Source organism: Carettochelys insculpta, chromosome 34, assembly GCF_033958435.1.
Source record: "Carettochelys insculpta isolate YL-2023 chromosome 34, ASM3395843v1, whole genome shotgun sequence".
In the NCBI taxonomy this organism is placed as follows: Eukaryota; Metazoa; Chordata; order Testudines; family Carettochelyidae; genus Carettochelys; species Carettochelys insculpta.
The window spans coordinates 587,275-847,921 of record NC_134170.1 but is presented as its reverse complement, the minus strand read 5'-3'; the positions used below and the strand labels follow the sequence as shown (position 1 = coordinate 847,921).

Sequence of the window (260,647 nt, the reverse complement as noted above, 5' to 3'; positions counted from 1 at the left end):
GTTGCCATAGCAACCGTCCGCCGCCCGCTGCGGCCCCTGTTGCCATGGGGGGGGGGGGCGCCGCACCCTCCCCTCCCGCCCCCGTTGCCACGGGAACGGCGCCGCTCTCCCCGCCCTCGCCCCGCCCCTCCGTTGCCACGGGAACGGCGGCCCCACCCCTCCCGGAAGTGGCTCCCGTCCCGAGGCGCCGGCGCATGCGCAGCGCGTGGGGAGCCCGGGCCCGGCTCGGTCGGTCGGTGGCTGGCGGGTCGGGCGGCGTTGCCATGGTGAGGGGGCTCCGCGGGGCTGGGGGGAGCCCTGGTGGGGGCGGGGCTTGAGGGTGTTGGGGGAGGCTTGGGGGGACCCTTGGGGGTGGGGGCCCCTGTGGGAGCCCGTAGGGGAGCCTGGGGGCGGGGCTTGGGGGAGCCCTGGGGGGGAGGGCCTGGGGGAGCCTTGGGGGCCGGGGGGCGGGGCTGGGGTTTTGGGGGGTAGGGGGAGCCTGGGTGTGGGGCTTGGGGGCCAGGGGGCGGGGCTGGGGGGTTGGGGGAGCCTTGGGGGGGCGGGCCTGGGGGAGCCTTGGGGGGCAGGGGTAGGGGGAGCCTGGGTGGGGGGCTTGGGGGCCAGGGGGCGGGGCTGGGGGGTTGGGGGAGCCTTGGGGGGCAGGGGTGGGGGGAGCCTGAGTGTGGGGCTTGGGGGCCAGGGGGTGGGGCTGGGGGTTTGGGGTGTTGGGGGAGCCTTGGGGGGCAGGGGTGGGGGGAGCCTGGGGGCGGGGCTTGGGGGCCAGGGGGCGGGCCTGGGGGAGCCTTGGGGGGCCTGGGGGAGCTGGGGGTTGGGGGGAGCTCGGGGCAGGGCTGGGGGTTTTGGGGTGTTGGGGGGAGCCCGGGCGGGGTTGGAGGGCCAGGGGGTTGGGGCTGGGGGGATCCCAGAGGGGCGGGGTTGGGGGGAGCCCGGGCGGGGTTGGGGGTCCAGGGCTGTTGAGGGGAGCCCTGGGGGGTGGGTTTCTGGGGGGGTCTTGGAGTGGGATGGGAGGGCCTGTGGGGAGCCCTGGGGGGTTCCCAGGGGTTGGGGAAACCTGGGGGGCAGGGCTGGGGTGTCAGGGAACTTGGCGGAAGGCCTGGGTCTGAAGCTGGGGGGTTTCCGGCGTTGGGGCCACCCTGGGGGTGGGGCTGAGGGTTTTGATGGGTTGTGGGGAGCCTTGGTGGCAGGGTGGGGGTTCCCGGGGGGTCCCTGTGGCAACTGGGGGAGCTTGGGGGGTTTCTTGGGGGGAGCCCTGTGAGGTGGGGTTGGGGGGAGCCCTGGTGCTGAAGCTGGGGAGTTTCGAGGGGTTGGGGAAGCCCTGGGGGTGGGGGGAGCCCTGGCAGTCGGGGCTGGGGGTTGGGGGGGTTGAGGTTCACGGAGGGGCTTTGGGGGAGCCCCGGGGAGGGGGGCTGGTATGGGGTGAGGCTGGGGGATGGGGCAGTCAGGGAGTGGGGTTGGGCGGGGGGAACCAGAGGATGTGAGGCAGAGGGGGACTGGGCTGGGCAGGGGTAATTGGGGGGACAGCAAGGGGCTGGGGGGAGGGTCTGACCCCTGGTGGGGGGCTGGAGCCCTGGGCCGGGGGCAGCGAGCCGAGCACGGCACCCACGGGGGGCTGGGGGGTGGCTAGGGGAGAAGGCAGGAAGCTGAGCTGGGGGCCAGGGGCAGCACCCCTTCTGCCATCCTCCAGGCACACGGGGACCCAGGCGTCCGGGTGGCCCAGCGTGGGAGCCCTGACCCACACCCCTGTTCCTGGGGGGACCGGTAGGGGGGCTGTGTGTATCTGAGTCACACTCCCACAAGGGACACCCCCCCCCCGATGAGAACAGCCCCCCCCCACACACACTTCTCATGGTCGCATGACCAAGGAAGCACGTCCCCACATCAGCCAGCCCTAGTGTAGACAGTGCCTGGCCGCCGGGGGGGGCTCAGAGCGTGTGCCTGAACCCCGAGCTTTTACACCCCTTAGTGTAGACAGCACCACGTCCCGCCCCTTGTCACCTGCAAGCCACTGGCCCAGCCTCCCTCCCGCCCCCGGCTGGCAGTCCGCCTCCGTTGGGTGGGGCGGGTAAACTGAGGCACTGGTGGGGAAACTGCCCCGCCCTGCCCCGCCCCCGTTGCCATGGGAATGGGTCCCCGCCCCTCCCAGAAATAGGTCCTGTCCCGCACGCCGGCGCACCCACAGCGCAGAGGGGGCCAGGGCGAGGGCAGGTCGGTGGCCAGTCGGGTGGAGTGTGGCAGCTCCGTGGCGAGAGGGGCTTGGGGGTTTTAGGGGGCACTATGGGGAGCTGGGGCCCTATGTGGGGAACCTGGGGGGAGCTGAGCCATGGATGCCCCCCAGGGGGCCCGAGCAGGACTGGCGAGAGCCCAGGAGGTGGGGCTGTGGCCGGGGCGGGGCCTGGTGGGCCATGGGCTCGAGGGGGCCCAGGGTTTGGGGCTGGGGGGGCCAGCGGACAGTGGCCTCAGAGGGAGGCCCAGGGTTTGGGGCTGGGGGGGGGCGGCAGGTGGTGGCCTCAGAGGGGGGCCCAGGGTTTGGGGTTGCGGGGGGGGCTGGCAGGCGGTGGCCTCAGAGGGGGGCCCAGGGTTTGGGGTTGCGGGGGGGGCTGACAGGCGGTGGCCTCAGGGGGGCCCAGGGTTTGGGGCTGGGGGGGCAGTGGGCGGTGGCCTCGGGGGCCCAGGGTTTGGGGTTGGGGGGGCCAAGGGTTTGGGGCTGGGGGGGGGCCTGGCAGGCGGTGGCCTCAGGGGGGCCCAGGGTTTGGGGCTGGGTGGGCCAGTGGGTGGTGTCCTCGGCGCGGGGGGGGCATGGCTCGTATGGGGTGAGCGTGGGGGGAAGGGAGGCTGGGGGGGGTGTGGGGCTGGACTGGTGTAGTTGGGGAGGAGGGGTGGGCCCGGGGAGGGTCTGGCCCCTGGGGGCGCTGGAGCCCTGGGGCAGAGGCAGCGAGCAGGGCATGGCACCCGTGGGAGGCTGGGGGGTGGCCAGGGCAGACGGCAGGTGGGAGGGGGCAGTTCATATTGGGGTCCAGGGGTGGCACCCCGTCCGACGTGCTCTGGGCACTTGGGGACCCAGGCGTCCGGGTGGGCCAGCCTGGGAGCCCCGGCTGTGTGGCTGGGGGGGACTGCAGGTAGCTCAGTCCCATTCCCGCAGGCGGGGGGTTGGGTCCGCCCGCTCGCCCCTCACGCTGCCTCCTGAACAGCCGCCCCCCAGGCAGGACCCCCCCCAGCCCCCCTGCCCCCCGAGGACCACCTCCCATGGGGCTCCTGAGTGCCGGGCTCGCACGAGGGCCATGTGAGACCCGATGGGGCCCCTCTTGCAGACAGTGCGTGCTGGGCGGGTGCCCGGGGGGGGCCAGGGTGGCAGCCCCCGCAGCGAGGGGGCCCTGCTTTTGCACCCCCTTGGGGCGGACGGGTCGGGCCTGGTCGGGTTCTCTTTGGGGGCGTTCCCCCACCTTGTTAACCTCTCTGGGGCTCCGGCCGTGCCAGCTCTCGTCAGCTTAATTAGCCTGGTGGGCGGGGGACCACCACGGGCTCCAGGACTCCCCAGCCTACCCAGCAGGCAGGCGGCGCCTGGCCCCTCTGGGTGAACCCCAGAACTGGCCTGCACCCCGCCACTTGGCAGCTCTCAAGCCTGGGCTGCCCGGGTCCGCCCCTCCCCGTGGGTCGCCAGGCCCTGCAGGCGGGGTGGGGAGCGTTCCTTGGCAGCTTGGGCGGGGGGCACTGCTCTGGGGGCACCCCTCCGCCTGCGGTTAGGGGCTGCTGTGGACTGTCACTTCTGAGCTGGCAGCTCCCACCCCGGTCAGCGGGCTGGGGAAACTGAGGCCTGGGCAGGACGGGGAAACTGAGGCCTGGGTGAGCTGGGGAGACTGAGGCCTGGGGAACCGAGGCCTTGGCAGGCCAGGGAAACTGAAGCCAGGGGAACCAAGGCCTGGGCAGGCTGGGGGGACTGAGGCCTGGGGAGGCTGGGGGGACTGAGGCTGGGGGGACTGAGGCCTGGGCAGACCGAGGAAACTGAGGCCCGGGGGAACTGAGGTCAAGGTGGGCTGGGGAAACTGAGGCCAGGGGAGCCGAGCCCCGGGCGGGCCGGGGAAGCCGGGACCGGGGGAGCTGAGCCCCGGGCGGGCCGGGGGAGCCGGGACCGGGGGAGCCGAGCCCCAGGCGGGCTGGGGGAGCCGGGACGGGGGGAGCCGAGCCCCGGACAGGCTGGGGGAGCCAAGGCTGAGGGAGCCGGGACCGGGGGAGCCGGGACCAGGGGAGCCGGGACCGGGGGAGCCGGGACCGGGGGAGCTGAGGCTGAGGGAGCCGGGACCGGGGGAGCCGAGCCCCGGGCAGGCCGGGGGAGCCGAGGCCGAGGGAGCCGGGACCGAGGGAGCCGAGCCCCGGGCCGGCCGCCCGCACTAAGCCGGTCCCTGCCCCGGCAGATGCGCTTTATGCTGCTGTTCAGCCGGCAGGGGAAGCTGCGGCTGCAGAAGTGGTACTTGCCCACCTCGGACAAGGAGAAGAAGAAGATGGTGCGGGAGCTGATGCAGGTGGTCCTGGCCCGCAAGCCCAAGATGTGCAGCTTCCTCGAGTGGCGGGACCTCAAGGTGGTGTACAAAAGGTGAGGGGCCCCCCCGGATCCGGCCTGGGCCCCCCGATCCCCGCCCGGGCCGCCTCCGGGCGAGGTCCTGGCTGGGGCGCAGCGGCTGCCGGCCCGGGGGGTGGGGCGGCAGCGGGGGGACCCCAGCGGGGTGGGGGTTCAGGGGGAGCCCCCCAATCCCGGTCTGTGCCCCACAGGTACGCCAGCCTGTACTTCTGCTGCGCCATCGAGGGCCAGGACAACGAGCTGGTCACGCTGGAGCTGATCCACCGCTACGTGGAGCTGCTGGACAAGTACTTCGGCAGCGTACGTCCCCGTGGGGCCGGCTGGGACCCTGGGGCAACACCCCCCTGGCGGACGCCGGGCTGGGGCAGCCGGGGAGCCTGCGGCTGGCGCTCGCTGGGTGGGCCCGGCGGCTCCCCGCTCACACACCTCCGAAATCCCAGCTAATCCCCCGCTCGCTCATTAACCTCCGCCTTAATCTGGCTAATTCCCTGGCCCGGGTCCCCCCCGCCCGCAGCCAGGCAGGAGTCGTGGCTGGCAGGGAGAGCAGGCGGGTGTGGGGCGAGAGGGACGCAGCCAGAACAGACCGGGGGGGATCCCCGAGCCGGGCCCTGGCCCCCCGCTTCCTCCCTCCCCAGCCAGCCCCACTCCATGGGCCAGTCCCAGCTTCTCCACCTCTCCTGGGTCTGGGTCCCAGCTAAGCAGAGGTGGTACTGGGGGGAGCCACACCAGCACCCCCACCTCTCCAGGGCCCCCTCCCAGTGCCGCCCCGCCCTGCTGGGAAAGAGCGTTTCCCCCTCCTCCCGGCCCCTGAGAACAGCCTCTCCCCGGCCTCGTCCGAGCCCCTCCAGGGGGTGGAGGCTGCCAGCAAATCCCCCCTGGCTCTGCTCCTCTGCCGACTCACCACGCCCCAGTCCCTCGGCCACGTGCTCCGGCCCCCGACGCCTTCCCGTGGCCTCCGCCGGCCCCTCTCCAGCGCACCCCCGTCCTTTCTGCACGGGGGGCCGGAACCGGACGTGACCCTCCGGCTGCGGCCTCCCCGGTGCCGAGGGGAGGGGAACAGCCACTTCCCTAGCGCCGCTGGAAATGCTCCTCCGGACACAGCCCCATGCGCCCTTGGCCGTCTCGGCTGCAAGGCCCCACTGGCGGCTCCTCTCCGGCCCCTCGCCCGCCGCGCCCCCCAGGGCCTTGTCTGCTGCCCGGCTCCTTAGCCGGTCGGGCCCAGCCTGGAGCAGTGCGTGGGACTCTTCCCGCCCAGCTCCCTGTTCACCTCGGTCCCTCTGAGCCCGGCCCACCTCTTTACTTTGGTCCCTGGAAGCCAGGACTCCTGGGTTCTCTCCCCGGCGCTGGGAGGGCAGTGGGGGCTGGTGGTTAGAGCAGGGCTGGGAGCCAGGACTCCTGGGTTCTCTCCCCAGCACTGGGAGGGCAGTGGGGGCTGGTGGGTAGAGCAGGGGACCGGGAGCCAGGACTCCTGGGTTCTCTCCCCAGTGCTGGGAGGGCAGTGGGGGCTGGTGGGTAGAGCAGGGGCCGGGAGCCAGGACTCCTGGGTTCTCTCCCAGCGCTGGGAGGGCAGTGGGGGCTGGTGGTTAGAGCAGGGGGTGGGAGCCAGGACTCCTGGGTTCTCTCCCCGGCGCTGGGAGGGCAGTGGGGGCTGGTGGTTAGAGCAGGGCTGGGAGCCAGGACTCCTGGGTTCTCTCCCCGGCACTGGGAGGGCAGTGGGGGCTGGTGGTTAGAGCAGGGGGCCAGGAGCCAGGACTCCTGGGTTCTCTCCCCGGCGCTGGGAGGGCAGTGGGGGCTGGTGGGTAGAGCAGGGGCCGGGAGCCAGGACTCCTGGGTTCTCTCCCAGCGCTGGGAGGGCAGTGGGGGCTGGTGGTTAGAGCAGGGGGTGGGAGCCAGGACTCCTGGGTTCTCTCCCCGGCGCTGGGAGGGCAGTGGGGGCTGGTGGTTAGAGCAGGGCTGGGAGCCAGGACTCCTGGGTTCTCTCCCCGGCACTGGGAGGGCAGTGGGGGCTGGTGGTTAGAGCAGGGGGCCAGGAGCCAGGACTCCTGGGTTCTCTCCCCGGCGCTGGGAGGGCAGTGGGGGCTGGTGGTTAGAGCAGGGCTGGGAGCCAGGACTCCTGGGTTCTCTCCCCGGCACTGGGAGGGCAGTGGGGGCTGGTGGTTAGAGCAGGGGGCCAGGAGCCAGGACTCCTGGGTTCTCTCCCCGGCGCTGGGAGGGCAGTGGGGGCTGGTGGTTAGAGCAGGGCTGGGAGCCAGGACTCCTGGGTTCTCTCCCCGGCACTGGGAGGGCAGTGGGGGCTGGTGGGTAGAGCAGGGGCCGGGAGCCAGGACTCCTGGGTTCTCTCCCAGCGCTGGGAGGGCAGTGGGGGCTGGTGGTTAGAGCAGGGGCTGGGAGCCAGGACTCCTGGGTTCTGTCCCCAGTGCTGGGAGGGCAGTGGGGGCTGGTGGGTAGACCAGGGGACCGGGAGCCAGGACTCCTGGGTTCTCTCCCCAGTGCTGGGAGGGCAGTGGGGGCTGGTGGGTAGAGCAGGGGCCGGGAGCCAGGACTCCTGGGTTCTCTCCCAGCGCTGGGAGGGCAGTGGGGGCTGGTGGTTAGAGCAGGGGGTGGGAGCCAGGACTCCTGGGTTCTCCCCGGCGCTGGGAGGGCAGTGGGGGCTGGTGGTTGGTGGGGGGGAGGGCCGGGAGCCAGGACTCCTGGGTTCTCTCCCCGGCGCTGGGAGGCAGTGGGGGCTGGTGGTTGGTGGGGGGGAGGGCCGGGAGCCAGGACTCCTGGGTTCTCTCCCCGACACTCCCCGCTGGCTCCCCCCAGGTGTGCGAGCTGGACATCATCTTCAACTTCGAGAAGGCCTACTTCATTCTGGACGAGTTCCTCATGGGCGGGGAGGTCCAGGACACCTCCAAGAAGAGCGTGCTGAAGGCTATCGAGCAGGCGGACCTGCTGCAGGAGGTGAGGGGCTGGGCCCCTCCTGGGCCGTGGGGACCTGCCGGTGCCACCCCCGTCCCACACCCCCCCAGCATGACCAGCTGCGGCTGTGTCGCAGCGCGGGGGCAGAGCCGGCCCCCAGCCCCCACTGCGGCTGCCATCTGCTCGCCTGGGCTGTGGTGCAGGGGGATGAGTCACCCGGCTCCGCAGCTCTCTGCCGGCTCGGTGTGTGCGACCAGTCGCCTGGCACCCTCCAGCCGGCTCCTCCCTCGTTCCCTGCCTCGCCGAGCCAGCGCCCGCGGGGTTAACGGCCGGCTGGGGGCCCCAGCTCCCTCCTCCCCGCCTGGGAGATAAGGGGGGGTGACAGGCGCTGCCCCCCAGCTCTGGGTGTTCCTGGGGTATCGGCCGTCGCGGGGCTTGGGGGGCAGAGGAGCCCAGTTCAGGGGCTGGGCCCATGGTAGGGGTCAGGCCAGCAAGTAGTAGGGTTACAGTAGCAGGGCTGGGAGTCAGGACTCCTGGGTTCTCTCCCCGGCGCTGGGAGGGCAGTGGGGGCTGGTGGTTAGAGCAGGGGGTGGGAGCCAGGACTCCTGGGTTCTCTCCCCGGCGCTGGGAGGGCAGTGGGGGCTGGTGGTTAGAGCAAGGGGCCGGGAGCCAGGACTCCTGGGTTCTCTCCCCGGCGCTGGGGGGCAGTGGGGGCTGGTGGTTAGAGCAGGGGGTGGGAGCCAGGACTCCTGGGTTCTCTCCCCGGCGCTGGGAGGGCAGTGGGGGGCTGGTGGTTAGAGCAGGGGGTGGGAGCCAGGACTCCTGGGTTCTCTCCCCGGCGCTGGGAGGGCAGTGGGGGCTGGTGGTTAGAGCAGGGGCCGGGAGCCAGGACTCCTGGGTTCTCTCCCCGGCGCTGGGAGGGCAGTGGGGGCTGGTGGTTAGAGCAGGGGCCGGGAGCCAGGACTCCTGGGTTCTCTCCCCGGCGCTGGGAGGGCAGTGGGGGCTGGTGGTTGGAGCAGGGCCGGGAGCCAGGACTCCTGGGTTCTCTCCCCGGCGCTGGGAGGGCAGTGGGGGCTGGTGGGTAGAGCAGGGGCCGGGAGCCAGGACTCCTGGGTTCTCTCCCCGGTGCTGGGAGGGCAGTGGGGGCTGGTGGGTAGAGCAGGGGGCCGGGAGCCAGGACTCCTGGGTTCTCTCCCCGGCGCTGGGAGGGCAGTGGGGGCTGGTGGTTAGAGCAGGGGGGCTGGTGGTTAGGATAGCAGGTGGGTGTTCAGAGCAGGGGCGCTGAGCCGTCAGTGCCTGCAGATCCCTGCTCTCACTCCCACGCCCTGACACGTGGCTCCCCGCTTATCTCTGTGCTGCAGGAGGATGAGTCACCCCGCAGCGTGCTGGAGGAGATGGGGCTGGCATAGCCACCCCTCCGTCCGGGCCCCCAGCCATCACCGGCGAGAACTGCCTCTCCTGCTTCCTCGCCCCAGCGGCCGGACCCGGGACCCTTCCGCCCTGGAGCGAGCCCCAGGAACTGTGTGTAACTCGATAACACCCCCGAGGGGGTCCCTGCCCTGCTCCGCTCCTGGCTCCCTCCTGCCCCCGGAGCCGGGGCGTCTGGGCTGGTCTTTGTTCCGGGGGAGTCTGCAGAGGGGTGCTCCGGCCCCCCTCGGCGCAGCTGATCCTGGGGGTCCCGCTTCCCCCAGACCTGCGGCGACAGCGGCGTCTCCGTGCGGGGGAGCGCGTGCCCCCGACCTCCTGGGAGCCGAGCTCCTCCCTTTGGAATAAACGGTGTGTGGAGAAGTCGGCCGTGTGGGGTGAATTTAACTTGGGGGGGGGGCTAGCTGCACCTCAGTTTCTCCCCCAGCCTGTGCACGCCCCTCTGCTGAGGGTGACTGGCCAACCCAGCTGGCAGTTCGTCTGTCCGGCCCCCTCTGTCTTTCACGCCGGGCTGCCCTCAAGGGTCTGTCTCCCCCATGTCGACAGCCACCAACCCCCCTCTGCCAGGCCGGCCCTGTCTGCTCCCTGGGACAGGCCGGGGGGCCGGTGTGACGACCCCAGGGCGTCCGGAGGGCAGCTGACACTGCCATGTGCTCCTCCCTGGGAAGCGGGGGAATCGTGGGAATCGTCCTGAGGTGGCACAGCTCCATGGAGCTCAGGTTCAGTCGCATTCTGCCAGGCTTGTTTCTGGGTGCCCCATGGGAGGCACCCCCCCACCCACAGCTCTGCCATAGGGGCTGTGAGTGTGTGAGCCACCGTTATAACCCAGGAGTCCTGGATCCCAGGCCCCTGTTCTGACCACCAGACCCCACTACCCCCCCAGTGCTGGGGAGAGAACCCAGGAGTCCTGGCTCCTGGCCCCCCGCTCTAACCACCAGCCCTCACTGCCCTCCTAGGACCAGGGAGAGAACCCAGGAGTCCTGGGTCCTGGCCCCTTGCTCTAACCACCAGCCCCCACTGCCCTCCCAGCGCCAGGGAGAAAACCCAGGAGTCCTGGCTCCCAGCCCCTGCTCTAGCCACCAGCCCCCACTGCCCCCCAGTGCCAGGGAGAAAACCCAGGAGTCCTGGCTCCCAGCCCCTGCTCTGACCACCAGCCCCCACTGCCCTCCCAGCGCCAGGGAGAGAACCCTGGAGTCCTGGCTCCCAGCCCCTGCTCTGACCACCAGCCCCCACTGCCCTCCCAGTGCCAGGGAGAAAACCCAGGAGTCCTGGCTCCCAGCCCCTGCTCTGACCACCAGCCCCCACTGCCCTCCCAGCGCCAGGGAGAGAACCCAGGAGTCCTGCTCCCAGCCCCACCTGGGGGACAGCCTGGCTGTTGCTACGTGCTCCACAGCCTGCAGAGCGTGGCCAGGTTCAGGACTCCTCCTCTGACACAGAAGTGACAGTCACATCATATGAACAGTCACTGTCTGCCCACCACGACCAGGGCCCCACAAGGTGGGAACTGAGCAGGGAATCATCCAGGGACCCCTCCCCTGTTGCCCATCCCCAGCTCCAGGCACGCACAGGCCGGGACGGCGTAAGACCTGTCCTCAGTCCATTTCTGTCATTCTTTTGTGACCTACCCCCCCCACCCGATAAAGCCCTGGGCTTCACCCCCCTCCTGCGGCGAGGAGTCCCACAGGTTATCGGTGCACTGGGGGAAGTGCAACTTCCTCTGTTTTGTTTTCAACCCGCCGCCCGTCCTTGTGTGGTGAGGAGCTGGGTGAACAGCCCCTTACCTGGTATCTCCACGCCCATCGTGGTTTTATAGACCTGGATCCTATCCCCTGCTCCATGGTCTCTTTCCCTGCGTGCTGCGTTCGGGCTGTAGTCTGGCTAACGGGACCCCGCCTTCCATCTGCTGTTTTCAGCTCGGGAGCTTCGGGCCCGTGGGCCAGGCCTGGGTGCGAATTCACAGAGCGTGTCCCTCTCTGGGGTCTGCGCCGTCACTGGCTTTGTCTGTGCCTGGCAGACACCGCGAATCGTTGTCTGAGGGTGGGTGCTGGGGCCTGACTGTTGGAGGACCCCGAGCTCAGCCCGGAGGGAAGTGGGGGCAAATCTTTGAAGAGCCAGGCAGAACAGGGACCCAGCTCTTGGTCAGTGCGCAGGAAAACGAGCAGCTGCCCAGTGGTGACCTGAGATAGCAGCCATGAAAACCTGGCGATGTGCGGCGAGCCGACCTGTGGCCCTCGCCCAGGGCACCCTGCTCAGATGCACCTGAATCTCCCCTGGGGCCCTTCTAACGTTTTCCTTCCGTGTGCGGAATACATTTTGTTCCCACGTGCTGCAGTGTGGGCAGATGTGGGCGCTGTGTTTCTCTCCTGGGCGGATGCCCAAGGTGGAAATGACGTGAAAGGTGGGGGGGGGTGTTTCCGTGGGGGGCTAGCATGCAGTGGGGTGAAGGTCAGACCATGTCTTAGGTAGACGGGGGCATTGGCTGATGTATTATGGAGGAGACTGGGGACCCATGGGTCTGTTCTGGGGGGGAGGGCAGTGGGGTCTGGGCTAGACAGGCTCACTGGGCTGTCCTGAGGTGTTGGTGGATGTAGTGGGATACAGACTACGCACACCCATTGAGCTGACCTGAGGGGTTGGTGGGAGTCGTGGGAATCTGAGCTACCAAGGACTGTGTGGGACTATTGGGCTGACATGAGGTGTGATGGGGTTCTGGGGTCCCCCAAGCTCTGCACCCCGTCCGCAGGCAGGAGAGTCTCTCACTCGGCAGGAGAACAGCGGGTTTATGAGCCGACAGGACACAGCATCGTACAGAGGAGTCAGTGCAGCCGGCAGAGACAGCCAGTGCCATCCATGCTGGGGAGAGAAGGATCCGTGGGCCTGGCCCCCTCCTGTGTCTCTCTCTCTCCCAGACTCACTGCTTCTGTGATGGAGTGGGGGATACCTCTGTGTGTGTGTGTGGCTCACAGAGGGTGTGGGGCTCCTGCTGAGGGTAACCCTGACAACCAGGTAACACCTTTGTACTGCAGACAAAGGAGGAGGTGGAGCCTGAGGGGTTTGAATTGGAACTGGGAGTTGGAAGCAGTTAGTCTGGGCTGAGGGAGAGCGAGGCAAAGGAGGGGGCCAGGCCCCAGCTCTGGGGGCCCCTCGGGGCCTCCTCTCCTCAACATGGATGGGACTGGCTGTCTCTGCCGGCTGTACTGACTCCTCTGTACGATGCTGTGTCCTGTCGGCTAATAAACCTGCTGTTCTCCTGCTGAGTGAGAGACTCTCCTGCCTGCGGACAGGGTGCAGAGCTTGGGGGACCCCAGAACCCCATCACAGCTTCCAACTCCCAGTTCCAATTCAAACCCCTCAGGCTCCACCTCCCCCTTTGTCTGCAGTCCAAGGGTGTCACCTGGTCGCCAGGTTACCCCCAGCAGGAGCCACACACCCTCTGTGAGCCACACACCCATCCCCCACTGCATCACATGCGGGCTTGGTGGGTGCAGTGAAATTCAGGCTAGAGGGTCACTGGGGTGACCTGAGGTGTTGGTGTGGTGGGATTCAGGCCAGCTGGCACTGCTGGGCTGATGTGAGGGGTTGGTGGGTACTATCCAGACTGTGTGGGACTATTGGGCTGATGCGAGGGGTTGGTGGGTGCCGTGGGATCTGGGCTAGAAGGACACATTGGACTGACCTGAGGAGTTGGTGGGTGAAGTGGGATCTGGGTTAAATGAGACCCTTGGGCCAACACGAGAGGTTGGTGTGTACAGTGAGATTCAGACGAGAGTTGATGGCTGCCGTGGGATCTGGGTTAGATGGGAGCACTGGGCTGTGCGAGGGGTTGGTGGGTGAGTGGGATCTGGGTTAGATGGGAGCACTGGGCTGTGCGAGGGGTTGGTGGGTGAGTGGGATCTGGGTTAGATGGGAGCACTGGGCTGTGCGAGGGGTTGGTGGGTAAAGTGGGATCTGGGTTAGATGGGAGCACTGAGCTGATGTGAGGGGTTGGTGGGTGAGTGGGATCTGGGTTAGATGGGAGCACTGAGCTGATGCGAGGGGTTGGTGGGTGAAGTGGGATCTGGGTTAGATGGGAGCACTGGGCTGTGCGAGGGGTTGGTGGGTGAAGTGGGATCTGAGTTAGATGGGAGCACTGGGCTGATGCTGGGGGTTGGTGGGTAAAGTGGGATCTGGGTTAGATGGGAGCACTGAGCTGATGTGAGGGGTTGGTGGGTGAGTGGGATCTGGGTTAGATGGGAGCACTGAGCTGATGCGAGGGGTTGGTGGGTGAAGTGGGATCTGGGTTAGATGGGAGCACTGAGCTGATGCGAGGGGTTGGTGGGTGCCGTGGGATCTGGCCTAGAAGGGTGCACAGTTTGCTTTGACTGGGGAGGCCATCAGGCTGGGGTGGAGGTGAGGCAGGCCCTGGCCCAGACAGGCCCCCTGGCCCAGGATCCGTGGTGTGACTTCTGGGGGACCCCAGTGCCCTCCGTAAATAACAAGAGTAACTCGTAATAAAATAGTTGCTTTTATTTCTTAGCAAAACTAGTAATTCCCACATGCTATTTACAACAGGCCAAACGTGTTTATTAAGTACGACAGAGAGGGCAGGACAGCGAAACATAACGGCACAGGACTGGGAACCAGACGCCACAAAGCCGAGAATCTCACACACTCGGAAGCTGGATGCAAACGCCCTTAGTACAAAACCCGGCCCCGACCCGCCCGGCCCCCTCTTCTTCCCGGTGAGAACTGACTGGTTGGGGGGGTGGGGGACGCTGGTGGGCGTCAGTGGATGGTGGTGGGAGGGACTGGGGGGCAGAACGCTGATAAAGTCACAATACCGAACCTCAAGGTTGCGGGTCGGGTGATGGAAGAAGTAACCCAGGATAAGGCAGTTTGGTATGGAAACTCCCTCCTCGCCCCCACAACAGGCAGTGTTCCAGAGCCGGGGTGGGTGAGACTGTTTTAGAGACACACGGGGGCTGGTCCGTTCCTCTGCTGGGGTGAATGGACAAACCAGCCCGGTGACGCCCTCCTGGAGAGCTGGAGACTTACGCCGCCTCTCCAGGAAAGAGACCCGCTCCTTGGGCTGGATGTCTGTGCTCAGCCTGTGTCACGGAGAAGCTCAGACGGGGGGCGCCCAGGCTGGCCTTTCTGGCATCGACCGCCGTTTGCAGTGCCTGTTCGTGTTCAGATCAGCCCCACCCTCCCCAGCAGGCACGTCACCTGTTCTTTCATGCCCGCTGAGCTGAGGGGCGGGCTCTAGTCTCAATTCACATATCAGGCTGATGTGAGAGGTTGCTGGGTGTGGGCTAGATGGGGACGTTGGACTGACCTGAGGTGTTGGTGGGTGCAGTGGGATCTGGGCTAGCTTCACCCATTCAGCTGACCCAAGGTGTTGGGCTGTGAGGTGAAGTCCAGGCTGGGAAGGGATCATTGGGCTGACCTGAGGGGTTCGTGGGCGCCATGGGATCTGGGCTAGCTTCACCCATTCAGCTGACCCAAGGTGTTGGGCTGTGAGGTGAGGTCCAGGCTGGATACGATCATTGGGCTGACCTGAGGGGTTGGTGGGTGCCGTGGGATCTGGGCTAGCTTCACCCATTCAGCTGACCCAAGGTGTTGGGCTGTGAGGTGAGGTCCAGGCTGGATAGGATCATTGGGCTGACCTGAGGGGTTGGTGGGTGCCGTGGGATCTGGGCTAGCTTCACCCATTCAGCTGACCCAAGGGGTTGGGGGGTGCGGTGGGGTCCAGGCTGGATGGGAGCATTAGGCTGACCTAGGGGTTGGTGGGTGCAGTGGGATCTGGGCTAGCTTCACCCATTCAGCTCACCCCCAAGGGGTTGGGGGGTGCGGTGGGGTCCAGGCTGGATGGGATCATTGGGCTGACCTGAGGGGTTGGTGGGTGCGGTGGGATCTGGGCTAGCTTCACCCATTAAGCTGACCCCCAAGGGGTTGGGGGGTGCGGTGGGGTCCAGGCTGGATGGGATCATTGGACTGACCTGAGGGGTAAGTGGGTTCAGTGGGATCCATGTTGGCTTCACCCGTTGGTCGCACTTGAGGGGTTGGTGGGTGGAGTGGCCTGGCTGGAGGGGACCAGGGGCCTGACCCTAGAGATTGGTGGGTGCGGTGGGATCCAACCCGGCTTCGCCCAACCCTGGGCACAGCGCGGTGGGGGGCGGTTTGCGGGCGTGTGGGGGGGGGTCTCCTGACTCATGCAGAAACGGAGAGGCTGGGGACACGGGGGCCGGGGGGAGGCTGGCACGGCTGGGGAGGGGGGGCCCTCAGGCGAAGCCCTGGGCGCGGTCCATCAGCACCCGCTCCACCCAGTTGCCCAGCTCCTCCTCGCGGCTGGAGGGCTCGCGGGGCGCGGGCGGGGGGCGGCCGCGGGGGGGCAGCAGCGGCGCCAGGGCGTTGGGGAAGTCGGCGCGCGGCCGGGGGGCCGGGGCCGGGCGCTGGGCCGCCCGCAGCACCTCGTTCCAGGCGCGCTGGGCCTGCGGGGAGCCGCGCCGGGGCGCACGGGGGGGCGCGGCCGCCTGCTGCTGTTTCTTGCGCTTCTGGACGCCGCTGATGATGTCGGCGACGTCGCCGGCCGGCAGGCGCAGCTTGGTGGAGAGGTCGATGAGCTGGTCCACGGTGCTGGGGTCCAGCCAGTCCTCGTCCGTCTCCTCCTCCTCCTCCTCCTCGGAGCGCTTGTCCTGCGCCCCCTCGGCCGCCGCCTCCTCGTCCTCGAAGAGCAGCGGGCTGGCCCCGGCCTCCTCCTCCTCCTCCCGCTCCCGCTCCAGCTCCCCGGGCGCGCCCTGCAGCAGGTAGCGCAGCAGCAGGTCCGCCGCCAGGTCGGCCAGGCGCTCCTCCGCCGCCGCCGCCTTGCGCGCCTCCTCCGCCTGCCGCCGGCTCTCGGCCAGCTCCTCGTAGCGCCGCTGCAGCAACTGGTGCTCTAGCCGCTGCTGCCGCCGCAGCTGCAGCGCCCCGGCCCAGGGCTCGGCCGGCGGGGCGCGCCGCGGGGCCCCCCGCGCCCCGGGCCGCAGCTCCGCCAGCCGCGCCTGCGGGCTGTCCCGCTTGTCCGGCGACTCGTGCGCGCCCTCGCCCAGCGCCTCCAGCAGCGCCGCCGCCACCGCCCGCGGGGCCGCCCCGCCGAACAGCTGCTCGGCCGAGTCCGCGGCGGGGGGCGCGGGGCTGGCCGGCGGGGGGGCCGGCGCCGGGGGCAGGGGCGCGGCCTGGAGGCGGCCCTGGGTCAGGAGGCTGAGGGCCAGGAGCAGAGCCGCTTGCGAGCCCAGCATGGTTCTCCTGTGGGGGAGACACAAGGGGGGGGGCGGGTCAGAGGGGGCGCCCCACAGGCGGGAGGGGGCCGGCCGAGGTGCCCCCCCCGGTGGCAGGAGACACCCCCCCCCGCTCCCGCGGTGCAGCCCGGCGCCCCCTGGCGCGCACGGGGACCTTTGGGGGCGCGTGGGACGGGCACCCCCGCGTGCAACAGCGCGTGCTCGGGGGGGGGGCTGGCGCGCTCAGGGGCGCCCGCCCAGACTTGCGCACGGGCCCTCGGTTGCACGCTCGCGGGGGGTGGGGCGCGCGCGTCCCGCTTGCACACTCGCAGGGCGTGTGGGCACAGGGTGCGCGCTCGCGCGGTTGCACGCTCACAGGCGTGCACACGTGCAACAGTGCTCGTGCATGCACTTGCACACAGCCAGGCTGGTCACACAGGCAGCGATGCACACCTATGCCGTTGCACACTCACAGGGCGTGCACACGCGCGCCGTTGCACGCTCACCACAATCGCGCGCAGTTGCACACTCACGGCCCGTGCACGCGCAGTTGCACACTCACTGTAGGTGCACGCGCAGCGGCACGCACGCAGCTGCACTCTCACGGGACATGCACACGCGCGGTAGGGCACACGCAGTTGCACACTCGCTGTAGGTGCGCACGCAGTTGCACACTCGCTGTAGGTGCGCACGCAGCTGCACGCTCACGGGACACGCACACGCGCAGTCGTGCACGCCCACGCCTTTGCACGCTCACCGGGCGTGCACCCGTGCAGCAGCGCACCCCCGCACCCTCCCGGGGGGGCGCCTACCACACCTACCGGCGCGGGCTCACACGGCCGCACTGCGTGGTTTCCCCCCGCGCTCCTCCCCACAGCCTGCAGGACTGACTTCCCGGCGAGCTGCGGCTCGCCCAGCCCCCCCAGACGGGGGGGGGGCTGCGGAGGGGATGGGGGGACGGGAGTACAGGGGCGGCAGGGCACGGGGGGGGGCAGCGGCCCCCCGTCTCTCCCCACGGACCGGGGACACCTCCCGGCCTCTCCCCCGCCCCCGCTGCCTGGCTGCAGAGTCGCTTCCCGGCAAAGGGAATTCCCGCCCTACGACCAACGCCCGCCTTTCCTCCGCACCACCTCCCTCTAGCGGGGTCCCCTCCCAGCGCCCCGACGTCCCCGGGAGGGGAACCCCCATCCCCCAGCGGGGTTCCCTCCCAGCGCCCCGACGTCCCCGGGAAGGGAACCCCCACCCCCCAGCGGGGTTCCCTCCCAGCGCCCCTACATCCCCGAGAGGGGAACCCCCCATCCCCTATCGGGGTTCCCTCCCAGCGCCCCTACATCCCCGAGAGGGGAACCCCCCATCCCCTATCGGGGTTCCCTCCCAGCGCCCCTACATTCCATAGACCCCCTATCTCCTTTCGGGGTCCCCCCTCCCAGCGCCCCTACCTCCCAGGGACTCCCCCCATCCCCCAGAAGAGTCCCCTCCCAGCGCCCCTATATACCGCAGTCTCCCCAAGCGGGGGGGCGGGGGAGGGGTCCCCCTCCCAGCCCACCGAGTAACTCCCCGGAACCCACCGCACACATACAGCAGCGCGAGGGGAACCCGCTGACCCCCCCCCCCCGACGGGGACCCCCCCCAGCAGGCCCGGGCGGAGGGGGGGCTGTTTACCGGCCGTGCTGCGGGGCTGTGTCCGTCCCCCACCCCACGCACCCCCGGGTCCGCGAGGCGCGCTCCGCTTCCAGCACCCTGGACAGCCGCCGCGCGCCGCCTTTATAGGCCCGGGCGGGCCCACGTGGGGCGGGGAGGGGGCTCCATTGACGTCAATGGCCCATTCATAAAAATCCGGCCGCGATTGGAGGGAAGGGGAAAGGGAGGCGGGGGGGGGGGTTCCACGCATGCGCGGAGCTGGAGCCGGGGGGGAGGGGGCGGCTGCTCCGGAATGAATGAATGAAAGGAGGCGGGAGGGGCTCCCAGGGGGGGGGGGGGAGTGAATGAACGAATGAATGAAAGAAAGCATGAATGGGGGGGGACGTTACTAGCTGGGGGGGGGCTGGGGAGCGGACCCCCCCCACGTGGGTTGTGGAGCCGGTTTTTGTGTCGTAGTGCGGCGCAGCAGCTGCAATGTGTGTGTGTGTAGGAACGTGTGTTCTCCGTGTGTAGGAATGGTGTTGTGCTGGGTGTGGTTGTGGCCTGCAGAGTGTGTGTGTGTGTGTGTAGGAACGTGTGTTCTCCGTGTGTAGGAATGGTGTCGTGCTGGGTGTGGTTGTGTGGCCTGCAGAGTGTGTGTGTGTGTGTGTGTAGGAATGTTTGTCCCCCGTGTGCAGGAATGGTGTTGTGCTGGGTGTGGTTGTGTGGCCTGCAGAGTGTGTGTAGGAATGTCTGTCCTCCGTGTGTAGGAATAGTGTTGTGGTGGGTGTGGTTGTGTGGCCTGCAGAGTGAGTGAGTGTGTGTGTGTATAGGAACGTATGTTCTCCGTGTGTAGGAATGGTGTGGTTGTGGGGGGCTGTGTGTGTGAGCTGGGTGGGATTGGGTACGTGTGTGGCTGCTGGGTGGGAGGGGTGTGGCTTGCGTCAGACTCTGTGTGTGTGTGTGTGTGAGTGTGTGTGTGTGCTGCGCCAGTAAGTAGGTCTGTCCGCAGGCCGGGGGCGGGCGCTGCAACACGGTCCCTGCGTGTTTGTGTGACTGCGGGGCTGTGCCTTTGTCTATGGGCCTGTGGCGGGGGGAGGGGACGGGCTGCCTTGTCCGCCTGGGTCCGTCGGTCCGTCAGTCTGTGCCCGCACGGCCTATACCTGCATCCAGCGTCATCCTCTCTATTCGTCCGTCCCCTCCAGCAATCCCCTCCCGCCCCCTCTATGTATCTATCCGTCCCCTCACACCCCTCCTATCTATCTATCTACCTACCATCTATCTATCCCCTCCCGCCCCCTCTATCTATCTAACTATCCCCCCTCCATCTATCTATCCATCCCCTCCCGCCCCCTCCATCCATCCATCCATCCCCTCCCGCCCCCTCCATCTATCTATCTATCCCCTCCCGCCCCCTCTATGTATCTACCCGTCCCCTCACAGCCCTCTATCTATCTACCTACCCACCATCTATCTATCCCCTCCCGCCCCCTCTATGTATCTATCCGTCCCCTCACAGCCCTCTATCTATCTACCTACCCACCATCTATCTATCCCCTCCCGCCCCCTCTATCTATCTAACTATCCCCCCACCATCTATCTATCCCCTCCCGCCCCCTCTATGTATCTATCCGTCCCCTCACAGCCCTCCTATCTATCTACCTACCCACCATCTATCTATCCCCTCCCGCCCCCTCTATCTATCTATCCCCTCCCGCCCCCTCTATGTATCTACCCGTCCCCTCACAGCCCTCTATCTATCTACCTACCCACCATCTATCTATCCCCTCCCGCCCCCTCTATCTATCTATCCCCTCCCGCCCCCTCTATGTATCTACCCGTCCCCTCACAGCCCTCTATCTATCTACCTACCCACCATCTATCTATCCCCTCCCGCCCCCTCTATGTATCTATCCGTCCCCTCACAGCCCTCTATCTATCTACCTACCCACCATCTATCTATCCCCTCCCGCCCCCTCTATCTATCTAACCCTCCCGCCCCCTCTATGTATCTACCCGTCCCCTCACAGCCCTCTATCTATCTACCTACCCACCATCTATCTATCCCCTCCCGCCCCCTCTATCTATCTATCCCCTCCCGCCCCCTCTATGTATCTATCCGTCCCCTCACACCCCTCTATCTATCTACCTACCCACCATCTATCTATCCCCTCCCGCCCCCTCTATCTATCTATCCCCTCCCGCCCCCTCTATGTATCTATCCGTCCCCTCACACCCCTCCTATCTATCTATCTACCCACCATCTATCTATCCCCTCCCGCCCCCTCTATCTATCTAACTATCCCCCCTCCATCTATCTATCCATCCCCTCCCGCCCCCTCCATCCATCCATCCATCCCCTCCCGCCCCCTCCATCTATCTATCTATCCCCTCCCGCCCCCTCTATGTATCTATCCGTCCCCTCACAGCCCTCTATCTATCTACCTACCCACCATCTATCTATCCCCTCCCGCCCCCTCTATCTATCTAACTATCCCCCCTCCATCTATCTATCCATCCCCTCCCGCCCCCTCCATCCATCCATCCATCCCCTCCCGCCCCTCCTATCTATCTATCTATCCCCTCCCGCCCCCTCTATCTATCCCCTCCCGCCCCTTCTATCTATCTATCCATCCCCTCACACCCCTCCTATCTATCTATCTATCTACCCCCCACCATGTATCTATCCCCTCCCGCCCCTTCTATGTATCTATCCATCCCCTCACACCCCTCCTATCTATCTATCTATCTACCTACCCACCATCTATCTATCCCCTCCCGCCCCCTCTATCTATCTAACTATCCCCCCACCATCTATCTATCCCCTCCCGCCCCCTCTATGTATCTATCCATCCCCTCACACCCCTCCTATCTATCTATCTACCTACCCCCCACCATCTATCTATCCCCTCCCGCCCCCTCTATGTATCTATCCATCCCCTCACACCCCTCCTATCTATCTATCTACCCACCATCTATCTATCCCCTCCCGCCCCCTCTATCTATCTAACTATCCCCCCTCCATCTATCTATCCATCCCCTCCCGCCCCCTCCATCCATCCATCCATCCCCTCCCGCCCCCTCCATCTATCTATCTATCCCCTCCCGCCCCCTCTATGTATCTATCCGTCCCCTCACAGCCCTCTATCTATCTACCTACCCACCATCTATCTATCCCCTCCCGCCCCCTCTATCTATCTAACTATCCCCCCTCCATCTATCTATCCATCCCCTCCCGCCCCCTCCATCCATCCATCCATCCCCTCCCGCCCCTCCTATCTATCTATCTACCTACCCCCCACCATCTATCTATCCCCTCCCGCCCCTTCTATCTATCTATCCATCCCCTCACACCCCTCCTATCTATCTATCTATCTACCCCCCACCATGTATCTATCCCCTCCCGCCCCTTCTATGTATCTATCCATCCCCTCACACCCCTCCTATCTATCTATCTATCTACCTACCCACCATCTATCTATCCCCTCCCGCCCCCTCTATCTATCTAACTATCCCCCCACCATCTATCTATCCCCTCCCGCCCCCTCTATGTATCTATCCATCCCCTCACACCCCTCCTATCTATCTATCTACCTACCCCCCACCATCTATCTATCCCCTCCCGCCCCTCTATCTATCTAACTACCCCCCCACCAGCTATCCATCCATCCTCTCCCGCCCCCTCCATCTATCCATCCCCTCCCAACCCCTCTATCTATCTATCCCCTCCCGCCCCCTCTATGTATCTATCCGTCCCCTCACAGCCCTCCTATCTATCTATCTATCTACCTACCCCCCACCATCTATCTATCCCCTCCCGCCCCCTCTATCTATCTAACTATCCCCCCTCCATCTATCTATCCGTCCCCTCACAGCCCTCCTATCTATCTATCTACCTACCCCCCACCATCTATCTATCCCCTCCCGCCCCTTCTATCTATCTATCCATCCCCTCACACCCCTCCTATCTATCTATCTACCTACCCTCCACCATCTATCTATCCCCTCCCGCCCCTTCTATCTATCTATCCATCCCCTCACACCCCTCCTATCTATCTATCTACCTACCCCCCACCATCTATCTATCCCCTCCCGCCCCTCTATCTATCTAACTACCCCCCCACCAGCTATCCATCCATCCTCTCCCGCCCCCTCCATCTATCCATCCCCTCCCAACCCCTCTATCTATCTATCCCCTCCCGCCCCCTCTATGTATCTATCCGTCCCCTCACAGCCCTCCTATCTATCTATCTATCTACCTACCCCCCACCATCTATCTATCCCCTCCCGCCCCCTCTATCTATCTAACTATCCCCCCTCCATCTATCTATCCGTCCCCTCACAGCCCTCCTATCTATCTATCTACCTACCCCCCACCATCTATCTATCCCCTTCCGCCCCTTCTATCTATCTATCCATCCCCTCACACCCCTCCTATCTATCTATCTACCTACCCCCCACCATCTATCTATCCCCTCCCGCCCCCTCTATGTATCTATCCATCCCCTCACACCCCTCCTATCTATCTATCTATCCCCTCCCGCCCCTTCTATCTATCTATCCATCCCCTCACACCCCTCTATCTATCTATCTATCTACCTACCCACCATCTATCTATCCCCTCCCGCCCATTTATCTATCTAACTACCCCCCCACCAGCTATCCATCCATCCCCTCCCAACCCCTCCATCCATCCATCCATCCCCTCCCATCCCCTCCATCTATCCATCCCCTCCCGCCCCCTCTATGTATCTATCCGTCCCCTCACAGCCCTCCTATCTATCTATCTATCTACCTACCCCCCACCATCTATCTATCCCCTCCCAACCCCTTTATCTATCTAACTACCCCCCCACCATCTATCTATCCCCTCCCAACCCCTCTATCTATCTATCCATCCCCTCCCGCCCCCTCCATCTATCCATCCATCCTCTCCCAACCCCTCTATCTATCTACCTCCCACCACCCCTTTATCTATCCGTCTATCCCCTCCCACCCCTCTATCTATCTATCCATCCCCTCCCACCCCCTCTATCTAGCTATCTACCCCCCACCGCCCCTCTATCTATCTACCCCTCCCACCCCCTCTATCTATCTATCTATCTATCTACCCCCCTCCCTGCCGCCCATCCCCAGCTGCCCCGGGCCCCGCTCTCTGCCTGGACCCTGCCCCCTTCGCTCCACGCCGAGCCGAGCCGAGCGGAGCCAAGCCGAGCCCAGGCCGCTTTCTGGGGTGTTTTCAGGCGGGGCGGGGGGGATGAGTCACTCATTGCAGCAGCCGCTTCCGCCCCCCCACCAGCCCGACCGGGCAGAGAGGCGTGAAAGCTGCAGGGGCGGCTCAGCCGGGGGTCTGGGGCTCAGTGTGGGGGAGGAGGGGCGCTGCGGAGGTCCCAGGGCCTTGGGGGGCCGGACACACATCTCACTTAGGGGGCTGGGACTCGGGGGGGGCCCTGTGGAGGTCCCAGGGCCTTGGGGAGAGGGGGACACACATCTCATCTGGGGGGGCTGGGACTCGGGGGGGGGGGCCCTGAGGAGGTACCAGGGCCTTGGGGAGTGGGGGGCCACACATCTCATTTGGGGGGCCTGGGACTCGGGGGGGGGCCTGCAGAGGTCCCAGGGCCTTGGGGAGGGGGGACACACATCTCATTTGGCGGGCTGGGCCTCGGGGGGGGCCCTGTGGAGGCACCAGGGCCTTGGGGGGGGCTGGGAATCGGGGGGGCCCTGAGGAGACACCAGGGCCTTGGGGAGGGGGGACACACATCTCATTTGGGGGGGCTGGGCCTCGGGGGGGGCCCTGGGGAGGTACCAGGGCCTTGGGGGGCTGGACACACATCTTATCTGGGGGGGCTGGGCCTCAGGGGGGTCCTGTGGAGGCACCAGGGCCTTGGGGGGGGCTGGTAATCGGGGGGGCCCTGAGGAGACACCAGGGCCTTGGGGAGGGGGACACACATCTCATTTGGCGGGGGCTGGGCCTCGGGGGGGTCCTGTGGAGGCACCAGGGCCTTGGGGGGGGGCTGGTAATCGGGGGGGCCCTGAGGAGACACCAGGGCCTTGGGGAGGGGGGACACACATCTCATTTGGGGGGGCTGGGCCTCGGGGGGGGGCCTGTGGAGGTCCCAGGGCCTTGGGGGGCTGGACACACATCTTATCTGGGGGAGCTGGGCCTCGGGGGGGTCCTGTGGAGGCACCAGGGCCTTGGGGGGGGCTGGGAATCGGGGGGGCCCTGAGGAGACACCAGGGCCTTGGGGAGGGGGACACACATCTCATTTGGGGGGGCTGGGCCTCGGGGGGACCCTGTGGAGGTACCAGGGCCTTGGGGGTCCAGAGGCCTCGGTCGGGGGGGGCCCTGTGGAGGCCACTTGGCAGCGGGGTGCAGGCTCAGCAGGAGAGAAGGGGAACCAGCCAGTCAGACGCCCCCCCCACTCCCCGATGATTCACCCTGCAGTACAAAGCTCCCACCGGGGTGACGACAGCAGCAGCAAACGTGGCTGCAATCTGGGGTGGGGGAGGGTCTCCCACTCCAGAATACAGATCCCCCCCCACCCCCCGTTCTCCTGGTGGGGAGACCCCCTCCCCCATCCCCCTGCCCAGAGCCAGCCGAGAGCAGGGCCCCGTGGGGCTGGGAGCCGCCCGGAGCCGGCTGAGCTCAGGCCCCCAACCCTTCCCCAGGCCCGGCCTGGCCGTGTGTCTCTTTGTGCGGTCGTCTGTCTCGGTGTCCCCCGGCCTGACTGCGGGGCCCTCGGGCTGTGTCTCCGCCCGGCTGCGAGGCTGGGTCTGTGTCAGCCTGGCTGCAGCTCCCTGGCTCCGGCCTCCGCCTGTCTCTGTCGTGGCCGTCTGCCCCACCTGGCCGCCAGGCCGTGTGTTCCCCGTGGGCGTCGCTCACAATGGCGCCCTGTGTATGTCTCGCTGCCTGTGCGGCTGCGTCCATTGGTGTCGCCGTCTCGGGGTGTTCCTGGCCGAGTGTCTCCGTGTCGGGGTGTTCCTGTCTGTGTGTCTCTCCGTGTGTCTCCGTGTCGGTGTGTTCCTGTCTGTGTGTCTCTCCGTGTGTTTCCGTGTCAGGGTGTTCCTGTCCGAGTGTCTCTCCGTGTGTCTCCATCTCGGGGTGTTCCTGGCCGAGTGTCTCCGTGTCGGGGTGTTCCTGTCTGTGTGTCTCTCCGTGTGTTTCCGTGTCGGTGTGTTCCTGTCCAAGTGTCTCTCTGTGTGTCTCCGTGTCGGTGTGTTCCTGTCCAAGTGTCTCTCCGTGTGTTTCCGTGTCGGTGTGTTACTGTCTGTGTGTCTCTCCGTGTCGGTGTGTTCCTGTCTGTGTGTCTCTCCGTGTGTTTCCGTGTCGGGGTGTTCCTGTCTGTGTGTCTCTCCGTGTGTTTCCGTGTCGGGGTGTTCCTGGCCGAGTGTCTCTCCGTGTGTCTCCGTGTCGGGGTGTTCCTGGCCGAGTGTCTCCGTGTCGGGGTGTTCCTGTCTGTGTGTCTCTCCGTGTGTCTCCGTGTCGGTGTGTTCCTGTCTGTGTGTCTCTCCGTGTGTCTCCGTGTCGGGGTGTTCCTGTCTGTGTGTCTCTCCGTGTGTCTCTGTGTCGGGGTGTTCCTGGCCGAGTGTCTCTCTGTGTGTCTCCGTGTCGGTGTGTTCCTGTCCAAGTGTCTCTCCGTGTGTTTCCGTGTCAGTGTGTTACTGTCTGTGTGTCTCTCCGTGTCGGTGTGTTCCTGTCTGTGTGTCTCTCCGTGTGTCTCCGTGTCGGTGTGTTCCTGTCTGTGTGTCTCTCCGTGTGTTTCCGTGTCGGGGTGTTCCTGGCCGAGTGTCTCCGTGTCGGGGTGTTCCTGTCTGTGTGTCTCTCCGTGTGTTTCCGTGTCGGGGTGTTCCTGGCCGAGTGTCTCTCCGTGTGTCTCCGTCTCGGGGTGTTCCTGGCCGAGTGTCTCCGTGTCGGGGTGTTCCTGTCTGTGTGTCTCTCCGTGTGTTTCTGTGTCGGGGTGTTCCTGTCCGAGTGTCTCTCCGTGTGTCTCCGTGTCAGTGTGTTCCTGGCCGAGTGTCTCCGTGTCGGGGTGTTCCTGTCTGTGTGCCTCTCCGTGTGTTTCCGTGTCGGGGTGTTCCTGTCCAAGTGTCTCTCTGTGTGTCGGTGTGTTCCTGGCCGAGTGTCTCTCCGTGTGTCTCCGTGTCGGTGTGTTCCTGTCTGTGTGTCTCTCCGTGTCGGTGTGTTCCTGTCTCCATGTCGGGGTGTTCCTGTCTGTGTGTCTCTCCGTGTGTTTCCGTGTCGGGGTGTTCCTGTCCAAGTGTCTCTCTGTGTGTCTCCGTGTCGGTGTGTTCCTGTCCGAGTGTCTCTCCGTGTGTTTCCGTGTCGGTGTGTTCCTGTCCGTGTGTCTCTCCATGTGGCTCCGTGTCGGGGTGTTCCTGTCTCCGTGTGTCTCCATGTCGGTGTGTTCCTGTCTGTGTGTCTCTCCGTATCGGTGTGTTCCTGTCTCCGTGTGTCTCCGTGTCGGTGTGTTCCTGTCTGTGTGTCTCTCCGTATCGGTGTGTTCCTGTCCGTGTGTTTCCGTGTCGGTGTGTTCCTGTCTGTGTGTCTCTCCGTGTGGCTCCGTGTCGGTGTGTTCCTGTCTCCGTGTGGCTCCGTGTCGGCGTGTTCCTGTGTGTGTCCCTGTGTCCTCGTGTCTGTCACTCCTTGTGCACCTTGCCATGCCTGTACATCTGTGCCTGTGTCTCCGTGTCCCCGTCACGCCTCGGAGCTAATCCCCGCTAATGGCTTTCGGGGGATGACTCATGAAGGACAATTTCCTGCGACTTCGAGCTACATTTGCAGCATTGCTGGGGTGCGAAGTGTGGGGGGGACTGGCAGCCCCATGGCAGAGGGTGAAGGGGGCTGGGGGGCTGGCAGCCCCATGGCGGAGGGTGAAGGGGGTTGGGGGGACTGGCAGCCCCATGGCGGAGGGCGAAGGGGGCTGGCAGCCCCATCGCAGAGAGTGGAGGGAGTTGAGGGTGGCCTGGCAGCCCCATGGCAGAGGGCAAAGGGAGTTTGGGGGCTGGCAGGCCTGTGGCAGAGAGTGAAGGGGGCTGGCAGCCCCATGGCGGAAGGCGAAGGGTGTTGGGGGGCTGGCAGCCCCATGGTGGAGGGAGGGAGGTTGGGGGGCTGGCAGCCCCATGACTGAGGGCAAAGGGGGTTGGGGGGCTGGCAGTCCCATGGCGGAGGGTGAGGGGGCCGGGGGGGGGGGGCCTGGCAGCCCCATGGTGGAGGGAGGGAGGTTGGGGGGCTGGCAGCCCTATGGCGGAGGGCAAAGGGGGCTGGCGGGGGTGGCAGCCCCATGGCAGAGGCGAAGGGGGCCAGAGTGGGGGCTGGCAGCCCCGTGGCAGAGGGCAAAGGGGGGCTGGCAGGCCCTACTCACTCAAAGGTGCAGGCGGGCCCTTGGGGAGGAGCGGCTCTGCCCCACACGAAATGGGGGGGGGCGCTGCCAGGGGATGAGTCACCCCCATCGAGCTGTGCTGGAGACGCCCCATAACCCCCAATTCCCAGCATGTGGGGCGGGTGGCCAGACAGCCGGGAGGCCAGTGGGAGGCTGTAAAGGCCCATTCCGGGCTCGGGGCCCCCTCCAGCCCCCCCAGACCAGGCGCAGGGCCCCGTGGGGTCGGGTTCTCGCCCACGTGCAGGGGGGGAGGATCCTTACACGCCTCTTTGCCCCCCAATTATGCGCTTGGGGGGGGGCGAGGCCTTGGCGCTGCGTGCCCTTGCACGCTCGTGTGCACACCCCTTTGCACACTCGTGTGCACGCCCCTTTCCATGCCCTTCCCCCACCCACCCCCCGTTTGCACGCACAGGGTCGACTCCTGCGCTGCGGGGGGGGGGGGGAGTCGATGCATGATGGGGGGGAGGGGCGGACGGACACACACACGGACACACACACCGGCACGTGCGCGGCCTCCCCCTCGCCCCCCCCCCCCCCGGCTCTGACGCAAGCAGCGGCGAGTGAGTCACCCCCCCGGCTCCGAGAGCGGCTAAAAATAGCGCAGGGGGAGGGGCGTGGGAACGGGGCTGGGGGGAGGGGCGCGGAGGGGAAGAGGGGGCACAAGAGGCGCGGGGGGGGGGGGGGTCACGGGGGCCGGCCAGGTGCAGAAGGGGTGCAGGGGGCACGGGGGGGAGGGGGGGCCAGGCACACAAGGGGTGCAGAGAGATGAGGAGGGGGCGCAAACGGGGGGGGGGAGGAGGGAAAGGGGTGGGGGACAGGGGTGGGCGGACAGGCACACACGGGGGTGCAGGCGGTCACACGGGGGACAGACACACACGGGGTGCAGGGGTCACACGGGGGAGACAGACACACACGGGGTGCAGGGGGTCACAAGGGGGACAGACACACACGGGGGTGTGGGGGTCACACGGGGGACAGACACACACTTGGGGTGCAGGGGTCACACGGGGGACAGACACACACGGGGTGCAGGGGGTCACACGGGGGACAGACACACACGGGGGTGCGGGGGTCACACGGGGGAGACAGACACACACGGGGGTGCAGGGGTCACACGGGGGACAGACACACACGGGGGTGCAGGGGGTCACAAGGGGGACAGACACACACACGGGGTGCGGGGTCACACGGGGGACAGACACACACACGGGGGTGCGGGGGTCACACGGGGGACAGACACACACGGGGGTGCGGGGGTCACACGGGGTGCAGGGGGTCACAAGGGGGACAGACACACACGGGGGTGCGGGGGTCACACGGGGGAGACAGACACACACGGGGTGCAGGGGGTCACAAGGGGGACAGACACACACGGGGGTGTGGGGGTCACACGGGGGACAGACACACACTTGGGGTGCAGGGGTCACACGGTGGACAGACACACACACGGGGGTGCGGGGGGGGTGTCACACGGGGGACAGACACACACGGGGTGCAGGGGGTCACACGGGGGACAGACACACACGGGGGTGCGGGGGTCACACGGGGGAGACAGACACACACGGGGGTGCAGGGGTCACACGGGGGACAGACACACACGGGGGTGCAGGGGGTCACAAGGGGGACAGACACACACGGGGTGCGGGGTCACACAGGGGACAGACAAACACACGGGGGTGCGGGGGTCACACGGGGGACAGACACACACGGGGGTGCGGGGGTCACACGGGGTGCAGGGGGTCACACGGGGGAGACAGACACACACGGGGGTGCAGGGGGGGGGTCACACGGGGGACAGACACACACGGGGGTGCGGGGGTCACAGGGGAGGCTCGCCCAGCTCGCAGCAGCACCCCGCAGCCCGCCTGGGCCTGCCATAGCGCTGGGGGGCCCATGGGTGGCTCTGGGAGAGGCTCACCCGGGTGTACTCCACTCACTCGTGCTCAACCAGCGCACACTCGCCTTTGCACGGCCGGGCACCACCCCCAGCTCAGGGCTGCCAGCAGCCGCCCACCCGCCTGGCCTAATGCAGCCTGGGCCGGCAGCCCAGCACTGCCGGGCTTGGGAGCCGGGAATTCCCAGCACGCCGCACCCACAAGCGCCGCAACAGCCTCATCCCCACAGCAGCCTGCACTGGAGAGAACCCAGGAGTCCTGGCTCCCACCCCCTGCTCTGACCACCAGCCCCTACTGCCCTCCCAGCACCGGGGAGAGAACCCAGGAGTCCTGGCTCCCGGCCCCCCCGCTCTACCCACCAGCCCCCACTGCCCTCCCAGCGCCGGGGAGAGAACCCAGGAGTCCTGGCTCCGGCCCCCTGCTCTACCCACCAGCCCCCACTGCCCTCCCAGCGCCGGGGAGAGAACCCAGGAGTCCTGGCTCCCACCCCCTGCTCTGACCACCAGCCCCTACTGCCCTCCCAGCGCCAGGGAGAGAACCCAGGAGTCCTGGCTCCCGGCCCCCCCGCTCTAACCACCAGCCCCCACTGCCCTCCCAGCGCCGGGGAGAGAACCCAGGAGTCCTGGCTCCGGCCCCCTGCTCTACCCACCAGCCCCCACTGCCCTCCCAGCGCCGGGGAGAGAACCCAGGAGTCCTGGCTCCCACCCCCTGCTCTACCTACCAGCCCCCACTGCCCTCCCAGCGCCAGGGGGAGAACCCAGGAGTCCTGGCTCCCACCCCCTGCTCTAACCACCAGCCCCTACTGCCCTCCCAGCGCCAGGGAGAGAACCCAGGAGTCCTGGCTCCCGGCCCCCTGCTCTGACCACCAGCCCCCACTGCCCTCCCAGCGCCAGGGAGAGAACCCAGGAGTCCTGGCTCCCGGCCCCCTGCTCTGACCACCAGCCCCCACTGCCCTCCCAGCGCCGGGGAGAGAACCCAGGAGTCCTGGCTCCCGGCCCCCTGCTCTAACCACCAGCCCCCACTGCCCTCCCAGCGCCGGGGAGAGAACCCAGGAGTCCTGGCTCCCACCCCTGCTCTACCCACCAGCCCCCACTGCCCTCCCAGCGCCGGGGAGAGAACCCAGGAGTCCTGGCTCCCGGCCCCCTGCTCTAACCACCAGCCCCCACTGCCCTCCCAGCGCCGGGGAGAGAACCCAGGAGTCCTGGCTCCCACCCCTGCTCTACCCACCAGCCCCCACTGCCCTCCCAGCACCGGGGAGAGAACCCAGGAGTCCTGGCTCCCACCCCCTGCTCTAACCACCAGCCCCCACTGCCCTCCCAGCGCCGGGGAGAGAACCCAGGAGTCCTGGCTCCCACCCCTGCTCTAACCACCAGCCCCCACTGCCCTCCCAGCGCCGGGGAGAGAACCCAGGAGTCCTGGCTGCCATCTTCCCGGCCTGGTTTGAACGGGGCTGGATGGAGTGAAACACCTTTTAGTCCCTTTTCTAACGTGTGAGAGTTGCTCTACCGCTGTGGGTGGAGATAAACGGGGGTCTCCACGTGACCATAGGTGCCGGGCGAGGGTGTGATGGGGTTCGGGGTCCCCCAAGCTCTGCCCCCCTCTGCAGGCAGGAGAGTCTCTCACTCGGCAGGAGAACAGCAGGTTTATTAGCCGACAGGACACAGCATCGTACAGAGGAGTCAGTACAGCAGGCAGAGACAGCCAGTCCCATCCATGTTGGGGAGAGGAGGCCCCGAGGGGCCCCCAGAGCTGGGGCCTGGCCCCCTCCTTTGTCTCTCTCTCCCTCAGCCCAGACTCTCTGCTCCCAACTCCCAGTTCCAATTCAAACCCCTCAGGCTCCACCTCCTCCTTTGTCTGCAGTACAAAGGTGTTACCTGGTTGTCAGGGTTACCCTCAGCAGGAGCCCCACCCTGTGTGAGACACACACCCATCCCCCACTGCATCTCGGGGGGGTCCCCGTGTCCCCGCCCCAGAGCTGGGCGCATCTCGGCGCTGGGTGACGGGTCACCGGCGGCCCCGCCCCAGAGCTGGGCGCATCTCGGCGCTGGGTGACGGGTCACCGGCGGCCCCACCCCAGAGCTGGGCGCATCTCGGCGCCGGGCGAGGTGTAACTGGGCAAAGCTTTTTCACTGGCGGCTGCAATGCCGGGTCCGCGACGCCCCCTTGTGGCGACTTGGCGGTAACTCAGGCAGAGCCGCTGTGGGGCTGTTTATCCGGGCCCCCAACCCCGCCCCAGCCTGGCCATAGGTCCGGTGTCACTCGGGGCTGGGAACGCACAGGGCTGGCGGGGGGCGCGGGCTCTCCCCCGGCCCAGGGCAGGGCTGGCCGGCTGTGGGGGAGGGAACGGGATGTGGGGTGTCCGGCGCTGCACAAAAATACGACTTGTGGGGGCTGAAGGTTTTATTGCCACACAGCTCTCGGGGGGAGGGAGGCCGAGTCTGGGGGTCACCGGGGAGTCAGTTACATACACCCAGGGACCCCCCCCCAGTCTGTGCGAAGCTCACGGGGGGGCTGGATCAGGGACAGACGATAACCCTGGGCTCCTCCAGATGCAGGTACGGAACGGGGAGGGCATTGGGGGGGCCCCCTTCTGAGCTGCCCCCTGCGAGAAGGGGGGACCCCGGCTCCTGACCTCCGGGGGGGGCAGGAAAAGCCAGTGCTGGGGGGGCTGACTGGTCTACCTTTGGGGGGCTGGGCTGTAACGCCTGGGGGGTGCAGTAGCCTGGCTGCTCGCGGGGGAGGGTGTGGGGGGGGACAGAGCCCTATACCAGGATTTCCATCCATGTCACCTTGCCCACCGCCCCCCCAGCCGCTGTCAGTGGGTCTCTGCCGCTGGGCTGACCATGACCAGGCCCCGTCGCCGAGCCAACCATCACCGGGGCAACCATCGCCAGGTTCCGTCGCCGGGGCAACCATCACCGGGGCAACCATCGCCAGGTTCCGTCACCGGGGCAACCATCGCCGGGTTCCATCATCACCCCCATCCCTTGCCAGACAGCTCTGGGTCGTCCTGCCAACAGGCTCCATCGCCACAGGGGCTGGCAGAGCAGATGGGTGCTGGGGGCGGGGGCAGGATCTAGGGCAGCTGCTCCCATAGAGCAGCAGGTGGGGGATTAAGGCTCCGGGAGGGCTCCCCCGGGGGCCTAGAGATCCGCCTCTAACAGGGCCTGCTCGGCGTACCCCTTGGCCGGCTCCAGCCCCAGGCCGGCCCGGCAGAACTCGGCCAGCTCGGGCCAGAGCCCGGGCCGGAGGAAGAGCTGGCACACGACGACGCCCCCCAGGGCGGGCAGGCGCTCGCGGAGGTGCCGCACCAGCTGGGCCTGCAGGGGGGCAGCCCGGCGGCCGAAGGCGTCGATGGCCAGGCGGGCCCAGCCGGCGCCCAGCGGGATGGGGAAGGGCGGGCCGCACAGGGAGACGGCCGTGGGCCTGACCTTGCAATCCGCCAGCCAGCGCACCCGCCGTGGCGCCAGCAGGGCCAGGTTGGACTCGCGGGGCCGGTAGGGCTGCCAGTCCTGCAGGAGGGTGCCGGCCGGCAGCACCTCGCTCTGAAAGGTCGGGCTCAGCACCAGGCGCCGGACCTCGGCCGCGTTCAGCGCCTCCACCGGGCTGGGCCGCAAGCCGCCGGCCCGCAGCCGAGCCAGCAGCTGCGGCCCGTCGAAACGCAGCTGGAGCATGCCCTGCCACACCGGGAGAGAGGGCTCCAGGAGAGGGAACCAGGGGTCCTGGCTCCCACCCCCTGCTCTAACCACCAGCCCCCACTGCCTTCCCAGCGCCAGGGAGAGAACCCAGGAGTCCTGGCTCCCACCCCTGCTCTAACCACCAGCCCCCACTGCCCTCCCAGCACCAGGGAGAGAACCCAGGAGTCCTGGCTCCCAGCCTCTTCTCTAACCACCAGCACCCACTGCCCTCCCAGTGCCGGGGAGAGAACCCAGGAGTCCTGGCTCCTCCCCTCTCTCTCCTGGTATCATGTGCCAGGATCGATTTCCACTAATTAAACTCTCCCCGCCCTGTCCCACCAGCTTGTGTGGCTGGAAAAGTGGGTCAGGCGCTGCGCCCTTCGGGGACCTAGATGCCGGGGTGATGGGCAGAGCCTGGGGCCCCCAGGTTCTCCTCCAGTTTCCAGGCCTCCTCCAGCTTCTCGGCTCCCTGCCTCAGTTTCCCTGCTCCTCTCGAGGGGGGGGTTCTCCAGCCAGCCCGTCTCTCAGGGGAGGGGGGCCTTGGGGTGCTACCGTAATTCTCTGGATACCCCCTCCCTGTGAACGTGCCCCGGACCCACCTGCTTGGTGATCAGCCGGTATTTCTGGAAGTCCCTGGGGCCCAGCTGGTCCATCCGGGTCAGCCGCAGCACCTTGACCCCGGGGTGCTTCTGCTGGGCCAGCTGGGTGCAGAAGAGTATCAGCGCCCGCGCCACGCCCTTGCCCCGTTCCCAGGGCGCCACGCGCATGCCTTCTGCCAGCACCGTCTCCCCGGCGTCCACCACGCAGACCGACAGCAGCCCGATCTGCAACCGGCGCGCAATTCACCAGCTGGGCCGCGGCCGGCCGTAGCAGGGAACCGCCACGGAATTAACGAGCTGGGCCGGGGCCGGCCGTGGCAGGGAACCGCCACGGAATTAACAAGCTGGGCTGGGGCCGGCCGTGGTAGGGAACCGCCACGGAATTAACGAGCTGGGCCGGGGCCGGCCGTGGCAGGGAACCGCCATGGAATTAACGAGCTGGGCCGCGGCCGGCCGCGGCAGGGAACCGCCACGGAATTAACGAGCTGGGCCGCGGCCGGCCGTGGCAGGGAACCGCCACGGAATTAACGAGCTGGGCCGCGGCCGGCCGTGGCAGGGAACCGCCATGGAATTAACAAGCTGGGCTGCGGCTGGCCGCGGCAGGGAACCGCCACGGAATTAACCAGCTGGGCCGGGGCCGGCCGTGGCAGGGAACCACCATGGAATTAACGAGCTGGGCCGGGGCCGGCCGTGGCAGGGAACCACCATGGAATTAACAAGCTGGGCTGCGGCTGGCCGTGGCAGGGAACCACCATGGAATTAACGAGCTGGGCCGGGGCCGGCCGTGGCAGGGAACCACCATGGAATTAACGAGCTGGGCTGCGGCTGGCCGTGGCAGGGAACCGCCATGGAATTAACGAGCTGGGCCGGGGCCGGCCGTGGCAGGGAACCGCCACGGAATTAACAAGCTGGGCCGGGGCCGGCCGTGGCAGGGAACCACCATGGAATTAACGAGCTGGGCCGGGGCCGGCCGTGGCAGGGAACCACCATGGAATTAACGAGCTGGGCCGGGGCCGGCCACCCTCCTGCTCACCACGGCCCCCTTCTTCTTGGCCAGCACCACGGTGCGGTGGGGCTCGCGCAGCCAGGTGTGGTAGCGGCTCGGCAGGTAGTCCTCGCCCTCATAGACGCCCTCGGAAATGGCCAGGACCTCCTCAAAGTCCTCCTCCGTCGCCAGCACGAACTGCAGCTGCCCCTCGGTGGGTGGCGCCGACTCCAGATTCATGGCACCTGCCCGGGGAGAGAGGAGCCTTGGTACTGCCATGGGGGGCACAGTCAGCCAGCCTCCTGGGGGCCAGGGACACGGGGACCCCTCGCCCGGCGCCCAGATGCGCCCACCTCTGGGGCGGGGCGGCCGGTTACATGGTGTGTGTGATGGGGGGCGTGGGCGTGCATATGTGAGAGACAGGCTGGATGTGTGTGACAGGCAGAGCAGCTCCCAGCGGCTAAGGATGACCCCTGGGCTGTACCCTAGGCTGGCAGGTAACACCTCTGCCCTGAGCACAGAGCAGGGAGGAGCCGAGCTGGGTTTGAATGGGGGCGGCAGTGAGAAGCTGGGGGGAGAGGGAGCTGGAGGGCAGCCAGCCTGGCGAGGGGGGAAGCTTCTGCTCCACAGCCCCTGCATCCCCCGGCCCTGCCGGTCCCCTCACTCCCACCCCAGTGCTGCCGGTCCCCTGACTCCCACCCACAGCCCCTGCATCCCCCGGCCCTGCTGGTCCCCTCACTCCCACCCACAGCCCCCGCATCCCCCAGCCCTGCCGGTCCCCCTCACTCCCGCCCCACAGCCCCTGCATCCCCCAGCCCTGCCGGTCCCCTGACTCCCACCCACAGCCCCTGCATCCCCCGGCCCTGCCGGTCCCCTCACTCCCACCCACAGCCCCCGCATCCCCCAGCCCTGCCGGTCCCCCTCACTCCCGCCCCACAGCCCCTGCATCCCCCAGCCCTGCCGGTCCCCTCACTCCCACCCACAGCCCCTGCATCCCCCGGCCCTGCCGGTCCCCTGACTCCCACCCACAGCCCCTGCATCCCCCGGCCCTGCCGGTCCCCTCACTCCCACCCACAGCCCCTGCATCCCCCAGCCCTGTCGGTCCCCTCACTCCCGCCCCACAGCCCCTGCATCCCCCAGCCCTGCCGGTCCCCTGACTCCCACCCACAGCCCCTGCATCCCCCGGCCCTGCCGGTCCCCTCACTCCCACCCCACAGCCCCCGCATCCCCCAGCCCTGCCTGTCCCCTCCCTACTAACCCCACAGCCCCTGCATCCCCCAGCCCTGCCGGTCCCCTCGCTCCTAACCCCACAGCCCCTGCACCCCCCAGCCCTGCCGGTCCCCTCACTCCCACCCACAGCCCCTGCATCCCCCAGCCCTGCCGGTCCCCTGACTCCCACCCACAGCCCCTGCATCCCCTGGCCCTGCCGGTCCCCTCACTCCCACCCACAGCCCCTGCATCCCCCAGCCCTGTCGGTCCCCTCACTCCCACCCACAGCCCCTGCATCCCCCGGCCCTGCCGGTCCCCTCACTCCCACCCACAGCCCCTGCATCCCCCAGCCCTGCTGTTCCCCTCACTCCCACCCACAGCCCCTGCATCCCCCGGCCCTGCCGGTCCCCCCGCTCCTGCCCCACAGTCCCTGCCCCCCAGCCAGCCCCACAGACTTGGTGCAGGTATCTGCCAGTGCTGGGGTTGTGTGTGGTTTCCACGCTCCGGGAGCTGGACTTTAATATTAAGGGAAACCTGAGGCAGCTGCTTTGGTGCCAGCCAGGCCATGCGAGACAGAAACATGCGGCCCCAGAACCTGATCCACCGTCACCCGAAATATTCATCCTGGCCCCCCTCGGCTCGCATCGGGGGTGCTGACCCCACGTGACCCGGCCCAGCCGCTCCCCACAGGGCTCGCCCTGCTCTGGGCCGAGCTGTGGAGATGGGGCCCGGCAGGTGACACCTGGAAGCCCCAGGGGCCGGGAACGGTGCAGGAAGGGGGAGCTGACAGCATCCTCGTGTGAACCCACAGCTGCTCCTCGTGCAAGCCCGTGGTTCCTCCTTGTGCAAACCCACGGCTGCTCCTCGTGCAAGCACACAGCCGCTCCTTGTGCAAACCCACGGCTGCTCCTCGTGCAAGCACACGGCCGCTCCTTGTGCAAACCCACGGCTGCTCCTCGTGTGAGTCTGTGGCTGCTCCTCGTGCAAGCCTGTGGTTCCTCCTCGTGCAAGCACACGGCCGCTCCTCGTGTGAGCTAATTCGTGTGCCTCGTGCAAGCTGACAGCTGTCCCTTTTGTGAATTGTCACCGGCCCCTCGTGCAAGCTCGTGTCTGCCCCTCGCAGGCGGGGACCCGCACCCTCCCTGGGACAGCTGGGGGGACACACCTGAATAAGGCACCGAGGAAGGGCCTCAACACCCCAGCCCAGAGCCCCCAGAGCCAGCCCTGGGGAGACACCGCCAAGAGGCTCTGGAAGGGTGGGGGGCCGGGCCCGTGCGGGGGTCCCTGCCTAAGGCCCCACAGCCAGCTTTGCCTTGGGGTGATGTGCCAGCAGGGAGCGCAGGGGCACAGCCATAAGGTGTCTGGGCAAAGGGGGGCAGGCAGAGGGGAGCCGAGGGACCGGGGGTCAGGTCGGGGAAATGAGACCGGGGGGGCACATGGGGTTGGGGGGGTGTGGGGATGGGGGACACGGGGGGAGGTTTGACCCCCTCCAGCCCCCCCCAATGCCCCCTCCTTCCCCTGCAGCCCCCCCAGCAGCCCACCCATCAGCCCCCCAAGCTGGGAGTCCCTACCGGGTGAAGCCGGGGGACTTGGTGGGCGCAGCCGGACTCCGCTACCCCGGCCGAGCTCGGTTTACCTGGCCTGCGGCTTCCCCCGTTATATAGGGGGCGCTAAGCCACGCCCTCAGCCGGAGGGGGGCTGGGGGGGTCACATGAGCCAGGCTAATTCCCCCCCTCCCCTGCCTGTGCGTCACCCGAGAGGGGAGGGGGAGGCTGGGAGGTGGGGGGAGAGAGTCCCAGGGGCTGTGCCCTATAGCAGTGACCGCTGACCCCCCCGTACCCCGATGCCCCAGCACCCTGCAACCTCCCTTGCCCCATAACTCCTTCCTCCACAATTTCTGGGACCCATAACCACTGCCCCCTTTCCCCACAACTATCCTTACCCATAAAGCCTTCTGGCAAAACCCTCCTGACCCACCACCCCATCCCCTGCCCCACAAGACCCCCCCGACCTACTACCCCATCCCCTGCCCCATAAGAAACCCCTGACCCATAACCCCATCCCCTGCGCCATAGGAACCTCCCTGCCCCCATCCCCTGCCCTCCCTTGCCTTATCACCTCCCTTCTCCCCCTTAGCCCTCCCCCACACCCCAACTTCTTGCCCCCCCCAGAATAGCTCCAGCCCTGGCTGCAGGTGACCCTGTACCGTAGCAGTGTCCCCCCCGCAAGGTTGGCGCCAAAGGCTGTGTGTCCGAGCCCTGGCGGGGCCAGGCTGCTCCTGCTGTGGGGCTGGCCCCCCAGGGCCCACACCGCAGCCCCCTTTCCTCAACCCCGCTGCGCGCAGCAGCCCCACCAATACAAGCCCCACAGGGCTGTGCCACTTGCAAGGCTACACAACACAACACAACACAAGCAACAACACAATCGATCGACGCCTTGCAGAGTGGCCCTCCAGCGCCCTGCACGCCGCAACACAACACTCACTGTCCTACACACTGCAACACAACCTTCCTGTGCATTGCAACGCCCCACGCGCACAAACAGGGACGCACAACACAATACAACGCACAACACAACACAACGCACCACAACACAGGGGTTGTGAACTGCAACACACCACAACGCAATGCCCCCGGGGCCCTGCAGAGACCACTCGCTTGGGCTGTGGCATAGCACACCCCACAAGCAGCCATCCCACCTTCGCACCCCCTGAGCGCCCCACAATACACCCCACTCATCAGGGCCAGGGCAACTCACTGCCCCTTATTCTCCAGGGTCAGAGCAGTGGGGGTGGGGGTGGGCACACGCAGCCCCCCCATGGTGTCACCAGGCTGGACATGTCTGGCCTTTAATGAGGTCTTTGTCCAGGGCCCCTCATTACCCAGGAGACCCCACACCCTCTGTGAGCCCCTCACACACACACAGGTATCCCCCACTCCATCACACCCAGTAACGAGCTCATGAGCAGCGTTGCCAGGGAGCAGGGCTCTGATGGTGCCAGAAGTGGGATTCCGGTGCCCGGTCCCCCCGGGCTCAGACAAATGCCCCATTCAAAGCCAGGGGGATGGGAAAGGGAGGTGTGAGGGCTTCCAAAGCCAAAAACCACGCACCCTTGAGCCCCACCCCAGCACCATCACAGCCACACGCAAATGAGAGTGGGGCGCTGGCACGGCTCCTTCCCCACTCTAGCAAGGTAAATGCAGAAGTGGGGCCCAGCAAAAGTACCTCCAAAACCTTCTCTCCCAGGTTTCGGTATAAACTTCCCCCCCAAAATCCTAAAAACCTTCGATTTTGGGGGATAGAATTCGCTGCCGCCACCCAAGTAATAATAAGGAAACCAGGGAGAGACGACTTGGGGCATCTCAGCCCCAAAAGTAAAAACCAGGACACAAACATTAACCGACACCTGGTTAATAAAAAGACAAAGAGAGAACTTTTGTTACGACAACAATATTCATCTTGCAAGCCTCAGGCCGAGGTGCAGGTCACCAAGTAAAACACATGGGGAGTCTCAGCTGGGGGCGGAAAACTTCTGTCGGGAATGTGGCGGAAGGAACATGATGCTGCTGAACGCTGGGAGGAATGTGTCCCCCACAGCTCATCTGCATGAGAATGCAAAGGGCTGCAGGTGTGATCCTGAGGCTGGGAGGAATGTGTCCCCCAGAGCTCATCTGCATGAGAATGCAAAGGGCTGCAGGTGTGATACCTTTTCAGGCAAAGCCTAATGGGGAGCAAGTCAGCCATGAGATTTGGTCTATTGTAAACACCTGGTTGTAAAATCACAATTTAAGCTGACACTCAGTGGGGGAGCTGTGAGCTCTCCCCAATGCTCTGGGTTGTTGGGGGCGACAGGGCAGTCGCCATCGCTGCATAAGACATTGATTAGTGTGATGGAGTGGGGGATACCTGTGTGTGTGTGAGTGGCTCACAGAGGGTGTGGGGCCCCTGCTGAGGGTAACCCTGACGACCAGGTAACACCTTTGTACTGCAGACAAAGGAGGAGGTGGAGCCTGAGGGGTTTGAATTGGAACTGGGAGTTGAAAGCAGTTAGTTTGGGCTGAGGGAGAGCGAGACAAAGGAGGGGGCCAGGCCCCGGCTCTGGGGGCCCCTCGGGGCCTCCTCTCCCCAACATGGATTGGACTGGCTGTCTCTGCCTGATGTACTAACTCCTCTGTATGATGCTGTGTCCTGTCGGCTAATAAACCCGCTGTTCTCCTGCTAAGTAAAAGACTCTCCTGCCTGCGGACAGGGTGCAGAGCTTGGGGGACCCCAGAACCCCATCACACTGGTGTCAGAAGTGGGATGTTCTGCACCCCGAGGATGGAGCATCCAGCAGTAAGTGACCGGGGCCCCGGAAGAAGTGGGGCCTGCGAGACCCAGGTGTGCTGAAGGGCAGTGAGGTGCAGTTCCCCAAGGCGGAGGGGCCTGCGGCCGAACCCAAGCAACTGCGGTCGTGGTCCTCGAGAGGGGGTGTCACACCCGAGGAGGGGTTACTCCTGGGAATCTGTTGGAGTCAGTCCCAGAAGGTGGAGGGGCCGAGAGCCCAACCCCCAGGAACAAGTGACCCCTGAGAAGGCTGACGCTGAATGAGTTCTTCCCAAGACAGTGTGCTCATGGTCCCTGACAGCGCGTGTCACACTGAAGAAGGGGTTCCGCTGGGAGTCTGTTGGAGTCGGTCCCAGAGGGCGGAGGGGCCTACGGCCTAACCCCGGGCAGCTTGTGACCCGCAAGAAGCCCGGCACACTGAAGGGATTCTTCCAGGAATCATGGGGTGCAGAGGGCATCAGCCTGAGAGCCTGCAACCATGCTGAGCAGCTCTGCTGTGAAGTGGCAGCACCTGGAAACCGAATCGAGATTAAAGAAGCTGGACAAGGCAGCGTGGATGTGCAGTGGCAGAGCTGAGGGCTGGGGAGAATCCTGCAGAGGTGAGCCCGGATCGGGGCAGGGAACCCTGGACTGCCTGGAGCTCTGAACCGAGTGGCCTGCCACAGCTCAAGGAGGGAAGGAGCGATTCCAACCCATCATCTACCAGTGGCCAAGACAGACCTGCGGAGAGTTTTCCAGGCCTGGGCCGAGGAAGGTGCCTGTGTGTCTGTGCAGGAAAGCAGCTTGTCCACTGGGAATGGCAAGTTGTCTGTGAGAGAAGCTGCTTCACCTTCTGTGTGTGTGTGAAAACCAGCCGGGGGGCTGGGACAAAGGAGAGAGTGTCTCCCATTGTCTGTCTGTGTTGAACAGCAGCAGCAGCCTGGGGAGAGAGCAGAGCCTGCGTTTGGAAAAGGTGCCAATGAGGAAACTAGCCCATTGTCTGAGGAAGATTCACCAGCCTGGGGTGGCTGGAGAAGGATCCACCAGGAAAGAGCATTCCAGGTGTAACTCTGAATCCAGCCATGGGGGCTGGAACAGAGGGAATGGCTCTGGGATGGGCAGTGGTGTCCCTGCTAAGGATGCTGGTCCTTGGTGCGAGAAAAGTGCTTCTGCTTCTGGGGAAGTGAATCCTTTGCCTGAGCCTGTGGGGGCTCGAGATGGAGCCAAGATCCCAGAACTGGATCTGAGGGCAGCTGAAGCCCAGATGGGAAGTGGGCCTGCCTCTGTGTCTCTCAGGGGGGATGATGCTTTAACTCGGTCTGATCCAGTTAGTATCATCAGGGAATCCCAGAGACCAGACGATTCTGGTACTTGTTCCTTGCCTGATGCTGAGGTGTTACTGGGAGGGGGTGAGAGGACTCTGTCCTACCAGAGTCATCCTCTCACCAGGACACAAGAACAGACGGGCAATGGAGTTATGCTGAGCGATGAAGATAAAGGAGCTGGTAGCAGAAGGGAGGAAAGGGACCCTAACCTTCTGTCCGGTGGTACTGGCTGTCTGCCTGGAGGGGGATTACGTGGGAATCTGCCTAATGGGCCAGAAGTGATCCTGGGTGTAGGTGAAACCCAGGAGCTGGTTGTGGCTCAAGGGAGCAGTGCCCCTATGGAGCCAGACAGGGGTAAGTTGTTGTTTGGGGGAGCTCTTAAGGAAGAGAATTTCCCTAAAACTTTTCCTGACCCGTCTGTGGGGACTGCAGAAAATGGGAGTGAGGTAAAGGAGAATAAACAGGAAAGGTGCATGTCTGTAAGAGCCAGAGCAGCCCTTTGCCTGGGGAGAAGTTTGTTTCAGCTCCTGATGGCCAGGACCTGCCTGAGTGTGAAACCACTGGCTGTGCTCTGCAAGGGTCCAAAGCAGGCAGGGTAAAAGTTTCTCAGGAATTGGAAGTTAATGCAAGTAAAGTAAAAACTATCAGGGAGTGTGAGCAGCCCTGTGAGAACCAAGTAAAACAGCTGCACAGCCAATCTCTGTAGGATGCAGGAGAGGTTCAGCAATTCCCCATCTCCAAATGCTAGAAACACTTATATTCTCACACTGGACTCCAATTCTAATTCCACGGGGAGGCAGAAGTTGGAGGTAAAAGGACAAAGGAGCTGTGGGCCTGGTGGGCCAGTAAGGGATAAACAGGGATTCCTTCATGTGAATTCTGCGTCTGGGACTCACAAAACAACTCTCAGAAAGCAGTTTGGTTTGCAAATTTCCAGACTGGCTGGAAGGGGGCCGTCTCCCTGAGATCATCAATGGCCCAGCTCTTGTTAGAAGGGAGGGCACAGCCAAAGAGATCAAATTTCTACCCCAGGGGGCAAGGGAGAAGATTAGAACTTAATGGTGCTAAAAAAGGCCTCAGCCATTTATCCCCAAAATACCAGATTCTCAAGGAGGTTACACAAAGGTTGTGGTCTACCAAAGAGCAACGTAAATGTGCAGTTGCAATGGGGTTGTTCTGTTACTCACGCTAACTGCTGTAACCAAGGGGTGCTGCTACCAAAAGCTGTAGAATTGTACCATGTACTAAATGTTTGAAAAGAGCCATTTAACATGATGACATTAATGTAAAAGCATAAATTGTATGTTAAAGGAGTCTGTAACTCTAAAATGTCACCATTGTTCCCTGTAACTAGTCTTGCAACCTCTCACATGAGGAGAAACATTCCAAACCTATTGTGTGGCATGGAAGGGGAAACTGAGGCACACAACCATTTTGGTGGTCTGGCTAAATGCCAAGGGTGGAAGCATTTGTACCTTCCTTTACTGGACTGTAACTGAATTCCAAACATTGGCTGAAGCAGCTGTATGGACTGGTGGTCAAACAGGGCAGGGCCCAAACCAGAAAAAAACTATTTAATCTGTTGGTGCTGCAGCATCTGTATGGGCTCTGCCTGCCCGACTTGAAAACGTGGCTGATGAACAAGAGACAGAAGCAGCGAGAACAACCAACCTGAGGGAACTAAAGGGACTTGCCTGGCTGCATCACATGAAAAGGGCCAATACCAACCTCCTAAGTTGGAGCCTCTCCCAGCAGGATTATGACATGGAGGTGGTGCACATCAAGGGGAGCACTAAGGGTGCAGCCGATGCCCAATCACGAGGGGAGGGCCCCAAACTTCCCCAGGTCACTGGCTAAGTGACCCCGCTCAGTTCGGTCTGGAAGGGGGGAGAGATGTGATGGAGTGGGGGATACCTGTGTGTGTGTGAGTGGCTCACAGAGGGTGTGGGGCCCCTGCTGAGGGTAACCCTGACGACCAGGTAACACCTTTGTACTGCAGACAAAGGAGGAGGTGGAGCCTGAGGGGTTTGAATTGGAACTGGGAGTTGAAAGCAGTTAGTCTGGGCTGAGGGAGAGCGAGACAAAGGAGGGGGCCAGGCCCCGGCTCTGGGGGCCCCTCGGGGCCTCCTCTCCCCAACATGGATTGAACTGGCTGTCTCTGCCTGATGTACTAACTCCTCTGTATAATGCTGTGTCCTGTCGGCTAATAAACCCGCTGTTCTCCTGCTAAGTAAAAGACTCTCCTGCCTGCGGACAGGGTGCAGAGCTTGGGGGACCCCAGAACCCCATCACAATTAGGTCAGGATGTTGCTGAATCCCCATCAATCAGCATTGACAACTATACGTTAGAGGTCGTCCACGAGTTCGTTTACCTCGGGTCCACCATCACTGACACCCTGACGTTGGACACTGAGCTAAATAGGAGGATCGGAAAAGCGGCCACAACTCTGTCCAGACTCAGCAAGAGAGTGTGGAATAACAACAAGCTGTACACTCACACCAAAATGCAAGTCTACAGAGCCTGCATCCTCAGCACCCTCCTTTACGGCAGCGAGACTTGGACCCTGTACGCCCGCCAGGAAAAGAGGCTGAACGTCTTCCACTTGTGCCGCCTCAGGCGCATCCTTGGAATATCATGGAAGGACAGAGTGACCAACACCGGCGTCCTCGAGCAAGCTGGATACCCAACCATGCACACCCTCCTCAGGCAGCGTCGGCTCTGCTGGCTTGGCCACGTCCACAGGATGAATGATGGAAGGATCCCAAAAGACATCCTGTATGGTGAGCTTGCCTCTGGCAAAAGAGCCCCCGGACGCCCCCAGTTGCGCTTCAAAGATGTCTGCAAGAGAGACCTCAGAGAGGTAGACGTCGAGCTGGACAACTGGGAAGAACTAGCAGATGACCACAGCAGATGGAGGCAGGGGTTACACAAGGGCCTGCAGAAGGGCGAGATGAGGATCAGACAGCTAGCAGAGGAGAAGCGAGCGCACAGAAACCACAATAAGGACTTGCCAGATACCCACCACCTCTGCAAGAGATGCAGCAGGGACTGTCACTCTTGTGTGGGTCTTTATAGTCACAGTAGACGCTGTAAATGAAGCCCTCAATTGAAACTCTAAAGGGCGCGATCCATAGTCTATGCAGACTGAAGGGTGCCTACTATGGCTATAAGACTGGCCTGACTGACCCTCCCCACCTGTTGAAAGGTAGAGCTGGATACTAGGGTGTTTGTGAAACCCCCCACTAGCCACCTCAAGAGCTGAAATCACAGAGTGGCAGCTGAGGCCACGCAGAGCTGAAATCACAGGGTCCTGCCTCAGGGCGATCCCAAGCAGTCGGGTAGGAGCGGCGGCGGATGACGGCGACTGGCGGGTGGCCGGTAGGAGCGGCGGCAGACGACGGCGACCGGCGGGTGGCAGGTAGGAGCGGCGGCGGACGATGGCGACTGGTGGGCGGCCGGTAGGAGCGGCGGCGGATGACGGCGACTGGCGGGCGGCCGGTAGGAGCGGCGGCGGATGATGGCGACTGGCGGGCGGCCGGTAGGAGGAGTGGCAGATGACAGCGACCGGCCAGTAGGAGCGGCGGCGGACGACGGCGACAGGCGGGCGGCCGGTAGGAGGAGTGGCAGATGACAGCGACCGGCCAGTAGGAGCGGCAGCGGACGACGGCGACAGGCGGGCGGCCGGTAGGAGCGGCAGCGGACGATGGCGACTGGCGGGCGGCCGGTAGGAGCGGCGGCGGATGATGGCGACTGGCGGGCGGCCGGTAGGAGGAGTGGCAGATGACAGCGACCGGCCAGTAGGAGCGGCGGCGGACGACGGCGACAGGCGGGCGGCCGGTAGGAGGAGTGGCAGATGACAGCAACCGGCCAGTAGGAGCGGCAGCGGACGACGGCGACTGGCGGGCGGCCGGTAGGAGCGGCAGCGGACGATGGCGACTGGCGGGCGGCCGGTAGGAGGAGTGGCAGATGACAGCGACCAGCCAGTAGGAGCAGCGGCGGACGACGGTGACAGGCGGGCGGCCGGTAGGAGCGGCGGCGGACGACGGCGACTGGCGGGCGGCCGGTAGGAGGAGTGGCAGACGACAGCGACCAGCCAGTAGGAGCAGCGGCGGACGATGGCGACTGGCGGGCGGCCGGTAGGAGGAGTGGCAGATGACAGCGACCAGCCAGTAGGAGCCGCGGCGGACGACGGTGACAGGCGGGCGGCTGGTAGGAGCGGCGGCGGACGACGGCGACAGGCGGGCGGCCGGTAGGAGTGGCGGCGGACGACGGCGACTGGCGGGCGGCCGGTAGGAGCGGCAGTGGACGACGGCGACCAGCAAGGGAAGGCTGCAAACAAGTGGACAGCTGGTACTGCCCTGGTGATGTATCTGGGCTCTGGGTTCGGGACTGCACCGTGGGAGGTTCACCCTGCGTCTGTCACTGTAACCTGGGGGTAGGTTACGGTCATTAAACAAGCCATTTCTATCTCAGACTCTGTGCTTGTGGGGGGGGGAGAACCGCCTTACAGGCACCCAGCACGGGGGTGAAATTGTCCCAGGCCACTGGGTGGGGGCTCGAGCCGGTTGGTTGTATCCTTGATGGGAAACCCCCCCAGCAGCTGAACCCGGCCCTTCTGGCAGCACCTGGCGTCAATAGAAGGGTTGCACTTCGCTACAAGGAGAGTCAAAGAACATGCCTGACCCGTGCCCAGACGCCGGATCCCACCGCCCACACCATCGCAGAAGAAAGCCGAAGGGACCTGTCTGGACTTTACTCGACTCACAGCAGCCTGGAGGGGCTGCTCTCGGAGGGGGATATTCTGTGTCTCTCTCCCTCCTGGCTGGGAAGAGGAAGAAGAAGGAGAAGACAGAGAAGAGAAGAGGGAAGAGCCAAAATTCAATTCTTACCTACATTCCTCTAGGCCAACCCCACCTGGCCAAGCAGGTTAACCCTCTTACTCCCAGGCTGCTGGCGAACCCTCAGCATCATGACAGGGGCCTAGGCAGAGAGCCCCCAATCCAACCCCTAGAACGCCCCCTGAGCTTGTGCCAAGCTGTGGGTGGGAGCAGACTGGATCCCACTGCGGCCTGTCCTGCGGCAGAGAATCCAGAGTCAGACCGGATCCTGCTGCTGTGTTTCCTTGCGGGGAAGAAATCTGGAGTGAGACTGGATCCTGCTGCTGTGTTTCCTTGGGGGGAAGAAATCTGGAGTGAGACCGGATCCTGCTGCTGTGTTTCCTTGGGGGGAAGAAATCTGGAGTGAGACCGGATCCTGCTGCTGTGTTTCCTTGGGGGGAAGAAATCTGGAGTGAGACCGGATCCTGCTGCTGTGTTTCCTTGGGGGGAAGAAATCTGGAGTGAGACCGGATCCTGCTGCTGTGTTTCCTTGGGGGGAAGAAATCTGGAGTGAGACCGGATCCTGCTGCTGTGTTTCCTTGGGGGGAAGAAATCTGGAGTGAGACCGGATCCTGCTGCTGTGTTTCCTTGGGGGGAAGAAATCTGGAGTGAGACCGGATCCTGCTGCTGTGTTTCCTTGCGGGGAAGAAATCTGGAGTGAGACCGGATCCTGCTGCTGTGTTTCCTTGGGGGGAAGAAATGTGGAGTGAGACCGGATCCTGCTGCTGTGTTTCCTTGGGGGGAAGAAATCTGGAGTGAGACCGGATCCTGCTGCTGTGTTTCCTTGGGGGGAAGAAATCTGGAGTGAGACCGGATCCTGCTGCTGTGTTTCCTTGGGGGGAAGAAATGTGGAGTGAGACCGGATCCTGCTGCTGTGTTTCCTTGGGGGGAAGAAATCTGGAGTGAGACCGGATCCTGCTGCTGTGTTTCCTTGGGGGGAAGAAATCTGGAGTGAGACCGGATCCTGCTGCTGTGTTTCCTTGGGGGGAAGAAATCTGGAGTGAGACCGGATCCTGCTGCTGTGTTTCCTTGGGGGGAAGAAATCTGGAGTGAGACCGGATCCTGCTGCTGTGTTTCCTTGGGGGGAAGAAATCTGGAGTGAGACCGGATCCTGCTGCTGTGTTTCCTTGGGGGGAAGAAATCTGGAGTGAGACCGGATCCTGCTGCTGTGTTTCCTTGGGGGGAAGAAATCTGGAGTGAGACCGGATCCTGCTGCTGTGTTTCCTTGGGGGGAAGAAATCTGGAGTGAGACCGGATCCTGCTGCTGTGTTTCCTTGGGGGGAAGAAATCTGGAGTGAGACCGGATCCTGCTGCTGTGTTTCCTTGGGGGGAAGAAATCTGGAGTGAGACCGGATCCTGCTGCTGTGTTTCCTTGGGGGGAAGAAATCTGGAGTGAGACCGGATCCTGCTGCTGTGTTTCCTTGGGGGGAAGAAATCTGGAGTGAGACCGGATCCTGCTGCTGTGTTTCCTTGGGGGGAAGAAATCTGGAGTGAGACCGGATCCTGCTGCTGTGTTTCCTTGGGGGGAAGAAATCTGGAGTGAGACCGGATCCTGCTGCTGTGTTTCCTTGGGGGGAAGAAATCTGGAGTGAGACCGGATCCTGCTGCTGTGTTTCCTTGGGGGGAAGAAATCTGGAGTGAGACCGGATCCTGCTGCTGTGTTTCCTTGGGGGGAAGAAATCTGGAGTGAGACCGGATCCTGCTGCTGTGTTTCCTTGGGGGGAAGAAATGTGGAGTGAGACCGGATCCTGCTGCTGTGTTTCCTTGGGGGAAGAAATCTGGAGTGAGACCGGATCCTGCTGCTGTGTTTCCTTGGGGGGAAGAAATCTGGAGTGAGACCGGATCCCGCTGCTGCGTTTCCTGGGGCGGGGGGGGGGGATCCGGAGTCAGACCGGATCCCACTGCTGCGTTTCCTGGGGCGGGGGCTGTCGATGCAGAGTAAGTCTCCGCCTAGGGCCGCCAACCGGGGGCTTGGGAGCGGGGAAACGAAGACGAGCCCCGCCCCCCCCACCCCCACACCTGGGACAGGCAGCTGGGGCAGCGGTTGAAAAGCGGGGCGGGGCGGCGCTGTGGCTTAGCTGGTTAAAGCGCCTGTCTAGTAAACAGGAGAGCCTGGGTTCGAGTCCCAGCGGCGCCTGTGGGGGGGGATGTCCCTTTTCGGGGGGCCCCAGAAATCACGGGGGTGACCCGCTTCCTCCCGAGAGCCTTTTGCTGGGCGGGGGGGTGGTAAGCGGGCGGGGGCGCAAAGGTGGGAGAGAGGCAAGGGGAGGGACCCAGGCGTCCGGTGCTTGGGGCGGGGGGGGAACCAGGCGTCCGGTGCATTGTGGGGGGGGGGGGGGGTGCTTGAGGGGGAGGGCCCAGGCGTCCGGTGCAGGCAGGAGAGAGGCCAGGGGAGGGACCCAGGCGTCCAGTGTACGGGGGTGCGGGGGGGGGGGTTGAGGGGTGGGACCCAGGCGTCCGGTGCAGGCAGGAGAGAGGCCAGGGGAGGGACCCAGGCGTCCAGTGTACGGGGGTGCGGGGGGGGGGGGTTGAGGGGTGGGACCCAGGCGTCCGGTGCATTGTGCGGGGGGGTGCTTGAGGGGGAGGGACCCAGGCGTCCGGTGCATTCGGAGGGGACGGGGAGGAACCCAGGAGTCCCGCGCATGGCACAGCCAGTGAGGCGGGCGGAAGGGAGAAAAGGCCCCTGGCCCAAAGCCCCCCGGCCCCGAGCCCCCCAAGCCCACCCCCGTCCCGTCCCGCAGTCCGGCTCAGGACGGAAACGCCCCTGACTCTCAGCGAAGCGCCCCCACAGGGGGAGTTTTTGGGGGGGCCAGTCTCAGTGGAGGGGTGAGGGGGCTTGGGGGGGCCCAGTCTCACTCCGGGGGGGGGGCTACCTCAGATGTATTTAAAGAAAACAGATTTGAGTCCCAAGCTCAACTCTGGAGGGTTTATTAAAGAAGGGGTAACAGCCCCCCCACCCCCCCGGCGGAGCAGCAAGGGCACGGCCAAGCTCTGGGGGGGGGTCCACCGGGGTGGGGGGGGCAGAGCCTGGCTGTGAGGTGCGGGCCCGGGGCGGTGGGTGCAGCCAGCCCAGAAGCGGTGGGAGCAGCCGGCCCGGGGGCGGTGGGAGCAGCCGGCCCCAGAGTGGTGCGAGCAGACAGCCCAGGGACAGTGGGGGCAGATGGCCCCGGAGCGGTGGGAGCAGACGGCCCCGGGGGCGGTGGGAGCAGACGGCCCTGGAGCAGTGGGAGCAGATGGCCCCGGGGGCGGTGGGAGCAGACAGCCCCGGGAGCGGTGGGAGCAGATGGCCCCGGGGGCGGTGGGAGCAGACGGCCCGGGGGCGGTGGGAGCAGCCGGCCCCAGAGTGGTGCGAGCAGACAGCCCAGGGACAGTGGGGGCAGACGGCCCCGGAGCGGTGGGAGCAGATGGCCCCGGGGGCGGTGGGGGCAGATGGCCCCGGGGGCGGTGGGGGCAGATGGCCCCGGGGGCGGTGGGGGCAGATGGCCCCGGGGGCGGTGGGAGCAGCCGGCCCCAGAGTGGTGCGAGCAGACAGCCCAGGGACAGTGGGAGCAGATGGCCCGGGGGCGGTGGGAGCAGCCGGCCCTGGAGCAGTGGGAGCACACGGCCTGGGGGCGGTGGGAGCAGACGGCCTGGGGGTGGTGACAGCACACGGCCCGGGGGCGGTGGGAGCACACGGCCCGGGGGCGGTGGGAGCAGACGGCCCCGGGGGCGGTGGGAGCAGACGGCCCCGGGGGCGGTGGGAGCAGACGGCCCCGGAGCTGTGGGAGCAGACGGCCCTGGAGCGGTGGGAGCAGACGGCCTGGGGGTGGTGGGAGCAGACGGCCCGGGGGTGGTGGGAGCAGACGGCCCGGGGGTGGTGGGAGCAGACGGCCCCGGAGCGGTGGGAGCAGACGGCCCCGGAGCGGTGGGAGCAGATGGCCCCGGGGGCGGTGGGAGCAGCCGGCCCCAGAGCTGTGGGAGCAGACGGCCCGGGGGCGGTGGGAGCACACGGCCCGGGGGTGGTGGGAGCACACGGCCCGGGGGTGGTGGGAGCAGCCGGCCCCGGAGCGGTGGGAGCAGCCGGCCCGGGGGCGGTGGGAGCAGCCGGCCCGGGGGCGGTGGGAGCAGCCGGCCCGGGGGCGGTGGGAGCAGCCGGGGGGCCGGGCCCTAGCCCACGATGAGGCGGGCGGTGGGCGGTACCCCGCAGCTGGCCCGGTGGCACTCGAAGAGGCGGTGCAGCTCCTGCACGTAGAGCTGGTGGAAATGCGCCACCTCCTCTGGACTGGGCACAGGGCGGTGCGGCACTTCTATGGGGCGCCCCACTGCCGGGAGAGGGCGGGGTTAGTGAGGCCCCGCCCCCGCCCGGTAGAGCCCCGCCCCCGTCCACGAGGGCCCTGCCCCAGCACAGACCCCCCCACTGCCCAGCAGAGCCCCTCCCCGTCCAGCAGAGCCCCCCCGTCAGCAGACCCCGCCTCTACCCAGCAAAGCCCCACCCCCCCAAGCAAAGCCCCTCCCCCTGCCCAGCAGAGCCCCGCCCCGTCCAGCAGAGCCCCGCCCTGGTCAGCAGAGCTCCCCCCATCAGCAGACCCCCGCCTCTACCCAGCAAAGCCCCACCCCCCCAAGCAAAGCCCCTCCCCCTGCCCAGCAGAGCTCCGCCCCGTCCAGCAGAGCCCCACCCCGGTCAGCAGAGCCCCTCCCCACCAAGCAAAGCCCCGCCCCGTCCCGCAGAGCCCCGCCCCCTGGGCAGCTCACCCACGACAGTGAGGGGCGCGGGGCGGGGCAGCAGCCCACGGCCCCAGAAGAGGCAGGGGGCGAAGCCGGCCAGCGCCTTGACGCGCAGCTGGAGGCGGCGGAGGCGGCCGTCGGGGGGGCCCCGCAGCTGGCGGAACAGTTCGTTCTCCCCGAAGGTGTAAACCGGCACCAGCGCCGCCCTGCCCGACGGCACCGCCGGGGTCACGGGGAGCCCCGACCCCCCCCCAGCGACCCCCGACCTCCCTGGCCCCCCATATCCCCCCAGCGCCCCCCAGCTCTGCCCGACGGCACCGCCAGGGTCACGGGGAGCCCCGATCTCCCCCCCCGGCGCCTCCCGATCCCCCCGGCCCCCCAGATCCCCCCAGCACCCCCCAGCTCTGCCTGACGGCACCACCGGGGTCACGGGGAGCCCCGATCTCCCCCCCTGGCGCCTCCCGATCCCCCCGGCCCCCCAGATCCCCCCAGCGCCCCCCAACTCTGCCCGACTGCACCGCTGGGGTCACGGGGAGCCCCAATCCCCCCCCGGCGCCTCCCGATCCCCACCCGGTGTCCCCCTATCCCCCCAGATTCCCCCAGCTCTGCCCTACGGCACCTCCGGGGTCAGGGGGCACCCCGATCCCCCCCCCGGCGCCTCCTCATCCCCCCGGCCCCCCAGATCCCCCCAGCGCCCCCCAGCTCTGCCCTACAGCACCACCGGGGTCAGGGGGCGCCCCGATCCCCCCCGGCGCCCCCCTGATCCCACCCGGTGTCCCCCGATCCCCCTGGCCCCCCAGATCCCCCCAGTGCCCCCCAGCTCTGCCCTATGGCACCGCCAGGGTCAGGGGGCACCCCGATCCCCACCCCGGCGCCCCCTGATCCCCCCAGTGCCTCCCAGCCTGGCCCCCCAGCTCTGCCCTGCGGCACCGCCGGCGTCAGGGGGCGCCCCGCTACCCCCTGGCCCCCCTGCGCCCCTCCGATCCCCCAGCCCTGAGCCCCGCCCCCCTGCGCCCCCCCAGGGCTCACCCGTGCCGCAGCGCCAGGCGCACGAAGCCGCGGCGCCTCCGCAGGGTGAGGCGGTGCTCCCCGGGGGCGCAGTCCAGCGACTCGGCCGCGCCCCCCACCACGATGGCCACCGCGCAGCCGGGCCGGGCCAGCAGCGAGTCCAGGCTGGGCAGGCTCACGGGGCACATCCCTGCAGAGTGGGGGGCAGCGGGGGTGGGGGGGGGCACCAGGGCACGGGGGGGGAGGGAGCCCCCCCGCATCCCATAGCGCAAGGGGGGCGGCGGGGAGGGTCTGTCCCCGACTGGGGGGGGCCCTGTCTTCCCCCATCCCACGGGGGGCCTGAGCCCATCCCCTGCCCCCCCTTGGGGTGTCTGCGCCCCCACCCCCTGCCCTGCCCACGGGGTGTCTGTGCCCCCCATCACCTGCCCTGCCCATGGGGTGTCTGCGCCCCCATCTCCCGCCCCCCATGGGGTGTCTGCGCCCCCATCCCCTGCCCTGCCCACGGGGTGTCTGTGCCCCTATCACCTGCCCCCCATGGGGTGTCTGTGCCCCCCATCCCCTGCCCTGCCCATGGGGTGTCTGTGCCCCCATCACCTGCCCCCCACGGGGTGTCTGCCCCCCCCACCCCCTGCCCTGCCCATGGGGTGTCTGTGCCCCCATCACCTGCCCCCCACGGGGTGTCTGCCCCCCCCACCCCCTGCCCTGCCCATGGGGTGTCTGTGCCCCCATCACCTGCCCCCCATGGGGTGTCTGCCCCCCCCACCCCCTGCCCCCCCATGGGGTGTCTGCGCCCCCACCCCCTGCCCTGCCCATGGGGTGTCTGTGCCCCCCATCACCTGCCCCCCATGGGGTGTCTGCGCCCCCATCCCCTGCCCTGCCCCCAGGGTCTCTGTGACCCCCCTCCCCCCCTTGCCCCCCCACGGGGTGCCTGCGCCCCCATCTCCCGCCCCCCGAGAGCGGCCGCCCCCCAGGCCCTGCTCACCCGCGGCCATCATGTACTCGCGGTAGACGGGCAGGTGGAAGAGCCCCCCCAGCAGGGCCAGGCTGGGGCGCAGGCCGGGGAAGAGGCGGGAGAAGCCGGGGCCCTCGGTGCAGAAGGCGGCGAAGGCCCCGGTGCACATGATGCCGTGGGGGTGGGAGCCCAGCACGTAGCTACGGTCGGGGGGCAGCTCGGCCGTCTTCACCAGCTGCGGGCAGAGCGGCGGGTGTGGGGCTGGCGGGGTGGGGTGGTGGAAGGGCAGAGGTTGTGGGGCTGGAAGAGGGGCAGAGGTTGCGGGGCTGGCGGGGTGGGGTGGTGGAAGGGCAGAGGCTGTGGGGCTGGCAGGGGGCAGAGGTTGCGGGGCTGGCGGGGTGGGGTGGTGGAAGGGCAGAGGCTGTGGGGCTGGCAGAGGGGCAGAGGTTGCGGGGCTGGCGGGGTGGGGTGGTGGAAGGGCAGAGGTTGTGGGGCTGGCAGAGGGGCAGAGGTTGCGGGGCTGGCAGGGGGCAGAGGTTGCGGGGGTGGCGGGGTGGGGTGGTGGAAGGGCAGAGGTTGTGGGGCTGGCAGAGGGGCAGAGGTTGCGGGGCTGGCGGGGTGGGGTGGTGGAAGGGCAGAGGTTGTGGGGCTGGCAGAGGGGCAGAGGCTGTTGGGCTGGCAGGGGGCAGAGGTTGCGGGGGTGGTGGGGTGGTGGAAGGGCAGAGGTTGTGGGGCTGGCAGGGGGCAGAGGTTGCGGGGGTGGCGGGGTGGGGTGGTGGAAGGGCAGAGGTTGTGGGGCTGGCAGAGGGGCAGGCCCAGTGGAGGTCGGGGGGCTGTGTGTTCAGACTACTGCCCCCCCAAAGTCCCACCTCTGCTCCCAAATCCCACCCCTCCCCTCCCTGTTTGCTGGGCAGACCCCTTACCCCTTTGGGGCGAGGCCCTGCCCCCCAGGCTGGGCCCCCCAATCCCCTCAGCCCCCCTCTACCTTTACGGGGAAATAGTCAGTGAAATGCTGCCAGATTCGCCATCTTCGCATCCAGTCTGAACGGCGCCCGCCTGTGGGGAGAGATGGGGGGTGATGGGGGGCGGGGAGTGGGGCAGGGCCTGGCCCCTCTAGAGGTGCCGGCTCCCCCCGGCCCAGGGCAGGGCTGGCTGGCTCAGGGGCAGGGAATGGGGCAGGGCCTGGCCCCTCTAGGGGCACCGGTTCCCCCGGCCCAGGGCAGGACTGGCCAGCTTGGGGGGCAGGGAGTGGGGCAGGGCCACTCACCCCTGTGTGGGGTGTCGCGGTCGATGACCCACCAGACGAAGTAGAGCGCGGAGACGGCCCAGAAGCGGGTGGAAAGCAGGTAGAGCAGCAGGGTGGTGAAGAAAGCCCCTGTGGGGAAAGCACAGGCCCCACGGTGGGGGGTCAAACAGCCCCATCTTGCAGCGGCGGCAAGGTCGTCGGGCCCCCAGTCCCCCCGGCAGGTGGGGAGCATTTCCTCCTGTCCCACCTCCGCCTCCCTGGCTGCAGCTTGAGCCCATTGCTCTGACCTACCCTGAGAGGCCCAGGGGAATCGTTTTCCCCCCCCCCATTTCTTCCCCCAAACGTGGGGCCCAGACTCCGGCGGAGGGCACGTTGGCCTTTCGTGCGAGGGCATCGCACGGTTGCCTCACGTTCAGCCGGTGCCCCCCCCGGTCAGCCCTCCAGACCCCTTTCCGCCACGCTCCTGCCGAGGCAGCCTCTTCCCGGTCTGTAGGTGGGAGCCTGATTGTTCCTTCCACAGTGGGGTCCTTTAAATTCCACCCTGCCCCACTCCCACCCCCTGAGCCAGCCAGTCCTGCCCTGGGCCGGGGGAGCTGGCGCCCCTAGAGGGGCCAGGCCCTGCCCCATTCCCACCCCCTGAGCCAGCCAGTCCTGCCCTGGGCTGGGGGGAGCCGGCGCCCCTAGAGGGGCCAGGCCCTGCCCCATTCCCACCCCCTAAGCCAGCCAGCCCTGCCCTGGGCCGGGGAAGCCGGTGCTCTAGGGGAACCAGGCCCTGCCCCACTCCCTGCCCCCCGGCCAGCCAGTCCTGCCCTGGGCCGGGGGGAGCCGGCGCCCCTAGAGGGGCCAGGCCCTGCCCCATTCCCACCCCCTGAGCCAGCCAGTCCTGCCCTGGGCCGGGGGGAGCTCAGCTGTTGACGACACAGACCAGACCTGACCCCTCAAACAAGCCGCAGGGGTCACGCCCCACCAGCAGGGCTGCGGCCCAATGACGCCTCCTCTCGGAGGACAGCCACGAACCCCGTTCCACACCCCACCTCGCCAGCGTGCCCCTGGGTCATGCAAGACCCTCCCGAAAGCCTCCCTGGAGATAGCGCATCTACCGCTTTCCCCCGTCTCCACCGGGCTGGTTAAAGCAGCCCCGGCGTTCGGTGTTGCCGAACCCACGCCGGCTCGGGCGCCTGCCCAGCTGTTTGCCGCCTTGCGCCCCAGCTCCGGCATCGGGCAGGGCGGTGATCCCTGGGGATGGCGTTTTACGGAGGCATTTCGGACCCGCGGTTCTCCAGCCGTCTCTCGGCCACACCCGTCTGTGTACGTGAGGGGCTCACCGGGGGCGCGGGGCTCCTGCTGAGGGGAACCCAGGAAGTCTCGGACGACCGGGGTGTCCCTCCCGGCTCTGGTTTGGGGGAACCAGTGTGCCACCCCCTCCTTTGTTTTAAATCTATTTGCCCCAGATCCCTAAATGCCCCCCTCGCGGACGGAGCTCGCCCTGCCGGACTGAGCAGGCCCGTTCTGAAACCACCAAGTTCTCCCCACTCTTGGGGGGCCAGGGCAAGCCCGGTGTGAGGAGCAAACCCCATTCCCGCTGCTTGCATCGAAGCCAAAGCCCTGAAACAGGCAGGGCTGGACACGCCTCAATCCCACCACCCGGGCGATGGGACTCAGGAACCTACCCCCAGCCTCAGCTGCGCTGAAGACGGAACGGAAAGAAGGCGCCGTGCGCATCATGAGTGGAGAGCAGGTCGGCCAAAGCAGGAGCCCACTGGGATGGGCGGGGTGGCCGGGGACACGGGGACCCCCTCGCCTGGTGCCGAGACACGCCCACCTTTGGGGCGGGGCGGCCGGGGACACGGGGACCCCCTCGCCCGGTGCCGAGACGCGCCCACCTCTGGGGTGGTGCAGTCCCATGATGGGGTTCAGGGTCTCCCAATCTCTGCACCCCGGCCGCAGGCAGGAGTGACTCTCACTCGGCAGGAGAACAGCGGGTTTATTCACCGACAGGACACAGCGTCGTACAGAGGGGTCAGTGCAGCCGGCAGAGACAGCCAGTCCCATCCATGTGGGGAGAGGAGGCCCCGAGGGGCCCCCAGAGCCAGGCCCTGGCCCCCTCCTTTGTCTCTCTCTCCCAGCCCAGACTCACTGCTCCCAACTCCCAGCGGCTAAGGATGACCCCTGGGCTGTACCCTAGGCTGGCAGGTAACACCTCTGCCCTGAGCACAGAGCAGGGAGGAGCCGAGCTGGGTTTGAATGGGGGCGGCAGTGAGAAGCTGGGGGGAGAGGGAGCTGGAGGGCAGCCAGCCTGGCGCGGGGGGAAGCTGCACCCCAGAGGGGCCCCCCTCAGAGCGCGGCTTCACCCAGCCACTGAGTCCGGCGCATAAAGGTCGCAGCACGACTGTGTGCAGCCCAGTCTGGCTGTTTTGTGCAAACCTGTGATGGGGTGCAGGGGTCCCCAAGCGCTGCCCCCCGGCCGCAGGCAGGAGGGACTCTGACCCAGCAGGTAGAACAGGAGGTTTATGAGGCACCAGAGCCCAGCTCAGCACAGAGGGGTCAGTACAGCCGGCAGAGACAGTCATTCCAACCCATCCTGGGGAGAGGAGCCCAAGGGGTGCCCCTCTGGGGTGCAGCTTCCCCCCGCGCCAGGCTGGCTGCCCTCCAGCTCCCTCTCCCCCCAGCTTCTCACTGCCGCCCCCATTCCAACCCAGCTCGGCTCCTCCCTGCTCTGTGCTCAGGGCAGAGGTGTTACCTGCCAGCCTAGGGTACAGCCCAGGGGTCATCCTTAGCCGCTGGGAGCTGCTCTGCCCCTCACACACATCCAGCCTGACTCACACATGCACTCCCCAAATCCACCACAAAACCCCACCTGGCACTGTTGTGCAAACCAGCCCAACACTCCTTCACAAACCCAGGCCGGCACTCCTGTTCATTCTGGCCCGGCACCCGTGCGCCACCCAGGCCGGCACCCCTGTTCATCCCAGCCCGGCACCCCTGTGCCACCCAGGCCGGCACTTGTGTGCAACCTGGCCAGCTTAGGTTACAGCCCGAGGGGTCATCCTTAGCCACTGGGATCTGCACTGCCTGTCACACACCCATCCAGCTTGAGTCTCACACATGCAACCCCCCCCGCCGCCTGCCCTCCCTCCAGAGCTGGGGCGGGCCGAGAGGGCAGGTCCTCTCCTGGCTCTGTCCCGGGACCAGTCCGAGCCATTCAACGTGTTCACGAGCTCGGGGTCGGCCGAGGGGCACCCTGAAAACTCCCCCCCGGCTCCCACACGGCCAGCGAGGGGGCAGCGGAATGGCTGGGGCAGAGAGTCACAGCGTGGCAGGGGGCAGAACAGGATCTCAACCCCACAGCACAGGCAAAGGGGGCTCAGGGCCTGGCCCCCCAGGAGAGGGAGCTGGCGGAGAGCTGGACACAGACACTTCCCCGCCCTGCCGCTACCCCTCCTCCGGCCCCACCTACCGAAGAAGAGGAAGGTGAGCACCCACTGAAACACACTCAGCACCTCCAGGGACCGCTTCAGCGTGCTCGACATCCTGCCGGGGGGAGCCGGCTCCACGCAGCACATGGGGGGCCAGGCTCCGTCTTGCCCAGCCCTGAAACCGCCGAGTTGGTGAGACAGGGACCCCTCGCCCGGCGCCGAGATGCGCCCACCTCTGGGGCGGGGTGGCCGCTGACATGGGGACCCCTCGCCCGGTGCCAAGATGCACCCACCTCGGGCAGGGCAGCCAGTGATAGGGGGACCCCTCCCCTGACGCTGAGATGTGCCCACCTCTGGGGCAGGGCGGCTGGTGACACGGGGACCCCTTGCCCAGCGCCGAGATGCGCCCACCTCTGGGGCGGGGCGGCTGGTGACACAGGGACCCCTCGCCCGGCGCCGAGATGCGCCCACCTCTGGGGCGGGGCGGCTGGTGACACGGGGACCCCTCGCCCGGCGCCGAGATGCGCCCACCTCTGGGGCGGGGCGGCCGGTGACACGGGGACCCCTCGCCCAGCGCCGAGATGCGCCCACCTCTGGGGCGGGGCGGCCGGTGACACGGGGACCCCTCGCCCGGCGCCGAGATGCGCCCACCTCTGGGGCGGGGACATGCTCATAGTTTCTCTCAGCCCCAAGACAACGGGGGAGTGGGGAGACCAGCCTGGGGAGGGGGTAAAGCAGTGGGTCAGCCTCAGGATTTTGGGGGGCCACCCCCCAGCCCTCCCCCTACAGGGGCTGCTTACCGCCGGCTCCAGGGCCCTGCACCCTATGCCAGAACCTCGTCCCGCTCAAGGAGCCGGACTTTGGCCCTGACACCAACAGGAGAGAGTCGAGTGGGGCAGGAGATAAGTGGGAGACAGGGACGGGCCTTGCTGCAAGGCCTGGCCCAGGTTGGATGCCTGGGTTCTCCCCCAGTGCTGGGGGGCAGTGGGGGCTGGTGGTCAAAGCAGGGGGGTGAGGAGCCAGGACTCCTGGGTTCCCTCCCCAGCACTGGGAGGGCAGGGGGTCAGAGCAGGAGCCAGGACTCCTGGGTTCAATGGGTGCAGGGAGGCTCCCTGGGGTCTATCAGCATTGTGGGGTTCCCCTGCTGTCCTGTCTCAGCCCTGGTTGCTTCCCATGGGGGGCACTGCCCCCCCCAGCCCATCCCTGCACCAGCTGGCAGCCTCCCAGGGCACCACACAAGACCCAGGCTGGCTCTGACCCACACTCCCTCCAGCCTGGGTCCTATCTGCCAGCCTGAGCCTGTGGCAGGGGCCACCACCCCTGGCCAGCCCCCTCCTGCAGGGCTGGGGCAGCTGTGGGTACCCCCTGCCTGGCACAGCCTCACCCTGCGAGGAGTTCCCCAGGTGAACGCCACAGCCCGAGCCAGCAGTCCCCCGGAGGGTGTTAAATGGGTTCAGGCCAGGGGGTGCCCCCCAGCAGGACCTGAGCTGCCTCTGGCCTTTCCCCTCCAGGCAGGCCTAGAGGCTGGATACTCGCCACGGGGATTGTTGGCCAAGGGCCCATCTGCCCTGGCATCCCGGCTGCTGGAGGGGGCTGCCTGGGGGAGGGGGTAGCCACATGAGCTGCTGGGAAAAGGGGGCCAGCCCCCACTGCTGGGGGAGAACCCAGGAGTCCTGGCTCCCACACCCCTGCTCTAACCACCAGCCCCCACTGTCCTCCCAGTGCCAGGGAGAGAACCCAGGAGTCCTGGCTCCTGGCCCCTGCTCTAACCAGCAGCCCCCACTGCCCAGGAATCCTGGCTCCTGCTCTACCCCCCCAGCCCCCACTGCGGGGAGAGAACCCAGGAGTCCTGGCTCCTGCTCTAACCACCAGCCCCCACTGCCCTCCCAGCACCAGGGAGAGAACCCAGGAGTCCTGGCTCCCACCCCCCTGCTCTAGCCACCAGCCCCCACTGCCTAGGAATCCTGGCTCCTGCTCTACCCCCCCAGCCCCCACTGCCCTCCCAGTGCTGGGGAGAGAACCCAGGAGTCCTGGCTCCCACCCCACAGCCCCCACTGCTGCCCCCCCACCTCAGTTTCCCCAGCCAACCCGGCCCTGCTCTTTGCCCAGCTGCGTTTGCAGACAGATCAATGTTTAACCAGCTCTTGCTCTGACTTCTCCCCCCCACTCAGGGAGGCGAGCTGGAGGGGGTGGGGGGCTGGGAGCCCGGACTCCTGGGTTCACCAGCTCCAAGCGGCAGGAAGGGCCCAGCCTACCCCCCCCCCCCGCCACCCCTTTGCCCTGGTTCCCCCACCCCACTGCCCCTTCCCCCAGCAACGCAGACGGCCGCTTGAAACCAACTGGTTTATTGCAGGCCCCGTGGGGCTGGAGTTACAGCTTGGCCCAGGCCCACAGCAAACAGGGGCTGGCCAGACAACCTGGGCCCCACAGCTGCCCTTTCTCAACACCCCGCTCCAGCCAAAGGGGCCAGGCCAGGGGAGCTCGGCTTGGCCACCCCTTGCCCCACAGCTGAGTCCCAGAGGGCTGCAGGGCCAGCTGCCCTAGATGAGGTTCAGGTGTCTGTCGGGGGGCACCCCATAGCGGCCCTTGTGTGCCTCAAAGAGGGCAATCAGCTTCTCTAGATAGACGGCGTGCAGGCGGTCGATGTCCTGCTGCGAGGGGAACGGGTTGCGGGGGACATCGATGGGAGCCCCCACTGGGGGAGAGAGAGTGGTTAGAGGCAGCCCCCAGCCCCACCGTCCAGCCCCACCCACCCCCCCAGGCCTGCTGACCCCCAGCCTGGCAAGGTCCACTTGCAGGGAACCCAGGCATCCTGGCCCCCTGCTCTGACCACCAGCCCCCACTGCCCCCTCCCAGCACCGGGGAGAGAACCCAGGAGTCCTGGCTCCCGGCCCCTGCTCTAACCACCAGCCTCCACTGCCCCCCCCAGTGCCAGAGAGAGAACCCAGGAGTCCTGGCTCCCGGCCCCTGCTCCAACCACCAGCCCCCACTGCCCCCCAGTGCCAGGGAGAGAACCCAGGAGTCCTGGCTCCCACCCCCTGCTCTGACCACCAGCCCCCACTGCCCTCCCAGCGCTGGGGAAAGAACCCAGGAGTCCTGGCTCCCGCCCCCTGCTCTGACCACCAGCCCCCACTGCCCTCCCAGCACCGGGGAGAGAACCCAGGAGTCCTGGCTCCCACCCCCTGCTCTGACCACCAGCCCCCACTGCCCTCCTAGTGCCAGGGAGAGAACCCAGGAGTCCTGACCCCCGCCCCCTGCTCTGACCACCAGCCCCCACTGCCCTCCTAGTGCCAGGGAGAGAACCCAGGAGTCCTGGCTCCCAGCCCCCCTCCCGCTGTGCAGGGAGAACCCCGGCGTCCGGGCCAGCCCCGGCCCCGCTCACCCACGGTGTGGATGGGGCTGCGGTAGGGCAGGAGGCCGAAGCTGTACTGGAAGACCCCGCGGGCGTGGAACAGGGGCAGCGCCAGGCCCATCGTCTTCTGCAGCCGCTCCTGGACCACGCGCACCAGCGACCCAGGGGGGTTCGGCACCTGCTCGAACAGCTCGTTCTCCCCGAAGGAGAACACGGGCACCAGGGCGGCGCTGGCAGGGGGATGGGGGGCCAGTCAGCACCCTGCCCCCCCAGTCCCCTTCTGCCTAATGCCCCCTAGTGCCCCCCATCCCCCCAAGTCCCCCCTTCCTGCCCCCATCCCCCAACTCCCCCCTTCTGCCTAACACCCCCGGTCCTGCTCTGCCCCAAGTCCCCTTCCACATAACGCCCCCCAGTCCTTCCCCCCCCCCCCGAGTTCCCCCTTCCTGCCCCCCAGTCCTCCCCACCACCCCCCAACCCCCCTTCCGCAGAACACCCCTGGTCCTGCCCCCCCAACCGCCCTCGGCTGGCCCCCAATCCCCCTTCCGCCCAATGCCCCCGCTCCTGCCCCCCCAACTCCCCCCACCACCCCCCCATCTCCCCCACACTTACCCATGCTGCAGGGCAGCCTTGATGAAGCCCTTACGACCAAGGACCTGGAGGCTCAGAGCACCAGGCCGGGCATCCAGCGACTCAGGGGGGCCCCCCACAGCGATCACCGCCACCTGGCCCCCGCCCTCCCGGCTCAGCAGGTAGGAGACACTGGCCTTGTCCGAAGAGACCAGCCCTGGGGCAAAAGAACACCAGCGTCACTGGCCACCTGGGCTGACAACCCAGGAGTCCTGGCTCCCGACCCCCCCTGCTCTAACCACCAGCCCCCACTGCCCTCCCAGCGCCAGGGAGAGACCCCAGGAGTCCTGGCTCCCACCCCCTGCTCTAACCACCAGCCCCCACTGCCCTCCCAGCGCCAGGGAGAGAACCCAGGAGTCCTGGCTCCCGACCCCCCCTGCTCTAACCACCAGCCCCCACTGTCCTCCCAGCGCCAGGGAGAGACCCCAGGAGTCCTGGCTCCCGGCCCCTGCTCTAACCACCAGCCCCCACTGCCCTCCCAGCACCAGGGAGAGAACCCAGGAGTCCTGGCTCCCGGCCCCTGCTCTACCCACCAGCCCCCACTGCCCTCCCAGCACTGGGGAGAGAACCCAGGAGTCCTGGCTCCCACCCCCTGCTCTAACCACCAGCCCCCACTGCCCGCCCAGCGCCGGGGAGAGAACCCAGGAGTCCTGGCTCCCACCCCCTGCTCTAACCACCAGCCCCCACTGCCCTCCCAGCACTGGGAGAGACCCCAGGAGTCCTGGCTCCCACCCCCTGCTCTAACCACCAGCCCCCACTGCCCTCCCAGCACTGGGAGAGACCCCAGGAGTCCTGGCTCCCACCCCCTGCTCTAACCACCAGCCCCCACTGCCCTCCCAGCGCCAGGAGAGAACCCAGGAGTCCTGGCTCCCACCCCTGCTCTGACCACCAGCCCCCACTGCCCTCCTAGCACCAGGAGAGAACCCAGGCGTCCGGACGACTCACCCCCACTCATGATGTAGTCGCGGAAGAGGGGCAGGCGGAACCAGAAGGGCAGCATGAGCAGGTGGGGGGTGAGCCCCGGGAACAGCTCCCCGAAGCCAGTGGCCTCGGTGCAGAAGTTGGCAAAAGCGCCCGCCACCAGCACGCCGTGGGGGTGGAAGCCGAAGAGGTAATTGCGGGAGGGCTCCAGGGGCGCCGTCCTCACCAGCTAGGGGGAGACGGGGTGAGACAGGCCTCCCGGGGTCCCCCAGCTCTGGGGTGGGGGACCCCCAGGGAGGCAGCAGCTGCGGGTGCTGGGGGGGTCCCCAGTCCTGGGCCATCAGAAGTCTCAGGACAGCTCCCTGCTCCCAGGGGGTCTGGTTGGTCCCAGGGCAGCCCCCCAGCTTTCCAAGAGGTGCAGGGGGTCCCAGCCTCACCCCCAAGGGATATGGGGGTCCCAGGATAGCCCCCCAGCTCTAAGGGGCTCAGGGGTCCCATCCCCATGGGGTTCAGCAGGTCCCAGGGCAGCCCCACACTCATCCAAGGAGTTCAGGGGTCCCAGCCTCACCCCCAAGGCGCAAAAGGCACCCCAGGGCAGCCCCTGAGCTCTCCAAGGGGGTACATGGGGTCCCAGCCCTATCCCAAGGGATATGGGGGTCCCAGGATAGCCCCCCCAGGCCTCCAAGGGGTACATGGGGTCCCACCCCCCACAGGGGTTCAGCGGTTCCAGGGCCCTCACCCCTGGGGGTGAGGGGTTCCCAGGGCAGCCCCCCAGCTTTCCAAGAGGTGCAGGGGGTCCCAGCCCTACCCCCAAGGGATATGGGGTCCCAGACCCACTCCCAAGGGGTTCAGTGGGTCCCAGGGCACCTCCTCACTCACCCAAAGGGCTCAGGGGGTCCCAGCCCCACCCCCACTCATCCAGGGGCCATGGGGGTTTTGGGGTGCCCCCTCCTCACCCACAGAGGCCATGGGGGACCCAGGGGGCTCACCGTGATGGGGAAGTAGTCCCGGAAGTGGCACCAGACGCCCCAGCGGCGCACCCAGGGGGAGCGGCGCCCCCCGCGGGACGGGGTCTCCCGGTCCAGGTAGAGCCACAGCACGTAAAGCAGCGTCAGCCCCCACAGCTCCGTCAGCAGCGCCAGCAGGAACAGCGCCAAGCAGCACTGTGCTGGGGGGCCGCAGTCAGGGGGGCCCCGGAGACCCCATCACCCTCCAGGATCCCCTGGCCCCCAACCTCCATCACTCCCCCAGAGACCCCCCGGCCCCCTCCCAGGCCCCAGGGACCCCATCACCCTCCAGGACCCCCCTGCCACCAGCCTCCATCACAACCCCAGAGACCCCCCAGGCCCCAGGGACCCCATCACCCTCCAGGACCCCCCCAGGACAGGGACCCCCGGCCTCCATCACAACCCCAGAGACCCCCCGGCCCCATCACCCTCCAGGACCCCCCTGCCACCAGCCTCCATCACAACCCCAGAGACCCCCCGGGCCCCAGGGACCACATCACCCTCCAGGACCCCCCCAGGACAGGGACCCCCGGCCTCCATCACAACCCCAGAGACGCCCGGGGCCCCTCCCAGGCCCCAGGGACCCCATCACCCCCACAGGACCCCCCCAGAGACCCTCCCCAGGCCCCACCAGTCCTCAGCCTCCATCACCCCCCCCCAGAGACCCCCTGGGGCCCCTCCCAGGCCCCAGGGACCCCATCACCCCCACGGGACCCCCCCAGAGACCCTCCCCAGCCCCCCCAGTCCTCAGCCTCCATCACCCCACCCTGGAGACCCCCCCTCGGGCCCCAGCGACAACCCAAGCCCCCAGCCCCCCCATCAACCTCCCAGAGACCCACCTGCACCCCACCAGTGCTCAGCCTCCATCACACCCCCTCCGGGAGACCCCCCGCTCGGGCCCCAGAGACAACCCAAGCCCCCAGCCCCCCCATCAACCCCCCAGAGACCCACCTGCACCCCACCAGCCCTCAGCTTCCATCACACCCCCTCCGGGAGACCCCCCCCTCGGGCCCCAGAGACAACCTGAGCCCCCAGCCGCTGTCATCCCCCAGAGACCCCGCCGGCCCCCAGCCTCTGTCACACACCCCCAGAGACCCCCTCGGGCCCCAGGGACCCTGTCACCACCCCCGGGCCCCCAGCCTCCGTCACAACCCCAGAGACCCCCTGGACCCCTCCTAGGCACCCCATCACCCCCCCAGATACACCCCCGGGCCCCATCACCCCCCCAGAGAACCCCCCTGGGCCCCACCGGTCCTCAGCCTTCATCACCCCCCCCCGAAGACCCCCCCCCAGGCCCCAGCTGCCGTCGTCCCCTGGAGACCCCCCTCGGCCCCCAGCCTCCGTCACACACCCCCGGAGACCACCTCGGGCGCCTCTCGGCTCCCAGCAGCCCTCGTCCCCCAGAGACCAGCCCCCTGGCCCCTCCAGCCTCCCTTGCCCCCTTTGAGAGCCCCCCAACACAGCCAGCACCCCCCGTTCCCCCAGCCTCCCTAGAGACCCTCTGGATCCCCCTCTGCCCCCCCCCAGCCTCCCCCCGCCCCAAGACCCTCCCAGACCCCGCTCAGCCCCCACTGCCCTTCAAGACCGCCCCCGACCCCCTTCTGTTCCCCCAGCCTCCCTCGCCCCCCGGACAACCCCAGATCCCCCTCTGCCCCTCCAGCCTCCCCCAACCCCCAGAGGACCCCCCATGCTCCCCTTGGCTCCCATCTTCCCTGCCCCCTCCGAGACCCCTCGGGCCCCCCTCAGAGAACTCCCACGCCCTCCTCTGCCCCTCCCATCCTCCCGGGCCCCCCCCAGAGACTCCCTCCTGGCCCCACTTGGCCTCTAGCCTCCCGAGCCCCCCTCTGCCCCCAGCCTCCCTCACCTCCCCTGGGTGCCCTCCAGCGCCCCCCCCGAGTCCTCTCACCGCCCGCTCTCCCCCCTTTCTCCCATACCCCAGGTCCCCCCAACACCCACCCCCGGGCACCCCCAAGAACCCCCCAGCCTCCCTCCCTCCCCCGGGCCACCCCCCCCCAGCACTCCCGCCCTGCGCTGGCCCCCCGGCCGTGCTCCCCAAGCCCCCTCGTGCGCCCCAGCGCCCCCCAGACCCCCCCCACCGAGTGCTGGCTTCACGCACCCCCCAGCCCTCCGAATCCCCCCTCGGCCTCCCTCGCCCGCCCCACTGCCGCCGCGCCCCTCGCACCCAAGGGGCTGCGCGCCCCACAACTCTGCCCCCCAGTGGGGCAGAGCCAGACCGGGGGGGCGGGGGCTGGTGTGGGCGGGACCCCGAACAGGTCGGGGACCGGGGGTGCAGCGAGGTGGGGCAGCGCCGTGAGGGCGGATTTCAGCGCCCCCCGGGAGAAGGGACCCAGGCGTCCGAGGGGGCGGGGTGGGGTGGGGTGTGGGGCTCACCCAGCGCCAGGAAGGAGAAGACCCATTGGAGAACCGCGGCCGTTTGCAGCCGGCGCCGCAGCGGGATGCGCAGAGGGGCGAAGCGGATCGCCATGGCCGGGCCGGAGCGGGCCAGGATCGGGGCCGGAGCGGGACCGGGCAGGGGACAACCCCGCGCAGCTTGGGCCATTTATACCTGTGCGCTGGCCACGCCCCCAAGGTGACCCACGCCCCCCGCCCTGGCCACGCCCCCAAAGTGACCCCGCCCTGGCCACGCCCCCAAGGTGACCCCCGCCCCTCCCTGCGCTGGCCACGCCCCCAAAAGAGACTCCGCCCCCCTGCGCCCCCACCAGTGATCCCGCCCCCAAAGTGACCCCGCCCCTTGCTCCTGTGTCCCTGCCCCCCCGGTGACCCCCCCTCCTCTTATGCTCGTCCTGCCCCCAAAATTGGGCTCAAGCGACTCTGTCCCCCCTAAACTGGTGTGCACGGCTCCGCCCTCCCGGCCGTGACCCCGCCCCCCGGAACGGGCCACGCCCACTCCTCCCCTCCCTGCATGGCCACGCCCTGACCCCCCATCTCCCTCCTTTACACGGGCCACGCCCCCTCCCCCGCCCTTCCCCCCAGTGACCCAGACTGGCTCCCCTCTGACGCCCCCCCATATCCCCTGCTCCCCCATTCTCCCCAACACGCCCCCCAAGCTGTGCCCAAGCCCAGCTGTTCAGTTACTCCGCCCTTTTGGTGGGGGGTGGGGGGGTGCAGGGACCCCCCCAGGCGGAGGTCCCTGCCTGTCCTGGCACTGGGTTCCGCCTTTGGGGGTGTCTGGGGGAGTCGCTGCTGGGGGTCATGGGGGGGGGGGCGCCCCTGTGGAGCTGGGCCAGAGACCCGCTGTGCCAGGGGTGTGGTGTGGGTGTGGGTGTGGGGGTGAATGTGCAATCAGTACACACACCCCCCAGTGCGACGCGCCACCAGCAGATCAAAGCAGCTTTTATTGGGGCGCTGGCCCTGGCTGGACAGACAGACCGACCGTCGGCCCACAGCCATAGCAGGGGACTGTCGTCGGCCCCCCCCAAGCTGCCAGCCCGGCCTGTGCCCCACGGGCCTGGGGGGGCCCCCCGACTTCTGTCCCCCCCTCCAAACCGCCCCCTGCCCGGGGTTCTGGCTGTGCCCGGCCTAGCAGACCCGGACGGCAGAGTAGAGGGTCTCGCTGGCAGGGGGGACCGGCTGGCTGGGGGCGGCCCCGGCCTTGGGAAAGGCCAATTCAGTGTACAGCAGCCCAGCGTCTCGGGGGTCCGGGGGCGCGGCCGGCCCTGGAACGAGAAAGGGGGGTGAGCTGTGGGGGTGGGGCAGCAGGGCAGGGGGGCTGGGGTGGGTGAAGGGATAGGGGGAGGGGTGGGGGGGCTCTCACCTCCCGCCCCGATTTCCAGGTAGACGCCTCCGGCCGGGTCCTCCTTCTGGCTCTGACCCCTCCTGCAAGACAGACCCACGGCGAGTCAGAGGCCGGCCCCCCAGCCTCAGCAGCTGCCCCACAGGCCTCCTCCCAGGGTGCTGGGCCCCACTGTTCGGGGCTGGGGGCTCAGGGCTGCCACTGGGGAGGGGCAGTGGGGGGGCTGTAAAGAGAAGCCCGGAGCTCTGGGGGGGCCACCCCTGGTGTGCGCAGCTCACAAGCGTGTGTCACTTACGTACGGGTGCAAAGCCAGGCAGGCGGGCTCGGGCCGGGCCCCGCGCGCTGCTGGGGGGCCGATCGGAGGGGCCTGTTGAGCTGGGGCTGGAAGACGCGGCGTGGCAGGGGGGCCCAGGGGTCCCCTCGCCCCTTGGTGGGCGGGAGCATGCGAGGGAGAGGCTGGGGTGAAGAGAAGGGCCCTGGGATGGGTGTGGGGCCTGAGAGGTTTTCCTCCGTGCGAGGAATAATGTTATTCCTTGCACCGGGGTTTTCACGGCTGTGCACCACCCCGGGGACACACAGACTGCTGGCGGCGGGCGTTTCACCCAGCCTTGAACGATACCCCTGCACACCTCAGCCCTGGGGGACGCGGACCCCCGGCGCTGGCCACAGGGCAGCCCCACAGCGCCCGGCCTGGGGAGGAGTGCAGAGGGTGGGGGGCAGAGAAGGGCCACTCACCTGGGCGGGGGGGCCTTCTGACAGCAGCCTGCGGGGAACAGAGAGGGGTCATTGGCGGCCATGGGTCCCCCAAGAGCCAATTGTCCTCCCCGTCCCTCCGCCTGCCCCTCTGTCCTTCCAGGGCAGCCGTCCATGGGGCCCTCAGACAGACCGGATATGGGGGGGGATAGATAGCTAGAGGGCGCGGGCGGACAGATAGATTAGGGGGTGGGCCAGTGTCACCCCCGCCCCCCGGGGAATCCCCCCAAGCCCGGGCCAGCAGAGGGGGGCCGGTGCCCAGTGGGCCGCGCCGGGGGGTCTCGGTACCTGTCCTCCGGCGGGCTCCGTACACCGCCAGCCCAACGAGCAGCGCCAGCAGGACAGCCCCCGCCAGCGCCCCCGCGATGGCAGGGACTGCCCCCAGCCTGGCTGGCGACAGGGCCGTGGGTGGTGTCGACGCCTGCGTCTGGGTGGCGGTGCCGGTGCTGGTTTGAGCTGGATGGTGCAAGGTGGGGCGTTAGCTCAGGGAGTGGCCCTCGCACGAGTGTGTGCGTGGCCAGACACGCTTGCACGCCAGCTCTCGCACAATCACCGCACACGCACACACGCAGCTCTCGCACGTTCTGTGCACATTCTCACATGCACACACGCTCCCACACCCAACGCTTACACACACGCGCCACCTCTCGCACGTTCAGCACACACCCACTTTTACACACACGCTGGCACTCGCGTACTCCGCACACGGTCACACACTCTGGGCTTGTAAGTTCAGCACACACACTCACATGGTCAGCGCACACACCCATATTATGATTCTTGCACATTCACCACACGTGTGCTGGCTCTCGCACATTCAGCACCCCCCCTCACACGAGCACTCTTGCACGTTCACAAATGTGTTGGCTCTTGCACGTTCAACACACACAAACACTAGGACTTCTGCGTGTTCACCACATGTGTGCTGGCTCTTGCACATTCAGCCCACACACTTGCTTTCACTCCGTCACGTTCAGGACACAGACACACTCAGGCCATGACACTTGCACGTTCACCCCCCCACACACACACACAGAGGCAGGGACTTTTGCACCTTCACCACACACGTGCTGGCTCTTGCTCGTTCATTGCACACACTGTGGTGTAGTGAGGGATGGGTGTGTGTCTCGCACAGGGTGGGGGCTCCTGCTGAGGGTGACCTGACGACCAGGTGGCCCCTCTGGGCTGCAGACAAAGGGGGAGGTGGAGCCTGAGGGGTCTGAATTGGAACTGGGAGTTGGGAGCAGTGGGTCTGGGCTGGGAGAGAGAGACAGACAAAGGAGGGGGCCAGGCCCCAGCTCTGGGGTCCCCTCGGGGCCTCCTCTCCCCAGCATGGATGGGACTGGCTGTCTCTGCCGGCTGCACTGACTCCTCTGTACGATGCTGTGTCCTGTCGGCTAATAAACCCGCTGTTCTCCTGCCGAGTGAGAGACTCTCCTGCCTGCAGAGGGGGTGCAGAGCTTGGGGGACCCCAGAACTCCATCACACACACACACACACACACACACACACACACTCAGGCCAGGCTTCTCACACGTTTAACTAACTTGCTCCCTGGGCGCTGAGCGCACACGCGTGCCGTGGGGAGCAGGGGATTCGGGGTACAGGGGCAGTGGGAGCCAGGACCACAGCGTCCCAGGGCTGTGTGCGGCTGGGGGGAAGGAGACGGAGGGGCCCCCAACTGCTCAGCCCCACCTGTCACCGTGAGGCGGGTCCCCGGCAGAGCGCGCCAGGTTATCTCGTCGTTATCGCGTGACCACACAAAGACCTGGCAGGTGTACTCCTCGGTGTCCGATTCCTGCAGGCGGTCGATGCGGATCGAGGCCGTGCGGGTCGGTTTCCCGTGCGGGTCCCCAACCAGGGTGATGCGGCCCCGGTAACCCGGGTGGGTGAATCGCTCGGTGTGATTGTACACGAACCGGCCATGGAAACCCCCTCGCCGCCAGTACACCCGGATGTCCTTCAGCGGCTCGATCTCGGGGGGGTAGATTAACCGGCAGGGCAGGGTGACGGAGCCCCCGGCCGGCGCCCTCAGCGACTCCGGCTGCTCGAGCTTGTAGAAGCCGTCCTGGGCAGTGGCTGGAAACAGACCTGGAGAGACGGAGACGGAGCGGTCACCACGTCCCTTCCGGACTCCCCGCTGCACCCCAGGAGGCACCGGGCACCGGCCAGGTGAATTGGTCCACCGGGGTGGATTAAATGCTGTTTCACGCACGGAGAGGTGGACCACCCGGAGAAACACACAGCAGCCGGGGCGGGGAGTCGGCTACCCAGATGGCCTGCCCCTGAATCCCTCCAGGACGGACACCCACGCACTCGGCAAACGGGGAACATTGGAATCAGTGGGGCCGGGCCCTGCCCAGACCTGGCTGAGATCAGGGCCCCGGGGGGCTGGGTGCTAGACCCAGTTTTAATGGGTTCCCAGCCCCGTACCTAACCTGGGGAACTGCCTGCTGCAGGGTTTGGGCCGGACAGCCATTTCCTGGCCGGTGGGTTGGAGGCAGAGACAGCCCATGCCCGGGGCTGCAGGGGAGCAACAGGGGACTCCTGCTCCCCCAGTCCTGGACCGCCCACCCCTGGTGCCAGGGCACAAGGGGTCATCCAGGGCAGCCGGCTCACACCCTCCCCCCGGGCCAGATGAGAGCCAGGCCTGGCCCAGGCTGTGCCGGGGGGAGGGATGGGAGAGGGGCCCCCCCACCCTGGGTCTCAGCGCCCGCCGATCACACCCACCTCCACCCAGGATCCCGGCCAGCAGCAGCAGGACTGGGCGCCCCAGTGGCGGTTGCATCTCTGGGGCGGGGGCCAGTCCAGGGGTCCCTGGTACAGCCTTCCCTTCCCGGGCAGGGGCCGGAGGCCAGCTGGGAGCTGTGGGCAGCCCGCAGGGAGGAAACGGGAGGGATTGGGCAACCGGGGCCAGGCCGGCACCACTGTCACTTCCCCTCCACAGGCCGGTGTGGGGCTTCCTGGCTGCTGTAACCACCAGCCCCCACTGCCAGGGAGAGAACCCAAGAGTCTTGGCTCCCGGCCCCTGCTCTAACCACCAGCCCCCACTGCCCTCCCAGCGCCGGGGAGAGAACCCAGGAGTCCTGGCTCCCGCCCCCTGCTCTAACCACCAGCCCCCACTGCCCTCCCAGCGCCGGGGAGAGAACCCAGGAGTCCTGGCTCCCGCCCCCTGCTCTACCCACCAGCCCCCACTGCCTTCCCAGCACTGGGAGAGACCCCAGGAGTCCTGGCTCCCACCCCCTGCTCTGACCACCAGCCCCCACTGCCCTCCCAGCGCCGGGGAGAGAACCCAGGAGTCCTGGCTCCCACCCCTGCTCTAACCACCAGCCCCCACTGCCCCCTCCCAAGTGCTGGGGAGAGAACCCAGGAGTCCTGGCTCCCACCCCTGCTCTAACCACCAGCCCCCACTGCCCTCCCAGCATCGGGGAGAGAACCCAGGAGTCCTGGCTCCCACCCCCTGCTCTACCCACCAGCCCCCACTGCCCTCCCAGCGCCGGGGAGAGAACCCAGGAGTCCTGGCTCCCGCCCCCTGCTCTACCCACCAGCCCCCACTGCCTTCCCAGCACTGGGAGAGACCCCAGGAGTCCTGGCTCCCACCCCCTGCTCTACCCACCAGCCCCCACTGCCCTCCCAGCATCGGGGAGAGAACCCAGGAGTCCTGGCTCCCACCCCCTGCTCTAACCACCAGCCCTCACTGCCCTTCCAGTGCTGGGGAGAGAACCCAGGAGTCCAGGCTCCGGCCTCCTGCTCTACCCACCAGCCCCCACTGCCCCCTCCCAAGTGCCGGGGACAGAACCCAGGAGTCCTGGCTCCCAGATCCCCCACCCCACAGCGTCCCATCTGCTCAGGTGGGATGGGGCTTTCACACAGGAAAAGCTGAAGTGTCGGCCATTTCCTCAATGGGGGGAAGGGAAATTGGCTGGGGGGCAGGGCGGTGGAGTCGAGCAGTGGGGCCATGAGCCGCGAGCTGTTCCCGCTGCTGCTGTGCGTGGCGTGGGGTGAGTGCCCGGGGCAACCAGGTGGGGGGGCCGACAGACTTTGGGGCCACGCCAGCAGCTGGGGGGCAGAGGGAGAGGGAGGGGCTGGATGGGGCGGGGCTGGAGCTGAGACGTCGGGGAGACACTGGGGTCTTCTCCCCCCCAGACACCTGGCCCCCTGCACCCGCCGAGGGGCGGCTTTTACAGAGCCAGGCGGAGCTGCGCCTGGGCCATGCCAGCCCCACCCAGGCCTCTCCCCTGCCCCACTGCCGAACCCATCCCAGGGGCAGCTCCCACCTGGGGAGAGAACCCAGGAGTCTCAGCTCCTTTTCCCCTGGGGGAACATGCTGCTGGCGGTGGGAGCTGTTAACCCACTGAATCCCTCCTGGGCCGCCGCCCCAGCACTCGGCTCACAGGGTGGGGCGTTTCGGGGGGCTCTGGCCACAGCTGAGAGTAAATGGCTTCAAACCGGGTGGTTACAGCCAGCTGGGCTTTCCTTCTCCCCACGGCAAAGCACACGCCTCTCTCTGCCAGCCCCATGGCCCAGCCCGGAGCCACCCCGGCAAACCCACAGATTCTCCAGCCGCTCCTACGGCCCGAACCAGCCCCGGCTCCTCGCCTGAGAGGCCACAAAACCCTCTTTCGCCAGCTCCGCGCAGATCCACCCAGGCCCCAAAGGGCCCAGCCACAGGCCCAGGTCAATAGATCCAGAGATGTTACCCAAAACAGCATCTGTAATTGAAAGGGAAAGAAAGAAAAAGAAATTAGTGGAGCGAATGAGAAAGAAAGAAAGAAAAAGAAATTAGAGAAGTGGATGAGAAAAAGAAAAAGAAAGAAAGAAATTAGTGGAGTGAATGAGAAAGAAAGAAAGAAAGAAAGAAAGAAATTAGAGGAGTGACTGAGAGAGAAAGAGAGAGAGAGAGAGAAAGACACAAAGAAAGAAAGAAAGAGCCAAGGGGGGACGAGGGCGAGGGCCAGACCCGGTTCCGGGGCACACAACACCCGTCAGTCACAGCTCTGGTCGCAGCACACGGCCGCCGGTACAAGCTGAGAGGGCCCCTGCAAACACATCCCCCGGGGACGGCCCCCAGGCCGCACAGGCTCAGGTCCCGAGGGCTGAAGGCCAAGGCCGGCGCATCCGGCCCTGTGGCTGGAAGACCCCTTCCTCCCCCACGTGGAGGGGCACTGCCCAGGTGGGCGGGTGGGGCTCTCTGCCGTTGGCCGTGGGGTGGACCAGGACGCCCCGTCCATTCCCCTCGGTTGCAAAATGGCCATCTGGGCCTCTGTCCCTTTATCCAGCCCAGCCCACCTGGCGGGGAAGCGTTCTCCCCTCCTGGCGTGAGTCTCACCCCGAGACATTTCTGATCCAGGCCCGGAGCCACGACTTACGACTTCACACACAATCCTGACACGGGCGCACGAGCAGCGTCACCAGACCTAAGGCGACGCCAGCTCTCAGGGGACCCTCTCCCGGCCCAGCTGGCACGAGGGCTGGTGCACGCTTAGGGCAGGGGTTACCGAAATGGCTTTCTGAGCCCTGCACAAGTCCAGTAACGTCATACAGGGGAGCATCTGTGTGATGGAGTGGGGGGGGTGCATGTGTGAGTCAGGCTGGATGTCCGAGGCAAGCAGCAGCTCCCAGTGGCTAAGGATGACCCTGGGGCTACAACTGGCAGATAACACCTCTGCCTGAACAAAGAGCAGGGAGGAGCCGAGCTGGGTTTTGAATCGGGGGCGGCAGTTAGAGGAGAGGAGAAGGGAGAGCTGGAAGGCAGCCAGCCTGAGGAGGGGGAAAGCTACACCCCAGAGGGGCTCCCCTCGGGGTCCTCTCCCCAGGACAGGTTGGAAGGACTGTCTCTGGCTGCTGTGCTGTTGCTTCTGTGAGAAACTGAACATCTGTTGCCTAATAAACCTGCTGTTGTACCTGCTGAGTGAGAGTCTCTCCTGCCAGCGGACGGGGTGCAGTGCAGGGGGACCCCTGAACCCCATCACACTGGTGTCAGAAGTGGGATGCACTGCACCCACGGATGAGCTCCCAGCAGTGGCTGACTGAGCACCAGAGAAGGAAGTAGTCTCACAAGAGTCAGAGGGGGAACAGAGCCATTCCTGCAGCTGCTGCTGGTGAGTGGATACCCCGGGAGTTAGCGGGGAGATGGATTATACCCGACTCCTGAAGGCAGAGCTAGCGGGGCTATGCAGAGAGAGGGGCCTGACCGTGGGGAAGGCGACCAAGGCCCAGCTCATTGCACAGCTGGAAGAGAATGACCGATCCGGGGGGGCAGAGCCTGTCCCGGCAGAAAGTGGCTGGTCAGCCTCGGGAAGCATTTCGGATTCTCCGACAGGAGCAGGAGCTCGACGCCGTCCGACAGACGCGGTGCCCGCCAGGTCGCGCTCAGCTAGCGGTGGTCCATCGCGGGCAGAGTCCCCCGCCGCAGAGCTGAGACGGCTGGAGCTCGAGGTGAAATTAAAGGAACTGGAGCACCAGGAACGGGAAAGAGAGCGTGAGCGCCAGGAACGGGAAAGAGAGCGTGAGCACGAGCGCCAGGAACGAGAAAGAGAGCGTGAGCTCCAGGAACGGGAAAGAGAGCGTAAGCGTGAGCTCCAGGAACGAGAAAGAGAGCGTGAGCACGAGCGCCAGGAACGAGAAAGAGAGCGTGAGCACGAGCGCCAGCTACAAGAGACACAACGGGAGGAGAAAGAACGAGAGCGGGAGCATGAGCGAACCATGGCAGAGGCGAGACGCCAAGAGGCCCCAGCTGCGGTAAGCGGGGAGAGGGCCAGACGGCTCGGGGTGGCCAGTCACTTGGAGACGCGTGTGCTGGCCCAGTGTCAGGACACAGGGGACATGGACGAGTTCCTTACCGCCTTCGAGCGAGCCTGTGAGTTGCATGAGGTTCCCCCAGATGAGTGGCTCCGGCACCTCACCCCCTTGCTGGGCCGGAAGGGCGCAGCGGTGCTCAGCCAGCTCGTGGGGCTGCAGCCTGGGGACTATGAACGGTTCAAACAGGCCCTGCTGCATAAGTTCGGGCTGACTCCGGAGATGTACAAGAAGAAGTTCCAGGAGGCGCAGAAGAGGCCAGAGGAAACCCATGTAGATACAACCGCCCGCCTGAAGCAATACTACCAGAAGTGGGCATTCGGAATGGGAGTCCAGTCCGTAGAGGACCTGATCGAGCTGGCGGTCGTGGAGCGATTCTACGAGATGTGCGCACCTGACCTGAGGGTGTGGCTCGTGGACCGAAAGCCGGGGAACTCACATGATGCAGGGAAACTGGCAGATGACTTCACAAACAGCCGGGCCAGGTTTGAAAGTGAGCCCCACAAAGAGAGGGAGTCTCAGAGAGAGAGGGAGTCCCGGAGGGAGAGGGAGTCCTGGAGAAACCGAGAATCTCAGAGAGACCGGTCCCTAACTGTACGACAGAGGGGACCACCTCTTGGGCAAGCCCAGGAAAGAGGGGCCAGCCACCCACCCCCCAGAGAGCCAAACAGAGCCCGGACAGAGCAGCCGGCCCGAGGGACGCAGCAAGACCCAGGCTGTTACCGCTGTGGGCGAAAGGGGCATAGAGCAGCCCAGTGCCCCAAGCTCCCAGACAGGTTGAGCAGGCCGGGGGGTCATGGAGTCAACTGGGTGGGGTCCCAGAAGCCAGAGGGGCTGGCGGCCAAGGCGGGTGGTGCTGACAATGGGCACTCGGCTTGGGCCGAATCCGCCCCACAGACCAGCTCCTCAGGGGGACCAAATGCTCAGAGGCCAGTTTACAGAGTGGGGGCGGCAATGCCTCTGTGGAGCAAGTGTCTCAAACACCTCGAGGTAGACGGGAAAAAGGTCACGGGGTTCTGGGACACAGGCGCTGACGTGACGCTGGCCCGACCCGGGGTGGTGGCACCGGGCTGCATGATACCCGATTCCCACCTGACGATAACAGGAATTGATGGGACCCCTTTCAAGGTGCCCATGGCGAGGGTGCACCTGAAATGGGGGAAGAAGGAAGGCCCCAAGGAAGTGGGCGTGCACAGCCATTTGCCGGCAGATGTACTGATGGGCGCTGACCTGGAGAACTGGCAAGGTGAACGCCCTCGTGCCCTGGTCCTGACCCGTAGCCAAAGAAGACGAGGGGTGCGCTCCCCAGATTCAGGGGTACAGGCCCAGCCAAAGTCACAGGGGCCAACCCTGAGAGAAAGGGGGTTCCCAAAAACCAGATCTCACAGGCCAGGGGTGCTGGAGCCAGGCAGGGATGGGGAAGTAGCAGCCGCTCCTGCCCGAGCGGAAGAATTCCAGGCAGAGCAGCAGAGAGACCCCTCCTTGCAGAAGCTGAGGGAACTGGCCAGTCTCAGCCCAGCTCCGCAGCTGGGGGAGGGCTGCAGGGAGAGATTCCTGTGGGAAAAGGGATTCCTGTACCGGGAATGGGCTCCCAGACGCAAAGCGGAGCCATGGAAGGTACAGAGGCAACTGGTGGTTCCCCAAAAGTACCGGCGCAGGCTGCTGTACCTAGCCCATGATGTCCCGCTCGCAGGACACCAGGGGATCCACCGCACCAGGAGAAGGTTGTTACAGAACTTTTTCTGGCCAGGGATCTTTGCAGCTGTCCGTCTGTATTGCCTGTCCTGCGATCCCTGCCAGAGGGTGGGGAAGAGCCGGGACAAGGGGAAAGCTGCCCTGAGGCCACTGCCCATCATAGAGGAGCCTTTCCAGAAAGTGGCTATAGACATAGTGGGCCCCTTCAGCAAGGCAACGCGTTCGGGGAAGAAATATATTTTGGTAGTGGTAGATTTTGCCACGCGATACCCAGAAGCAGTGGCCTTGACCTCTGTCGACGCTGACACCGTGGCAGATGCACTGCTGTCCATTTTCAGCAGAGTGGGGTTCCCCAAGGAGGTCCTCACAGATCAGGGGTCCAACTTCATGTCGGCCCTACTGCAAAGCTTGTGGGACAAGTGTGGGGTCCGGCACACCTGGGCCACAGCCTACCACCCGCAGACCAATGGGCTGGTGGAGAGGTTCAATGGGACTCTGAAGCAGATGCTAAGAACCTTCATGAATCAATACCCCCATGACTGGGACAAGTACTTACCCCACCTGCTGTTTGCATACAGGGAGGTGCCCCAGGAATCCACGGGGTTCTCCCCGTTTGAGCTGCTGTACGGAAGGAGGGTACGGGGACCCTTGGACTTGCTCAGAGAAGAGTGGGAGGGGACGGCCTCTCCTGAAGGGGAATCAGTGGTACAGTATGTACTGACCTTCCGGGAAAAACTCACCGAGCTCATGGGCCTCGCCAGGGAGAACCTCTCCATGGCCCAAAGGAAGCAAAAGGTCTGGTGTGACCGTAACGCCAGGGCCCGAGCCTATGCCACCGGGGATCAAGTGATGGTCCTTATACCTGTGCGGCGGAACAAGCTGCAAGCGGCCTGGGATGGGCCCTTCAAGGTTGTCAAACAGCTAAATGACGTGAATTATGTGGTGGAACTGTCGAACCGGGCCCACCGCCACCGGGTCTATCATGTGAACATGATGAAACCTTACTGGGACAGGCAGAACTTGGTGCTGGCCGTGTGCAGACACTGGGAGGGGCAGGGGGATGATCCCTTGGTGGATTTACTCACAAGGACTGGAGCCGGCTCCTTGCTGGAGTCTATTCCCCTCTCAGACCAGCTGACCCCTGCCCAGCAGACGGAGATCAAGGAGGTGCTGCATTCGCATCAACAGCTGTTCTCGGACAGACCCGGACGCACTGACCTGGCTGTCCACCGAATAGAGACAGGCACCCACGCCCCTATCAAGTGTGCGCCATTCAGAGCCACAGGGAGGACGGCTCAAAACATAGAGCGGGAGGTTGAAGACATGCTGGCTCTGGGGGTGATCCAACCCTCGTCCAGCCCCTGGGCCTCTCCCGTGGTGTTAGTCCCTAAAAAAGATGGGTCTGTTCGGTTTTGTGTGGACTATCGCAAGCTTAACGCCATCACTGTCTCGGACGCCTACCCCATGCCCAGGCCTAATGACCTTTTAGACAAGCTGGGGGGAGCCCGTTACCTCACCGCCATAGACCTCACCAAGGGGTACTGGCAAGTGCCATTAGACGATGATGCCCGGCTGAAGTCGGCTTTCATCACTCCTGTGGGGCTCTACGAGTTCTTGGTCCTTCCCTTCGGCCTCAAGGGGGCACCCGCTACCTTCCAGCATCTGGTGGACCAGCTACTGAAAGGGATGGAGAGCTTTGCCCTGGCTTACATGGACGACATTTGCCTCTTCAGCCAGACGTGGGAGGACCACGTGTCCGAAGTCAAGCAGGTGCTGGACCGACTCCAGAAGGCCGGTCTGACTGTCAAGGCAGGGAAGTGCAAGGTGGGAATGGCTGAGGTGACCTACCTGGGCCACAAGGTGGGCAGCGGCCGCTTAAAGCCAGAGCCAGCTAAAGTGGAGGCTGTCAGAGATTGGCCCACACCCCAGACTAAGAAGCAGGTCCAGGCCTTCATTGGGATGGCGGGGTACTACCGGAGGTTTGTGCCCCACTTTAGCTCCATCGCAGCCCCCCTCACGGAGCTATGTAAAAAGGGAAAGCCTGACAAGGTGGTCTGGACCGAGCAGTGCCAAGAGGCCCTCTGCGCGCTGAAGGAGGCTCTGGTCAGGGCCCCAGTGCTGGCAAATCCAGACTTCAACAAGCCCTTCCTGGTGTTCACCGACGCCTCAGACGTGGGGCTGGGGGCGGTGCTAATGCAGGTGACTGACAAAGGGGAGAAACACCCCATCGTGTACCTGAGTAAGAAGCTGCTGCCCCGGGAGCAGAGCTACGCGGCCATAGAGAAGGAATGTCTGGCCATGGTGTGGGCGCTGGGGAAGCTGCAGCCGTACCTGTTTGGACGGCGTTTCACCGTGTACACCGATCACTCACCCCTGACCTGGCTGCATCACATGAAAGGGGCCAACGCCAAGCTCCTGCGGTGGAGTCTGCTCCTGCAGGACTACGACATGGAGGTGGTCCACGTCAAGGGGAGCAACAACACCATAGCCGATGCCCTGTCACGCAGGGAGGGCCCCGAACTTCCCCAGGTCACTGGCTGAGTGACCCCGCTCAGTGCGGTCTGGAAGGGGGGAGAGATGTGATGGAGTGGGGGGGGTGCATGTGTGAGTCAGGCTGGGTGTCTGAGGCAAGCAGCAGCTCCCAGTGGCTAAGGATGACCCTGGGGCTACAACTGGCAGATAACACCTCTGCCTGAACAAAGAGCAGGGAGGAGCTGAGAGGGGTTTTGAATCGGGGGCGGCAGTGAGAGGCTAGGAAAAGGGAGAGCTGGGGGGCAGCCAGCCGGAGGAGGGGGAAGCTACACCCCAGAGGGGCTCCCCTCGGGGTCTTCCCCCCAGGACGGGTTGGAAGGACTGTCTCTGGCTGCTGTGCTGTCGCTTCTGTGAGAAACTGGGCATCTGTTGCCTAATAAACCTGCTGTTGTACCTGCTGAGTGAGAGTCTCTCCTGCCAGCGGACGGGTGCAGTGCAGGGGGACCCCTGAACCCCATCACAGTCTGACCCCTGTGCGGAGAGGCCCAGGCGTCCCAGGTAGGATACGGTGATGTTTCCATCTCTCCAGGTCTGTTTCCAGCCACTGCCCAGGAGGGCTTCTACAAGGTCGAGCAGCCGGAGTCGCTGAGGGCGCCGGCCGGGGGCTCCGTCACCCTGCCCTGCCGGTTAATCTACCCCCCTGAGATCGAGCCGCTGAAGGACATCCGGGTGTACTGGCGGCGAGGGGGTTTCCATGGCCGGTTCGTGTACAATCACACCGAGCGGTTCACCCACCCGGGTTACCGGGGCCGCATCACCCTGGTTGGGGACCCGCGCGGGAAACCGACCCGCACGGCCTCGATCCGCATCGACCGCCTGCAGGAATCGGACACCGAGGAGTACACCTGCCAGGTCTTTGTGTGGTCACGCGATAACGACGAGATAACCTGGCGCGCTCTGCAGGGGACCCGCCTCACGGTGACAGGTGGGGCTGAGCCATGGGGCACTGGGGTGGAGAGCTCCTGCTGGCTGGGGACTCCCCACATCCATGGGGCAGTGGAGACCAGGGCATCCCATATCCTGTGGGTGGAGGGGACCAGGGGCCCTCATATCCACTGGGCAGAGGGGGAAGAGGGGCCCTCCATATCCCATGGGCAGAGGGAACCAGGGGCACCCCATATCCTGTGGGAAGAGGGGCTCCCCATATCCAGTGGACAGAGGGGAACAGGAGCCCCCCAATATCCAGTGGACAGAGGGGAATAGGTCCCCCCCATCCTGTGGGTAGAGGGGACCAGGGCTCCCTGCATCTGGGGCTGGGGGAAGGGGTCACTGCCCCTGTAAGCCAGGGCGTGGCTGGGTTTGGGGGGTCAGAATGTCCCAGGTGAACCCCTCACTCACCCATTGTCCCCCACTCCCTCCCCAGCCTCAGCCATTCCCAGCCCCAAGCCTGGACCGCAGCATCCAGAGCCGACGACACCAGCCGCGGCCAGACCCAGCGCCTGGCGCCCCGAGACCGTCCTCATCCTCGTCCTCCTGGCCTCTGCGCTCCCCAAGATCGGCATCTGCTCCGCGGTGCTCGCCCTGTGCCGCTGGCGGGGCTGGGTTCCGGGGGAAGGGGGCCAAACCCCCCTGGGGTAGCGGGACTCGAACTCACCCCCCTGGGCCAGGGCTCAGGGCCGGGCCGGCCCAGGGGGTGCCAGCAGGCAGCAGCAGCAGGAGGTCGTTACCCGCGGGGGTGCAGCTTAGAGATAGAATCACAGAACGCCAGGACTGGAAGGGACCTCGGGAGGCCATCGGGTCCAGCCCCCTGCCCCCATGGCAGGACCGAGGACTGTCTAAACCATCCCCGATAGACGTCTGTCTAACCTGTTCTTAAATATCTCCAGCGATGGAGATCCCACGACCTCCCCAGGTGATTTACTCCTCTGTTTGACCACCCCGACAGGTAGGAACTTTTTCCTCACGTCCAGCCTCAACCTCCCTTGCTGCAGTTTAAGCCCATTGCCTCTTGTTCTATCCTCAGCAGCCAAGTTTTCTCCCTCCTCCTTATGACACCCGTTTAGATCCCTGAAAACCGCTCTGATGTCCCCCCTCAATCTTCTCTTTTCCAAACTAAACAAGCCCAGTTCTTTCGGCCTTTCTTCAGAGCTCACGTTCTCCAGCCCTTTAATCGTTCTTGTCGCTCTTTTCTGGACCCTCTCCAGTTCCTCCACCTCTTTCTGGGACGGCGCTGCCCAGAACGGGACACAAAACTCCAACCGAGGCCTACCCAGCGCAGAGTGGAGGGCAAGAACGGCTCGTCGGGTCTTGCTCATAACACACCTGTTAATGCTGTGATGGAGTCGGGGGGGGGTGCGTGTTAGACTCAAGCTGGATGGGTGTGCGACAGGCAAAGCAGATCCCAGTGGCTAAGGATGACCCCTGGGGCTGTAACCTAAGCTGGCCAGGTTGCACAGGAGTGCCTGCCTGGGTGGCGTAGGGGTGCCGGGCTGGGATGAACAGGGGTGCCGGCTTGGGTGGCGCAGCGGTGCCGGGCTGGGATGAACAGGGGTGCCGGCCTGGGTGGCGCAGCGGTGCCGGGCTGGGATGAACAGGGGTGCCGGCCTGGGTGGCGCAGGGGTGCCGGGCTGGGATGAACAGGGGTGCCGGCCTGGGTGGCGCAGGGGTGCCGGGCTGGGATGAACAGGGGTGCTGGCCTGGGTGGCGCAGGGGTGCCGGGCTGGGATGAACAGGGGTGCCGGCCTGGGTGGCGCAGGGGTGCCGAGCCGGGATGAACAGGAGTGCCGGCCTGGGTTTGTGAAGGAGTGCTGGGCTGGCTTGCACAACAGTGCCAGGTGGGGTTTTGTGATGGATTGGGGGTATGTTTGTGAGATGCAGGCTGGATGTGTGAGACAGGCAGAGCAGCTCCCAGCGGCTAAGGATGACCCCTGGGCTGTACCCTAGGCTGGCAGGTAACACCTCTGCCCTGAGCACAGAGCAGGGAGGAGCCGAGCTGGGTTTGAATGGGGGCGGCAGTGAGAAGCTGGTGGGGAGAGGGAGCTGGGGGGCAGCCACCCTGGCGAGGGGGGAAGCTGCACCCCAGAGGCGCACCCCTCGGGCTCCTCTCCCCAGGACGGGTTGGAATGACTGTCTCTGCCGGCTGTACTGACCCCTCTCTGCTGAGCTGGGCTCTGGCGCCTCCTAAACCTCCCGTTCTACCTGCTGGGTGAGAGTCCCTCCTGCCTGCGGCCGGGGGGCAGCGCTTGGGGACCCCAGAACCCCATCACATGGCCCCTTTCACATGTGCCGCCGTCCTTCTCCTGGGGCCGGGGTCTCCCGTCCGCCAGGCAGGGCGTGCCCACCTGCAGTGCTGCAGAGGCCAAGCGCCGAATCCACCCAAGGCGAAAGGGGCTCGAGGGGTTTCCCGGCTCCCGCCCTGCGTCTCGGGGCCAGCTCTGCCCCAGAGGAGGCCGCGGCCCTGCAACAGGGCTGAAGCTGCAGCTGCTTGAAACATCTCGACCTGGAAATGAGGAACCAGCACAGACCGGGCTCGCCAGCGGAGGGACCGGAAGGCAGCAGGACCAGCTGTCTCTGGGGGGCCCCCAGGGGTCCCCAGCCCCTGGCCCCCTTCGCCCTGCCCCGCCCCACACTTCGTCCCAGTCCCTGGCAAGGGAAGGGCTCACCCCGGCGGCCAGGCTCCTCAGCCGCGCTGCGGCCTCGGGGAAACTGAGGCACCCGCCCGGGGTTACGGCAGGACGGGAGGGAACGCACGCAGCCGGCCCCTCCCACACCATTTCACACACACGTGTAACACGCTTCGTGACCCCCCCCCAGCCGCCGTCCTCCCCCGTGGCCCCCCCCCCACAATGCCCCGCAGGTCCGGGGTACCCCCTACGGCTGCTGGCACCCAATTAAGCCCCCTCAGCCCGCCCCCTGGCTGCAGAGGCCGTCAGCTTGTCCAGCTATCGGGTGCCTGGCAGGGTCCCGGGAGGAGGTGCCCGAGGGAGAGACACCGGTGGGTGGACAGACAGATGGATGGACAGGCACGCGAGGGGGGGGGGGGGCAGGGCTCAGAACCGCAGCGCTGGTGACGCCTCCACAGTGCAAAATCAGCACCAGCCGCCGGACGCGACTTGTTCCCCCCACCCCCACAACCACCAGCCACGTCCTCAGGGCCAGGGCAGGAAGCCACAGCAGCTCGACTTGGAGAGGGACTCAGGCGTCCGGGGCGCGGGGTGGGGGGGGGAGGGGGTGGCTGCCAGCTTCCTGCCCCGAGATGGTCCATAACTTTCCAGGTGCTGGCAGCAGTGGGGGGAACACTGGGATCTCAGTGCATCGCACGAGGGCGTGCAAGCGTGAGAGAGGCTGTCATGGAGTGTGGGGGCTGGTGTGCAGAGGACACTGGGATCTCAGCGCATCGCACGAGGGCGTGCAAGTGTGACAGAGGCTGTCACGGCGTGTGGGGGTCAGTGCAGGAAGGTGGAGAGGGAGACACACATCTCAGGGCGTCGCACGAGGGCGTGCAAGCCTGACACAGGTGTGGCACCGGCAGGGGCTGGCTCTGGGGCCGCCCCCTACATTCCCAGTACGCCGAGCGTGAGCCTCCCCCGCCCGCCGGCAGCATGTGTGACTACGCCTGGTGCACATCCGCACTTGCTCTGGTGCACGGAACAAGATTTATTCCACCCCTGGATGTTAAAAACCCGAGGGGGCCCTGGCTGGCCCCGTCACAGTCTCCGGCAGAGACCTCCTCCGCCGGGGCCACCCACGGCTGCAGCTCCGGCCCGCACCCCCCCCTTGCTAGGTGCTCCGGTTTGCCGCCAGCTGCCTCTTCCCGCCCATGGGGAAACCGAGGCACACCGGGGGCGCCTGGCGGAAGCTGTGGGCGATTCCAGAGCCGCTGTCCCCGCAGAGGAGGGGGCTGTAGCAGGGAAACTGAGGCACGCCGGGGGGACGTCAGGTCTCAGGCCAGTGGCCTGGGCATGGCTGCTCCCTCCTCAGTGCCCCGCGGGCGGGCTGGCTCTGCCCCCGGCCGTGGCGGGGGGGCAGCGGGGGGGCAGTGGGTCTGTGCTGGGGGGTGAAATAGTCCAGGTTGATGAGGACGTAGGGGGCGGAGAAGGAGGTGGGCTGGACCGGCTGCCCCTGCTGGGTCATCACAGCCGTGGGGGTCTCCTGCGAAGGCAAGAGGGGCGTTAAGGATGGGGGGACCCCCCCCAATGAGACTGCACACTCCCAGCATGCAATGGGGCCCAGGTGTTTCCCCCACCCCCCAAAGGGGCTGCAAACTCCCAGCATGGACGGGTTAGGGGGCTCAAACCCAGGGGTAGCCGAGGGAGATTACAGCTCCCAGCATGCCATGGGGCCCCACCCTGTGTCCCTCGCCTCCCTCAAGGCCGCAAATTCCCAGCATGCAACTGGGCTCTTCTGCGTCCCCGGGTTCTGCAACTCCCAGCATGCAATGCAACAGCATTCTGCCCCACGGGAGCTGCAAATTCCCAGCATGCTCTGGGGCAGCTACCCTGTGTCCCCCTCATGGGAGCTGCAAATTCCCAGCATGCAGCAGGGCCCCTGGAGGCACCAGGCTACAAGCACGGAGAGATACTACAGCTCCCAGCATGCAATGGGGGCCCGGCTGGGGGCTGCGGAGGAGCAGGGCACCTCCTTGCATCATGGCATACGTAGTCCCAGGGGGCTGCAGGTCTGGGTTGGCCCAGGGCCGGGTTCGTGGACTGGGGGGGGCTCCGGCTGCAGCCCCAACCCCTTCCTCCGCCCCACATGGGCCCTGCAGGGGCCAGGCTGGGGGGCAGGGTGAGGCTGAGGGATGGAAACTTGGGGACTGTGTTTTCCAGTGGGCGGCTGAGGCACAACCCACATGAGGGGGCAGCTAATGTCTATGAAAACCCCACCCCTGAGCAGCCTGGACCCAGCCCCTCTGCCCACAAGAGGGCTGGCTGGGGTCCCCGCTGCCCCATGGAGGGTTGGCCCCAGGGTCACTTCTGCCCCATGGAGGGCCCATTCCTGCCTCCACGGGTGATTGCCTTCCTACCCGCCAGACCCACAGACAGCGGCGGGAGGGGGGAACTCACCTGCCAGCTGCATGTGTGTGTGCAGGGAGCAGAGAGCACCAGCCGCCTGCAGAGAAAAACAGAGAACCCAGGAGTCCTGGCTCCCTGTCCCGGCTCTGACCACCAGCCCCCACTGCCCTCCCAGCGCCAGGGAGAGAACCCAGGAGTCCTGGCTCCCACCCCCTGCTCTAACCACCAGCCCCCACTGCCCCCCAGCGCCAGGGAGAGAACCCAGGAGTCCTGGCTCCCGGCTCCTGCTCTAACCACCAGCCCCCATTGCCCTCCCAGTGCCGGGGAGAGAACCCAGGAGTCCTGGCTCCCACCCCCTGCTCTAACCACCAGCCCCCACTGCCCCCCAGCGCCGGGGAGAGAACCCAGGAGTCCTGGCTCCCGCCCCCCTGCTGTAACCACCAGCCCCCACTGCCCTCCCAGAGCCAGGGAGAGAACCCAGGAGTCCTGGCTCCCGCCCCCTGCTCTGACCACCAGCCCCCACTGCCCTCCCAGCGCCAGGGAGAGAACCCAGGAGTCCTGGCTCCCACCCCCTGCTCTAAGCACCAGCCCCCACTGCCCCCCAGCGCCAGGGAGAGAACCCAGGAGTCCTGGCTCCCACCCCTGCTCTAACCACCAGCCCCCACTGCCCTCCCAGCGCTGGGGAGAGAACCCAGGACTCCTGGCTCTCAGCCCCCCCAACATCGCCCCCTGCCCCGCCAGGGGGCTCCTACCTGTGTCTCCGCGCCTGCAGGAGGTGGCCCAGGAGCACCAGGCTGCCCAGCAGGAAGAAGGCCCCGGCCCCCAGGGGGCCCAGCACCTCGGGGCGCAGGATGAAGCGGTCCCAGGCCTGGGGGGCCGGGGAGGGCTCGGCGGCTGCAGGGGGGAGGAGGTGGGTCAGAGCGCGGCCAGCCCTCCATCCCTGGCCCTCCCTCCCTCCCCAGGCCCCTACGCACCAGGCTCCGGGCTCGGCACCCACAGGCACCGCTCAGACACGCCTGAGGGGAAGGTAGAAAACTTGCAGCAGTAGCAGGTGCCGTTGGCGGGAGGGTCTAGGCCGGGCACCATAAGCTGCACCTCCCCGGCCGCCGACACGGTGGTGACTCGCACGAGGCCCCGGTGAGTGGGGGGCACGTAGGCCCCGTGCGAGGGCTGGATCACGGCCAGGTACTCGCAGCTCCCGTTGGGGCCCCAGTGGGCCCAGGTCACCTGTGTGATCTGGTCCACGCCCAGGAAGGTGCACAGCAGCCGGAGGGGGGAGCCCGCCGCCGTGGGGGGCTCAGCCTCGAGCCTCAGCTGGGCCTGGTTGATCCCTGGGGGGGAAGAGCCAAGGGGTGAGTCCCCCTTCCGAGTGCTGCTGTGGCCACTGGCACCCACTGCCCCCGAGAGCTGGGGAGAACCCAGGAGTCCTGGCTCCCGGCCCCTGCTCTAACCACCAGCCCCCACTGCCCTCCCAGCGCCAGGGGAGAGAACCCAGGAGTCCGGGCTCCCACCCCTGCTCTAACCACCAGCCCCCACTGCCCTCCCAGCGCCAGGGAGAGAACCCAGGAGTCCTGGCTCCCGGCCCCTGCTCTAACCACCAGCCCCCACTGCCCTCCCAGCGCCGGGGAGAGAACCCAGGAGTCCTGGCTCCCGGCCCCTGCTCTAACCACCAGCCCCCACTGCCCTCCCAGCGCCGGGGAGAGAACCCAGGAGTCCTGGCTCCCGGCCCCTGCTCTAACCACCAGCCCCCACTGCCCCCCAGCACTGGGAGAGAACCCAGGAGTCCTGGCTCCCACCCCTGCTCTAACCACCAGCCCCCACTGCCCTCCCAGGGCTGGGGAGAGAACCCAGGAGTCCTGGCTCCCACCCCTGCTCTAACCACCAGCCCCCACTGCCCTCCCAGGGCTGGGGAGAGAACCCAGGAGTCCTGGCTCCCACCCCTGCTCTAACCACCAGCCCCCACTGCCCTCCCAGCGCCAGGGAGAGAACCCAGGAGTCCTGGCTCCTGGCCCCTGCTCTAACCACCAGCCCCCACTGCCCTCCCAGCGCTGGGGAGAGAACCCAGGAGTCCTGGCTCCTGGCCCCTGCTCTAACCACCAGCCCCCACTGTCCTCCCAGTGCCGGGGAGAGAACCCAGGAGTCCTGGCTCCCACCCCCTGCTCTAACCACCAGCCCCCACTGCCCCCCAGCACTGGGAGAGAACCCAGGAGTCGGGGCCCCGCCCCTCTGACCGGTGTCCAGGCAGTGGGTGAGGAGCAGGGCGGCCATGGGGAGCCCCACGGGCCCGGCCATGGTGCTGAGACAGCAGTAGAGCAGGTTTTGCTTCCCCTTTGCTCAGCAGACAGGAAATCTCAGCGTCCCACGCGCCCCGGGCCCTGCCTGCAGCAGCCCCACGGCTCTGGCGTCACCTGCGGCCCAGGCCCGGGCTGCTGCTAACCACAGCAGGCAGGGACCGGCCCTGTGCACCGATGCACCCCCGCCTCATTCCACACTCTTGCACGGACCAGGCCAGGGTTTTGCACAGTGATTCTCTTGCACAACAATCCTCTTGCACAGCCCATGCTGTGCTCTTGCACAAGCACGCTCTCCTGACGATGCTCTTGCACGGCCCACGCCACGCTCTCGCACTGTGATGCTTTTGCACGACCACGCTCTCACATGTCCCATACCAGGCTCTCACATGGTGATTCTCTTGCACAGCCACGCTGTCGCACGGGGTGGTGGGAGTCCTGAGAGGGACTGGCCAGAGAGGAGTGCAGGGAGATGAATGGGGGTTCAGGATCCACTCACGCCCACGCACAGAAACGTGCCGACACACACGTGCACCCCTGCGCACACTCACAACACACATGCCCAACTGTGCATGCACCGAAACACCACCCAGAGATGCTCACGCACAAACGTGGGCTCACATATGCTCACAAGGATGTGGCACCCTCCTAGGAGGGCTACGAGCCCCAGCCACAGCTACACTGCCCCACACGGAGGCAGGCAGGGACCCCCACCCTGACACGCTGGCGGCAGGGGACAGCCCCAGGCAGGTGTGCATCTGTCATGCATCGCATGCAAGCACACACACACACACACACGGTGCCACAAACACGCTTCATTGCCAGAGCCTCCCCTGGCCCCCGGGTCTGTCCCTGCGGCCGGCAGAGCCCCCTCACGCACAGCTAGCACAAACCCATCCTGATGCGGCCCACACCACTGCAACACGCCCCCCCACGTACGACACAGCCCTCGTGCGTCGCACGCCGCACTCGGCGTGCACAGCCGTGTAACACCCCGTGCCTGGGTCCCGCTGTGATGGAGTGGGGGGGGTGCCTGTGTGAGTCAGGCTGGATGTGAGAGACAAGCAGAGCAGCTCCCAGTGGCTAAGGATGACCCTGGGGCTACAACTGGCAGGTAACACCTCTGCCCTGAACAAAGAGCAGGGAGGAGCCGAGCTGGGTTTTGAATGGGGCTGGGGGGCGGCAGTTAGAGGCTGGGGAAGGGAGAGCTGGAAGGCAGCCAGCCGGAGGAGGGGGAAAGCTACACCCCAGAGGGGCTCCCCTCGGGGTCTTCTCCCCAGGACAGGTTGGAAGGACTGTCTCTGGCTGCTGTGCTGTCGCTTCTGTGAGAAACTGGGCACCTGTTGCCTAATAAACCTCCTGTTGTACCTGCTGAGTGAGAGTCTCTCCTGCCAGCGGGCGGGGTGCAGTGCAGGGGGACCCCCGAACCCCATCACACAGGTGCAGTGGGGGACAAAGCCCGGTGCAGTGGGGGACGGCCAGGCCCGGTGCAGTGGAGGGGACGGCCAGGCCCGGTGCAGTGGGGGACGACCAGGCCCGGTGCAGTGGGGGACAAAGCCCGGTGCAGTGGGGGACGGCCAGGCCCGGTGCAGTGGGGGACGGCCAGGCCCGGTGCAGTGGGGGACAAAGCCCGGTGCAGTGGGGGACGGCCAGGCCCGGTGCAGTGGGGGACAAAGCCCGGTGCAGTGGGGGACGGCCAGGCCCGGTGCAGTGGGGGAGAGGCAGAAAACGGCAGCTCAACCCCACACATTCAGCAGCCGACCCGGGAACTGGGGGCACAGGGACCCTTCCCCGACCCCTTGTGCGGCCACGGGCCAGGACCAAGCCCCCCCCCCGACCGTGAGCACACGAGACAGCGCCTTGCACGTTCACCCCTCCCCTCTCGGGGGGGGGGGAATCGCCCCACCCCCTCCAACCAAGCCCAACCTCTCCACAGCCAATCACCTCACTCTCCCTGTGCCACCCTCTGTGACATCACAGCCCCAATGACATCACCATAGCGCCCCCCCCCCCGCGCAACCCCTGCTGCACTATGAGGTAGCAGGCCCCCGCTCCCGCCCGCCATGGGGCTGCCCCACAGGAGAGGCAGCCGGTCATGCCCTGCGACTCCTGCCAGCGCCTGGGTGACGCCACCCTGGGGGTGCTGGGGCTGCTGGTGCTGGGGTGTGTCGGGGTCCACACGGCCGGCCTGGTGAGACACGGGGGGAAGCCCCACGGAGGGGCCGCCAGATAGCGCCCCCCCCCCCAGGACAGGGCCCAGCCAGCCCGTGTCCCTCCTGCCAGCTGGGGCACTTCCCCCCCAGAAATTCTCCACTGGGGGGGTAACGGATGGGGGGACCTTAGTGGGTACCCACCAGACTTGGGGGACTGGGCAGGGGGCCCTGGGGGATACCAGGCTGGGGGGACCAGGCCGGGGGGGGCCCTGGGGGATACCAGGCTGGGGGGACCAGGCCGGGGGGGCCCTGGGGGATACCAGGCTGGGGGGGACCTAGAAAACCTGGTGGGGGGGACAGTGGCCGGGGGCCGTGTATCTGATCCATCTCCCCTCCCCACAGCTGTGGCAGCACCTCCCACTCCTGCTCCAGGCCCTTCATCGCCTCCTTGCCCCCAAAGGTGAGTCCAGGGGTCCCCACCTTCCCCCAGGGCGGGGGGGGGGGCCTGAACCCCCTTCCCCCAGGCTCACACTTCTGCCCCCCTGCAGTGGCGGCGCTGATGGGACCATCCGCCCCCCTGGCCAGGCCCCGCTGCACCCCCGCAGCGCCAGGGACTTGGGGGGCTGCCTGCCGCAGGCAGCCGGGCCGAAGACCCCACCCGAGGGCCCCTTGCAGCTCCCAGAGCCCCCCGGCTGGATCCCCCCCGCGACTGAAGCTGGTGGAGCCCTGGGTGCGCCCAGGAACCGGCCCGGCCGTGCCGCACAGCCCAGGGGGCCCACGCCTGGCCTGCTGCGCTCACGGCCATGTGAAGCCCCTGCCGGGGCGCCCCAGGGGGACCCCACTGCTCCCCGGCCTGGGCGGAGCTGCCCCAGCGGGCTGGCAAAGGACCCCCAGCGCGGGCTGGAACCGGGAGGGCTCGGGGGTCCTGCAGACGCAATAAAACAGCGCACAGCGCAGCTGGGGGGTCCTGTGTGAGTGGGGGAGTGCGAGGTGGGGCACCAGGACTCCAGGAACAGGCCCCGTGTGAGGTAGGGCACTAGCACCCCAGAGACCGGCCCCGTGCGAGCCGGGGCACCAGGACTCCAGGAACAGGCCCCGTACAAGGTGGGGCACCAGGACCCCAGAGACTGACCCTGTGCGAGCTGGGGCACCAGCACTCCAGAGACCAGGCCCGTGCGAGGTGGGGCACCAGGACCCCAGCGACCGGCCCCATGCGAGGCGGGGCACCAGGACCCCAGAGACCGGGCCTGTGCGAGGCGGAGCACCAGGACTCCGGGAACAGGCCCCGTGCGAGCTGGGGCACCAGGACCCCAGCGACCGGCCCCGTGCGAGGCGGGGCACCAGGACCCCAGCGACCGGCCCCATGCGAGGCAGGGCACCAGGACCCCAGAGACCGGGTCTGTGCGAGGCGGGGCACCAGGACTCCGGGAACAGGCCCCGTGCGAGCTGGGGCACCAGGACCCCAGCGACCGGCCCCGTGTGAGGTGGGGCACTAGCACCCCAGAGACCGGGCCTGTGCGAGGTGGGGCACCAGGACTCCGGGAACAGGCCCCGTGTGAGCTGGGGCACCAGGACCCGAGCGACTGGCCCCGTGCGAGCCGGGGCACCACCCCCCGGAGCCAGGCCCCGCCCACCACAGCACACAAACAGCAGAAGGGGCACAGGCGGCTTTATTCGGGACAGGGCGGGTGTACAGCAGGGGACCCAGAGAAACCCCCACACCAGCCCCCCAGCCACCAGCCCTGGGTGCCCCCCACGGGGAGGAGGGGAGCAGGAGGCAGATGTCCCCTGTCACCAGCGAGGCACCGTGGGCCGGGGGCCTCGCACGAGGGGGCGGGGTCACTGGGAGGGCTGGGGCGAGCCGGCCCCGCCCCCCTGCGCCCCGTTGGCCTTGCCGAAGGGGGCGGGGGGGGCCTGGGGGCTGTCGGCCGACTCGGGCTTGGGGGGGGCCGAGGGCGAGAGCTGGGCGGGGGGGCCCCCCGCCTTGCCCCCCTCGCCCGGGGGGGGCAGCGAGACCACGATGTACTTCTGCACGCTGCTGGCGGGGGGGGGCGGCTGCGCTGGGGGGGGCCGGGGCCGGGGCCGGGGCGGGGGAGACCAGCTTCACCACCGGCTGCACGGCCGCCGGGGACAGGGCCGGGGCCCCACTCGCTGGGGCCGGGCTCGCGCCCACCGGGCTGGTGCTGAAGGTTATCACCTGCGGAGAGAGCTGGGGGTCAGAGCCCCCCACGCCTGGGGGGGGCTGGGCCCCCCTTCCCCCGCAACCCTCCTGGGGGGAGCCCAGCTCGGCCCCTCCTTCCCCCGCCCCCCGCCGGCCCCCCGCAACCCTCCTGGGGGAGCCCAGCCCCGGCCCCTCCTTCCCCCGCCCCCGCCGGCCCCCCGCAACCCTCCTGGGGGAGCCCAACCCGGCCCGGCCCCTCCTTCCCCCACCCCCGAAATCCACCTGGAGGGAGCCCAGCCCGGCCACCCCCACCCCACCCCCGCCAGCCCCCCGAGCTGCTCCCGGGGCAGCCCCCCCCCCAACCCAGCAGAGCGCGGCACCGCTGCCAGCCCCAGGCGAGGGGAAACCGAGGCAGGGCTGGCGCCCCCTACCTGCTGGGAGGCGCTGCTGCCGGAGGCGGAAGACATGACGATGTACTTGGTGGGGGGCGGGGAGGGCTGGGTAGGGGTGGAGGGGCGCCCAGAGACCAGGCTCTGCACAGGCAGCGTGATGGAGCTGGGCACCTTGATGATGCTGGGGGTCCGCGGGGGGCACTGGGGGGCCTGCGACAGGGTCAGCGTCGGCCGGGGCTGCCGGGGAGACGGATACGCAGGGGCGGTCGGACGGACGGACCTTGGCCCTGCAGCCTGGCATGGCCTGCGGGGACCCCCTCTTCCGTCTGGGGCTCCCTGCCCCATGGGAACCCCTCTCCCTGTCCCCCCGGCCTGCGGGGACCCCCTCTTCCCCCGGGGCTCCCTGCCCCCGAGGGAACACTCTGCCCTGCCCCCCCGGCCTGTGGGGACCCCCTCTTCCATCTGGGGCTCCCTGCCCCATGGGAACCCCTCTCCCTGCCCCCCCAGCCTGCGGGGACCCCCTCTTCCCCCGGGGCTCCCTGCCCCCCAGGGAACACTCTGCCCTGCCCCCCCGGCCTGCGGGGACCCCCTCTTCCATCTGGGGCTCCCTGCCCCATGGGAACCCCTCTCCCTGCCCCCCCAGCCTGCGGGGACCCCCTCTTCCCCCGGGGCTCCCTGCCCCCCAGGGAACACTCTGCCCTGCCCCCCCGGCCTGTGGGGACCCCCTCTTCCATCTGGGGCTCCGTGCCCCATGGGAACCCCACTCCCTGCCCCCCCAGCCTGCGGGGACCCCCTCTTCCCCCGGGGCTCCCTGCCCCCCAGGGAACACTCTGCCCTGCCCCCCCGGCCTGCGGGGACCCCCTCTTCCATCTGGGGCTCCCTGCCCCATGGGAACCCCCCTCCCTGCCCCCCCAGCCTGCGGGGACCCCCTCTGCCCCCGGGGCTCCCTGCCCCCCGGGAACCCTCCTCCCTGCCCCCCGGCCTGCGGGGACCCCCTCGGGCTCCCTACTCCCTGGGGAACCCCCCTCCCTGCCCCCCCGGCCTGTGGGGACTCCCTCTTCCATCTGGGGCTCTGTGCCCCATGGGAACCCTCCTCCCTGCCCCCCAGCCTGTGGGGACCCCCTCTTCCTCCAGGTCTCCCTGCCCCCCAGGGAACACTCTGCCCTGCCCCCCCGGCCTGTGGGGACCCCCTCTTCCATCTGGGGCTCCCTGCCCCATGGGAACCCCTCTCCCTGCCCCCCCAGCCTGCGGGGACCCCCTCTTCCCCCCGGGCTCCCTGCCCCCCAGGGAACACTCTGCCCTGCCCCCCCGGCCTGTGGGGACCCCCTCTTCCATCTGGGGCTCCGTGCCCCATGGGAACCCCACTCCCTGCCCCCCCAGCCTGCGGGGACCCCCTCTTCCCCCGGGGCTCCCTGCCCCCCAGGGAACACTCTGCCCTGCCCCCCCGGCCTGCGGGGACCCCCTCTTCCATCTGGGGCTCCCTGCCCCATGGGAACCCCTCTCCCTGCCCCCCAGCCTGCGGGGACCCCCTCTTCCCCCAGGGCTCCCTGCCCCCCAGGGAACACTCTGCCCTGCCCCCCTGGCCTGTGGGGACCCCCTCTTCCATCTGGGGCTCCGTGCCCCATGGGAACCCCTCTCCCTGTCCCCCCAGCCTGCGGGGACCCCCTCTTCCCCCCGGGCTCCCTGCCCCCCAGGGAACACTCTGCCCTGCCCCCCCGGCCTGTGGGGACCCCCTCTTCCATCTGGGGCTCCCTGCCCCATGGGAACCCCTCTCCCTGCCCCCCAGCCTGCGGGGACCCCCTCTTCCCCCAGGGCTCCCTGCCCCCCAGGGAACACTCTGCCCTGCCCCCCTGGCCTGTGGGGACCCCCTCTTCCATCTGGGGCTCCGTGCCCCATGGGAACCCCTCTCCCTGTCCCCCCAGCCTGCGGGGACCCCCTCTTCCCCCCGGGCTCCCTGCCCCCCAGGGAACACTCTGCCCTGCCCCCCCGGCCTGTGGGGACCCCCTCTTCCATCTGGGGCTCCCTGCCCCATGGGAACCCCACTCCCTGCCCCCCCAGCCTGCGGGGACCCCCTCTTCCCCCGGGGCTCCCTGCCCCCCAGGGAACACTCTGCCCTGCCCCCCCGGCCTGTGGGGACCCCCTCTTCCATCTGGGGCTCCCTGCCCCATGGGAACCCCTCTCCCTGCCCCCCCAGCCTGCGGGGACCCCCTCTTCCCCCGGGGCTCCCTGCCCCCCAGGGAACACTCTGCCCTGCCCCCCCGGCCTGCGGGGACCCCCTCTTCCATCTGGGGCTCCCTGCCCCATGGGAACCCCTCTCCCTGCCCCCCCAGCCTGCGGGGACCCCCTCTTCCTCCAGGTCTCCCTGCCCCCCAGGGAACACTCTGCCCTGCCCCCCCGGCCTGCGGGGACCCCCTCGGGCTCCCTGCTCCCTGGGGAACCCCCCTCCCTGCCCCCCGGCCTGCGGGGACCCCCTCTGCCCCCGGGGCTCCCTGCCCCCCGGGAACCCCCCTCCCTGCCCCCCCAGCCTGCGGGGACCCCCTCTTCCCCCTGGGGCTCCCTGCCCCGCCCAGGACCCGGGGAACCTCCTCCCTGCCCCCCCGGCCGTGCGGCGGGGGTACCTGGGTGATGGTGAGGGTGGTCCGGTTGACCTGCTGGGCTTGCAGTGCGGCCTGGGCCCGGGCCTTCACCACGTGGCTGCAGAGCAGGCTGCCCAGGTAGCCGTAGTCGGCCTTGTACGAGTCCTGGTTGTCGGGCGGGGGGCGGATCTTGGCCAGCACCGGGGCGCAGTGCTTCTGTGGGGTGCCGAGGGGGTGGGGGTGAGTGGGGGCGGGGCCAGAGAGAAAGGGGCGGGGCCCAGGGGAGGGGGCAGAGCCTTGGGGACTGGGCGGAGCCAGAGAAAAAGGGGCGGAGCACAGGAAATAGGAGGGGCCAGGAGAGAAGGGTGGAGCCTCGGGGACTGGGCGGGGCCAGAGAGAAAGGGGCGGGGCCCAGGATGTAGGAGGGGCCAGGAGGGAGGGGTAGGGAGTAGGCGATGGGGCGGAGCCAGAGAGAAAGGGGCGGGGCCCAGGATGTAGGAGGGGCCAGGAGGGAGGGGTAGGGAGTAGGCGATGGGGCGGAGCCAGAGAGAAAGGGGCGGAGCACAGGAAATAGGAGGGGCCAGGAGAGAAGGGTGGAGCCGGAAGGACTGGGCGGAGCCCGAGAGAAAGGGGCGGAGCCCAGGAAGTAGGAGGGATGAGGGGGCGGAGCCGGAGGGACTGGGCGGAGCCCGAGAGAAAGGGGCGGAGCCCAGGAAATAAGAGAGGCTGGAGAAGCAGCCAACAAGAAACAACTGGAAAGATAACGAAGCTGACAATCAATGGTGGACCCCCCCGGGGCCCCGCCCCCCCGGCCCCAGGCCCCGCCCCCCCGGGCCGCCACCCACCAGCAGCAGGCTCTGGACGTGGTCGGCCCCGATCTTGTCGATGTTGCTGACGACGGGCCCCTCGGCCACGGCGCGGACCCGCTCGCCCTCCGCCTGCAGCCGCGGCAGAATCAGCGTCTTCATCACCTGGGGGGGGGGAGCAGCCGTCAGCCGGGGGGTCCCCCCCCGCCCGCCCGCCCGCCCCCCGCGCCTCCCCCCTCCCGCCACTCACGTCGTGGCCCAGCTCGGCCAGGCCGGCGATGGAGCCGTAGCGCGTGGTCCAGGGGGTCCTCTCGTCCACCCAGCTCTGCGGGGCAGCCAGCGGGGGGGGGGGGGGGGGGGTGAGCGCTGCCTCTCTGCAGACCCCGCCCCCCGCACAGGCCCCGCCCCTCTCCCCTGGCCCTGCCCCTGCCCCTGCACAGCCCCCCACCCCCTCTCCCCATGCCCCACCCCCTCTCCACAGACCCCACCCTCTCCAGGCCCCACCCCTTCTACCCAGTCCCCGCCCCTCTTCAGACTCCGCCCCTCTCCCCTGGCCCTGCCCCCTCTCCCCTGGCCCTGCCCCTGCCCAGCCCCCACCCTTCCCCGCATGCCCCGCCCCCTCTCCACAGACCCCACCCCCTCTCCAGGCCCCGCCCCTTCCACCCAGGCCCCGCCCCCTCTCCCCAGACCCCGCCTCTTCTTCCCTGGCCCCGCCCCCTCTCCCCAGGCCCCGCCCACCTTGGTGAAGGTCTTGGTGATGCGCGACTGTATGTTGTTGGTGGTGGTGCTGAAGTTCTTGCAGATCTGGGCGACCAGGCGGGCGGCGAAGTCCCGCAGGGCCCAGTGGTTGTCCACGTCCGGCCGCAGGCAGAGCTGCCGGCTCACAATGCAGGTCATGACCGCCGGGATCAGCTCGTGCAGCTGGGGAGGGCGGGGCCGGGGGTCAGCCGCCGCCCACCCCGGCTGACCCCGCCCACCCCGGCACCCAGCCCTTCCCTGGGGGGTCCTGGCCTGAGCATGGCCCCGCCCACCCCGGCTGGCCCCGCCCACCCCGGCACCCAGCCCTTCCCTTGGGGGGTCCTGGCCTGAGCATGGCCCCGCCCACCCCGGCACCCAGCCCTTCCCTGGGGTGTCCTGGCCTGAGCATGGCCCCGCCCACCCCGGCACCCAGCCCTTCCCTGGGGGGTCCTGGCCTGAGCATGGCCCCGCCCACCCCGGCACCCAGCCCTTCCCTGGGGTGTCCTGGCCTGAGCACGGCCCCGCCCACCGCGGCACCCAGCCCTTCCCTGGGGGGGCTCCTGGCCTGAGCACGGCCCCGCCCACCCCAGCACCCAGCCCATCCCTGGGGTGTCCTGGCCTGAGCACGGCCCCGCCCACCGCGGCACCCAGCCCTTCCCTGGGGGGTCCTGGCCTGAGCATGGCCCCGCCCACCCCGGCACCCAGCCCTTCCCTGGGGTGTCCTGGCCTGAGCACGGCCCCGCCCACCGCGGCACCCAGCCCTTCCCTGGGGGGGCTCCTGGCCTGAGCACGGCCCCACCCACCCCGGCACCCAGCCCTTCCCTGGGGGGGTCCTGGCCTGAGCACAGCCCCGCCCACCCCAGCTGGCCCCGCCCACCGTGGCACCCAGCCCTTCCCTGGGGGGGTCCTGGCCTGAGCACGGCCCCGCCCACCCCGGCACCCAGCCCTTCCCTGGGGGGTCCTGGCCTGAGCATGGCCCCGCCCACCCTGGCTGGCCCCGCCCACTTCAGCATCCCACCTTTGCCTGGGGGGGGTCCATGGCCTGAGCACAGCCCCACGAACCCCAGGTGGCTCCTCCCACTCCAGCATCCAACCCTTCCCTGGGGGTTCATGGCCTGAGCCTGGCCCTGCCCACCCTGGCTGGCCCCGCCCACTCCGACATCCAACCCTTCCCTGGGGCGGTCATGGCCTGAGCACGGCCCCGCCCACTTCGGCTGGCCCCGCCCACTCTGGTATCCAGCCCCGCCCTTGGGCCCCATGGTGTGACCACAGCCTCTCCCCGTCCGGCTGGGCTCGCAGGACCCCCGCCCCACGGCCGGGACCCACTCACGTATTTCTCCAGGTACAGGGTGGGGTTGTCCATCAAGGCCTTCACCATCCGCATCAGGTAGATCAGAAGCGCCAGGTTGTTCTGGACCACGTTGACTCGCACCTGCGGGGGGGTGGGAAACAGTCAGCATGGAGTCGGGGGGGGAGCTCGGCCCGGATCCCCACCCCCAGCCCGGGGGTGTCACGGGGGGAGCCCGGCTCAGATCCCCACCCCCAGCCCAGGGGGGACGGCCTGGGGGGAGCCCGGCTCAGATCCCCACCCCCAGCCCCGGGGGGTCACAGGGGGAGCCCAGCTCAGATCCCCACCCCCATCCCGGGGGGGACGGCCTGGGGGGAGCCTGGCTCAGATCCCCACCCCCAGCCCGGGGGGGTCACAGGGGGAGACCAGCTCGGAGGGGACGGCCTGGGAGGTGACATTCCAGGGGTCCTGGCCCACCCTCCCCCCAGTGTGGGGTGCACCGACAGGTCCCCCCTTACCCCCTCGGAGATGAAGGTGCTGAAGCGGGGTAACATCTGGTACAGCCCGGGGTCCGTGGCAATGCTCTGCAAGGCCTCCTGGGGGCAGAGACCGGCGGCCTGTCACCGGGGGCGGGAGAGGGGAGCCCCCCACGACACAGGCAGGCTCGGGAGGACCAGGGGCTCGCCCAGCTGCCTCAGCCTGGCAGGAGCCCAGGCAAACCCGGGGTGCTCATGGGGGGGGGGGCAGGGAAGCCCTGTAGGGAGACATGGGGGGGCGGGAAGCCCACGGGGGGGGTGCAAAGCATCCGGGGTGGTGCAGGGGGACGCGGGGGGGGGGCAGGGAAGCCCGAGGGGGGCACAGGGGGGCAGGTGGGCCCGGGGCGGGCACAGGGGGACAGAGGAGCCCGAGGGGGGCGCAGGGGGACAGGGGAGCCCTGCAGGAGGGCACGGGGGGCAAGTGGGTCCGAGGGGGGCACAGGGGGCCCGGGGGGGCACAGGGGAGCCCGGGGAGCCCGAGGGGGGCGCAGGGGGACAGGGGAGCCCAGCAGCAGGGCGCAGGGGGGCAGGTGGGTCCAGGGGGGCACAGGGGAGCCCGGGGGGGGCACAGGGGGGCAGGTGGCTCCGGGGCTCACTCACGGCGCGCTTGGCCTCGCAGGACCCCACGCAGGCCTCGGTGATCTCTTTGTAGTACAGCTGCTGCTCCACGGACAGCTCGTGGATACTGCGCGGCTTCAGCTTCAGGGGGGCCCCCTCCAGCACCGGCCCCTTCTTCTCCTTCCCTGGGGGGCAGGGGGTGAGCACGGCCCTGCCCCACCCCTTCTGCTGGGCCCCGCCCCCTGCCACACAGCCCCGCCCCCTCTGGCTGGCCACACCCCCTCCATCACTGGGAGTCCTTCCTCCAGCCCCACCCTGTCCATTTAGCCCCTCCCCCTCTGGCACCAGGGCCGCCTCCTCCTCCCTTGGGGGAGCAGGAGTGGTGGGACCTCCCACAGCCCCACGCCGACCCCCCTCCCGCGGGATACGCCCCCCCACAGCTCCACCTCCACCCCCCGGGACCCACCTTTACCGTCCGGGGCGGCTGCGTTCTGCCCTTTCCCCTTCAGCGCCTCCTCCTGCCCCGGCTTAGCCGGCTTCAGCGGCTCCGTGGCCTCCGCTTTCTGCTGCTCCTTCGGGGCTGGAGAGAGACGGCCGGTCACACGGGGAGGGACCCCTCGCCCGGCGCCACGATGCGCCCACCTCTGGGGCAAGGTGGCTGGTGACACGGGGACCCCTCGCCCGGCGCCGAGATGCGCCCACCTCTGGGGCGGGGTGGCCGGGGACACGGGGACCCCTCGCCCGGCGCCACGATGCGCCCACCTCTGGGGCGGGGCGGCCGGGGACACGGGGACCCCTCGCCCGGCGCCACGATGCGCCCACCTCTGGGGCGGGGCGGCCGGGGACACGGGGACCCCTCGCCCGGTGCCACGATGCGCCCACCTCTGGGGCGGGGCGGCTGGGGACACAGGGACCCCTCACCCGGCGCTACGATGCGCCCACCTCTGGGGCGGGGCGGCCGGTGACACGGGGACCCCTCGCCCGGCGCCGAGATGCGCCCACCTCTGGGGAGGGGCGGCCGGGGACACGGGGACCCCTCGCCCGGCACCGAGATGCACCCACCTCTGGGGCGGGGCGGCTGGTGACACGGGGACCCCTCGCCCGGCGCCGAGATGCGCCCACCTCTGGGGCGGGGCGGCTGGTGACACAGGGACCCCTCGCCCGGCGCTGAGATGCGCCCAGCTTTGGGGCAGGGCGGCTGGTGACACAGGGACCCCTCGCCCGGCGCCGAGATGCGCCCACCTCTGGGGCGGGGCAGCCGGTGACACAGGGACCCCTCGCCCAGCACCGAGATGCGCCCACCTCTGGGGCGGGGCGGCTGGTGACGCCCACTCACCTGGGGGCGGGTTCTCGGGGATGGCCGGCTGGGTGCCTTCGATGCTGAGCCAGTGAGCTGGGAGGAGACGGAGAGAGGTGGGGGGTGAAGCCTGGCCCGGCCGTACCCCGGCCTGGTGCCCCAGCCCCTGCCCCCGGGCGCCCCCCACCTTTCAGGCAGACGTCCAGCGGCACGCGGGGCAGGGGCGTGTTGATGATGTCACTCAGCTCCACCTCCTTCTCCTCGTAGAAGTAGAGCTCCCGCCCGCCCCCGCTGGCGTAGCGGAAGGGGATGAACTCCTGGGCGTGGAAGCCGTACAGCGGCTGGGGGGCAAACAGGGGGTGAGGGGCCGAGCCGGGGCCGACGGCCGAGGTCCCCCGCTCCTCCCGAGGGGAAAGCCCCCGGCTGAGCCTTCTGCCGCTTTACCAGCCTGTTACACGGCCCCCGTGCGACGCACGGCGGCTCCGGATAGTAAATACAGCCTTGTTCTGTGGTTTTACCTGCCCGTTGGCACGGCCCCCGTGCAATGCACGCCTGGCCCTTGCACGGCCCCTGTGTGATGCACACCCTGGCCCTGATGGTAAATACATTCTGGTTCCGTGGTTTTATGTGCATGCTCACACGCCCCCGTGCGATGCACGCCTGGCCCTAGCGGTAAATACGTTCTGCTCCTGTGGTTTCACCTGTGCGTTCATACGCCCCACCCCCCCGTGCAACAGGCACCTGGCCCTTGCACAGCACTCGTACAATGCACATCTGGCTCTGATGGTCAATGCATTCCGGTCCCGGGTTTTACGTGCGTGTTCACACAGCCCCCGTGCGATGCATGCCTGTCCCTTGCACGGCCCCTGTGCGATGCACGCCTGGCCCACCAGGCAGGGGCGCACCAGCCGTCTCCATGCACCCCGCCCCATTCTGAAGAGCGCCCGCAGAGCCCGTCCCGCCCCCAAGCCCCACCGCAGGGGGGCTGCCCCCCAGCCCTGTTACCTCCACGTTCTTCAGCTTCAAGGCGTAGTCAACGTCGCTGGTAGTCAGCTTCCGGCGCTTGCCCATGTGCATGAACTTGAGGGCGTCCTGCGGGGAGACGGGGGGGTTAGGGCTTGGCGCCCCTTGGGCCCCTCCCCGGCCCTAGGGCCGGCACCCCAGGGGAGGGGGCACCTGGGCAGGAGCCTGGCATGTGGGGGATCCCCGCGGCGAGGGCGGGAACCAGGCAGTGTGGGAGGGACTGTCCCCGTACCTGGGCGATCTCGGGGGCACTGGGGTTCCCACGCCCCGTACCTGGGCGATCCCGGGGGCGGGGGGGGCTGGGGTTCCCACGCCCCGTACCTGGGTGATCCCGGGGGGCGGGGGGGGGCTGGGGTTCCCACGCCCCGTACCTGGGCGATCTCCTTGATGCGGTAGCTGACGTCGTCGGCCAGCAGCTGGCAGGTCTCCTCGGGCACCTGGGCGATGCCCACAGCCTCGGCCATGGCCTTCATGGACTCAGCCGGCAGCAGCGTGTGGCTCAGCTTGGCCTTCTTCTCCTCCACCGCCGCCATGGCCCCGCGCCCCGCCGCCACCCTGTGGGGCAGAGCTGGGGGTCAGACACGGGGGAGCTCTCCCACGCCCTGCGGGGTCTCGCCCTCCCCATCACTCCACCCCTCCACTCCTAGCTCCGCCCCATGCCTGGCTCCACCCCTTCCCCAGAAACTCCACCCCCAGACCATAGCTCCACCCCCTGGCTACTCCACACTCCTTTAGCCCCGCCCCTCCCCATACCACTCCCCACCCTGGCCCCACCCCCTTCTACCTAGCCCCGCCCCCTGCATACCCCAGCCCCTCCCTTAGCCCTGCCTCCCTTTGCATGGCCCCTCCCCTCCCCATACCTCCAGCCCTCCTTTAGCCCCACCCTTCCCTGGCCCCGCCCACAGCCCCCTCCCCGGCCCCGCCTCCTTCTGCCTGACCCCGTCCCTTACTCTCAGCACGTCCCTTAGCCCCGCCCCCTGTGCCTGGCCCCGCCCTTCCCCGCCCTCCTTTAGCCCCGCCCATCTCTGGCCCCGCCTACAGGTGTACACCTCCCCGGCCCCTCCCTTAGCCCCGCCCCTGTGCCTGGCCCCGCCCCTCCCATTCTCCCAGCCCCTCCCCTGGCCCCGCCCCTTCCCTCACTCCCAGCCCCTCCTTTAGCCCCGCCCCCGGCGCTCCCACCCTCTCCCGCGCTGCCTCCCCGCCCCCTCCCGCCAATCCTGGCAGCTGCGCCGCCCCTACAGCCACCCCCCACTCAGAGCTCCCCCCTCCCCGCGCCTCGCCCCCCCCGGCACTACACCCCTGCCAGGACCCGAGCACCTCCGCGGGGCGGGGCCCGCTCCGGCGAGCACTGCGCAGGCGCGGGATGGAACGCGGGGGGTACCCGAAGCCCCGCCAGGAGGGCGCCGCCGTGCCAGGCGGGGAACGCCTGTCTGCTGCGGGTGCGCATGCGCGGGACCGCGTGGGGCGGGGCGGCGGTGGGCGAATCCATGGGCGCATGCGCACCGCCCCCGAGGCCGGGGCCGTGGGGCGCACGCGCAGACTGCCTCTGGCCGGCCCGCCTCCCCCGTACGCATGCGCCGGCCGGCCCACCCCGGCGCTCACTGCGCATGCTCGATGCCAGCTCCCCCTTAAAGGGCCAGCGATGCACTTCCCTGCCATGTGGCTCCCCCTGCTGGCGCTGCTGGCGGGCGCGGGGGCGGGGCAGGAGGAGGACGAGAGGCAGCCCACCCCCTGCGAAGGTATGGGGGGCTCTTAAAGGGGCCACGCCCTGCCAGGGGCCCAGTCCATAGGGGGCCTGTAGGGACCGGTCCATACAAGGCTGTAAGGACCAGAGGCAGCCAGGCGGGGGGCACAAGCTTACCAGGGGTGGACGGGTTGGTGCCCAGAGGGGAGCTCTCCCCAGACACGCCTGGGCTCCATATGGGGCTATAAGGACCAGTCCGTATAGTCCCATAGCGATTGGTCCCTACAGGGTTATAGGGACCAGGGGCAGCCAGGCACACACTAAGCAGGGTTTGTCTGGGTCAGCGCCCAGAGGGGAGGTCTCCAAAGATATGCATGAGGCCATGGAGGGCCATACAGACCTTTCTATGGGGGGGGCCTGTAAGCACCAGTCCGTGGGTGGGAGGCCGTACGGACCAGTCCATGGGTGGGGGGCCGTATGGACCAGTCCATGGGTGGGAGGCCGTACGGACCAGTCCGTGGAGTGGGAGCCATAAGCACCAGTCCATGGGCGGGTTCCATAAGGACCAGTCCATGGGTGGGGGGCTGTATGGACCAGTCCGTGGGTGGGAGGCCATACGGACCAGTCCATGGGCAGGAGCCATAAGCACCAGTCCATGGGCGGGTTCCATAAGGACCAGTCCATGGGTGGGGGGCTGTATGGACCAGTCAGCGGGGGGCCTGTACAGTCCAGTCCATGGAGGGGACGTACGGACCAATCCGCGGGGCGGCCGTATGAACCAGTCTGCGGGGACCTGTACGGCCCAGTCAAGCCGCAGGCTGGCTCAGTCCCCAGCTGCATACCTCCCCCAGACACCCCTATGGCCCGTACGGGGTTATAGAGACCGGCGGGGGGCTAGAATGCCCATTTGTGGCTCTCAGGGGGGTCATGGACGTGCTGCAGGACCGGGCTGGGTCAGCGAAGGGCTGGGAGACCATAGGGACAGACAGCTCCACAGGAGGGGACAGAGCCATGCAATGGGGGGAGCAGGAGGGCTGACCCCTGGCCCCCGCCACCCCCCAGTGTGTAAGTACCTGAGCCTGGAGCTGCAGGAGCTGCTGGCCCAGAGCGGCCGCTCCAAGGAGGTGCTGGAGCTGGGGCAGGTGCTGGACTCAGGCGCGCGGAAGAGGCGCATCAAATACAACACCTCGTACGTGCGGGGACCCCAGACGCCTGGGTTCTCTCCCAGGTGCTGGGAGGGCAGTGGGGGCTGGTGGGTAGAGCAGGGCTGGGAGCCAGGACTCCTGGGTTCTCTCCCTGGCGCTGGGAGGGCAGTGGGGGCTGGTGGTTAGAGCAGGGGCTGGGAGCCAGGACTCCTGGGTTCTCTCCCCGGCACTGGGAGGGCAGTGGGGGCAGGTGGTCAGAGCAGGGGCTGGGAGCCAGGACTCCTGGGTTCTCTCCCCGGTACTGGGAGGGCAGTGGGGGCTGGTGGTCAGAGCAGGGGGTGGGAGCCAGGACTCCTGGGTTCTCTCCCCAGCAGTGGGGGCTGGTGGGTAGAGCAGGGGGCCGGGAGCCAGGACTCCTGGGTTCTCTCCCCGGCACTGGGAGGGCAGTGGGGGCTGGTGGTCAGACTGTGGGGTGGGACCTATGAAAAGCTGCATCCAGCCCAGGGCCCTGATCCTGCCTCTAGTGCCACCAGCTGCACTGGGATTTGCACACAACCCTTTTTCTGCTCCCCAAATCCTCACAATCCCGCTCCACCATCCGCCCACCTAGGGAAACCCGCCTCACCGAGGCTCTGGAGAGCGTGTGTGAGCGGTTCCTGCACTACAGCGTCCATGCAGAGCGCCCAGGCAGCCTTCGCTACGCCAAGGTACAGCTGGGAGGGCAGTGGGGGCTGGTGGTTAGAGCAGGGGGTGGGAGCCAGGACTCCTGGGTTCTCTCCCCAGCGCTGGGAGGGCAGTGGGGGCTGGTGGGTAGAGCAGGGGGTGGGAGCCAGGACTCCTGGGTTCTCTCCCCGGCGCTGGGAGGGCAGTGGGGGCTGGTGGTTAGAGCAGTGGTGGGAGCCAGGACTCCTGGGTTCTCTTCCTGGCGCTGGGAGGGCAGTGGGGGCTGGTGGTTAGAGCAGGGGTGGGAGCCAGGACTCCTGGGTTCTCTCCCCGGCGCTGGGAGGGCAGTGGGGGCTGGTGGTTAGAGCAGTGGTGGGAGCCAGGACTCCTGGGTTCTCTTTCTGGCGCTGGGAGGGCAGTGGGGGCTGGTGGTTAGAGCAGGGGTGGGAGCCAGGACTCCTGGGTTCTCTCCCCGGCGCTGGGAGGGCAGTGGGGGCTGGTGGTTAGAGCAGTGGTGGGAGCCAGGACTCCTGGGTTCTCTTTCTGGCGCTGGGAGGGCAGTGGGGGCTGGTGGTTAGAGCAGGGGTGGGAGCCAGGACTCCTGGGTTCTCTTTCTGGCGCTGGGAGGGCAGTGGGGGCTGGTGGTTAGAGCAGGGGTGGGAGCCAGGACTCCTGGGTTCTCTCCCCACAGGGTCAGAGCCAGACCATGAACACACTGAAGAACCTGGTGAGCAAAGGGGTGAAGGTGGATCTGGGGATCCCTGTGGAGCTGTGGGATGAGCCATCTGTGGAGGTGATGCAGCTGAAGCAGCAGGTGAGGACCCAAGGAAGAGGTGTGTGGGATGGGAGTTAATGATGATAGATTCCCCCCTGCCCCTGACCCCAGGGAGAGAACCCAGGAGTCCTGGCTCCCACCCCCTGCTCTCACCACCAGCCCTCACTGCCCTCCCAGCACCGGGGAGAGAACCCAGGAGTCCTGGCTCCTGGCCCCTGCTCTGACCACCAGCCCCCACTGCCCTCCCAGCGCCGGGGAGGGAACCCAGGAGTCCTGGCTCCCAGCCCCCTGCTCTCACCACTGGCAGGGCTTTGGGTGGGGCCCGTGGGCAGGTGACAGCCATGGGGCTCTGCCCCCCTCACAGCTGGGTGCCCGGTGCCCACAGTGCGAGTCGATGCTGGAGGTGTATGAGGCCGTGGTGGAGGACTGGTATTTCCACCACCAGGACACGGCGCTGGGAGCCTTCCTGTGCGAGGGAAGTGTACTGAGGGCTGGAGAGACAGGTGTGTAACACCCCACCCCAGAGCCAGCCGCCTCTCCGGCCCTGGCTGGGCAGGCCCCGAGCCCATGCACCCCTCTCTGCCCGCGCAGGCTGCCTGAGCGAGGTCTGGACCGGGAAGAAGGACGGCGAGGGAGCCCAGGGCGAGGAGGAGGAGGAGAAAGGGACAGAAACTCCCCCCACGTCTCCGAGCCAGGCCACTCATGACTCCGGGGAGCTCTGAGGGGGTCACCCCCAGCTGCCTTTCTCCCCCCCACACGCCCCGAGGATTTGGGGTCCTGGGTGTGGGGGGCAGAGCTGTCTTTTTTGTGCCTTTCCCCCGGGGTGCGCAGAGGTGGGAGGGCGGGGAGCACGCCCGGCCCCGTTACGCAGGCTGCAGCCGCTGCTGCGGATTCCCCTGGGCAGGCCTCTACTTACCCATGCGGGAAAGGGGCACGTGTTTCACACGACGGGAACCCCAACCCCCGGGGGGGTGTTGGATGACCTGGGGTGGGAGGGGAGACCGCTCATTGCAGGGAGGAAAAGTGGGTACAAAGATGACGTAGAAAGAGGGGGTGCACCCCCCATCTCCTCCCCCGCCCTCCTGCCCGCCCGTCTGTCTCCATTTGCTGGGTCGAGCACCCCCATAAAGGGACTTTTTGCTCATTGGCTGGTTGCTGGGGTGATGTGGGGGGCCAGGCTGTGGGGCAGGACAGTGCTTGGGGGGCTGGGGTCGGGGAAAGGGGAGCAGGCGTGTGCTATATGTTTGTCCCTCGGCGCCTCCCGTCCCCGCGATTCCAACATGGCGGCGCCCGCGGGCCTCTCCAGGAAGCTTTTCAAGATGGCGGCGCCCAGGAACTGCTTCCGGTCCGCCTCTCCCCTCCTCTCGGAAGCTTGCCCAAGATGGCGGCGGCCGGCGGAGGAGTGCTTCCCGTCCGTCACTTCCGCCGAGGAGCCCGCCCCCCCTCTTCCCCACGTGGTGGCGCCAGGGAGCCATTTCCGGTCTGGGCTGACGCGTGCCCCGCCTGCCCGCGGGAGAGACCATTGTAAGGGCGGGGGAGGGGGGCCTCTGGGCAGGGGGTGGGGGATGGGAGCTGGGGGAGTATGGGGGGGGGCGGTTGTGGGGAGGGGCAGTGGGGGGCAGGGGGAGGGGCCCAATGTGGGGCTGGGCTGGGGTGCACAGGAGGCTGGCTAGGGAGTGGAGTGGTGTGGGGCCCAGTGTGGGGCTGGGCTGGGGGGTGGGGTGCATAGAGGGCTGGGCTGGGGGGTGGGGTGCACAGGGGGCTGGCTGGGGAGTGGGCTGGGGGGTGGGGTGCACAGGGGGCTGGCTGGGGAGTGGGGCAGGGTGCTGGGCCCAGTGTGGGGCTGGGCTGGGGGGTGGGGTGCATAGAGGGCTGGCTGGGGAGTGGGCTGGGGGGCTGGGGTGCACAGGGGGCTGGCTGGGGAATGGGGCGGGGCGCTGGGCGCAGTGTGGGGCTGGGCTGTGGGGTGGGGTGCGCAGGGGGCTGGCTGGGAAGTGGAGTGGGGGCTGAGGCCAGGCCGGGGGGTGGGGTGCACAGGGGGCTGGCTGGGGAGTGGGGTGGGGCGCTGGGCCTAGTGTGGGGCTGGGCTGGGGGGTGGGGTGCATAGGGGGCTGGCTGGGGAGTGGGCTGGGGGGCTGGGGTGCACAGGGGGCTGGCTGGGGAGTGGGGTGGGGCGCTGGGCGCAGTGTGGGGCTGGGCTGTGGGGTGGGGTGCGCAGGGGGCTGGCTGGGAAGTGGAGTGGGGGCTGAGGCCAGGCAGGGGGGTGGGGTGCACAGGGGGCTGACTGGGGAGTGGGGCGGGGCGCTGGGCCCAGTGTGGGGCTGGGCTGTGGGGTGGGGTGCGCAGGGGGCTGGCTGGGGAATGGGGCGGGGCGCTGGGCGCAGTGTGGGGCTGGGCTGTGGGGTGGGGTGCGCAGGGGGCTGGCTGGGGAGTGGGGCGGGGCGCTGGGCGCAGTGTGGGGCTGGGCTGTGGGGTGGGGTGCGCAGGGGGCTGGCTGGGAAGTGGAGTGGGGGCTGAGGCCAGGCCGGGGGGTGGGGTGCATAGGGGGCTGGCTGGGGAATGGGGCGGGGCGCTGGGCACAGTGTGGGGTGGGGTGCACAGTGGCTGAGGGGGGAGGGACGAGCCCCACCCCCCCCCTCGCTTTCAGCCTCTCACCCGCCCTTGTCTCTCCCTAGGGCGGCAGCGTCCGGCGCAGACCTCTGACCCCGGCCCCCCCATGAGCGGCCCCCCCGTGTGCACGGCGCCCCTGGGGGCCCCCCTCATCCCCGGGACCCCCTATTCGGTGCTGGTGCTGCAGGAGGGCTACAGCCGGGCGCTGCCGGACGGGCGCACCGAGGCCGATGGCTCCGTCACGCTGGTGCGGGGCCCCCAGCTCACCCTGGTGGACACGGGGGGCCCCTGGGGCCGGGAGCAGCTACTGGCCCAGCTGGCAGCCCAGGGGGTGGCCCCCGGCGCCGTGACCCACGTGGTCTGCACGCACGGCCACTCCGACCACGCTGGCAACCTCAACCTCTTCCCCCAGGCCACCCTGCTGGTGGGCTTCGACCTCAGCCGGGGCCGGGGCCTCTACCTGCCCCACGGCCTGGGGGCCGGCGCCCCCTACCCCATTGACCCCGGGCGCGTGGAGGTGGTGCCCACGCCGGGCCACACGGCCGCCCACACCAGCGTCCTGGTGCAGGGCACGGCCCTGGGCTCCGTGCTGGTGGCGGGGGACCTCTTCGAGCGGGAGGCCGACGAGGACGTCTGGCGGGGGCTGAGCGAGGACCCGGCCCGGCAGGAACGCAGCCGCCGGTGGGCGCTCAGCGTGGCCGACGTGGTCATCCCCGGCCACGGGCCCCCTTTCCGTGTGCTGAGGGGGGAGCCGCAGGCCCCGGAGCCGAATTAAACAGCTTGCCTCTGGCTGTGGGGGTCTTCCAGCTGCCCCGCCCTCCGCCCCCCTGTTTCTGAGACCTCAGCACCCTGCAGCCCAGCCAGAAAGCCAGGCCCCATGGCTGGGCTTCCCCTGCCGCTGCCAGGCCGGCACGTGGCCTGGGGGTCACCGGAATGCAGCCCTGTTTGTGGGACGGAGAAACGGAGCGCCTGCCCAACAGCCGGAACAAAAGGAGGGCTGAGCCCCGTTATAAAGAGCTGCCCCGCCCCGCCCCAGAGGTGGGCGCATCTCGGCGCTGGGCGAGGGGTCCCCGTGTCACCAGCCGCCCTGCCCCAGAGGTGGGCGCATCTCGGCGCCGGGCGAGGGGTCCCCGTGTCACCAGCCGCCCCGCCCCAGAGGTGGGCGCATCTCGGCGCCGGGCGAGGGGTCCCTGTGTCACTGGCCACCCCACCCCAGAGGTGGGCGCATCTCGGCGCCAGACGAGGGGTCCCCGTGTCACCAGCCGCCCTGCCCCAGAGGTGGGCACATCCCAGCGCCGGGTGAGGGGTCCCCGTGTCACCGCCCGCCCCGCCCCAGAGGTGGGCGCATCTCGGTGCCGGGCGAGGGGTCCCTGTGTCACTGGCCACCCCGCCCCAGAGGTGGGCGCATCTCGGGGCCGGGCAAGGGGTCCCTGTGTCACCGCCCGCCCCGCCCCAGAGGTGGGCGCATCTCGGCGCCAGGCGAGGGGTCCCTGTGTCACCGCCCGCCCCGCCCCAGAGGTGGGCACATCCCAGCGCCGGGTGAGGGGTCCCCGTGTCACCGCCCGCCCCGCCCCAGAGGTGGGCGCATCTCGGCGCCAGACGAGGGGTCCCCGTGTCACCAGCCGCCCTGCCCCAGAGGTGGGCACATCCCAGCGCCGGGTGAGGGGTCCCCGTGTCACTGCCCGCCCCGCCCCAGAGGTGGGCGCATCTCGGCGCCGGGTGAGGGGTCCCCGTGTCACCGCCTGCCCCGCCCCAGAGGTGGGCGCAGCTCGGTGCCGGGCGAGGGGTCCCTGTGTCACTGCCCGCCCCGCCCCAGAGGTGGGCGCATCTCGGCGCCGGGCGAGGGGTCCCCGAGTCACTGCCCGCCCCGCCCCAGAGCAGTAGCCTGGCGTCCCTGCCCCCCAGCTCTCCCAATGCCCCCCCTTTACCCCGTGACCCGGGCAGGAAGTCAGGCTTGAGCTGTTTTCAGCTGCGGTTGGCGCTTGCTGACACGGGGGAAGAGCCCTGCAGGCTCCACTCCACCCTGAGCCCCAGGAGTCCCGGCTGCCAGAGCCCCCAGTGGGTAGGTGAGCAGCTCCCCCACCCCCCGAGCTCTGTCTGGGGGCCCTGGGCCTGTGCTGGGGCACGATGTGCCTGAGGGGAGTTTGGGGCAGAGACTTGGCAAACTCATCACATAGGTGCAGGCCCTGCCCCCTTCCCTGCCCCTGAGCCAGCCAGTCCTGCCCTGGGCCGGGGGAGCCGGTGCCCCTAGAGGGGCCAGGCCCTGCCCCATTCCCACCCCCTGAGCCGGCCAGTCCTGCCCTGGGCCGGGGGGAGCCGGCGCCCCTAGAGGGGCCAGGCCCTGCCCCATTCCCACCCCCTGAGCCAGCCAGTCCTGCCCTGGGCCGGGAGAGCCGGCGCCCCTAGAGGGGCCAGGCCCTGCCCCATTCCCACCCCCTGAGCCGGCCAGTCCTGCCCTGGGCCGGGGGAGCCGGCGCCCCTAGAGGGGCCAGGCCCTGCCCCATTCCCACCCCCTGAGCCAGCCAGTCCTGCCCTGGGCCGGGGGAGCCGGCGCCCCTAGAGGGGCCAGGCCCTGCTCCCCAGCCCTGTGGCTTTAGTGTCTGTTGCAGAAAACTTTTCCCTGGCTCAGCACAAAATATAAAGAAGTTCAGTTGAGAATCTGATACTTACCACATCCCCTGCTCTAACCACCAGCCCCCACTGCCCTCCCAGCACCAGGGAGAGAACCCAGGAGTCCTGGCTCCCGCCCCCTGCTCTAACCACCCGCCCCCACTGCCCTCCCAGCGCCGGGGACAGAACCCAGGAGTCCTGGCTCCCGCCCCCTGCTCTAACCACCAGCCCCCACTGCCCTCCCAGCGCCAGGGAGAGAACCCAGGAGTCCTGGCTCCCACCCCCTGCTCTAACCACCAGCCCCCACTGCCCTCCCAGCGCCCGGGAGAGAACCCAGGAGTCCTGGCTCCCGCCCCCTGCTCTAACCACCAGCCCCCACTGCCCTCCCAGCGCCGGGGAGAGAACCCAGGAGTCCTGGCTCCCACCCCCTGCTCTAACCACCAGCCCCCACTGCCCTCCCAGCGCCCGGGAGAGAACCCAGGAGTCCTGGCTCCCGCCCCCTGCTCTAACCACCAGCCCCCACTGCCCTCCCAGCGCGCCAGGGAGAACCCAGGAGTCCTGGCTCCCGCCCCCTGCTCTAACCACCAGCCCCCACTGCCCTCCCAGCGCCGGGGAGAGAACCCAGGTGTCGGGCTCCCAGCCTGACCCCTTGGCAGGCGGCCCCCCTGATGGGTTCCAGCTGGGCTCGGAGGTCCGAGCTCCCCACATGTAATCAGCCCCACTGCTGGGCAATGTCCTTATAAGGAGCAGCTGCTGGGCCCCACGTCCCCTGCGCTGGGTGGGGGCTATAAACGGCCCGGCCCCAGGTGAGTGTCCTTGAGAGAGACTCAAGGTACGAGTACTAGAGAAAAGCCTGGGGTGGGAGTGAGGGGACCGGCAGGGCTGGGGGGTGCAGGGGCTGTGGGGTTAGGAGTGAGGGGACAGGCAGGGCTGGGGGATGCAGGGGCTGTGGGGTTAGGAGTGAGGGGATCGGCAGGGCTGGGGGATGCAGGGGCTGTGGGTGGGAGCGAGGGGACAGGCAGGGCTGGGGGATGCAGGGGCTGTGGGTGGGAGTGAGGGGGACCGGCAGGGCTGGGGGATGCAGGGGCTGTGGGGTGGGAGTGAGGGGACCGGCAGGGCTGGGGGATGCAGGGGCTGTGGGGTGGGAGTGAGGGGACCGGCAGGGCTGGGGGATGCAGGGGCTGTGGGGTTAGGAGTGAGGGGACCGGCAGGGCTGGGGGATGCAGGGGCTGTGGGGGTGGGAGTGAGGGGACCGGCAGGGCTGGGGGGTGCAGGGGCTGTGGGGTTAGGAGTGAGGGGACCGGTAGCGCTGGGGGATGCAGGGGCTGTGGGGGTGGGAGCGAGGGGACAGGCAGGGCTGGGGGATGCAGGGGCTGTGGGGGTGGGAGCGAGGGGACTGGCAGGGCTGGGGGATGCAGGGGCTGTGGGTGGGAGCGAGGGGACAGGCAGGGCTGGGGGATGCAGGGGCTGTGGGGTTAGGAGTGAGAGGACCGGCAGGGCTGGGGGGTGCAGGGGCTGTGGGGCGGGAGCGAGGGGACCGGCAGGGCTGGGGGATGCAGGGGCTGTGGGGGTGGGAGCGAGGGGACTGGCAGGGCTGGGGGATGCAGGGGCTGTGGGTGGGAGCGAGGGGACAGGCAGGGCTGGGGGATGCAGGGGCTGTGGGGTTAGGAGTGAGAGGACCGGCAGGGCTGGGGGGTGCAGGGGCTGTGGGGCGGGAGCGAGGGGACCGGCAGGGCTGGGGGTGCAGGGGCTGTGGGGGTGGGAGCGAGGGGACGGGCAGGGCTGGGGGGTGCAGGGGCTGTGGGGCGGGAGTGAGGGGACCGGCAGGGCTGGGGGATGCAGGGGCTGTGGGGTTAGGAGTGAGGGGACCGGCAGGGCTGGGGGATGCAGGGGCTGGGGGGGTGGGAGTGAGGGGACCGACAGGACTGGGGGTGCAGGGGCTGTGGGGCGGGAGTGAGGGGACCGGCAGGGCTGTGGGGTGGGAGTGAGGGGACCGGCAGGGCTGGGGGATGCAGGGGCTGTGGGGTGGGAGTGAGGGGACCGGCAGGGCTGGGGGATGCAGGGGCTGTGGGGTGGGAGTGAGGGGACCGGCAGGGCTGGGGGATGTAGGGGCTGTGGGGCGGAAGCGAGGGGACAGGCAGGGCTGGGGGATGCAGGGGCTGTGGGGTTAGGAGTGAGGGGACCGGCAGGGCTGCGGGATGCAGGGGCTGTGGGGTGGGAGTGAGGGGACCGGCAGGGCTGGGGGATGCAGGGGCTGTGGGGTGGGAGCAAGGGGATGGTCAGGGCTGGGGGATGCAGGGGCTGTGGGGTGGGGTGAGGGGACGGGCAGGGCTGGGGGATGCAGGGGCTGGGGGGTAGGAGTGAGGGGACCGGCAGGGCTGGGGGATGCAGGGGCTGTGGGGCGGGAGTGAGGGGACGGGCAGGGCTGGGGGGTGCAGGGGCTGTGGGTCATGGGTGGGGCTGGGTGTCAGAGTGCAGGGCCGTGGCCCAGGGTGTGGGGCTGGGGGTCGCACCATGGGGTATGACCCGCTCTAATCCCCCTCCAGCGCCGGCTGTGCCATGGCTGAGGACCCCACTGGCGTCCGGGCCCCGCTGCTGCCCGGCATCCAGGAGGCACCTGTCCACCCGGCGCTGAGCGGTACGTGTGGGGCAGGAGGGGGAGGCCTGGGGGTCGCACCCCTCACCTGCCCCTTACCCGCTGCTCTCTCCCCTCCAGTGCTGGCCAAAATCCTGTTCTGCGCCTTGCCCGTCGCCAGCATCGTAATAGGTGAGTGTCTGGGTGGGGTCAGTGACCCCCAGCTCCCCCCACCCTGCTGTGGGGTGCCCCGAACCTGACCCCTCTCTTCTTGTCCCCACCAGGCGCCCTGTACCTGGGCCAGTGCCCCTGCCAGCCCCTACTGCCCCATTACCTGCTGGTGGAGGGCGCGGTGCTCCTCCTGCTGCTGGTCCTCAGCTGCTTACCCTGTGAGGAGGGCGCCCAGCTCAGCCTGGGCGCCCTCGGCTGCCGGGGGACCGTCCTCCTCTTCCTCTTCGCCTGGTTCATCGCCGGTGAGTGCCCCCTCCGCCTGGCTGCCCCACGGCTGCCCTGCCTGCCCCCTGACTCCTGCTGCCCCCCGGGCCCCTGTCGGTTGCTGCCCTGCTCCTGCTGGGCACCCCCTCTGCTTGCTGGGCATCCTGGCCCTGGCTGCCCCATTTGCTACTGGCCCCCTGGCTGCCCCTCTGCTGGGCTCCCCCTGCCCCTCACCTCCCAGCTGGCCCCCTGGTTCACTGCTGGGTTAGCCCCCTGGCTCCTGCTGGCTCCCCCTGCCCCTCGCCTCCCAGCTGCCCGCGTGGCTCCTGCTGGGCATCCCGGCCCTGTTTCCCCATTCACTACTGCCCCCATGGCTGCCCCTCTGCTGGGTTTTCCCTGCCCCACTGTTGGGCCACTCAGGCCCCCAGCAGCTCCCCTGGCCACTTGCCAGGCTCCTGCTGCGCACCGGGGCCCTGGCTGCCCCCCCTTGGGCTCCCCCTAGTCCCATGCCAGGCTGTTCCCACCAGGAAGCGGGGAGCTGAGACTGGCACCCGGCTGTGCCAGGCCTGGCACGCCCCTGCGCCGCTGACTGGCACTCTCCTCCCCGCAGGCAACGTGTGGGTCTACTCCATCTACCCTCCGGACTACGGCCACCCGGGCCAGCCCCGGTTCTGCGCCCGGCCGCTCTACCTCTTCGCCTTCTGGCTCACCACCCTGGTCTATGTGGGGCTGGGCGTGGCGCTGGCGGCCGCCCTGACCATCCTGGGCTGCCTGCTGCTGGTCCGGGCCCATCTGCCCTGGCTGCACCGGGGGGGCGTTGACCCCTAGCGGGGAATAAAGTGGTAAACCGCAGCTGGTCTGTGCTGTCTGGTCCTGTGTGGGGCAGGGGGAGATGCCTTGGGGGGGGGGGTTTCCACAAAGCCCTGCCCAGCTGAAGGGCAGCCCCACCAGCTTCCCTTTGTACCCCCTTTTGGGGGGGGGGGGCCCACCTTGCTGCAGGGGAGTGGGGGGACTAAAGGGGGGACCTCTATGGGGAACCCTCAAACTGCTGTGTTGCTGGGGGGCTCCTGCAGGGGCAACCTCCAGCCACCTAGTGTGCCCCCTAAGCCCTGTTTTGGGGGGGGCCTCTGCTTTCCTCTAGGCTCCCCTCACATGAGCCTGGGGCAGAGGTGAACCCTGGACACCCTCTCCCATGGCGGGGGTGGGGGTTCCTCAAGGTGACCCTGGCCCCGCCCCCTGAATGAAGCCCCGCCCCCAACTAGCCCCGCCCCCTGAGTGAACTGGCCCCGCCCCTTGAACTGGCCCCGCCCCTTGAACTGGCCGTGCCCGCACGAGGCTCCGCCCCCCGTCCGTTACTTCCGCCCCTGAGCGGGCCCCGCCCACTGGCTATAGCCCCCGCCCACGGAAATTGCTCTGGCCCTGCCCATCCCCTCCCCCCGCCACATGCGCATGTCGGCGGACGGGCAGCACCGCGGACCAATCATAGCCGCCGGAGCGATGGGTGGGTGGGTACCAAGGCGGGCCAATGGCAGCGCAGGTTGGCGGGACGGGCAGCGCGGGGGCCAACGGGCGCGCAGGGGGGCGGGCCACAGGACGGGCCAATGGCAGCGCAGGCTGGCGGGACGGGCAGCGCGGGGGCCAACGGGCGCGCAGGGGGGCGGGCCACAGAACGGGCCAATGGCAGCGCAGGCTGGCGGGACGGGCAGCGCGGGGGCCAACGGGCGCGCGGGGGGGCGGGCCCCAGGGCGGGCCAATAGCAGCGCAGGCTGGCGAACGGGGCGCGGGGGGGCCAACGGGCGCGTGGGGGGGGGCAGGTCCCTGGGCGGGCCAATGGCAGGGCAGGATGGCTGGACGGGCAGCCCCGCGGGCCAATGGGCGCAGGGCGGGGCGGGCATAAGAAGGGGCGGGGCGGTCGGTCAGCTGATCGCGGCGTGCGCGGCGGCGGCGGGCTGGAGATGGTGAGTGGGGGACCCGGGCGGGGGCGGAGAATCCCCCCCGGCCCTGTGACGTAGGGGGGCAATTCCCTGGGCCCCCCCCCATGACGTAGAGGGGGATTCCCAGACAGAACCCCATGACCTAGGGGGAGAGTTTCCCCAGGGACCCCCGATGCTGGGGGGTGTTAGACCGCTATGACGTAGGGCGGGATTCCCCGGGGGACCCCTGTGACGTAGGGATGATTTTCCCCAGCGCCCCCCATGATGGGGGGGATTCCCCAGTGCTCCCCGTGACGCAGGGGGTCCCTGTGACGCAGAGGGGTTTCCTAGGGGGGGCCAAAGCCCCCTGCTCCCCCCCAGTCCTCGGCTGACACCGCCCTTTGCCCCCAGACCACGGCGCTGACCCAGGGGCTGGAGCGGATCCCGGATCAGCTGGGGTACCTCGTCATCTGCGATGGGGCCGTGCTGGCGGTGAGCACCCCCCCCCCGGATGCCTGGGTTCTTCTGGGGGGAGGCTGGAGCTGGGAGCCAGGACTCCTGGGTTCTCTCCCCGGCGCTGGGAGGGCAGTGGGGGCTGGTGGTTAGAGAAGGGGCCGGGAGCCAGGACTCCTGGGTTCTGTCCCTGGCCCTGGGGGGCAGCGGGGGCTGGTGGTTAGAGCAGGGGCTGGGAGCCAGGACTCCTGGGTTCTCTCCCCGGCGCTGGGGGGGCAGTGGGGGCTGGTGGTTAGAGCAGGGGCTGGGAGCCAGGACTCCTGGGTTCTCTCCCCGGCGCTGGGGGGGCAGCGGGGGCTGGTGGTTAGAGCAGGGGGTGGGAGCCAGGACTCCTGGGTTCTCTCCCCGGTGCTGGGAGGGCAGTGGGGGCTGGTGGTTAGAGCAGGGGGTGGGAGCCAGGACTCCTGGGTTCTCTCCCCGGCGCTGGGGGGGCAGCGGAGGCTGGTGGTTAGAGCAGGGGGTGGGAGCCAGGACTCCTGGGTTCTCTCCCCGGCGCTGGGAGGGCAGTGGGGGTCGGTGGTCAGAGCAGGGGCAGTGGGGCAGGGCAGCGGTGCCCCTGACTAATCTCTCCTCCTCTCCCCGGCTCGGCAGTCGGCCGGCGAGCTGGAGAACGCGGAGCACACGGCCGGCGTGATCTCGGAGCTGGTGGGCACCGCCTGCGGCTTCCGGCTCCAGCGCGGCCCTGACCCCCCCTTCAAACGCCTCTCAGGTGAGTCTGGCGGGGGGTGAGACAACGCCGCCCTTCCTGGGTGGGGGGCAGAGATGGCCTTGGGCCCCCCCTTGCAGCTGTGGGGCCTGTACCTGCCCCTCCGGCTGGGTACGTGGCTCAGACCCCAGGGGTGTCTGGGTTTCCCCGGGCCGGGTGGGTGACGCCCTGTCCCTGCAGAGCCTTTTCCTTTCCCCTACTCCGGGAGGCTTGGTAAAGGGAAACTGAGGCACATCTCAGCCTGGTGCCCCCCAGGTTCTCACCCTCTGCCCCTCTCCCCGCAGTGGTGTTTGGGGAACACTCCTTCCTGGTCACCGTCTCTGGCCAGAAGATTTTTGTGGTGAAGCGGCAGAACCATGGGCGAGGGCCAGTGTCCGTCTGAGCTGGAAGTGGGGGGGGCGCCCCCCGAAGGCAGCTGGGTCCCCTTTGGAGCCTGCTCTACCCTGGGCAAGAAGGGGGGGGTCCTCCCTGCCTGGCTTTTCCCCTGCAGCTCCCGGGGGGCAGGGCTCCCCCATCCAAGGGGGGCAGGCAGATAGACCCTCTGCTGTAACCATGGCGGGAATAAACTGTCTTTCCTAGCTGGGCTGGGGTGTCGTCTTTGTGCCAGGCTCAGGACCCTCTGAGCTGCCCCCCAAGCTGGAGCTGGGACCCTGAATGTGGCCCCCCCCCCCCAACACACACGCGCAAGGAGCCCTCGACCCCGTCCCATGTGGTTTATTCCCGGCCACGACCGATTTGCAGGCAAATAAATAACAGAGCAGTGTAACTGGAGGGCTGGGGGGGGGTCCCCCACTGCAGCCCCCCCTGGCAGTAACAAAGACCCCCTCCCCCACAGCAGGGGGTACCCCCCAAAGAAAAAAGGCAATGCAGGAACAAAGGAGTTTGTAAACAATGAGTACTGCTCCCCCCAGAGAAACATTCACCCCCCCCACATGGTTGTTACCCTCTCCTGCAAGGGGGAACAGAACAGAGGATCCCCCAGAACATGCCCCCCCAAGCAGCAATCATGGCCTCTCCCCTCCCCTGCTGCACCCCAAAATGTCCACCCCCTCCCCCGCTTGGCACAGCCCTGCTCACCCCCAGGCAGCTCGGGGGATGCACAAGAGGGGGGCTGTGGGGTTGCCGCCACCACCCCCCCCGGTAGCTCCTGCCACAGCCCGGCCCTCAGGCTGTGGGGGGGACGTTGGCGCCCGTCACTTCACCGGGTCCACGACCAGCACCTTGCACTCCCGCTTGACAATCTTGTCCAGCGCCAGGACGCTCTTCTCGGGGGGCAGGTAGAGGGGGCGTCCCACGGGGGAGCCCACGGGCGGGGTGATGGCCCGGCGCTCCACGGCACTGCCCGACCTGTGGGGGGCACTGGGGGGTCAGGGGTGCTGCTCCCTGCCCCACCGTGACCCCAGCCCGCGACCCTGGCCCTGTGACCTCACCTGACTCTGCAGCGACCCCAGCCCATGACCCCCAGCTGACCCCACAGTGACCCTGACCCTGTGACCTCACCTGACCCCGCAGCGACCCCAGCCCACGACCCCCAGCTGACCCCACAGCAACCCTGACCCTGTGACCTCACCTGACCCCGTGCTGACCCCAGCTCATGACCCCCAGCTGACCCCATGGTGCCGCGACCTCTGACCTCTCTTGACCTCACGGTGACCCCCCCACCCCTCCCGACCTCACCTGACCCCATGGTGACCATGACCCTGTCTGTGAACCCACTCTGACCCTGCCCTTATGACCTCATCTGACCCCACAGTGACCTGCCTCTGTGACTTCACCTGACCCTGGGGTGACCCACCCATGACTTCTTTTGCCCTCACAGCGACCCCACCCCCTCCAACCTCATCTGACCCCTTGGTGACCCCACCCATGACCTCACAGTGACCCACCTCTGTGACCTCACCTGACCCTGCAGTGATCTGCCTCTGTGATCCCACCTGACCCTGTGGTGACCTCACCGGTGCCCTCTCCTGACCTCTCAGTGACCCCTGTGTCCTCCCCCGACCCTGTGGTGACCCCTTCTGCCCCTGGGACCTCAGCTGACCCCACCCGTGTCCTCTCCTGACCTCTCAGTGACCCCACCTGTGACCTTCCCTGACCCTGTGGTGACGCCGCCCACCCCTGCCCCTGGGCCCCGCCCCCGGGACCTCACCTGACCCTGACCTCACCGTGACACTAGTCCCTAACCCCAAGCTGACCATGACCCTGTGGCAACTCTCACCCCACAACCCTAACACTGGGTTGACACTCTGCTGGTGACCCTGCGGTGACCCCATGGCGACCCTGTGACCGCACCTGACCCCGTGGTGACCCCTGACCCTGAAGTGACCTGCCTCTATGACCCTCGCTGCCCCCTTGACTCCCCCCGACCTGACACCACAGCCACCCTGGCCCCTATGACTGCACCTGCCTCCCGCCCCTCTCCCCTTCTGGGCCCAGCCCCACAAGCCTTCCCCCCCATTGGCCACCCAACTGCCAAGACAGTAAGGGGCGGAGCCCGTGGTTAGAGCTCCACCCACTTAACCAGGCTCCTCCGCCTTGGCTGCTATAAGCCTCCTGGCTGCTCTCCTACCCCCCTCGGATCCCCTGAGTGCCCCCCACTGGAGCCCCCCCCAACACCCCCTTGACAGCACCTGCCCCCCACACCCTGCCATGGTCCCCGTACCTCATGAGGTGGCTGCGGGAGGACTGCTGATGCGAGAAGGACTGGGACCGGCCCAGCCCGGCCTGGTGCCGTTCCACCAGCTCCCGCACAGCTGGGCTGCCGGGGCTGCCCCTGCGCGACACAGGCCGGGCCTCGGCCGGCGGGTTGGAGACACTGGCCGTGAACTGCAGCTTCAGCTTCATGTGCTGGGAGAGCTGCGGGGAGGGGGGCAGTTACTGCAGAGCAGAGCAGGGCAGGGCAGGGCCCCCCTTGCCCCCCTGAGAACCCAGGAGTCCTGGCTCCCGGCCCCCCTGCTCTAAGCACCAGCCCCCACTGCCCTCCCAGCACCGGGGAGAGAACCCAGGAGTCCTGGCTCCCAGCCCCCTGCTCTGACCACCAGCCCCCACTGCCCTCCCAGCGCTGGAAAGAGAACCCAGGAGTCCTGGCTCCCACCCCCTGCTCTGACCACCAGCCCCCACTGCCCTCCCAGCGCCAGGGAGAGAACCCAGGAGTCCTGGCTCCCGGCCCCCTGCTCTGACCACCAGCCCCCACTGCCCTCCCAGCGCCGGGGAGAGAACCCAGGAGTCCTGGCTCCCGCCCCCTGCTCTACCCACCAGCCCCCACTGCCCTCCCAGCGCCGGGGAGAGAACCCAGGAGTCCTGGCTACCACCCCCTGCTCTGACCACCAGCCCCCACTGCCCTCCCAGCGCCAGGGAGAGAACCCAGGAGTCCTGGCTACCACCCCCTGCTCTATCCACCAGCCCCCACTGCCCTCCCAGCACCGGGGAGAGAACCCAGGAGTCCTGGCTCCCAGCCCCCTGCTCTGACCACCAGCCCCCACTGCCCTCCCAGCGCTGGAAAGAGAACCCAGGAGTCCTGGCTCCCGGCCCCTGCTCTAACCACCAGCCCCCACTGCCCTCCCAGCCCGGGGAGAGAACCCAGGAGTCCTGGCTCCCGGCCCCCTGCTCTGACCACCAGCCCCCACTGCCCTCCCAGCCCGGGGAGAGAACCCAGGCGCCCGGCGCTGCGGTAGGCACCTCGAAGAGGCCGGCGCGCAGGGCCTGGAAGGCCACGCGGACGCTCAGGGCGCTGCCCTTGCGGGAGTAGCCCAGGCAGTTGAGGGGCGTGTGGCAGACGATGGAGTCCAGGGCGGCCTGCGTGGCCCGGCGCTCCGCTCCGGACAGCTTCTTCCCTGCGGGGCGGCGGGGGGGCAGTCAGCTCCTGGTGGGGGCCCCGTGACCCCCAGCCCCTCCTCCCCCTACCAGCCCCTGGCTCCGCCCACCTGCCAGGGCCACAGCCCTGCCACAGGCCCAGCCATGGCCCCGCCCCCCTGCCATGGCCCCGCCCCCACAGCCCTGCCACAGGCCCAGCCATGGCCCCGCCCACCTGCCGCGGCCCCGCCCCCACAGCCCTGCCACAGGCCCAGCCATGGCCCCGCCCACCTGCCATGGCCCCACCCCCACAACCTGTCACAGGCCCAGCCATGGCCCCGCCCACCTGCCATGGCCCCACCCCCACAACCCTGCCACAGGCCCAGCCATGGCCCCGCCCCCCTGCCATGGCCCCGCCCCCACAGCCCTGCCACAGGCCCAGCTATGGCCCCACCCACCTGCCATGGCCCTGCCACAGGCCCAGCCATGGCCCCGCCCACCTGCCACAGCCCCGCCCCCACAGCCCTGCCACAGGCCCAGCCATGGCCCCGCCCACCTGCCATGGCCCCACCCCCACAACCCTGTCACAGGCCCAGCCATGGCCCCGCCCACCTGCCGCGGCCCCGCCCCCACAGCCCTGCCACAGGCCCAGCCATGGCCCCGCCCACCTGCCATGGCCCCACCCCCACAACCCTGTCACAGGCCCAGCCATGGCCCCGCCCACCTGCCATGGCCCCGCCCCCACAGCCCTGCCACAGGCCCAGCCATGGCCCCGCCCACCTGCCATGGCCCCACCCCCACAACCCTGTCACAGGCCCAGCCATGGCCCCGCCCACCTGCCATGGCCCCGCCCCCACAGCCCTGCCACAGGCCCAGCCATGGCCCCGCCCACCTGCCATGGCCCCGCCCCCACAGCTGAGCCTAAGACCCACCTGTGGCCCTGCCCCCACAGCTCAGCCTCAGACCCACCCATGGCCCCACCCACCCGCCATGGCCCTGCCCCCACAGCTCAGCCTCAGACCCACCTGTGGCCCCACCCCCCGCCGTGGTCCCGCCTGCACAGCTCAGCTTGAGACCCACCCATGGCCCCGCCCCAAGCTCCCAGCCCCGCCCACCGGCGGTGGCGCTGTCGGGCGTCCAGACGAGGCGCACGGCCAGGAAGTCCTGCAGGTCGTTGAGGAGCGTGTAGGTGACGGTGAAGCGGCTCCGCAGGGGCACAGGCGACTCGCAGGCGGCCATCATCACGAAGCGCGGCCGGTCCAGGCGGATGCTGGGCAGCCTGGGGGGGGAAGGGGGGGTGGGAGAAAGCGGGGGGGTCCTTTACAGCCCAGGCGTCTGGGGCTCCACCTCCACCCTGAGAACCCCGGTGTCTGGGGGCACCATCTCCGCTGGTGGATTCTGTTGCAGTCCAAGAGTAAATCTGCAGAAAAGGAATTGGCCGAGGCCTCGCCCAGAAGAGTCCTGGCTTTCTCGGGGCGGGGTGCAGACCCTCACGCCTGGCGCCCCACAGACCGGAAGGGAGCGGAGTGGGAACGAACGTGGTCACGCCCTGACCCCCAGGAATTTTCGGGGGGTGGGGGTCCACGAGTGTGGAAGGCATAAAGAGGGGGCAGTGGGGCCCCCCCACAAGCATCTAGACCCCACCTGGCCCTCCCCTGGAGGGCCCCCTCACTCCCAGAGCCGCCCCACGGCCCCGCCCGCACGGCAGAGCTGGCCCAGTTGGGGTCGCTCACCTGTAGTGGGTGTAGATGCTGCTGGTGAAGGGGAGTTTGGGGGTGGACCACCGAACCACAGCCACCAGTGGCACCTCCAGTCCCTGGGAGATAGGGAGGGACAGTGAGTGACAGCCTTTGGCCACGCCCCTTCCACAGCCCTGGCCACGCCCCCACTGCCCGCACCCCATCCTTCCCCTCATTGGTCTTCCCCCTCCTCCAGCCTCATGGCCTTGCCTCAATGGCCCTAGCCCCTCCCATGGCCCTACCCCCTGCCCAACAGCCCCGCCCCCTCACTGAACCTGGCCCCGCCCACCAGACATGGCTCTGCCTTGGTTTCCCCGCCCATAGGTCACAGCCCTGCCCCCCGCCCCATGGCCCCGCCCACCAGCCACGGCTCTGCCTCGGTTTCCCTGCCCATGAGTGTCAGCCCCGCCCCCTGCCCCATACCCACCTCCTTGGTGTCCTCCTGGGGCCGCTCAGGTGCGTGCAGCCGGAAGAGGAAATTCTGCTCCTCCAGGGCCTGCAGGGCGCAGGGGCAGCCCGAGCCAGCGTCCGCCACGGGGCAGAAGGCGCCCATGGGCACCTCGCCCGACTGGTGGCTGCAGAAGGGGCGGGGCAGGGCGTGAGGGCCTGCCCCATGGAGACCCCCCCCGGCACCGCCCCATGGCTTGTCCACGGAGACACCCACACTGCCCCCCGGAGACCCTCCCGGCACCGCCCCACGGCCTGCCCCACGGAGACACCCCAGCACTCCCCCATGGACAACTCCTGGGACTGCCCCATAGCCTGCCCCATGGAATACCACTGCAACACCCCACGGCCTGCCCCATGGAGACTCCCCACCCCATTCCACAGCCTCTCCCTAGAGACACCCCGACACCACCCCACGGCCTGCCCCATGCAGACACCCCAGCACTGCCCCACAGCCTTCCCCATGGAAAACCCCTGCAACACCCCAGGGCCTGCCCACAGAGACACCACCCGGCACCGCCCCACGGCCTGCCCCACAGCGCCGCCCCCGGCCCGCTCACCAAACGTCGTCCACCAGCATGACGGAGCCGTCGGGCAGCATGGGCAGGTAACTGGCGTTGAAGTTGGGCAGGACGCGGACGTCCCAGACCGAGATCTCGTCCTGGGAGCAGCTGTTCCGCACTGGGGGGCGGGGGGGGTGAGAGGCAGGGCACGGCTCCGCCCCCGGGTCCCCGCTCCCCCGGCTCCGCCCCCTGGGTCCCTGCTCCCCCTGGGGCCCCCTCCCCCGGCTCCGCCCCCTGGTCCCTGCTCCCCCGGCTCCTCCCCCTGGGGCCCCCTTTCCTGGCTCCGCCCCCCGCTCCTCCGGCTCCGCCCCCTGGGTCCTACTCCCCCGGCTCCGCCCCCCGGGTCCTACTCCCCCTGGGGCCCCCTCCCCCGGCTCCGCCCCCGGGTCCCTGCTCCTCCCTCTGGGTCCCCGCTCCCCCGGCTCCGCCCCCTGGTCCCCGCTCCCCCTGGGTCCCCGCTCCCCTGGCTCCGCCCCCTGGGTCCCCACTCCCCCAGCTCCGCCCCCTGGGACCCCACTGGCCCTGGCCCCACCCCCCGGTACTTGCTCCCCCAGCTCCACCCCCTGGGTCCCAGCTCCGCCCCCTGGGACTCCACTGGCCCCGCCTCCGCCCTCTGGGACGTGCTCCCCCGGCTCCGTCCCCTGGGTCCCCCCTCCCCCGGCTTCGCCCCCTGAGACCGCACCGGCCCCACCTCTGCTGCTTGGGTCCCCGCTACCCCCACTGGGACCTGCTCCCCTGGGTCCCTGCCCTCCCACAGCTCTGCCCCCTGGGACCTACTCCCCCGGCTCCGCCCCCTTGGTCCCAACTGCCCCCTGCTCCAGCCCCTGAGACCCCATTGCCCCAGCTCCGCCCCCCAGGCCCGGCCGGGGCGCCCGCCTTACCCTTGAGCACGGTGAGGTACTTCCCGGCCACGCTGAGCTGGCGACACTTAAGCCCGGGTGGGGGCAGGACGGTCAGCACGGTGCTCACTGGGGGGGCAGGGGGGTCAGAGCGGCCGCCCGGGGGGCCGAGCGGCAACTCGATGGCTCCCAGTGGGGCAGGGCCCCTGGTGCAGGAGGGAAAAAAATCTCGGGTGCCCTGAGGGGGCAGGGCCTGGGGGCTGTGGGGTGAGGTCCAGGGGGTGGGGCTATGGGGCAGGGACCAGGGAGCAGGGCCGTGGAGCAGGGCTATGGGGTGGGGACCAGGGCCGGGGTTGGGGCTAGGGGGCAGGGGGCAGGGCCATGGGGCAGGGCTGGGGACCAGGGAGCTGGGCCGTAGGGCAGGGCTATAGAGTGGGGACCAGGGCCGGGGTTGGGGCTAGGGGGCAGGGCCATGGGGCAGGGCTGGGGACCAGGGAGCTGGGCCGTAGGGCAGGGCTATAGAGTGGGGACCAGGGCCGGGGTTGGGGCTAGGGGGCAGGGCCATGGGGCAGGGCTGGGGCTATGGGGCGGGGACCAGGGAGCTGGGCCATGGGGCAGGGCTGGGACTATGGGGCAGGGACCAGGGAGCCGGGACGTGGGCCAGGGCTATGGGGCAGGGCCGGGGGCCCACGGCAGCCCCTACCTTGGGCTTTGAAGGCCGCCTGCTGTTCGCGGAAGAGCTGGGCCGGGGCCTGGCTCTGCAGGAGGCTCAGGTACCCGCGTTCCCCGACCTCCGGCGGCTCCTGCTCCCTCCGCCACAGCGTCACCACCACCTGCCGGGCCAGGCCAGGCCAGGGGCATCAGCCAGAGGGGCTACTTGTAGCTCCCGGGGGTCCCCACCCCTGGCCCCCCCCGGGAGCCCCCCCAAATCCCCAGGGTCCCCGCCTCCCCTTTCTCCCCACCCCCGCGCCCCCCCTCACCTTGGCCTTGGCGGTGCCGGGTGGCAGCTTGTCCAGAGAGATGGTGAGGGGGAAAATGACCTCGTCCGCCGAGACGATCGGCTCCTCCACCGGAATCTGGGGGGCAGGGGGGTGTCAGCCGGTCCCCTCACTCCCGCCCCACAGCCCCTGCATCCCCCAGCCCTGCCGATCCCCTCGCTCCCACCCCACAGCCCCTGCACCCCCCAGCCCTGCCCGTCCCCTCACTCCCGCCCACAGCCCCTGCACCCCCCAGCCCTGCCGGTCCCCTCACTCCCGCCCCACAGCCCCTGCACCCCCCAGCCCTGCCGGTCCCCTCACTCCCACCCCATAGTCCCTGCACCCCCCAGCCCTGCCGGTCCCCTCACTCCCACCCCACAGCCCCTGCATCCCCCAGCCCTGCTGGACCCCTCACTCCCACCCCATAGTCCCTGCATCCCCCAGCCCTGCCGGTCCCCTCACTCCCACCCCACAGCCCCTGCATCCCCCAGCCCTGCCGGTCCCCCTCACTCCTAACTCCACAGCCCCTGCATTCCCCAGCCCTGCCGGTCCCCTCACTCCCACCCCACAGCCCCTGCATCCCCCAGCCCTGCCGGTCCCCTCACTCCCACCCCACAGCCCCTGCATTCCCCAGCCCTGCCGGTCCCCTCACTCCCACCCCATAGTCCCTGCACCCCCCGGCCCTGCCAGTCCCCTCACTCCCAACCCACAGCCCCTGCATCCCCCAGCCCTGCCGGTCCCCTCACTCCCACCCCACAGCCCCTGCATCCCCCAGCCCTGCCGGTCCCCTCGCTCCCACCCCACAGCCCCTGCATCCCCCAGCCCTGCCAGTCCCCTCATTCCCGCCCCACAGCCCCTGCATCCCCCAGCCCTGCCGGTCCCCTCACTCCCGCCCCATAGTCCCTGCACCCCCCGGCCCTGCCAGTCCCCTCACTCCCACCCCACAGCCCCTGCATCCCCCAGCCCTGCCGGTCCCCTCACTCCCGCCCCATAGTCCCTGCACCCCCCGGCCCTGCCAGTCCCCTCACTCCCACCCCACAGCCCCTGCATCCCCCAGCCCTGCCGGTCCCCTCGCTCCCACCCCACAGCCCCTGCATCCCCCAGCCCTGCCAGTCCCCTCACTCCCGCATCCCCCAGCCCTGCATCCCCCAGCCCTACCGGTCCCCTCACTCCCGCCCCACAGCCCCTGCATCCCCCAGCCCTGCTGGTCCCCTCCCGCCCCACAGCCCCTGCCCCTCAGCCTGGCCGGTCCCCTCACTCCCAACCCACAGCCCCTGCATCCCCCAGCCCTGCTGGTCCCCTCCTGCCCCACAGCCCCTGCCCCTCAGCCTGGCCGGTCCCCTCACTCCCACCCCCACAGCCCCTGCATCCCCCAGCCCTGCTGGTCCCCTCCCTCCCGCCCCACAGCCCCTGCCCCCCAGCCTGGCCGGTCCCCTCGCTCCCGACCTGCTGGACCCAGCACCCAACCCTTGCTCCTGCCCCACAGAGAGCCCCCCATACACCCCACAGCTGCCCCAGGTGCCCCCTCTCACCCCAGCTGCTGGCCGCCCCGGGGGGCCCTGGCCGTGGGTCAACAGGGGCCGGCAGTCGCGGAACTGGCCAGGGGCTGGGGGAGGCCCGTCTCCATCAGGGCCGGGCCCCTCGGGGGGCTCTGCGTCCCCCGCCCCGCCCCCGGGGCTGACGCTGGCCAGGGCAGCCAGGGAGGCACCCAGCTCCCCCCAGGGCGCCCGGGGGGCGGCGGCTCCGGGCCGGCCTCGCAGCACCAGCAGGAATCGGACAGTCTCGCCCAGGTAGAGGTGGTTGCGCCGTGGCAGTGCCCGGTACCGGCCCGGCTCGGCCCGGAGCAGCTCCCGCCCAGGGCAGGGCACCGCCGGGAAATACATGAAGTATTCGCACTGCGCCTCCATGCCTGGGGAGTGCGGGGGGGTCTAGGACCCAGGGGGAGGGGCGGGTGGGGGAGGGATTGCTGGGGGGGGACCCGTCACTAGGGGTGGGGGGGTGGGTAGACCAGGTGGCACTAAGACCCGGGGGGGCTGGGGGAGAGGCGGGAGGCACTAGGACCTGGGGGTAGAGGGGAAGGGGATCGAGCAGCACTAGGACCCAGAGGACGTGGGAGCGCTGAGGGCTGGGTGGCGCTGAGACCCAGGGGAGGCGGGGGAGGAGTGGCACCAGGACCCGGGGGGGGGAGGTGGGGAAGCGGAAGGAGGAGTAGCGCTAGCACTGGGGAGGGGGAAGGGGGGGATAGGACAGGTTGGCGTTAGGACCCGGGGGAGGGAAGGACCCGGCGGCGCTAGGACCCGGGGGGAAGAGGAAGGAAGGAAACAGCGGCGCTAGGACCCGGGGGAGGGATGCGACCGGACCCGGCGGCGCTAGGACCTGGGGGAAGAGGAGGGACGGACCCGGCGGCGCTAGGACCCGTGGGAGGGGTGCGATCGGACCCGGCGGCGCTAGGACCTGGGGGAAGAGGAGGGACGGACCCGGCGGCGCTAGGACCCGCGGGAGGGGGAGGGACGGACCCGGCGGCGCTAGGACCCGGGGGAGGGGGAGGGACGGACCCGGCGGCGCTAGCACCCGGGGGAGGGGGAGGGGGAGGGGGAGGGGGACGGACGGACCCGGCGGCGCTAGGACCCGGGGGAGGGGGAAGGACGGACCCGGCGGCGCTTGGACCCGGGGAACGGGGAGGGGGAGGGACGGACCCGGCGGCGCTAGGACCCCGGGGAGGAGGAGGGGGAGGGGGACGGACGGACCCGGCGGCGCTTGGACCCGGCGGCGCTAGGACCCGGGGGAGGGGGAAGGACGGACCCGGCGGCGCTTGGACCCGGGGGACGGGGAGGGGTGGACCCGGCGGCGCTAGGACCCGGGGGTCGGGGACGGGGAGGGGGAGGGACGGACCCGGCGGCGCTAGGACCCGGGGGAGGGGGAGGGGGAAGGACGGACCCGGCGGCGCTTGGACCCGGGGGACGGGGAGGGGGAGGGGTGGACACGGCGGCGCTAGGACCCGGCGGGCTCCGGGGCCGGGCGGTGCCGCTCTCAGGGGTCCCGCGCCGGGCGCTGCAGCCGGCGGCCGGGCGCGGAGGGGGCGGAGCCAGAGGCAGAGCCGGGCGTGGGAGGGGGGGGGCAGGGCGCGCAGCCGAGCGCCGAGCGCATCGATCGGGGGGCGGGGGCGGGGGCGGGGGAGGGGAGCGCGACAGACGGCCCCACCCCTCCGGCGCCCCCGGAAGACGGACAGGTCCCCAGGCGGATGCTTGGGGGCGGGACTTCCTAGTTCTGCCGTACGCAGCCGCCGACCAATCCCAGCCCGAGGAGGGCCGAAGGGGCGGGGCTTTCTCCGTTGCGGGCGAACAGGGACCGGCACGTGACGCACAGGGCCAGTGGCCAATCGGCTGCCTCCGGGGGGGGGCTTCCAGGATGGTCCCGCCCCCATGGAATGACGGACAGCTCAGGCCTGTCAGGACCTGACGGGGGCGGGACTTCCTGGGTTGTTCTTCAATGACAGACAGGCGCCGAGGCCAATCCCTGCCTGGGAACGCCCTAAGGGGGCGGGACTTCCTGGTTTGGGCCTGATTGACGGGCCTAGAGTCAATCCCAGCCAGGAAAGAGAATGAGGCGGTGGGACTTCCTGGTTTGCGCATGATTGATGGGAACAGAACCAATCTCAGCCAGGAACCAGCAAAAGGGGGAGGGACTTCCTGGTTTGCTGCTGATTGACGGGCCCAGAGTCAATCCCAGCCAGGAAAGAGCATGAAGGGGCGGGACTTCCTGGTTTGCACCGGTTGATGTACCCATAGCCAAGCTCAACCAGGGAACAGCATGGTGGGGCGGGACTTCCTGGTGTGCAAGGTCCACCCAAACGATGATTGGCAGCCTGGGTGGTTCATACTCGTATTTGAGGCTATGACCCCCCCCCTTTTGAGGGCGGGCAAGGCCCCCCCAGCCTCTGCCCCTGGGCACCCACGTCCAAGGGGGCAGCGGGTCTCGTTGGGGGGGTTGTGCTGGCTGAGCACCCCCCGTCCTCTCTTCTCTCACCTCCCCCGCCCCATGGCGCATCCCTCGTTTGCCCCCCACGGCTGCCCCACACCGGCCCGTGGCTGAGTCACGTTCCCCAGACAACTTTCCTGGCTGGGCTTTTAATGGAACCGTATCGAGGGACGCGAAGAAGAGGAAGGTGGGAAATTAACGACCGGGGGAGGGGGAGAGGTACTGAGTGACCCCCCCAGATACGGACCCCCACTCGGCACCAGTGCTGGGGGGCCCCCCACACCCCCTATGTGCAGACCTGCGCCCCACGTCTCTCCACGTCCACATCCCCTCCAGCTGTTTGTGCGGGGGGGACTGTGCCCCCCATCTGTCTGTACCCAGGGGCTGGCCACCCCCATCTGTGCTGTGGGGCTGAGCCCCCCGCCTCCCCATCAGTCTGTACCAGGGGTCTGGGCCCCACATCGCCCTGTGTCTTGGGACCAGTGGGCAGTGCCCCCGCTATCCATGCAGAGGGGCTGGGCCTGGGGGTCCCCGCCCGGCCCAGCGCTGCCCACCGGGGTTACCTGCCCCCCACGGCTGGGGCAGGCCCGGCGGAGATGTTGGCCCCGAACTGCCGGGCGTCCAGGGCGTCCTTGTACTGCAGCTCGGGGGTGACGAGCCGGGTGCAGAGCAGCCGCTCAGCGGGGCCCAGCCCCGAGCGCAGGGCGTACCCCAGGATCGGCGCCTGCCCCAGCTGGAAGGGGCGCATGGCCCGGTCGGGGATCTCTGCCGCCTCCACTGGGCCGCCGCCCTGCAGGCAGAGCCCGGCCAGCGCCCGCCGCCGCTCCCGCAGCCGGGCCACCTCATCCCGCAGCCGGCCGGGCCCGAAGGCCTCCACCCGGCGCCAGAAGCTGCGGTTGAAGTGGGCGTAGAGCTCCCCGTCCAGGTCATTCCAGGCCCGCAGGCGGGCAGCCTGGTCGGGTGCCAGGCGGGTGACGGCCCGGGGGCTGCGCCCGTTGTGCCGGAAGGCGTCGGCGTCGGCCTCGGCCCAGCCCAGGGCCTCCCGCAGCAGCACCAGCGACTCGTCGAAGTGCTCCGCCAGCAATACCAGTGAGAAGCGCCGCTCCAGCCCGGCCAGGGCCGCCTGCACCTCCTCGGGGCCCGGCCGGGGCGGCGGCGGCGGCAGCCCGAAGTCGAACCACAGCAGGTTGCGGGCGTAGTGATTCCCGCGCTCGGCCGGGTCGTAGTAGCGCTCGGGCGCCTCCAGGAAGCGCGCCAGCGTGCCGGCCCGGCGGAAGGCTGGCGCCACCGCCCGGTAGTAGGCGAACGCCGACTCGGCCAGGGCCGCCGGCTCCCGCACGATGGAGAAGTAGAAGCTGTCTGGGGCCATCACCTTCTCCACCTGCCGGGCAGGAGCGGGGGGGGCGGCAAGTGGGGTGGGGGGAAGGGGGGACCCTGGCACCCCCAGATCTGCCCTCCGTGGGTGCCCCACTGAGAGCCCCCCACCCGCACCGCCTCACAGCCCCCTGCCCCCCGAATTGCCTCCCTCCAGTGCCCCCCGTGTGGTCCTCTTCCCGTGACCCCCACACCCTGCCCCCCACACGGCCCTCTCCCCCCAACCCCCGACTGCCTGGCCCCTGGCGACCCCCACACCCTGCCCCCCACACGGCCCTCTCCCCCCGGCTCGCCTGGCCCCTAGCGACCCCCACACCCTGACCCCCACATGGCCCTCTCCCTCGGCTCACCTGGCCCCTAGCGACCCCCACACCCTGCCCCCCACGCAGCCCTCTCCCCCCAGCTCGGCTGGCCCCCTCCCCGTGACTGCCTGCCGCCCGGAGACCCCCACACCCTACCCGCCACGCAGCCCTCTGCCCCAGCTCAGCTGACCCCTTCTCCCACTGCCTGGCCCCTAGCGACCCCCACACCCTGCTCCCCCACCAGCATGGCCCCCAGCCCTGCCCCATGAGCGCCCCCGGCTACCTCGGGCGGGTTGAAGCGCATGTGGTGACACAGGATGTCGAAGGGGGGCCCCCCCGGGCGGTAGCCCCTCACCCGCTGGGCCTGGAAGGGCTGGGGGTAGCCGAACTGGTAGCGGTGGGGGAGGGCGAAACGCAGACCCCGACTCTCCCCATACCGGTGCAGCAGGTTCACGATGGTGCTGCCGCCGGTTTTGTGTGTCTTCAGGAAAACAATGTGGCACCGGGGCTGGCGGGAGCCCTCCTCCTCCAACGCTGCCGTCCTGGGGGGCGCGCGCCGGGGAGCCAGCTCTGCCGGGGGGCGCCTGGAGCAGAGGGGGGTGCATCAACCTGGCACCTGGTCCTTCCTGTGGGGCGGGGGGCCAGGGCTCCTGTTCACCGGCTCCTACTGCCCTGCCCAAGCCAGGGAGAGAACCCAGGAGTCCTGGCTCCCACCCCCTGCTCTAACCACCAGCCCCCACTGCCCTCCCAGCGCCAGGGAGAGAACCCAGGAGTCCTGGCTCCCACCCCCTGCTCTAACCACCAGCCCCCACTGCCCTCCCAGCGCCAGGGAGAGAACCCAGGAGTCCTGGCTCCCGGCCCCTGCTCTAACCACCAGCCCCCACTGCCCTCCCAGCACCGGGGAGAGAACCCAGGAGTCCTGGCTCCCACCCCCTGCTCTAACCACCAGCCCCCACTGCCCGCCCAGAGTCAGGGAGAGAACCCAGGAGTCCTGGGTTCCCTCCCTCTCCTGCCCCCTGGAGCCCACCCTGTGGGGCCAAGCTCTGTTTCCACGCCACCCCTTTGCATGGGGTTTCTCCATCCCAGGGGCAAGGTTTGTGGAGCCCAGAGGCAGTGGGGACCCGTTGTTGGGCTCCAGGGAGATACCCTGTTATGGCAGCGGGAGACCCCTGGGGTTCCCCAGGAGCAGCCCCCGGCCACTCACCTCTGCTGGAAAGGCATCCCCAGCAGCTGCAGGGCAAAGCCAATGGTCATACACACCCCCAGCGCGGCCGCCAGCACCTGGAGCCGGCAGCACCCCAGAGGCAGCTTCATCCTGCTGGGGGATAGAGAGTCATGGAACCCAGGAGTCCTGGCTCCTGCTCTGACCACCAGCCCCCACTGCCCTCCCAGCGCCGGGAGAGAACCCAGGAGTCCTGGCTCCCACCCCCTGCTCTAACCACCAGCCCCCACTGCCCTCCCAGCGCCGGGGAGAGAACCCAGGAGTCCTGGCTCCCACCCCCTGCTCTAACCACCAGCCCCCACTGCCCTCCCAGCGCCGGGGAGAGAACCCAGGAGTCCTGGCTCCCGGCCCCTGCTCTAACCACCAGCCCCCACTGCCCTCCCAGCGCCGGGGAGAGAACCCAGGAGTCCTGGCTCCCGGCCCCTGCTCTAACCACCAGCCCCCACTGCCCTCCCAACGCCGGGGAGAGAACCCAGGAGTCCTGGCTCCCACCCCCTGCTCTAACCACCAGCCCCCCCCCGCCCTCCTGTAGCCGGGGAGGGGAATCTGCCCCCTTCTTTGCCCCCCCAGCACCCACCCTGAGGCCCGCCTGAGCCCGTCCCGGAGCCGCTCCACCCCAGACGCGGCTGCATTTCCCCGCCTGGAGCCCCAGGGGCCGGCCGCGGAGGCGGGCTGGGCTCCGGCCAGCTGGCTCCGGCCCCACAGGCTGGTCCCGCCCGGCCCCATCTGCGTCTCATCGGAGAACCGCAGCCCGGCCCCCTTGCAGCGGAGGGGCAGACGGACGACCCCTGCCCCGCCCGGCCCCGCGGTCTGGGGTCCCCACCCTATGGGCGGGGGGCGGGGAGAGGGGGCGCGGTTGGGGGGCTGGGGGCGTCAGGGCGGGGTTGGGTTGTGGGGCAGGGGGTGGGGCTGGGGGCAGGGGATGAGGGTGGGGGCGGCGGGGCGGTGTGGGGCTGGGGAGCAGGGGGTGGGGGTGGGGGCGGCGGGGCGGGGTTGGGTTGTGCGGCAAGATGTGGGGCTGGGGGGCAGGGGATGAGGGGGGGGCGGTGGGTCAAGGTGTGGGGCGGGGCGCGGGGGGCAGGGGTGGGGGTGGGGCTGGGGGCGGCCTTTCCACCCCCTCCGCCTGTGTGCCTGTCCGCCCCCCCGCCCTGTACTCACGCTGCGCTGGGGGGAGACCTCGGGATTTCCTTCAGCTCTGTCCCCAGCCACCGAGACCCCCCATTCCTGGGCTAGGGGGCTGGTCCCGAGCCCCCCTGCCCGGCCCCCCCGCCTGGCCCCGAGCCCCCCTGCCCGGCCCCCCCCGGGCCGCCTCCCGTCTGGCTCCCCAAACTTTCTCTCGGGTCTAACTTCTCTCCTCCGCTCCCTTTGTCCGCCCCCCCCACCGCCTCGTCCGCCTCGCCCCTCCCCTCGCCCCCCCGCCCCCCAGGAGCCTTCACAACAAGAGTCCGCGTCCCGGGAAGGAGGGGAGCTGGCCGGGGAGACAGGGCCTCCCCCCCGGGCCCCCCACTCCAGCCCACATTACTGGGGTCACCCCAGACCCCCCACCCAGGTTGCTACCCCCCTGTCCCCCCACTCCCAGCCCAGGTTACTGGGGTCCCCCCCAGACCCCCCCGGCTGCTGTCCCCCTAGGCCCCCTCACTCCAGCCCAGGTTACTAGGATCCCCCGAGCCCCCCACCACTGCTGCTGCCCCCCCCGGGCCCCCCACTCCCAGCCCAGGTTACTGGGGTCCCCCCAGCCCCCCCCCACTGCTGCTGCCCCCCCGTCCTCCATTCCCAGCCCAGGTTACTGGGGTCCCCCCCCAGCCCCCCCCACTGCTGCTGCCCCCCCCGTCCTCCACTCCCAGCCCAGGTTACTGGGGTCCCCCCCAGACCCCCCCGGCTGCTGTCCCCCCGTCCTCCACTCCCAGCCCAGGTTACTGGGGTCCCCCCAGCCCCCCCCCACTGCTGCTGCCCCCCCCGTCCTCCACTCCCAGCCCAGGTTACTGGGGTCCCCCCCAGCCCCCCACCACTGCTGCTGCCCCCCCCGTCCTCCACTCCCAGCCCAGGTTACTGGGGTCCCCCCAGCCCCCCCCCACTGCTGCTGCCCCCCCGTCCTCCACTCCCAGCCCAGGTTACTGGGGTCCCCCCCAGCCCCCCCCCACTGCTGCTGCCCCCCCCGTCCTCCACTCCCAGCCCAGGTTACTGGGGTCCCCCCCAGTCCCCCCCACCGGCGCGAGAACTGTGCCAACCCACCGGCCCACGCAGCGGCCACAGCCACGCTGGCCGAGGGAGGCCAGTCCCAGCCGGGCCCCGCTCCTGGGCGTGCCTGGGGAGGGGGGCCCCCCGACACACGGACGCGTCTGGGACAGACGCCCGGCGGGACCTGCGGGCAGCCCCAGGGCATCTGCCGAAGCGAAATATCCCTTTCTGGTTGTCCTGGCGCACGGGCTCGTTCGATTCAACGAACCCGCCGCCTCCTCGAGTGTGATTCCCCCCGGCTTCCCCTCTCTGGCCTGGGCCGGTTGCAGGCAGAGAACCCTTCTCCCTTCGCAGCTGCAGAGTTAAAGTCCTGTCGGCCGGCTGGGCCCCGGCCTGGCTCCGTTCCGGACACGCCTCTGGAAAAGGGCCCTTACGACGGCAAACAAGCCGGGATTTTTCCCCCCGCCGTCCGTGACGCTTCTGAGCACGCGGCCGCCTCTCCACGCCTTGCCGCGTTAACGACCGAGTTTCTCTCGTTGCTCGCCGGCCGGCTTTTCCGGGCCTCGTCCTCTTACCCGAGGACGCCGGCTTCCCGTGGAGCCTGGGTTGCAACGTTACCTTTTTTCCCTTGCCGGGGGGTGGGGGAGATGGTTTCTGTCGCCGTGAGGAAAGCAGCCGCTGACGCCGAAGGAATCGGAGGAACGCTTCTTTCTGTGTTGTGACGGGGTTCAGGGGTCCCCAAGCGCTGCCCCCCGGCCGCAGGCAGGAGGGACTCTCACCCAGCAGGTAGAACGGGAGGTTTAGGAGGCGCCAGAGCCCAGCTCAGCACAGAGGGGTCAGTACAGCCGGCAGAGACAGTCATTCCAACCCGTCCTGGGGAGAGGAGCCCGAGGGGTGCCCCTCTGGGGTGCAGCTTCCGCCCGCGCCAGGCTGGCTGCCCTCCAGCTCCCTCTCCCCCCAGCTTCTCACTGCCGCCCCCATTCAAACCCAGCTCGGCTCCTCCCTGCTCTGTGCTCAGGGCAGAGGTGTTACCTGCCAGCCTAGGGTACAGCCCAGGGGTCATCCTTAGCCGCTGGGAGCTGCTCTGCCCCTCACGCACACACCCAGCCTGAGTCTCACCCATGCACTGCCGCCAACTCCATCACATGGGTCGTTCAGGTGGAAGTGAAGAGCTCAGGCCGGGTCTGAGCAGCTGCTTGCCTCGTTTGCAAGACCCGGTGGGTAGCGGTCGAAGAAAGTCCCGGCGTTCGACCTGTTGGAGACTCTTATCGCTGCCACGTCACAGGTTAAACTACCGGCCCAGCGCGGGACTCGTTAAACTTGTGGGAGGGAGACAGGGCGGTCACCACCCTTGTGAAAGGTGTGGGAAGGGGGAGCGGTTGAATCAGCTGGGAGCCTTCTGGCCCTGCAGCCCTAACTCTGGCTTGGCTACGGTTTCCCCCGCCTGTTCAGGAAGCCCAGATCAAAGCTGGCGTCTGGAGTTATTCAGTCAGCCCCCGCCCTGAAGGAGACACAGAGTCCCAGAGGTGAAGCCACGGAGAGGCTGAAATCCCAGAGCTTTGCCCCACGGCAAACCCACAGAGCAGCCGGCTGGCAGGGCAGTGGGCTAGCGGCCGGTCCGTTTGTGCAGGGGTAGCACTTGGCTCTGTACCAGCACGAGCAATGTTTTAGGGGCGCAACGGGAGGTGAGATCCCCCCCAGCCCCAGCCGGGATGGCGGGTAAACGGAGGCTCGGGCGTCCAATCCGCCTCGCAGGAATTTGGGGGTGTCCCCAGGGTGTGGCGGAGGGCAGAGAGCCCCACCCACCCACCTGGGCAGCCCCCCCCTCTAGGCTGTGGGGTTCCCTGTTTCCCTTGGCTGGGCTGTGGGGTGCCCCCAGGCTGGGCTGTGGGGTCCCCCCCTCTAGGCTGTGGCGTTCCGCTTCCCTTGGCCGGGCTGTGGGGTGCCCCCAGGCTGGGCTGTGGGGTCCCCCCCTCTAGGCTGTGGCGTTCCGCTTCCCTTGGCCGGGCTGTGGGGTCCCCCGGGCCCGGGCTGTGGGGTCCCTCCTGACTCCCTCTCCCACAGCTGACCCCCAGCGGCAAGTGCCTGCGGGCTGCCATGCGTATGGCCTACTGCCCCCTGTGCTGGGGCACCCCGCCCTCCGGCCCTGCTGCCCTTCTGCCTCAACATGATGAAGGGGTGTCTGGCCCCCACCACCGAGCTGCATGCCCCGTGGGACCACTTCCTGGGTGAGGCGGGACGGGGGGTGGGGCTAGGGAGCACGGAGATGGGGCAGGGGCAGGGCTGGGGAGTAGAGGGGTAGGGCTGGGTGGTGGGGCGGGTCAGGGTGTGGGGCTGGGGGGGTGAGGGTGGGGCAGGGGGGCGGGGCTGGGGAGCACAGGGGTAGGGCTGGGTGGTGGGGCGGGGCAGGGGGGCGGGCCTGGGGAGCACAGGGGTAGGCTGGGGGGTGAGGTGGGGCAGGGGGCGGGGCTGGGGAGTGAGGCAGGGCAGGGGGCGGGGCTGGGGTGGTGGGGCGGGGCAGGGGGCGGGGCTGGGGAGCACAGGGGTAGGGCTGGGGGGTGAGGTGGGGCAGGGGGTGGGGCTGGGGAGTGAGGCAGGGCAGGGGGCAGGGCTGGGTGGTGGGGCGGGGCAGGGGGCGGGGCTGGGGAGCACAGGGGTAGGGCTGGGTGGTGGGGGCAGGTCAGGGGGTGGGGCTGGGTGGTGGGGCGGGGCAGGGGGCGGGGCTGGGGAGCACAGGGGTAGGGCTGGGGGGTGAGGTGGGGCAGGGGGTGGGGCTGGGGAGTGAGGCAGGGCAGGGGGCGGGGCTGGGTGGTGGGGCGGGGCAGGGGGCGGGGCTGGGGAGCACAGGGGTAGGGCTGGGGGGTGAGGTGGGGCAGGGGGTGGGGCTGGGGAGTGAGGCAGGGCAGGGGGCAGGGCTGGGTGGTGGGGCGGGGCAGGGGGCGGGGCTGGGGAGCACAGGGGTAGGGCTGGGTGTTGGGGCGGGTCAGGGTGTGGGGCTGGGTGGCGAGGCGGGGCAGCGGGAGGGGCTGGGAGGTAGGGGCGGCGCCAGGGCAGGGGATGGGGCGGCCCCCCGCGTAACCCCGCCCCTCCAGACGCCCTGCTCCGGGTGGCCGAGCGGCTGGAGGGGCCCTTCAACGTGGAGCTGGCGGCCGAGGCCGTCGGGGTGAAGATCTCCGAGGGGCTCATGCGCCTGCGGGAGAACGGGGTGCAGAGCTCCGCCAAGGGGGGGGGGGCGGCCCAGCGGCTGGCTCCACCCACTCCCATCCCTCTGCCCCGCCCCCAGCTGTCCCAGGACCCCCGAGGAGAAGCCCACCAGGGCCGCGGGGACCAACCTGGACCGCCTGGTAGGGACCACCCCCCCCGAGCCGCCCGTTCCTGTCCCGTCCCATCCCGGGGAAACTGAGGCACGTGCGGGTGGGTGGGGGGGGCAGTGCCCAGAAAATGACCCCCCAGCCCCTCCCCTCTGGCCAGCCTGGTCCCGCCCCGGCTGTGGGGTGCAGGATCCGCCTCCCCACACCCCCCAGCCGGCCGTGGGGCCGACCCCCCCCCCAGGTGAAGGACAAGCTGCGGCTGGTGCGGGGCTTCTGGCTGGGCCTGCCCCCTCCGCTGTGCAGCGACCCCAAAGTGGCGGCCGACGGGACGGAGGAGGCCGGGTGTTGGAACGGGCAGGCCCCGGGCAGGTGAGGTGGGGCTGGGCTGGAGGTCCCACCGCCCCAGGGCCTCGCTGCCCTGCTGGTTCCCAGCTCCCGCGCACACGAGAGCGGCGGTTTAAACCCATTGCTCAGACCCACCCTCAGAGGCCCAGGAGAACCGGGTTTCTCCCAGGGAGGGAGTTTTTCCCCCCGCTCCGACCTGAACCTCACCCGTCGCGCCTCGTCCTGCCGCCCGGCCCCCCGAGAACAGCCCCCCGGGGAGGTGGTGGCTGCCGTCAAACCCCAGTCCCTCAGCCCCGTGCTCCAGCCCCCGGCACCTTTCCGTGGCCTAAGCCGGCCCCTTTCCAGCGCACCCCTGTCCTTCCTGCACCAGGGGGGTCGGGGGTGGAACTGGCAGTGGCCTCCCAGGCTCTGCCGGCGGCTGGTCCCCTTCCCGGCCTCGCCGGCTTCCGAAAATCCCCAGCCCCCGAGATCCCACAACCTCCCCCGGCCCTTCTTTTTCCTCCTGGCCGACCTCCGCCTCCCTGGCTGCAGCTTAAACCCATTGCTCTGACCCACCCTCAGAGGCCCGGGGAACCATTTTTCTCCCTTCTCCTTGTGCCCCTCTTGCAAGTGTTTGGAAACCGCTGTGACGGCCTGTGATGGGGTTCAGGGGTCCCCCTGCACTGCACCCCGTCTGCTGGCAGGAGTGACTCTCACTCAGCAGGTACAACAGGAGGTTTATTAGGCAACAGATGCCCAGTTTCCCACAGAAGCGACAGTACAGCAGCCAGAGACAGTCCTTCCAACCCGTCCTGGGGGGAAGACCCCGAGGGGAGCCCCTCTGGGGTGTAGCTTCCCCCTCCTCAGGCTGGCTGCCTTCCAGCTCTCCCTTCCCCAGCCTCTAACTGCCGCCCCCGATTCAAAACCCAGCTCAGCTCCTCCCTGCTCTTTGTTCAGGCAGAGGTGTTACCTGCCAGTTGTAGCCCCAGGGTCACCCTTAGCCACTGGGAGCTGCTCTGCTTGTCTCTCACATCCAGCCTGACTCACACATGCACCCCCCCCACTCCATCACACGGCCCCTCATCCCCACGCTCAGGAAGCCCCGGGCATCCCGGCTTCTCTCCCTGCGGCGCAGCTGGGCCAGGCCTGTGGGGAAACTGAGGCACACTCGGGTGGGGGGGGAGTCGTTAGCCGGGCGTAAAGCCGGCGCTAACGAGGGGACGCTTCCTCCAGGGCCTCGGTCGGCCTCCGAGGCGCCCCAGGGCTCCCCCGGCGAGTCCCCCCTTGATTATACACTGATACCCCAAGGCTGGAGCCCCCCAGCCTGTCCCCCCAGGTACCTGCCGGAGGCGACGGCTGACGGGCTGGTGGGGCAGCTCAATAACCCCGAGGTGGAGGTGGAAATCGCACCCCCCGACCTGGTTGCTTCCAGGACGCGGGTGAGTGGGGGGGGGTCCCCCGGGGGATGGCAGGAGGTCCCTGGGGGGCACCAGCCCCCCCCCCAGAGCTGTTATTTTTTACCTCGTGGTTTTAGAGGTGTATTTATTAGGGGCTAACGAGGCTGCAGCCTGGGCCATTAGTGGGGAGCCCTGCAGCCAGGTGTGGGCCTGCCCCACTGCAGGGGGGAGCTGGGCTGTGGGGCAGGCCCAGGCGATTGTCTTCTTTCTTATGACACAATAAATGTGTAATTTATTGGCTGAGGCATGGAGCGGCTGTGGCAGTGGGTGGGGTGGGGGGGCGTTTGCACAGGGCTGCGACTCCCTCGTGCGAGAGGCTGGTTGCACGGGGGCCGTGGCACGTGCTATAGGGACCTGGCAACAGCTTGTGGTGCAAAGGGCCGGGCCGGGCCAGGGCAGGGCGTGCTTCTAACCACCAGGCCCCACTGCCCTCCCAGCACCGGAGAGAGAACCCAGGAGTCCTGGCTCCCGACCCCCTGCTCTACCCACCAGCCCTCACTGCCCTCTCAGCGCCGGGGAGAGAACCCAGGAGTCCTGGCTCCCGACCCCCTGCTCTGACCACCAGCCCCCACTGCCCTCCCAGCGCCAGGGAGAGACCCGAGGAGTCCTGGCTCCCACCCCCTGCTCTACCCACCAGCCCCCACTGCCCTCCCAGCGCCGGGGAGAGAACCCAGGAGTCCTGGCTCCCAGCCCCTGCTCTAACCCCCAGCCCCCACTGCCCTCCCAGCGCCGGGGACCGGGGAGAGAACCCAGGAGTCCTGGCTCCCACCCCCTGCTCTCACCACCAGCCCCCACTGCCCTCCCAGCACTCGAGAGAGAACCCAGGTGTCCTGGCTCCCAGCCCCTGCTCTAACCACCAGCCCCCACTACCCTCCCAGCACCAGGGAGAGAACCCAGGAGTCCTGGCTCCCACCCCCCTGCTCTAACCACCACCCCCACTGCCCTCCCAGCGCCAGGGAGAGAACCCAGGAGTCCTGGCTCCCACCCCCTGCTCTAACCACCAGCCCCCACTGCCCTCCCAGCACCGGGGAGAGAACCCAGGAGTCCTAGCTCCCCCCTGCCCCCCAGAGCAGGCAGTGCTTGTGTTACGGGTTTATTAAGTGTGCTCGTTAACATACAGTTCCTGCCCCTCCTGGGGGGGGCCGCTGGTCAGTTGTGTTACATGAGGTATGCAAGAGAGAACTTGGTCCAAGCTTAGAGCCTGTCACTAAATTAGCTGCCTGGTCACCCCTGTTTTCTGGGGGGGGCCCCTCACTTTTTAAACACGCCTGGAGGTTAAGGCCAGTTAGCTTATGTAAGTGCATGGGCCGCGGACCACTGGGAGCCCACTTGGGGGGCAATTCCACAGGGGATCCTGCCCGCTGCAAGGCAGTAGAGGTTTAGGGTGAACTGGTGCGGGGGGACAGCTGGGAAAAAGGGGGACCCTGTAGTACAGGGCACAGGCAAGGGGATGGTGTAGGTTTTGGGGGTACCTGGGAAAACTAGGGACCTCCTCTAAAGAGGAAAGGCAGCTGGAGTATACAGTTGTTGGGGTACCAGGCCCAGACAAGGACAGCCCCCCCCGCAAGCAGCAAAGGCAGGTAGAGTGCATGGTTTTTGGGGTACCTGGGCCAGACAGACGCCCTTGTTACCATGCAAAGGCAGGTGGAGTGCAGAGGTTTTTGGGGTACCTTGGAAAAACAAGGACGCCCCTTATGGAGCAAAGACAGGAGAGGGTATTGGTTTTGGGTACCAGGGACACCCACTCAGCACCAAAGGCATGGGGAGTGTGAGGGATTTTGGGGTACCTGGGGCAGACAAGGAACCTTGCCAGCAGGAAAGGAAGGGGGAAGGTGTAGCTTTTGGGGTGCGTGGGACAAACAGGGATTCCCCTATGCAGGAAAGGTAGGGAGATGGAGGTTGTGGGGTACGTGGGACAGCCAAGGACACTCACCCAGCAGCAAATGAAGGGGGAGGGTGCAGCTTTTGGGGTGCCTGGGACAAAGAGGAGTCCCCCCCAAGCAGGAAATTGGAGGTTGTAGGATACCTAGGCCAGCCCAGGCCCCCCCAAGCAGTAAAGAGTTGGGTGTAGCTCTTGGGGTACCTCTAGCAATAACTAGGGCTGACACCCCCGTAATGGGGTTCAGCCCCAGCCAAGGGGGCTGCTCCCCCTCTTCTTCACAGGCACCTGCTTTGGGGGGGGTTAATTTAAGGCCAGCTCCCCCCCTCTGCAGCCCCCCAAAACCTCCCCCCGCGCTCACAGCTCGGTGCAGGTCACCGGCGTCAAACCATGGACCAGCAGCGTGGGGCCCAGGCCCCGGGTGAGCAGCTCGAGCTGGGCCAGGTAGCGCTCGTAGAGGGCGGCGTCGGCCGGCGGGCGCGGCAGGTAGAGGAACCGGACGGCCACCTGCCCGCCCGGCGCCAGCAGCAGGGCGTTGAGGGGCGGCCAGGTCCTCGTCCGGCACCGGCGGGGCGCCCGCGCTCCCCTCCCCGCCCGGGCGCCCCGGCTCCCACGCCACCGCCTGGATGGTGGCCCGGATGCGCAGCTTCTGCAGCAGTTGCTGCAGCTTCTCCTCGGCCGCCCGGCCCCTCTCGGCCGCCCGCAGGGGCAGGAAGAGGCGCAGGCGGGCGGCCCGCCAGGAGCTCACCATGGTGAGGATACAGGCCAGCTGCAGCAGGAACAGGCTGCAGACGTCCACGGCCGCCGGCACCTCGGGGTGCAGCAGGTTGAGGGGCCACACGTCCACGAACCAGCCGGCGGCCCGGCAGGCCACCAGCCGCTCCCGCTCGAGCTGGGGGAAATAACGGGCCAGGCAGAGGTTCTTCTGCATCTTCACCGCGTCCGCCAGGATGGCCACGTACTCGGCGGCCGACAGGGCCTTGGGACGCCGGCCCCCCGCACCGGGGGGAAGTGAGCCCCAGGCCCGCCGGAGCCACGCCCGAGGGCTCGGCCGCCCCGGCCTGCAGGAAGGCCGGGTCCAGCAGGAAGCAGTCGGGGGGCACGCAGGAGTCGTAGAAGCCCAGAACCAGGGTGTTCGGCTTCATACCGCCTGGCCGGGGAAAGAGGGGGATGAGCCACCGACATGGGGACCCCTCACCCGGCGCCGAGAGGCGCCCACCTCTGGGGCGGGGCGGCCGGCGACACGGGGACCCCTCGCCCGGCGCCGAGATGCGCCCACCTCTGGGGCGGGGCGGCCGGCGACACGGGGACCCCTCGCCCGGCGCCGAGATGCGCCCACCTCTGGGGCGGGGCGGCCGGCGACACGGGGACCCCTCGCCCGGCGCCGAGATGCGACCACCTCTGGGGCGGGGCGGCCAGCAACACAGGCACCCCTCGCCCGGCACCGAGAGGCGCCCACCTCTGGGGCGGGGCAGCCGGCGACACGGGGACCCCTAGCCCAGCGCCGAGAGGCGCCCACCTCTGGGGCGGGGCGGCCGGTGACACGGGGACCCCTCGCCCGGTGCCGAGATGCGCCCACCTCTGGGGCGGGGCGGCCGGCGACACAGGCACCCCTCGCCCGGCACCGAGATGCGCCCACCTCTGGGGTGGGGCGGCTGGTGACACGGGGACCCCTTGCCCAGTGCTGAGATGCACCCACATCTGGGGCAGGGCAGCCGGTGACACAGGGACCCCTCACCCAACGCTGAGATGCGCCCACCTCTGGGGTGGGGCGGCCATGACACGGGGACCCCTCGCCTGGTGCTGAGATGCGCCCACCTCTGGTGGAGGGGGTGGCCGGCCAGCTCACTCACCGAGGCCGGTGATCCGCAGCAGGTGCTGGGTCCCCTGTCGGACTGAGGGCGAGAGGGTCAAATCCACGAAGGCCTTAACGTTGAGTTTATCCACCAGACTCAGCCAGAAGGTGTAGTGAGCTTGGATGGGGTCCGAGGGCAACATGTCTGGTGGAGCAAATACACGAGGTAGCCCGGACTCCTGGGTTCTCTCCCCAGCGCTGGGAGGGCAGTGGGGGCTGGTGGTCAGATCAGGGGCCGGGAGCCAGGACTCCTGGGTTCTCTCCCCGGTGCTGGGAGGGCAGTGGGGGCTGGTGGTTAGAGCAGGGGGTGGGAGCCAGGACTCCTGGGTTCTCTCCCCAGCGCTGGGAGGGCAGTGGGAGCTGGTGGTCAGAGCAGGGGCCGGGAGCCAGGACTCCTGGGTTCTCTCCCCAGCGCTGGGAGGGCAGTGGGAGCTGGTGGTCAGATCAGGGGCCGGGAGCCAGGACTCCTGGGTTCTCTCCCCGGTGCTGGGAGGGCAGTGGGGGCTGGTGGTTAGAGCAGGGGGTGGGAGCCAGGACTCCTGGGTTCTCTCCCTGGCGCTGGGGGGCAGTGGGGGCTGGTGGTTAGAGCAGGGGGCCCAGAGTCAGGACTCCTGGTTCTCTGCCCGTTGCTGGGAGGGCAGTGTGGGCTGGTGGTTAGAGCAGGGGCTGGGAGCCAGGACTCCTGGGTTCTCTCCCCGGCGCTGGGAGGGCAGTGGGGGGGTGGCAGTGCGAGGGGGCCCGGACGCCAGGGTCCCTTACCCAGCTCCCCGATCTCCACGTGGCCCAGCACGAAGAGCCCCCCTTTCTTGAGGTCGTTGACGAAGCGGACAAGCTGGGCCGCGCTCCGTGGGTTGGACACCAGCAGCAGCATCTGTGGTCGCCAGAACTTGACGTGCTCCTTGCGTACGTCCAGAAGCAGGAGGTATTTGCGCACCTGGGGGGACAGTACCCCGAGAGTGAGCACAGCCCCCCTGCCCCACACACCCCTCCTCCGCTCGGGGCCCCCAGCTCTGCCTGACAGCTCTCCAGTTGGTGCTGGGGGGCAGTGGGAGCTGGTGGGTAGAGCAGGGGTGGGAGCCAGGACTCCTGGGTTCTCTCCCTGGCACTGGGAGGGCAGTGGGGGCTGGTGGTTAGAGCAGTGGGTGGGGGCAGGTGCCCGGACTCCTGGGTTCTCGCGCGGCGCTGGGGGGCCGTACCTGGTGGAAGAGCAGGGCCTGGCTGATGTACCCCCAGGAGCTGGCGGGCGCCCGCAGGTGGATGACCCCCAGCAGCGCCAGCAGCAGCACCAGGCTGCCCGAGGCGCCGGCCGGGCTGATGAGCACCATCATCACGAGGCAGCCGGAGATGCCCAGTAGGCAGGTGTGCCAGCTGAACAGCTGGAAGGTGGGGCTGGGAATGGGGGGGGGGAAGAGGGGCGGGGTTACACACAGCCCCGCCCCCTCTGGTCCCCAAGCCCCGCCCCCCACTCCGCACAGCCCCGCCCACAGAGTCCTGAGAACTTCCCCGATTGGCTGCCGCCCCCAGGCGTGTCCACCTGCCCCCCTCCAGCTCTGGGCCCTGCCCCCCAATCTCCTCCCCCCGACCCCCGCAAGACCCCCACCGGAAATTGGGGGCCGAGGCCCACTCCAGCGCCAGGCAGGCCAGGTCCACAGCCGCGTAGGCCACCAGGTAAAAGATGGTGACGAAGCCAGCCATGGTATTGAGCTTCCCTGCGAACAGCACCAGCTGCGGGGGCAGAGACACGGAGCGGGGGTCAGGACTCCTGGGTTCTCTCCCCAGCACTGGGAGGGCAGTGGGGGCTGGTGGTTAGAGCAGGGACCGGGAGCCAGGACTCCTGGGTTCTCTCCCCAGTGCTGGGAGGGCAGTGGGGGCTGGTGGGTAGAGCAGGGGGCGGGAGCCAGGACTCCTGGGTTCTCTCCCCGGCGCTGGGAGGGCAGTGGGGGCTGGTGGTTAGAGCAGGGGGGCGGGAGCCAGGACTCCTGGGTTCTCTCCCCGGCGCTGGGAGGGCAGTGGGGGCTGGTGGGTAGAGCAGGGGGTGGGAGCCAGGACTCCTGGGTTCTCTCCCCGGCGCTGGGAGAGCAGTGGGGGCTGGTGGTCAGAGCAGGGGGCGGGAGCCAGGACTCCTGGGTTCTCTCCCCGGTGCTGGGAGGGCAGCGGGGGCTGGTGGTTAGAGCAGGGGGTGGGAGCCAGGACTCCTGGGTTCTCTCCCTGGTGCTGGGAGGGCAGTGGGGGCTGGTGGTTAGAGCAGGGGGTGGGAGCCAGGACTCCTGGGTTCTCTCCCAGCACTGGGAGGGCAGTGGGGGCTGGTGGTTAGAGCAGGGGGCGGGAGCCAGGACTCCTGGGTTCTCTCCCCGGCGCTGGGGGGCAGCGGGGGCTGGTGGTTAGAGCAGGGGGTGGGAGCCAGGACTCCTGGGTTCTCTCCCCGGCGCTGGGGGGCAGCGGGGGCTGGTGGTTAGAGCAGGGGGCGGGAGCCAGGACTCCTGGGTTCTCTCCCCAGCACTGGGAGGGCAGTGGGGGCTGGTGGTTAGAGCAGGGGTGGGAGCCAGGACTCCTGGGTTCTCTCCCCGGCGCTGGGAGGGCAGTGGGGGCTGGTGGTCGGGGAGGGGGGGGCGCCAGGCACTTACCTGCACCAGGGCCCAGGTGCAGAGCACAGCCACCCAGGGGTTCCCGCCCTCGGAGACGATCTTGGCGGGCGCGAGGACGACGCCTGCGGGGGAGGGGCAGGGTTAGCGCCGGGCAGGGGGCGGGGCCGAGGCGGCGGGGGGCGGGGCTCACCGAAGAGGTCGTCCTTGGCGAGCGCCTGCAGGATGCGGGAGGCGCCGATGAGGGAGCTCATGGAGGCGGAGAGGGAGGCGGCGTACACCCCCGCCAGCACCAGCGGCGGCCACAGGTCGATGGAGCGGAAGAAGCCGTAATCTTCCTTCAGCAGTGCCCTGGAAGGGGGCGGGGCAAGGGGAGTAAGCCCCGCCCCCGGGGCACAGGCCCCGCCCACTTCCCCATCACACAGCTGAGCCATCCCCCTCTGCCGCCCCCCACCCCCAGCTGGGCTGTGTCACCCTTCAGGGTTGCCCCGCCCCCTCCCCAGAAGCCACACCCACTTCACCCATCTCAGCACCTTAGCCCCGCCTCTGCCCCAACCACGCTCACAACTCCACCCCTGCCTGGAAGCCACACCCACTTAAATGATCCCCCCCCCCCCAGTACAAGCCATACCCGTTCATGGCCCCGCCCCCTTTGGCTGTCATTCCCATGGCTCCGCCCCCAATTTGAGCCTTCTCCCATGCAGGGGACCCCTCCCCTTCCTCTGTTGCTCCGCCCCTAGCCCCGACTCCTCCTCTGTTCCCACCCCCCTGCCCCACACACAGGCTTTACCCCTCCCCTTCACCCCACTCACCGCTCGCAGGTGAAGCTGGTGAGGAAGAAGAGGAGAAGGTAGATGACGAAGGTGTATGCCACGGCCATGATGGTCCCCTTGGGGATGGAGCTGCTGGGGTTGCGAAGCTCTCCTGCGGAGCAGCCCAGCGTTGGCGTGGGACCCAGGCGTCCGGGCTCCCAGATGCCCCCCTCCACCCAGCGCCGGGGAGAGACCCCAGGAGTCCTGGCTCCCACCCCCTGCTCTAGCCACCAGCCCCCACTGCCCTCCCAGCGCCGGGGAGAGACCCCAGGAGTCCTGGCTCCCGGCCCCTGCTCTAACCACCAGCCCCTACTGCCCTCCCAGCACCGGGGAGAGAACCCAGGAGTCCTGGCTCCCGGCCCCTGCTCTAACCACCAGCCCCCACTGCCCTCCCAGCGCCGGGGAGAGAACCCAGGAGTCCTGGCTCCCGGCCCCCTTCTCTAACCACCAGCCCCCACTGCCCTCCCAGCGCCGGGGAGAGACCCCAGGAGTCCTGGCTCCCGGCCCCTGCTCTAACCACCAGCCCCCACTGCCCTCCCAGCACCGGGGAGAGAACCCAGCAGTCCGGGCTCCCGGCCCCTGCTCCGACCACCAGCCCCCACTGCCCTCCCAGCGCCGGGGAGAGAACCCAGGAGTCCTGGCTCCCGGCCCCTGCTCTAACCACCAGCCCCCACTGCCCTCCCAGCGCCGGGGAGAGAACCCAGGAGTCCTGGCTCCCACCCCCTGCTCTAACCACCAGCCCCCCACTGCCCTCCCAGCACCAGGGAGAGACCCCAGGAGTCCTGGCTCCCGCCCCCTGCTCTAACCACCAGCCCCCACTGCCCTCCCAGCACCAGGGAGAGAACCCAGCAGTCCTGGCTCCCGGCCCCCTGCTCTAACCACCAGCCCCCACTGCCCTCCCAGCACCAGGGAGAGAACCCAGCAGTCCTGGCTCCCGGCCCCCTCCCCAGCGCCCCGCAGAGGACCCCGGCGTCCGGCTGACCTGACATGTTGGAGCCAGCCATGATGCCAGTGCAGCCGTTGAAGAGGATGGCGAAGACGGTGGCGAAGGTCATCTCGTTATTGGTGGTGTAGTCGCGCGAGTACATGGCTGCGGGGGGTGGGGGCAGAAGTGAGGGGGGGGCTCCTTCCCCTCCCCCGCGCCTCTTCCTTCTGAGCCCCCCCATCTCCTGTTCCCCCAGCGCCCTGCTTCTGCCTCCAGCCCCCACCCTCTTCTGCCCCCTGGGGTCCCCTGTTCCCCCAACACCTTCCACAGAACCCCTCCTGCCCCCCCATGGCTTGAGCCCTTCCCTCCTGCCCCCCCAAATCTAGGACCCCCAGAATTCCCCTCTCCCTTTACATCCAACATCCCTCCCCCTTATCTTGGGGCCCCCCTCCTGAGCCCCAAAGGATCGCCCTCCCCCACTGCCCCCCAATGCTCCCCCATATCTGGGCCCCCCCAGAATTGCTCTCCCCATTCCATCCAACATCCCTCCCCCATTATCTTGGGGCCCTTCCTCCTGGCCCCCCCAGCTTTCCTCCCACTGACCCCCTCAACTCCCTGGCCATCTGGGGCCCCCTCCCCACTGCCCCCCAATGCTCCCCCAAATCTGGGGCCCCCCAGAATTCCCTTCCCCTTCCCATCTAACATCCCTCTCCCCTTCTCTTGGGCCCCAAACTTCCCCAGCTATCTGGGGCCCCCCCCGGAGCTTCCTTCCCCTCCCCTCCCGGCTCACGGGGCAGGTTGGCCCGCAGGGTGTCCAGCCGCAGGCCGGTGAAGCTGGCATTGAGGGTGCGGTTGGCGCCGTGGGTCACAGACACAATTTGGGGGGGCACCAGGAAGAAACTCAGCACCACGGCGCCCAGCGCCAGGTTGACCAGCAGGAAGATGAGGCCGGCGGCCCGGGCGTAGAGGGGGGCCCCCACCAGGCACACCAGCAGGCACACCAGCAGGACCAGCGAGCCGTACAGCAGGCTGTAGAGGTAGCCCTGGGGCAGCGCCCAGGTGCCGGCGCGGCCTGAGCTCTCTGGTGGGGGGAAAGTGGGGGTCAGGGCTGGGCTGGGACCCCGGGCCCTGCTCCCCTCCCCGGCCGGGAGAGAACCCTGGCGTCTGGGCTCCTCACCAGCGCCGGGGAGAGAACCCAGGAGTCCTGGCTCCCGGCCCCTGCTCTAACCACCAGCCCCCACTGCCCTCCCAGCGCCAGGGAGAGAACCCAGGAGTCCTGGCTCCCAGCCCCTGCTCTAACCACCAGCCCCCACTGCCGTCCCAGTGCCGGGGAGAGAACCCAGGAGTCCTGGCTCCCAGCCCCTGCTCTAACCACCAGCCCCCACTGCCCTCCCAGCGCCGGGGAGAGAACCCAGGAGTCCTGGCTCCCACCCCCTGCTCTAACCACCAGCCCCCACTGCCCTCCCAGGGCCGGGGAGAGAACCCAGGAGTCCTGGCTCCCAGCCCCCTGCTCTAACCACCAGCCCCCACTGCCGTCCCAGTGCCGGGGAGAGAACCCAGGAGTCCGGGCTCCCAGCCCCTGCTCCGTGCAGGAGGGAGGGACCCAGGCGTCCGGCCCACCTGCCCCGAAGACGTCGAGCACAGCTTCCACCAGGCCGAGGATGTAGACGCCGCAGGCGCAGACGTTGGCGAGGTAGAACATCAGCCCGATGCCGCCCCCCAGCTCGGGGCCGAGGGTCCGCGAAATCATGACTGGGGGGTCGTCATGGAAAGGTGCCGGGGGAGTGAGTCGCTGCCAGCCCCCTGCCCCCCAGGCCCACCCCCAGCGCTCCCTGGCCCCCTGCCATCCAGGAAAACCCCTCCCCTGCCCCCCAGGCCCACCCCCAGCGCTCCCTGGCCCCCTGCTATCCAGGAAAACCCCTCCCCTGCCCCCCAGGCCCACCCCCAGCGCTCCCTGGCCCCCTGCTATCCAGGAAAACCCCTCCCCTGCCCCCCAGGCCCACCCCCAGCGCTCCCTGGCCCCCTGCCATCCAGGAAAACCCCTCCCCTGCCCCCCAGGCCCACCCCCAGCGCTCCCTGGCCCCCTGCCATCCAGGAAAACCCCTCCCCTGCCCCCCAGGCCCATCCCCAGTGCTCCCTGTCCTCCAGGAAAACCCCTCCCCTGCCCCCCAGGCCCACCCCCAGCGCTCCCTGTCCCCTAGGAAAACCCCTCCCCTGCCCCCCAGGCCCATCCCCAGTGCTCCCTGTCCCCTAGGAAAACCCCTCCCCTGCCCCCCAGGCCCACCCCCAGTCCTTCCTGGCCCCCAGGAAAACCCCTCCCCTGCCCCCCAGGCCCATCCCCAGTGCTCCCTGTCCCCTAGGAAAACCCCTCCCCTGCCCCCCAGGCCCACCCCCAGTGCTCCCTGTCCCCTAGGAAAACCCCTCCCCTGCCCCCCAGGCCCACCCCCAGCGCTCCCTGGCCCCCTGCCATCCAGGAAAACCCCTCCCCTGCCCCCCAGGCCCATCCCCAGCGCTCCCTGTCCCCTAGGAAAACCCCTCCTCTGCCCCCCAGGCCCACCCCCAGTCCTTCCTGGCCCCCTGTCCTCCAGGAAAACCCCTCCCCTGCCCCCCAGGCACACCCCCAGCACTCCCTGGCCCCCTGTCCTCCAGGAAAACCCCTCCCCTGCCCCCCAGGCCCATCCCCAGCGCTCCCTGTCCCCTAGGAAAACCCCTCCCCTGCCCCCCAGGCCCACCCCCAGTCCTTCCTGGCCCCCTGTCCTCCAGGAAAACCCCTCCCCTGCCCCCCAGGCACACCCCCAGTCCTTCCTGGCCCCCTGTCCTCCAGGAAAACCCCTCCCCTGCCCCCCAGGCCCACCCCCAGCGCTCCCTGTCCCCTAGGAAAACCCCTCCCCTGCCCCCCAGGCACACCCCCAGTCCTTCCTGGCCCCCTGTCCTCCAGGAAAACCCCTCCCCTGCCCCCCAGGCCCACCCCCAGCACTCCCTGGCCCCCTGTCCTCCAGGAAAACCCCTCCCCTGCCCCCCAGGCCCACCCCCCAGCCCTCCCTGGTCCCCCTCCTCCAAGAAAACCCCTCCCCTGCCACCCCAGTCACCACCCTGCCCCCCATATCCCACTCCCGGCCCCACAGCAGACACAGCCCCCCCCAGCCACCTCTCTCCCACGAACTCCGCCCCCCCCCGCACCGCCCCGCTCCCTCCCATTGGTGGAAGGATACAGTAGGCCCCGCCCCCCTGGATGGCACCGTTGGTGCAGATGGCGCAGACGGACAGGACAGTCAGCATGAGGATGACGTAGGCCACCACCAGCATGAGGAGCGCCTGCAGCAGCCCTGCGTGTCCCACCACGAAGCCTGGGGGCGACAAGGGGGGCTGTGGGGCAGGAGCGAGGGGACCGGCAGGGCTGGGGGTACAGGGGCTGTGAGGTGAGGGGACTGGCAGGGCTGGGGGGCAGGGGCAGAATTCCCAGCCCCATGTCACCCCCCCAAATTAACACAGCCACCTTTAACCCCCCCCTGGGTGGGCGACCTGGGTAACTCCCTGCTGCAGGGTTCTGCCTGGAGCGCACAGCCGGCCGCCCCAGGGAGGACGTGGTCTGGGGGTGCTCCTGGGGCACACAGCGTGATTGGGGGGGTCCCCAGCAGGGGGGTGCCCGGGGGGTCACTCACCCACACGCATGAAGACAACAATGCTGAACATCGAAAGCACCGTGGGTACCACCACGCCGAAGAAGGTGGACAGCTGCCGGGCCGGGTCGGGGGCTGGGGGGCCCGAGGTGCCCTGGCCCCCCCCTACCAGGGGGGCTAGTTCTGGGGGGCCCCCCCCCAGCCCATCCCCTTCCTCCGTCACGCTGGAGAGGCGGTAGCTCAGCAGGGGGGAGCTCTCGCTGGACATGGTCCCTCTGGGGGCAACGGGGGGTTCAGGCCATCACCCCAGTTCTTTTCCCAGCCCCCCACCTTCCAGGCTCCCCCCACACTCTCCAACCAAGCCAAGGGCCCCACAAAATCAGGCAGACACAGGGGGGCTGAAGAGCAGTGCAGCCCCCCCCGAGCCAATCTCCCAAACCATATCACAGAGGGGACTCCACTTGGGGGGGCACACCCCAGTTCTCGTCCCAGCCCCCCCACCTCCCAGGCTCTCCCACCCCCTCCAACCGAGCCAAGGGCCCCCTAAAATCAGGCAGACATGGGGCTGAAAAGCAGTGCAGACACCGCCCGAGCCAGCCCCCCAAACCCCATCACAAAGGGGGACCCCAGTTAGGGGGAGCACACCCCAGCTTTCTTCCTGGAAAGAGAAGGGGACAGGAGGGATTCAGAGCTGAGCCCCCCAAAAGCCCCTCCCAGGAGAGGGACTGGCTCTGAGAAGGGAGACAGCCCCCCACAATCTAGGGGGGTCCCCCATGCTGGGGGGCTCACCCCACGTGGGTCAGGCAGCCCCCCCAGGCGCAGGGAAGGGAGAAGGCTAAGGAAGCTGGATTATAAACAGCTGGGGGGGGGGAGGGCTGGGGGTCAGCTGAGTGGAGGGAAGGGGTATTTCGGGTCGCCGGCCACGCCCCCCAGTCATTAGACCCCGCCCCTTTCTCCCAGGCAGAAAAGAACCCAGGTGTCCGACTGCCCAGCGCCGGGCAGAGAACCCAGGAGTCCTGGTCCCCGCCCCCTGCTCTGACCACCAGCCCCCACTGCCCTCCCAGCGCCAGGGAGAGAACCCAGGAGTCCCGGCTCCCACCCCCTGCTCTACCCACCAGCCCCCACTGCCCTCCCAGCGCCGGGGAGAGAACCCAGGAGTCCTGGCTCCCAGCCCCCTGCTCTGACCACCAGCCCCCACTGCCCTCCCAGCGCTGGGGAGAGAACCCAGGAGCCCTGGCTCCCACCCCTGCTCTAACCACCAGCCCCCACTGCCCTCCCAGCGCCGGGGAGAGAACCCAGGAGTCCTGGCTCCCGGCCCCCCTGCTCTAACCACCAGCCCCCACTGCCCTCCCAGCGCCGGGGAGAGAACCCAGGAGTCCTGGCTCCCACCCCTGCTCTAACCACCAGCCCCCACTGCCCTCCCAGCGCCGGGGAGAGAACCCAGGAGTCCTGGCTCCCGGCCCCCTGCTCTAACCACCAGCCCCCACTGCCCTCCCAGCGCCGGGGAGAGAACCCAGGAGCCCTGGCTCCCACCCCTGCTCTAACCACCAGCCCCCACTGCCCTCCCAGCGCCGGGGAGAGAACCCAGGAGTCCTGGCTCCCACCCCTGCTCTAACCACCAGCCCCCACTGCCCTCCCAGCGCCAGGGAGAGAACCCAGGAGTCCTGGCTCCCACCCCCTGCTCTAACCACCAGCCCCCACTGCCCTCCCAGCGCTGGAGAGAGAACCCAGGAGTCCTGGCTCCCACCCCCTGCTCTAACCACCAGCCCCCACTGCCCTCCCAGCGCTGGGGAGAGAACCCAGGAGTCCTGGCTCCCACCTCCTGCTCTAGCCACCAGCCCCGGGCAGAGAACCCAGGCGTCCGGGCTCGCGCTGACCAACCTGCGGCGGGGGGTGGGGATGCTGGAGCTCGGGGGGGGGGGCTTCAGGGCGCCCCCGGAACCGGCGGCGGGTCACAGACAGCTCACGTGACCAGCCCCCCCCCCGCTCCCGCCCCGGGTGTGACTTCACTGGGCTCTGAGCTCAGATCCTGCCCCTCCCCCCGACCTTCCTCCTCCTCTTCCTCCTCCCCCTCCCCCTCCCCCTCCCCAGCCTCCATCCCCCCGTCTCCTCCTCCTCCCCCTGCCCCAACCTTCCTCCTCTTCCTCCTCCCCCTCCCTCTCCCCAGCCTCCATCCCCCCATCTCCTCCTCCTCCCCCTCCCTCCGACCTTCCTCCTCCCCTCCCTCTCCCCAGCCTCCATCCCCCCGTCTGCTCCTCCTCCCCCTGCCCCTCCCCCCGACCTTCCTCCTCCCCTCCCTCTCCCCAGCCTCCATCCCCCGTCTGCTCCTCCTCCCCCTGCCCCTCCCCCCGATCTTCCTCCTCCCCCCCCAGCCTCCATCCCCCCATCTCCTCCTCCTCCCCCTCCCTCTCCCCAGCCTCCATCCCCCATCTCCTCCTCCTCCCCCTCCCTCTCCCCAGCCTCCATCCCCCCATCTCCTCCTCCTCCTCCTCCCCCTCCCTCTCCCCAGCCTCCATCCCCCCATCTCCTCCTCCTCCTCCTCCCCCTCCCTCTCCCCAGCCTCCATCCCCCCGTCTCCTCCCCTCCCCCTGCCCCGACCTTCCTCCTCCCCCTCCCTCTCCCCAGCCTCCATCCCCCCGTCTCCTCCTCCTCCCCCTGCCCCTCCCCCCGACCTTCCTCCTCCCCCCCAGCCTCCATCCCCCCATCTCCTCCTCCTCCCCCTCCCTCTCCCCAGCCTCCATCCCCCCGTCTCCTCCTCCTCCCCCTGCCCCTCCCCCCGACCTTCCTCCTCCCCCCCCAGCCTCCATCCCCCCATCTCCTCCTCCTCCCCTCCCTCTCCCCAGCCTCCATCCCCCCATCTCCTCCTCCTCCTCCTCCCCCTCCCTCTCCCCAGCCTCCATCCCCCCGTCTCCTCCCCTCCCCCTGCCCCGACCTTCCTCCTCCCCCTCCCTCTCCCCAGCCTCCATCCCCCCGTCTCCTCCTCCTCCCCCTGCCCCTCCCCCGACCTTCCTCCTCCCCCCCAGCCTCCATCCCCCCATCTCCTCCTCCTCCCCCTCCCTCTCCCCAGCCTCCATCCCCCCATCTCCTCCTCCTCCTCCTCCCCCTCCCTCTCCCCAGCCTCCATCCCCCCCGTCTCCTCCCCTCCCCCTGCCCCGACCTTCCTCCTCCCCCTCCCTCTCCCCAGCCTCCATCCCCCATCTCCTCCTCCTCCCCCTCCCTCCGACCTTCCTCCTCCCCTCCCTCTCCCCAGCCTCCATCCCCCCGTCTGCTCCTCCTCCCCCTGCCCCTCCCCCCGACCTTCCTCCTCCCCTCCCTCTCCCCAGCCTCCATCCCCCCGTCTGCTCCTCCTCCCCCTGCCCCTCCCCCCGATCTTCCTCCTCCCCCCCAGCCTCCATCCCCCCATCTCCTCCTCCTCCTCCTCCCCCTCCCTCTCCCAGCCTCCATCCCCCCGTCTCCTCCCCTCCCCCTGCCCCGACCTTCCTCCTCCCCCTCCCTCTCCCCAGCCTCCATCCCCCCGTCTCCTCCCCTCCCCCTGCCCCGACCTTCCTCCTCCCCCTCCCTCTCCCCAGCCTCCATCCCCCCGTCTCCTCCTCCTCCCCCTGCCCCTCCCCCCGACCTTCCTCCTCTCCCCCAGCCTCCATCCCCCCATCTCCTCCTCCTCCCCCTCCCTCTCCCCAGCCTCCATCCCCCCATCTCCTCCTCCTCCTCCTCCCCCTCCCTCTCCCCAGCCTCCATCCCCCCATCTCCTCCTCCTCCTCCTCCCCCTCCCTCTCCCCAGCCTCCATCCCCCCCCGTCTGCTCCTCCTCCCCCTGCCCCTCCCCCCGATCTTCCTTCTCCCCCCCCAGCCTCCATCCCCCCATCTCCTCCTCCTCCTCCTCCCCCTCCCTCTCCCCAGCCTCCATCCCCCCATCTCCTCCTCCTCCTCCTCCCTCTCCCCAGCCTCCATCCCCCCATCTCCTCCTCCCCCTCCCTCTCCCCAGCCTCCATCCCCCCATCTCCTCCTCCTCCCCCTCCCTCTCCCCAGCCTCCATCCCCCCGTCTCCTCCTCCTCCCCCTGCCCCTCCCCTGACCTTCCTCCTCCCCCCGCTCTCCCCAGCCTCCATCCCCCCATCTCCTCCTCCTCCTCCTCCCCCTCCCTCTCCCCAGCCTCCATCCCCCCGTCTCCTCCCCTCCCCTGCCCCTCCCCCGACCTTCCTCCTCTTCCTCCTCCCCCTCCCTCTCCCCAACCTCCATCCCCCCATCTCCTCCCCTCCCCCGCCCCTCCCCCCGACCTTCCTCCTCCTCTTCCTCCTCCTCCCCCCGGGCCTTCTTCCCCCCACCTCCTCCTCCTTCTTGTCCTCCTCCTCCCCCACCCCCAGCCTTCATCCCCCCCTTTTCCTTCTGCTTCCCCTCCCCCTCTCCTTCTCCTTGCCCTCGCCCCCCTGACCTTCAACCCCCCCTCCTCTCTCCTCACCCCCACCTCTCTCCTGTGTACGTGTTGTATGTGTGGTGTGTGACTGGTATGGGTGTGTGTGTGTATACGCAATAGGTTTGTGCAGTGTGGGACTGCTCTGTGTGTGTGGACCCAATAAGTTGTATGTGCGGTGTTTGATGTGTGCATATGTGTGTAGACACAATTTGCTGTCTGTGCAGGCTGTGTGACTCCATATTGTGTACACACACAAACAAGTCACACCCAGTGCACATACTCAAGTGTGTATACACACGTGCACGCACACACACCAGTCACCCACTGCACATACAACCTATTGTGTATACACACACACCAGTCACATAGACAATTACACACACGAGTCACCCACATTGCACACACACACACACCATACTGTGTATGCCCACAACAGTCACATGCACGATATTGTGTGTACACACACACAAAACAGTCACACACGGTCACATACACACTATGGTGTGTACACACACAACAGTCACACACACACCGTACTGTGTCTGCCCACAACAGTCACATACACAATATTATGTACACACACGGTGACATACACAATATGCTGTGTACAGACACACACACACACACACCCCATCCTGTGCACACCCACCACAGTCAGAGGCGGTGCTCATACACCACCTCCTGTGCAGACGCACACAACCCCGTTTCGGTACACCTGCCTCGTCCTGTCGAAATGCACCCACACCCCCTGTTCCCTGTATTCCTGCACAACCGTGCACTACACACACACTGCCCTGGCTCCACCACCCACCGACACACGGCTGGGTCCTGCCCCAGGCTGGGGGATGGGCAGAACATGCCACGACCCCTTGTACCCCAGCCCGGGGTCCTCCCCCTCTGCCCCCTCCAAGTCCTGCCCTACAACCCTCCCCCCTCGCTTGACGCGTCACCCCATGCAGCGTGTGACCTGCGCCGCCTGTCGGGAGACGGGTTAGGGTTGGATCCATGGACGTGGGGCCTGAGAGAGTTCTTTCCTGCTCGGTTGTTTTTCCCCGGCCGGCTGTACTTGTGCGCCTGTAGGGGGCACTCGCACACCCAACCGGCCTGTGTCCCCCTCCCAGCGGTCAGCCAACGCCTGTAGTTAGGGCTGTAACGTCTGGGGAGCCCTTTCCCAGGCCCCCGGCTGGAGGTTGTGGGGCGGGGGAGCCAGTTCTTCGAACACGGATCAGTCAGAACCATAGAGTCCCACACCTGCCCAGTGCTCAGGAGTGCCTGGGGGGTCATAGAGACAGTCCTCCCACTCTGGCAGGTGCGGCTAGAGTTCCCCATGGAACCATAGAGACCGCCCCACCCGCCCTACAGGCCACATGGGGCTAGCATGTCCCCCATGGAACCAGAGAGACGCCTCTCCCCACACACAACCGCACGGCTAGAGTGTCCCCCATGGAACCAGAGAGACGCCCCCCCGCACACAACCGCACGGCTAGAGTGTCCCCCATGGAACCAGAGAGACGCCCCCCCCCCACACAACCGCACGGCTAGAGTGTCCCCCATGGAACCATAGAGACGCCTCCCCCTACACACAACCGCACGGCTAGAGTGTTCCCCATGGAACCAGAGAGACGCCCCCACACACACACAACCGCACGGTTAGAGTGTCCCCCATGGAACCAGAGAGACGCCCCCCCCCACACAACCGCACGGCTAGAGTGTCCCCCATGGAACCAGAGACACACCCCCCATGGGCCAGATGTGGCTAGAGCGCCCCCCATGGCGGGACCCATAGAGCCCTGTCTCTCCCACCAGCTGCTCTGGGCTGTGCACGCCTGTGGGACACAGGGATGCTCAGGGGATTGTGGGATACGGGGGGGGAGAGGGTGGGCTGAAAAGGATTGTGGGATCATGGCCCAAGGGATTGTGGGGTACAGGGAGAGCTCAGGGCCAAGAGCATTGTGGGATATGGGGGGGGTGGATGCCTGGGGGATTATGGGATACTGGGGGTTACTCAGGCCCAGGGGATTGTGGGACACTGGGGGGGGGGGCTGGAGGCCAGGGGGATTGTGCGATGCTGGGGGGGGCTGTAATCCTGGAGGATTGTGGGATATGGAAGGTGGGGGCTGGAGGCCCGGGGGATTGTGGGATACTGGAGGCGGGGGGCGGGGCTGGAGGCCCGGGGGATTGTGGGATACTGGGGGGGGGGGGCTGGAGGCCCGGGGGATTGTGGGATACTTGGGGGTGGGGCTGGAGGCCCGGGGGATTGTGGGATACTGGGAGGGGGGGGGGGGCTGGAGGCCCGGGGGATTGTGGGATACTTGGGGGTGGGGCTGGAGGCCCGGGGGATTGTGGGATACTGGGGGCGGAGGGGGGGCTGGAGACCCGGGGGATTGTGGGATACTTTGGGGGGGGGGTGGGGCTGGAGGCCCGGGGGATTGTGGGATACTTTGGGGGGGGGTGGGGCTGGAGGCCCGGGGGATTGTGGGATACTGGGGGCGGAGGGGGGGGGGGGCTGGAGACCCGGGGGATTGTGGGATACTGGGGGCGGAGGGGGGGGGGGGCTGGAGACCCGGGGGATTGTGGGATACTTTGGGGGGGGGGGGGGGCTGGAGGCCCGGGGGATTGTGGGATACTGGGGGCGGGGAGGGCGGGGGCTGGAGGCCCGGGGGATTGTGGGATACTGGGGGCGGGGAGGGGGGGGGGCTGGAGACCCGGGGGATTGTGGGATACTTTGGGGGGGGGGGGGCTGGAGGCCCGGGGGATTGTGGGATACTGGGGGCCCCCCCTGCCGCAGTGCCCGGGGTGGGCGGACTCGAACCCGCGGACTCGGAGGGGCCGGGGGCAGAGGGCGGGGCCGGGGGGCCGTGCTGGCCTTTGGCGCGCCGCCAATCGGGCGCGCGGAGGGCGGAGCGAGCCGGGGGGGGCGGGGCGGGGGGGGTCGGTCCCGGCCTGCGATTGGCCGCCGCGCTCGGCCCGGGCGCTCCCCGCCCGAGGAGCCACGCCCCGATTGGCTGACCCCGCCCGGGCGGGCGGTCGGGAGAGCGGCGGCCTCCCATTGGCCGCCGCCGGCCCCGCCCTCCCGCGCCTGCGCGGCCACACCCCCCCGCCGGCGAGCGCGCGCGCCCCGCTGGCTGACGCACGCATGCGCGCGGCGGCGGCGTGAGGCGGCGTGAGGCGGCGGCGGCGGCGGCGGCGCCCGCGTCCCTCCGTCCCGGGCCCCCCCCCCCCACCCTCGCGGTGGCGGCGCCGGAGCCTCCTCCCCTCCCCCCCGCTCCCCTCCCCCCCCCGGCCGCGTGCGGCGCCGGGCCCCTCCCCCCCCCCGCTCCCGCTCCCCCTCCCGCGGGCCGCGGCCGGGCCCATGGAGGGGCTGCGCGTGGAGGTGCGCGGCTCCAACGGCGCCTTCTACAAGGTGAGGGAGGGGCGCGGGCGCGCGCGCGGGCGGGGCGGTCACGTGGGTGCGTGGGTGGGGGAGGGGCTGCGGGCGGGGGTGAATAGGGGAGGCTGTGGGGGGAGGGGCGGTCACCCGCGGGGGTGGGGGGCTGCGGGCGAGGGGGTGGGGGCCTGGGTATGGGGGGGGTGGGGTGAATATGGGAGGCTGTGGGGGGAGGGGCGGTCACCCGCGGGGGTGGGAGCCTGGATATGGGGGGGGGTCCTGGTTTGGGTGTGGGGAGGGGCAGGGGGCAGTATGGGAGGCTGTGGGGGCCTGGGTATGGGGGGGGCTGGTTTGGGTTGGGGGAGCAGAATGGGAGACTGCGGGGGGAGGGGACATTGGGGTGGGGGAAGGGGCGGTCACCCAAGGGGGTGGGGGCAGGGGTCTGGGTGGGGGCAGTGGAGGCCTGAAAATTGGGGGGCGGGGAGCTGGCTTGGGTTGGGGGAGGGGCGGGGAGCTGGGAAGTGGGGAGGCCGTGGGGGGAGGGGTGGGGGGAAGTGTGGGAGGCTGTGGATGTGCGTGGGGGGGGCAAGGGGTCTGTGTAGCTGGCAGTAGGGGAGGTCCGGGGGGGTGGTCCCAAAAGGGTGGGGGGTATCTGTTGGGGGAGGGGCAGTCACAGAAGGGCACGGGGGGCAGCAATGTGTAGGGGGGCAGGGGGGAGGAGCTGGGAGGTGAGGGCATGGGGTGGGGGCAGGCGGAGGCTGGACATGGGGGGCTGGTGGGAGTGAGGTGCGTTGGGGGGGGCAGGGCTGTCTGGAGAAGCTGGTTGTGGGGGAGGTGTGGGGTGTGGAGGTAGGATGTAGGGAGCTGGCAGTAATGGGGCTGGGAAGAGAGAGGGGTAGGATGTGGGGGGTTGTGAGGGTTGGTGGTAGTGAGTTGCGTTGAGGGATAGACAGGAGATATGGGGGGCTGTGGGGGGTGGTCACACACAGGTAGGGGGGTTGTGTGGGATGTGAGGTGCAGTGGAGGGAGGGGTTGGGAGGAAAGGGGATTGGGAAGGGGCAGTGGGGGAGGCTGGATATGGAGGGCTGGCGGTGCTTTGGGGCAGGGCAGGGCAGGGTGGGGTTTGGGACAGTCGTGGGCAGAGGAGGATGAGGAAGGCTGGGGGGGAGTCGCTGGTGGAGCGGTGGGGTGTGAGGCTGTGGGGGGGCAGAGGTTTGGGCTTAGCTCCATGGAGGGGGCGCCTGGGAAGGTTTTGATGGGGGGGGGGGGGGCGTGGACGGCAGGGCTCCGTGGGGCTGGGGCCTCACAGGAGGGCAGCTCTGGGGGACAGCCCAGAACGTTTGGCAAGTGGTGGGGCAGGCGAGGGGGGACCCATGCGAGCAGCGTGGCCGATGGTGAGTGGCCTGGGAGCACGCGGAAAGCGGGGTGGTAGCGTCAGTACGATCCCCCTCTCCAGAAGGGGGTCGTCCCCGCCTCCGAGTGCCTTGAAACCAGTGGACGGCTCCGCACGCTCATTTCTGCTAGCGGGGGCCCTGTTCTCCAGCCGGGCGCCAACGTTCCTGCCCAATCAGACCCAGGAGGCGGGGGCGGCAACCTCAGGGACGTGAAGGGACTGGCCCGAGCCGGGCAGCGGGCCCGGGGTCTGAGCGGCAGGTTGGGGGGCTGAGAAGGAGACTGGAGTGAAGGCGGGAGTTGGGACCAGTGCACCTCTAATTTCTTCCACCCCCGGGGCGGAATAAATTTTATTTGGCGCACCAGCGCATGCGTGGAAGCGCACCGCCAGGCGGCTGGCCGTGGCCGGCACTTGACTCTCGCCGGCTGGGCCGCCCGAGTGCCGAGCTCACCGGGAACGTCGCTTGTGGCCTGGGCCAGGGTCCGAGAGGGCACGTGGGAGCAGAAGATGGTTCTGGCCTGCCGGGGACCGCTTACCTAAGCAGCTCCTGCCTCCCCACGCCCTGCCAAAGCTCTCGCCTCCTCTTGGGCGGTCTCAGGCCGAAAGGAGCCGAGAGATTTTGCTGGGGGCACCCTTCTGTGGCTGTTGTATCTTGCCCACCCCTGAACGGTCCCCGACTCCTCTCGTTTATTCCTCTCGAGTGTGAGTCTTTAGACGGGGACGCGGGCCGAGCAGTCCGAATCGCCGAACTCCGGAGCCTGGGAGTCATGGGTGATGTCCTGGGAGGACCGCCACGGTTCGTCCCTGGTGGCTGAAACGTACCTGGGAGGGTGTTGCCTCGAGGAGCGGCCAGAGCAAGGGGGAATGAGAATTTGGCCAGCCGTGTTGTTTCTAATCTTGGGAGGCTGAGAATATCAAAGCCGGGCGAGCTTGGCTGATCTCCAAAACTGTCCCTCTCGGCCCGTGAGCACGCTGTCTCGGTGCTGTCTCATCTTGCAGCATGTGGCGCTGGTTTATGGCCAGGCGTGGAGAATAGAAATCCCCTGCAGCTGGCACCTAGTTCAGCGGTCACCTCTCGGCCTTAGACGCTGGTGCCTGACGGGTGGATGGCACGAGAAGCTTACGGGGGTCTCTGAAAGCTGGCAGGAGCTCGGCCTTGTTTCTCAGAGGCAGAACCCAGGGAGGCGTGGGGTAAAAAGTTACCTGTCGGGTTTGAGGCCTCAGTGGTTAGGGTTGTATTGAAGTCAGCCGGTCCCGTAAAGGGCCTCGATCTCAGCTCTGGGGCCGACCGCAGGAGAGTCATGACTGAATCCGAGAGGCGAGGAAACGATTGAGAGTTACAAACCTTTCCTCCCGGCTTCCTTGCAGACGTGTTGGTTGCAGGCAAAGGATGCAGACGGGTGACTCGGTACTATTGTATTTATGACTCACTTCCACTGCTTCCCGGTTCGTTTTGCCTCCTAACCAGCTTAGGAGCCGGTGGCGGGGCTTTAAAGATGCCCGTGTTACGAGCTGGTTAGGGTTGGTAAGTCAGATTGCTGCGTTTCCCAGCCTGGCTTAACCCCACGGTTTTGAACCTCCCTGGCAGAGCAGCTCTGAACGGGTAAATCCCAGGTCACACGGAAAGTCTGGGGCACAGGCCGGCATTGGCACGCGGTTGCTCTGCCGGGGAGTCTTTCGTGCCTTCCAAAAATCTGCTCTCCTTGTTGCCGTGCGTTTTAACGGAGCTGGTGAAGCGGGTCTGGCGGTGAACGCTCAGCTCGGGTCTTAACGTCGGTGGAAGACACGCCAGTGCGGCTACAGCAGTCGAGTTGCTGGAGTTGGCTTCTCTGCAGGGAGTCGCCCAGCCCTCCTCGCAGAGGGACTCTCCCGTCGACCTCGAGATTGAGGGGGATGGGGTCAGCGGCACGTCCCTGCTCGGCATGGAAAATCTGGCAAACCACGCCGAGCTTGGGACTCCCTTACGCTAGGCGCTGTACGCGGAGCTGCTGGTCTCGCGAGGCAGAATGTGCTAAGCTAAGCGAAGGTTTCCTGGGTGGGAGTGCTTCGCAGAGGAGTTGCCTGTATCCTCGCCCCTATTTTAAAGAGGAGGAACCTCAGGCCCAGATAGGGGCCGTGACTTCCCCAAACTCACCCGGCAGGTCAGCCACGGGTCCGGGTTTCCAGCCTCTGAACCCAGTGCAGCGTTTTAACAAGTCCAGCCTCGCTTAGCAGCTCCAAATCGCTTGGCTTGGACTCGGCGTGAGCGCCGATTCTCTTCTACATGACCTATCTGGCGGGTAAATTTGCCAGAAGCAGCTAGCAGGGAACTCAGCGGTGACCAGACCCCCGCAGTCTTTCCGGCGCGACTCTTTTTCTGCTGCCTTTTACGCACCGACGGACCTAGGGCGTGCAGAGAGCTGTACCACCGGCACAGCGATCTCCAGTCTGTCTTGGGCTTTTAACATTTGTCCTCACGGCGTGGGTCGGAACAGAACCGCCTGAGTCCGCCAGAGTGCCCCGTGTTTTCTCTCTTTGAACTTACGAAGAGCCCCGCTGCATCAGACAAGAGGCCCACAGCCTGACTCTGCACTGGGTAGGCCTCGGTTGCAGTTTTGTGGCCCGTTCCGGGCGCCGCCGTTCGAGGAAGAGGTGGAGGAATCAGAGAGGGTCCAGAAAAGAGTGACAAGAACGATCAAAGGGCTGGAGAACGTGAGCTCTGGAGAAAGGCTGGAAGAATTGGGCTTGTTCAGTTTGGAAAAGAGAAGACTGAGGGGGGACGTGAGAGCGGTTTTCAGGGATCTAAACGAGCGTCATAAGGAGGGAGGAAACTTGTTCTCCTGGGCCTCTGAGGACAGGACAAGAGGCAACGGGCTTAAACCGCAGCAAGGGAGGTTTAGGTTGGACTTTAGGAGAAGTTCCTACCTGTCGGGGTGGCCAAACAGCGGAGTAAATCGCCTGGGGAGGTCGTGGGATCTCCATCGCTGGAGATATTTAAGAACAGGTTAGACAGACGTCTGTCAGGGAGGGTCGAGGCAGACCTCGGTCCTGCCATGGGGGCAGGGGGCTGGACTCGATGGCCTCTCGAGGTCCCTTCCAGTCCTAATATTCCGTGATTCTGTCCCGTTAACTGCGTGCGATGACCCCTAGTTCTGCTGTTACGGGAACGAGTCAGTAACGCTTTCTCCACACCCGTCGCGGTGTCATAGCCCTCGGCCCTGTCCCCTTCTTAGTTGCTTTCCTAAGCTGAAAAGCCCCGGTCTTTTTAACCTCTCTTCGTAGGGCAGCTGTTCCCAGCCTCTGCGGTACTCGTATGCTGGGGGCAGATCATCGCTTGCTCTTCTAGATAAGTTACGTAGACTGGGGTCTCGAAATTTCTCCTTTAAGGCGTGCGCGCGTCTTGGCCAGCGGCTTGGCTTTCAATCGGGGCGGCAAAGCCAGCTCGGTCCGTTCCCCGCTTGACCGGATCGGTTTCGTTCAGGGGTTAGCAGTTCACTGCAGCGGCCGAGCTCCGACCAGAGCCAGAGCCGAAGCTGGCTTGAGTTCGATCGAAGGTTCCTCGTTCCAGGGCCGGCCGCTCGGAGCGAAGCTTCGCGTTAAATGAGAACAAGGCGCCAGTAATTGTGGGTCGCAGTCCCCTGTTGGGCGAATCCCTGCCTTCGCTCGCGTCCCGCGCTGTGAGCCGGTCGCTCCGTCCCCCTGCCGCGGTTCTCCCCCTTTTCTGGGTGGGGGAAATGAGCGCGGCCGTCCTGACGGTGAGCCAGCGGTGTCAGCCTGCGGTCGGAGTTCCCTGTAAAGGGTGCGGCTGGGCGGGAGAAATTCAGACCCTGCCCAGCGGCTTAGCAGAGTTTTCGCACCTCGGGTTAGTGTTGCTATTGGTGTGGTACTTCGTAGGTACGCTTGTGGGATCCGAGGGCTGGAAGGGACCTCAGGAGGCCAGCGAGTGCAGCCCCCTGCCCGAATCGGGGCCAGCCCCAACTCACTCAGCCAAACCAGGACTTGGTGGTCAGGAGCCAGGACTTAAACACCTCTCGGGCTGGAGATCCCACCACTGCTCTGGGGAGCCCGTCCCAGTGCCTCACCGCCCTGCTGGGGAAAGAGATTTTCACATCTCCACCCTCCACCTCCCCCACTGCGATGTGAGCCCGTCGCTCCTCGTCCTGCCGCCTGGCACCCCCGAGAACAGCCTCTCCCCGGCCTCGTCCGAGCCCCTCCAGGGGGTGGAGGCTGCCGGCAAATCCCCCCTGGCTCTGCTCCTCTGCCGACTCACCACGCCCCAGTCCCTCGGCCACGTGCTCCGGCCCCCGACGCCTTTCCGTGGCCTCCGCCGGCCCCTCTCCAGCGCACCCCTGTCCTTTCTGCACGGGGGGCCGGAACCGGACGCGACCCTCCGGCTGCGGCCTCCCCGGTGCCGAGGGGAGGGGAACAACCACTTCCCTAGCGCCGCTGGAAATGCTCCTCCGGAGGCAGCCCCATGCGCCCTTGGCCGTCTCGGCTGCAAGGCCCCACTGGCGGCTCCCCTCCGGCCCCTCGCCCACCGCGCCCCCCAGGGCCTTGTCTGCTGCCCGGCTCCTTAGCCGGTCGGGCCCGGCCTTTTCAGTCGTGCGTCTCCCCCGCCATCGCACCTCCAGAACTGTTTGCCGATCCCCATGGAAGCCAAGTCTAGCTGCTACGCACACTTCATTAAACGGCAAAGGAAGCCACAGGCTAGGTTTTCGGCCAGCCGTTGTTAACACCGCTAGAGGATAATTTTCAAAGCCTTGTTTGTAACGTGGTGGTTTATCATGACCGAGAGACAGCCGTGTGAGCCTGTGCTCTGTCAAACTGAAAAAGCTGTCACGTCGCGCTTTAAAAAAGGAACAAAACAATTGATTAGGGGAGCAGCTTTCGCGGGACAGACCCGCGTCTCCAGACCAGAGCTGTACCAGGACGGACTCAATGCATAAAGCACAGAGGGCCAGAAATTGTTAGCGAGGTTGGCAGATCAGAAGAGCAGGGGTACGGCGGGGGCTGCGTGCGTGTGTGTGTGGGGTGGGGAAATTAAGAGTTAGACCAAAGAAAGTGCGTAAGAGAGTCCTTATAACGGGCCAGGTCACTGCTGTCCTGGTTCAAACCACGTGTTGTGTGTCGAATTTGAATACAAATTACAGTTCTGAGGTGCTCCCTCTGCAAAGGATTGTTCCTCTTCAGTAAAACGCAGCCTTTCCGGTCGCTCCCGGCCCAGCCCGCTCCATTAAAGCACCGGCTTTCGGACGTCTGTTTTGCATCCCTTTCTTCTCGGTCAAGGAGTGTCTGCGGCGGGTCCCCTGTACGCGGCGTGCGGGCAGCGTTGGCACAGGATGGCATGTTTGGCGTTAGGTGAGGAACAGGAGAACGTGCCCAGGATTGTGTGATTAACCTGGATGGGGTGTCCAGAAGAGCGAGGTGGACAGAGCTGGCGACGGGGTTTGGTGCAAGGAAAAGTTCCAGGGGTAGCATTAGCGGGGTTTTGCCTGTGGCTTATTTCTGACTTGTTTCCTGCGGTCACTTTTATTTCTCTCTCACCTTTCTTCGGCAACACCCTCACGAGCCCCAGGCTGGGACCCCCTATTCTACTTCTCCCTCGTCGTCAAGGAGTTGCGACGCGAATGCACCCCCCACCCGCCCGTCCCAACCCCGCTCTTCGTTTTCATGAGCCAAAGGGCTTCGTGTGGCCAAATTCAGCTCCCGGAAACGCAGATTACGTTAGGCACCGTCCTACGCTCTCCGGGAGCTGGGTCAAGAAGCCAGCGGGAGCGGTAGAGACAGGACCGAGAGTGACCTGGGGGGCGCGGTGGGTGAGGGGCCGGAGGGGAGCCGCCAGTGGGGCCTTGCAGCCGAGACGGCCAAGGGCGCATGGAGCTGCCTCCGGAGGAGCATTTCCAGCGGCGCTAGGGAAGTGGCTGTTCCCCTCCCCTCGGCACCGGGGAGGCCGCAGCCGGAGGGTCGCGTCCGGTTCCGGCCCCGGGTGCAGGAAGGACGGGGGTAATGAAAATGCTTCGGGGGCTGGAGCATATGACCGGTGAGGAGAGGCGGAGGGATTTGGGCTTGTTTAGTTTACAGAAGAGAAGACTGAGGGGCGATTTAATAGCAGCCTTCAACTCCCTGAAGGGGAGCTGGAGAGAGGCTGTTGGTGCTGACCGGCGGCAGAACAAGGAGTGATGGGCTGAGGTTGCAGAGGGAGGTGCAGGTTGGATATTAGGAGAATCTATCTCATCAGGCGGGAGGTGAAGCCCTGGAAGGCGTTGCCTGGAGAGGTGGTGGGACCTCCATCCCTGGAGGCTCTCAAGTCCCAGCTGGGATGATTTAGTTGGGGTCGGCCCTGCTGTGGGCAGGGGGCTGGAGTAGGTGATCCCCGGAGCTCCCGTCCCGCCCTGGCGTCCTGTGAAGAAGTCACTTTCTCTTAGTGACGTCTGGCAGCCCTTCGAGCGGGTCCCCGGCTGTAGGAATTCGGGGCTGGGCGCCATCCTTGTAAATAGCCCCGCGAGGGCGGTGGCTTTCGCAGGCCTGCAGCAACCTGATCTGGGCCAGAGCGGGCGTGGCGTGGCGTGGTCTCGGAGAGCCAGCCCCACGCAGCCCCTTGCCTGCTTCCCAACCTTGCCCCCTCCAGAGGAGCTGACCGGCCTCCCCTGCCACGCGTTTACCCTTCCCAGGGCAGAGCCAGCGATGAAACCCCTTCAAATCCGGTCGCGCCAGAGGCTATATCTGGAGTCGGGCTCGTCCGCCAGCTTGCCAACTGCCGGGAAAACGCCGTCTCATTTATCATTCACCCAGATCGGCCGCCCCCTTCATACCACAGTGGCACCCGGCAGCTTTTGTCTGGACTCGCAGCGCGTGGGCTGGGTTTAAAATAAACCCGGTGTCTCGGCCTTTTCCGCCCGGCCGCCCTGTGCCGTGGCGAAAGAGCCCCTAAAGTCTGGGGACGGTCCCCGGGACGCCGGCACCTCCCTTTTGAGAGCCTTTGAAATGCAGGGAGCTCCGTCGTATCCGGCAGCCCCCGGTTGCCGGACACCCAGCTATTCTGGCCGATAGACAGGGGCACCCAGCGGTCCGTAGACGGCTTCGTGACTTACCCGCCGAGGCAGCCCTAGAGCGGGGGAGCAGCCGCGTCATTTCGGGCCGCGCTCGGGGGGTGACGAGGCAGCGTGGCGGGTGCGGGGGGCTTTGGGTTGTGCAGCTCGGCTCCTCAGACGCCAGCGGGGTGAAGGGTCTTAAAATCGCCCGGCTGCTCAGGCTGCGGTGTCCGGCACTCACCCGGTTGAGTGCGGCTTGACCAGGGAATACGTTTTCAGGGTAACGCCACTAGTTCACTCGTACCAAACGGAGCTAGAACGGTATCGGAGGCCCACGGAGCCTGGTGCTTTTCAGCTTATTTGTCCCGGGTTAAATCCGTTCTGACCCTGTGTGATGGGGTTCAGGGGTCCCCAAGCGCTGCCCCCCGGCCGCAGGCAGGAGGGACTCTCACCCAGCAGGTAGAACGGGAGGTTTATGAGGCGCCAGAGCCCAGCTCAGCACAGAGGGGTCAGTACAGCCGGCAGAGACAGTCATTCCAATGTGTCCTGGGGAGAGGAGCCTGAGGGGTGCCCCTCTGGGGTGCAGCTTCCCCCCGCGCCAGGCTGGCTGCCCTCCAGCTCCCTCTCCCCCCAGCTTCTCACTGCCGCCCCCATTCAAACCCAGCTCGGCTCCTCCCTGCTCTGTGCTCAGGGCAGAGGTGTTACCTGCCAGCCTAGGGTACAGCCCAGGGGTCATCCTTAGCCGCTGGGAGCTGCTCTGCCCCTCACACACACACACACACGCACGCACACCCCCTTGTCTGGAACCTCTCCGCTCCGGCAACCTCCATGGTCCGGCAGGGTTTTAGCGGCCCAGCCAGCCGCCAGTCGCATCGCAGTCGGCAGGGGACGCGTTAGCCCAGCATCCGTCGTGGGGCTCGGTGCAGGGATCACAGGGTGAACCTCGGCCGTGACAGCCCTGAGCTCGCTGAGTGGACCGGGGGTGGCTGCTTTCTAGCTGCCCCCCGGCCCGTCGCCCGCCTCCTGAGGAGAGCCGGCTTTGTTCCGGGGGAGGGAGGGAAGGTTTAAGGACACGGCTCTTTCATCCAGCAGCCTGGGGCCGGGCTGTGCCCGGCTGTGGGATTTTCTCGGCCACGCGTGTTCTCCAGAAGGAAGGGGGAAGCTGGTGGGGGGGGGTCCCCCAGACCTTCGCCGCGGTGTTCCCCGACTACACAGGTCCCAGGGTGTCTCCATTTTGTGGGTGGGGAAACCGAGGCACAGGGGGCGGGGCCAAGCGGCTGTCTTCCTGTCCAAGCCGGGGCTGGGGGTGCTCGGCTGATAAGAGCCCTGGAAGGGGCCCCCCCACACCCCTTTTCCCCCTGCCCCGAGTCCCTCTGTCTAACCTGGGGGAAGGTTTGCTCCCCATCTCACTGCTTGGGGCTTCCCCTCCGGGACAGATAAACTCCTCTGGGGGCCTGAGGCTAGTAGATTTTATGGGGTCCCCCTCCCAGGCTATGGGCTGGGGCCAAAAACAGGGGGGGGTTCCGGGCTGGGGGAGCCGCTGGGGAGCGGGGGTGCAGGGCCTCGTAGCAGGTGTGGGCTGGGGTCAGGCCCCCGCTTCCTCCGTGGTCCTGGGCATTGCGCCGGCCGGGCTCAGAACATTTTGTTCAGACTCTGCAAACTCCGGGGGTCCTCGCTGTGTGGGTCCCGCGGGGGGCAGGCCACCCCTCTGCCAGCTGCGGTCGCCGCTTCCCCTTCGCTCGCCACCCTGAGCGCCAGAGACCCACTCACGGCGAAAGAAAACCCCCCAGTCCTCTCGGCCGCCCCAACGGCGGGAGCCGGGGCTGCGGCCCGGCGGACCTGTCCGCCCGAGACCCCTTCTTCCGCTGCCCCCGCCCCGCTTTCCCCGGCCGACGCTGTCTCGCTCTTCCCCCCCCGCAGGGTTTTGTGAAGGATGTACACGAAGACGCGGTCACGATAGCCTTCGAGAACAAGTAAGTGTCCGCGGGAGAGCCCTGCCGGGAAGGGAGCGACCCTGGTCCGTTCTTAATTCAACCGCGCCGCCGGCCGAGCTGCTGCGGGGGGGGGACCGATCGGCCCCTCGCCCGGCCCTCCGGCACGCACAACGCAGCCCCATTTCCCGAGGTGGCCGACACGGGGGCCCCGGCGGGCGGCTGCTTCTCCAAATTTAGCCCCTGACCGAGCACCGAAACCGACCCAGGAATGCTGCTCGCTCGGCAGCTGTCAGCACCCCCCCACACACCCCGCTTCTAATTAAACAAAGGACCCTCCGGCAGCAGCTGGGGCTGGTTGGGACTCCAGGACAGGCCGCTGTTCGGTGAAACGAACCGGCCGGGTTCCCGCAGTGAGGTTAGCTCAGTGCCCCTCTTCCCCCTCGGGTTTCCCACCCCGGGTGGAATAAATTTTGTGCACCAAGGGGTGCGTGGCCGCGCGCCACCCGCTAGAAGCAGGCTGCCGCCTGGGGGTGCTCTGCTAAGTCTCAAAACCCTGCCCTCTTAGCCCAGGAATATCAGCGCCCTGAAACGCAGCGGGGCGGGAGTCCCTCGCTCGGGCACAGAGGTGCAGCCACCTCTGGGCCACGCCATCTAATTATGCAGGGAATCCCTCGCTCAGGCCCGGAAATGCGGCCACCTCTGGGGCGGTAGGGAACACCTAACAGCAACAAGTCGGGCAGGAAGCCGAGGCGCTGTCCGCCGCGCAGCTTCGGGGTGGAGGGGATTTTCTTCCCTCATCCGATCGCAACCCAGCTCCAGGGTCTCCTGCCGATTCTGTGCTGGTAGGGCCGTCCCGTTCGCCTCTCTGAGCCAGCAGGGCCGAGTCGTGCTTGGCGGGTGGCTCAGAAACACCAGTTGTTCCCCGAACGGTTCGCGTCACCCCCTGCGGTGGAATTGACCGGCTCGGATCCCGGCCGTCCCCGGCCTGGCGCGCTGGGAGCGTGCCGGCTTTCTGCGCCTTCGGGTCCCGGGCCGGCGTTCCGGTGCGCAACCCGTCTGCCCCCTTTCCGGTGGCCGGACGACCCGGCCAAAATCGCTGGTCCTAGGCAGGGGAGAGAGAAAAACTGTCCCTTGCCGGGTGCGCTCCTGGGAGTCGGCTCCCTTTCCCTGGCCGGCAGCGCCCCCTACCGGCGGCGACTTCGGCCAACGATCCCCTCCTCCTCTCCCCGCACAGCTGGCAGCCGGAGCGCCAGATCCCCTTCAGCGATGTCCGACTGCCCCCGCCCGCCGACTACAGCAAAGAGATCACGGAAGGGGATGAAGTGGAGGTAAAGCCGGGGGCTGCCTGGCCGGGCGGGGGGGACGGTGGGACTCGCCGGCACCTGAGCTGACCACGTTCCCGCCTCCCTAGGTCTATTCCCAAGCCAACGAGCGCGAGCCCTGCGGGTGGTGGCTGGCCCGGGTCCGGATGATGAAGGGAGACGTAAGTTCCCAAGGCTTTTTCTTCCAACCGCCTGCCCCCAAAGCCCAGGGGCTGGCTGCCGGCGGGGCCTAGGGACGGGCCCCCCCAGATGCCAGCAGGGGGAGCGGGCGGGTAACGAAGTCTATTGAGTTGGGCCTCTCGGAGAGCCGTGGCACATCGTACGTAACCTGCTCTGATGCCCGAGGTGGAGTGAGACGCCGGGCGGCGGCCAGAGGGGGAACCTCGTGCTTCGGGGCTGCGGCCCTTGGAGATCTGGGGGCTCCCCGCCGAGCCGGGGTTTGGGTCCCCGGCTCCGGAGCCGCGGCTGCTCTCCCCTGGCCGCGTGCCTGGCTCTCACCCGCCCACCCGCCCGCAGTTCTACGTCATCGAATACGCCGCCTGCGACGCCACCTACAACGAGATCGTCACGCTGGAGCGCCTCCGGCCCGTCAACCCCAACGAGGTGGCCACCAAGGCCAGCTTCTTCAAACACACCATCGCCGTGCCCGAGGACCTCAGGGAGGCGTGAGTGAGGGTCCCTGGCTCCCCAGCCTGCGCTAGAGCAGCCCGGGGGCTGCTCCGACTTGCCTGCCCCCAACCGGCGCAAGCTCGCAGCTCCCATTGGCCGGTTTCCCAGGTCACAGCCCCCTCCTGGACCTGGCCCCCAACGCCCGCCCCACAGCCCAGCCCAGCCCCCTGCCACAGGCTCCCTTCTTCTGTTCACCCCCGGGCAGAGCGCGGCCCTTGGTTCTGGGGGGACTGCCCGCTCGGGGGCTGGCGCGTGCGTCCGTAGCTCCCGCTTCCCCTGCCTGTCCGTGGAGCCGGGGGATGGCCCGGGCAGGGGCGACTGGGGACGCCCCAGGGCCCCGCTCAGCCCCCCCGGTCCCCTCTCCGCAGCTGCTCCAACGAGAACGTGCACAAGGAGTTCAAGAAGGCGGTGGGGGCCAACTGCATCTTCTTGAGCCCCGCCACCAGCGAGCTCTTCATCCTGGTAAGCCGGGCGCGGCGGCGGGGGGGGCGGGGGCGCCCCAGCTCCCGGCCTGGCCCCTGACGCCCCTGTCCCCCCACCCCCGCCCCAGTCGACGAACGAGTCCACGGTGAAGCGGGCCTCGCTGCTGGGGGACATGCACTTCCGCAGCATCCGCACCAAGCTGCTGCTCATCTCCCGCAACGAGGAGGCCAACAAGCACCTGGAGGTGAGGGGCGGGGGGCGGGGCGGGGGGGGGGAGCAGGCGGCTCAGCCCCCGCTCTCCCCCCCCCACCCCAACGCTCCTTGGCGCCTCTCGTCCCCCCGCAGACGAGCAAGCAGCTGGCCTCGGCCTTCCAGGATGAGTTCACCGTGCGGCACGACCTGATGGGGCTGGCCATCGGCACCCACGGCACCAACATCCAGCAAGCCCGCAAGGTGCCCGGCGTCACCGCCATCGAGCTGGACGAGCAGAGCTGCACCTTCCGCATCTACGGCGAGGTGGGGGCTGCTGGTTAGAGCGGGGGCGGGAGCCAGGACTCCTGGGTTCTCTCCCCGGCGCTGGGAGGGCAGTGGGGGCTGCTGGTTAGAGCGGGGGCGGGAGCCAGGACTCCTGGGTTCTCTCCCCGGCGCTGGGAGGGCAGTGGGGGCTGGTGGGTAGAGCAGGGGGTGGGAGCCAGGACTCCTGGGTTCTCTCCCCGGCGCTGGGAGGGGAGTGGGGGCTGCTGGTCAGAGCGGGGGCGGGAGCTAGGACTCCTGGGTTCTCTCCCCGGCGCTGGGAGGGCAGTGGGGGCTGCTGGTCAGAGCGGGGCCGGGAGCCAGGACTCCTGGGTTCTCTCCCCGGCGCTGGGGGGCAGTGGGGGCTGGTGGGTAGAGCAGGGGGCGGGAGCCAGGACTCCTGGGTTCTCTCCCCGGCGCTGGGAGGGCAGTGGGGGCTGGTGGGTAGAGCAGGGGGCGGGAGCCAGGACTCCTGGGTTCTCTCCCCGGCGCTGGGAGGGCAGTGGGGGCTGGTGGTTAGAGCAGGGGGCGGGAGCCAGGACTCCTGGGTTCTCTCCCTGGCGCTGGGAGGGCAGTGGGGGCTGGTGGGTAGAGCAGGGGGTGGGAGCCAGGACTCCTGGGTTCTCTCCCGGCGCTGGGAGGGCAGTGGGGGCTGGTGGGTAGAGCAGGGGGTGGGAGCCAGGACTCCTGGGTTCTCTCCCGGCGCTGGGAGGGCAGTGGGGGCTGGTGGTTAGAGCAGGGGGCCGGGAGCCAGGACTCCTGGGTTCTCTCCCAGCACTGGGAGGGCAGCGGGGGCTGGTGGGTAGAGCAGGGGGTGGGAGCCAGGACTCCTGGGTTCTCTCCCCGGCGCTGGGAGGGCAGTGGGGGCTGGTGGTTAGAGCAGGGGGCCGGGAGCCAGGACTCCTGGGTTCTCTCCCCAGCGCTGGGAGGGCAGCGGGGGCTGGTGGGTAGAGCAGGGGGTGGGAGCCAGGACTCCTGGGTTCTCTCCCCAGCTGTGGGGGGTGTCAGGGCACTGACTGGACCCCATAACCGTGCCCTCCGTCTGCCCCCGTAGACCCCTGAGGCCTGCAAACAAGCCCGCTGCTACCTGGAGTTCTCCGAAGACTCGGTTCAGGTCCCGAGAAACCTGGTCGGTAGGTGTCAGGCCGTAACCGCGCCCTGTGGCGACCCGCGAGCCCGGGGGAGCCCCTCTGGCTCCTCGCGAGGGCAGCGGGGCCGGGCTCTCGGCGGGGGGGTGACCTCTCCGCTCCCGCCCCCGGCCAGGCAAGGTGATCGGGAAGAACGGGAAGGTGATCCAGGAGATCGTGGACAAGTCGGGCGTGGTGCGGGTGCGGGTGGAAGGGGACAACGACAAGAAGAACGCCCGCGAGGAGGTAGGTGGGGGGCCGGGGCCGGGGGGGGGCCGGGCGGGGGGGCGGCCTGGCCTTGACCGGGGTGTCTCTCCCGCCCCCCCCCAGGGAATGGTACCCTTCATCTTCGTGGGCACCCGCGAGAACATCAGCAACGCGCAGGCCCTGCTGGAGTATCACCTCTCATACCTGCAGGTAACGCCCCGGGGGGAACGCGTTGCCGGCGGGGGCCATGGGGGTGTTGCGCCCCCCTCCCCCACTTCCTGTGGTGGCCCTGGGGGTGGCCTTGTGTTCCCACCCCCCCCCCCCCAGGCAGGTGGCGCAGCCACTAATGGCGTCCCTCCGGCCCCCGTGCCCCGGCTGATTGGTTCCCCCCCGCAGGAGGTGGAGCAGCTGCGCCAGGAGCGGCTGCAGATCGACGAGCAGCTGCGGCAGATCGGCCTGGGCTTCCGGCCCCTCTCCGGCCGGGCGGACAAGGAGCGCGGTGCTGGTGCAGGTGCTGGTGCCGGCGGCTACGCCCCGGACGACGGCGCTGCCTCCTCCTTGCACGGCCCGCGGACCTACGGCGGGCGAGGCCGGGGGCGCCGGGGCCCCAGCGCGGGCTATGGTAAGGTGGGGGGGGCGGGTGCGTTGGTTACCCCGCCGGGCATGACCCGCTGCTCAGCTGGCCCTGCCCTGCCTCGCCCCCCAGGTACCGGCTCGGACGTGTCCAACGCCTCGGAGACGGAGTCGGAGAGGAGAGAGGAGAGCGAGCGAGCCCCACACCCCGAGGACGGCCGGCGGCGCCCCGGCGTGGGGCGAGGGAGGGGGCCCGGCCCGGCCCCCCGAGGGGGAGGGGGCAGCAAGTACGGCAGCTCCTCCATCAGCTCAGGTGAGGAGAGCCCCGGCGCTGGGAGGGCAGTGGGGGCCGGTGGTTAGAGCAGGGGTGGGAGCCAGGACTCCTGGGTTCTCTCCCTGGTGCTGGGAGGGCAGTGGGGGCTGGTGGTTAGAGCAGGGGGCCAGGAGCCAGGACTCCTGGGTTCTCTCCCCAGCGCTGGGAGGGCAGTGGGGGCTGGTGGTTAGAGCAGGGGGCGGGAGCCAGGACTCCTGGGTTCTCTCCCCAGCGCTGGGAGGGCAGTGGGGGCTGGTGGTTAGAGCAGGGGGCGGGAGCCAGGACTCCTGGGTTCTCTCCCTGGCGCTGGGAGGGCAGTGGGGGCTGGTGGTTAGAGCAGGGGGCGGGAGCCAGGACTCCTGGGTTCTCTCCCTGGTGCTGGGAGGGCAGTGGGGGCGGTGGTTAGAGCAGGGGCCGGGAGCCAGGACTCCTGGGTTCTGCAGTTGATCACCCACTGAAAGGCGCCCCACCCCGTTCCCCCTCCCCAGTGCTCAAGGACCCGGACAGTAACCCCTACAGCCTGCTGGACAACACGGAGACGGACCAGACGGCCGACACCGATGCCAGCGAGTCGCAGCCTGTTCACAACCGCCGCCGGCGTTCCCGCCGTCGCCGCACCGACGAGGATGCCACCATGATGGATGGGGCCGCCGAGTCCGACACCACCTCTGTCAACGAGAATGGTGTCGGTGAGCAGGGGCTGGACGCTTGGGTTCTCTCCCCGGCACTGGGAGGGCAGTGGGGGCTGGTGGGTAGAGCAGGGGTGGGAGCCAGGACTCCTGGGTTCTCTCCCCAGCGCTGGGAGGGCAGTGGGGGCTGGTAGGTAGAGCAGGGGGTGGGAGCCAGGACTCCTGGGTTCTCTCCCCAGGGCAGTGGTGGCTGGTGGTTAGAGCAGGGGTGGGAGCCAGGACTCCTGGGTTCTCTCCCCGGCGCTGGGAGGCAGTGGGGGCTGGTAGGTAGAGCAGGGGGTGGGAGCCAGGACTCCTGGGTTCTCTCCCCAGGGCAGTGGTGGCTGGTGGTTAGAGCAGGGGTGGGAGCCAGGACTCCTGGGTTCTCTCCCCAGGGCAGTGGTGGCTGGTGGTTAGAGCAGGGGTGGGAGCCAGGACTCCTGGGTTCTCTCCCTGGTGCTGGGAGGGCAGTGGTGGCTGGTGGTTAGAGCAGGGGTGGGAGCCAGGACTCCTGGGTTCTCTCCCCGGCGCTGGGAGGGCAGTGGGGGTTGGTGGTTAGAGCAGGGGGTGGGAGCCAGGACTCCTGGGTTCTCTCCCCGGCGCTGGGAGGGCAGTGGGGACTGGTGGTCAGAGCAGGGGGTGGGAGCCGGACTCCTGGGTTCTCTCCCCGGCGCTGGGAGGGCAGTGGGGACTGGTGGTCAGAGCAGGGGGTGGGAGCCGGACTCCTGGGTTCTCTCCCCGGCGCTGGGAGGGCAGTGGGGGCTGGTGGTTAGAGCAGGGGTGGGAGCCAGGACTCCTGGGTTCTCTCCCCGGTGCCCGCAGGGGGATGGGTGCAGGGGAGGCTCATTGCCTCGGTTCACCCCTCGCTGCTTTCCCAGAGGACGAGTCAAAGCCTCAGCGCCGCAACCGGAGCCGTCGGCGGCGTAACCGTGGGAACCGCCTGGAGGGCTCCATCAGCCAGGACCGGCAGCAAGGTGAGGAGTGAAGCTTCCCTGGGTGGGGGGGGTCCCCGATGCTGCCCCGGGCCCCCCCTCTCGTGGCTGGGGGAGTGTGGGGTGGTGGGGGGGCCCATTTGTGGGACGTACGGGGGGCATCCGGCTGTGCAGTAGAGCAGCCCCGAGGCTGCTCCGGTTCCCCGAAATCCTGGGAGGTGGTGTGAGCACCCTGGACTCCTGGGTCCTCCCCGGTAACCTGGCGCCCACCCCCTCTTCCCCAGTGACCGTGGCCGACTACATTTCCCGGGCAGAGTCCCAGAGCCGGCAGCGGCCCCCGCAGAAGGAGCCCCACGACAAATCCACCGAAGACGACACCCCCCCACAAAAGGTAGGGGGCGGGGCCTGCGGGGCTGGGGGCGGGGCCAGCGGGGCTGGGGGTGGGGCCTACCATTGACCTCCCCTTCTCCCTGCCCCCGCAGGCGGAGCCGGCCAGCAAGGTGGCCAACGGCCCCTCGGAGAAGGGGGACGAACCAGCCGCCATGGTGAACGGGCTGGCGTAAGGCCCCGGCCTCGTTAACGCCGTGCCCACCGGTCTCTCCCTAACGAGCCGCCCGCCCGAGACAGGGACCGTCGCCGAGGGGACCAGAGCGGGGATCCTCTGTGCCTTCCGATACCACGGCGCCACGGCGCCGCCCCCCACTTGGGTGGCCCCCGGCACGGTGGGCGGGCGGGAGCCGCCGAAGGGGCCGGTGCGCGGGGCGGGCGGTGGAGACGTTATTTATTTTTCACTGTACAGTGCCGAACTGGTCAGCAGACGCCCGCCTCCGCCCCTGCCCGGCCCCACGGCGCCGCCCCGCCCCACGGCCCCCCCACAGCCGGACGGGACAACAGCCACAGGAATGCCTCAGCAGAGCGGGCGGGGCCGGGAGCCAGGACTCCTGGGTTCTCTCCCAGGCGCTGGGAGGGCAGTGGGGGCTGGTGGTTAGAGCAGGGGGTGGGAGCCAGGACTCCTGGGTTCTCTCCCTGGCGCTGGGAGGGCAGTGGGGGCTGGTGGTTAGAGCAGGGACTGGGAGCCAGGACTCCTGGGTTCTCTCCCGGGCGCTGGGAGGGCAGTGGGGGCTGGTGGTTAGAGCAGGGGGCGGGAGCCAGGACTCCTGGGTTCTCTCCCTGGCACTGGGAGGGTAGTGGGGGCTGGTGGTTAGAGCAGGGGGCGGGAGCCAGGACTCCTGGGTTCTCTCCCCGGTGCTGGGAGGGCAGTGGGGGCTGGTAGCTAGCGCAGGGGCCGGGAGCCAGGACTCCTGGGTTCTCTCCCCGGCGCTGGGAGGGCAGTGGGGGCTGGTGGTTAGAGCAGGGGGTGGGAGCCAGGACTCCTGGGTTCTCTCTGGCGCTGGGAGGGCAGTGGGGGCTGGTGGTCAGAGCAGGGCAGGTGGGAGCCAGGACTCCTGGGTTCTCTGCATGGTGGGTGTGGGGCTGGGCAGAGCTAGAAGCAGCTGTTGGTTGGCTGGCAGTGAGGGGGGTCCCGCCCCAGGGGCGGGGCCCAGTGTCTCTACCCCCGCTGCCCAGGTGGGGCGGGCTCAGAGGCGGCAGGCGGGTGCCGGGATGGTGGGGGAGCCCCCAGACAAGGTGAAGCGGCCCATGAACGCCTTCATGGTGTGGTCCAGCGGGCAGCGGCGGCGGCTGGCGCAGGAGCACCCCAAGATGCACAACTCGGAGATCTCCAAGCGCCTGGGGGCGGCCTGGCGCCGGCTGGGGGAGGCCGAGAAGCGCCCCTACATCGAGGAGGCCAAACGCCTGCGCGCCCACCACATGCGGGAGCACCCCGACTACAAGTACCGGCCCCGGCGCAAGGGCGCCCGCCCGCCAGCCCCCCGGCCCTGCGGCTACGGCCAGCCCCTGGGCAGCCCGCCTGGCCCGGCCTGCGGGAGCGCCACCGCCGCAGCCTACAGGTGGGTGCAGCTCGGCGCTGGGCGAGGGTCCCCTTGTCACTGGCCATCCCGCCCCACAGGTGGGCGCATCTCAGTGCCGGGCAAAGGGTCCCCGTGTCACCGGCCGCCCTGCCCCAGTGGTGGGCGCATCTCAGTGCCGGGTGAGGGGTCCCCGTGTCACTGGCCGCCCTGCCCCAGCGGTGGGCGCATCTCGGCACTGGGCGAGGGGTCCCCGTGTCACTGGCCGCCCCGCCCCAGCGGTGGGCGCATCTCGGCACCGGGCGAGGGGTCCCCGTGTCACTGGCCGCCCTGCCCCAGCGGTGGGCGCATCTCGGCACCGGGCGAGGGGTCCCCGTGTCACTGGCCGCCCTGCCCCAGAGTTGGGCGCATCTCACCGCCGGGTGAGGGGTCCCCGTGTCACTGGCCGCCCCGCCCCAGAGGTGGGCGCATCTCGGCGAGGGGTCCCCGTGTCACTGGCCGCCCCGCCCCAGAGCTGGGCGCATCTCGGCGCCGGGCGAGGGGTCCCCGTGTCATCGGCCGCCCCGCCCCAGAGGTGGGCGCTGCTCGTGTCTGGGCCCAGGCTGTGGGGCTGAGGAAAACACCCTCTGCAGTGGGGTGCCTGTTGGTCGTCCAGGTGTGTTCCCTCGACCTGTTGTGGGGCAGCCGCTGGCCTCTCAAGTGACAGGTCCCCGGGTGGTGAACCCAGGTGTCCGGGCTCCCCCCACTGCTGACCTCCCTGTCCCGGGGCTGCGGGTGGGGCGGGCTGGGATTGGCTGTGCCCTTGGCTACGGGTCATGCCCCGGCCACCTCGGCTGCTTCGCTGGCGGGCGCGTGGGTGCAAGGGAGAGTCCTGGCTCCCAGCATCCCCTGCTCCCCCACAGGGCTGGGCACAGGACCCCTGGGCGCCCCCCCTGCCCAGTGACGGGGGGAGGAGGGCGCGGGTGCCAGGACGCCTGGGTTCCGGCGAGGGGAAGGGGGGGCAGGCAGATGCAGGCAGCCTGGAGCCGCTCCCACACCCAGAACCGGCGGAACAGGTCGCCTGAGGAATGCGGCGGCTCACCCAGCCCTGGGGGGCAGACTTCCTGCAGCTGGGGGGCAGGGAACCCAGGCGTCCTGGCGCCCAGCCCCGGCTCAAACCACCCACAGCTACGACGCCTGGGTTCTCCCTGGCGCTGGGAGGGCAGTGGGGGCTGGTGGTTAGAGCAGGGGGCGGGAGCCAGGACTCCTGGGTTCTCTCCCCGGCGCTGGGAGGGCAGTGGGGGCTGGTGGTTAGAGCAGGGGGTGGGAGCCAGGACTCCTGGGTTCTCTCCCCGGTGCTGGGAGGGCAGTGGGGGCTGGTGGTTAGAGCAGGGGCGGGAGCCAGGACTCCTGGGTTCTCTCCCCGGCGCTGGGGGGCAGTGGGGGCTGGTGGTTAGAGCAGGGGTGGGAGCCAGGACTCCTGGGTTCTCTCCCTGGCGCTGGGAGGGCAGTGGGGGCTGGTGGTTAGAGCAGGGGCGGGAGCCAGGACTCCTGGGTTCTCTCCCCGGTGCTGGGAGGGCAGTGGGGGCTGGTGGTTAGAGCAGGGGTGGGAGCCAGGACTCCTGGGTTCTCTCCCCGGCGCTGGGAGGGCAGTGGGGGCTGGTGGGTAGAGCAGGGGCTGGGAGCCAGGACTCCTGGGTTCTCTCCCCGGTGCTGGGAGGGCAGTGGGGGCTGGTGGTTAGAGCAGGGGCGGGAGCCAGGACTCCTGGGTTCTCTCCCCAGCGCTGGGGGGCAGTGGGGGCTGGTGGTTAGAGCAGGGGTGGGAGCCAGGACTCCTGGGTTCTCTCCCTGGCGCTGGGAGGGCAGTGGGGGCTGGTGGTTAGAGCAGGGGTGGGAGCCAGGACTCCTGGGTTCTCTCCCGGGCGCTGGGAGGGCAGTGGGGGCTGGTGGTTAGAGCAGGGGGCGGGAGCCAGGACTCCTGGGTTCTCTCCCTGGTGCTGGGAGGGCAGTGGGGGCTGGTGGTTAGAGCAGGGGGCTGGGAGCCAGGACTCCTGGGTTCTCCTCCTCTCTCTAGAGGGGGGTCCCCTGAACCCCTGTCTCAGGGGAGGGGCCCAGCTCTGCCCGGCTGACCCCCCATCTCTGCTCTCCTTCCCCCACAGCAGCCTCTCGTACAGACCCCCGCTGCCTGAGAAGGAAGACACGGCCGTGCCCCCCGCACCGGGCGTGCTGCCCCCCGACTTCCGCGACATGATGGCGGCGTACGGGCTGCAGGCCTGCGACGTGGGCGAGGGCTTCCCGCCGGCCCCCTACGCCTCGCCCGGCCCGGCCCCCCTGATGCCCCTCTAGCAGGGGGGGGACTGCTGCCCCCTGGAGTGAGGTGGGGGCTGGGCCAAGTACCCACAATAAAGCAGCTGCTCCCTGCCTGGCCCTGAGCTGTGATGGGCGCTGTGGGGGGGGGAGTTGGGGTGCAGGGGGGAATAGAGCCCTCATTCCCCTGCAGCTCTAACTGCCCTGCCCCCTCCCTCTTCCTCGATACCCCACTGGTGCCCCCTTCTGCACCCCGACCCACTGGGGTGACCTGCACGGGAGCCTGGAGTTCTCGGGGGAGCCAGGGACAGGAACACAGGGGAGTCCCCCGGCCCTGCCGGTCCCCTCACTCCCGCATCCCCCAGCCCCTGCACCCCCCAGCCCTGCCGGTCCCCTCACTCCCGCCCCACAGCCCTGCCCCCCCGCGGTCCCTCTCCCACCCCCCTGCGCCCTCCCCCTGGTCCCCTCAGCCTCCACACCCCCAGCCCTGCCGGTCCTCTACCTCCTGCCCACAGCCCTGCACCCCCCGCCCTGCCGGTCCCTCACTCCTGCCCAACAGCCCTGCGTCTCTCCCTCCTGCCCCACAGCCCCTGCACCCCCCAGCCCTGCCGGTCCCCTCACGCCCGCCCAACAGCCCCTGCATCCCCAGCCCTGCCGGTCCTCTCCCTCCTGCCCCACAGCCCCTGCACCCCCCAGCCCTGCCGGTCCCCTCACTCCCGCCCAACAGCCCCTGCATCCCCCAGCCCTGCCGGTCCCCTCACTCCCACCCCAGCCCTGCCGGTCCTCTCCCTCCTGCCCCACAGCCCCTGCATCCCCCAGCCCTGCCGGTCCCCTCACTCCCGCCCCACAGCCCCTGCACCCCCCAGCCCTGCCGGTCCTCTCCCTCCTGCCCCACAGCCCCTGCACCCCCCGGCCCTGCCTGTCCCCTCACTCCCGCCCCACAGCCCCTGCACCCCCCAGCCCTGCCGGTCCCCTCACTCCCACCCCACAGCCCCTGCATCCCCCGCCCCTGCCGGTCCCCTCACTCCTAACCCCCACAGCCCCTGCACCCCCCAGCCCTGCCGGTCCCCTCACTCCCGCCCCACAGCCCCTGCACCCCCCAGCCCTGCCGGTCCCCTTACTCCCGCCCCACAGCCCCTGCACCCCCCAGCCCTGCCCGTCCCCTCACTCCCACCCCAGCCCTGCCGGTCCTCTCTCTCCTGCCCCACAGCCCCTGCACCCCCCAGCCCTGCCCGTCCCCTCACTCCCACCCCCACAGCCCCTGCACCCCCCAGCCCTGCCCGTCCCCTCACTCCCACCCCAGCCCTGCCGGTCCTCTCCCTCCTGCCCCACAGCCCCTGCACCCCCCAGCCCTGCCCGTCCCCTCACTCCCACCCACACAGCCCCTGTCGGTCCTCTCCCTCCTGCCCTACAGCCCTGCCGGTCCCCCTCATTCCGGTCCCACAGCCCCTGCACCCCCCAGCCCTGCCCGTCCCCTCACTCCCACCCCAGCCCTGCCGGTCCTCTTCCTCCTGCCCCACATCCCCTGCACCCCCCCCGGCCCTGCCCGGCCCCTCACTCCCGCCCCACAGCCCGTTCACCCCCCTGGACCTGCCTGTCCTCTCCCTCCTGCCCCATAGCCCTGCCGGTCCCCCTCACTCCGGTCCCACAGCCCCTGCACCCCCCAGCCCTGCCGGTCCCCTCACTCACGCCCAACAGCCCCTGCCGGTCCTCTTCCTCCTGCCCCACAGCCCTGCCGGTCCCCCTCACTCCGGTCCCACAGCCCCTGCATCCCCCAGCACTACTGGTCTCCTCCCTCCCCCCCCCACAGCTCTGCCCGTCCCCTCGCTCCCACCCCACAGCCCTGCCCATCCCCTCACTCCCGCCCCATGGCCCCTGCATCCCCCTGTCCTCTCACTCCTGCCCCACAGCCCCTGCACTCCCCAGCCCTGCCTGTCCCCTCACTCCCGCCCCATGGCCCCTGCACCCCCCAGCCCTGCCCGTCCCCTCACTCCCGCCCCAAGGCCCCTGCATCCCCCCGTCCTCTCACTCCTGCCCAAGGCTGAGGGAACAGCAAACACAGGTGATGGGATTGTTGCCTTGGTAACAATGGTTGTGTCCCAGGTATAACAGTGGTGCCCTCAATGTCACCACACCCAGTTGCCACAGTAACCAAGCTCAGGCCTGTTCTGACAGGAAAGGGTGAATCAGCCACAGGAACCTGCAAGGGGGGAGCCCAGTGCTGGGGAGAGAACCCAGGAGTCCTGGTTCCCGGCCCCTGCTCTAACCCCCAGCCCCCACGGCCCTCCCAGCGCCGGGGAGAGAACCCAGGAGTCCTGGCTCCCACCCCCTGCTCTACCCACCAGCCCCCACTGCCCTCCCAGAGCCGGGGAGAGAACCCAGGAGTCCTGGCTCCCGGCCCCCTGCTCTAACCACCAGCCCCCACTGCCCTCCCAGAGCCGGGGAGAGAACCCAGGAGTCCTGGCTCCCAGCCCCCTGCTCTAACCACCAGCCCCCACTGCCCTCCCAGCGCCGGGGAGAGAACCCAGGAGTCCTGGCTCCCACCCCCTGCTCTAACCACCAGCCCCCCCACTGCCCTCCCAGCGCCGGGGAGAGAACCCAGGAGTCCTGGCTCCCGGCCCCTGCTCTAACCACCAGCCCCCACTGCCCTCCCAGCGCCGGGGAGAGAACCCAGGAGTCCCTGGCTCCCGGCCCCTGCTCTAACCACCAGCCCCCACTGCCCTCCCAGTGCCAGGGAGAGAACCCAGGAGTCCTGGCTCCCACCCCCTGCTCTAACCACCAGCCCCCACTGCCCTCCCAGTGCTGGGGAGAGAACCCAGGAGTCCTGGCTCCCATCCCCTGCTCTAACCAGCAGCCCCCACTGCCCTCCCAGTGCTGGGGAGAGAACCCAGGAGTCCTGGCTCCCAGCCCCCACTGCCCTCCCCAGCACCAGGAGTTTCCATGGTGCTCCAGCCCGGCCGGGGGGCAGGAACTGGGGCCAGGCACGTTTGAACAATCACCTTTAATGAGTGTGACGCGCGTACAGGGCGGGTTCCCCTCCGCAGCCGTGGGCTCAGGTTGCAGTGGGCCGGGGGGCAGAGCCGGCTCGGCCCCCTTGAGCCTGGCACCCCCTACGCCTGCTTCTTCCGCGCAGGTGCCTGTGCGGGGACGCCCCAGTAGTACAGCAGCTGGGCCATAATCAGCCCATTGCAGAGAGACGCCACCATGTAGGTGAGAGCCAGCAGTGGGTCGCCCGTCTCCTAGGAGCAGAACACCGCCAATGGGGCAGGGCCTGGCCCTCTAGGGGCGCCGGCTCCCCCGGCCCAGGGGCAGGGAATGGGGCAGGGCCCGGCCCTCTAGGGGCACCGGCTCCCCCGGCCCAGGGGCAGGGAATGGGGCACGGCCTGGCCCCCCTAGGGGGCAACCGTCTCCCCCGGCCCAGGGGCAGGGAATGGGGCAGGGCCTGGCCTTCTAGGGGCGCCGGCTCCCCCAGCCCAGGGGCAGGGAATGGGGCAGGGCCTGGCCCCTCTAGGGGCGCCGGCTCCCCCGGCCCAGGGGCAGGGAATGGGGCAGGGCCTGGCCCTCTATGGGCGCCGGCTCCCCCGGCCCAGGGGCAGGGAATGGGGCACGGCCTGGCCCCCCTAGGGGCACCGGCTCCCCCAGCCCAGGGGCAGGGAATGGGGCAGGGCCTGGCCCCTCCAGGGGCACCGGCTCCCCGGCCCAGGGGCAGGGAATGGGGCAGGGCCTGGCCCTCTAGGGGCACCGGCTCCCCCGGCCCAGGGGCAGGGAATGGGGCAGGGCCTGGCCCTCTAGGGGCACCGGCTCCCCCGGCCCAGGGGCAGGACTGGCTGGCTCAGGGGCAGGGAACGGGGCAGGGCCTGGCCCCGGGCAGGACTGGCTGGCTCAGGGGCAGGGAACGGGGCAGGGCCTGGCCCCTCTAGGGGCGCCGTCTCCCCCGGCCCAGGGGCAGGGAATGGGGCAGGGCCTGGCCCCTCTAGGGGCGCCGACTCCCCCGGCCCAGGGCAGGACTGGCTGGCTCAGGGGGTGGGAATGGGGCAGGAATGGGGCAGGGCCTGGCCCCTCTAGGGGCGCCGGCTCCCCCGGCCCAGGGCAGGACTGGCTGGCTCAAGGGGTGGGAATGGGGCAGGGCCTGGCCCCTCTAGGGGCGCCGGCTCCCCCGGCCCAGGGCAGGACTGGCTGGGGGGCTGGGAGTGGGGCAGGGCCTGGCCCCTCTAGGGGCGCCGGCTCCCCCGGCCCAGGGCAGGACTGGCTGGCTCAAGGGGTGGGAATGGGGCAGGGCCTGGCCCCTCTAGGGGCGCCGGCTCCCCCGGCCCAGGGCAGGACTGGCTGGGGGGCTGGGAGTGGGGCAGGGCCTGGCCCCTCTAGGGGCGCCGGCTCCCCCGGCCCAGGGCAGGACTGGCTGGCTCAAGGGGTGGGAATGGGGCAGGGCCTGGCCCCTCTAGGGGCGCCGGCTCCCCCGGCCCAGGGCAGGACTGGCTGGGGGGCTGGGAGTGGGGCAGGGCCTGGCCCCTCTAGGGGCGCCGGCTCCCCCGGCCCAGGGCAGGACTGGCTGGCTCAAGGGGTGGGAATGGGGCAGGGCCTGGCCCCTCTAGGGGCGCCGGCTCCCCCAGCCCAGGGCAGGACTGGCTGGCTCAAGGGGTGGGAATGGGGCAGGGCCTGGCCCCTCTAGGGGCGCCGGCTCCCCCGGCCCAGGGCAGGACTGGCTGGGGGGCTGGGAGTGGGGCAGGGCCTGGCCCCTCTAGGGGCGCCGGCTCCCCCGGCCCAGGGCAGGACTGGCTGGCTCAAGGGGTGGGAATGGGGCAGGGCCTGGCCCCTCTAGGGGCGCCGGCTCCCCGGCCCAGGGCAGGACTGGCTGGGGGGCTGGGAGTGGGGCAGGGCCTGGCCCCTCTAGGGGCGCCGGCTCCTCCGGCCCAGGGCAGGACTGGCTGGCTCAAGGGGTGGGAATGGGGCAGGGCCTGGCCCCTCTAGGGGCGCCGGCTCCCCCGGCCCAGGGCAGGACTGGCTGGTTCAGCGGCAGGGAATGGGGCAGGGCCTGGCCCCTCTAGGGGCGCCGGCTCCCCCGGCCCAGGGCAGGGCTGGCTGGCTCGGGGTGGGAATGGGGCAGGGCCTGGCCCCTCTAGGGGCGCCGGCTCCCCCGGCCCAGGGCAGGACTGGCTGGGGGGCTGGGAGTGGGGCAGGGCCTGGCCCCTCTAGGGGCGCCGGCTCCCCCGGCCCAGGGCAGGACTGGCTGGCTCAGGGGGTGGGAATGGGGCAGGTACCTGCACGGAGGTGAAAATTCGGGCCAGGGAGCCGGCCAGGAGGAGGCCCACGGTGAGCGCCGACAGCTGCCCCGTGTGTCCGTTGCGGTAGTTTGTGGTCACCTGCAGCAGCTGGGAAGAGACGGAGACCTGGGTCAGCAGATCAACCAGAGGCAGCCCCAAAGCCCCCCACAGGGTTCCCCACAGCCAGCCAGCCCTGCCCTGGGCCGGGGGAGCCGGCGCCCCTAGAGGGGCCAGGCCCTGCCCCACTCCCAGCCCCTGAGACAGCCAGTCCTGCCCTGGGCCGGGGGAGCCGGCGCCCCTAGAGGGGCCAGGCCCTGCCCCACTCCCAGCCCCTGAGACAGCCAGTCCTGCCCTGGGCCGGGGGAGCCGGCGCCCCTAGAGGGGCCAGGCCCTGCCCCATTCCCTGCCCCTGAGCCAGCCAGTCCTGCCCTGGGCCGGGGGGAGCTGGTGCCCCTAGAGGGGCCAGGCCCTGCCCCATTCCCACCCCCTGAGCCAGCCAGTCCTGCCCTGGGCCGGGGGAGCCGGCGCCCCTAGAGGGGCCAGGCCCTGCCCCACTCCCACCCCCTGAGCCAGCCAGTCCTGCCCTGGGCCAGGGGGAGCTGGTGCCCCTAGAGGGGCCAGGCCCTGCCCCATTCCCACCCCCTGAGCCAGCCAGTCCTGCCCTGGGCCGGGGGAGCCGGCGCCCCTAGAGGGGCCAGGCCCTGCCCCACTCCCAGCCCCCCAGCCAGTCCTGCCCTGGGCTGGGGGGAGCCGGCGCCCCTAGAGGGAACAGGCCCTGCCCCATTCCCACCCCCTGAGCCAGCCAGTCCTGCCCTGGGCCGGGGGAGCCGGCGCCCCTAGAGGGGCCAGGCCCTGCCCCACTCCCACCCCCTGAGCCAGCCAGTCCTGCCCTGGGCCAGGGGGAGCTGGTGCCCCTAGAGGGGCCAGGCCCTGCCCCACTCCCACCCCCTGAGCCAGCCAGTCCTGCCCTGGGCCAGGGGGAGCCGGCGCCCCGACAGGGAGGAGGCCCTGCCCCATTCCCACCCCCTGAGCCAGCCAGTCCTGCCCTGCGCCAGGGGAGCCGGCGCCCCTAGAGGGGCCAGGCCCTGCCCCATTCCCACCCCCTGAGCCAGCCAGCCCTGCCCTGCGCCAGGGGAGCCGGCGCCCCTAGAGGGGCCAGGCCCTGCCCCCTTCCCTGCCCGAGGCAGCCCAGCCCCAGAGCTGCCCTGGCACTCACCCGGCTGATGACGATGGCGGGGACATTGATGGCCTGCAGGAGGGTGACGACGGCCGGGGGCGTGAGCGGGGACAGGAGCAGGCCGAGCAGAGCCGCGTACACAGCCAGGAAGCAGAGCCCTTGGGGGAGGAAGGGGGTGAAAGTCAATTCCGCACTGTGCCCCCCACCCCCCGCCCCGACCGTGGCCGAGGCCACTCACCCTGTGCCGTGCGCCCCCCGAAGTGCTGGGCCAGGAACCCAATGGCCACCGTCTGCAGCATGAGGAAGAGCGCCTCACCCCACGCGCTGTGGGGAGAAAGCCTGGGGTCAGCACCCCCTGCCGCCAGCCCGGCCCCGGCCCCCCACTGCCCTCCCAGCGCCGGGGAGAGAACCCAGGAGTCCTGGCTCCCGGCCCCTGCTCTCACCACCAGCCCCCACTGCCCTCCCAGCGCCGGGGAGAGAACCCAGGAGTCCTGGCTCCCACCCCCTGCTCTAACCACCAGCCACCACTGCCCTCCCAGCGCCGGAGAGAGAACCCAGGAGTCCTGGCTCCCACCCCCTGCTCTAACCACCAGCCCCAACTGCCCTCCCAGCGCCGGAGAGAGAACCCAGGAGTCCTGGCTCCCACCCCCTGCTCTAACCACCAGCCCCAACTGCCCTCCCAGCGCCGGAGAGAGAACCCAGGAGTCCTGGCTCCCGGCCCCCTGCTCTAACCACCAGCCCCCACTGCCCTCCCAGCGCCGGGGAGAGAACCCAGGAGTCCTGGCTCCCACCCCCTCCTCTAACCACCAGCCCCCACTGCCCTCCCAGCGCCGGGGAGAGAACCCAGGAGTCCTGGCTCCCACCCCCTGCTCTCACCACCAGCCCCCACTGCCCTCCCAGCGCCGGAGAGAGAACCCAGGAGTCCTGGCTCCCGGCCTCCTGCTCTACCCACCAGCCCCCACTGCCCTCCCAGCGCCGGGGAGAGAACCCAGGAGTCCTGGCTCCCAGCGCCCTTGGGCTGCCTGCGGTGCAGTGCCGGAGTCAGGGTCCCGCTGGCGGCCCCACCTGAAGGGGAAGCGGTGGGCCAGGCTGTACACCATGGTGCCGGTGATGGCCAGCAGCTCCAGCAGGACGGCGTAGAAACTGAGCCCCTCGGCGCTCCGCGCCCGCACGATCTTCAGCACCTGGGGCAGCTTCACTGCGGGGAGATGGGGGTCAGGGGAGCTCCAGCCAGCCCTGCCCTGGGCCGGGTGAACCAGCACCCCTAGAGGGACCAGGCCCTGCCCCATTCCCTGCCCCTGAGCCAGCCAGTCCTGCCCTGGGCCGGGGGAGCCGGCGCCCCTAGAGGGGCCAGGCCCTGCCCCATTCCCTGCCCCCTGAGCCAGCCAGTCCTGCCCTGGGCCGGGGGAGCCGGCGCCCCTGGAGGGGCCAGGCCCTGCCCCATTCCCTGCCTCTGAGCCAGCCAGTCCTGCCCTGGGCCGGGTGAACCAGCACCCCTAGAGGGACCAGGCCCTGCCCCATTCCCTGCCCCTGAGCCAGCCAGTCCTGCCCTGGGCCGGGGGAGCCGGCGCCCCTAGAGGGGCCAGGCCCTGCCCCATTCCCTGCCCCTGAGCCAGCCAGTCCTGCCCTGGGCCGGGGGAGCCGGCGCCCCTAGAGGGGCCAGGCCCTGCCCCATTCCCTGCCCCCTGAGCCAGCCAGTCCTGCCCTGGGCCGGGGGAGCCGGCGCCCCTGGAGGGGCCAGGCCCTGCCCCATTCCCTGCCCCTGAGCCAGCCAGTCCTGCCCTGGGCCGGGGGAGCCGGCGCCCCTAGAGGGACCAGGCCCTGCCCCATTCCTGCCCCATTCCCACCCCGAGCCAGCCAGTCCTGCCCTGGGCTGGGGGGAGCCGGCGCCCCTAGAGGGGCCAGGCCCTGCCCCATTCCCACCCCCTGAGCCAGCCAGTCCTGCCCTGGGCCGGGGGAGCCGGCACCCCTGGAGGGGCCAGGCCCTGCCCCACTCCCAGCCCCTGAGCCAGCCAGTCCTGCCCTGGGCCGGGGGAGCCAGCGCCCCTAGAGGGGCCAGGCCCTGCCCCACTCTCTGCCCCACTCCGTACCCAGCAGCGAGCCCGCGACGATGGCGATCCCCAGGCCTTTGCTGATCAGGATCTTGAGGCAGGGCACTGGAGAGGCCGCGGGAGAAAGAGCCGTGGGTTAGTGCGCAGTGGGGAACACCCCGTCCCGCCCCTGCCCCTGCCATGCGGGCATCACGCCCCCCGGCCCAGCACACGCCACCCCGGCAGGTCACCTCTGCTCCAACCCCACGGCTCAGCTCAGCTACAGCCACCCTCCCTGTGCCCCCGGCCCCAGCGACACCCAGGTCCCTCCGCCCGCCCGCTGCCCCCCTGGTGCCCCGTCTCAGCGAACCCCACATGGCCCCTTCCCTCCCCCAGCAACCCCCCCCATGGCCCCTTCCCTCCCCGCGGCCCCCAGTGACCCCCCCACACACGGCCCCTTCCCTCCCCCAGCGACCCCCCCCACGGCCCCTTCCCTCCCCCAGCGACCCCCCCCCACGGCCCCTTCCCTCCCCCCGGCCCCCAGCGACCCCCCCACACACAGCCCCTTCCCTCCCCCAGCGACCCCCCCACACACAGCCCCTTCCCTCCCCCAGTGACCCCCCCCCACGGCCCCTTCCCTCCCCCAGCGACCCCCCCACACGGCCCCTTCCCTCCCCCCGGCCCCCAGCGACTCCCCCCCACACAGCCCCTTCCCTCCCCCAGCGACCCCCCCCACACACAGCCCCTTCCCTCCCCCAGCGACCCCCCCACACGGCCCCTTCCCTCCCCCTGGCCCCCAGCGACCCCCCCCCACACAGCCCCTTCCCTCCCCCAGCGACCCCCCCCCACACAGCCCCTTCCCTCCCCCAGCGACCCCCCCCACACACAGCAGCCCCTTCCCTCCCCCAGCGACCCCCCCACACGGCCCCTTCCCTCCCCCTGGCCCCCAGCGACTCCCCCCCACACAGCCCCTTCCCTCCCCCAGCGACCCCCCCCACACACAGCCCCTTCCCTCCCCCAGAGACCCCCCCACACGGCCCCTTCCCTCCCCCTGGCCCCCAGCGACCCCCCCACACAGCCCCTTCCCTCCCCCAGCGACCCCCCCCCACACAGCCCCTTCCCTCCCCCAGCGACCCCCCCACACGGCCCCTTCCCTCCCCACGGCCCCTTCCCTCCCCCAGCGACCCCCCCACACGGCCCCTTCCCCTCCCCCCGGCCCCCAGCGACCCCCCCACACGGCCCCTTCCCTCCCCCCGGCCCCCAGCGACTCCCCCCCACACGGCCCCTTCCCTCCCCCAGCGACCCCCCCACACGGCCCTTCCCTCCCCCCGGCCCCCAGCGACCCCCCCCCACACAGCCCCTTCCCTCCCCCAGCGACCCCCCCACACGGCCCTTCCCTCCCCCCGGCCCCCAGCGACCCCCCCCCACACAGCCCCTTCCCTCCCCCAGCGACCCCCCCCCACGGCCCCTTCCCTCCCCCCGGCCCCCAGCGACCCCCAGGAGAGCGCCCGGGCGGTCCCCCTGCGGGGGAGACTCTGGGGAGGGAACTTGCTCCCGCCCCGGGTTTGGCTGAACATGGGGGTCACCGCTCCCCTGGGGAGCCCCACTGTGGGGTACTTCCGCCCCGCACCAGCATGGCGGCGAGGCGCCTGTTTCCGGCCCGGGGAGGCCAACTTCCGGCCCGCGCCGGCTCACTTCCGCCCGGCACCGTCATGTCGCTCGTGCGAACAGCGGCGGCACTTCTCGCCCAAGACTCGGGATTTCCGCCCCGCACCAAGATGGCGGCCGAAGGGTCCCGCTTCCGGTTCCCCGGGGGAAAAGACTTCCGCCCCGCACAGTGGTGGCGGCCGGGGAGGGGTACTTCCGTTGCGTACTTCCCAACTTCCGCCCCGCAGGGACATGGCGGCACTTCCGGGCCGGCTCCGCGCGTTGCCATGGCGCCCGGGCGGAAGTGGGGGGGGGGGGCCTCACCGTGCAGAAGGTTGAAGCGCAGCAGCAGCTCGTCGTAGCAGCCCTCCGGAAGCAAGTGCGGGACCAGCAGCCCCCTGAGCGCCGTGGCCGCCATCTTGGCAAATGTCACCCGCCGCCTGGCGCTTCCGCCTCCACGTCGCCATGGCGCCCAAGCACCGCCCCGTCGCCGCGCGCAGGCGCGCTTGGTGCGCTCCCTGGTCGCAGTGCGCTAGTGCGCATGCGCCCTAACCCGCGCGCCCCTGCGCATGCGGTGTCGAAATGGCGTCACCCTCCTGGCTTTAATTGCGCATGCGTACTCCGGGTCGTTTCCACCCTACTTTGGCTGTGGGACCGCCCTCTTAGGTCTCGCGCATGCGCTCCACGCACCGCCCCCCCCGTCCTGCTCTGCGCATGCTCCCTGACCGCCTCCGCCCCCACCTTCCTCCACCTCCTCCTCCCGCGCCTGCGCCCTGCCGCCGGCACGCTCCGTGGCCGCGCATGCGTCCTGCCTCCCTCCCCGCCACCTCCCCCTTCCGCGCATGCTCCCGGGCGCCTTCCCACCGCCTCCCCGCGCATGCGCCCTGCGCGCCGCTCCTCCCGCCCGCCCCGCGCATGCGCCCTGCCGCCTGGGGCGCCTCCCGCACCAGCCCGCCTCGGGCGCTCCCGCACCAGCTCCCTCTGCTCCAACATGGCCGCCGCCCCTCCCCCTTCCAGCGCCCTGGGGGCGGCCCTGGCGGGCGGGGCCGTGGCCCTGTGCCTGCTGGAGGCCCTGTGGCGCGGGCGGGTCCGGTGTGGGCGGGAGGCCGCCCTGGCGCTGTCGCGGCAACGGCGGCGGCGGCGGCGGCGCTGGGCCCGGTGGGGCCGGCGCTGGGCCCTGCTGTGGCTGGCGGGGACCCCGTCGTCCGGGCCCCGCCCCGCCCCCGCCCGCCCGCGCCGGCTGTGGAGCCGGGCCCGCAGCTCGGCCTTCTGGGAGACGGTGCGGGCCAAGGCCTTCGGGCCGGGGGAGTGGGCGGAGAACTTCCGCCTGGCCCCGGCCACCTTCGACTTCCTGTGTGGTCGGCTGGGGGCCGCCATCGCCCGGCGCGACACCACCATGCGCCGGGCGGTGCCGGCCGAGGTGCGCCTGGCGCTCACCCTGTGGCGCCTGGGCGCCTGCACCGAGTACCGGGCGGTGGAGCGCCGCTTCGGCGTCTCCCGCTCCACCGTCTGCAAGATCCTGCGCGACGTCTGCCAGGCCGTGGTGGCCCTCCTCACCCCGGCCTACGTGGCCGCCCCCGCCCGGCCCGCCGCCGCCGGCTTCCCCGCCCCGCCCCAGCTGGCCGGCGTGCTGGGCCGCCTCCACGTGCCCATCCGGGCCCCCACCGAGAACGCCGCCGGCTACTGCAACCGCCGGGGGGGCCACTCGGTGGTGATGCAGGCCGCCGTGGACGCCCGCGGCTGCTTCTGGGACCTCAGCGTCGGCTGCCCCGGACGCCACAGCGACGCCCAGGTGCTGCGGGCTTCCGAGCTGTACCAGCGGGCCCAGAGCGGGGGGCTCTTCCCCGGCGCCTCCCGGGATGTAGGCGGGGTGCAGGTGCCTGGCTACCTGCTGGCCGGCCCGTCCTACCCGCTCCTGCCCTGGCTGATGAGGCCGTACCGCGGCGAGGAGCTGACGCCGGCCCAGCGGTGCTTCAACGAGTACGCCGGCGCCGCCCGCAGCGTGGCCCGGGTGGCCTTCGGCCGCCTGCGGGGCCGCTGGCGCTGCCTGCAGAAGCGCAACGACACGGACGTCGCCTTCCTGCCCACCCTCATCGCTGCTTGCTCCACCCTGCACAACGTCTGCGAGATGCGCGGGGACGTCTTCCAGCCCCGCTGGATGGTGGAGGAGGAGGAGGAGGAAGAGGAGGAAGCAGAGCTCTTCGAAGACTGGGAGGAGGAGCTAGGCCCAGCAGCCGAGATCCGTGACGCCCTGGCTCAGACCCTGTGGGACTGAGGGAGGGAACCCGCGAGTCCTGCCCCACAACCCGGCTGCTGTCACTGACGACACCCTACTCCCCTCCCATAGAACCCAGGAGTCCTGGCTCCCAGAGGCCCCCCTGCTCGAACCACCAGCCCCCACTGCCCTCCAAGATCCAGGGGTGGGAGATGAAGGAAGAGGGTTGCCAGCGGGTTGCCTGGGCAGAGGCTGGGTGCCTGGCGGGCGGGCGGGCATCAGAGCCGGGACCGAGACGCCAGGCTGGGCGGGGGGACGTGGAAGTGGGGCCGGGGGGAACAGAAGGGGCCGTGGGGCTGTGTCGGTGGAGGGAATAGGGGACCCGGATGCCTGTGTTCTTTGTAGCTGCAATAAATTAACACTTCACCCCCAAAAGATGCTGCAATTGTCTCTCTCTGCCCCCTGCCGACCCCACGGGAGCTGGACGGCCGTGACCGATTGCACACAATGGTTATGGGGAGTGCAGATTTGGAGGCGGGGGCAGTAACAATGGAGCCAGGGGCCGTAGTTACGGAAAACGCCCCCCCGCAGTTTATTTCACCTGTAAAATACATGGACGTCCAAGCTCTTTCTGCACCCGATTTCCCACCCCTCCCCGAGCCGGCCAGTCCTGCCCGGGGCCGGGGGAACCGGCGCCCCTAGAGGGGCCAGACCCTGCCCCATTCCCTGCCCCCTGAGCCGGCCAGTCCTGCCCTGGGCCAGGGGGAACCGGCGCCCCTAGAGGGGCCAGGCCCTGCCCCATTCCCACCCCCTGAGCCAGCCAGTCCTGCCCTGGGCCGGGGGGAGCCGGCGCCCCTAGAGGGGCCAGGCCCTGCCCCATTCCCACCCTCTGAGCCAGCCAGTCCTGCCCTGGGCCGGGGGAGACGGCGCCCCTAGAGGGGCCAGGCCCTGCCCCATTCCCACCCCCTGAGCCAGCCAGTCCTGCCCTGGGCCGGGGGGAGCCGGCGCCCCTAGAGGGGCCAGGCCCTGCCCCACTCCCTGCCCCTGAGCCAGCCAGTCCTGCCCTGGGCCGGGGGAGACGGCGCCCCTAGAGGGGCCAGGCCCTGCCCCACTCCCTGCCCCTGAGCCAGCAAGTCATGCCCTGGGCCGGGGGAGCCGGCACCCCTGGAGGGACCAGGCCCTGCCCCCCCCAGCCCTGGCCCCTCAGATGGTCTGGTAGCCTCCCCGTGCCCTGTGCCGGCCCATCAGGTAGGCGATGAGGACGAGGAGGATGAGGACCAGCAGCACGACCCCGATGACAATGGGAACCACCAGGCTGCGCTGCGCTGGGCAGAGCTCCGCTGCAAGGGGGGCAGAGAGGCCGGGCTGAGATGGGGGGGCACAGGGAGGGGGAACCAAGGAGCATGGGGGGGGGCTGGCTGGGCGGGACAAGCTGGGGATGCACAGGGGGGCAGTGGGGGGGCTGGCTGGGGGTACGCAGGGGGAGGTTAGAGCAGGTAGAGTGGGGCCAGCGGGGTGGCATGTGGGGGCTGGCAGGGGGTGCATGGGGTGTGGTTATGGCAGGTGGGGGGCTGGCAGGGGGGTGGCGGGGGGCGCGAGGGCAGGCGGAGGGGCCGACGGGCTGCGTGGGGGCGTAAGGGCAGGCGGGGGGCTGGCAGGGGGCATTGGGGCAGGTGGGGGGCCGGCAGGCGGCGTGAGGGCAGGCGGAAGGGCAGGCGGGGGGCCGGGGGGGGTGGCGGGGGGCATGAGGGCAGGCGGAGGGGCCGACGGGGTGTGCGGGGGCGTAAGGGCAGGCGGAAGGGTGTCTGGGGGGCTGGCGGGGGGCATTAGGGCAGGCGGGGGGCCAGCAGGGGGGGTGTGAGGGCAGGCGGAAGGGTGTCTGGGGGGCCGGCAGGGGGGAGGCGGGGGGCCGGCAGGGGGGTGTTGGGGGGCTGGCAGGGCGGAGGCGGGGGGGCATTAGGGCAGGTGGGGGGCCGGCAGGGGGGGCGGTACCTTCCCCGAAGTTGCCGCTGGGGGGCAGGGCGAAGGCCTGGACCCGCTCCTGCAGGGCGTCGAGGCGGAGCTGGGGGCTCAGCCCCATGCTGCGGTTCTGGCACTGGTAGGAGTGGCCCAGCCTGGCCTCGAACTCCTGCAGGCTGTCGTTGTGCGCCCCAAAGTCCCACTCTGGGGGTGGGGGGTCGGGGGTCAGAGCCAGGACCCCACAGATCCCAGCCGGCATGGACCCTCCGCCAGCCCCGACTCGACCCCCAAACTCCCACTCCCCGAGTCACCCAAAACCTCCACCTTCCCGATTCACCCTGAACTCCCCGAGTCACCCCCAACCCCCCATCTCCCCAGTCACCCCAATGCCCCCATCACCCCAAACCCCCACCTTGCTGATTCACTCTCCACTCCCCAAGTCACCCCAAACCCCGAGTCACCCTGAACCCCCCAACCTCCCTGACTCACCCCGAACCTGCCACCTCCATGAGTCACCCCAAAACTCACCTCTGGATCCAGGGCCAACCTCCCAAGTCAGACCTGAGCACCCCCCCAGGTCAGGTGCAACACCCCCAAAGTCCTTCCCACCTCCCGTCACCCCAATCCCTCCCCCGCCCCCCCACTTCTCACCTTGGGCCCCTGGGAACCGCAGGCTCAGGTTGGCTTGGACCTCGCGCAGGTAGAAAGTGCGTCGGGTTTTATTCTGGGGGGGAGAGACAGAGCCGCTGGGAGCCCCAAAGACTGAGCCACAGAAGTGCAGCCAGCTCTGGGGTGGAGCGCAGCAGCCGTCTATAACACCCAAGCTCCTCCTTGCCCCACAGCGCCCCCGCCCCGCCCCGCCCCGCCCCGCCCCTTACCCCCTAGAGCCCCCTGCTGGGCCCCCACCCTGCTGGTCCCCACCCCCCCACCAGGGGCCTGCCCCCACTCCCTGCCCCATAGTGGCCCCCTGCCCTGCTCTGTGCCCCACAGCACCCCCTGCCAGGCCCCCACCCCACAGGGACCTCTGCTGGGCCCCTACCCTACAGCAACCCCTGCCGACCCCCCCCCATGCCCCCACTGGGTCCCCACCCCAATCCTTACCCCATAGCACCCCCTGCTGGGCTCCCGCTCCCTACCCCATAGCCCCCCCCGGCTGTACCTGTGTGAAGGTGAAGCTGAGAAAGCCCTGGGGAAAGTTGAGGCGCAGGGTAGCTGTCTCGTTCCCGCAGTGGCCAGACACCTTGGTCTGGTTTGGCTGGATGGCAAAGGCCCCCCAGAGCTGGAGGGGAGAGAGAGGTGGGGTGACCCCCATACCCCTTCACCCTGACCCCCCCCAGTGCCAGGGACAGAACCCAGGAGTCCTGGCTCCCACCCCCTGCTCTAACCACCAGCCCCCACTGCCCTCCCAGCGCCGGGGAGAGAACCCAGGAGTCCTGGCTCCCGGCCCCTGCTCTAACCACCAGCCCCCACTGCCCTCCCAGCGCCGGGGAGAGAACCCAGGAGTCCTGGCTCCCACCCCCTGCTCTAACCACCAGCCCACACTGCCCTCCCAGCGCCGGGGAGAGAACCCAGGAGTCCTGGCTCCCACCCCCTGCTCTAACCACCAGCCCCCACTGCCCTCCCAGCGCCGGGGAGAGAACCCAGGAGTCCTGGCTCCCACCCCCTGCTCTCACCACCAGCCCCCACTGCCCTCCCAGCGCCGGGGAGAGAACCCAGGAGTCCTGGCTCCCGGCCCCCTGCTCTAACCACCAGCCCCCTGCTCTAACCACCAGCCCCTGCTGCCCCCCTGAGCGTGGATTCAAAGCAGCCAGACCCTAGTCCTGGGGCTGGGATCCCACCTGGGCGCAGCTGAGGAGTGGGAGGTCCCAGGCAGCGGGGGGGGGGGGGGGGCAGTCCTTTACAGACTGGGTTGATCCCTGTCCCCCTTCCCGACTCCCCCCACAGTGACCCCCCCCTGGCATGACATCACTCACCCCCCATGGACCCAGCTGCCCCAAGCACACCCCCATTTCCAGTCACCTCCCTGCCAGAGGAGGGCGCTGGCTCCAGCCAGCCACAGGGGTCAGCAGCAGGGGTGAATGCTCCAGGCCATGGGGCCTGCGCCAGAGAGAACTGACCCAGGGCCTAATTTTAGCTCCCACCTCATGGTCCCTGGTGTGTGGGAGAGATGACACCACCCCGTGTCCCCACACACAGAAATAGCTCTGGGTTTGGCACTAGTCCAGACCTCAAGTGGCTTCCTGCTCTCACCACCAGGCCCCACTGCCCTCCCAGTGCTGGGGAGAGAACCCAGGAGTCCTGGCTCCCGGCCTCAACCACCAGCCCCCACTGCCCTCCCAGCGCTGGGGAGAGAACCCAGGAGTCCGGGCTCCCGGCCCCAACCACCAGCCCCCACTGCCCTCCAAGCAGTAGGGAGAGAACCCAGGAGTCCTGGCTCCCACCCCCTGCTCTAACCACCAGCCCCCACTGCCCTCCCAGAGCTGGGGAGAGAACCCAGGAGTCCTGGCTCCCACCCCCTGCTCTAAGCACCAGCCCCCACTGCCCTCCAAGCGGTGGGGAGAGAACCCAGGAGTCCTGGCTCCCAGCCCCTGCTCTAACCACCAGCCCCCACTGCCCTCCCAGCGCCGGGGAGAGACCCCAGGAGTCCTGGCTCCCGGCCCCTGCTCTGACCACCAGCCCCCACTGCCCTCCCCATGCTGGGGAGAGAACCCAGGAGTCCTGGCTCCCACCCCCTGCTCTAACCACCAGCCCCCACTGCCCTCCCAGAGCTGGGGAGAGAACCCAGGAGTCCTGGCTCCCACCCCCTGCTCTAAGCACCAGCCCCCACTGCCCTCCAAGCGGTGGGGAGAGAACCCAGGAGTCCTGGCTCCCAGCCCCTGCTCTAACCACCAGCCCCCACTGCCCTCCCAGCGCCGGGGAGAGACCCCAGGAGTCCTGGCTCCCGGCCCCTGCTCTGACCACCAGCCCCCACTGCCCTCCCCATGCTGGGGAGAGAACCCAGGAGTCTTGGCTCCCACCCCCTGCTCTGACCACCAGCCCCCACTGCCCTCCCAGCGCCGGGGAGAGAACCCAGGAGTCCTGGCTCCCACCCCCTGCTCTGACCACCAGCCCCCACTGCCCTCCCAGCGCTGGGGAGAGAACCCAGGAGTCCTGGCTCCCGGCCCCCTGCTCTGACCACCAGCCCCCACTGCCCTCCCCATGCTGGGGAGAGAACCCAGGAGTCCTGGCTCCCACCCCCTGCTCTAACCACCAGCCTCCCCTCCCTCTCACCTTGGCCTTGGAGCTTTTTGTGTACTCGACTCGGATCTCGAGACCTGACTGCACCCGGACGCAGACCTCCTTGCCCTCCGCCAGCCAGTAGTCGCCGACCCTCACGTCGGGGGGCGCAGTTGGGGACACTGTGGTATGGTGGGGCGTGGTGGGGTGGGACGTGCTGTGATTGGCCGGGTGGGTCGTGGTATGGTGGGGCGTGGTGGGGTGGGACGTGCTGTGATTGGCCGGGTGGGTCGTGGTATGGTGGGGCGTGGTGGGGTGGGACGTGCTGTGATTGGCTGGGTGGGTCGTGGTGGGGTGGGACGTGGTGCGGTGGGTCGTGGTATGGTGGGGCGTGGTGGGGTGGGACGTGCTGTGATTGGCTGGGTGCGTCGTGGTGCGGTGGGTCGTGGTATGGTGGGGCGTGGTGGGGTGGGACGTGCTGTGATTGGCTGGGTGGGTCGTGGTGCGGTGGGTCGTGGTATGGTGGGGCGTGGTGGGGTGGGACGTGCTGTGATTGGCTGGGTGGGTCGTGGTATGGTGGGGCGTGGTGTGATTGGCTGGGTGGGTCGTGGTGCGGTGGGTCGTGGTGGGGTGCCGTGTGCGGTGAGTGGTGGTGGCCGGGGTGGATTTGGTGAAGGCCGGCTCGAGCGTGGCCGATGTCTTGGGGCGGGGACAGCCAGGGCCGACACATGAGGCCTCGAGCTCCGTGTGGGGCGTGGGACCCTGGCGTCCGGCCTCCCGGCGTGGGGTCAGCTCTTGGGCCACGTCGCCAGCCAGGGTGCAGCTCCATACTTGGTGGGGAGAGCAGAAGGAGGAGAACTCAACCCAATGCCTTCCCCTGGCTGGCGTTACCCAGTGCCCACCATTAGGGGCCAGAGTGAACGGCGCCCCAAGACTCCAGACATGCTCCTCCATGGAGCCAAAACCAGGCCCCGCCAAGTCACATGGTGCCCAGACCCTCCCTCTCCTCGGCTGCCTTGAGCAGCTCAGTGACAGCCATCATTACACTTCAGAGTTAACGCCCCAGCAAAAGGCAGGCCTGGCCCTCTGAACAGTCATGTGCCACCTCTGGGGCGGGGCGGCCGGTGACACGGGGACCCTCGCCAGCACCGAGATGGGACCCCCTTGGGGGCAGGCCACCCGGAAACCCACCCCAAACCCTCCCAGTTACCCCGTACCACCGAGGCTCCCCACGCCTCGGCCCATTCCTCCTGCTGTCAGCAGCGTCTCCCACATTGAGCCATCACTAGGTTTCAGAGTTAACGCTGCTTAATCCAGCGCGTCTCCAGCCAACTGTCCCCGCCCGCCCCCCCCAGGCCCGTTTCGGCTCATTCAGCCGATTTTGGCCGGCCGGGAACAGGGCAAAGGTGGCGGGCGTGGGGCCATCGTTGACTTGTGGGGCAGAGCCCTGGTTTGGCTGGCTGAGGTCTCTGACCCCCAACACGGAAGCAGAGTCCTGCTCCGGTGGCAGAGGCGAGATTGACCTTTCCCCGCTGCAGATTTAGCAGCCTTGTGTCACCTTAATCTTTGGCTGGCGCGAAAGGGACCCGCCCGGCCAGGGGTGTGGGGGGGAAATGGGGCAAACTGGTTTGTCAGATGGGGGGGAACCACAACGTTTCACAAGTTCCTCGTTAGTCATGTTGATGGTAGTGGGGCCGGGAGCCAGGGCTCCTGGGTTCTCTCCCCAGCGCTGGGAGGGCAGTGGGGGCTGGTGGTTAGAGCAGGGGCCGGGAGCCAGGGCTCCTGGGTTCTCTCCCCGGCGCTGGGAGGGCAGTGGGGGCTGGTGGGTAGAGCAGGGGGGTGGGAGCCAGGACTCCTGGGTTCTCTCCCTGGCGCTGGGAGGGCAGTGGGGGCTGGTGGTTAGAGCAGGGGGTGGGAGCCAGGACTCCTGGGTTCTCTCCCTGGTGCTGGGAGGGCAGTGGGGGCTGGTGGTTAGAGCAGGGGGTGGGAGGCAGGACTCCTGGGTTCTCTCCCCGGTGCTGGGAGGGCAGTGGGGGCTGGTGGCCAGAGCAGGGGGCCGGGAACCAGGACTCCTGGGTTCTCTCCCTGGCGCTGGGAGGGCAGTGGGGGCTGGTGGTTAGAGCAGGGGGCCGGGAACCAGGACTCCTGGGTTCTCTCCCTGGCGCTGGGAGGGCAGTGGGGGCTGGTGGCCAGAGCAGGGGGCCGGGAACCAGGACTCCTGGGTTCTCTCCCTGGCGCTGGGAGGGCAGTGGGGGCTGGTGGTTAGAGCAGGGGGTGGGAGCCAGGACTCCTGGGTTCTCTCCCTGGCTCTGAGGCGGCCGGACCGGTTGTCACCCATGGGAAAGAGCAGCACAAACCTGCGAGGAAGATGAGCAACGCCTCCAGGGAGCCCATGGCGAGGTGAGCACAGGAGCGTCCGTCTGTCCCCCGAGTGCGGCCGTGGGTCTGTCCCCTGTTGCCAGTCGCTGCCTCTGGCTCCAGGAACGTCCTCCGCCAGCAATAAAAACTAGGAAATGAAACCAGTTCCCTGTCCAAGGCCACACACCCGCCCCCACCCGCCCAGCCCTGGCTAACGACTCCTGCAGGCTGAGATATGCCCAGCTCTGGGGCAGGGCGGCCAGTGACACGGGGACCCCTCGCCTGGTGCTGAGATGCGCCCACCTCTGGGGTGGGGTGACTGGTGACACGGGGACCTAGCACCAAGATGCGCCCACCTCTGGGGCGGGCTGGCCGATGACACAGGGACGTAGCACTGAGATGCGCCCAGCTCTGGGGCAGAGCAACCTGTCACCCAGCCCGGTTGGGGGAGGGGAGGTGGGGTACCACCTCGGGGGGGTGAAGCTGTCAGCCAGCTATTGGCGATGATTCAGAGGTTTCGCTTCCCCTTCAGAGATCTCAGCCGGTGCTGAGTCAGTTCCCAGGACAGGCCAGTGACCTTCATATGACAGGTCACATGTGCTAGGCCTGGGGTGGGAGGGAGCCAGGACTCCTGGGTTCTCTCCCCGGTGCTGGGAGGGCAGTGGGGGCTGGTGGTTAGAGCAGGGGCCGGGAGCCAGGACGAATGAGCTCACCGCAGAACTAGCTGCACTTTTCTCATTCTGCTGCCCCCCCCCCCCGACCTTGCCCCCTTTGACGGCATTTCCCAGGGGGGCTCCCCACCACAGCCCAACACCAGCGACCTGCGCAACTCCCCACTCCACAGGGAGAGACGTGGAGACATCAGGGCCACAACGGACTGTGGGGTCCCAGGCCAGACCCAGCCTCTTGGGGCTGGACTGAGATCACGCCCCGCCCCCTGCACCCTGGCTACGCCTTTGCGCGTATCCCAGAAGGAGCTGAGGCCAAGTTTATCCGGTCCAGTTCCGAGGTGGACCCCCCTCCCCACCGCCTCAAACTCAGGCGCCTGGATTCTGCACTGCACATCAGAGGGCAAAGCAGAGATCCCACTGCTCACACCAACAGTGCAACAGCTGCGCTGCGAGCTCAGGCAGAAGACCAAGCCCACTCTCTTCTCGGGGGGGGGCGGGAATTGCAGCCCACATCCCACCATGTCAAGGCTGTGACCCCCCCAGGCTCGGGAAAACCCAACTCCGCTACCTTCTCCGGTGCCGGGAGTCGACTCGTTTGCCAGAGGAAGGCCTCGCCCCGGCCTGGATCTCACCGGTGACGCGTCTCTTGTTTCCCAAACTCCTTCTCACATCCCACCCGAAAGGTTTCAACGGTGCCTCGATCCACGGTGCGTCTGCGAGCCTGGCGGGTTTCACAGCCCCTGGTGCAGTTGTGCATGTTTCTTCGTATCCTCTCTTAACTCCGGGGGTGGTGCCTCAGTTTCCCCATGGATTATCAGTGCATGACAGCCAGGTGAGTTTCTGTCCCACCACGTCCCCCCCCGAGCAATGGCTCCAGGCTCCGCCTAACCTGGTGATGCTTTAATTCCCCAGGGAAATGGGCTCTGGAGGCGGTCAGTCCACACTGGCTGGGCGTGGGGCCAAAAGTTCAGGGCTTCCCCCTGGATTGTGTGGGTCCCCTCTCAGCCCCAGCATGGAGCTAGTACCCCAAGCAGGGGAGGTGGCAGGAATGCCACAGGAGACTGTGTGGGAGGGAGCTGGGGGGCACTATCCTGAAGCTGAGTGCCCCCCATCTCTTGGCCACCTCCCTCAGGTGTTTGTTGAAGCCTCCCACATCAGCAGGAACAATAACCAGGACGGACAGCTAGACCCACAAGCAAGGAGCTCCTAGTCCCTCTCGGCAAGAGGGGAAGATGGCCACAAGGGAGGCTCGGCCACCCTTGCCTGCTGGGGTCCAGCCAGCGGAGAAACAGTCAGGATCCCACTCCTGACACCAATACTCCATGCATACATGACCACTTGCACCTCCCACGGCCTTTTGGGTCAGAAGATTTCTTAGTCCTCCCAGCAACTGGCAGGGAGGGGAATGATAGAACCCCACTTCAGAGCAGGGAAACTGAGGATAGAGGACTCCTTTGGCTGTGTCACCCAGCAAGGGTGGACCTTGGGGGGAGGGGGGGAGATGCAAGGGGTCCAAGGCATAATGTGAAATAGCCCATGCTGGTTGCTATAAGTCACTGCGGGTGGTGAGACAATGAGACCTGTCCAAAGGGGATCCCACTGCTCACACCAGCACTGCGCAAGTGCAGCCAAGACCCTGCTATCCCACCCCTCACACCAACACTTTTCCTAAGAACCCCCTTCTCCCAGCGAACCAGGTTCGGGGAGAGGGGTGTGCCAAACTGCCTTGAGGACGCAGGGGGGTGGGGAAGCTCAACCCCTCTCCCCCTTTACAAACAACCCAAAGCAGCGGGCATTGTGTGAGATGATTTTTATTCGGTATGTTTCCTTCCAATAAATACTATACAAAAGACGTCAAAAGGGGGCACAATTTTGGCTGGGGGGGGGGCAGGGACATTTCCAGCTTCCTGGGGCTTTTTAAGCCCCCTCCCACCCCCCAGCTACCAACCCTGAGGTAGGTCCGGTCGGATACAGCACCAGGGTGGTCTACGTCGATTGGTGGGGGGCGTTAAGAGATGCCTCAAGCCGGGGGAGTCAGAACTACGCCTCACCCCCACCCCCCGGCCGTTCTGGTGACACGGGAGCCGGACACCTGGGTTCCGAAGGCGGCTCGTTAGCGGATCCGGGTGGAGAGAACCCAGGAGGCCTAAAGGCAACACAGGTGGGAACCACCCAGCCACCCCCGGGGGGAAACAGTGGGGGGGGGGGAGGGGCCCGGAGCCCTGGGGTCCCCCCCGCCCCCACAGGCTGGCCTCCGGAGAAGCCGACAGACACAAATGCCACAGAAACGCTAAAGTTGGATATTTCTTTTTTTTTTTTGTTTGTTTTTTTTGTTTTTCCACCTCCAAAAAGTGACATTTATTCAAAAGCCGGAAAAAAAAAAAAATAAAACCAACAAAAAAACAAAAACAAAGTAAATAATTAAAAAAAACAAAGTCTGGAGCCGGGGTGGGGGCCGGCCGGGGCAGCGCCAGGAGGGGGGCGGCTCAGATGAGGTCGGCCACGTTCAAGGGCATCTCCTCGATGGAAGTGTTGTAGAAGGTCTCAATGTCCCGCAGGGTTCGCTTGTCCTCCTCTGTCACCATGTTAATGGCTACGCCCTTGCGGCCGAAGCGCCCCCCTCGGCCGATCCTGGGGGGAGGGACTGGGGTTAGAGCGGGGGGCCGGGAGCCAGGACTCCTGGGTTCTCTCCCCGGCGCTGGGGAGGGCAGTGGGGGCTGGTGGGGTAGAGCAGGGGCCGGGAGCCAGGACTCCTGGGTTCTCTCCCCGGCGCTGGGGAGGGCAGTGGGGGCTGGTGGTTAGAGCAGGGGCTGGGAGCCAGGACTCTTGGGTTCTCTCCCCGGCGCTGGGAGGGCAGTGGGGGCTGGTGGTTAGAGCAGGGGGTGGGAGCCAGGACTCCTGGGTTCTCTCCCCGGCGCTGGGAGGGCAGTGGGGGCTGGTGGTTAGAGCAGGGGGTGGGAGCCAGGACTCCTGGGTTCTCTCCCCGGCGCTGGGAGGGCAGTGGGGACTGGTGGTTAGAGCAGAGGTGGGAGCCAGGACTCCTGGGTTCTCTCCCCAGCAGGGGGGGCTGGTGGTTAGAGCAGGGGGGCGGCACTCGCCCTACCTGTGAATGTAGTTCTCCCGGTTGGTGGGCAGGTCATAGTTGATCACCAGCGACACCTGCTGCACGTCGATGCCGCGGGCCTTGGGGGGTTGGGAAGAGAGATTCTCAGGCTCTGCCCCCCACGCGTGGGGCAGGGCTGTGGGCTGCGGTGCCGCGGCCGAGAACCGGGGCGGTCGGCCTCCGCCGCGGGGGGCAGCCACCCTCCTCTCCCAGGGAGCTACATTCCGCACACAGCATGGGGCAGGCTGGGCGGAGAGGGAATTGCCCTGGGGGGTGCGCGGACACCGGGGTTCACGAGACAGCTGCTCTCAGTGCCCCCCCCCCGGTCCCCCAGCTTGGGGGGGATGCAGAGCTGCCCCCCAGCCCCACGGCGCCCCCCTCTCACCAGTAAGTCAGTTGTGATGAGGACTCTGCTGGAGCCAGAGCGGAATTCGCGCATGATCACGTCCCGTTCCTTCTGGTCCATGTCGCCGTGCTGGGGAGAGAGGCTGGAGTGTCAGTGGGGCTCCCCCTGCGTCCCGCCCCTGCTCTAACCACCAGCCCCCCCTGCCCTCCCAGCGCTGGGGAGAGAACCCAGGAGTCCTGGCTCCCACCCCCTGCTCTAACCACCAGCCCCCACTGCCCTCCCAGCGCTGGGGAGAGAACCCAGGAGTCCTGGCTCCCACCCCCTGCTCTAACCACCAGCCCCCACTGCCCTCCCAGCGCTGGGGAGAGAACCCAGGAGTCCTGGCTCCACCCCGCCCCCGGGGGCCGTACCATGGCCGAGACGGTGAAGTCCCGGGCGTGCATCTTCTCCGTGAGCCAGTCCACCTTCCGGCGGGTGTTGATGAAGATCACCGCCTGGGTGATGGTGAGGGTCTCATACAGATCACACAGGGTGTCCAGCTTCCATTCCTGGGGGGCAGGAGCCGGGGAGGGGGTCAGGTCTACGGCAGGCAGCCCCCTCCCCCAAATCCCTATGGGGATCCCCTGAGAGCTCAGCCCTAACTCCCCCCGCCTGTGCCCCCCGTTTCAGGGCCCGCCCCCAGAGACGTGGGAGAGACCATGGTTCCGAGAGACCAATTCTTCTCGCATGGGGTACACTGCGGGGGGGGCCACGGAGGGGGCCCCTCCATCAATCCAGCCATGCCGATGGGGGGTGGGGGGGTGGGGAGGAAGTCTACCTAGAGCTGCTCCCCTCTTCCCTCCGCACCTCCCTCTCCACGTTGATGTAGAACTGCCGGATCCCCTCCAGCGTCAGCTCCTCCTTCTTCACCAGGATGCGGATCGGGTCCCGCATGAATTTCTTGGTCACCTCCAGGACGTCCATGGGCATGGTCGCCGACAGCAGCACCACCTGGGGGGGGGCACGAGGGAGTGAGAGGGGCAGGTGTCCGCCTCCCTGACTCAAGAACCCCCACCTAATCCCTCACAGCTCAAGCACTGCGCTGAGTTCTAGGTTTCTGTCCCTGAAGTTCTGGGTCTGTCTACTGGATGGTTCTAGCCCTGCATTGATTGGCTCAGCTTCTCAGGCTCTAGGTTCCTCTGTCGGAGGCGCTAAATCCCATGGAACTCTGCTCCCTGGGCTCTAGGTCTGTCTAGCAGCAGTTCTAGGTACTCATGGACAAGGCCTGCTTCCCAGGCTCTAGGTTCCTCTAATGGGGGCTCTAAATCCTATGGAGAAGCTAAGACCTGAGTTCGAAGTCTGTCTACGAGCAGTTCTAGACCCTACACTACACCCATGGGCATGTAGCTGACAGGAGCACCGCCTGGGGGGGAAAGAGAGAGAGAGAGAGGTGCTCTGAAGTTCTAGGTTCTTCTCCTGATAGTTCTAAACCTGCATTGGCTGGTTCTATTGAGCAGCTCTGCTTCCTAGGCTCTAGATCTGTCTAGGTTCCCATGGACAGGGCCTACTTCTAGATTCCTCAACGGGTGGCTCTTAATCCTATGGAGAAGCTACCTGATGTGCTACATCCCCAGGTCTAGGTCCCTCTAGTGGTGCATCTAGATTCTGGTGGTTCTAGATATCTTGCCATTCCATTGTTCTAGATCAGCCCACAGCAATCAAATCTAGTTCTCGTGCTCTGGCTCCCATTCTCGTCCTCTGCCAGCAGGGTTCTAGCTAATCCACCTCCTCGAGGTTAGGGACTTGGGCTTTCAGATCTAGACCCCAGGAAAGTGCTTCTAGGTTTCTCTAGATCTAGATTTTAACACTCCGTGAGTCATCTCACCTAGCACGCCGTAAGTCATCTTACCTAGACGGCGCCCCCAGCACCTCACCCTGCTGGAACGATCCCCAGTTACCTTGGCCCACCTCAGCCTTTCTTGACTCACACAGCCAGCTCTAGAATCACGGGTGGGCAGCTCGCCAGTAAGCCAGCTCTAGAACCCTCCCCATGACTACCCCACTGGCTCCTGAGGCGCCCATCGCCGGCCACGCCCAGCCCACCTGGGTGTTCCCGCTCAGCTTCTGGAATATGTCGTAGATCTGGTCCTTGAACCCACGGCTCAGCATCTCGTCAGCCTCGTCCAGTACGAACATCTTGATGAACTTGGGTGCTGCGGGGGAGCGGGGAGGCCATTAGCCCAGGAAAGTGGGGCCAGGAGGGGTGGCATCCACCCCCCCCCCGGGGGAACCGAGACAGGGGCTGTTCTCAGGTCACGGAGCTCTGATCACTCCCAGTAGCCCCCGGCCAGGCCCAGAGGGCAGAACGCCGAGCTGGAGGGCACAAGGGGGTGCCAGGTCAGCTGACACGCATGGGGAATCATCACAGAACAGACATGGGGCAGCCCCCGCAACCCCCCCGGGCCACCCCCAGCCACTCACACAGGTATCTCCTGTTCAGCATGTCGAAGACCCGGCCAGGGGTCCCCACGATGATGTGGGGAGCCTCCATCTGCAGCTTCTGCACCTCGGCCCGGACGTTGGTGCCCCCGATGCAGGCGTGGCAGGACGCCCCCATGTAGTCCCCCAGGGCCATCACGACCTTCTGGATCTGCAGCAGGGAGGCCGGGGTGAGCCTGCAGGGAGCGGGCCACTGGGCTTCGCCCCATTGGGGGGGGGGGGGCGCGTCTCGCTGCCGGGCGAGGGCATCCCCCACATAACCGGCCACCCCGCCCCAGAGGTGGGTGCATCTCGGCACCGGGTCCCCGTGTCACCGGCCGCCCTGCCCCAGAGGTGGGCACATTTCAATGCTGGGTGAGGGGATCCCCCTATAACTGGCCACCCCACCCCAGAGGCAGTCGCATCTCGGCGCTGGGCAAGGGGTCCCCGTGTCACCGGCCGCGTCTCGGCGCCGGGTGAGGGTTCTCCCTTCGAGCACTGAGAAGCCCCGACAGCCGTGTACCCCCGGCATGAACCAGCTGCAGCCACCGCCCAGGACGCTGCGCTGGGATGAACTGGGGGGGCGCCTCTCTCTCCCCCCGCCGGATTTCAGAGCCGCGCCACCAGCCAGGCGCCTCCTTGCCCAGGCAGCGGGGGGGCGAGGGGGGGAAGGGGGCCTGATCCTGACAAAGTTACCCCCTTGTCACACCACCGGGGGAGCGGCAGGTGAGAGCTGTGGGTGACGTCCCCGGCAGAATAAATGTTATGTGCCCCAAGGCACAGGGAGAAACACCTGGGGGCACCCCGCAGGGAAGGCAGGTTAGTCAGCCTGCGGGGGCTAGGGAGGAAGGAGCCAGGCGGGGAGGTAGTGACCAGGCTGGTTTGCCGCGACGAAGCGGGCACGGGCCGGCCCACCCCACGCCGGGCAACGCACCTGCTGGGCCAGCTCGCGGGTGGGGGGCCAGCACCAAGGCTTGAGTGGCCTTCAGATCCAGCTCAATCTGCTGGAGGATAGAAATGGCGAAAGTGGCCGTCTTCCCAGTGCCAGACTGGGCTTGGGCGATCACATCGTAACCTGGAGGAGACGAAAAACAGGCATCAGCGCCCCGCCCCAGAGGTGGGCGCATCTCGGCGCCGGGCGAGGGGTCCCCGTGTCCCCGGCCACCCCGCCCCAGAGGTGGGCGCATCTCGGCGCCGGGCGAGGGGTCCCCGTGTCCCCGGCCGCCCCGCCCCAGAGGTGGGCGCAGCTTGGGTTCTCCCTTCGAGCACCGAGAAGCCCCGACAGCCGTGTGCCCCCGGCATGAACCAGCTGCAGCCACCGCCCAGGACGCTGCGCTGGGATGAACTGGGGGGGCGCCTCTCTCTCCCCCCGCCGGATTTCAGAGCCGCGCCACCAGCCAGGCGCCTCCTTGCCCAGGCAGCGGGGGAAGTGGGGGTCCCCCCCTCCCCAGGCCCCACGCACCCTTGATACAAGGGAGAATGGCTCGTTGCTGGATGGCTGAGGGCTTCTCGAAGCCGTAGGCGTAAATCCCCCGCAGCAGCGACTCCGACAGGTTCATGTCATCAAAGCTGTCCACGATCTCATTCCAATTGCTCTGGGGGGCGGGGGGGAGAAGAGTTCACACCCCAGGAGATGCCTCCCACCGCCCCAGTCCCCTCCCCCCTCCCCTGCCGAGGCGCTGACCCCACCCCTGCCCCGATCCCTCTTCCTCCCCCCCCAGCAGGCGCTAACCCCACTCCCTGCCCTCCTCCCAGGGACCCGATCCCTCTACCTCGGCCCCAGCTCCTGTGTGAACCCCCCACCCCCCAGCACTTACCTCTCCCCTCTGTGGGAACCCACCCCCACCCCCCCCAGGGACTTGATCCCCCCACCCCCCAGCACTGACCTCTCCCCTCTGTGGGAACCCACCCCAGCCTCACGCCCCCAGGACCCGATCCCTCCATCCCAGCCCCTGTGTGAACTGCCCCCCCAGCACTGACCTCTCCCCTCTGTGGGAACCCCCTCCAGCCCCCCACCCCAGGGACTCAAGCCCTCTACCCCACCCCCCCCAAGAACTGACCTCTCCCCTCTGTGGGAACCCACCCCAGCGCCTGTGTTAAACCCCCCACCCCCCAGCACTGACCTCTCCCCTCTGTGGGAACCCCCCCCAGCCCCCCACCCTGGGACTCGAGCCCTGCACCCCCCCCCCCAAGAACTGACCTCTCCCCTCTGTGGGAACCCCCCCCGCCCCCCTCCCCAGGGCCCGATCCCCCCCCCCGCCCCCGTCTGAACCCCCCACGGCACGAGCCCACCCCTCCCCCGCTCACCTCAATGATGCCGTCGGGGTCCATTCCCTCGGGGCCATTGTCTCTAGATCTGGGCGGGAGACAAAAGCCAGGAGAGCTCAGGGGACGTGGGGGAGGGGCAGAGACCCCAACATGGAGCACCCCAATGGGGGGGGGGGGCAGTTACACAGCCCCTCCCCCCAGAGCCCTCCTTAACCCCCCCACACTCAGCCCCTCCCCCACCGCCCAGGAGCTAAGCCCCGCCCATTCCCTTCCCCCGCACCCGTCAAGTCGGGACCGGAAGTGGCCTCTCCCTGTCGCTCCACGTGCGGCCCGGGCGGAAGTCCCGCCCCTTCCCCCCCCCCGGCCGGACCGCCGTGACGTCAGCGCCGCGGTGCCCGGATGCCGCGCGGCGCGGCAAGACAATGGGCCCAGCCGGCGGCCTTCCCCCCCCCCCCGCGTTCCCCAGGGAATGGGCTCGTCCACGGGAAGATTCTGCTCCTCCCCCCGTCCCCGAATGGGCTCGTCCACGGGAAGATTCTACATCCCCCCTCCCCTATCAACGGATGGATCGGCCCAGGAGATACCAACGCGCGTCGCCCCCCCTCCTTCCCCCGCTTCGGCCCAAATGGACTCGCCCCCCCCCCCCCCGGCGGGAGGCGCAAATGGTTCCGCCCGCGGCCAGGCCGCCTCCTGGGTCTCGCACCATCACAAAATGGCGGCGCTTCTCTCTCTCTCTCTTTTCCCCCACCCCCCCCCGAGCCTCCCACCGCCGGCGGGGGGAATGGATCCGTCCAGCCCCCTCCGGGAAAGAACCCCCCCTGTCTGGGAAATGGTCTCGCCCAGACTTCCCCCCCCCACCGAAATGGCTCCGCCCAGGCCCTCCTTGAAAGCCACTGAATAATCTCTTCCCCTCCCCCCCCCGCGCGCGAATGGGCTCCCCTGCCCATTGAAAAGATGGTAGCGCCCATAGTGGGGGGGGCTTCTACCCCCCCCCCAGTCCCCCGAATGGTCCGGCCCGCGGCGGGGGAATAGAACGCTGAGGTGGGCAATGGTACGGCCCGACCGGGGGGGGAGGGGGGGGGATAGGCAGTGGTACGGCCCGGCCTGTGGCGCACTCACCGGCTCTCCAGACTTGCAGACATCCTCGGCAGGATCCTGCCCCCGCCCGCCTCGCCGGCGCTTATAACGCCGCCGCAAGCCCCGCCCCCGCGCCCGCCGCCCATTGGCCGCCCGCTCCCCCCGGTCCCGCGCCCATTGGCCGCCCGCGCCCGGCTCCGGCCGGTGACGTCGGCGTTGAGGGTAGGGCGGGGGGGGGTTAGGAGAGGCGACGCGTGATGTCATCTCCCCGCCCACCCGGCGCCAACAAGACGGGCGGCGATTGGCCGGGGCTCGCGTCGCTCAGGGCGCCGGAAGGGGCGGGGCCCGGCCTGCGCCCTGGCCGGAAGTGAGGCCGCCGGGGTTGGCGGCACGTGGGTGGGCCGCTGAAAGGCTCGGAGCGGGCCACGGCCTAGTGCGGGGAGGCTGGTGCACCCCCCCTCCGTTTCCCCCGCCGGCCTCCGTACCCAGCCCCGTGTCCGTCCCCCCTCCCCCCGTGTCCCCCGCCGGCCTCCGTACCCAGCCCCCAACCCCCCCCCCCCCGTGTCCCCCGCCGGCCTCCGTACCCAGCCCCGCGTCCTCCCCCCCCCCCGGCCTCCGTTCCCCGCCCCAACCCCCCCCGTGTCCCCCGCCGGCCTCCGTACCCAGCCCCGCGTCCTCCCCCCCCCCCGGCCTCCGTACCCCGCCCCAACCCCCCCCCGTGTCCCCCCCCGGTGTCACCCCCCACCCGGCCTCCGTACCCGACCCGCATCCCTCCGTAGTGTTCCCCTCCGGCCGCCGAACCCCGCCCCCCACCTGCTGCCCCCTGGGCTCCGGACCCCTCACCCCAGCCTCTCCCCCCACCCTGTGCCCCCCCCCGTGTTCCCCTCCAGCCTCTGAACCCCAACCCTGTCCTTGTGCCCCCCGGGCCTGCACCCCTCCCACCCCTGTCCCCACTGACCTATCCCCCCCTCCTCCGCCCCTGACCCCCCAATTTGCCCCAGCCAGCTACGTCCACCCCAGCAGCCTCCCCCCTCTTGGGGCATCAGCCCCCCCCCTTCCCTCTCCAGGATATCTCCTGGTAACAGAGCACCCCCATTTCACTCACCCCCCACACCCCCCCCCCGCCCATCCCTGGACTGCCCCTTTCCGGCAACCCCCTCCCCTGGCTTCCTCCATCCTCAACCAGCCACCCCCCCCCCCCCCACCTCAATAGAGTCCCAGGCCTGTCGGTCCACTGGGGGCGCCCAGCCGCACCTGCCTCTGCCCTGAACAAAACACATTCTCCCCCGGGATGGAAAAAAAAATGAGGGAACCCTGGACCCCCTAGAAGGAGCTTTGCAGAAGGGGGATCGAGGAGCCAGAACCGACCCCCAACCGGCGGATGAGGCTGCGATGTGATGCCGGTGCAAAAAACTAGAGAAGCAAACCTGCGCCGGGGCTGCGTGAAGAGGCGGAGGAGTCAGTCGTGGGCTCAGGTGGCGTCAGCCTTTCAGGACAGACAGGGAGAAATTGCAGAGGGTCGGGAGAAGAGCGAGAGCCAAGGACGCAAGGGCTAGAGCACACGAACGACACGGGATGCCGGAGAGAGACGGCCAAGAGGGGAGGTGACGGCGGTTTTCAAGTACTTACAAGAGGGTCAGGAGGAGGAGAGAGAGAAATGGTTCTCCTGGGCGTCTGAAGACAGGACAAAACAATGGGCTTAAACTGCAGCGAAGGAGACTGAGGCTGGGCAGCGGGAAAAACGTCCCCCGCCCTCCGCTTGGGTGGCGAATGGGGGATAAATGGCCAGAGGAAGTCGTGGGATCTCCGTGGCTGGAGATGTTGAAGAGAGCAGGTTGGACTAAGCGGGTGCTTGCCCTGCTTCGAGGCCTGGAGACCGGATTCTACCTCTGCAGGTCCCTTCCAGGTCGTTTTCTACGTCCCAGGCGGGCTGGCCTGGAAAAAGCAGGCTGGAGGGGACAGGGAACAGGAAGAGGGGGTCAGGCCAAAGGTTCACGGAGATAAGCTCCATCCATGGAATTACCTCGCTCTTTTCTCAACCCCGTTCAGCTCTGGCTCATCACAAGGGCCACAGGACACAAACACGCTATGCGAGGAAAAAAGTCCTGGGGTTCATTTTAAACCAGTGGCCCGTTAATCTCCTTGGCTGACCCTCGTTCTTGTGTTACTGAAACGCGTCGCTCTTCCTTCTTCACTTTCTCCACACCCGGCGCGGTTTTCCAGACCCGCGTCCGACCCCCCACTTCGGCTCCTCTTTTCCAAGCTGAAAAGTCCCCGCCTGTTTCACCTCCCCTCCCACAGCCGCCACTCCAAACCCCGCAGCATTTTGCTGGTCCTTTTCTGAACCATTTCCCAGTGCCAAGAGATCTTTTCCAAGCTGAGGCGGTTCCTGTCCCGACAGGAAGGGAGGCGCGGGCCGACCACAGACAACGTCAGCCATGGGAGCCTCTACAGCCTGGCAGAGGGCTGCTCCATGCCAATCCGTGCTGCCTTGCTAAGTCAAGATGTACCACCCTGATGAGCAAACCCGTCCCGTCCCGGGAGAGCGTCTTGCTCACGACAGCTTTGCGGCACTGAGAGATGAAGGAGGGCCACGCCGGCTGTCCCACGCCGGGCTCCTGCTGGTCAATTTCACCTTGACAGAACCTGACGAGGAAGTCGGCCAGCTGGACCCAGGCTGAGAAGCCAGGACCCTTCCTTGCCAGTGGATTCAGCACCGGCAATGACCATCAGATCCTGTGGCAGAAGAGAAGAGCGAGGAAGGATGTGATGGGCTCGGACGAGGCTGGGGAGAGGCTGTTCTCGGGGGTGCCGGGCGGCAGGACGAAGAGCGATGGGCTCACGTCACGGTGGGGGAGGCAGAGGTCGGAGATGAGGAAAATCTTTCCCCAGCAGGGCGGTGAGGCACTAGGGTGGGTTCCCCAGCCTAGAGGTGGAGGTTGACCAAGCCATTGCGTTGGAGTTGGTCCTGCTTTGGGCAAGGGGCCGGACTCGATGGCCTCCTGAGGTCCCTTCCCGCCCCGGGAGTCTCTGCCTGCAAATGGCTGATAACGTCTCTCTGAGAATCCTCTTCCAATCAGTTCTGCCTCCATCTCGCAGAAGCCTCAGCTAAACCGCATTTCTGTAACATAGCCAGTCATGCAAGCCGGCCTCAAAAGCCTTACCCCGTCAGGATACATCACGCCTACCGCTTCCCCCGCTCCCATTCCACACGGCTTGGTACCCCGTCAAAGGAAGCTCTCGGGTGGGTTCGACATGACCGGGTCTTGGCCAGCCCATGGGCGCTGCTACTTATCTTTCAGGCGTTTGCCAGTTGACAGCCGATGTATTTCCTCGGTGACCCTTCCAAACACCGATGTTCAGCTGACTGGTTTGTACTTCCCAACATTTTCCTGATTCCGCTTTTTATAGCTGGAGACGACATCTGCCCTCTTCCAGTCCTCACGAGTCTGAACCCTCTTCCGTGATTTTTTTCCCCCAAAGATAAATGCCCGTAGCTCAGATCTCCCCTCCGTCAGATCCTGGAATGATCTCGGCTGCATTTAATCAGGACGCTGGCACCTTGAAGACATCCAAGTGAGCTTTTCCCTTGTTCCTCTGAGCCTACCTCATTTCTACTGGTATCCAATATCCAATCCCAAGGAAACCCTTAAAAAAGCAGACCAGTAGCACTTTAAAGACTTACAAAATAATTTATTAGGTGATGAGCTTTCGTGGGACAGACCCACCTCTTCAGACCACAGCCACGCCAGAACAGGCTCAAACTTTTGTTTTGACAGTAGCACAGCCCTCTCTCTGTTACTAAGGAAACCCTCGGATGAAAACTCTTCGCTAGTTTGGTGATTGTTTTACCCCCTCTTGAGATGCAGCCATATCTCGTCCTTGGGCCCCATTTCGCTTCTAACGTATTGCGACAGGTTCCCCCACCTTTCTGCGGAAGAGGACCGAAATTCGACCTTTTGATGTCTACGTAGGCTTTGAGTACCAGCAGCACTTCTTAAAGTCACCGCCAGACCTCCTGACGACAACGGCGTTCAGAAATTGAGACACACGTGTTCACCGTTCGGCTACCAGCAATCGCTGGTCTTTTCTTAATCCATACGCGACGTGGCTTTGAGCAAGCTCCCCCCTCGCATGCTGATGAAAATCAGCTCGCTCCTGGAGGTGGCTGACCCTCCGGTATTAGTTGGGCGTTCCCTTGTTCCTCTTTGTATCGTTACGTTAATTTCATTGGGTGTGTGGGCCTTTCTGGTGTTCGTCCCGTCGTATTGCAGCTGACGGTTTATAATCCACGCTTTGGCATTTCCTTTCACTTCTGAAGGACGCCCTTTCAGATGATCGGAGATTGCCTGGTTAAGTCGGCGGCGCTTTCCTGGCTTCTAACCTGTCGGTTGCGCGAGCATGGAGCCTGGTGAGGCGGACGCAAGACGTCGATCTTGGGCTTGGCTTTGCGCCGATGAGCGGGAGTCGTGTGTCCAGTTCCGGGCCCCACGTTTCAGGAAAGATGGGGAGAAACGGGAGCGGGTCCAGAGCAGAACAATCTATTGAGGGACGCCGGAAAGAACTGGGCTTGTTTAGTGGAGAAAAGAGAAGGCCGAGAGGGAACACGGCGGGGGTTTTCAAGTATCTAAAAGAGGGTCACCAGGAGGGGGAGAAAAGGCCTCTGACGGTAGGTCAAAGCAGTGGGATGTTGTGGAATCTCCAGCGCTGGACATATTTCAGAGCAAGTCGGGGACGGTCTAAACAGAGCTTGGTCTCCTGCCATGAGGGCCGGGACCTGGACCGATGAGCTCCTGAGGTTCCTCCCAGTTCTAGGGTTCTCCAATTCTGACGCCCTGAGAAGAAGTCTGAGAGAAAAGAAATTGGGGCTCTTGTGCGTTGGGAGGACTGGTTCGGTCCTCCGTGGTCAGCCACGTGATTTATGCTGTGAATTTCACCGGGTGGGCCCGAATTCTTAGCTCATGGGAAGAAGTCAATGACTTTTCCTTACTCGTTTCAACACGCCCGTCATGATTTTAGAGACCTCTGTCCTTGGCCCCACCTGAGCCTCGTTTTTCCTAAGCTGACAACCCCCCGCCCCCCTTTCACCCTCTCATTCCCAGCCCCAAATCCTTTTCGGAACTGGCTCTCCCCCCCCCCCCCCCCCCCGACGCCGAGAGCTCCAACTGGAGACCAGGCAACGCGCCACATTCAGGACACCGGCGCGTTGTGCGTTTACACCGAGGCCAGATGATTTTGGCGGTTGTATCCTCTCAGTCCCATCTCGAAGGAGTCCAAGCACCTCGGCCGGCATCTGGGACGACCGTGGCGCATTTCAAACCCAGGTCGTTCTCCAAAGAAATGAAATTTATTGCCCAGAACGAGAATTGGCCGTCGCATTATATATATATTTATATATATATATATATATATAAAAAAAAAAGGTTGTTTTCTCCTGTTCACAGCCCAGTATATAAACTTCTCCCAACCCCCCCGCCAGCCCCCCCAACGTACAACTTCACTAAACACAAATCACCAATGGCAGGGGGGGGGAAAAACCCCCAAAACTGAGCAGGGCAGAAATGCCACCATCTCCCCGGCCCCTCCCGGCATGAGCGACACCCCTTAGCGCTCCCCCGAAGCCGGAGTGTTCCCCACATTTGGAGGGGGGCGGGCGGGCATTGCTCGTCACTGCCTGCGCCCACCCCTCCCCCGACGGTAACCCGGGGAAACTCAGCTTAAATATAAAAAAAAAAAAAAAAAATACGGAACCGGGAAACGTGTAAAAAAAAGTGCCCCCAGAAGTCTGGCGGGAAGGGATGAGCTCTCATCAGCCCCCTCCCCGCTCTGAAGAGTTCCGATGCTACAGAAGGGTGCCCCCCTCGGGCAAGGGGGGGGCGGTGGTGTCCGCGGGTGTGGAGGGGGCCACCTCACACGCTCAGCTTGCAGTGACACAGCTCCTTGTACATCTCCCGCCGTAACTTGGGCATGTCCTGCTGCGTGAAGGTGAAGGCCTGGCCCAGCGCGAGGAACTTGCAGTACTGGGGAAGAAGAGGCAGAGAAAGGGTTCAATGGGGAGCAGGGAATGGGGCAGGACTGGCTGGCTCAGGGGCAGGGAATGGGGCAGGGCCTGGCCCCTCTAGAGGCACCGGCTCCCCCTGGCCCAGGGCAGGACTGGCTGGCTCAGGAGCAGGGAATAGGGCAGGGCCTGGCCCCTCTCGGGGCGCCGGCTCCCCCTGGCCCAGGGCAGGACTGGCTGGCTCAGGGGCAGAGAATAGGGCAGGGCCTGGCCCCTCTCGGGGCGCCGGCTCCCCCTGGCCCAGGGCAGGACTGGCTGGCTCAGGGGCAGGGAATGGGGCACGGCCTGGCCCCTCTCGGGGCGCCGGCTCCCCCTGGCCCAGGGCAGGACTGGCTGGCTCAGGGGCAGAGAATAGGGCAGGGCCTGGCCCCTCTCGGGGCGCCGGCTCCCCCCAGCCCAGGGCAGGACTGGCTGGCTTAGGGGCAGGGAATAGGGCAGGGCCTGGCCCCTCTCGGGGCGCCGGCTCCCCCCAGCCCAGGGCAGGACTGGCTGGCTCAGGGGGTGGGATTGGGGCAGGGCCTGGCCCCTCTCGGGGCGCTGGCTCCCCCCAGCCCAGGGCACGACTGGCTGGCTCAGGGGGTGGGATTGGGGCAGGGCCTGGCACCTCTAGGGGCGCCGGCTCCCCCTGGCCCAGAGCACAATTGGCTGAGTCAGGGGGCAGGGAGTGGGGCAGGAGATGAGATCCAGATGACGGGGGCTCAAGACAAAGCAAATGCTCCTGTACCCCAGGTGCCAACTCACCTGCAGGACAAAGGCTCCACAGTCGCTGTCGTTGTTCTGCCTGGCCACATTCTGTTGGAGGGGAAGGGCAGGTCACGTCACGCGAGAACCCAGGCGTCCTGGCTCCCACCCCTGCTCTAACCACCAGCCCCCACTGCCCTCCCAGCGCCGGGGAGAGAACCCAGGAGTCCTGGCTCCCACCCCCTGCTCTAACCACCAGCCCCCACTGCCCTCCCAGTGCCGGGGAGAGAACCCAGGAGTCCTGGCTCCCACCCCTGCTCTAACCACCAGCCCCCACTGCCCTCCCAGCGCCAGGGAGAGGACCCAGGAGTCCTGGCTCCCACCCCTGCTCTAACCACCAGCCCCCACTGCCCTCCCTGCGCCAGGGAGAGGACCCAGGAGTCCTGGCTCCCACCCCTGCTCTAACCACCAACCCCCACTGCCCTCCCAGCGCCAGGGAGAGGACCCAGGAGTCCTGGCTCCCACCCCCTGCTCTAACCACCAGCCCCCACTGCCCTCCCAGCGCCGGGGAGAGAACCCAGGAGTCCTGGCTCCCGGCCCCTGCTCTACCCACCAGCACCCACTGCCCTCCCAGCGCCGGGGAGAGAACCCAGGAGTCCTGGCTCCCGGCCCCTGCTCTGACCACCAGCCCCCACTGCCCTCCCAGCGCCGGGGAGAGAACCCAGGAGTCCTGGCTCCCGGCCCCTGCTCTAACCACCAGCCCCCACTGTCCTCCCAGTGCCGGGGAGAGAACCCAGGAGTCCTGGCTCCCACCCCTGCTCTAACCACCAGCCCCCACTGCCCTCCCAGCGCCAGGGAGAGGACCCAGGAGTCCTGGCTCCCACCCCTGCTCTAACCACCAGCCCCCACTGCCCTCCCAGCGCCAGGGAGAGGACCCAGGAGTCCTGGCTCCCACCCCTGCTCTAACCACCAACCCCCACTGCCCTCCCAGCGCCAGGGAGAGGACCCAGGAGTCCTGGCTCCCACCCCTGCTCTAACCACCAGCCCCCACTGCCCTCCCAGCGCTGGGGAGAGAACCCAGGAGTCCTGGCTCCCACCCCCTGCTCTAACCACCAGCCCCCACTGCCCTCCCAGCGCCGGGGAGAGAACCCAGGAGTCCTGGCTCCCGGCCCCTGCTCTACCCACCAGCACCCACTGCCCTCCCAGCGCCGGGGAGAGAACCCAGGAGTCCTGGCTCCCGGCCCCTGCTCTGACCACCAGCCCCCACTGCCCTCCCAGCGCCGGGGAGAGAACCCAGGAGTCCTGGCTCCCACCCCTGCTCTAACCACCAGCCCCCACTGCCCTCCCAGCGCCGGGGAGAGAACCCAGGAGTCCTGGCTCCCGGCCCCTGCTCTAACCACCAGCCCCCACTGCCCTCCCAGTGCCAGGGAGAGAACCCAGGAGTCCTGGCTCCCGGCCCCTGCTCTGACCACCAGCCCCCACTGCCCTCCCAGCGCCAGGGAGAGAACCCAGGAGTCCTGGCTCCCACCCCTGCTCTAACCACCAGCCCCCACTGCCCTCCCAGCGCCGGGGAGAGAACCCAGGAGTCCTGGCTCCCGCCCCCTGCTCTGACCACCAGCCCCCACTGCCCTCCCAGCGCCGGGGAGAGAACCCAGGAGTCCTGGCTCCCACCCCCTGCTCTAACCACCAGCCCCCACTGCCCTCCCAGCGCCGGGGAGAGAACCCAGGAGTCGTGGCTCCCACCCCCTGCTCTACCCACCAGCCCCCACTGCCCTCCCAGCGCCGGGGAGAGAACCCAGGAGTCCTGGCTCCCACCCCCTGCTCTAACCACCAGCCCCCACTGCCCTCCCAGTGCCGGGGAGAGAACCCAGGAGTCCTGGCTCCCAGCCCCTGCTCTAACCACCAGCCCCCACTGCCCTCCCAGCGCCAGGGAGAGAACCCAGGAGTCCTGGCTCCCACCCCCTGCTCTACCCACCAGCCCCCACTGCCCTCCCAGCGCCGGGGAGAGAACCCAGGAGTCCTGGCTCCCACCCCCTGCTCTAACCACCAGCCCCCACTGCCCTCCCAGCGCCGGGGAGAGAACCCAAGAGTCCTGGCTCCCAGCCCCCTGCTCTAACCACCAGCCCCCACTGCCCCCCAGCGCCAGGGAGAGAACCCAGGAGTCCTGGCTCCCACCCCCTGCTCTACCCACCAGCTCCCACTGCCCTCCCAGCGCCGGGGAGAGAACCCAGGAGTCCTGGCTCCCGGCCCCTGCTCTACCCACCAGCCCCCACTGCCCTCCCAGCGCCGGGGAGAGAACCCAGGAGTCCTGGCTCCCGCCCCCTGCTCTGACCACCAGCCCCCACTGCCCTCCCAGCGCCGGGGAGAGAACCCAGGAGTCCTGGCTCCCACCCCTGCTCTAACCACCAGCCCCCACTGCCCTCCCAGCGCCAGGGAGAGAACCCAGGAGTCCTGGCTCCCGGCCCCTGCTCTGACCACCAGCCCCCACTGCCCTCCCAGCGCCAGGGAGAGAACCCAGGAGTCCTGGCTCCCACCCCTGCTCTAACCACCAGCCCCCACTGCCCTCCCAGCGCCGGGGAGAGAACCCAGGAGTCCTGGCTCCCGGCCCCTGCTCTACCCACCAGCCCCCACTGCCCTCCCAGCGCCAGGGGGAGAACCCAGGAGTCCTGGCTCCCGGCCCCTGCTCTACCCACCAGCCCCCACTGCCCTCCCAGCGCCAGGGGGAGAACCCAGGAGTCCTGGCTCCCACCCCTGCTCTAACCACCAGCCCCCACTGCCCTCCCAGTGCCAGGGAGAGGACCCAGGTGTCCTGGCTCCCACCCCTGCTCTAACCACCAGCCCCCACTGCCCTCCCAGCGCCAGGGAGAGGACCCAGGTGTCCTGGCTCCCACCCCCTGCTCTAACCACCAGCCCCCACTGCCCTCCCAGCGCCGGGGAGAGGACCCAGGAGTCCTGGCTCCCGGCCCCTGCTCTACCCACCAGCCCCCACTGCCCTCCCAGCGCCAGGGGGAGAACCCAGGAGTCCTGGCTCCCGGCCCCTGCTCTACCCACCAGCCCCCACTGCCCTCCCAGCGCCAGGGGGAGAACCCAGGAGTCCTGGCTCCCACCCCTGCTCTAACCACCAGCCCCCACTGCCCTCCCAGTGCCAGGGAGAGGACCCAGGTGTCCTGGCTCCCACCCCTGCTCTAACCACCAGCCCCCACTGCCCTCCCAGCGCCAGGGAGAGGACCCAGGTGTCCTGGCTCCCACCCCCTGCTCTAACCACCAGCCCCCACTGCCCTCCCAGCGCCAGGGAGAGGACCCAGGAGTCCTGGCTCTCACCCCTGCTCTAACCACCAGCCCCCACTGCCCTCCCAGCGCCAGGGAGAGGACCCAGGAGTCCTGGCTCCCACCCCCTGCTCTAACCACCAGCCCCCACTGCCCTCCCAGCGCCAGGGAGAGGACCCAGGAGTCCTGGCTCCCGGCCCCCTGCTCTAACCACCAGCCCCCACTGCCCTCCCAGCGCCAGGGAGAGGACCCAGGAGTCCTGGCTCCCGGCCCCCTGCTCTAACCACCAGCCCCCACTGCCCTCCCAGCGCCAGGGAGAGGACCCAGGAGTCCTGGCTCACCATCTTGAAGGAGCCCTTCCAGCCGTCCCTGAAGTCTGGCCGATCCTTTTTGTCTGCTTCAGCTTGGAGGTACCTACAGATGTGCTGGGCAGGGTGTGAAGGAGCAGAGCACAAAGGGGGTCAACTGAGGGAGGCCCCTGCCCCTGAGCCAGCCAGTCCTGCCCTGGGCTGGGGGGAGCCGGCGCCCCTAGAGGGGCCAGGCCCTGCCCCATTCCCTGCCCCTGAGCCGGCCAATCCTGCCCTGGGCCGGGGGAGCCGGCGCCCCTAGAGGGGCCAGGCCCTGCCCCATTCCCTGCCCCTGAGCCGGCCAGTCCTGCCCTGGGCCGGGGGAGCCGGCGCCCCTGGAGGGGCCAGGCCCTGCCCCATTCCCTGCCCCTGAGCCGGCCAGCCCTGCCCTGGGCCGGGGGAGCCGGCGCCCCTGGAGGGGACCGCGGGTACCTTGGGGCAGCGGCGGTTGAGCGTTCGCTGCGAGTCGAAGTAGGTGATGCTCTTCTGCTTGACGTCCACCGAGACGAGGGACCAGTGCACCTCCAGGTGGATGGGGATGAGCAGCAGCTCCTTGTTGAAGATGTCGACCTGCAGAGGGAGCCCCACCCCGAGTCAGCCACTTCCCCAGGACCCACGGTGCCCCATGTTGGGCCCCCCGCCTGCCTCCTGCCCCACGGCGCCCCTTGCCTGTTCCCCAGCCCACTCACGTTTTTGGTCCAGCGTTTCACCCCCTCGTACCCCTTGGTTCGTAGCTTATCGTAGAAGAAACTGTTGAAGAAATGGACCTGTGGAGAGAACCAGCAGTGCCTGTGTCCAGCCCCCTGCTCTACCCACCAGCCCCCACTGCCCTCCCAGCGCCAGGGAGAGAACCCAGGAGTCCTGGCTCCCGGCCCCCTGCTCTACCCACCAGCCCCCACTGCCCTCCCAGCGCCAGGGAGAGAACCCAGGAGTCCTGGCTCCCGGCCCCTGCTCTAACCACCAGCCCCCACTGCCCTCCCAGCACCGGGGAGAGAACCCAGGAGTCCTGGCTCCCGCCCCCTGCTCCAACCACCAGCCCCCACTGCCCTCCCAGCGACGGGGAGAGAACCCAGGAGTCCTGGCTCCCACCCCCTGCTCTAACCACCAGCCCCCACTGCCCTCCCAGCGCCAGGGAGAGAACCCAGGAGTCCTGTCTCCCAGCCCCTGCTCTACCCACCGGCCCCCACTGCCCTCCCAGCGCCAGGGAGAGAACCCAGGAGTCCTGGCTCCCGGCCCCCTGCTCTGACCACCAGCCCCCACTGCCCTCCCAGCACCGGGGAGAGAACACAGGAGTCCTGGCTCCCACCCCCCTGCTCTAACCACCAGCCCCCACTGCCCCCCAGCGCCAGGGAGAGAACCCAGGAGTCCTGGCTCCCACCCCCTGCTCTAACCACCAGCCCCCACTGCCCTCCCAGCGCCGGGGAGAGAACCCAGGAGTCCTGGCTCCCAGCCCCTGCTCTAACCACCAGCCCCCACTGCCCTCCCAGTGCCGGGGAGAGAACCCAGGAGTCCGGGCTCCCAGCCCCTGCTCTAACCCCCAGCCCCCACTGACCCCTACTATGGGGGTTCGGTGAGGTGGAAGTGGGGGCTGGAGTAATAAAAACAGGGGGGTCAGTGGGTGGGAAGTTTACATGGCTGAGGTGGGTGGAGCCCCAGGTAACCGGCTGTGGGTGATCAGGGTGGAAGAGTCCCAGGGTCCGGCCCTTCGGGGGGATGCTCATTCGGGGCGAGGATGAATGGGGGACACCAGAGCTCACCTTCTCCGGCACCGTATCCATAACAAGGTCCCCGTACATGTTCATGACCTGCACAAGGAGAGAGAAAGAGTTAAGAGCACCCCAGCCCTCTCTCGACTGCACGCCCAAGGCCAACATGCACCCAGCTCTAGGGCGGGGCGGCCGGGGACACAGGGACCCCTCGCCTGGCGCCGAGATGCGCCCACTTTTGGGGCAGGGCGGCCGGGGACACAGGGACCCCTCGCCCGGCGCTGAGATGCGCCCACCTCTGGGGCGGGGCGGCCGGGGACACAGGGACCCCTCGCCCGGCGCCAAGATGCGTCCACCTCTGGGGCGGGGCGGCCGGGGACATGGGGACCCCTCGCCCGGCGCTGAGATGTGGGCCACGTGGGCTTTGCTGAGCATCCCACCTGGTCGTTTAGCCAGTTGGGGCCATAGAGCGTCTGGAGATCATCCATGGTGAGGACGTGGCGCTTGTAGTTCACCCGGAAGCCCCTCACCATGGCGTTGCCCGGCATGCGCTGGTATGACTGGATGAGCTGCTGCACCGTGCTCTTCCTGCGGGCACATGAGCACGGAGCATCGGCTCTCAAAGACCCCCTGCTCTGACCACCAGCCCCCACTGCCCTCCCAGCGGTGGGAGAGAACCCAGGAGTCCTGGCTCCCGCCCCCTGCTCTACCCACCAGCCCCCACTGCCCTCCCAGCGCCGGGGAGAGAACCCAGGAGTCCTGGCTCCCGGTCCCCTGCTCTACCCACCAGCCCCCACTGCCCTCCCAGCGCCGGGGAGAGAACCCAGGAGTCCTGGCTCCCGGTCCCCTGCTCTGACCACCAGCCCCCACTGCCCTCCCAGAGCTGGGGAGAGAACCCAGGAGTCCTGGCTCCCGGCCCCTGCTCTAACCACCAGCCCCCACTGCCCTCCCAGCGCCGGGGAGAGAACCCAGGAGTCCTGGCTCCCGGTCCCCTGCTCTACCCACCAGCCCCCACTGCCCTCCCAGCGCCGGGGAGAGAACCCAGGAGTCCTGGCTCCCGGTCCCCTGCTCTGACCACCAGCCCCCACTGCCCTCCCAGCGCTGGGGAGAGAACCCAGGAGTCCTGGCTCCCAGCCCCTGCTCCCCTCCCAGCGCCGGGGAGAGAACCCAGGAGTCCTGGCTCCCATCCCCTGCTCTGACCACCAGCCCCCACTGCCCTCCCAGCGCCGGGGAGAGAACCCAGGAGTCCTGGCACCCAGCTTCTGCTCTAACCACCAGCCCCCACTGCCCTCCCAGCGCCGGGGAGAGAACCCAGGAGTCCTGGCACCCAGCTCCTGCTCTAAGCCCTTTCTGGTACCTCTGTGGCGTGGAGAACTCCTGCTGGAAAATATCTTCTAGTTTCTCCACCACCTCGTCTGTGCTGACGGGGATGAGGCTGCCGTAGGCCTGAAGGAATTCATCCAGAATGCCTGGTGGGGGGGGCCACACAGGATAGGCTATTTGAGATGACAGTGCCAGCGCCGAGATGCGCCCAGCTCTGGGGCAGGGCAGCCAGTGACAGAGGGACCCCTCGCCCGGCGCTGAGAAGCGCCCACCTCTGGGGCAGGCGGTCTGTTGAGACGCCGTCCCTTCCCCAGACACCACTTCTGCTTGTGAAACATCGACCCTGTAACGTCACCGAGTGCCAGGGCCCTGCCTCTCTCGTGTCGCGTCCCCAGGTAATCCTACAGCGGGGGGGGGGGGGGAGTTAACTCTGAACCCTACTGATGGCGAGCAGGGGGCGTGGCTGCATCCTGCCCTAGCCCCGCCCCCACACGCCCGTTTTATGGGGGACCCTGTGGGGCGGGGAACCCCTCCCTTCCCCCTCCGCTCCTTACTCTGCACGAATGTGACGTGCTCTTCCCGCAGGGGGCTGTGCTGGGACTGCTTTTCCGCGGGCGCCGCAGCCTCGTCCTTGTCCCGGGGGCTCCGGAAGTCCTCCGCCGGGGGGGCCCCGCCCAGGGTGTACACGCTGCTGATGACGATGCTGGGGTCGAAGGAAGCGGCGGCCGAGGCGCCGAGCTCGCCGTCGGCAGCCAGAGACGCGAAGCCATTGGGGAGGGCCGCTGGCGGGGAGGGAGGCGATATGGGGCCCGTTACGTGGGGAGCAGAGGGGGCCCGTCCCGCCCCCTCACCCCGGGCAGCCTGTCGCCCGGGGCGGCCCTGAGCCTTGGTACGTGACAATGGGCCGCCTTTTTCTCGGGGGATCTGGGGTGGAGGCTCGGCGTATGGTGGGGGGCAGAGAAGAGGACTGGGGGAGAGGTGGAGCCAGAGACTGGGCCCTGGGCAATTTCTAGCCAATGCGAACAGAGGGCTTCCGCCGGGGGCGGGACACATGGGCGCCCTCCCCCCCCTCAACCAAGCCGTGGGGCCGGAGGAAAAGGCTTGGCCCCCCCACGTCCCTGCCCCCCACCCCCCGGTTACCTGGGTCCCCGTCCAGCGTCGGCGGCGCCTGCCTCCTGCCCGGGGACGACGGCTCGGCCGCGAACTGAGCGCCCTCCTCCGCGGCACCGTCCGTCTCGTAGGCCGCCTGCGGCAGCGGGGCGTAGGCCGGGTAGGGGGCGGCGCCGGGCTCCTCCCCCATCAGCGCCCCCAGCAGGCTGAGCCGGGGCGGCGAGGGGGCGAAGGCCCCGCCCAGGGGGCAGTCCAGTCGGGGTGGGGGGCGGGGCCGGAAGCGCGAGGGGCGGGGCCCCGGCTTGGCCCGGCCCGGGCAATCTTCCTCCTCCTCCTCTTCCTCCTCCAGGGGGCAGCCGTCGGCCTGGGAGCCGGGGGAGAGCGAGAGGGACGAGCGAGTCCGCCGGGGGCCGCCCCGCCGGCGCCCCCTCCAGGCCAGCTTGCCCCACAGCTTCCAGGGGAAGGCCAGAGAGGTGCATTTGGAGTAGAGAAGCATGCGCAAGGCCCTGCGGGCCCGCTGGCGCCGCCGAACCTGGCACCGTCGCCTGGGGGCCCTCGGGGGCGCCGGCCGCCCCTCGGCCCCTCTGGCAAAGGGCCAGTCGGGGGCCCTGCTCCCGGCCGCTTTGCTGGGGGCCCAGGCCGACAAGTCCCAGACGCCCCCCTCCTCTTCCTCGCTGGCGAAGCCCGGCGGGCGCTCTTTGGTGTAGGCAAGGCCCCGCCGGCCTTCGAAACAGCCCCCGTGCTTGGGGGCCGGGGGCGGCTCGGGGAGGCTCCACATCTTCTTGGGTTGGATGCTCTCTTTCATGCCTCCGCTGTGCCTGCGGGAGGGACAAAGGTCAGGCTGCTGGACTCCCGCCTCAGTTTCCCCCCGCAGAGCTGCTCTGCTCGTGACTGGCGGGGGCGGGGCGGGGAGGGGGCAAAGCTCGGTCTTAACCGACCTCCCCAGGGGCCCGCCACCTGCAGAGCCCCCGACGCTACAAGTCAAATAACCCCCCTGCCAATTGTTTTCGAGGAACGGTGATCGCTTAAACATGAATGCGAATGACGCGCCATCTCGAAACGCCGGCCAACTCCCCCCCCCCCCCCCCCCCCCCCCCGATCTGTGCAGGGCGCCGGGGGTGGGACCCGGGCTCCGTGTTCGGACCAGGTCGCTCAGAATGTCTCGATTTTGCCCAGGGAAAGGAAGCGGGCGGCTTTCCCCGCGGCGAGGGGTGTTTTCGGGGAGCGAACCGCGCGGCGAGGTCAGGTCGCATCGGCCAGATTGAAAGGGGCTCGGGCGCGCCCGTCAGGGAGACGGGGGCACAAACGCCCGGGGAACATGCGAGGAAACAGAACGCGGCAAAAGTTTGCGACTGTCCTTGCCGTCAACCTGGACGGCCTTCCGAATCACTGGGTTGGAAAAATGGGGGTCAGGATAACTCCCTCCCCAGCTACAATTCAAAGGTGCGCCCAGCGCTCCTTGTAAAGGGAGGGCTTGGGTAGCCACCCAGGAGAGGTTCAGGGGCCACCAGTGGTGGGCGCCTGCACCATGGACGGAAAAAACGACCGGAACACCAGGTGCGATCCTGAATCGGTTTGGGGTTAGTTACCACAGCCATGTGGGTCCCAGAGAGAGACAAGGAAGGGGAAGAGGTTGTATCTTTTATAGACCGACACTGGTGGATGGGAGACCAAGACGCTGCACGTGCTCGAGCTGGTCAAATGAAATATGCTGTCCCCTGCCCTTATATTAAATCGCAACAAAAGCTCAACGGATCCTGAGCCGAGCTGGTGTGGCTCGATTCAAGAGGAGTTATCGATTCATCAGCGTGGTCAGAGAAGAGCTCTGAGAGCGATTCTGAGGCCCATCAGACCGAGACACTCAAAGAACGCCACCTACTTACAAACGGTGAAAGGCAGACTCGGTCGCTGGGTTTGAGCATCTACCCGGGGAACAAACGTTTCCTAACAACGTCTGAGAGCTGGAGAAATTCAGGTGGAAAACAATACGTTTGTAATGATGGGAGTAATTAACCGCTGGAACAACGGCCCAAGGCAGATTGTCCGTCGCTGACGACGTTTAAAAGAAGACGGGCTGTTTCTCTAACAGACCTGCTCAAGGAGTTAGTTCAGGAAAAGTTTCCAGGCTGCGCTATGCAAGATGTCAAACAAGATAATCATGACAGTGTGTCCTGGTCTCGGAATAGTGGACTGTAGGCTGTAAACGTGGAGGTTTCTGACCATTGCATGAGTGAGATTCTGGAGGAGTCTCCCGACAAAGAGGGGAGAAAGAGCCACCTAACCGGGTTGGAAGGTGGAGCTTTAAAAGAAGATCAGGTGTGAATTCACCATCTTTTCACTTAACTGATTAGCTCAAGACAGAGAAAAACAGAAGTTCCCAATCCATCTTCTTTAGCCCAATAATTTTAGGCATGGCAGATTTTTTGTTTGATAGATAAATTCCAGGAACATTATCAACATTCATCTTTCACTCTCTCCCTGCTCCCGACTCCTAGCCATCTGAATTTTCAAAACTGTACAAAATTATGGGTTATGTTTTTCGGATTTGTATTTACACAAAACCAAGATTTGTACAGAAATTCAAAGGTACAGTGCCAAAAGTAAAATCCCTGCAAGCAGCATGGAAACCTTTCAATGATTCCATAACAGAGGTCCACCTTAAATGTTATACCTCCAATTTAAAAACGCAATTAAGAGGACAAAAAAGTGCCACCGCGTGTCAACAACCAGGCAAAAGCAGCAGTGAGACCGCATCTCAACAACCAGGTAAAAGAAGCAGTGAGACCGCATCTCAACAACCAGGTAAAAGAAGCAGTGAGACCGCATCTCAACAACCAGGTAAAAGAAGCTGTGAAAGATTAAACAAAAAAAACAAAAAAAAAGCATTATTTCAAAAGTGGGAGTTAAATCCCAGGGAGGAAATAGAAAGAAGCATAAACTCTGTCAAGCGTAAAGCCATAATAAGAAAAGCCAAAAAGGGAGTGTGAAGAACAGAAAACCAAAACCTCAAAAAGTCAGCAAAATGTTTTTTTTAGTACATCAGAAGCCGAAAGCCTTCTAAACCACCAGAGGAGCGACTGAGCGACTGAGATGCTAAGGGAGCACTCGAAGATGAGAAGGCCGTTGTGGAGCAACAAAACGAATTCTTTGCTTCGGTCTTCACGGCGGGGGATGTTAGGGAGATTCCCAAACCTGTGCCCTCGTTTTTGGGTGACACATCTGAGGAATTGTCTGAGATTGAGGTGTCACAGCTGGGACAGCTCAGACAGTATTTTGGTGATAGTAAACGTTAAGGTTCAAAAAGCTAAAGGTTTACAACTGCTTCAAACCCAGTGTGCGAAGACCACACGTCAAAACCGACTCAAGGATATTTCTTTTGCCGAATGCTAGTTGCTACCAGTGTTCCCTGTAAGTTGAGCGCTTGGATGGCCGCCCAGGAGAGATTCAGGTGCCACCCAGCTGAGCAGCAGAGCCCCCACAGCCGGCCACATGTGTTTCTTTGGGTGGTGCACATCTGCATATAACTCACTGCAGGGAACAAAATTTATTCTGCCTATGGACTGAAAATATCAGAGGGATCACTGCTCAAGGATGCGAAGAGATGGTTTTGATATAGTGTACACTCCCATTTCTCTGAAATCCTTTCCCTGAACCTCTGCATTAACCAACCCCCCCCCCAGTGTTGACTGACGATGAATGGATTTTGGTAACGCTGAGATTCAGATAAGAATGCAGACTCGGGGGTAGGCCTGGGAAGGTAACAATTCCTGCTACGGATCTGATTCTGTTACCCAAATAAATTCTGGGTACTCCAGGCATTTCAGAGAATGGGAAACATGCCGTACCGGTATAAAAGGACAGCTGCGTCCACCCCAGCAGCACTCGGCCAGTTTTCCTACACGGGTATGAGGTGTCTAGCGTAGGCATGACCAGCCAATGAAATGGCAGGGGGTGTGTTTGTTGGGGATTCCCATTTACAGCTGCAGTAAAGATGTGACCTTCCTCGCATGGGGAAGGTTGAGTGGGGGAGGAATATGGGGGGGAAGGCAGAAGAGAGAGAGGATGGGGCCCCCTGGACCAGGTAGGAGGAGAGAATCAGGGTGCGCACAGAACCCCTGCTTAGCGGAGACAAAATAGGGGTGCGCAGAACCTCTGGCATGTGAGAGATCGGAAGGAGCTGCTGGGGTCCCTGAAGCAAAGGGGATCACAGAGTCCGACACCACTAGATCTGGAAAGGACCTCAAGCGGTCACTGAGTCCAGTCACCTGGCCCCCCTACAGGGCCCAGCGCCATCTAGAACATCCCCGATAGATGTCTGTGTAACCTGCCCCTCAATATCTCCGGGGACGGAGAACCCACAGCCCCCCTCGGAAATTTAGTCCAGTGCTGAACCCCCCGACCGGGAGGAAGTCTTTCCTCGTGTCCAACCTGAACCTCCCTCGCTGCCATTTAAGCCCATTGCTTCTTGTCCCGTCCTCAGAGACCAATTTTTCTCCCTCCTCCTTGTAACCTCCTTTCAGGTGCTTCTCAGCTGCTACCAACGTCCCCTTTCGGCCTTCTCTTTTCTACTCTAAACAAGCCCGCTTCTTCCCGTCATCCCTCGTCGCTCAACTTCTCTTGACCTTCCGTCCCTCCTGTACCTCTCCTCTTGACCCGCCCCCACCTCTCCGCGTCTTTCCTGAAATGCGGCAGCCAGAACGGGACCAAAGACGCCAGCCGAAGCCTACGCCGCCCAGCGTAGAACAGAACAGCTTCTCACGTCTTGCTCCAAGCAGCAGGATTGCGGTTTTTTTGCAACAACGTCAGACGGTTGACCCCTATTTAGCTTGCGATCCGTTTTGACCCCAGACCTCTTTCTGCCGTGCTTTTGTGAAGTGGGGGGGAGTGCATGTGAGAGACTCAGGCTGGGTGTGTGAGACAGCCAGAGCAGCTCCCAGTGGCTATGGATGGCCCCTGGGGCTGTACCCTAGGCTGGCAGGTAACACCTCTGCCCTGAGCACAGAGCAGGGAGGAGCCGAGCTAGGTTTGAATTGGAGGCAGCAATTAGAAGCTGGTGGGGAGAGGGAGCTGGAGGGCAGCCAGCTGGGGGAGGTGGGAAGCTACACCCCAGAGGGGCACCCCTCGGGCTCCTCTCCCCAGGACGGGTTGGAATGACTGTCTCTGCCGGCTGTACTGATGCTTCTGTGAGAAACTGGGCATCTGTTGCCTCATAAACCTCCTGTTCTACCTGCTGAGTGAGAGTCACTCCTGCCTGCGGCCGGAGGAGGCAGTGCTTAGGGACCCCCAAACCCCATCACATGTGCTCCTTCTTAGGGAGTCACTGCCCTGCCAGTCCCGGGGAGCTGTCCAAGACGGAGAATGGCTGGAGGGAAGTGGATACCAGTATGCAGAATAAGCACTGCTGATCAAACCAAGGACACCATACAAGCCCAGAACAAACCCCAGGGCTCTGCCCCGAAGATCTCTCAGGGTCAGAGTTGGCAGGGGGGCACAGGCCCAAGGAAAGGAGGCGGCAGCACCGGCTGGAGGAACAGCACAGGTGAGGCGTTAAAGGATCTGGCAGGCAGCACGGCAGCGGGGGTGTGATGGAGTGCGGGGGAGTGCGTGTGAGACTCAGGCTGGATGTGCGTGAGGGGCAGAGCAGCTCCCAGCGGCTAAGGATGACCCCTGGGCTGTACCCTAGGCTGGCAGGTAACACCTCTGCCCTGAGCACAGAGGAGCCGAGCTGGGTTTGAATGGGGGCGGCAGTGAGAAGCTGGGGGGAGAGGGAGCTGGAGGGCAGCCAGCCTGGCGCGGGGGGAAGCTGCACCCCAGAGGCGCACCCCTCGGGCTCCTCTCCCCAGGACGGGTTGGAAGGACTGTCTCTGCCGGCTGTACTGACCCCTCTGTGCTGAGCTGGGCTCTGCCGCCTCCTAAACCTCCCGTTCTACCTGCTGGGTGAGAGTCCCTCCCGCCTGCGGCCGGGGGGCAGCGCTTGGGGACCCCCAAACCCCATCACAGGGGGGCCGCAAGGGGGGCTTTGCGGGCGGGGGGGGTCCAGGAGAAGCGGAGGAGGCCGGTGTCACGGGTCAGCGCCAGAAAGGAAACGGCGCGGGTGTGGTAAGGAGCGGACAAGAAGGGTCTGCGGTCGGGACGGGGGTGGGGGCGTCAGGAGAACACCCCCCCACTCCGGAGCCCTTGGCAGGGGACTGAGCTCCCCCCCACCCCCCCCCAGCAGCCATGGGCTCTCCCCTGGTAACTGGGGCAAGGGGTGGACTCGCAGCACCAAGCTGGGGTGGGGGGGGGGGCACCCCGGGCCCTTCTGCTGGGTGCTCTGGGGCAGAGCGGCTCCTCCCAGCGCTGCAAAGACCCCCCCGCCCCAGGACTGGGAGGGGAGGGGAGGGGAGGGGGCCCATGGGGAAAAAGCCGACCCGACCCTCCCCCCACCGCACAGGGGCTGGGGGGAGGGGAAGTGCTGCCCTGAGAGCCCCCCACCCCGGCGGGCGCAGGGGGAGGGGGCGTGTCCCAGGAGAAGCGGGATGGGGGAGGGAGGGGCATGACCAAGCCTCTAACTGCTCCCCCAAAAAAGGGGGGGAGGGGCGGGGGGAGCAGGCCCGGGGGGGGAGGGGCGGGGGGAGCAGGCCCGGGGGGAGGGGCGGACCCAGGGGGGGGGCGGACCCGAGGGGGGAGGGGCGGGGGGAGCGGGACCGGGGGGAGGGGCGGACCCGAGGGGGGGGCAGGCCCGGGCGGGCGGGGGCTGGACACTCACCCCCCGGAGAGCGGGGCCTCGCTCCGGCTCCCTGCGCCGCCGCCGCCGCCGCCGCCTCCCAGGAGCCGCCGGCGCCGCCCAATGGCGTCATCAACCCGCGCCCGGCAGAGGCGGGGGCGCGCGCGCGCCGCGTCACCTCCGCGCGCCCCCCGGCCCCCGCGGCGCGCCCGTGCCGACGTCACCCGCTACCCCCTCCTCCCCCCCCGCCGGCCACGGCGTCCTGCGTCACCGCGCCGCCCCGCGCCTGCCAGGGGGGCGGGGCCTGGGCCTCCTCCTCCCCGGGTGGGAGGGGCTGGGAGAGGGTGCGGCCGCGGGGCATCATGGGACAGCGGGGCGCCGCGGGGCATTGTGGGGTAGGCGGTGGCCCCAGTGCATTGTGGGTACATGGGGGCCCCAGGACATTGTGGGGTAGGCGGTAGCCCCAGGGCATTGTGGGATAGGTGGCGGCCCCAGGGCATTGTGGGTATATTATGGCCCCAGGGCGTTGGGGGACAGGCCATGGCCCCAGGGCATTGTGGGACAGGCAATGGCCCCAGTGCATTGTGGGTACTTGGGGGCCCCAGTGCATTGTGGGTACTTGGGGGCCCCAGGACATTGTGGGGTAGGCGGTGGCCCCAGGGCATTGTGGGATAGGTGTCGGCCCCAGGGCATTGTGGGTATATTATGGCCCCAGGGCGTTGGGGGATAGGCAATGGCCCCAGGGCATTGTGGGATAGGCAATGGCCCCAGGACATTGTGGGTATATTATGGCCCCAGGGCGTTGTGGGATAGGTGGCGGCCCCAGGGCGCTGGGGGTCAGGCAGTGGCCCTCCGGCGCTGGGTGGTAGGCAATGAGAGGTGGCATTCTGGGATGGGTTGCACGCCTGTCCCACAATGCCCTGGGACTGCCACCTATCAACCCCTATCCCAGAACGTCCTGGGGTCGCTCCCTGTCCTCCAATGCCCTGGGGCCACCAATATCCCACAATGCCCTGGGGCCATCACTGTGGTCCTGGCGGGCTTTGTGGGACCCTGGGGCATCATGGGCCCCCAGGCACCGGTGGGCTGGAGGCTGCTCCAGTGAATTGCGGGATAGGCGGTCGCCCCAGGGCATTTTGGGACTGGAGGCTGTCCTGGGACGTTATGGTTGAGCCGGTGTCCCCCCGCCGGCGGTCGGACAAACCCTTCAACCCGACAGGTGATCATCGAGCGAGCCCTCTCCTGTCAGCCGTCTCCGGCCTCGGGCGGACAGCGGCCGGGGCTGCCGTTCCTGCCCGCCCTGTTGAACAGCCACGGAGGGTCCTCGCCTCCCTGAACGGACCCAGCTGTTTTCTGACCCTGTTAAAGCCTTGGTCTTCGCCACCGCCTCCTCCGGCGAGGAGTTCCGCAGGCCGACCCAGCGCTGCCGGAAGAAAAACTTCCTTCGGTCGCCTTGAAACCTGCGGCCCTCTGGTTCCCTGGGGCAACTCCTCGTTCTGAGGAGAACCGCTCAAGAACTGAGCCGTCAGGGCTGGACAGACCTCCGTCTTATCCCCCCATCATCCCCTCCTTTCCAAGCTGAAAAGGCCCTGTCACAGAACGCCAGGACTGGAAGGGACCTCGAGAGGCCATCGAGTCCAGCCCCCTGCCCCCATGGCAGGACCAAGTACTGTCTAAACCATCCCTGATAGACGTCTGTCTAACCTGTTATTAAATATCTCCAGCGATGGAGATCCCACGACCTCCCCAGGCGATTTATTCCTCTGTTTGGCCACCCTGACAGTTAGGAACTTTTCCTAATGTCCAACCTAAACCTCCCTTGCTGCAGTTTAAGCCCGTTGCCTCTTGTTCTATCCTCAGAGGCCAAGAAGAACAAGTTTTCTCCCTCCTCCTCATGACCCTCTTTTAGATCCCTGAAAACCACTCTCGTGTCCCCCTCAATCTTCTCTTTTCCAAACTAAACAAGCCCAATTCTTCCAGCCTTTCTTCAGAGCTCACGTTCTCCAGCCCTTTGATCGTTCTTGTCGCTCTTTTCTGGACCCTCTCTAGTTTCTCCACATCTTTCTTGAGCAGCGGCGCCCAGAACTGGACGCAACACTCCAGCTGAGGCCTCACCAGCGCAGAGCAGAGCGGAAGAATTGACTTCTCGTGTCTTGCTCACAACACCCCTGTTAACGCATCCCAGAATCAGGTTTGCTTTTTTTGCAACAGCATTGACTCATACTTAGCTTGTGGTCCACTATAACCCCTAGACCCCTTCCTGCTGCAGTCATTCCTAGACGGTCTCTCCCCATTCTGTGTGTGTGAAACTGATTGTTTCTTCCCCAGTGGAGCACTTTGCACTTGTCTTTGTTAAACTTCATCCTGTTTCCCTCCGAGCGTTTCTCCAATATGTCCAGATCATTTTGAATTCTGACCCTGTCCTCCAAAGCAGTCGCAACCCGTCCCAGCTTGGGATCATCCGCCGACTTACGAAGCGTACCGCCTGTGCCAATATCTAAATCGCTGATGAAGATATTGGACGGAACTGGTCCCAATACAGACCCCCTGCAGAACCCCACTGTCTTTCGGCTCTCTCTTTGTACGGCCGCGTTCCAAACCCCTCAGCATTTCTGGTGCCGTTAGCTGAACCTTTTCCAGCGCCAGGATCCCTCTTCGGAGCACATCGGCACGCCGGATTCGAGGCACAACCCCCTTTGTTTAAATCCCTGAATTTATCCCTCGGGGTGTAACTTTTGCCGGAGTTTTCACTGGGGGAAAAGCCTTACCCAGCAATCTCCTTCTTTATTGCCAATTTGCAGGTAAGGAGAAGACGCGCTAAACAGACGATCCTGATCAAGGCAGGCGAACTACCTCTGTTGGCCAGGCGAGGTCAGTCTTGTCCGGATTTTGGTTGCTGGATCCTCCACCCTGCAGAGGTCTTGGTGGCTCAGCTTTTCCAGGCCTATCTTCTTATTCTGTCTCTTCCTTTCTTGCTCAGTCTCACAGAATCACAGGGCTGGAAGGGACCTCAGGAGGACGTCTAGTCCAGCCCCCTGCTTCAAGCAGGATCAACCCCCACTAAGTCATCCCAGCCAGGACCTTGTCCAGCTGGGACTTAAACACCTCCAGGGATGGAGAACCCACCACCTCTCTAGGCAACACATTCCAGTGCTTCACCACCCGCCTGGGGAAGGAGTTTTTCCTAATATCCAACCTGCACCTCTCCCTCTTCAACTTCAGCCCATTGCTCCTTGTTCTGCCGTCTGACACCCCTGAGAACAGCCTCTCGCCAGCCTCTTTAGAGCTCCCCTTCAGGAAGTTGAAGGCTGCTCTTAAATCACCCCTCAGTCTTCTCTTCTGCAAACTAAACAAGCCCAAATCCCTCAGCCTCTCCTCATCGGTCTTGTGCTCCAGCCCCTGAATCATTTTTGTTGCCCTCTGCTGAACCTGCTCCAGCAAATCCACGTCCTTTTATACTGCGGGGGCCCAGAACTGGACACAATATTCCAGATGTGGCCTCCCCAGTGCCGAATAAAGAGGAATAACCACTTCTCTAGATCTGCTCGAAACGCTTCTCCTAATGCCCCCCAATACGCCGTTAGCCTTCCTGGCTACAAGGGCCCACTGTTTACTCATATCCAGCCTTTCATCCACCAGAACCCCTCGGTCCCTTTCCGTCGTACTGCTGCTGAGCCAGTCGGTCCCCAGCCTGTAACAATGCTTGGGATTCTTCCACCCCAGGTGCAGGACTTTGCACTTCTCCTTGTTGAACCGCATCAGATTTCTTTCGGCCCCGTCCTCCAATTTATCCAGGTCTCCATGGGGAAACCCCGCTAATACCGCGAGGTTCAAGGTTCACTGTGGTTCCAAGGTCGTCATACTGAAGGCGGTTGTAGGGATAAGCTCCCATAACCTATAAAATTCCCTCAATGGCGCGCGTCTCAAAAAGCCTCTGACAACCTTGGCCTTCTCGTGTGGCTTAGTTTTTAAGCCTGGCGGAACCGTTTCTACCGACAGGAGAAGGGGCAAAAGGCGGCTCCCCGGCGCCTTAAAACCAGTTGCTTCGGGCAGGTGAGGCTCGTTAGCCTTGGTCGGTCGCTCACCTAGGAGAAGGTGAACTCTGATTTCAAACCCCCACATCTTGCGGTCACACCCACTCTAGGGAAGGGCTTCGGGAGTTCACCCTGAGGAAGAATCTGGTGTTGGAGACCCGAAGGCAGCCTGATGTTACTTTTGACATCTTCCTGGCAACTCCTGCGGTGCCAAACCGTACCGGCTCGCCGTTCCTTTGGATTCACCAGCTACATGGAGAGGGGGGTCTGCTCTGATCCTCCAGACAAAATTTGCCCAGGCACGCGCCCTGGAGAGGACACTCCAGCATTGGCATAACACGGGAAGCAACCGGTTATAAGTCATAGCTCGTTGGCGAAGAGCTTGACGCCAGGGGTTGCTTCTGACGGTGGGAGGGGTCATCGTAGCCCCGTTGGACAGCTACCGCCCGCCTCAAACTGGGCAGCCCCCAGCCAATAAAGTGCTGTCTCGCCACAGTCCATTTGCTTCACTGGGTGCGGGGAACTTAGGGATCAATCCCAACAGGTGGTCTGAAATCGGTGCACCAAACGAAAAGAAAAAAATACCAAAGCTCCCGGTTCTTAGACTGGGCCCCTGGAATGTTAGAACCTTGATAACTGGACTTTCAGACGACCTTGAAGACACAGATGATACCCGCAAGACAGCGGTTATGAATAACGAACCGAGAAGGTTAAAAATGGGCCAGCGGGAGAGAACCAGGACTGTGAACGAAGCTATAAAAGACGTGTGCCCTGCTCCAGGGTCGGGTTCCTCTTCTCGTCTCGTCGAGGCCGGAGCGTTGATCCGGATCCACGGACCAACGGTTCAATACAAGCGGCATTAACATATTCCAGGAAGCTTTTCCGACCTCCCCCTCCCTGCCTGCAGCTTAAACCCATTGCTCTGACCTACACTCAGAGGCCCAGGAGAAGTGTTTTTCTCCCTCGTCCTCCTGCCCTTCTTGAAGGTACTTGAAAACCGTCCCTCCTCCCCAAAAAAACATGCCCCGGTCTATTGGGCGTCCCTTGCCACTCACCTACTCCCGCCCCTTCCGTCACCTCGCTGGTTTCTCCGCATTGTTCCGGAAATGCGGGGCCCAGAGCCGGACCCGGGGCTCCGGCTCGTCGGCGCCGAGCTGAGCGGAGGCTCGACGTTTCGTGGCCCGGCTCACCAGGCCGGCGGGAGGTTCGCAACGGAGTCGGACGGCTGGCCTCCGGTTTTGCTGATGCTCTCCTGCGACCCGGACGCGACCGACGATCTACGCGCTCTCGCCCTGAACAGTGAAAAACCAGGGATGCCCACTCCAGCTCTGTTTGCACCTGAGAGGGTCACAGTTTTATTGCTGAGCTAACGAGCTTCTGTGGCTAATTGCCACACGCCTGGATCAGGTCAGCGGGGACCTGGGTTCTGCGTGCTGGGGAGGAGATACTTCCGGGGGACAAGGGAGTGAGGCCCTGTCATGGCCCCTGCGCCAGGCGCTGCATGCTGTCTTTCTGCAAGCAGAAGAAATGCCAGCCCTCCGCGGCGGAGAGGTCCTCCGCCCCCAGGCCCTGGTACAAGCCGATGGCCGGTCGGTTCCACTCCAGCACCATGAAGCGCATCTGGGTGCATCCGTTTTCCAGCCCGATCTGCAGGGGAGGAACCGGAGGGAGGATGCGTGTCAGGATGCGTGAGGTCTCTCCCCGGCGCTGGGAGGACAGTGGGGACTGGCGGTTAGGGCAGGGGGTGGGAGCCAGGACTCCTGGGTTCTCTCCCCGGCGCTGAGAGGGCAGTGGGGGCTGGTGGTTAGAGCAGGGGGTGGGAGCCAGGACTCCTGGGTTCTCTCCCTGGTGCTGGGAGGGCAGTGGGGGCTGGTGGTTAGAGCAGGGGGTGGGAGCCAGGACTCCTGGGTTCTCTCCCTGGTGCTGGGAGGGCAGTGGGGGCTCGTGGTTAGAGCAGGGGCCGGGAGCCAGGACCCCAAGGTTGACTTTGATGCTGTGGGAAGAAAGGATGCGGGATGGTCTCTAAGAAGCAGATTTGTGCCTCAGTTTCCCCTCTGGTATAAGCAGGACCAGTGACGTGAGAGCAATGAAAGAAAGAACTGAAAGGAGAAAGGGCTGTAACCTCCTGTTACCTCGACAATTTTCCTCATCAGCTTCTTGCCGATCCCTTTCCCTGCGTGGGAGAGAAAACAGTAACAGAATTTAAGGGGGGCCGGGAGCCAGGACTCCTGGGTTCTCTCCCCGGCGCTGGGAGGGCAGTGGGGACTGGCGGTTAGGGCAGGGGGTGGGAGCCAGGACTCCTGGGTTCTCTCCCCGGCGCTGGGAGGGCAGTGGGGGCTAGTGGGAAGAGCAGGGGCTGGGAGCCAGGACTCCTGGGTTCTCTCCAATCCCCTTGGCGCTGGCTATGGGGATGCCCCCTGCGTCACCCCTTCTCCCCATGGTTGTACCTCTGAACTCAGGCATAACATAGAGATCCTCCATGAAAATGCAGCGGCCTTTGAAGGTGCTGTAGGTGAAGGAATAGAGGCCGTACCCGACGATGGTGTGCCCTGGGGGAGGAAGGGGGAGAAAGTCCAGCAGCCTCCCTCAGTCCCCTCCTCCCACCTCTGCCACCCCCAGCCTCCTCCAACGCTCCCTCCCGGCCCCTGAAATTTCCTTCTCGCCTCCGGCGCTGGGAGGGCAGTGGGGGCTGGTGGTCAGAGCAGGGGGTGGGAGCCAGGACTCCTGGGTTCTCTCCCCGGCGCTGCAGGAAGGGGGCGACTGGGCTGCTACCTGGGGGCCTTCCGGGGAAGGAATAAAGGGGAATTAACCAGCTCTGGGGCTGCCCCCTGTACCTCACCCCCAGAGCCTCCTCCCATTTCCCTCCACAGGGGGCAGAGGTGGCCGGGGGGAGGTTACTGGGGGGCTGTGGGGGGCCGGGCTCCGGGGATGGACGTTACCGTCTCGGCTGCGGCTCTCGGGCGGTACTTCTGCCACCAGACAGCGGTAGAAAGGGTGGCCGGTGAACCCATCCTGCCGCAGCCCTGGGGGGTGACCCCATGGTCAGTCGCAGGCAGGATGCGCCCTGGGGCGCCAGGTGCCCCGCCCCAGAACGGGGGGGGGGCCCCACTCCCAGGGGATCCCATGGGGGTTCCATGCGTGATGCTGTGGGGCCAGCCCCACGGCGCGAGGGGAGATGGGGGGCCAGGACTCACCTTCCTCAGTTATTTGCACCTGGTGGGTCAGCTGCTCGAACTCGGCCAGGTCCTGGGATGGCAGGGAGGGAGGGGACCCCAAAGTCAGCTTCCCCCCATGCCTTGTGCCAACCGGCCCCCCGAGTTCTTCCTCCACGGTGCCACCCCCAGCCATGGTTCGCTGCGCTCGGAGCCCAGCACTGGGAGGGCAGTGGGGGCTGGTGGTTAGAGCAGGGGCTGGGAGCCAGGACTCCTGGGTTCTCTCCCCGGCGCTGGGAGGGCAGTGGGGGCTGGTGGTTAGAGCAGGGGCCAGGAGCCAGGACTCCTGGGTTCTCTCCCTGGCACTGGGGGGCAGTGGGGGCTGGTGGTTAGAGCAGGGGGTGGGAGCCAGGACTCCTGGGTTCTCTGCTTGCGGTCGGTGGGTGGGTGGGCGTCAGAAGAGAGGGGGGTGGGTTCCCACCTTGCGTCTTACCCGAATGAGTCGCATGACGTCCCCGCAGTCGGCCGCCTCGGAGGGGCGCACAATGCAATCCATGGTCCAGCCCGGTTACAGGAGGGGAGCAAAGTCCACGCGGCACAGGGCGGGTCTGAGATCGGACCGCCTCCTTCAGCTGGGTCCGGGAACCCAGGAGTCCTGGCTCCCGGCCCCTGCTCTAACCACCAGCCCCCACTGCCCTCCCAGCGCCGGGGAGAGAACCCAGGAGTCCTGGCTCCCACCCCCTGCTCTAACCACCAGCCCCCACTGCCCTCCCAGCACCGGGGAGAACCCAGGAGTCCTGGCTCCCGGCCCCTGCTCTAACCACCAGCCCCCACTGCCCTCCCAGCACCGGGGAGAGAACCCAGGAGTCCTGGCTCCCACCCCCTGCTCTAAGCACCAGCCCCCACTGCCCTCCCAGCGCCGGGGAGAGAACCCAGGAGTCCTGGCTCCCACCCCCTGCTCTAACCACCAGCCCCCACTGCCCTCCCAGCGCCGGGGAGAGAACCCAGGAGTCCTGGCTCCCACCCCTGCTCTAACCACCAGCCCCCACTGCCCTCCCAGCGCCGGGGAGAGAACCCAGGAGTCCTGCTCCCAGCCCCGCCCCCAGCCTGCTCCCCAGCCAATGAGAAGCTGGCCTGTAGCATTGGGGGGTGTGAGTGTCTCCCCGAGGGTGTGGGGCGCCTGCTGAGGGGAACTGAGGTGGGGTTGGCATTGGAGCTGGGCATTGGGAAGCAGGGGGCTGGGGAGGGGGAGACAGAGGAGGGGGCCAGGCCCTGGCTCTGGGGGGGCCCCTTGGGGAACTCTTCACCCCAACATGGAATGGACTGGCTGGGCCTGCCAGCTGGGCTGACCCCGCGGGGTGAGCGTCACCCCTGCCTGCGGACGGGGGGGGTGGCTTGGGGGACCCCTGGACCCCATCGCGGGGGGGTGAGGGATTGTGTGCACAAGGGCTTGTTGCTTACCTGGGGTGCCCCCCCCCGTCGGGTCGCTAGCGACTCTTATTTCAGCGGGGGGACTGAGTCTCTCTGTGACTCCGCCTACAGGCCCGGCTCCACCACTCCCATTGGTGGGTGCAGCCTCCCAAGCTCCTGCCCCCCACGGCACTGCCCCAACCCCTAGGGAGACCCCTGGGCGTGGTAAGTCGTCCCCCACCCCCCGCCAAACGCCCGGACAGAGCGTCCCACGCAGGGAAGTTGATGCTGGTGTTTTTTGAGGGGTTGAACACCATGGCAGCCCCATGCCCCAGGCCAACTCACCCCATGGGGCACCCCACAGGCACTGCCTGGGGTTAGAGCAGGGGGCCGGGAGCCAGGGCTCCTGGGTTCTCTCCCTGGCGCTGGGAGGGCAGTGGGGGCTGGTGGTTAGAGCAGGGGGGCCGGGAGCCAGGACTCCTGGGTTCTCTCCCCGGCGCTGGGAGGGCAGTGGGGGCTGGTGGTTAGAGCAGGGGGGCCGGGAGCCAGGACTCCTGGGTTCTCTCCCTGGCGCTGGGAGGGCAGTGGGGGCTGGTGGTTAGAGCAGGGGGGCCGGGAGCCAGGACTCCTGGCTTGTATCTCCCCCTACAAGGCAGCCTGTGAGGACATGGCCCCCCCACCCTCTCCGCCACTTACTTCAATGAGCTGTGGCAGTTCTCACTGTGCAGGGTGAGGTGATGCAGCTCACGGTTCCTCTTCCCTGAGCCCTCGGGCTCCTGCTGCCCCTTTAAGTGCAGGGCAGAGGGGGTGGAGTCGAGGGAGGAGCCTCATCCCAAGTGGCTGGGAATCAGCCCCACCACCCGCAGCTCCAGGAGGGTGTGTCTGGCAGTAATCAGTCATCCCACGGCTGACACCAGCCAGGCAGGATCCCACCGCTGACACCAACCCGCCACAGCTGGCACAGGAGCTTGGAAGTCCAGCTCCCTCAGCTGGTGTTTGTACTGGTGGTGCACGCAGATGGGCTAAAAATAAGACGGGGGCAGGCCCTTCAGTACTGGGCTGGTGCAACTCCCATGGGGCACCCCTGAAAATCCCATCCCCAACGAGGCCTTCATGCCGTGCCTAGGGAAGCGAGGCACACACAGGGCGTTGCTACAGGTCAGCAGGGAATATCAGGAGAAGAAAAATCCCCTCACACATGTGTAAGGGGAGTGGCAGAATATCCTGGCTCCCAGCCCCCCCCCCCGCTCTAACCACCAGCCCCCACTGCCCTCCCACCACGGGGGAGAGAACCCAGGAGTCCTGGCTCCCACCCTGCTCTCCCCACAACGGGCTCTGGATTCAACAAAGCTTCGGGAGTCTGTTTTCTCGCAAGCAAAACTGGGGATTTATTGAACCCTGCAGACACCTCTCCCCCACCTCCCCGCACCCCGCGTGCCCCAGGCCAAGCCAGCGCCCCCCCGCCCGTCCCACGGCGTGACTGCCCCGACCCCCAGGGCTGGGCGTGACTGTGGCTTGACACCGCTGTCTGGGAGAGCGAAGGCCGGCGCCGTGGGGCCCCCTTAGGGGAAGGGCTGTGCGGGGGGCAGGTGGTAGCTGGCGTCCAGGAAGATGCTGAGGGTCCCCACGCTGGTGAAGGTCACAAAGGTCCAGAGAAAGAGGCGGTCAACCACCATGGCCACATACTGCCAGTCTTCCTTGAGCTGGGGAGCAGGGGTGGGAGGTGTGAGCTGGGGGGGGGGCTCCTGACCCCTAGCCTGGCCCCACTGAGCCTCCTTAAGCCTTGCCACCACCTTAACTCTGCCCCATTGGCTCCCTTAAACTCCGCCCTCATGCGCTCCCCTTAACACTGCCCCGTTGGCTCCTTATCTCCGCCCTCTTTGGTTCTCCCTTAACACCGCCCCCTTGGCTTCCCCGTAACTCTGCCCTGTTGTCTCCCCTTAACTCTGCCCTCATAAGCTTCCCCTTAACTCCGCCTCTGTTGGCTCCCCTTAACTCCACCCCCATTGGCTTCCCCTTAACTCTGCCCCGTTGGCTCCCCTTAACTCCGCCCCCATTGGCTTCCCCTTAACTCTGCCCTTGTTGGCTCCCCCTCAACTCCACCCTTATTGGCTCCCCTTAACTCCATCCTTATTGTCTCCCTCTTCATTCTGCCCCCCCATTGGCCCCTCCTTAACTCTGCCCCCCAAGCCCCACCAGCCTCCCCCCGTGTCCCAGCCCTGCCCGGGATACAGGCAAGCACCCCACAGCCAGGGGCACTCCCCACGCAGAGTGGGGGGCATTGACTTGGCCCGGCGCCAGAGGCCATGGGTGATGGGCAGCCGGCTGGGCTCGGCTCACCGTGTCGTAGTCCTCCTGCTGCTGCAGCTGCTGGGCGATGTAGCTGACGGCGTCCACGGCGGCCCGGAGGTCGGGGGGCAGGACGAGGCACTCGCTGGGCCCCTCAATGAACCGCCGCAGGTCCTGTGAGAAAGGGGGCGGGAGGAGCCTGCCGGGGGGGGGGAGGGGGCGGGAGAGAGAGGTGGAGCCCCCACAGTGCCCCCTGTGGGGCACCTAGTTCTCTGCCCCATGGCGCCTCCTGCGGGAATCCCTCCTGCCTGCCCCATGGTACCCCTGCTGGGTCCCCCCATTCTCTGCCCCACAGTGTCCTTTGCTGGGGCCCCTTCCCTGCCCCACGGTGCCCCCAGATGGGATTCCTCCTCACTGCCCCACAGCACCCCCCTGCTAGGATCCTGCCCCACAGCACCCCCCTGCTCAGATCCCTCCTCCCTGCCCATGGCACCCCATGCTGGGCCACCCCATTCCCTGCCCCACAACATCCTTTGCTGGGGCCCCTCCCTGCCCCACAGCACCCCCCCCTGCTGGGTCCCCCATTCTCTGCCCCACAGTGTCCTTTGCTGGGGGGTCTCCCTCCCTGCCCCATGGCACCCCATGCAGGGATCCCTCCTCCTTTCCCCATGGCGCCCCCCCCACTGGGTCCCCCATTCTCTGCCCCACAGTGTCCCCTGCGGGGGGTTCCCCTCCCTGCCCCACGGCACCTCCCAATGGGCCCCCCCACACCCTTCCCCATGGCACCCTCCTCTGGCACCCTCCCTCCCTGCCCCATGGCACACTGGTCCCCTGCCCCACAGCGCCCCCTGCGGATCCCTCCTCCCTGCCCCCCCCCCGGTGCCCCCACTCCCCGTCACGCAGCGCCCGCGGCCCTGACCTGCCGGGCTTGGCGAAGAGGAAGTCGGCCGTGGGCTTGCGGATGAAATATTCGTCCACGGCCCGGTGGCTGCCTAGAGCCAGCTCCTGCCGGGGGGCTGGTGGGGGGGCCAGGACGGGCTCCAGCTTCGGGCGCTGCAGCCCCAGGTACCGAGGCAGGCGGTGTATGAAAATCTGCCCAGGAGAGAGGCCAGAGCCCCCCTTGAGCCCCCCACCTGAGCCGGGGGGAGCCGGCGCCCCTAGAGGGGCCAGGCCCTGCCCCATTCCCTGCCCCTGAGCCAGCCAGCCCTGCCCTGGGCCGGGGGAACCGGCGCCCCTAGAGGGGCCAGGCCCTGCCCCATTCCCACCCCCTGAGCCAGCCGGTCCTGCCCTGGGCCGGGGGGCGCTGCAGGAGGCCACTTACCCGCCGGACCCAGAAGGGCATGTCGTGGGTGTTGGGTGAGCGGTGGTGGAGGTTCAGGACCACCACGCTGAGGATGACGGAGAAGGTCACCAGGATCATGGTGAACATGAGGTACTTGATGATGATCGGCACCGCCAGCGAGGTCTCCGGCACCTTGTCCGCCAGCAGGAGCAGGAAGACGGTGAGGGTGAGCAGAGCGAAGATGGAGAGGGTCATCTTCTCTCCTGGGGGGTGAGGGCGGAGCGGGTGTCAGCCAGGGTGGGAGAGACGGGCCCATCTAACCTGGCCTCTGGTCTGCTCAGAGAGAGGGCTCCCCACGCCCATCTAACCTGGCCTCTGGTCTGCTCAGAGAGAGGGCTCCCCACGCCCATCTAACCTGGCCTCTGCTCTGCTCAGAGAGAGGGTTCCCCACGCCCATCTAACCTGGCCTCTGCTCTGCTCTGAGAGAGGGTTCCCCACGCCCATCTAACCTGGCCTCTGCTCTGCTCAGAGAGAGGGCTCCCCACGCGCATCTAACCTGGCCTCTGCTCTGCTCAGAGAGAGGGTTCCCCATGCCCATCTAACCTGGCCTCTGCTCTGCTCAGAGAGAGGGTTCCCCACGCCCATCTAACCTGGCCTCTGGTCTGCTCAGAGAGAGGGCTCCCCACGCCCATCTAACCTGGCCTCTGGTCTGCTCAGAGAGAGGGCTCCCCACGCCCATCTAACCTGGCCTCTGGTCTGCTCTGAGAGAGGGCTCCCCACGCCCATCTAACCTGGCCTCTGCTCTGCTCAGAGAGAGGGCTCCCCACGCTCATCTAACCTGGCCTCTGCTCTGCTCAGAGAGAGGGCTCCCCACGCGCATCTAACCTGGCCTCTGCTCTGCTCAGAGAGAGGGCTCCCCACGCCCATCTAACCTGGCCTCTGCTCTGCTCAGAGAGAGGGCTCCCCACGCTCATCTAACCTGGCCTCTGGTCTGCTCAGAGAGAGGGTTCCCCACGCCCATCTAACCTGGCCTCTGGTCTGCTCAGAGAGAGGGCTCCCCACGCCCATCTAACCTGGCCTCTGCTCTGCTCCGAGAGAGGGCTCCCCACGCCCATCTAACCTGGCCTCTGCTCTGCTCAGAGAGAGGGCTCCCCACGCCCATCTAACCTGGCCTCTGGTCTGCTCAGAGAGAGGGCTCCCCACGCCCATCTAACCTGGCCTCTGCTCTGCTCAGAGAGAGGGCTCCCCACGCCCATCTAACCTGGCCTCTGGTCTGCTCAGAGAGAGGGCTCCCCACGCCCATCTAACCTGGCCTCTGCTCTGCTCAGAGAGAGGGCTCCCCACGCCCATCTAACCTGGCCTCTGCTCTGCTCAGAGAGAGGGCTCCCCACGCCCATCTAGTCTGGCCTCTGGCCTCCTGCCATGGAGAAGGCTCGGATGGGCCCGTCTGCCACTGCCTCTGGTCACTCCCCATGGAGAGAAGACCACAGGGCCCAGCTAGTGGGCCCTGGCACAAGGGGCAGCCCGTCTGTGCAGCACCCACCGGCGTCGGGGGGCAGGTAGAAGACGAAGATGGCCAGCATGGTGATGAGGATGCAGGGGATGATGACGTTGACGATGTAGAAGAGGGGCCGGCGGCGGATGATGAGGTAGAAGGTGAGGTCTTCGTGTTGCAGTTGCCCGGGCAGGGTGTTACGCCGTGCGGGCTTGTGCTGGATCTCCCATTGCCCATTGTCTGGAGGGCAAAGATGGGGGTCAGGAGTGACACCCTGGAGTCACCCCACTGGGGTGGCCAGGGAGCGGGAAAGGAGGAGCACTCAGGAACAATTGGTGGCAGGAGTGGGATCTGCACCCGAAATGCGCAGGGGCTGGCTGTGTGGGTTGCGTCTGTGTGTGGAGGAGCTCATGGCTGGCTGGGAGTTTTGTGGCTCTCTGTGTGTTGTGTTGTGTTGTGTGTGACTCTTTGTGCGTGGGGTGTGGCTGGGGGGGGGCCTTCCTTCTGTGTGCGTTTGCAGCTTTGTTTGTGCGTGCGTGTTTGTATATCCCTCCGGGTGTTTGCTGCAGGGTCGCTTGCTGCGATCACGTGTGCGACACTCAGTGTGTCACTCTGCGCCGTGGTTGTGGGTTTGTTCCCATACGTGTGACTCTGTGTGTGTGTGTCGCAGTTGTCAGTGTGTGTGTGTGTGTTTGTGACACTCAGCTGTGCGTGGCGTCCCTGGCTCCCTGTGTGTGTACGAGAGAGAGAGAGACAGCCATGACGGTGTGTAGGGGTGTGCGCTGGGATTGTGTACGCATTTGTGTGTTCGTTTAGCTCGGACGCTTCCATTCGCTTCCAGCATGGAGACAGCTTTCCCGGGATACCGAAAGCAGAGCAGCACGGCCTGACGGGAAGTCTTCGCTCCAGTGGGTAACGAGCCCAGGCCTAGGCGCCCCCAAACGGGCCATTATTGGACACGTCCTAGAGTCACGCTGGAGTGTTCGGAGACCCCCAAACCCTCGTGAGCTCCTGCTGGGAACATCACCCGGAACCGGGCGCGGTCCGGCTCTGTGGTCTCGCCTCTAATTACATCCCATCGGCTCCTCGAACCGTGCTCCCGGCCATACAGAAACGCCCCCTCGCCCGCGAGAGAAACGGTTCTGAGGCCTGGACGTAAACGCGGCATCCCTTCCGGCGGGGACATCGTCGTCTGAGTAACTCCCCGGAGAATGATAATCTTCGAGGGTAAGCCACCCCCTTCTCTCTCGCACTCGCCTTCAGGGATGTTCTTTGGCTTCCCTCTTCAGTCTGCAACATCGCTTCTTGCTCTGCTGAAGATCCCCACCCCCCCGCCCGGAAATCCTGGGGGGTTTGCCCCTCAAGCAGGTTGTGCAGTGCAGGTGGGAGCTGGGGGTGCCAAACCGGGGTGGCACAGGAGGGAGGCAGCTGAGAGCACTGTTGAGCCCAGCCATGGAGTCCAAGGCACAGAAGGGCCACAGCCCGGCACTCCTGCGCCGCCTGGCCCGGCACTCCTGCGCCGCCAGGCCCGGCACTCCTGCACATAGTGACATAGAAGATGTCAGCTGATGAGTGCTGATTAACTGGTCCTCTCGGATGTGCGCTGGCAGTGGGCGTGTGTGTGTGTTTGTGTGTGTGTGTGTGTGTGTGTGTGTGTGTGTGCGTGCGGGTTGTGGGTGCACGTGGGCATGTGCAAGCCTGCATTGCGGTGTGAGGGCGTGTGTACAAACGTGCGAGGCACAGTGGGTTGCAGGTGCATGTGGGCGTGTGCAAGCATGCATAGCTGTGTGAGGGTGTGTATACAAGCATATGCGAGGCCCAGCAGGTTGCTGGTGCACGTGAGTGTGAGCGTGCATGCGTAGCAGTGTGAGGGTGTGCGTACAAGCACGTGCGAGGCCCAGCAGGTTGCAGGGGTGTGAGCAAGCATGCCCAGCAGTGCGAGGGCACGCGTGCGAGGGTGTGCGAGGCCCAGCGGGCTGCAGGGGCGCGAGCGAGCACGCCCAGTGGTGCAAGGGCAGGCGTGCGAGGGCATGCGAGGCGCGGCTCACCAATGAAGGTGTTCTCAAAGATGACGACCTCCCGCACCTCGCGCCCGGCCTCGTCCAGGGAGTGCAGGAGGCCGAGCTCGGCCGGGCCATAGGCGTACGACTGGAACACCATGCTGCAGTTCTGCCAGTCGAAGGGGAAGTAGGTCACCTGGCGGGGCGGGGAGAGCGTGAGCACGGTGCCCCCGGCTTGGCGCCCCCTCGCCCGGGGCCCGGCTCACCTGGATGCTGCAGCTGCTGCGGAAGAGGGCGGGCGGGAGCCAGCGGACGGTCCCCGTGTGCGACACCAGGACGCTGACCGGCAGGGCCACGCCGAAGTTGCCGTCGTTGCTGGCGGAAGGAAAGGAGGGGGCGTCGGCTGGCGGCAGGAGCCCAGCCCGCCGGCCCCCCCCGGTCCTCCGTCCCGGCCTCCCGCCCGCTCACTTGTTCATGAGGTATATGTCCGGCAGCCAGACTTTGTCGGAGGCCAGCCGGATGTAGGCAACGTCCTCGAACTCCGACCGGTTCCAGCTCAGGCGGTAGTCGGTCCACTCCTGGGCGCGGCCAGCGTGCGGGGGGTGGGGGGGGAGAAAGAGAGAAAGAAAAATTAATGAAAGGGGTGAACGAGAAAGAAAGAAAGAAAGAAAAATTAGAAAAGTGAGTGAGAAAGAAAAAGAAATTACAGGAGTGGATGAGAAAGAAAGAAAGAAAGAAATATTAGAGAAGTGAGTGCGAAACAAAAAGAAATTAGAGGAGTGGATGAGAAAGAAAAAGAAAGAAAGAAAGAAAGAAAGAAATATTAGAGAAGTGAGTGAGAAAGAAAGAAATTAGAGGAGTGGATGAGAAAAAAGAAAAAAAGAAAGAAAAATAAATTACAGGAGTGAATGAGAAAGAGAAAGAAATTAGAGGAGTGGATGAGAAAAAAGAAAAAGAAAGAAAGGAAAAAAGAAATTAAAGGAGTGAACAAGAAAGAAAGAAAGAAAAAAATTAGAGGAGTGAATGAGAAAGAAAGAAAGAAAAAAAAATTAGAGGAGTGAATGAGAAAGAAAGAAAAACTAATTAAAGGGGTGAACAAGAAAGGAAGAAAGAAAGAAGGAAAAGGGGTGAAAAACGAAGAAAGAAAAATTAATTTGAGGAGCGAATGAGAAAGAAAGAAAGAAAATGAATGAAAGGGGTGAGTGAGAAAGAAAGAGCTTCACCCCTCACACTGCGTTTGGCCCCTCAGTCCACCCCACCCTGGGAGATTAGCTTGGATGGGGAAACTGAGTCACGACCCCCGCCCCCGGTCACTGTTCATGGCCGTGCTGGGATGGGCCCCCCCACCCCCGCCAGCTCCTGCGATAAGCGAGGGGCTGAGCTGGGGCCCGTTCCCCCACCCCCTTTTTTTTTTACAACCCCCCCACAACCAGACATCTGGGGGCTCTGGGGGGGGCAGTGGGGAGCTGGTACATACCAGGTCCATGTACACCTTAGTGGTCAGCTCCTCATCCTTTTCATTCTGGGGGGGGAAGGATTAAAACGTCATTCGGGGTGTGCGGGGGGTCCCCCACCTCCAGAGTCGGGCCCTGCCAGGATCAGTGCCTCCCGCTTTAAAAACACCCCCCCCCCCAAGTCGGGGCGACTTGGGGGTACGTGGTGGAGGATGCTACCCTTTCGGGGGGGGCGTGACAGTGGGGGGGGGAGCGTTTGGGGGGAGGCTGAGATGGGTGCCAAGCCCGGGGATCTATCCGGCTGCCCCTCCCCCCATCCAGCCCCATTTCCGCCCCCCCCCCCCCCCCCCCGGGCTATTTATAACCTCCCTGGTTTTGGCAGGTGCCGTGGGGTGGAAGTGGGGGGGCGGGTTGTGACAGCTGCTGCCTCTATCCCCGAGCCAAAGAGGGAGGGGGGGATCCTTAACCCTCTCCCTGCTGGAGCTCGGGGGGGGGCGGTGTTCCCCTCCCCGCCGAGAGAAGCCGATGACTCCAGAACGAGAGGCCCCGGCGTTCTAGGTCACCCCACCGTGGCTGTGGGACAAGCAGTGACTCGAGAACCCGCCCAGGGCAGATCCGGAGTGAGCCCGGCCTGCTCTAGAACAGGGTCAGGGCTGGTGCGGGCACCTGGGGCCAAACCCGGGCCGTGGCAGCCCTCCCGGCCGCTCTAGAACAGGGTTGGGGCTGGGGCCAAACCTGGGCAGTAGCAGCCCGCCCGGCCGCTCTAGAAGGCAGAGGAGGAGAGCTCCAGGCATGGTCTAGAACAGGGCCATGAGCCCGGAGGGCCGTCTCCTCGGCGCCGGGGCTCGAGAACCAGGCCCGAGGGGCGGGCGGTGGTCTAGACGCCAGCCCCTCGCTGGCCACCCACCCCTGGGGGGGCTCGTGGCTGTAGACAGATCTAGAACCCAGGCTCTACCGCCGCCGGTAGAGCGACCTAGAACCCAGGCCAGAGGGGCGTGCAAGGGAGGGCCGCCCGCGTTCCTCACCAGACTGATGAGCTGGGAGAGGGACATGCCCAGGCGGACGAAGACCTTGTCGGCGGGGGAGCAGGCGGGGCGGACGGCGGCGTTGTAGTTCTCGAAGAGCTTCTCCAGCAAACGCTCCTCGGCTGGCAGGCTGCCCCCTGCTGCGCAGAGAGACCGGTGAGGGGTGCGCCCGTGGGTCATAGTCCCCGTACTGCCCCCCGGGATGGCGCCCTTCCCCGAGGCGGCCTCCCACCCAGCCGTCTGTCCCCACACAGCCACGCGCCCTGTCTCTTTCTTCACCCCCGCCCACCCCACGCCTGGCCCGCTCCCTGCCCCATAGCTGCTCCCACAGCCCTGCCTCCAGGCTGGCCTCGAGCCAGGGCTGGGCTCCCCTGCTCACCCACAGCGGGGAGAAGCCAGAGGGTCACCAGGGCCCAGGCGCCCCACGCCATGGCCGTGTCGGTGGGTCCGGCTGGCTCCTCGAGGCCCAGCCGGTCCCAGCTCCGCCCCCCCAGTCCCAGCAGCTGTCTCTGGGGGGGGGGGGGGGCGGGTGAGGGGGGCATGGCGGGGGAAGAGGCCAGCCAGCACCTGTTTGGGCCTGGGAGGCGGGGGGCAGGGTGAGTGTTAACCCTTTGGGAACCAGGTCCCACGGGTGGGGGGGGGGTGGGACTCGAACCTGCAACCCCCTGTGTTAGCCATGGGGGGTGGGGCACAGGCAGGGGGCGGGGGGGGGCAGAGGGACATGCCAGGGGGCTGGCAGGATAAAGCCCGGAACCGGATCCGGCTTGGAGTCCTGCACGGCCCCGACCCTGTCGGGACATAGGGAAAGCCCGGAGCTGGATCCAGGATGGGAGTCCCACACAGCCCCATCCCCCCTCCGGACACAGGGAAATCCCGGAGCTGGATCCAGGATGGGAGTCCCGCACAGCCCCATCCCCCCTCCGGACACAGGGAAATCCAGGAGTGGGATCCAGGATGGGAGTCCCGCACAGCCCCATCCCCCCCTCCGGACACAGGGAAATCCAGGAGTGGGATCCAGGATGGGAGTCCCGCACAGCCCCATTCCCCCCTCCGGACACAGGGAAATCCAGGAGTGGGATCCAGGATGGGAGTCCCGCACAGCCCCATCCCCCCTCTGGACACAGGGAAATCCCGGAGCTGGATCCAGGATGGGAGTCCCGCACAGCCCCATCCCCCCTCCGGACACAGGGAAATCCAGGAGTGGGATCCAGGATGGGAGTCCCGCACAGCCCCATCCCCCCCTCCGGACACAGGGAAATCCAGGAGTGGGATCCAGGATGGGAGTCCCGCACAGCCCCATCCCCCCTCCGGACACAGGGAAATCCAGGAGTGGGATCCAGGATGGGAGTCCCGCACAGCCCCATCCCCCCCTCCGGACGCAGGGAAATCCAGGAGTGGGATCCAGGATGGGAGTCCCGCACAGCCCCATCCCCCCTCCGGACACAGGGAAATCCCAGAGTGGGATCCAGGATGGGAGTCCTGCACAGCCCCATCCCCGCCTCCGGACACAGGGAAATCCAGGAGTGGGATCCCAGCTTGGAGACACACACAGCCCCACCCTGTCCGGACATAGGGAAATCCTGGAGTGGGATCCAGAATCGGAGTCACACACGGCCCCACCCCATCTGGACACAGGTAAATCCCGGAGCTGGATTCCAGTTCAGAGACACACAGAGCCCCACCCCATCAGGACTTAAGTAAATCCTGGAGTGGGATCCAGGATGGGAGTCCCACACAGCCCCCACCTTGTCTGGACATAGGGAAATCCCGGAGCCGGATCCAGGATCAGAGTCAAACACAGCCCCATCCCCCCTCCGGACCCAGGTAAATCCCGGAGCTGGATACCAGCTCAGAGACACACACAGCCCCACCCCGTCCGGACATACGTAAGTCCTGGAGCGGGATCCAGGATCAGAGTCCCACACATCCCTATCCCCCCTCCGGAAATAGGTAAATCCCGGAGCTGGATCCCAGCTCGGAGTCACACATGGCCCCGTCCCCCTCCAGACACAGGTAAATCCCGGAGCCGGATTCGGATCCCAGATCAGAGCCTCACACGGCCTCACGGAGCCAGGTAGAATCATAGAAACGTGGTTTATTCCCCAGGTGGTGCAGAGCTCAGGGGGCTGGGGGGGGGGTGGCCCCTTTGTCCCGGGGGGGGTAAAGATGGGGATTTATTGCACAGGGAGGGGCCGTGCCTCATGCGGGGACCAGAGGGTGCAAGGCTGGTTCTTAGAGTGGGGCTGGGGGGTGAGAGAAACAGGGGAAGGGGGTATCAGGGGGCCTGTGTTCCCCTCCGCTACCCGGGGGAGCCTGTGGGGGGCGGGATGGGGGGGCTGGAGGGGCGGGGCAGCTCAGAACCGTACAGAGGGATACACAGTGTCACCCGGTCGTACACAACACGCCCAGAACATGCAGGAAACACACACACACGCCCCCTCCCCCCATCTCAGGTGCACCCGCAAAATGCAGCTGCTCCCCCCTCCTTGCCCCCCAGCATCCTCCAGCACTGCCCTGGGGCCAGCCCTGCTGAGCCCCCTGCCCCACAGTGCCCCCTACACTGGGGGTCCCTGGGTTCTCTCCCCGGCGCTGGGAGGGCAGTGGGGGCGGGTGGTTAGACCAGGGGGTGGGAGCCAGGACTCCTGGGTTCTCTCCCTGGCACTGGGGGGCAGTGGGGGCTGGTGGTTAGAGCAGGGGGTGGGAGCCAGGACTCCTGGGTTCTCTCCCTGGCGCTGGGAGGGCAGTGGGGGCGGGTGGTTAGAGCAGGGGGTGGGAGCCAGGACTCCTGGGTTCTCTCCCTGGCGCTGGGGGGGCAGTGGGGGCTGGTGGTTAGAGCAGGGGGCCGGGGGCCAGGACTCCTGGGTTCGCTCCCTGGCGCTGGGAGGGCAGTGGGGGCTGGTGGTTAGAGCAGGGGGTGGGAGCCAGGACTCCTGGGTTCTCTCCCCGGCGCTGGGAGGGCAGTGGGGGCGGGTGGTTAGAGCAGGGGGCCGGGGGCCAGGACTCCTGGGTTCTCTCCCCCATGCTGGGAGGGCAGTGGGGCTGGTGGTCAGAGCAGGGGGTGGGAGCCAGGACTCCTGGGTTCTCTCCCCGGCGCTGGGAGGGCAGTGGGGGCGGGTGGTTAGAGCAGGGGGTGGGAGCCAGGACTCCTGGGTTCTCTCCCTGGCGCTGGGGGGGCAGTGGGGGCTGGTGGTTAGAGCAGGGGCCGGGAGCCAGGACTCCTGGGTTCTCTCCCTGGCGCTGGGAGGGCAGTGGGGGCTGGTGGTTAGAGCAGGGGGCCGGGAGCCAGGACTCCTGGGTTCTCACCCCAGCGCTGGGAAGGCAGTGGGGGCTGGTGGTTAGAGCAGGGGGCCAGGAGCCAGGACTCCTGGGTTCTCTCCCCAGCTGTGGAAAGTGGCTGATACACATATTAGGGGACCTGAGACAGATAATTAAAATCCTCCCCGGTGCAGCCTGTGGGGAACTGGCTTTGACTCCCCCCTCCCCTCCCAGCCGATAAGCAATAAAATACAACAGTCGTCAAATGAGGCTAGAATGATCCTCCCCACGACAGGCTCCGGCCCCATGTCCACTTTTCCTGGGGTCTGGCTTCAGCGACCCCTGGGCTAGGTCTGTCTCTTGTTACTGCAAGTGTCTGTCACGAGGAAGGGGGAGGGGCTTGTGGGAGGGGGCGGGGCTTCCCTTTGCCACGCCCCTCCCCCCAGCATTGGCTTCTCGTTTCCATCGACTGGCAAAGGCTGTATAAGTTCTCTCCTGCAAGACTCCATTGCCCCCCAGGTCCGTCGGCGAGCGAGCATTGCTGCCGGGTGGGGAGAAAAGGCGTAACCCAGCCGGGCAGAAAGGCCCCCCGGCGTCCCCGGGATACCCCCCCCTGAGGCCCCCTCCGCTGGCAGAAAGGAAGGCGGGGGGCTGTGCATTGCCACGGGGGTCAACGCTGGCGCTTGCAGCCTTTTCCGGCCGCGAGCGGATCGCAGCGGGTACGTCCCTGCCGTGGAAACGCGGCGATTGTGCACGACGCAGCGGGTGGCGACGCCGCTGCTGGGGCTCTCGACGTCGCCCCGTGCTGGTGGGGACAGGGCACCGGGCCCTTATGGCTCTGAAGGAAGGCCCGGGAAAGGGGGTGCTTTGTGAACGGCGTCACCCGGCGGGACAAAAACCGGTCGCGCGCCTCCTTATTGCTGGCGAAGGAAGGGCAGCTTGACGGGGCCGCTTTCCTGATGGAGGAGGCCTGTGCGCCCTTATTGCTGCAAAGGGAGCTGGCGCTGCTGAGATCCCATCCCCAGCCGACGGCTGAACGGGGAGCCCCGTTCTCAGCTGGCACGGAAGACCGTGGGTGTCCCCCCCATGGTGGGGGCGCAGGGTAGCGCACCCTCCATGGCATAGTTGCTTATTTTTCTCTGAGGTCCGAGAGGTCGAAGGTAGGCAGGCGGCTGTCCTGAGCCAGGGCTGAGGGCGGGACGGAGCAGGGAAGGGGCGCGGCTGGAGCAACGGAGAAGCCCCTCCCCGACCTCGGGGTTACGTGGCTTGGGGCTTGGCTGGCTCTTTGCCGGGGGCGCCGGCCTGGTCCCCCTTCCGGGCCGCCGAGGTTCCCAGCACGCTGTGGAGCGATGGTTCCCGGTACATGGCCACTGCGGGGGGAGAGAGAGGGAGAGAGAGAGAGAGAGAGAGAGACACACGCTCGGAGAAGGGTGACAAGGTGAAGCCCCTGCCACGCTACTGCCTGGGAAGACAGGGGCAGGCAAATGAAACAAATTAGAGGGCCTTAGACCCTCACCGCGGGGCCGAGCACCATCAACCTGCTCTGGAATATCTGCAGCGATGGAGATCCCACGACCTCCACCAACTCCGCCCGACGGGGAGCAAGTTGTTCCCTGATGTCCAGCCTCAACCTCCCTTGCTGCAGTTTAAACCCATTGCTCTGACCTGTCCTTCGAGGCCCAGGAGAACCACTTTTCTCCCTTCTCCTTGCAACCCTCTTGGAGGTACTTGAAAAGCGCCGTCGCGTCCCCCTCAGCCTTCTCGTTTCCCAACTAAACAAGCCCCCAGTTCTTCCCGTCGTCCCTCATCGCCCGTGTTCAACCCCATTATTAATGACCTGGAGGAGGGGCTGGATTGCGCCCTCGGCAAATTCGCAGACGAGGCTAAGCTAGGGGGACAGGATGGAGGGTCAGGAGGGGGTCCAGAAGGACCTGGATAACTTGGACAACTGGGCCAAAATAAATGGGGTGCGATTCAACAAGGACAAGTTTGGAGTCCTGCCCGCGGGAGGGGAGAATCCCGAGCCTTGTTCCAGGCTGGCTAAGGAGCCGGGTGGCAGAAAAGGCCCTGGGGGTCGCGGTGGGCGAGAGGCCGGAGAGGAGCCCCCAGTGGGGCCTTGTAGCCGAGAAGGCGACCGGCGCATGGGGCTGCGTCCGGAGGAGCATTTCCAGCAGCGCTAGAGAAGTGATGGGTCCCCTCTCCTCGGCACTGGGGAGGCCCCGGCTGGAGGGTTGTGTCCGGTTCTGGGCCCCCCAGTGCAGAAGGGACGTGGGTGCGTTGGAGAGGGGCCGGCGGAGGGCAACCAAAATGCGCCGGGGGCTGGAGCAGGTGGCCGGCGAGGAGAGGCCGAGGGACTGGGGCGTGGTGAGTTGGCAGAAGAGAAGAGCGAGGGGGGTTTGCTGGCAGCCTTCACCTCCCTCCAGGGGCTCTGACGAGGCTGGGGGGAGGCTGTTCTCGGGGGTGCCGGGGGGCAGGACGAGGAGCGACGGGCTCACGTCGCGGTGGGGGAGGTGGGGGTCGGAGATGAGGAAAAACTCTCCCCCCAGGAGGGCGGTGAGGCACTGGGACGGGTTCCCCAGAGCGGTGGGGGGATCTCCAGCTCTAGAGGTGGAGCTGGGCCAAGCCCTGGCTGGGACGACAGGGTCAGGCTGGTCCCGCTCTGGGCAGCGGGCTGGACCCCACGACCTCCCATGCTCCTGTCCCGCCCTGGGAGTGTGGGATTTTCTGTTCTCTAGACCCGTCCAATCTCTCCACCTCTTTCCTGAAACGTGGGGGCCCAGGACCAGAGACAAAGTTCCAGCTGAGGCCTCGTTGGCACAGAGCCAAGTGGACTTACAACTCCTGTTCGTGCAGAGCAGAATCAGGCTTGGTTGTTAGGCAACAGTGTCACACTATTTAGCTTGCGGTCTACATGACCTCCGCCAGGTCCTTTTCTGCACAGCCCCCTCCTGGCGTGGCCCACAACAGCAGTATTGGTGTCAGCAGTGGGATAGCTCGAGCTACTATGCAAGGAAAGTGGTGCCCATGTGACACCCCCTATTGTTCCCTCTAGCCTCTTCCCCCTTGTCCTGGCTCATTCCCCTCCCTGCTCACCTTCCAGAAGTTTGGGCAAGAAGTGGGCGGCGGCTTTGGTCTTCTTGACTCGGTTTCCCTTCATGACCTGGCCCTCTTTGTTGAGGCCCAGGTACCAGGAGCGGCCGGACTCGTGCTGGCGGTAGAGGGTGGAGGAGTACGTGACGTAGTAGTTCTCGAAGACGCATTCCTTGAAGCGGCACTCGGCGGTGAAGTGAGCCTGTGACGAGGCGGAGAGAGAAACGGGAGGGTGGCGGGAGGCTGCAGTGACCAACCATGCCCAGCCGAGGGCAGTGTTCAACCCCTGTTGTTCGGCCTCCAAGAGGGGCCTCGGCTCGGATGCTTGGGTTCTCCGGTCCCTGCCCCACGGTGCCCCCTAGCACTGCCCTGGGGCCAGCCCTGCCTGGCAGGGGCCAGTGCCCCCTGCTGAACGCCCTGTCACGTGGTGCCATATTCATGGTTATTTTCACCATTAGTGCCCTGTTCACTCTTATTTTCCCTCTTGACACCCTGTGCACCATGATTTTCACGCTCAGTGCCACATCCACTGTTGTTGTCTACAGCAGGCCTGGGGATTTTCACTATCAACACCCCCAGTCACCATCATCCCCCCGACCCACGTTCACTATCATTTTCACGAGCATCTCCACGTTCACCATGAGTTTCCTCACTCTGCTCACCACCGCTCTTCCCGGCCCCTGGCTGCCCACCTTTCACCAGCGAGAAATGCCGTCCCCCGTGCGACGGGGCGAGCAAGTCGTGAAGACACGGCCCGCTGGGCGTGCTTGGCGCTACACAGACAGCAGCTGACGAGAAGGGGGGGGGCTGTTTGGCACAGGCTCTTTCTCCCTGGCTGGGAGGGTGTGGGTGATTTCCCAGGGTTCCCCAGGGGTTCTCTTGAAAAATCAGGCCAGCAGCTAAGTACATCGCAGCATCAGCTGGCCGGGGGGATGGGATATGCAGGAGAGAGGCCAGTGGGGCCTGAGGGAGGGGATTTCGTGGGGCAGCATCCTGGGGGTGGGGGCTGGATGGCTGGGAAGATGGGTCCTGCACCCCTCCGTGGACCCCCAGGGAGTTTGGGAGATGGAGGGTGTTGGTCTTAAGGGGCTGTGGGGGATGGATGCTCTGAGTGTCCACCCCCGTTGAGTGAAGAAGGGGATGGGGGTTCACTTGGGGGTAGGGAGCCCCACCGGCTGGAGACAGACGGGACAGGAACCCCCAGCTATCCCACCGCTGACAGCAATGCAGGCTTTTGGTCTGGCTACACCATCCCCTCTCACCCTTAGCTCTGCCTTCTATGCCACACCACTTGCTGGCAGCGAGTGGGTACCACAACCCATTAGCCACCAGCGGCCTGTCCCTCCAGGGCTCACCTAGCTATCCCACTGCTGACACCAAACAGATGCTCCAATCTGCTTCCCTGGGGACACACTGTGGCTATCCACCCCTCGACTGAGCCAGGAGGCAGGGCAACAACTGGGAGAGAGAGGACCCTGCCCCCTCTTCGCCACCCCACCGCTCTGCACCCAGGGCTGCCACACAACCCAGAGATCCCACCCTTGCCACCAACAGTCGCTTCAATCAGGAGGGAGGGCCGGGGGAAGGACACTTACGGAGGTATAGAGGTAGCCCTCGGCATTCATGGCGACATATTGCCCTGACTTGGAGCCCTGGATGGCGACGACTCTCAGCCCCACGGGGATCAGGTTGAAGAGAGCTGTAGGAGGGGAGAGAGATGGACAGTGAGGCATCAGCTCTGGAGAAGCAGCTAGATGGGAATGGGGCAGGGCCTGGCCCCTCTAGGGGCACCGGCTCCCCCCGGCCCAGGGCAGGACTGGCTGGCTCAGGGGGCAGGGAACAGGTAACTCCTCCCTTCACCTAATCTCCCCCCAACTGTTTCTGCTCCGGGAGGCACCGGAACATTCTGGGATTGCATAAAAGCAGATTAAATGCCTCAGAAGCTGCCACCCCCCCACCCCGCCAAAGAGGCCTGATAGAGTGTGATGGGGTTCAGGGGTCCCCTTGCAGTGCACCCCGTCCGCTGGCAGGAGTGACACTCACTCAGCAGGTACAACAGCAGGTTTATTAGGCAACAGATGTCCAGTTTGTCACAGAAGCAACAGCATAGCAGCCAGAGACAGTCCTTCCAACCCGTCCTGGGGGGAAGACCCCGAGGGGGGCCCCTCTGGGGTGTAGCTTTCCCCTCCTCAGGCTGGCTGCCTTCCAGCTCTCCCTTCTCCTCGCCTCTCACTGCCACCCCCGATTCAAAAACCCAGCTCAGCTCCTCCCTGCTCTTTGTTCAGGCAGAGGTGTTATCTGCCAGTTGTAGCCCCAGGGTCATCCTTAGCCACTGGGAGCTGCTGCTTGCCTCGGACATCCAGCCTGACTCACACATGCACCCCCCCCACTCCATCACATCTCTCCCCCCTTCCAGACCGCACTGAGCGGGGTCACTTAGCCAGTGACCTGGGGAAGTTCGGGGCCCTCCCTGCGTGACAGGGCATCGGCTATGGTGTTGTTGTTCCCCTTGACGTGGACCACCTCCATGTCGTGGTCCTGCAGGAGCAGACTCCACCGCAGGAGCTTGGCGTTGGCCCCTTTCATGTGATGCAGCCAGGTCAGGGGTGAGTGATCGGTGTACACGGTGAAACGCCGTCCAAACAGGTACGGCTGCAGCTTCCCCAGCGCCCACACCATGGCCAGACATTCCTTCTCTATGGCCGCGTAGCTCTGCTCCCGGGGCAGCAGCTTCTTACTCAGGTACACGATGGGGTGTTTCTCCCCTTTGTCAGTCACCTGCATTAGCACCGCCCCCAGCCCCACGTCCGAGGCATCGGTGAACACCAGGAAGGGCTTGTTGAAGTCGGGATTTGCCAGCACTGGGGCCCTGATCAGAGCCTCCTTCAGCGCGCAGAGGGCCTCTTGGCACTGCTCGGTCCAAACCACCTTGTCAGGCTTTCCCTTTTTACACAGCTCCGTGAGGGGGGCTGCGATGGAGCTAAAGTGGGGCACAAACCTCCGGTAGTACCCCGCCATCCCAATGAAGGCCTGGACCTGCTTCTTAGTCTGGGGTGTTGGCCAATCTCTGACAGCCTCCACTTTAGCTGGCTCTGGCTTTAAGCAGCCGCTGCCCACCTTGTGGCCCAGGTAGGTCACCTCAGCCATTCCCACCTTGCACTTCCCTGCCTTGATAGTCAGACCAGCCTTCTGGAGTCGGTCCAGCACCTGCTTGACCTGGGACACATGGTCCTCCCACGTCTGGCTGAAGATGCAGATGTCGTCCATGTAAGCCAGGGCAAAGCTCTCCATCCCCTTCAGTAGCTGGTCCACCAGACGCTGGAAGGTAGCAGGTGCCCCCTTGAGGCCGAAGGGCAGGACCAAGAACTCGTAGAGCCCCACAGGAGTGATGAAAGCCGACTTCAGCCGGGCATCTTGGTCTAATGGCACTTGCCAGTACCCCTTGGTGAGGTCTATGGTGGTGAGGTAACGGGCTCCCCCCAGCTTGTCTAAAAGGTCATCAGGCCTGGGCATGGGGTAGGCGTCCGAGACAGTGATGGCGTTAAGCTTGCGATAGTCCACACAAAACCGAACAGACCCATCTTTTTTAGGGACTAACACCACGGGAGAGGCCCAGGGGCTGGACGAGGGTTGGATCACCCCCAGAGCCAGCATGTCTTCAACCTCCCGCTCTATGTCCTGAGCCGTCCTCCCTGTGGCTCTGAATGGCACACACTTGATAGGGGCGTGGGTGCCTGTCTCTATTCGGTGGACAGCCAGGTCAGTGCGTCCGGGTCTGTCCGAGAACAGCTGTTGATGCGAATGCAGCACCTCCTTGATCTCCGTCTGCTGGGCAGGGGTCAGCTGGTCTGAGAGGGGAATAGACTCCAGCAAGGAGCCGGCTCCCGTCCTTGTGAGTAAATCCACCAAGGGATCTTCCCCCTGCCCCTCCCAGTGTCTGCACACGGCCAGCACCAAGTTCTGCCTGTCCCAGTAAGGTTTCATCATGTTCACATGATAGACCCGGTGGCTGTGGGCCCGGTTCGACAGTTCCACCACATAATTCACGTCATTTAGCTGTTTGACGACCTTGAAGGGCCCATCCCAGGCCGCTTGCAGCTTGTTCCGCCGCACAGGTATAAGGACCATCACTTGATCCCCGGTGGCATAGGCTCGGGCCCTGGCGTTACGGTCATACCAGACCTTTTGCTTCCTTTGGGCCATGGAGAGGTTCTCCCTGGCCAGGCCCATGAGCTCGGTGAGTTTTTCCCGGAAGGTCAGTACATACTGTACCACTGACTCCCCTTCAGGGGAGGCCGTCCCCTCCCACTCTTCTCTGAGCAAGTCCAAGGGTCCCCGTACCCTCCTTCCGTACAGCAGCTCAAACGGGGAGAACCCCGTGGATTCCTGGGGCACCTCCCTGTATGCAAACAGCAGGTGGGGTAAGTACTTGTCCCAGTCATGGGGGTATTGATTCATGAAGGTTCTCAGCATCTGCTTCAGAGTCCCATTGAACCTCTCCACCAGCCCATTGGTCTGCGGGTGGTAGGCTGTGGCCCAGGTGTGCCGGACCCCACACTTGTCCCACAAGCTTTGCAGTAGGGCCGACATGAAGTTGGACCCCTGATCTGTGAGGACCTCCTTGGGGAACCCCACTCTGCTGAAAATGGACAGCAGTGCATCAGCCACGGTGTCAGCGTCGATAGAGGTCAAGGCCACTGCTTCTGGGTATCGCGTGGCAAAATCTACCACCACCAAAATATATTTCTTCCCCGAACGCGTTGCCTTACTGAAGGGGCCCACTATGTCTATAGCCACTTTCTGGAAAGGCTCCTCTATGATGGGCAGTGGCCTCAAGGCAGCTTTCCCCTTGTCCCGGCTCTTCCCCATCCTCTGGCAGGGATCGCAGGACAGGCAATACAGACGGACAGCTGCAAAGATCCCTGGCCAGAAAAAGTTCTGTAACAACCTTCTCCTGGTGCGGTGGATCCCCTGGTGTCCTGCGAGCGGGACATCATGGGCTAGGTACAGCAGCCTGCGCCGGTACTTTTGGGGGACCACCAGTTGCCTCTGGACCTTCCATGGCTCCGCTTTGCGTCTGGGAGCCCATTCCCGGTACAGGAATCCCTTTTCCCACAGGAATCTCTCCCTGCAGCCCTCCCCCAGCTGCGGAGCTGGGCTGAGACTGGCCAGTTCCCTCAGCTTCTGCAAGGAGGGGTCTCTCTGCTGCTCTGCCTGGAATTCTTCCGCTCGGGCAGGAGCGGATGCTACTTCCCCATCCCTGCCTGGCTCCAGCACCCCTGGCCTGTGAGATCTGGGTTTTGGGGGCCCCCTTTCTCTCAGGGTTGGCCCCTGTGGCTTTGGCTGGGCCTGTACCCCTGAATCTGGGGAGCGCACCCCTCGTTTTCTTTGGCTATGGGTCAGGACCAGGGCACGAGGGCGTTCACCTTGCCAGTTCTCCAGGTCAGCCCCCATCAGTACATCCGCCGGCAAATGGCTGTGCACGCCCACTTCCTTGGGGCCTTCCTTCTTCCCCCATTTCAGGTGCACCCTCGCCATGGGCACCTTGAAAGGGGTCCCATCAATTCCTGTTATCGTCAGGTGGGAATCGGGTATCATGCAGCCGGGTGCCACCACGCCGGGTCGGGCCAGTGTCACGTCAGCGCCTGTGTCCCAGAACCCCGTGACCTTTTTCCTGTCTACCTCGAGGTGTTTGAGACACTTGCTCCACAGAGGTAGCGCTGCCCCCACTCTGTAAACTGGCCTCTGAGCATTTGGTCCCCCTGAGGAGCTGGT

At 67.4% G+C, this 260,647-nt stretch overlaps 25 protein-coding genes, 2 non-coding genes and 1 pseudogene across 42 annotated transcripts in view; 10 read left to right on the top strand and 18 right to left on the bottom strand.

Annotated features, from left to right (window-relative positions):
• The first annotated feature begins 152 nt into the window (after positions 1 to 152).
• On the top strand, positions 153 to 9,262 carry AP1S1 (adaptor related protein complex 1 subunit sigma 1). The gene is made up of 5 exons (XM_074982953.1): positions 153 to 266; positions 4,410 to 4,588; positions 4,765 to 4,873; positions 7,379 to 7,516; positions 8,836 to 9,262. Exons 1-5 carry the CDS (start codon positions 195 to 197, stop codon positions 8,881 to 8,883), a joined length of 546 nt encoding a protein of 181 aa, XP_074839054.1. The 5' UTR covers positions 153 to 194; the 3' UTR covers positions 8,884 to 9,262.
• A 5,897-nt stretch (positions 9,263 to 15,159) lies between these two features.
• On the bottom strand, positions 15,160 to 17,809 carry VGF (VGF nerve growth factor inducible). The gene is made up of 2 exons (XM_074982892.1): positions 17,797 to 17,809; positions 15,160 to 16,162 (listed from the first exon to the last, which is right to left on the bottom strand). The coding sequence occupies exon 2, from the start codon at positions 16,153 to 16,155 to the stop codon at positions 15,160 to 15,162; it is 996 nt and encodes a 331-aa protein (XP_074838993.1). The 5' UTR covers positions 16,156 to 16,162; positions 17,797 to 17,809.
• Positions 17,810 to 31,438: 13,629 nt separating this feature from the next.
• NAT16 (N-acetyltransferase 16 (putative)) lies at positions 31,439 to 34,617 on the bottom strand. The gene is made up of 3 exons (XM_074983040.1): positions 34,339 to 34,617; positions 33,306 to 33,530; positions 31,439 to 32,706 (listed from the first exon to the last, which is right to left on the bottom strand). The coding sequence occupies exons 1-3, from the start codon at positions 34,567 to 34,569 to the stop codon at positions 32,173 to 32,175; spliced, it is 990 nt and encodes a 329-aa protein (XP_074839141.1). The 5' UTR covers positions 34,570 to 34,617; the 3' UTR covers positions 31,439 to 32,172.
• Positions 34,618 to 48,070: 13,453 nt separating this feature from the next.
• On the top strand, positions 48,071 to 48,144 carry TRNAT-AGU (transfer RNA threonine (anticodon AGU)). The gene has a single exon. It is a non-coding gene; the product is annotated as a tRNA-Thr (tRNA).
• A 1,886-nt stretch (positions 48,145 to 50,030) lies between these two features.
• On the bottom strand, positions 50,031 to 58,269 carry MOGAT3 (monoacylglycerol O-acyltransferase 3). Of its 2 annotated transcripts, XM_074983037.1 has the most exons (8): positions 58,134 to 58,269; positions 57,375 to 57,508; positions 53,939 to 54,046; positions 53,657 to 53,727; positions 52,702 to 52,906; positions 51,741 to 51,909; positions 50,739 to 50,917; positions 50,031 to 50,308 (listed from the first exon to the last, which is right to left on the bottom strand). In XM_074983037.1, exons 2-8 carry the CDS (start codon positions 57,478 to 57,480, stop codon positions 50,154 to 50,156), a joined length of 993 nt encoding a protein of 330 aa, XP_074839138.1. In that variant the 5' UTR covers positions 57,481 to 57,508; positions 58,134 to 58,269; the 3' UTR covers positions 50,031 to 50,153. The 2 variants fall into 2 exon arrangements, with proteins under 2 accessions (XP_074839138.1, XP_074839137.1); XM_074983036.1 differs by lacking the exon at positions 58,134 to 58,269 and having other exon boundaries at positions 57,375 to 57,671.
• A 1,393-nt stretch (positions 58,270 to 59,662) lies between these two features.
• Positions 59,663 to 65,778, bottom strand: LOC142005697 (2-acylglycerol O-acyltransferase 2-B-like). Its single transcript, XM_074983035.1, has 6 exons — positions 65,632 to 65,778; positions 63,223 to 63,401; positions 62,258 to 62,462; positions 61,295 to 61,469; positions 60,716 to 60,915; positions 59,663 to 60,028 (listed from the first exon to the last, which is right to left on the bottom strand). The coding sequence occupies exons 1-6, from the start codon at positions 65,723 to 65,725 to the stop codon at positions 59,874 to 59,876; spliced, it is 1,008 nt and encodes a 335-aa protein (XP_074839136.1). The 5' UTR covers positions 65,726 to 65,778; the 3' UTR covers positions 59,663 to 59,873.
• A 683-nt stretch (positions 65,779 to 66,461) lies between these two features.
• On the bottom strand, positions 66,462 to 70,621 carry LOC142005688 (paired immunoglobulin-like type 2 receptor alpha). Of its 3 annotated transcripts, none has more exons than XM_074983020.1 (6): positions 70,478 to 70,621; positions 69,443 to 69,838; positions 68,036 to 68,203; positions 67,730 to 67,757; positions 67,016 to 67,077; positions 66,467 to 66,917 (listed from the first exon to the last, which is right to left on the bottom strand). In XM_074983020.1, the coding sequence occupies exons 1-6, from the start codon at positions 70,533 to 70,535 to the stop codon at positions 66,781 to 66,783; spliced, it is 849 nt and encodes a 282-aa protein (XP_074839121.1). In that variant the 5' UTR covers positions 70,536 to 70,621; the 3' UTR covers positions 66,467 to 66,780. The 3 variants fall into 3 exon arrangements, with proteins under 3 accessions (XP_074839124.1, XP_074839121.1, XP_074839122.1); XM_074983021.1 differs by having other exon boundaries at positions 69,443 to 69,826; XM_074983023.1 differs by lacking the exon at positions 68,036 to 68,203 and having other exon boundaries at positions 66,462 to 66,917.
• A 1,084-nt stretch (positions 70,622 to 71,705) lies between these two features.
• Positions 71,706 to 80,835, top strand: LOC142005612 (paired immunoglobulin-like type 2 receptor alpha). The gene is made up of 3 exons (XM_074982891.1): positions 71,706 to 71,748; positions 79,302 to 79,697; positions 80,136 to 80,835. The coding sequence occupies exons 1-3, from the start codon at positions 71,706 to 71,708 to the stop codon at positions 80,348 to 80,350; spliced, it is 654 nt and encodes a 217-aa protein (XP_074838992.1). The 3' UTR covers positions 80,351 to 80,835.
• Positions 80,836 to 83,344: 2,509 nt separating this feature from the next.
• On the bottom strand, positions 83,345 to 87,028 carry PVRIG (PVR related immunoglobulin domain containing). Its single transcript, XM_074983057.1, has 5 exons — positions 86,958 to 87,028; positions 85,701 to 86,057; positions 85,479 to 85,620; positions 84,778 to 84,823; positions 83,345 to 83,863 (listed from the first exon to the last, which is right to left on the bottom strand). Exons 1-5 carry the CDS (start codon positions 87,016 to 87,018, stop codon positions 83,648 to 83,650), a joined length of 822 nt encoding a protein of 273 aa, XP_074839158.1. The 5' UTR covers positions 87,019 to 87,028; the 3' UTR covers positions 83,345 to 83,647.
• Positions 87,029 to 90,822: 3,794 nt separating this feature from the next.
• Positions 90,823 to 102,134, bottom strand: TAF6 (TATA-box binding protein associated factor 6). Its single transcript, XM_074983053.1, is given in 16 exon segments — positions 90,823 to 91,222; positions 91,224 to 91,367; positions 91,763 to 91,960; positions 94,342 to 94,515; positions 95,145 to 95,270; positions 95,356 to 95,430; positions 95,844 to 96,026; positions 97,174 to 97,275; positions 97,650 to 97,727; positions 98,268 to 98,410; positions 98,692 to 98,805; positions 99,562 to 99,618; positions 99,710 to 99,863; positions 100,528 to 100,614; positions 100,917 to 101,100; positions 101,863 to 102,134. Coding segments are annotated over 16 exon segments (2,289 nt in total). The 5' UTR covers positions 102,120 to 102,134; the 3' UTR covers positions 90,823 to 91,009.
• A 53-nt stretch (positions 102,135 to 102,187) lies between these two features.
• Positions 102,188 to 105,534, top strand: CNPY4 (canopy FGF signaling regulator 4). Its single transcript, XM_074982890.1, has 6 exons — positions 102,188 to 102,284; positions 103,292 to 103,418; positions 103,985 to 104,081; positions 104,729 to 104,851; positions 105,198 to 105,315; positions 105,404 to 105,534. Exons 1-6 carry the CDS (start codon positions 102,188 to 102,190, stop codon positions 105,532 to 105,534), a joined length of 693 nt encoding a protein of 230 aa, XP_074838991.1.
• A 520-nt stretch (positions 105,535 to 106,054) lies between these two features.
• MBLAC1 (metallo-beta-lactamase domain containing 1) lies at positions 106,055 to 108,211 on the top strand. Its single transcript, XM_074982956.1, has 2 exons — positions 106,055 to 106,336; positions 107,488 to 108,211. The coding sequence occupies exons 1-2, from the start codon at positions 106,093 to 106,095 to the stop codon at positions 108,195 to 108,197; spliced, it is 954 nt and encodes a 317-aa protein (XP_074839057.1). The 5' UTR covers positions 106,055 to 106,092; the 3' UTR covers positions 108,198 to 108,211.
• On the top strand, positions 107,522 to 113,894 carry LOC142005653 (transmembrane protein 272-like). 3 transcript variants are annotated; one of them, XM_074982957.1, is made up of 5 exons: positions 107,522 to 107,669; positions 112,579 to 112,670; positions 112,749 to 112,799; positions 112,892 to 113,080; positions 113,653 to 113,894. In XM_074982957.1, exons 1-5 carry the CDS (start codon positions 107,653 to 107,655, stop codon positions 113,868 to 113,870), a joined length of 567 nt encoding a protein of 188 aa, XP_074839058.1. In that variant the 5' UTR covers positions 107,522 to 107,652; the 3' UTR covers positions 113,871 to 113,894. The 3 variants fall into 3 exon arrangements, with proteins under 3 accessions (XP_074839058.1, XP_074839060.1, XP_074839059.1); XM_074982959.1 differs by lacking the exon at positions 107,522 to 107,669 and adding an exon at positions 109,425 to 109,488; XM_074982958.1 differs by lacking the exon at positions 107,522 to 107,669 and adding an exon at positions 110,499 to 110,838.
• Positions 113,895 to 114,885: 991 nt separating this feature from the next.
• On the top strand, positions 114,886 to 116,752 carry LAMTOR4 (late endosomal/lysosomal adaptor, MAPK and MTOR activator 4). The gene is made up of 4 exons (XM_074983032.1): positions 114,886 to 115,000; positions 115,367 to 115,447; positions 116,060 to 116,177; positions 116,459 to 116,752. The coding sequence occupies exons 1-4, from the start codon at positions 114,914 to 114,916 to the stop codon at positions 116,554 to 116,556; spliced, it is 384 nt and encodes a 127-aa protein (XP_074839133.1). The 5' UTR covers positions 114,886 to 114,913; the 3' UTR covers positions 116,557 to 116,752.
• A 462-nt stretch (positions 116,753 to 117,214) lies between these two features.
• TRAPPC14 (trafficking protein particle complex subunit 14) lies at positions 117,215 to 127,081 on the bottom strand. Its single transcript, XM_074982980.1, has 11 exons — positions 126,064 to 127,081; positions 124,535 to 124,630; positions 124,258 to 124,387; positions 123,597 to 123,683; positions 122,713 to 122,833; positions 122,133 to 122,280; positions 121,700 to 121,782; positions 121,082 to 121,245; positions 119,853 to 120,007; positions 118,837 to 119,030; positions 117,215 to 117,521 (listed from the first exon to the last, which is right to left on the bottom strand). Exons 1-11 carry the CDS (start codon positions 126,436 to 126,438, stop codon positions 117,368 to 117,370), a joined length of 1,707 nt encoding a protein of 568 aa, XP_074839081.1. The 5' UTR covers positions 126,439 to 127,081; the 3' UTR covers positions 117,215 to 117,367.
• Positions 127,082 to 128,669: 1,588 nt separating this feature from the next.
• Positions 128,670 to 134,145, bottom strand: GAL3ST4 (galactose-3-O-sulfotransferase 4). 5 transcript variants are annotated; one of them, XM_074982971.1, is made up of 4 exons: positions 134,020 to 134,145; positions 131,390 to 131,500; positions 130,469 to 130,769; positions 128,670 to 129,890 (listed from the first exon to the last, which is right to left on the bottom strand). In XM_074982971.1, exons 2-4 carry the CDS (start codon positions 131,497 to 131,499, stop codon positions 129,069 to 129,071), a joined length of 1,233 nt encoding a protein of 410 aa, XP_074839072.1. In that variant the 5' UTR covers position 131,500; positions 134,020 to 134,145; the 3' UTR covers positions 128,670 to 129,068. The 5 variants fall into 5 exon arrangements, with proteins under 5 accessions (XP_074839072.1, XP_074839071.1, XP_074839070.1 ...); XM_074982970.1 differs by lacking the exon at positions 134,020 to 134,145 and adding an exon at positions 133,640 to 133,768; XM_074982969.1 differs by lacking the exon at positions 134,020 to 134,145 and adding an exon at positions 133,640 to 133,760 and having other exon boundaries at positions 131,390 to 131,503.
• Positions 134,146 to 134,730: 585 nt separating this feature from the next.
• Positions 134,731 to 139,191, top strand: LOC142005610 (glypican-6-like; annotated as a pseudogene).
• A 1,592-nt stretch (positions 139,192 to 140,783) lies between these two features.
• LOC142005637 (solute carrier family 12 member 9-like) lies at positions 140,784 to 152,261 on the bottom strand. Its single transcript, XM_074982925.1, is given in 17 exon segments — positions 140,784 to 141,096; positions 141,098 to 141,540; positions 141,543 to 141,575; positions 141,578 to 141,706; positions 142,410 to 142,556; positions 143,171 to 143,345; positions 143,608 to 143,800; positions 144,012 to 144,136; positions 145,036 to 145,118; positions 145,187 to 145,344; positions 145,806 to 145,917; positions 146,788 to 146,895; positions 147,521 to 147,811; positions 148,351 to 148,482; positions 149,943 to 150,077; positions 150,393 to 150,625; positions 152,170 to 152,261. Coding segments are annotated over 16 exon segments (2,673 nt in total). The 5' UTR covers positions 150,619 to 150,625; positions 152,170 to 152,261; the 3' UTR covers positions 140,784 to 140,913.
• Positions 152,262 to 158,031: 5,770 nt separating this feature from the next.
• FXR2 (FMR1 autosomal homolog 2) lies at positions 158,032 to 176,005 on the top strand. 2 transcript variants are annotated; one of them, XM_074982945.1, is made up of 17 exons: positions 158,035 to 158,162; positions 168,450 to 168,502; positions 169,698 to 169,791; positions 169,875 to 169,946; positions 170,302 to 170,450; positions 170,823 to 170,916; positions 171,005 to 171,121; positions 171,223 to 171,393; positions 172,445 to 172,523; positions 172,654 to 172,763; positions 172,848 to 172,934; positions 173,121 to 173,346; positions 173,431 to 173,610; positions 174,099 to 174,299; positions 175,157 to 175,252; positions 175,495 to 175,601; positions 175,693 to 176,005. In XM_074982945.1, exons 1-17 carry the CDS (start codon positions 158,112 to 158,114, stop codon positions 175,771 to 175,773), a joined length of 1,968 nt encoding a protein of 655 aa, XP_074839046.1. In that variant the 5' UTR covers positions 158,035 to 158,111; the 3' UTR covers positions 175,774 to 176,005. The 2 variants fall into 2 exon arrangements, with proteins under 2 accessions (XP_074839045.1, XP_074839046.1); XM_074982944.1 differs by having other exon boundaries at positions 158,032 to 158,162; positions 172,654 to 172,934.
• A 597-nt stretch (positions 176,006 to 176,602) lies between these two features.
• Positions 176,603 to 179,521, top strand: SOX15 (SRY-box transcription factor 15). 2 transcript variants are annotated; one of them, XM_074982947.1, is made up of 2 exons: positions 176,603 to 177,159; positions 179,259 to 179,521. In XM_074982947.1, exons 1-2 carry the CDS (start codon positions 176,669 to 176,671, stop codon positions 179,440 to 179,442), a joined length of 675 nt encoding a protein of 224 aa, XP_074839048.1. In that variant the 5' UTR covers positions 176,603 to 176,668; the 3' UTR covers positions 179,443 to 179,521. The 2 variants fall into 2 exon arrangements, with proteins under 2 accessions (XP_074839048.1, XP_074839047.1); XM_074982946.1 differs by having other exon boundaries at positions 176,623 to 177,159; positions 179,256 to 179,521.
• Positions 179,522 to 182,390: 2,869 nt separating this feature from the next.
• On the bottom strand, positions 182,391 to 190,078 carry MPDU1 (mannose-P-dolichol utilization defect 1). The gene is made up of 7 exons (XM_074982973.1): positions 189,843 to 190,078; positions 187,932 to 187,997; positions 186,907 to 187,039; positions 186,080 to 186,165; positions 185,881 to 185,999; positions 184,662 to 184,772; positions 182,391 to 182,642 (listed from the first exon to the last, which is right to left on the bottom strand). Exons 1-7 carry the CDS (start codon positions 189,934 to 189,936, stop codon positions 182,514 to 182,516), a joined length of 738 nt encoding a protein of 245 aa, XP_074839074.1. The 5' UTR covers positions 189,937 to 190,078; the 3' UTR covers positions 182,391 to 182,513.
• Positions 190,079 to 192,307: 2,229 nt separating this feature from the next.
• Positions 192,308 to 199,367, bottom strand: CD68 (CD68 molecule). The gene is made up of 7 exons (XM_074983033.1): positions 199,266 to 199,367; positions 197,435 to 197,738; positions 196,963 to 197,263; positions 194,852 to 194,971; positions 194,344 to 194,416; positions 193,726 to 193,896; positions 192,308 to 193,073 (listed from the first exon to the last, which is right to left on the bottom strand). Exons 1-7 carry the CDS (start codon positions 199,300 to 199,302, stop codon positions 192,937 to 192,939), a joined length of 1,143 nt encoding a protein of 380 aa, XP_074839134.1. The 5' UTR covers positions 199,303 to 199,367; the 3' UTR covers positions 192,308 to 192,936.
• A 2,363-nt stretch (positions 199,368 to 201,730) lies between these two features.
• On the bottom strand, positions 201,731 to 209,285 carry EIF4A1 (eukaryotic translation initiation factor 4A1). The gene is given in 12 exon segments (XM_074983030.1): positions 201,731 to 202,568; positions 203,041 to 203,120; positions 203,426 to 203,515; positions 203,797 to 203,934; positions 204,233 to 204,376; positions 205,469 to 205,578; positions 205,847 to 206,015; positions 206,778 to 206,801; positions 206,803 to 206,918; positions 207,306 to 207,438; positions 208,151 to 208,199; positions 209,231 to 209,285. Coding segments are annotated over 12 exon segments (1,221 nt in total). The 5' UTR covers positions 209,254 to 209,285; the 3' UTR covers positions 201,731 to 202,423.
• LOC142005734 (small nucleolar RNA SNORD10) lies at positions 205,670 to 205,796 on the bottom strand. The gene has a single exon (XR_012643114.1). It is a non-coding gene; the product is annotated as a small nucleolar RNA SNORD10 (small nucleolar RNA).
• A 5,118-nt stretch (positions 209,286 to 214,403) lies between the features above and the next one.
• Positions 214,404 to 230,519, bottom strand: SENP3 (SUMO specific peptidase 3). Its single transcript, XM_074982955.1, is given in 12 exon segments — positions 214,404 to 215,208; positions 215,988 to 216,038; positions 219,536 to 219,619; positions 219,974 to 220,111; positions 220,231 to 220,308; positions 221,299 to 221,346; positions 221,688 to 221,835; positions 222,605 to 222,716; positions 223,125 to 223,352; positions 223,711 to 224,498; positions 230,429 to 230,483; positions 230,486 to 230,519. Coding segments are annotated over 12 exon segments (1,875 nt in total). The 3' UTR covers positions 214,404 to 215,097.
• Positions 230,520 to 235,753: 5,234 nt separating this feature from the next.
• On the bottom strand, positions 235,754 to 239,752 carry LOC142005665 (thialysine N-epsilon-acetyltransferase-like). 2 transcript variants are annotated; one of them, XM_074982976.1, is made up of 7 exons: positions 239,679 to 239,752; positions 238,066 to 238,180; positions 237,615 to 237,666; positions 237,360 to 237,443; positions 236,868 to 236,969; positions 236,553 to 236,593; positions 235,754 to 236,067 (listed from the first exon to the last, which is right to left on the bottom strand). In XM_074982976.1, exons 2-7 carry the CDS (start codon positions 238,126 to 238,128, stop codon positions 235,897 to 235,899), a joined length of 513 nt encoding a protein of 170 aa, XP_074839077.1. In that variant the 5' UTR covers positions 238,129 to 238,180; positions 239,679 to 239,752; the 3' UTR covers positions 235,754 to 235,896. The 2 variants fall into 2 exon arrangements, with proteins under 2 accessions (XP_074839077.1, XP_074839076.1); XM_074982975.1 differs by lacking the exons at positions 238,066 to 238,180; positions 239,679 to 239,752 and having other exon boundaries at positions 237,615 to 238,034.
• Positions 239,753 to 240,430: 678 nt separating this feature from the next.
• CHRNB1 (cholinergic receptor nicotinic beta 1 subunit) lies at positions 240,431 to 249,054 on the bottom strand. 3 transcript variants are annotated; one of them, XM_074982960.1, is made up of 11 exons: positions 248,907 to 249,054; positions 248,528 to 248,667; positions 247,526 to 247,570; positions 246,517 to 246,626; positions 246,315 to 246,423; positions 246,097 to 246,244; positions 244,097 to 244,288; positions 242,593 to 242,816; positions 242,191 to 242,363; positions 241,323 to 241,470; positions 240,431 to 240,685 (listed from the first exon to the last, which is right to left on the bottom strand). In XM_074982960.1, exons 1-11 carry the CDS (start codon positions 248,956 to 248,958, stop codon positions 240,545 to 240,547), a joined length of 1,482 nt encoding a protein of 493 aa, XP_074839061.1. In that variant the 5' UTR covers positions 248,959 to 249,054; the 3' UTR covers positions 240,431 to 240,544. The 3 variants fall into 3 exon arrangements, with proteins under 3 accessions (XP_074839061.1, XP_074839063.1, XP_074839062.1); XM_074982962.1 differs by having other exon boundaries at positions 246,097 to 246,217; XM_074982961.1 differs by having other exon boundaries at positions 248,528 to 248,664.
• A 2,649-nt stretch (positions 249,055 to 251,703) lies between these two features.
• Positions 251,704 to 260,647, bottom strand: part of FGF11 (fibroblast growth factor 11) — a 20,015-nt gene continuing 11,071 nt past the window's right edge. For both annotated transcript variants that reach the window (XM_074982963.1, XM_074982964.1), the window contains exons 3-5: positions 256,468 to 256,571; positions 254,876 to 255,074; positions 251,704 to 253,152 (exon numbers count right to left, since the gene is read on the bottom strand). In XM_074982963.1, the coding sequence (XP_074839064.1) occupies positions 253,040 to 253,152; positions 254,876 to 255,074; positions 256,468 to 256,571 (416 nt within the window). In that variant the 3' untranslated portion in view covers positions 251,704 to 253,039. The remainder of the gene's footprint in view (positions 253,153 to 254,875; positions 255,075 to 256,467; positions 256,572 to 260,647) is intronic.

What these genes read in the sequence shown, in the direction of transcription:
- GAL3ST4 (XM_074982971.1), bottom strand. Translation starts at nt 131,499, where the DNA reads ATGAAGCTGCCTCTGGGGTGCTGCCGGCTCCAGGTGCTGGCGGCCGCG. An exon ending in GGGATGCCTTTCCAGCAGAG is followed by an intron (nt 130,770 to 131,389) that starts GTGAGTGGCCGG and finishes CCTCTGCTCCAG; the next exon opens with GCGCCCCCCGGCAGAGCTGG. An exon ending in TGCGCTTCAACCCGCCCGAG is followed by an intron (nt 129,891 to 130,468) that starts GTAGCCGGGGGC and finishes CCTGCCCGGCAG; the next exon opens with GTGGAGAAGGTGATGGCCCC.
- LOC142005688 (XM_074983020.1), bottom strand. Translation starts at nt 70,535, where the DNA reads ATGCAACCGCCACTGGGGCGCCCAGTCCTGCTGCTGCTGGCCGGGATC. An exon ending in CGGAGCCCGCCGGAGGACAG is followed by an intron (nt 67,758 to 68,035) that starts GTACCGAGACCC and finishes TGTTCCCCGCAG; the next exon opens with GCTGCTGTCAGAAGGCCCCC. An exon ending in CCTGGAAATCGGGGCGGGAG is followed by an intron (nt 66,918 to 67,015) that starts GTGAGAGCCCCC and finishes TTCTCGTTCCAG; the next exon opens with GGCCGGCCGCGCCCCCGGAC.
- TRAPPC14 (XM_074982980.1), bottom strand. Translation starts at nt 126,438, where the DNA reads ATGGAGGCGCAGTGCGAATACTTCATGTATTTCCCGGCGGTGCCCTGC. An exon ending in CCGGCACCGCCAAGGCCAAG is followed by an intron (nt 124,388 to 124,534) that starts GTGAGGGGGGGC and finishes CTGGCCCGGCAG; the next exon opens with GTGGTGGTGACGCTGTGGCG. An exon ending in TCCCGCAGCCACCTCATGAG is followed by an intron (nt 117,522 to 118,836) that starts GTACGGGGACCA and finishes TGCCCCCCACAG; the next exon opens with GTCGGGCAGTGCCGTGGAGC.
- LOC142005653 (XM_074982957.1), top strand. An exon ending in CGTCGCCAGCATCGTAATAG is followed by an intron (nt 112,800 to 112,891) that starts GTGAGTGTCTGG and finishes TGTCCCCACCAG; the next exon opens with GCGCCCTGTACCTGGGCCAG. An exon ending in CTTCGCCTGGTTCATCGCCG is followed by an intron (nt 113,081 to 113,652) that starts GTGAGTGCCCCC and finishes TCCTCCCCGCAG; the next exon opens with GCAACGTGTGGGTCTACTCC.
- CHRNB1 (XM_074982960.1), bottom strand. Translation starts at nt 248,958, where the DNA reads ATGGCGTGGGGCGCCTGGGCCCTGGTGACCCTCTGGCTTCTCCCCGCT. An exon ending in TCTCCCAGCTCATCAGTCTG is followed by an intron (nt 247,571 to 248,527) that starts GTGAGGAACGCG and finishes TTCCCCCCCCAG; the next exon opens with AATGAAAAGGATGAGGAGCT. An exon ending in GACATATACCTCATGAACAA is followed by an intron (nt 246,424 to 246,516) that starts GTGAGCGGGCGG and finishes TCCTTCCGCCAG; the next exon opens with CAACGACGGCAACTTCGGCG.
- MPDU1 (XM_074982973.1), bottom strand. Translation starts at nt 189,936, where the DNA reads ATGGCGGCCACGGCGCTCAGGGGGCTGCTGGTCCCGCACTTGCTTCCG. An exon ending in GCCCACCGCTTCCCCTTCAG is followed by an intron (nt 186,166 to 186,906) that starts GTGGGGCCGCCA and finishes TTCTCCCCACAG; the next exon opens with CGCGTGGGGTGAGGCGCTCT. An exon ending in CGGGGGGCGCACGGCACAGG is followed by an intron (nt 186,000 to 186,079) that starts GTGAGTGGCCTC and finishes TCCTCCCCCAAG; the next exon opens with GGCTCTGCTTCCTGGCTGTG.
- FXR2 (XM_074982944.1), top strand. Translation starts at nt 158,112, where the DNA reads ATGGAGGGGCTGCGCGTGGAGGTGCGCGGCTCCAACGGCGCCTTCTAC. An exon ending in CCCGAGGACCTCAGGGAGGC is followed by an intron (nt 170,451 to 170,822) that starts GTGAGTGAGGGT and finishes CCCTCTCCGCAG; the next exon opens with CTGCTCCAACGAGAACGTGC. An exon ending in CCAGCGAGCTCTTCATCCTG is followed by an intron (nt 170,917 to 171,004) that starts GTAAGCCGGGCG and finishes CCCCCGCCCCAG; the next exon opens with TCGACGAACGAGTCCACGGT.
- VGF (XM_074982892.1), bottom strand. Translation starts at nt 16,155, where the DNA reads ATGCTGGGCTCGCAAGCGGCTCTGCTCCTGGCCCTCAGCCTCCTGACC.
- LOC142005612 (XM_074982891.1), top strand. Translation starts at nt 71,706, where the DNA reads ATGAGCCGCGAGCTGTTCCCGCTGCTGCTGTGCGTGGCGTGGG. An exon ending in GCTGCTGTGCGTGGCGTGGG is followed by an intron (nt 71,749 to 79,301) that starts GTGAGTGCCCGG and finishes CCATCTCTCCAG; the next exon opens with GTCTGTTTCCAGCCACTGCC. An exon ending in GACCCGCCTCACGGTGACAG is followed by an intron (nt 79,698 to 80,135) that starts GTGGGGCTGAGC and finishes CTCCCTCCCCAG; the next exon opens with CCTCAGCCATTCCCAGCCCC.
- AP1S1 (XM_074982953.1), top strand. Translation starts at nt 195, where the DNA reads ATGCGCAGCGCGTGGGGAGCCCGGGCCCGGCTCGGTCGGTCGGTGGCT. An exon ending in GGTCGGGCGGCGTTGCCATG is followed by an intron (nt 267 to 4,409) that starts GTGAGGGGGCTC and finishes CTGCCCCGGCAG; the next exon opens with ATGCGCTTTATGCTGCTGTT. An exon ending in TGGACAAGTACTTCGGCAGC is followed by an intron (nt 4,874 to 7,378) that starts GTACGTCCCCGT and finishes GGCTCCCCCCAG; the next exon opens with GTGTGCGAGCTGGACATCAT.
- MOGAT3 (XM_074983037.1), bottom strand. Translation starts at nt 57,480, where the DNA reads ATGTGCTGCGTGGAGCCGGCTCCCCCCGGCAGGATGTCGAGCACGCTG. An exon ending in CCGCGACACCCCACACAGGG is followed by an intron (nt 53,728 to 53,938) that starts GTGAGTGGCCCT and finishes CTCTCCCCACAG; the next exon opens with GCGGGCGCCGTTCAGACTGG. An exon ending in CTGACTATTTCCCCGTAAAG is followed by an intron (nt 52,907 to 53,656) that starts GTAGAGGGGGGC and finishes CTCTGCCCGCAG; the next exon opens with CTGGTGAAGACGGCCGAGCT.
- LAMTOR4 (XM_074983032.1), top strand. Translation starts at nt 114,914, where the DNA reads ATGGGCGCAGGGCGGGGCGGGCATAAGAAGGGGCGGGGCGGTCGGTCA. An exon ending in GCGGCGGCGGGCTGGAGATG is followed by an intron (nt 115,001 to 115,366) that starts GTGAGTGGGGGA and finishes CTTTGCCCCCAG; the next exon opens with ACCACGGCGCTGACCCAGGG. An exon ending in CCCCTTCAAACGCCTCTCAG is followed by an intron (nt 116,178 to 116,458) that starts GTGAGTCTGGCG and finishes CTCTCCCCGCAG; the next exon opens with TGGTGTTTGGGGAACACTCC.
- PVRIG (XM_074983057.1), bottom strand. Translation starts at nt 87,018, where the DNA reads ATGGCCGGGCCCGTGGGGCTCCCCATGGCCGCCCTGCTCCTCACCCAC. An exon ending in GGTGCCGAGCCCGGAGCCTG is followed by an intron (nt 85,621 to 85,700) that starts GTGCGTAGGGGC and finishes TCCCCCCTGCAG; the next exon opens with CCGCCGAGCCCTCCCCGGCC. An exon ending in CACACACATGCAGCTGGCAG is followed by an intron (nt 83,864 to 84,777) that starts GTGAGTTCCCCC and finishes TTGCCTTCGCAG; the next exon opens with GAGACCCCCACGGCTGTGAT.
- MBLAC1 (XM_074982956.1), top strand. Translation starts at nt 106,093, where the DNA reads ATGGCGGCGCCCGCGGGCCTCTCCAGGAAGCTTTTCAAGATGGCGGCG. An exon ending in TGCCCGCGGGAGAGACCATT is followed by an intron (nt 106,337 to 107,487) that starts GTAAGGGCGGGG and finishes GTCTCTCCCTAG; the next exon opens with GGCGGCAGCGTCCGGCGCAG.
- SOX15 (XM_074982946.1), top strand. Translation starts at nt 176,669, where the DNA reads ATGGTGGGTGTGGGGCTGGGCAGAGCTAGAAGCAGCTGTTGGTTGGCT. An exon ending in GCCACCGCCGCAGCCTACAG is followed by an intron (nt 177,160 to 179,255) that starts GTGGGTGCAGCT and finishes CTTCCCCCACAG; the next exon opens with CAGCCTCTCGTACAGACCCC.
- CD68 (XM_074983033.1), bottom strand. Translation starts at nt 199,302, where the DNA reads ATGGGCTCCCTGGAGGCGTTGCTCATCTTCCTCGCAG. An exon ending in TCAGCTTCACCTTCACACAG is followed by an intron (nt 194,417 to 194,851) that starts GTACAGCCGGGG and finishes TCTCCCCCCCAG; the next exon opens with AATAAAACCCGACGCACTTT. An exon ending in GCGGTTCCCAGGGGCCCAAG is followed by an intron (nt 193,897 to 194,343) that starts GTGAGAAGTGGG and finishes CCCCACCCCCAG; the next exon opens with AGTGGGACTTTGGGGCGCAC.
- LOC142005665 (XM_074982975.1), bottom strand. Translation starts at nt 237,768, where the DNA reads ATGGCTGGGGGTGGCACCGTGGAGGAAGAACTCGGGGGGCCGGTTGGC. An exon ending in CGAGAGCCGCAGCCGAGACG is followed by an intron (nt 236,970 to 237,359) that starts GTAACGTCCATC and finishes TTCCTCCCCCAG; the next exon opens with GGCACACCATCGTCGGGTAC. An exon ending in TGTTATGCCTGAGTTCAGAG is followed by an intron (nt 236,594 to 236,867) that starts GTACAACCATGG and finishes TCTCCCACGCAG; the next exon opens with GGAAAGGGATCGGCAAGAAG.
- LOC142005697 (XM_074983035.1), bottom strand. Translation starts at nt 65,725, where the DNA reads ATGGCGATCCGCTTCGCCCCTCTGCGCATCCCGCTGCGGCGCCGGCTG. An exon ending in GGGACTACTTCCCCATCACG is followed by an intron (nt 62,463 to 63,222) that starts GTGAGCCCCCTG and finishes GTCTCCCCCTAG; the next exon opens with CTGGTGAGGACGGCGCCCCT. An exon ending in CGACTACATCATGAGTGGGG is followed by an intron (nt 61,470 to 62,257) that starts GTGAGTCGTCCG and finishes CTTTTGCCCCAG; the next exon opens with GGCTGGTCTCTTCGGACAAG.
- CNPY4 (XM_074982890.1), top strand. Translation starts at nt 102,188, where the DNA reads ATGCACTTCCCTGCCATGTGGCTCCCCCTGCTGGCGCTGCTGGCGGGC. An exon ending in CGCATCAAATACAACACCTC is followed by an intron (nt 103,419 to 103,984) that starts GTACGTGCGGGG and finishes CCGCCCACCTAG; the next exon opens with GGAAACCCGCCTCACCGAGG. An exon ending in TGATGCAGCTGAAGCAGCAG is followed by an intron (nt 104,852 to 105,197) that starts GTGAGGACCCAA and finishes CGGTGCCCACAG; the next exon opens with TGCGAGTCGATGCTGGAGGT.
- NAT16 (XM_074983040.1), bottom strand. Translation starts at nt 34,569, where the DNA reads ATGGCAGTACCAAGGCTCCTCTCTCCCCGGGCAGGTGCCATGAATCTG. An exon ending in CCAAGAAGAAGGGGGCCGTG is followed by an intron (nt 33,531 to 34,338) that starts GTGAGCAGGAGG and finishes CGCCGGTTGCAG; the next exon opens with ATCGGGCTGCTGTCGGTCTG. An exon ending in ACCGGCTGATCACCAAGCAG is followed by an intron (nt 32,707 to 33,305) that starts GTGGGTCCGGGG and finishes CCGGTGTGGCAG; the next exon opens with GGCATGCTCCAGCTGCGTTT.